Source organism: Onychomys torridus, chromosome 14, assembly GCF_903995425.1.
Source record: "Onychomys torridus chromosome 14, mOncTor1.1, whole genome shotgun sequence".
NCBI lineage: Eukaryota > Metazoa > Chordata > Mammalia > Rodentia > Cricetidae > Onychomys > Onychomys torridus.
In genome coordinates this window covers 40,750,119-41,014,848 of record NC_050456.1, presented here as the reverse complement: position 1 = coordinate 41,014,848, position 264,730 = coordinate 40,750,119, and the positions used below count along the sequence as shown (strand labels likewise).

Below are 264,730 nucleotides of genomic sequence, written 5' to 3'. Positions count from 1 at the left end.
GTTGGAAGTCAGGGAGGGGACTCAAGCAGGAGCAGAGGCAGGGGACTGAGGAGAAATGCTGCATACCATCTTATAGCCCCTTGCTTGTTAACCTTGCTTTCTTACCTGAACCACCTGCTCAGGGTGGTACAGTTTGCAGTGAGCTGAGCCCTCTCCTGTCAATCACTGATCAAGAAAATGACCTCAGGACAATTTGACAGGGCAGTTCCTCAGTTTAGATTCCTTCATCCTAAATTTGTATCAAATTGACAAAAAATTGGTAAAAATTTGTTTTTGATGGCACTGCGCTAGTTTTTACTATTCAGTGGGGTTTTGTAGTATTTATGATCTTTGGGTCTTCTTGCAAAATAGTGTCTATGATGCCCTTTTCCATCACCAGATGGCCATTTTGCTGCAACTAGTTTTAAATTGCTTTCTCAACAGAAATTTCAGATTATAAATATTTCTATTTAATGACTCAAGAGTGCAACACATTCTCTAGCTTTGCTGTCTGTAATATTGTCTGTAAACAAACTCACAGAAAAGGTAAATTAATTCTCCCTCCGTGTTTTCATTTCACTGAGCATTGTTTCCTCTTGTCAGCATCAGATTAAGAGTAAGCCACGTCAAATATCTGTGGCTTAAGGGTAAAACTAATGCCAGGGTTAAAAAATCTGATTCACTGGGGTTGGGGATTTAGCTCTGTGGTAGAGTGCTTGCCTAGCAAGCGCAAGGCCCTGGGTTCGATCCTCAGTTCCACAAAAAAAAAAAAAAAAAAAAAAAAAAAAATCTGATTCATGGTTTAATAGTATGACAGTCCTCTCTGAAAATCTAGTTGAACAAGATAACCTACTCTTGGAGACGCTTTCTTTTTAGAAGGTGATAGTTTCGATTTTATAACTTTAAGGAGATTACATCATGGATCAGTTAGACAAAATTATCTACTGATGCATCAACATTTTCACTTTGGGGTAGGCTAGTTAGTTTTTCCTTCCTTCATTCCCTTCTTTTCTTTCTTTCTTTCTTTCTTTCTTTCTTTCTTTCTTTCTTTCTTTCTTTTTTCTTCTCAACTTGACACAGTTAAAGTCATCTGATAAAAAAAAATCTTAATTGAGAAAATGCCTGCATCCGATTGGCCTGAAGGCAAATCTGTAGCCTATCTTCTTATTAGTGATTGACACGGCAGAACCCAGCCCACTGTGGGCGGTCCACCCTTGGGCAGGCGGTCCTGGATTGTATAAGAAACCATGGATCAAGCCAAGGGGAGGGAGCCAGTAAGCAGCCTTCCTTCATGCTTCTGTTTCCGTTCCTGCCTCCAGGTTCCTTCTTTGACCTCCCTTCAGTGAGGGAGTGTGCTCTGGGAGCTCTAAGATGAAACGAACCCTCTCCTGTCTAAATTGCTTTTTGTCTGTGATGCTTATCAGAGCAATAGAAAGCCAACTAGAACAGGAAGAATGTAGTGTTTGCGGGTGAAAATACAGAGGTGATCAGAATACATTGTTTTGCTTTGAAGTATAGAAACCTGCTGTGATTTCCCTACAGGAGAAGGTGCTAGCATACACTGCATATTATATAAAAAATGATTTGTGTGTGAGTGCACCTCTGAGGAGGCAAATCCTGCGTCACTCTTCAGGAGCCATCTCTCTTGTTTTCTGAGACAGGGTCTCTCACTGGAACCTGATGCTCCTGGAATTATGGTAGGCTGGCTGGCCAATGCATTTCACTGATCTGCCTGTTTCTGTCTCCCCAGTGCTGGGATTACGGGCAGACACTACCTATCAGAGTTTCGAACAAGCACCTTTCCTGCTGAGTCATCTGCACACACACACACACACACACACACACACACACACACACACACACATACACACACACCATGGGAAAGCTCAAGGACTGCCAGCAGCAACTGTTGTCAGCATCTTCTACAAGTTCAGAGTCAAAAACCTTTGGTGATTTGTCAAATTCAAGGCTCTGTCCAAAGTGGCTTTTAAAAGATTGCTTGCTTGTTTCAATACTCCGGATGTTGTTTAAAGCAAAAGATGCTTACAGTTCCAAGCCGCAGGTCTGGCTTTCATTAATCTCTTCTCACTCTGAGATTGCTTTATTATACTTTCTTTTGATGTGCCTGCAAAAAACAAAACAAAACAAAAACACCCTAACAACAATGGAAGCGAAATCACCAATGGAGCTGAAAGAAGAAGTGGACACGCCCCCATCCCTAACCCAGAGGCTGTCTGCAATGCACAACCACTTCCAAACGAAAATGGAGTTTCCTCCAGGGGTGTCTCACTAGGAAACAAACGCCTCTTCAGGGAAGGCTGCATGCCCAGCAGTAGATGCCAACAGAAAATGAACGCAGTGGCATCTTTGGAGGTTCCTTGTCTCATAATGTTGTCAGGGCTCCTCCCATCTTACTTTTTATTGTTATTTATTTTGTTTTTCCCTAAAGGTCCTTTTTGTATTGGTTATGGCTTCCACTTTAGTGTTTTTATGAGATTCCTGAGTGTGTGAGCGAGTGGGTCTCTCTCTATATCTGTTCCCTGAGCCTCTTCTTGGGCTCTTTTCCTTCTGTTTGTTTGGTCCTGTTCTGATGTGTGTGTGTTTGTTTTATCTTATTATGTTTTATTATTATCCCTTAGAAGCCTGTTTTTTAATTAGAGACAGAAAGGGGTTGGATGCAGATGGGGGGGGGGGGGGGGGGGGAGGAGCTGGGAGGAGTAGGGGGAGGGGAAACCATAATCAGTATATATTATGTGAGGGGAAAAAATCTGTTTTCAGTAAAAGAAAAAATTCAAAAGAAAACAAAAGCTTGAATGGTGTAATTACTCATTAATTAAAATCTTTTGGATTGGCTAAAAAATTTATTTATCTCAGAAATCTATCATTAAGAAAAGAGAATGTCAATGATATCTAATTACAGCTCTGCTTCATTATCCCATCTAATGTAAGCCCAAAGAATGGAAAGTCTGGAGACTTCAAGCGCTAATTGGAATTTTATATTCTTGTAGACACTTGATCTTTATACAAATGACTGCTTCCCAGCTAATGATTTCATTAGAGTGCCTGTAAAAGTTCACTGTCTCATGCTTGATTTTTACATGTCATAAAAACCCACAAATGAAGTACAGTTGAAGATTTTTTCAGGCAGTGCAAGGAGTAATTATGTGGTGCTTACAAAGTCAGCATCAGAGGCCTTCTTATTAACATCTAGCAATGAATATTCAAATTCTATGAAATGATATATATTAAGATATAATTAAAAGTTAGACGCTGTTCTAGACAAACTTTTAATTAGGTCAACATAATTCTGTTTCTAAGGTTTCTACCTAAAAGAGTTTGCCTTTGGCTATGATTTATTGATGCATAATTATGGACAGAAAAAGGAACTTCCTCTGTCTCAGATAACTTCCTCTCTTAATTTTTCATTCTGGTTATATTATTTACCTCTAGGCAGCAGCCCAAAGACAGTGAATTCAAGCCAGAGCAGGTGGCTTACTCACTGGAGAGATGGCCGGCCCTTTGTGAAGGAGGACCCTGTCTCTGCCTTTTCTGTACTAAGAGCCTAGGCTGCAAACCTTGATCAAATTCTTAGATCTGAGCGCATTACCAGCTAGGCATACAAAGACCTTCTCCATTCTTGTTTCTTCTTCAGCTTTTGTCTATATCCTACCCTCTCCCCAGCCACTGACACAAATCAAGGTTTCTTATCCACATTGATACATGTTCATTACACAGAACAGTGGGTTTCTTTGTGATATTTTCATACATGCATGTTACATATTTTGATCGTATTCATCCTCTGGTACCCTTTCTTCCTCAATAGCTCTCTGCATATTTTCATGTTCTTCCTTTTCCCCTCTCTCTTCTCCAGATTCCATATATGAGAGAAAACATGCAAGGCTTGCTTTTCTGAGTCTGGTTTATTTCACTTACCATAATAACAGGAAGTTCCATCCTTTTCCTACCAGTGGTATGATTTTTGCACTTAAGAGTGAATAGTATATTCCAGTGTGTGTGTGTGTGTGTGTGTGTGTGTGTGTGTGTGTGTGTGATACATATTTTCCCTCATCTGTTGACTTACTGATGAATACCTAGACTTATTCTGTAAATTGACTATTGTGAAGAGTGTCTTAACAGACATGGCTAAGCAAATCTCTCTCTTGTATGCTGCCTTTGTTCACCAGCACAGGCCTAGCTGGGTCATATGGTAGATCTTTTCTAGTCTTTTGAGGAATCTTCAGACTGATTTCCATGGAAGCTGCACCAATTTGCATTCTACTAAAAATAGAAGGAATCCTCTCCAGCTTTTACTTATTTATTTTGTATTCTTGATGACAGCACTTCTACCTACAGCAAGATAGAAGTCTCAATCTCGTTTTGATTTACATTTGTCTAATGGTTAAAAATGTCTAAGATTTTTGTCAAATACCTACCAGCTGTCTGTATTTTTTTTTGAGAAGGGTCTTTAGTTCATTTGTATATGTATTGATTGGATCACTTATTCTTTTGGTGTTAAAATTAAGTTCTTCTTTGTTCTGTTTTCCAAGACATGGTTTCTTTGTGTAGCCCTGGCTGTCCTGGAACTGGCTCTATAGACCAGGCTGGCTTCAAACTTGCAGAAATCCACCTGCCTCTGCCTCTTGAACTTGAAGATTAAAGGAATGAATGCACCACCACTGCCTGAAAATTTTTAAGTTTCCTTTCTAATATTATGGATAATAATGAATACCATTCCTCTGTTGGAAGAATAGCTGGCAAGGGTTTTCTCTCACTTTGTAGGTTATAATTCTAAAATATGTTTAAAAGACATTTATTTATCATGTGCATGTGTGTACATGGGCACACATGTGCAATGGCATGCATGCAGAGGTCAGAGGACAACTTTCAAGGGTTAATACTCTTCTATCATCTGAATCCTAGGGATTGAACTCAGGTCAATGGGTTTGGCAGCGGGTATCTTTACCCACTGAATTAGAAGGTTTTTTTTTAGTTTGATGCAATACAACCAAATTTGTTCTATAAACCTCATATATTTATTTTTAAATGCTTTGTCTGTCTGTATTTTTATTTACATACATGATATTTCACTACAAATTTTATTTCAATTTTTAAATCTTGTGCTATTTTAATATATGTCGATGTTTCAACATGTACATCCAATTAACTAGTTCTGTATTTTTTTGAGTATAGCTCTCCTGTGGCTCTCACTGGTTATACTGCACATTTGTATTTCTTTCAGGATGGAGTTGCATGTTGGTGGCTTTATCAACCTTCAGTGTGTGGTCTGAGGGGTGACTCTCTCTTCACATATCCTTTGACCATGGCTTTTGTTCAGGCTTTACGCACTTTTAGAGGTGCATACTCTGCAGATGTTGTGAGGTAATCTACCCATTCAGCAAACACCAAATAGTATGCCACATTCAGGTGCAGCTTCTGTACATCCTTAACAAGAAAAGGTGGCATTCTTCCTGAGGTTCTGGTGGCTGAGGACAGGAAAGGACAGTGGCGAAGCAAGGATATTACAAAGGGCATTGTACAGAATACTGTTTGTTTAGAGAAAGAGTTGACAAACTTTGGTCTTTGGTCTAAGTCCAGTTAGTTCCGTGTTTTTGTAAAGTGAGTTTTCATTGAAACACAGCCACAGCCATTTGTTTGCTTATTACAATAGCGTGGTTGACTAGTTATACAACAGAAACCATATTACCTGCAAAGCCTAATATTTACCATCCAGATATTTGCAGCAGCTTTGGCAACAACTTAGATCAGATCTCAGCAGCACAGAATGTGAAGCAATGGTTATTTTGAGTTTTAGCCAAGACTGTGACTAAGGATTTCTAAGACCTGAATTCAGAGACATTCCCAGAGTTCTTGATCCATCTTGCAATTTACTGCTTTTGAGTGAGAGCAGTGAACAACATTCCTTTCCCTCGGGGAACTGCTATTCTATTGAGAGAAGCTGCTTCAATTCCAAACGTTTGTTCCCTGCAACCGACTCTCACTTACCGGCTTCCAGAGTCAGGGTGAACAGGTGTAAAATCTGATTGGCAGAGATCAGTAAAGGACTCATGTTTGTCATGCTGGATGCCTGGTTAATTTTGGTTGACAGCTTGACTGGACCTGGAATGAACTAACACACAAACTGCTGGACATCCTGGAGGGAATTTTCTCGACCTGGTTATTCAAAAGAGGAAGGCCATACTAAATGTGACTTTTGCCTGCTTGTCCTCACTTTAAAAATTTTTTTTTAAATTTAATTTCTTTATTGATTCTTTGGGAATTTCACATCATGCATCCCAATTCCACTCACCCATTCACCTCCCAGTCCCCCCATATCCTCCTCTCACCCCATAGCAGCCCCCCAAAAAATTTTTTTAAAAAATCAAATCAAAACAAAGCAAAGTAAGCAAGCAAAACAAACAACAACAAAACCTCTTTGCTTCTCCATCTTTCCTGCCTCTCCTACACCTCTTCATTCCTCCTGGTGGCATTGGGAACAGTGTGTCACATGGCATATATACCCTTTTGTCTAATCAGCTTTACTAGCAAATGCTCATTGCAATGAGGTCAGCTTGAAGGCCTCTGGTTTCTGGTACACTGTCCTCACTGGATCCTCACTGACACTCCCTGGGATCTCCCACGGCTGCCTCGAGTCGTGGAGATCCTGCATGGTTCCTCTTCACTCTTGTGGCAAGTTTATCCCTTTGCTGTGACATTCCTCCACCAATATTGGAAGCGATGTGCTTGGGTTTTCAACAAGGATTGAAGACCAGAAGCTCTCCAGGAATTCTCTAGTCTGGTGGTTCTCAACCTGTGAGGTCACAACTCCTTTGGGGGGGGGGGTCACATATAAGATATCCTGCATCTCAGCTATTTACATCATTATTAATAACAGCAGTAAAATTACAGTTACGAAGCAGCAATGGAATGATTTTATGGTTGGGGGTCACCACAACACAAGGAACGCGTAAAGGGTCGCAGCGTTAGGAAGACTGAGGGCCACTGATCTACTCCTTTAGCACAGTTGGCACTGCTGAGCCAAGCAGCCTTGTGGACTGAAGAACTCTTCAGCACAGGACAACCATCATTGGATTAGCCAGACCTCACTGTGTAAGCAAATCTAATACTTGGGATATTCTGTCAGTTCTGCTCCTTCTGAAAATCCTGACTAAAACACTGGTTGAGAAAAGAAAGACCTAGAGGAATGATCCCAGCAGGGGAAAAAGCAGAAGGGGGTGAGCGGGCATGGTGAATGGTTTCCTAAGGGCCATTGTTCTCTGTAGTGGGTTCATTAGTGTCTCCCCCCAAATTCAGAGTATAACCTTATACAAAAGCCTGGCTGGTCTAAGATTCACTATGTAGACCAATCTGGCCTTGGACTTGTGGCAATCCTCCCTTCTCTGCTTCCCAAGTTCCAGGCATGCACCACCATAGAAGTAAGATGATTAAACATGAACTAGTCAGAAACAAGGTAATCTACATTAGGGTGGGACCTACCTAAATGCAATGACTGATATCTAGAAGAAGGCCTTGTGCAGTCAAACATGACTGAAGGAAGAGACGTCATGAGAAGACAAATCAGGGATGAGAGGGGGCAGTCACATGCCAAGGCTGTCTACCTCTAAAAGGCAGGAAAAGGTGCATAAAGTCACCGAGAGCCACTAGAGGGAGCATGACACAGCTAACACTTTGCTTTGGGACTTCTAGATTCCATAAGTGGGAGAAAAGAAATTTCTGCTGTTAGTAATAGTTTGTTACAGCAACCCTAGAGACTTATGGCAGGGACTCTTAGGAAGGGGCCATACCTTGTCCGCAGTATCCCATAGAACACCTTTTTGGGAACAGAAAAGGTTATCCTTCTGGGAAGACATAACTTAGGGCTAGCACCTTTGAACAAAGGAAAAGGAGGCCCTTCCTTCTGGAAAAGACGGTGGTGCATAGAAAACAGCTCAAGCTGGGATCTCTCTGCCAGTGCCCTTTCGTGGTGTTCAGAGTGCCTTCCATGGACCACAGCCCTGCCCAAAGTAAACACGAGGAGGTCACTACTGCCAACCTCACTGTCAACTAGGTTTTGAATCACTAAGGAAACATACTTCTGGACATGTCTATGAACTGGTGTCCAAAAAGGTTTAACTGAGAAGGGAAAACCTACACTGAATATAGGAAATACCATTTCTTAGACTGAATTAGATGGACAAAGCTTTCTGTTTGACTGTTAATTTGACCAGACCACTTACCCTAATAAACAATCCTTTCATTTCTTTCCTTTTCTTTCCAAGACAGGGTTTCTCTGTGTAACAGCCCTGGCTGTCCTGGATTTCACTCTGTAGCTCAGGCTGGCCTCAAAACCACAGAGATCTGCCTGCCTCTGCCCCCTGAGTGCTGGGATTAAAGGCATGCACCACTATTGCCTGGCAAAACGGCTTCTTTTCTAGTTGCTTTTGTCAAGTATGCTGATAAATAACTATTAAAAGGCCCATCTGGGTTTCTACCCACCTAAGATCTTGTGTGGGATAGACTTGGAGTGATACAGTTGAGGCTAGAGGTAAGCCCAGGGATCACAAGGTTTACCACACTAGACCTTTTCATGAGATTTAAGAGTGAAAGAGGCAGTGATGTTCTAGAAGGCTAGCATCCATGGCAACAAAACAGACCATTGTTGGGAGTCTGACTGGGGGACCAATTGTGTCTTTCCTAGTTCCTCTGTTCACAAATACAATATTTTCATTAAGAATTTGTATATAATATACATGCTTTAATATATGTCCTATTCTACTTATCACTTCTTACTGGATTATCCTGCTTACTTCGGGAACATTTCCAGAGAAACCAGAGCTGAGAAAGCCATGCTTCGAATAGCTTTGCTGAATCATTTGGATGCTTATCTGTGTATTCCTCCTTTCAGCAAACCCACTGTGTGTTGAAGAGTCTTCTAAACAGCAATGGAGAAAACAGGTAAGAATGGGAGCCCTTCTGTAGTCTGCAATACGGAGAGAAGACAATAAATGAGTAGGGTGTATAGCAGGCTAGGTAGTGATAAACACTAGGAAGAAAAAGAAAGCAAAGAAGAGAGGTAGTCCGTGTGTGTGTGTGTGTGTGTGTGTGTGTGTGTGTGTGTGTGTGTGTGTGTGTCTGATGGGAGTGCGTACATGCATGCACAGAGTCAATTTTAAATTGCAGACCCAGGGAAGGCCACAGTCAGAAGATGATGCTTGAGTAATGGCTGGAAGGAGGGATGTCCGTTATAATGACATCTGAGAGAAGCCATCGTGAAGAAGGAAAAGTGGTGGGTCATGGGTGACAGAGAGCTCTAACAGAGGCAGCTGTGTCAGAGAAAAAATGGGGATGGATCATATGGGTCCTTCTGGGCGGTTACACGGCTCCTATATAACTTTAGCCTTTACTTTGAGTATTATAGGAGCTGCTGGAGGGCTTTGAACAGAGGGATGACTTGGTATGATTTTGTTTTCAATGGATCACCTGGGGTTTTGAAGAGCAGAGATGACCAGTAGTAGAGTGATCATGTAGTATATCAGCCAAATGGAGTTTATTTTTATTTTATTTATTTATTTTTTAAGAAAGGGAAGCCTTAATGATTGTGCCCAGACAAAAGGACCGAAACAAAACCTGATGCTGTTTTCAGTAGAATGAAGATGTGTGGTCAGCCTAGTTACGAGGATCTTGTAACACTCAAGGCATGAGTCCTTCGCATCTTGGACAATGGCAGCAATGGCAGAAAAGTTGGGTGGCAGTTGGATTTTGTATGCATTTGGAACATGATACTCTAGGATTTGTGAAAGATTCACTGTAAGATGTGCAAGGAAGGGAGCACAATTTCAGAACTGTGTCCTGAGCGGCTGGAGGAAGTATTTTCTGCAACAGGAAAGTAGCGCAGAGAAGGGGTTTCCGGAGTGGGAAGTATTGAGAGCTTAGTGTTTGCTATGCTAGATTTGAGAAACACAAGTGGAAATGGTAAGCAGCGAGTTGGAATTAGGAGTCTGGAGTGCAGGCTAGAGATCCACCCTGGAAGGATAAATTTGTGTATCGGCATCCTAAAGATAATATTTTAAACCACAAGACTGGATAAACTTGTCAAAAGGATGTGACGGAGCTGGGCTTCAGGACAGTTGAGTATTTAGCGACGTGAGAGAAAGCCAGCAAAGCCTCAGCCTCAGCCACAAAGGGGAAGAAAATGACACAAGTATGGGACTTGAGAGGCCCCGCGTGTTCTCCACAACTGCACCCCAAATATCCAAGAGGACAGCTTAATGGGGGGTTATTTGTTTTGGATCTAGCGGTTTAGAGGTTTCCATCCATAGTCCTTGGTTCTGTTGATACTAAGCCACTGGTGAAGCAGAGGAACATAGGCTGTATTAGGATGTGGCACCAGCTACTCACTTCCGGTGGATAGGAAAGGATGGTGGTGGCTGAAGACCAGGTATAACCTTCAAAGGCTAATAATGTCCAGTGACCTACAGCTTCCATCTAGGACCGCCTTATTATTCCAAAATAATGCTACCAGCTAGAGGCCAATCACAGAACACGTGAGCCATGGGGGACACTTCTTACCTAAACCATAACACAGAGGGAAGAAAATCAAGTGGTGACGTGTTAAAGACTAATTACAGTCTGAAACTTACAGCGTGAGAAGACAGAACTGCGCTCCAGGACATTTGAATATTTAGAGGTCAGAGACACGAGAGGAAAACAGCAAAAATTCACCCTCAACCGGAAAGGGGAAGAAAGGGAGGAAGGAGGGGGCTCCAGAAACCCAGTATGTTAGTTTTCCACAACTGGAACCAAAACTGCTCCCTAACATCCTGGTAACATTCATGATGAATGGAAGGGGAGGAACTAGAAACTAGTGCTTGCAGGCAACTCTTAAAAAGATTTTTGTTATGAATGAAGGGAGAAAACGGTGCAGAACGTAAAGAGAAGTAGGGTCAATACAAGTTCTCTTTAAGGAAGAGAATACGTGTGCTTCATGCTAACGGTGTTGAGAGCAAGGTTCTGAAGAACTGAGAGGACATGAGGGCAGGCCACAGGGTTAGCTTTGGCTTGGGCTGGGGAGAAGGTGTAGATAGACACAAAAGGTAGTTACGTAAGTGTGTATAAGTGGTGTGGCAGGAGAGGGGTTAGATGTCCCCTTCTCATGGATTCAGTTTTTCAGCGAAAGTCAGAAATTCAATGTCATCCAAGTAGAAGGGTGTGGAGGCTGATGGGAGGAGAGAAAGATGACTTAATGGTCCAGAAGAGAGGGCAAGTGGACGGACTCCACTAACAGAGTGTGATTGTCCAGCAGCATTTTCTTCTTGTACAGTTAGTGGTCTGAAATATGAGGCGGCATCAGTTGGCATGGTCTTGAGTTTTCTGCATCAGTGTTTAGCTGTGTGTGCTAAACTAGCAGACTGCAGGAGCATGATGGAACAAGGTCGTGAATTACCATGACCCACACAGAAAGGTGAAAGAGGAGCGGAGGTGTTGAAGACATATCCACAAGGTGTTCAATAACGACTATCTTTGGGGGTTAATCTGGGAAGGTGCAGAACTTCACAGGAAAGGTATGGGGATATGTGGTTTGATTGATAGATTGAACATCCCATGGGCCACAGAGAACAAATCCCCTATTTTAATGTTCCACAAGACTAAAGGCCAATTTATGTCTTTTGTTGATTTAGTCTCTACACCCCACCATGAAGGAAATCCTCAAGTCACACAAAGTTTATAATTTCCAGACTATTCTGAGACTTTAAAAACATTGTCCTTTCGTAGCCATTTGTCTGTAGGCCCAATGATCTTTTTCTTCTCTGGCTGTCTACACCCGAAACTCCTTTATAAACCCTTCCATATCCCAGCAGAGCGAGTCTGTCTCCTTTCTCGGCTTGCCCGTCCAAACTGCTGCTGACACTTCCTCAGAGTTCACAGGGTCAGATGTCTGGGCTTCCCACGTCAGGACTTCTTGTCCTTCATGGCTGCAGAACAGAGAACTCAGACTAATCCCCAGCTGAATAAAGAAGTGAGCAGATGCTGTCACAGGGAATGAGCACCTCAGTCTGAACCAATATTGTATAACTTGATTAAAATCAGTTGCAAGTGGCAGATGATCCTTTTAGAATCTCACAACGTATTTTATAAAATATAATTTAGTAAATTAAAGTGAACTCATAAATTTGTGTCTCTAAAAGGCCCCTCAAGTTTCTTTAATAACCAGTGCTGTTGGAGGCATCCTGATGAAGTACCAAGCTACATTCAGAAGCTGATTCACTGAGGAAAACGGAAACTCAGTCTTTATATTTCCCTTAGAAATATACAAATATTCTTGATTCAAATGTCCACTTCCCCATTGTCCTTTCCCTCAAAAGCTAGTAAATTGGCAGTAATATATTCTAGTGGACAATATGGCACTTCTAGGGGAAGGAAGATTTCTCTTACAGTACAGTTGTAGGCTACGTAGCAAATGTCTGATACTTGGGGGCTTTTTTTTTTGTATGTATATGAGAGAGTTTATAGATAAGGAATCACTTTAATGTTAAATAAATAAAATTTTTCAAACGACTTTAAAGAAATATTAAAGGGATCTATTGACTTCATAGGCACCAGGTGGATGCCCAGGCATATGGCTGACACTAAGCCAAGCTGTACATACAACATTAATGCTAACAAAGCGCACACATTCAGAATGTCTCCTTGACACTGATCTGTTTTCATGGCTTTTGTGTCTGAAGAGGGCCATCTCCAGGGAGTTCAGCCTGGCATTTTGTCAGCTGATGGACCCCAAGAGTGGAAAGGAGCCCTTCCTCTAGTACTTTTAACCTAAGTTCTGGAACTTAGGCCTGTTGATGTAATGTGGGTCCAGGCTCAAAGAAAAAAGAAACAAGTAAAATTGATTTGAATATTGCATTTTACTCAATACTACAACGCATAATCAAAGCAAAATGTTCTCTTTTTAAAACATGTGTTTATGATTTATTTATTTTTTGATTTTGTGTATATATTTTGCCGGCATGTATGTTTGTGCATCACCTTCAGGCCTGGTACCCTCAGAGTCCAGAAGAGGGAGTGAGATCTCCTGGAACTGGAGTTATGGATGGTTGTGAGTCATTATGTGGGTGCCGAGAATCAAACTCGGGACCTCTGGAAGAGAGGCCAATGCTCTTAACCACTGAGCCATCTCTCCAGCCCCAAATAAAGGGCTCTCAATGAGCTAGTTTACTGGTTTTTTTTTTGTTTGTTTGTTTTTTGTTTTGTTGTTGTTGTTTTATTTTTCAGACAAGGGCTCTTTGTAGTCCCCAGTGGTCTTTAATTCATAATTTTCTTACAGCAGCAGGCAAGTGAGGTTGCAGTCTCCCATATCTTGGTAGAATAGGAATCATTTTTTAAAGGAATTATTTTATTGTTTTAGTTTTGTAAGTGAATGAATTTGTGACTGGGTTCATGCACTTGTCCAAGAAAGGGAAGGAGATATAAAATGGATATAATATATCCCAGGATGCTCTTCCGTGGAAGTGCTGTGCCTGCTGGTGGTCCCATTGAGAGATGGGTGTGCTAAGGTCAGCAACCCATTGATGAATGGACTATTAAGAAGCAGGACTCAAGTGGGGGACAGGTCACTGGGAGATCACTTTTGAAGCGCACGTCTTGGGGAGCCTCTTGCTTTCTGCTCCCTGGCTTCCAGGAGGTAAGCAGCTTCCTTTGCCATGTGCCACCATTGCCACGATTCTGCCTCTGCTCAAGCCAACCAAAGACTGAAGCTTCTGGAATCATGAGCCAAACTAAGTCTTTCTTCCTGTAAATTGATTTTCTCATTTTCTCCCCCCCACCCCCACCCCCCGCCATCAATGGAAAGCTGACATAGAATCAGTGAGGGGAACTAATATATCATGTAATCAAGTCAGTGGGGAAAGAGTCACCATGTCCACTTGGACCTCAAGCCATCGTCTTCTCTGGTGGGCAGAAGAACTCCTGGTGACAACCCCTCTCTCAATCTGCTCTCAGGTCTCAAGAACATTCATGCTTATGAAGCGACAAGTGTGTGTATGGTAAGATGACAGAGTAATTATGGGTCTTCTTCATGCGATAGACCCAGGAAATAACCTGGAAGTATTTGCTGTTTCCGTCTACAAACAAAAGTTAGTTAAATTAAGATGATACCTGAATAGAAATTATTTTAAAGAAATTACTGTTTTCCTTCCCGTATCCAACTCCTTTAAGGGGTTTAATCACAATTGTGGCTCTAATTTGCCTCACCACTGCTGCAGACCCTTGACTGGGTTCAGGGTGGAAAGGAAAGAGAAAACAGAAAACAGAGAAATGAGACGATTGTACATCACATTCTTCAGTTTTAGATGGTTCCTTCCCTGAATGCTTTCCCTAGTTCTTATGACTTTTGTTTTTTCTTAAATCAGCTGCAGTGGTTATCTAATTCATCGGCAGTTTTAGTTTTGGATGCTTCTGTGCTCTAGATTGACATTAGGAACCTTCCAACTGGTGGTACTTTTAATGAAATAAAAAAAAGCTCAGCCTCGCAGGCCTTTAAAAGAGTGGTGTTTGATTTTGTCGGGGATTTTCTTTCCACTATCTTTCACTTGTAGTTTAATAATTGCTACACAGCAGTAGTGCTATTTGAGTCTGAAGCACAGAGACTCGAGTGTGAGATCCAAAAGGGTGCTTCAGCCGGGCGGTGGTGGCGCATGCCTTTAATCCCAGCACTCGGGAGGCAGAGGCAGGTGGATCTTTGTGAGTTCAAGGCCAGCCTGGTCTACAGAGCGAGATCCAGGAAAGGCAAAAGGCTACACAGAGAAACCCTGTCTCGAAAACAAACAAACAAAAAAAACCCCAAAAAAACCAAAAAAACAAAAAAAGGTGCTTCAAAGTATGAGTTTACTGTTTTTAAATAACAATGATATATTTTTGTTTCCACTCTGTAGAATAGCCTTATTTACCCAGTTGTGTAGACTGTCAAACAGCATTCACTAGTTTTTAATTTAGACTTCAATCAGGATGTGCTGGAGTGCTTGCCTAGCATGCTGAAGGGCCCAGGTCCTATCCCTGTACCATGGAAAATGAACTTTTTTTTTTCTTTTGAGACAGGGTCTCACTGTGCATCTCTGGCTGTCCCAAATCTCAAGCACTATGTAGACCAGGCTGGTTATGAACTCACAAAGATCTGCCTGCCTCTGCCTTCTGAGTGCTGGGATTAAAGGTGTACATCACCATGCCCAGCAATAATTTCTGATTATAACAATTATTTTCAAGCTTTTGGATCTCTTCCTAACTCTTAAAAATTATTAAGGTTCCCTAAATAAATTTTGTTTAAATTCAGAAATTTAAGATGTATGTCGTGATATCGTCTAAATCAATCTACTCTGGAGGCAGAAGCAAGATCTCGCTAATAAATGTCTTACATGTCAACATAAATAATGTATTTTTTTATAGGAGTAATGGTATTTGCTGAAAGGAAACTTTAGTGAGAAACATATTGCTTTACAGTTTTAAAATAATTCTCCAATAGTTGGCTTAAAAGAAACCGTCGTTTACCATACTGCATTTGTAGTTAATCTGTCTTAACGGAAACAAGAAAGAGTCTCGAGTCAGGAGCCCTGACATTACCAGCCACAGTTGAGAACCACTGGTTTAAAACAACAGTTTTCTCATGAAGAAAAGAAGCTGCAATAGCCATGATTAACAGTGGATGTGTCCAGAATAGAAAGCTTAGATTATTAGTTATTAGTTATTACTATGTATTTTACAGTATCTTTCCCCTGGGGCTGAGAGATGGCTCAGTGGTTAAGAGGACTTGTCACTCTTTCGGAGGTCCTGGGTTCAATTCCTAGACTCAACATGACAACTCAAAACCACCCTAATTACAATCCCAGAGGATTGTGATCTCAAGGGGTGCCAGGAACACACATGGTGCACATTCGTGTATGCAGGCAAAATTCAGTAAATATGAAAATGCCTTTACAACATTTTCTTTTGTTTAAGTAGAGAATTCTGGAAAAAAAAAACATTTATATGTGTTTGATTTTACTAAGTGCTAGTAACAAAGGTATATGGAGAGAGAGAGAGAGAGAGAGAGAGAGAGAGAGAGAGAGAGAGAGCGCGAGAGAGCTGCAACCCCAAAATAGCATTAGTTGATAAAATTAGCATGTTTAGTGGGAAAAGCTCTGCGTTTTTAGAATTGACTGGTTTTGGAAATTTGGGGAAATTACTTCACTCCTCTGAGCTCCTCCTCCGTGTGTGTGTGTGTGTGTGTGTGTGTGTGTGTACTAATCGCTGTACTAGTATTGAGTCCTCTCACATTCCGCTCCGATATTGATGGCTAGTGAATTCCACCTGGGAACAGGTGGGGGCAGTGGTGAGCTGCACGGGCCGGGAAGCTGGACCACGTGTCTACTGCAGGTGGCTGTGCTGAAGACGGGAGTGAGGAAACCACAGGCCAGATCCAATCGTGATGGAGCAGTGACGTCAGAGGCCCGGACGCCTGGAGCAAACAAAGGAGTAAGAGACAAAAAAAGCTGAACTCAAGGAGATCAGGGGAATGAAAGTGAGGGGGCAGATCACAGAGAGGAGTCAGGCTCAGGCCTGGATAGTGTGTAGAAGGTCCTGCAGGGAACCCCAGCTTCTCTGGTTGAAATCCATGAGGATGAAACACTCAAAAGTGGTGGAGTGCGTTCGTGACACAGGCTTAGCCTTAAAACACAATCTGCGCAGTGGGATGGGGACTTCACTAATATTGTGAGCACCCAGCCAGGGTAAGAGGTTCCTCCTCCTTCAGCCCCAGTTTACCTCTTCATCTATAACAGAAATGTTTTGTTTTGTTTTCTGTTTTTCTGTTGGCAATCTCATCTGAGGTGACTAACCTCCTTGTCCGGTCTGGAACTGGGGAGTTCCCTGGCACTGGGCACTCTGCTTTACAACTGGACAAATTCTAGGTGGACTAGAATTAAGCCGGTTACTCTGCCTGATGTGAAGATGCTTCTCAGCTGGACTAAGTCAGTGGGATGGAGGTTGTGAGCAGCCAATGACCATTGCCTTATGGCAGGGAAAATACTTGTCTGAAGACAATGAATTCCAAACCCCACTGAACACTTCCATCCAGCTGTGCCCCAGGCACGCACTATAGGACTTGCTGTGGCATGAGTTAGAAATCCCATTTTCTTTATAAGTTGGGGTTTGATCTCCGTCACATAGTGGTCCCAACTGGAAAGGAGTAGAAGAAAAAAAATCTTGGTTGATGTTGCGGTTCCTGGAGATGGATGAGCATGAACAGCGAGCATCTTACTCTGATATGAGACTAGTTTCGAAGTTACGTGAATCTGTCATCCTACAAAACTGTGTAATGATATATTGTGTCCCCCAATATACTGTGCATCCTAATAAACTTATCTGGGGTCATAGGACAGAACAGCCATAGATAGACATAGAGGCCAGAAAATGGTGGCACTCACACCTTTAATCCTAGCATTCTGGTGGCAGAGATCCGCCTGGATCTCTGTGAGTTCAAAGCCACACTGGAAACAGCCAGGAAAGGTGACACACACCTTTAATCCCAGGAATTAATGGCAGGAAGCAGAAAGGTATATAAAGCATGAAAACCAGGAACTAGAGCCTTGTTAAGCTTTTAGGCTTTTGAGCAGCAGTTCAGCTGAGATCAATTCGGATGAAGATTCAGAGGCATTCAGTTTGAGGAAACAGAATCAGCTGAGAAGTTGGCCAGTTGAGGTTAGCTGTGGCCTGTTCTGTCTCTCTGATCTTTCAGTGTTCACCCCAAATACCTGGCTCTGTTTTTTTTTTTTTGTTTGTTTTTGTATTTTTTTTTTTGTTTTTATTTTTTGAGACAGGGTTTCTCTGTGTAGCTTTGCGCTTTTCCTGGAACTCACTTGGTAGCCCAGGCTGGCCTTGAACTCACAGAGATCTGCCTGCCTCTGCTTCCTGAGTGCTGGGATTAAAGGTGTGCGCCACCACCGCTCGGCCTTTGGTTTGGTTTTATTAATAAGACTTTTTAAGATTTGTGTTATATCTGGCGCCCAACGTTTGTGGTACAAATTCATGAAAAAGCCATTTGCCTGTGGCCTTGAGGGCTCCAGCCTGAGCTACACTCGGCCAGTTGTGGTGGCATACTGGTTGAATTTACTGAAGGAGGCAGAGGCAGGAGGATCCCGACTTTGAGGCCAGCCTAAGAGGCTTGCTAAGGAGAAGCTGCGGCCACAAACATTGGCAGTGGGACCATGGAGGCAGCGGCTGCTGCTCTGAGTTGCAGGCTGCTTCTCATCGTGTTGGTGACTGTGGTGATGCTGCTACCTGGGAGGAAGGGTTTACTGCTACTTGTTCAGAGAACAGTTGCCAGGACCTTCATATTACAAGAAAGCATCAGCAGTTTGGAGAAGTTTGGTGAGGCAAGTGGTGGGGAGAAGGTGCTGTGAAGATATTCTCTTCTAGGGAAGTCTGTTCATGGTTCTGAGAGACAGACATTTATCAGACTGCTCCAAACCACAGAGGAGGCACACACACAAAAACATCTGCAGGGAACCATGACCATGCCTAACAGCAACTTTGAAATCTTCAAAAGGATGACAGGACCCCACAACAATGATTTCACAAGGACTATGGTAAAGCCATTAGGCTGATTAACACCACGGAAAGATCGGCTTTGGACTACAAACTACTCAGGACAATTTCGAGATGGCTAGCTGAGATGATCCAGATCACAGATAACTCGAGCAAGGACTTGAGACAAGCCCTACATTTTCCCGTTATGCAGAGACTGGACAACAAACGATACAGCTGCCTCCCCCAGGACATGACAATTAACCCAAAAATGTTCTCTTTAGGATCCCCTAAAGATGTATTCACCCCCAGAAAGCAGCAAGTAATCTTAAGAAAATGATGTCCACATTCCCAAGAGGTGGGGTGGGTGTTTTCTTTTTTTTCAGTCGTTCAGTGACTTATGGATAATTGTTATTATTTATGATGGTTGGTTATAAGTTGTTAATTGTTAATGGTAAAAAAAAAAGCTAAACAAAGAGAATTAGATGCAAGGTTCTTGTTTAAAAAATGAAAAAAAAAGAAAAAAGGAGGTATAGAAAAGGGTAGATCATTGAATCTACTCTGAAAAAGGGGAAGATATAGAAATGATAAGATAAAAGGTAGATTTTTGGATTGATAAGATAAAAAGGGAGATTATTGAATCTACTTTAAAAAAGGAACTACTTGTTTTAAATAGGACATTTTCTTTTTTACTTAAATTGTGACAGCCCAAGCAACCAGGCGAACTATGAACCTGAGCAGGTGACATGTAACCACTTATCTTTCTACTGTTGCACTCAGTGTTTTCCCAAGGGAAAAAATATTCCAGGTCCACTGCATTCTGTGTAAACAACTTCTCTGTGGGTGGAAGACTGTAGCAAACATGGCCGCCTCACTGACACCAGGTCATCGGCTTTGTCTTCTTACCTCACTCAGGCCTTACCGCAGTCCTGTGAAGAGCATATTATTATGATTTTGAAATGAGACACTGAGGCACACGTTTAGCTAGTACCTAAATTCAAGCATCCCTATGACTCATCTTATGTGACCATCATGTTGCTCCTAAGAGGTCTACATTACAAATAGTCTTTAACAGGTTGTTATTATTGTAGACAGTATTAGAAGCTAAGACTTTGAGAGAGTTGTGGCTGACTTTTATCTATAACCAAATAGGGCCACTCCAAGATTTATCTAGGGCTACTCCAAGGTAGATATTTATCTAGGCCCACTCCAAGATGGATGTTTATCCCGCTTTGCTTTCTATCACTATAATAAACAGAAGGAACTTGGGGAAGAAAGGATTTATTTCATCTTATAGCTACGGTCCGTCATGAAGGGAAGTCAGGGTAGGGACTCAAGGCAGGAATTTGGAGGCAGGAATTGAAGTAGAGGCCACGGAGGAGCACAGTATTCTGGCTTGCTTCTCATGGTTAGCTTGTGAAGATCATAGAAGCTTGTTTTCTTCTACAATTCAGGTTTACCCACCCAGGTGTGACACCACCCACAGTGGGCAGGGTCCCACCCCATCAATTAGTAACAAAGAAAATGCCCCAAAGACTTGCCTGAAGGCCAGTCTGATGGAGGCATTTTCTCAACTGAGTTTCCCTCTTTGCAGGAAACGTTAGCTTATGTCAAGAGAAACAAAACAAAACAAAACAAAATAATAACAACTACTTATTGAAGTTTGTGACTTACACAGTTCACAGATTTTTGTGTGGTCCTGTGTGCTCTCTTAGACCACTCATTAAACTTAATACACTCCATTTTTATTATGAGGCATATGGAATTATTAATACAGCCTAGCTCTGACCCTTATATCAATATATTCACAAACTCTCATTGGTGCCATGTTCTCAGACTTCTACTTAGTTATCAAAAATACGAGAATTCTTTTGATTGAGATTAATCCAAGTTTTTCACCAGTCCTCTGGGGCTTCAGGAATTGCAGTTTGCAGCCAGACGGGTCGGCATCCTCTGGGCTCTGTGAGCTGTCCAGGGTTCTGACCTCCACACAGCACTGCTGCATCTTTCCTCTGCTTGGTTTTCAAGGTAACATATTGCACTGCATGCTGAATTCTTTGGATATAGTTTATGATCACTGATCCTGGAAGACATTTGTAGTTAACCTTCATCTTTACTGAGCTAGGCTCCTGTCAACAGAATACGGTATTTTACCAGAAAATTAATTCTACAGTTTCAAGACTTACATTGGGGGTCACAAAGCAGAGAGTCAGGTAGATGATTTAGACCTTGGTAACATCTGCCTTAGGCAACTGACTTTGAAGAAGTCTTTGAATTTTTCAGAACTTTGGTTTTTCTCACTCTCCTTGGGCAATAAGACGTGAAAATGATGGAAACACAACACAAAGAAAAAATTGAGATACATGAAGGATTACATGCCCGATTAAAAAAGCAAGCACAGAACTCAAAGGCCATCATAAAACAAGAAAGAAATTACGCATATCATGTATGCAAATAGACTAAAATTGGATAAAATACCTAAGTGTGAGTTCTTAAGCTGTGAAAATCTTATAAAGAAACACAAGTGCATATTGTTGTGGCCTAGAACTATGCAACAATTGCTTAGATATGGCCCTAAACAATTTAAGTAAAAAAGAAAAGGAAATTAAACATTTATTTCAAAAACAGTAAACACTTTTTGTGCTACAAATAACATCATCAGGAGAGTTTTTAAATCCAGAAAATAGGAGATAAAATGCCAAATCCCTTACAAGGGACTTACCTCAAAAAATATATACAATCTCTTATAATTCAATAACAAAAAAAGGCAACCCAGCTTAAGAAAGGGCAGAGAATCTGCACAGATATTTTGCCAAAGAAAATATGCAAATGGGTAATGATCACAGGAAAAGTTGTTCAGCAACAGCTGCCAGGGAAAGGCAAGTCAGCATCACAGTGCGATACGGTTCTGTATTCATTATTTGTCTCGTCCCTGTGCCAAACATCTGATGCAAGCAACTGAAGCCTGGGAGATTTGTTTTGAACTATAGTTCTAGGGGTTACTGTAGCTGGAAGTTTTCCTGTGTCCCGCAGCTGCTCGATCCTAAATAAACACACAGAAGCTTATATTAATTACAAACTGGTCGATGGCCCAGGCTCATTATTAACTAGCTCTTTTATGTTACATTAACCCATGTCTATGAACCTATGTATTGCCACATGTCTCATGGCTTTACCTGTGTTCCATTACATCTGTTCCCCTTGTTGCTCTAAGCATCTGTGCCGACCCCACCTTTCTTCTCTCTGTATCTCTCTTGGATTCCCTGCCTGGCTATACCCTGTCTTACCACAGGTCAAAGCAGCTTCTTTACTAATCGATGGTAGCAACATGTATTCACAGTGTACAGAAAGACCATCCCACAGCACGTTACTGTGTGTCATGGCAGGGAAGTTGTGGCAGCAGGCCAGGGGGTGTCCAGTCACATTGTGTCCAGAGTCAGGAGGCAGAGAAAGATGAGTGCATGTCTAGCTTTCCTCCCCCTCCTTACACAGTCCAAGATCTCAGCCCACGGATCTCACCCACAGACATGCCCAGAGATTTGTTTCCACAATAATTCTGAATACCATGAAGTTGACAATCAAGACTAACTATAAAGGCTTCATACCCATTAAGATGGTTGCAACTTTAAAATGAAATATAACAGGTTATCAAGAATGTGAAGAAGCTGGAACCTTTGTATACCTCCAATGGGTTTGTTTACTTTTGGCGATGAGTAGGGTATGTTTTTAAAATGCAATGAGGGAAGCTAACAAAAAGAACATTTTTCTGATTATTGTGTTGATATTAAGAAGAAAAGAAATGAAAATCAAAACCTTTCATAGCCACAGATGCTGTGGCAGTCCAACCTGACTGAGGTCCATTAACCAACTGAGTCACACCCTGACTGAGTTGGGGTTTGGTCTAGATTGTCCTTGGTCCTTGGTCTCTATGTCATTCGTTCCTTTGGATGAAGACCCATCTTGTCTACAGTGCTTCCAGCATCCTCCAAGCACTGGACCTTAGATGTGTCCAGGTGCTGGTCTGTTTTAAGTAGCTGTCTCCCATTTATCTATTTTGTTTTTCATTCTTGTTCCTTCATCAGGTTCTTTGTGACTTTCAAAACTTCTGCATCAAACAAAGACTCCCAAATTTAATAATCTCTTGACTCTTGGCCAGGAGTGCCTCCTTTGCTTTTCATTCTCTTTGTTTCTTTAAAAGATTTTGTTTTATATTTATGTGTGTGAGAGTGAGTGGGTATGTGTGTGGGTGTCCTCAGAGACCAGAAGAGGGTGCCAGTGTCCCTTGAGCTGTAGTTACACACAGGTGATTGTAAGCGCCCCCTACAGGAGAAACTGAAGTCAGGTTCTCTGTTAGAACAGCAAGTGTTCTTAATCACTTGAGCCATCCTGACAGCCCAGCAATGATTGTTTTCCCCCTTTTATTGAAAGTGGATTTTTTCTCACATAACATATCCTGATTACAGTTTTCCTTCCCTCTGCTCCTCCCAGTTTCTTCCCCACCTCCCCTCCTCTGGTGATTTGAATGAACATGGCTCCCATAGACTCCTAGGGAGTGGCACTATTAGGAGGTGTGGCCTTGTTGGAGGAAGTGTGTCACTGGAGATGGGCTTTGAGGTTACAAATATTCAAGCCAGGCCCAGTGTCTCTCTCCCTTTCTGCTGTCTGCTGACCTGGATGCAGAACTCCGAGCTACCTCTCCAGCACCATGTCTGCCTGCACATCATGATGATAATGGACTAAGCCTCTGAACCTGTAAGCTAGCCCCAATGAAATGTTTTTCTTTCTAAGAGTTGCTGTGGTCATGGGGTGAACAACAATAGAAACCCTAATTAAGACACCTCCCATCTGAATCCACTCCTTTTCTGTCTCTCATTAGAAAACAAAAAGGCTTTTAAGGGATAATAATAATATAATAGATATAACTTATATAATAGAAACCAAAAACTAATATATTTAGATAAAACAAACAAACAAAAAGGAAGGATAAGAGCCAAAGAGAAGGCACAAAAAACAGAGACCCATTCGTTCACACACTCAGGAATCTCATAAAAATACTAAACTGGAAGCCATAATATACAATCAAAGGACCTGATACTCACCCGTGGAGGCCCTGTGAATGCTGCCGCTGTCTCTGTGAGTCTTTACGAGCTTCGATCATGTTGATTTAGAGCACCTTGTTTTCTTGGTGTCCTTCATCTCCTCTGGCTTTTACACTTTTCCCCCCCTCCTCTTCTGCAGGGTTCCCTGAGCCTTGAAGGGAGGGATTTGATGGAGACACCCCATTTCGGGCTGAGTGTTCCAAGATCTTTCACTCTCTGTGTAATGTCTCACTGTGGGTCTCTGTATTCATTTCCATCTGCTGCAGGAGAAAGCTTCTCTCATGATGGCTGAGCAGGGCACTGATTTATTAAGTATAACAGGATATTATAAGGAGTTGTTTTATTGCTTTTTTTTTTTTTTAAAGAACAGTAGTATATGGTTTTACCCTAGGTCCCTAGGCTATCTAGTCTCAGGCTCTTGGTTACCTACACAGTGTCAGGTATGGGTTATGTTTCATGGAGTGGGCTTTAAGTCAAATCAGATATTGGCTGGTTACTTCCACAAGCTTTGTGCCACCATTGTCCTAGCATATCTTGCAGGCAGGATACCATTGTAGATCAGAGGATTTGTCCCTCGGTTGGTGTTTACATTTCTCCTTTGGTAACATGGAGAGTACCTTCCTCCAGCACATAGGGGTGAAGGCTCTATGTAGAGAACAGGTCAACTTCATCCTGTTCAATGAATTGTGAAGCTGTTGTCTTCAGAAATGGGGCTTTGTCTTCAGTTTGTGGACAGCAATCTATAATCTTGGCAACAACTCAATTAGATGTAGCCCAATCCTGGTACTGGAAGCTTCATTTAGTGACACAAGATGGCCAATTGGAACTCTTTCTTTCCCATAATTTAGTGATTTTTTTTTTTTTTAGATTGCCTCCATATGTGTATATAGTTTAGGAAGCTTCTACTTACTGGGTTTCCCTATTACCCCTCAAATGACCCTTAATTTTAGCTGTTCCATCCCCCCATCCATCCATAAATATCTGTTTATTTCCTTTTCCTAATGAGATGTATCTGCCCCCCCCCCTACTCTATACCTAACCTCTGTGGTTCTTCTGATTATAGCTTGGTTATCATGAATTTAATAGCTACTATCCATACATAAGAGAATACATATCATATTTATATGTCTTTTTTGGGTCTGGCATATTTCACTCAGGGTGACTTTTTCTAGTTCCATCCATTTATCTACAAATCTCATGATTTCATTTTTTTAAAATGGCTGAGTAATACTCCATTGTGTAAATGTACCACGTTTCCTTTATCCATTCTTCTGTTGAAGGACATCTAGGTTGTTTCCACCTTCTAGGTATTATGAATAAAGCAGCAATGAATATGGTTGAGCAAATGTCTCTGTAATAGAATAAAGCATCTTTTGAGTATAGTTGATCAATGTGTCTGTTTTTGTGCCAATACCATGCTGTTTTTAATATCATAGCTCTGTAATATAATTTGGAGTCAGGGATGATGATACCTCCAGCATTTATTTTATTATTCAGGATTGTTTTGGATAGCCTCTGTAGTGTGTGTGTGTGTGTGTGTGTTTCAAAATGAAACCAAAAATAGTTCTTTCAAGGTCTGTGAAGAATTGTGTTGGAATTTTGAGGGGGATTGTGTTAGATCTATAGATTGCTTTTTAGTAGGATGGCCTTTTTACTATATTAATCCTACCAGTCCATAAGTATGAGAGATCTTTCCATCTTCTGATATCTTCTTCAATTTCTTTCTTCAATGACGTTGAAGTTTTTGTTGTTTTTGTTTTTTAACTGTACAAGTCTTTCACTTGCTTGGTTAGAATTACCCAAGGTATTTTTTTTAATTATTATTATTTTAAGCTTTTTTGAAAGGTGTTGGTTCTCTGATTTATTTCTTAGTTCATTTGGCATTTGTATGTAAGTGGGCTACTGATTTTTATGAGTTAATTTTTTTCTAGCCACTTTGCTGAAAGTATCAGCTGTAAGAGTTTCTTGGTGGAATTTTTAAGGCCACTTATGTATATTATTTATCATATTATCTGCAAATAAATACTTTGACTTCTCTTCCAATTTGTATCCTCTTGATATCATTCAGTTTTCTTATTGCTCTAGCTAAGACTTCAAGTACCACATTGACTAGGTATGGAGAGAGTGGGCAACTTTATGTTGTTCTTGATTTTAGTGGAATTACTTTGGGTTTCTCTCCATTTAAGTTGATGTTGGCTATGAGCTTGATTTACACTGCTTTTATTATGTTGAGGTATGTCCCTTTATCTCTAGTCTCTCCAAGACTTTTATTATAAATGATGCTGGATTTTAACAAAGGCTTTTCTGCATCTAGTGAGTTGATCATTTTTTCTTTCAGTTTGTTTATATAGTGGATTACATGTAGTGATTTACATATATTGAACCATCCTTGCATCTCTGGGATGAAGCCTACTTGATCATGGTGTATGATACTTTTGATGTGTTCTTGGATTCGGTTTGCAAGTCTTTTATTATTGAGAATTTTTGCATCTATGTTCTTAAGGGAAATTGGTCTGAAATTCTTTTTCTTTGTTGGGTCTTTATGTATTTTGAGTATCAGGGTAACTGTGGCCTCATAAAACAAGTTGATCAATGTTCCTTCTGTTTCTATTGTATAAGATAATTTGAAAAATATCAATGTTAATTTTTCTTTGAAAGTTTGATAGAATTCTGTGCATTCAAACCATCTGACCCTTCCTGTTTTTATTTGTTTGTTTGGTTGTAAGACTTTTTAATAACTGCTTCTATTTTACTAAGGGTTATAGGTCTATTTAAATTTCTTTTCTGATCTTGAGATAACTTTGTAAGTCATATGTACTGGAAAAACTATCCATTTCTTTTAGATTTTCCAATTGATGGAGTACAGGTTTTTAAAGTATGTTCTTATGATTCTCTGAATTTCCTCTGTGTCTTTTATTAACATCTTTTTGTTTCTAATTTTGTTAATTTGGATATTCTCTCTGACTTTTAGTTAATTTGGATAAGGGTTTGTCAATCTTACTGATTTTTCTTTTCAAAGAACCAACTCCTTGTTTCACTGATTCTCTGTATTGTTCTCTTTGTTTATGTTTTATTGATTTCAGACCTGAGTTTGATTATCTCTTTCCCACTGCTCATTTTGATTTCTTCTTTTTGCTCTAGAGCTTTCAGGTGTACTGTGTGAACTCTCTCCACATTTTTCCTCCTCCTCCTCCTCCTCCTCCTCTTCCTCCTCCTCCTCTTCCTCCTTCTCCTCCTCTTTCTTCTCTTCCTCCTCCTCTTCTCCTTTTTAAATGCAGGCATTTAGTGCTATGAAGTGCCTCTTAGAACCACCTTTATCATGTCCTATAAGTTTAGGTATGTTGTATTCTCCTTTTCATTCAGTGCTAAAAAGTTTTTAATTTCCTTCTTGTTTTGAGCCATATTTTCATTCAGAAGTGAGCTGTTCTTTTTATGTGAGTTTGGAAGCTTTCTGTAGTTGTTGATATCCAGTTTTAATCTGTGGTGACCAGAAAGGATACAGGGTGTTATTTAAATTTTCTTGGAATCTGTTGAGATTTACTTTGTTTCCAAGTATGTGGTCAGTTTTGGAGAGCATTGGGTGAAGTGCTGAGAAGAAGGCACATTCTTTTGTGTTTGGGAGAAATAATCTGTAAATATCTGTTAGGTCCATTGATTTATAATGTCTGTTAGCTTCAGCATTTTTCTGTTTAGTTTTTGTCTGGATGACCTGTCTATTGGTGGGAGTGGGATATTGAAGTCTCCCACTATCAGTGTGTGAAGGTCAACATGCGATTTAAGCGGTGAATGAACTTGGATGACCTTGTGTTTAGTGTATAGATGGTGGAGTTTTTGATGACTATGTAGTGCCCTTCTCTATTTCTTCTGATTAGTTTTTTATTTGAAGTCTGTTTTGTCAGATATTAAAATGGCTACACCAGATTGCTTCTTAGGTTATTTTGCTTGGAATCTCTTTTTCCATCCTTTTACCCAGAGGTGATGTCTATTACTGATGTTAAGTTGTGTTTCTTGTATGCAACAAAAAGATGGATCCTGTTTTCAAATCCATTGTGTTAGTCTGTGTCCTTTTACTGGGGAATTGAGACTGTTGATATTGAGAGATAAATCAATGAGCACTGTTTGGTTCCTGTTATTTTTGTTGTGGTTGTGTGTATGTTTCCCCTCTTATTCCTTATGCTTTCTTGTATGTGGTTAACTTTTTAGGTTAGAGTTTCCCTTCTAGAACCTTCTGTAGGGCTGGATTTGTAGATATGGTATTGTTAAAATTTGGTTTATCATGGGATATCTTTTTTTCCTTTTTTCTTTTTTTTTTTTTAAATCTGGAACTGAGGATTGAACCCAGGGCCTTGCGCTTGCTAGGCAAACACTCTACCACTGAGCTAAATCCCCAACCCCATCATGGGATATCTTAATCCACCTACTGTGATTGAAATTTTTGCTGGGTTTAGTAGTCTGGGCTGGCATCTGTGTTCTCTTAAAGTCTACAGAACATCTGTCCAAGACCTTCTGGCTTTTAAAGTCTCCATTGAGAAGTTAGGTGTTGTTGTAATAGGTCTGCCTTTATGTGTTACTTTATCTTTTTCCATTGAAGCTTTTAAAATTCTTAATTTGTTCTGTGTGCTTATTATGTGCAGAGGAAAATTTTTTTGTATGGTCCAGTCTGTTTGGATTCTGTATGCTTCTTGTACCTTGACATTTCCTTCTTTAGGTTTGGGAAATTTTTCTTCTATGATTTTGTTAAAAATATTTCTGTGCCTTTCCTTTGTTCCAGTTTCTTCTTCATCTTCCATTCTAATTATTCTTAGAGTTGGTCTTTCAATAGTGTCCCAGATTTCCTGGATGTTTTGTGCCAGCATTTTTTTTTTTAATTTAGCATTTTATTTGACCAAGATATCTGTGTCTTCTATCTTGTCTTTAATGTCCGAGATTCTCTCTTCTGTCTCTTGTATTTCATTGGTGAGGCTTACCTCTGAGGTTCCTGTTCACACTCCTAAAATTTTCATTTCCAGATTTCCCTCACTTAGAATTGTCATAACTCTATTTCCACTTTCAGGGCTTGAACTGTTTTCTTTATTTCCTTCTGTCCTGTTTGTGTTTTCATAGACCTCTAAGGAATTTATTCATTTCCTCTTTAATGACCTCTATCATACTCACAAAGGCTCCTTAAGGTCTTTTTCTTGTGGTTCAGCTATGTTCCAATACCCAGGGCCTACTGTTGCAGGGTTGCTGGACTCTAGTGGAGACATATTGTCCTGTCTGTTACTGATTGCATTTTTACGCTGGCATCTAGGCACCTGGCTTTGGGAAGACTGTGGTTCTAGGTCTTGTCTTTGTCAGACAGCTGTTTTGTTGTTTGATTTCTGTTGCCTTTTCTGGTTCTTAGGCGTGTGTTACCTGGCAGGAAATTCTTTAGGGATTTTGATGGGTGTGACCATTGGGGGTTCTGGGTAAAATGTGTTTCTAGGTATTGGGAGCTGACTCTTGGGAATGGGACGGAATAGGAGGGGGCTCTGAGGGGGTTCCTAGGAGGGAGGACAGCAGGATGTTCCATCAGGATCTGTTTCATCCCCTGGGAATAGGGGGCAGCGAGTGAAAGGAAGCCACGACAGGTAGTCTGCTACAGAGCTGGGGATGAGAGAGGGAACAATGGGTTTAGAGGAGACTTGCCTACCTGTTTGCTGGCCAACTGGCCTCTCTGACAGGCTTGGCCTCTGGGGTCCCAGAGAAAGCCTGCCGGTGCGGGGTCTGAACTGACAGGAGGAGTGGGGAAGAAGATTGGAGGAGGAGATCTGTGTGATCTGCTGGAGGTAAAGACCGGAGGAACAGGAGGCCAAAGTAGGTGGTCCACTACGGAGATGGGATGAGACTGAAGGGTCAGGTTTGGAGGAGAGGACGGAGAAGTGAAGAGCTGCATTAGCCTACCTACTTCTCTGGTTGGAGTGGCCTCCAGCAATGAGATTTTAAAACGTAATGTTGGCTCAGAAAATAGTCTGGCAGTTTTCCCATAAGATTAAACAGAGTCACTCTCTGTCTCAACAATTCTAATCACTATTCTGCATCCAAAGGAAATTAAAACATATAGACAAACCTTTGTACACAAACCTTTTTATAGAAATGTTATTTGTAATAACTATAAAGTGAAACTAATCTAAGTTATATGACCAATGGATGAGAAAAGAGAGGTATAACCACACCTCAGTATTTTACTCATTAATAAAAAGGGAATGGGCTGTGTGGTGGCGGCGGCGGCGGCGCACGCCTTTAATCCCAACACTTGGGAAGCATAGGGGCGGATCTCTGTGAGTTTGAGGCCAGCCTGGGCTACCAAGTGAGTTCCAGGAAAGGAACAAAGCTACACAGAGAAACCCTGCCTCGAAAAACCAAAAAAAAAAAAAAGGGGGGGGGGGATGAAATATGGACATGCCACATCATAAGTGATCACTGAAAATGTTATGAAAAGCAGAAAAAAAATCAGATACAAAAGTCCATATGGTGTCTGATTCTATTTATATGAAATTCTCAGAATAAGTGAATCTATGAAACAAAGAACATAATTGACAATTTCCTGGGATGGGTCTAGGTGTTGAATGGGGTGGGGAATGACCAAATATGGGGTTTCTGTATGGCCTGATGAAATGGTTTGAATTTCTTGTTATGATGGCTGTAAAATTCTATGAAGATTCTAAGAATCACTGAATTATATACTAAAGTGTTTGTTTTAGTGAGTCAAATCTCCATAAAATTAAAACAAGAAAAATAGTTACCAAGAGGTTCATAGAAAACCTAATTCACAAGGTATCAAATAAGTTAAAACATAAAACCAGGATGAGAAACCATATTTTTTTTTTCACCAAACTAGAAATAAAAAGTATGTAAGTATTAAGTGCAATCTGTATGCATGTATACATTATAAAAAACAAGCAGTTTGACAATTTACCTTGTTAGGTGTCCTCTGACAGCTTCTTAAGCACAGGATGTCTTTAAAAAATTTTTATTCTCTTTAGAGCATGGAAAATTCAAGTTATAGATCTCTTATTTCACGTTCTTGCTCAAAAGACTGTTTTACAACAAAGATAAATGAATATAGACCAAAAATACATACACAAACATTCTTAGAAGCATTATTTGTAATAACTCAAAACTGGAAATAGCCTAGCCCTATCATCTGATGAGTGGGTGGGTAAGTTAAAGACTCTCCATATGATGGGCTAGTAGTAATTGATAAAAAAGAAATGGAATTTGGACTCACTACTTCAAAAATGGCCCCTGGAAATGTTATAAGTAAAAGAACTTTGCTTAAGTGTACAAAAGAAGAGAAAATCTAGAGGTGAAGGAAAGCGGTAAGTGTGCCTCCTCCCGTTACTTCTGAGGACACTGGAAGCATCCACATTTCACCCCTTTGGGTGTCACCTGAAATCCTAGTGGCCACTTCCTGTTGACAGAAAAGCCTGTTTTTGTTCCAAAAGTGCTGTGTGGTGTTGAGGAGAGCTGGGGTGTCACTTAGGCACTGTTTTAGTGTCAACCTAAATATTGTTTCCCCGCAGTAATAAAAGGAGAATATTTTCCACATCAAATTCAGTAGCTTCCACGCATTATCCAAAAATAAAAAGTACACTGCAAAATAATCTGGAAGTTACCTAGGCAAATTAAATCCCGAACCAACACACTACAATGATTTTGGAGATAGGAGGCACTAGTCTGTCTTCTTGTGAGACCTGCACCTTACTGAGCCAGTGATAATGGCTCTACTATTGCATCTTTCTCCTAGAGGGCTTTGAAGAGGGTCTGTGGCCTGTGTGATGCTAAGCATAAATAAGGGCAGAAAGGAATACGCGGCATATGTCGCCTTCCTGTTCCATTGCCTAGCTGCGGCCATGGTTCATTCATCTAGAACCTCTCTGTATAGAATATGATTATGGCCCATAATACTTTCTCTGTACAGCACTCCAAGCATTCATCATGTATCAGCCAGTGGTTCCTGTTGTCTACTTCTGAAACAAGCTACTCCATGTTGAAGTGTGTGTGTGTGTGTGTGTGTGTGTGTGTGTGTGTGTGTGTGTGTTTGGTCTAACTCCTTTTAAAATTTCTATTTTTATTTTTTTTTAAATTCATTTTTTTGTTTTTTTTCAAGACAGGGTTTCTCTTTGTAGTTTTGGTGCTTGTTCTGGATCTCACTCTGTAACCCAAGCTGGCATTGAACTCACAGAGATCCTCTTGGCTCTGCCTCCTGAGTGCTGGGATTAAAGGCAAGCACTGCCCCAGCCAGTGGGGTTTCATTGGGGGCTACCCACCTGTGGGAGCGAATGAGAGACAGGAGACACGAGAGACTGACAGCAAGACAAGATTCTGATCAAGCTGCAATCTTTATTTTCCTCCGCATGGCTTATATAGCATAGGAGGGGAGGGGGCAGGAAGGAGGGAAGGAGAAGGGACGTGGAAGGGGTGCAGAACGTGGTAGACATGCAGATCGTGCAACTGCAAGATGCTGGCTAAGGTCACTGGTCAGGGGCCATTTGTTCTGTTGCTAGGCTACCTGACCATGGAATGCTCTTTACATTCGGTTGCCATGGTACCTGACTGTGGAATGTTCTTATCTTTGGGAGCCTCTGGTTAGTAAACAGGTGTTACTGCTCTGGGGAAGGGCAGTGGGCTTATGACTTGTTCTCTGGCTTAGCTAGTACTTTCCATGGTTCATGTTTGGTTCCTGAAATCTTGGTCCCTAACAAAGCACCACTGCCTAGACTTTTTATTTATTTTTTAAAGAAATTAGTCATCAGGGAAATGCAAATCAAAATGACCCTGAGATACCATCTTACACCTGTCAGAATGGCTAAGATCAAAAACACTGAAGACAGCTTATGTTGGAGAGGATGTAGAGCAAGAGGAACGAACACTCCTACACTGTTGGTGGGAATGTAAACTGGTACGGCCACTTTGGAAATCAGTATGGCACTTTCTCAGAAAATTGGAAATCAATCTCCCTCAAGACCCAGTTATATCACTTTTGGGCATATATCCAAGGAATGCTCAGTCATACCACAAGGACATATGCTCAGCTATGTTCATAGCAGCATTATTTGTAATAGCCAGAACCTGGAAACAACCTAGATGCCCTTCAACTGAAGAATGGATAAAGAAAATATGGAATATATACACAATGGAGTACTACTCAGCAGAGAAAAACAGTGACATCATGAGGTTTGCAGGCAAATGGATGGAACTAGAAAATATCATCCTGAGTGAGGTAACCCAGACTCAGAAAGACAAATGTGGTATGTACTCACTCATAAGTGGATACTAGATGTAAAGCAAAGGACAGCTCCAGGGAGGTTAGCTAGTAAAGAGGACCCTAGGAAAGACACAGGGATTATCCCATGACAGAGAAATGGATGAGATCTACATGAGCAAACTGGACATGAAGGGGGTGGGTAATGAAGGGCAAGGGTCAGGGGAAAGAGAGCTTAGGGGAGTGGGAGATTCCAGCTGGATCAAGAACAGAGAGGGAGAACAAGGAAAGAGATACCATGATAAATGAAGACCCCATGGGAATAGGAAGAAGCAGAATGCTAGAGAGGTCCCCAGGAATCCACAAAGATGACTCCACTGCAGACTACTGGCAATGGTTGAGAGGGTGCCTGAGCTGACCTACTCTGGTGATCATATGGCTGAACACCCTAACTCTCATGGTAGAACTCTCATCCAGTGGCTGATGGAAGCAGATGCAGAGATCCATGGCCAAGCCCCAGGTGGAGCTTCAGGAACTCAATCAATGAGAGAGAATAGGGATCATATGAGCAAGAGATATTGAGACCATGATTGGAAAAATGCAGGAAATACATGAACTGTGATCCAAATAGCTGAGGAACCCCCATGTAACTGGACTAGGCCCTCTGGATAAGAGAGACAGTTGTTTAGCTTGAACAGTTTAGGGGGCCCCCAGGCAATGAGACCAGGACCAGTCTTCAGTGCATGAGCTGGCTTTTTGGAACCTAGTGCCTATGCTGAGACACTTTGCTCAGCTTTGGTGCAGGGAGGAGAGGACTGGACCTGCCTCAAATGAGTGTACCAGACTCTGCTGACTCCCCAGGGGAGACCTTACCTTGGAGGAAGTGGGAATGGGGGGTGGGTTGAGGGGGAAGGTTGGGGGGTGGGAAGAGGGAGGACAGGGGAATCCATGGTTGATATGTAAAATGAATAGAAAATCTCTTGATAAAAAGTAAAAGAAAAAAATTAATTTCCCTCAATGTAATATTTTTATTAATTATTTGGGAATTTCATACAATGCACCCCAATCACACTTGCTTCCCTTTCTTCCAAGGCCACCCTTCTCCTCTCCGCCCTTGCCCCCGCCACTCAAAAAGAAAAGAAAGAAAAATACACCAAGTCCAATTGGTGTTGCCCATATTCTAACTGGCGTGTGTTGCTCTAACTCCTTGAAGAATCTTTGAGACTTATTTTCGAATTAAGCTTACTGTTTAGAATATAGGAATTATTGCTGGGATGTAGCTTTATGATGGAATGCTGGTCTAGCATGTGAAAAGCTGTAGGTTCAATCCCATGATAAAAACAGAAAACAAAACAGAAAAAAAAAAAAAAACCAACCCAGAATACAGGAATTACAAATAGCAACAGTATAGTCCTTCACTGTCTTGACTCCCATAGTCACTGAACACGCTTCACCTGATTTGCTGAAAATACCTGAAATTATGGCCAGCTTTAGTCTTGGAAGACATTTCTCAGGAATTATTTAGTATGTGCTATTAAACACCATGAAAATACACAACTATTAAGTTGACCCTACACAGAGGTGTTGCAGGATATTTGATCACACTGTGAACCCTGAAATTCCATTATTTACTAGAAAATCCTGTTTCTAGCTGTGGTATGCCTCAGCCTTAGCACACACCTTTAATCCAATTTTAAACAGGATTAAATAAAGTCAACCATAGATTAAGAGCCAGAGCAAGCAACCAGTTGACAGGAAAAAAAAAACAAACATAAAGAAGAAGTCAGGAGGATGGACAGAGAGGTACACAAGAAATAGAAGAGAGGGACATTCATTTGAAGAGTTTTGTTCAAGACAGTGTAGGAAAAAGCTCTCTTGGATGTCAGTGGAGGAGGAAGGTGAGTCGGTGCTTTCTCTGTCCCTCTGAGCTAGCAGGCTTTCTCCCAGCATCTGACTCCCAAGTCTTTATTGGTATAATTGAATGACTGAGATTTAATCAAAAAACAACACGGAGGTACTTCTAAAATCTTCAGTTTGTGGCCAAGGAAACTGGGATGGAGGGATAATAGGTGTAGAAAAGCTTGTAACATTTCTTCATGTGCCCCATATCTTCCACAGTATAAGGTTTGGTTGAAGTTCAGAAGTAAAGCTAAATGTTCCTCACCTGATTCCTTGTGTGTGTATGTGTGTGTGTGTGTGTGTGTGTGTGTGTGTGTGTAGTGTGTGTGTGCGTGTAGTGTGTGTGTGTGTAGTGTGTGTATGTACACAAAACAAACCATACAAAACAACAACAACAACAAGAACCAAAGACTCAACTCTTCTAAATTGTCTTAAAATGGTGAGAATGTCTTCAAAGTTCCAGCCCCATTTTCTTCGTCTCAAACGCATTTTAGAGCAATTCATAACTTGTAGTGACTATGTGAGTTCTGGGACCCCATCACTCACTATGCGTTATGTCCATAAGTCTTCAAATCAGTGAAAGTCCATCAGCTTAGAGGGATGTACGTATAACATGTTAGCAAAATGAATCTTCTTAAATCACAACATAAACTTAAATATTTCTTTCCCCATAGACAACTTGCATCAATTCACATGTTGAGTCTAGTAAGCAAAGATAATTGGGAAGGTTGCTCAGTTGAAGCATGATGCATACCCTTTTAAATAATCTGTTTCTCTCTGTGTCTCCCCACCCCACCTTGCTGGGGATTGATCCCATAGCCTCACACATCCTAGACAAGAACTATGCCTCTGAGCTACACCATCAGCACACTATGAAGTTTTTTTTTTTTCAGAATAATCTACTGAAACGAAATTATCTGTTTCCTATAATGAGTAAAACATAAATAGATTTAACTGTCTATTTTCTCCATATATCTTCAAATGAGAGTATTAATTGGTGGCTGATGCAATGTGGAAAATAATTAGAATCATATCCCCTTATCAGTTTACTCATAAGGATACAAAGAGGTTTGCACAGTTCGTCAAGTTTTTGAGTGATGCCTTTCTTCAGTGTTTCTCAGAGAAACAAAATATCTTTCTCACCTTATTGTCACAATTCAATACTCCTTAATAGCCATGTAAATGTTTAAACTTTAAACTCATTTAAACTTTCCATATTCTTTGCGTATTCATAATGAAAATGTGAGGAAATTCCTACCTGGAATTCTTGATACTTTAAGGCAATCTAAACAAAAGATTTGATTGATACTTTCAAGTTCCTCCCCAGATGCTTGACTACATTAAATTCCCTGGAAAACAGCAGTGAAATCAGCCTTTTCAACTTCATATCTTAAGTAGGTACTTATTTTTCATAGATTAAAAAAAAACTATGATGATTCAGGATAACCAAGAATTCATTATTGTAGGAGGAGATAATTTTTATAGCTTTATTAGGATAACTAACTGATATACATTGAGTCACACATAGACACATGACAACTTGATTTTTGACAGATGCATACACTGTGAAGCCACCATCACAATGAAGATAATGGGCATATTCCATAGTAACCAAAGATTTATTTGTGTGTGTGTGTGTGTGTGTGTGTGTGTGTGTGTGTGTGAGAGAGAGAGAGAGAGAGACAAAGAGACAGAGAGACAGAGAGACAGAGACAGAGAGACAGAGACAGAGAGACAGAGAGACAGAGAGAGGGAGATAGGCGATTGTGAGCTGCCAGATGTGCGTGCTGGGAACCAAACTCTGGTCCTCTGGAAAAGCAGCAAGAATTCTTAACCACCGAGCCGTCTCTCCAGCCTCAGTAACTCTGTCTTCAATATACCAACAATGTAAACATTTGATGATTGTCAGATCCCCACCAGATTTTCTCTTTCGAACATTGTTGTACCTAGTACAACAAAGATTAGTCTGAATTAGAATTTTTATTTTCATCATGTTTAGGAGCACCCAAATGGTGCCGACTCTGCCCTTTAAACCCACAGACAGGTGTGAAGCTAACCTCCACAACCTTGCTGCATAGTGCAGCACAGGTACCCACCGCCTCTTTCAGAGTAGGGCCACAGAGAACTGTACTCCTCTGATGTTGAACTTGACCTAAGACTTAACAGGCGAGCATCATGTTACAGTTTAGGAACCAGTAAACTATGGCTTGTTTGAAAAGATAGGTCTAAACGAGGGAATAACACATGTAGGTGAGTCGCCTCTCCACTTCATTAAGTATCTTCCATGGAATGGGAGAGTACAGTAATGGGAAAGAGCTGCAGCAGTTTCTAGGATTGTCCATTTCTCCAATAAAGCAGACTGCCCAAGACAGCCTGTGGTTTGTACAGCTTTGGGCCGAATGTTTCCAAAAGGAGCCACGGCTGCTTCTGCTGGCCTAGGAGCATCCTGTTTGCTTTCTGTGGTACTTGGGACAGGTCTGGAAAGTTTTTTTTTGTGTGTGTGTAGTTTCTCCTGATGGCCCGTTCCTGTTCTCTATTTTGTTATTGTTAAGGCCTGTTTGTTTGGACCTATTCTGGAAACTGTTAAGGATGATGGGTTTAGCCTTCATGTTGCAGATGCCTGTCTTCATTGGCCACCAACATCTATCTTCATCAGGTCACCGCTCAGACCAGGGAGTGTCCTTTCTGCACCAGACTCCAGTCACCCTCAGAACGGGTGGTGGTCCTGAGATTCCCCAGCCTCCCTTGCTCTCCTAGAGTCCTAGGACTCTGGTCTGGCTTAAACTTCTTGCCTCATCAGTCAAGCTGCAGTGAGTACCTGCTGGTCCTCTCCTAGTATTTTTCCCCAGATAAAGGGCAGAGTCAAGTGGGTTTGGCACATCCCTTAATCAGAGCCTGCCATTAGCAGGCCCCGGGGCTGATGTGCACTCGGGAGGACTCGACCTAGCAGGCCATTTTCACCTGCGTAATAACAGGCTTGGGAGTAGCAAAGCGGCGCTAGCACAGTAGGCAGCCTCAGGAGCAGGGGAGGAGCGCAGGCGGCGGCCGCCCCGGGGCCCCGGAGGAAGAGGAGGGGGAGAAGGAGGAGCCGAAGCGCCCAGAGCAGCAGCCGCCGCTCGGCCGGAGTTGCAGCAGAAGCAGCGACGGCGGCGCGGAGATTCTGCAGCTTCCCGGAGCCCAGAGTCCCAGTGGGGACAGCAGCAGGGAGCGCCCGCGCCCCTAGCCCCCGCACCCCGGCCTTGCCAAGCCGCCGCCGTCGCCCAACCGGGGGCACCGCCAGCCAGCCATGGCTGCACCGCCGGATCTGCAAGATGAGCCGCTGCCTTTGGCTAGCCCCGGGTCCCAGTGGTTCGGGGGCCGGGGGGAGGGGGAGGACGAAGCGGCGCTGCCGAAAGGGGCCAGGCCAGCGCGTCAGGATGGGGAGCCCGCCTGGGGGTCCGGCGCCGGAGATGGGGTAGTGTCGCCGCGGGAACTGTGCTCCGGCCCCGCCCGGTCGCCGCCCGTCGCCATGGAAACTGCATCCACAGGTAAGGCCGGCGGACACCGCGACCCTGCAAATGGAGGCCGGGACCCTGGTTTCTTGTGGGTCCTCTAGTCCACAGCTCTTCTCTGTGTATTCCTGGCTTCTCTGCCTAGGGCACCAACCCCAGCAGGGTTTAGCCTCCAGCGACTGTAAATATTAGCGGACTGGTGGAAAAACAGCAGTGTGCGGCTAACGGGGAGGAGGAAGAAGGCTGTTAGTCCTGCTATTTGGTTATTACTCTTGTTTCAGCTTTAGATATGGTCCCTGTTGGAAAGCCTGGCTACTGCTGCGCCCCGGAACAAGTTTCTCCTTCTTGTCTGAGGCCTTGGGGCAGCAGGGCGGGCGTGACAGGTTGTGATGATGGTTTTCTGGGGCGTGTTTGCGCTCAACGTGCCCCGAGGGCGACCGCAGTGGTTGACGACCAAGCAGCAGGCGGGCCCACTGCCTCCGGACTCTCCCGCTGGGTTTAGGGCAGCCGAGTACAGCAAGGGGCTTTAATTCTCCCTTTCTCTATCCTCAAGGAGTCACCACACCCTACTCCTTTCCAATTCCCCTTCTAGCTCGGCTCCCCTTCTCCCGCGCAGAAAACAAACCCCCACGGAGTCCTGAGCTTAATTCCGGAGGGAGAGCACTGAAGGAGGGTTGGGAGTTGTAGCCCGTCCCTCTTTATTTCCTAGCTGCTCTTTACCTGAGTCTCAGGGAATATTGAAACTTGGAACCCCCAAATGTGAAGGTCCTGGCAGCAGATTGGAGTGCTGGGGTTGTGGCCAGAGGTCCAGGCACACTTTACCAAGCAGTCTGAACTCGCCTCTGCGTTGCAAAAACTGCCAGGGGCGGGGGACGGGGGGACCGGCCTCTCTTCCCCTGACTCGTCCTTCACAGCCAGAACGAATCCTTGCCTGGAGAGACTAACCCGAGGGCCCTGGCTTGTCCTCGGAGGCCAGAGAAGCGCTCTGTGGGGAGGGGTGGCTGCCTGGTTAGCGCTGTTTCCAGAAGAAATTCTGAAGGGGGTGGTGTGTTGTGCCCGTTGTCTGTGAGGCTCTGCTGTTCTGAAGTGGGAGTTGTGTAGTTTTGGTAATGTAGTGTGAGGCCTGGGTAGTGGGTGTTCCCGGAGGAGGGGACGTGGGTGGGACAGGCATATGTGCTCCTGGCAGCTGATTTCGGGAAACCCCTTTCTCAAGCCACCCCCACTCGGGGGTTATGTGGAGTGCCTCAGGTTGTCTGGTCTGGAACAAGCAAGATCTAAGCCAGGAAAGGAGATTTGGAGAATGTGTTGAAAAAAGTAGGAGTCAAGACATGAAAAGGAACTGAAAGAAGATAGGGGGAGGAGGAGGGGAAGAGGGGACGGGATGTGGGGGGGGGGAGACTGAGAGGGAGTAGGGTTGGGGGGGGGAGAGGAGGAACAACATGTGAAAAGCCCCAACTGTTGACAACCTCATTTATCATACGTTAATTTCTATGGATTGTGGGGTGGGATTTAAATCCAAGAACAGTTTCCTGGTCCCTTGTAACTTCTTGTGTGCAAATGGAGAGACGTGAAAACCTATATAACTAACTACAAGAGCAAAAGGCAAATGCTAACAACCCAGAGCCGTTTATGCCTGTGGTCTTCTTTGCTGAAGTTCAGAACCTTTATCTACTGTATCCCAAGTAAATCCTTTGTTTATAAGCTTTACCTACCCCTCATTAATGTCACTAAGGGCCAGTCAGTATGAAAGAAAAAGAAGTCTTGTGTTAGATTACATGCCCTAAAATGCTTCCAATGGACATACGTATATAGATACACACATATAATATTTTGATATAGTGTACATTGTGAACTGATTGAATCAAGCTGACTAACACAACTGTGATTATTTTTAATGGTGAAAACGTTTAAAAATCTACCCTAGGAATTAGACAAGCAATGTACTGTTACAGAATAGTGACTAGGTGCAACAGTCACCATCTTCCACATCTTTATTATGAAGATACCTTGTTTTGTCAGGTAATTTCGGGTTTCCTTTCCTGAGCATCAAATGAACTAATAAAATCAAGCAAGATTCTAAGACTGGGTAGGAGGAGGTTGAAAGGATGTAGATGTACATATTAGTATAGGAATGTTTGAGTCATTACTGCCTGAAGGGATTTCGTATGATTGTTGCTTGGCTTTAAATCTTCAAGCTCCTTACTTCATGGACAGGATAGGATGTTGGATGGCAGGCAAATAAGTAGCCTTATATTGAAAAATCCAAATAAGAGCAGAACCTGTCTCCTTTTGCGTGATTGTGTGTGTGTGTGTGTGTGTGTGTGTGTGTGTGTGTGTGTGTGTGTGTAAGCAAAAATCAGTCTATCAGTGAACAAAACCTGAGGGAAGACCGTGGCGCACCTTGCTTGACTTTGCAGTTTTATATCTGGCTTTATAAATAGAAACAGGTTTTCCTGAGGTTCTGAAGACTAGGAAGCTTGACCTCCAGGTGTCCAAGAGCCTGTGTCAGCTGTGGCTCTGCCTCCTGGCCCCTGGTTGTTTCGTCCTTGTGTCCTTCAAGGGGAAGGAAGCTATTTTATTTTTATTTCCTTCTGAGAGAATGCTTTAGGCCTCAGCATCAATGGAGATAGAAACTCCGACTTTTAAGTGCGAAGCTGTGTAAACAGACGGCTTTGCAGTATTCCCATGTAAGACAGATACGGGTGTTTTAAAAACTGTTTTTCTGAAAAAGAACCACCAATCATGCCATCTGGCCATAAATTCTGTTATTTATTTTTATACATTGATGGTAATTAAAGTTCCCCCAAGAAATAGTTCCAAAAAATACTTCTCTGTAAACTCCCAGAATAAGTATATATAGCTCAACATCATTAAAGTGAGCTATAAAGGCCCATTACACTGAATGAATTTTCAACAGTTCTCACCGCTTCTGCCACTTCTGTAGCATGGAAAAATCCTCAACAACAAGAAGAAAATAACACTTTCTTCTGGAGCTATAATCTTTCACATCTAAAATTGCCAGTGGGCATGTGCAGTGATGTCTTTGGCCAAGGAACATTCAAAGTGCCATGCGGAAGCTACAGTGTCAGGGTTGCTAACTGTGGAACATTGCCAGCCTCTTAGAGTTTTATACAAAGGATGCTAAGAGCAACTGTTCTATTTCTTTTTCATATGATCAGTTATTTTATTCTTGGAAACTAGTCAAAAGGAGCACACAAAAACAAAACGAGGGAAGAATGGCCTTTTGTTTACAGAATTTTTTAAAAAGAGCATTTGAACAAATTGGAATGGGTAAGAAGTTAACCTATTGACTGCTTTGGAATTAACTCATTGGCCACAAGCAAAGCGATGTGGAGGACAGGCTAGAGAATGGTCAGGAGAAGGCAGTTCAAGGTGGCTTGCCTCAGCTGTACCATTCTGCAGATAAATTTGACATAATTTTGTGGATCATTGCAAAAAGAAAAGAAAGAGTTCTTTCATCAGTAAATATTACTGGAACCATGAAGTTCATAAGTTTATTTTTAAAAAGCCAGATGTGATATTCTGTTTTCCATCTGTCATGATTTAAGTCATGTCGAGCATATTTTTTACATCCCATCTAGAAAACTGCAGGGCTTCGCCACTCATTGCTTCTGGAAACTGGGTAGACTGTATTCACTATTGTATGTGTTTGATAGACATGTTTTCTTTTTTTTCTTTTTCTTTTTTTAATTTGGAATACTTTCTGGCAATCCCCTTTAGAAGTATAAATTCTAGTCTTCTCTCATATTTTGAGAAAGCCTCAGTGATATTGAAACAAGAAGCAATACAGTCTATAGAAAGAGTAAAATAATCTGGAAACCTAATACCATTTATTTCTCCAGATACAGCCTTTGGACACAGTCTAACTTTTCTGGCAATTAAATATGGTACACATCCCTGAATGCAGAGATGTTAGGATTAGCATTTAGAATTACTCTGCACCTTTTAAATACACTGAAATGGGCATCATCAGCACTTCCAGCCTAACTTGATGTCTTTGAAGTCACCATTCTGTAAACCCAGTCTGTTCATCCCTCTATGGAGACCTGTTCCTGCCCTTTTTCTGGGCTGCCTATGAACTTCTAACATGAAGGTTTGGGAGGCGAGTTGTGGACTGTGGCCCGTTTTACTGTCCATCCTTGGAAGCATGGACTACAAAAAGTTTCATCTGTAAAACAAGAAACTGCTGGGGTTCAACTCACCCTGGGAAACAGACAGTTCCCGAACATCTCTGCTGAACAGAGGTCAAGGTTTCCTAGAACAGGTGCCACTTTCTGTCTCACATTCCTGTTTAGTTTAGCCAAACACTTCCTTTTGTGCCAGTTTTCATTTTCTCCATTCTCAAACCTTTGCTGGAAGCTTGACTGGAAGGACATCACCGTTACCCCACCTCACAGGAACATGGGCGGGAGCTAGTTTTCAGAGGTCAACACAAGATACAGAAATGTGAGGACACAGCTGTGGAAAATAAATCCATTTCTCTTTCCTTCTCTTTGTCTCATTTTGCCCCTCTTCAAAGAAATGACTTTGTCAAGTGTTACTCTAAGACCTTCAACTCATTCATTATGATTTAGCCATATATGTTATATAGTACGTATGTCTTCTTTTTGAGATTATAGTTCAGTCACAACATTTATCCCTTCCCCTTCCTCCTCCCAAACCCTCTCATATATCCCTCCCCACTCTCCCTCAGATTCATGGTCTCCTTTTTCACTAGTTATTTCATGAATATGTATATATATATATATCCCAAATAGAAACTTTTTAGTCCATGTAATTCTACCTGTATGTGTTTTCAAGGCTCTTCTCCGGAGAAGGATAATCCTGTTCTCAGCTTTCCTTATTGCTTATAGCTCTTTGTTTACAGATGAGGCCCTGTGGGTTTTCTCCATTTGGTTTGGCATGTTCATATATTCATTGGGGTCATCATTGTTCAGTTCACACTGGTTGATCATGTTGATGAGAATTTATGGGTGTAGCTTCTGATGTTACTAGAAGACACAATCTCATGGGAAGCTCTCTGCTCCTCTAGCTCTTACAACCTTTCCATTCCTTCTGCAATAGTCCCTGAGCCTTCTGGTAGACGGATTTTTGCTTACACACACACACACACACACACACACACACACACACACACGCACACGCACACGCACACGCACACACACATACCAAAAAACAAAACTTAAACAAAAACCTGCAAAAATTGCACAAATGGAGGCTGGTCCTGCTTCTATTTGGATTTTTCAATATAAGACTACTTATTTGCCTGCCATTTCCAACATCCTATCCTGTCCATGAAATAAGGAGCTTGAAGATTTAGGACATTTAGCCAGATAACAATCATACAAGAAATCCCTTCAGGCAGTAACAACTAAAACATTTCTGTACGACTATGTGTTCCTTGGGACTAGGCTCCTCAACTCTGCATTTTGATTGGTTGTGGTTTTCTGTAGTGGTCTCTGTCTGTGCAAAGAGACGTTTCTTTGATGAGGGGTAAAGACTACACTTATCTGTGTGTATAAATGTGTATAGATTCTTGTCAGGGATTATGCTGATTTAGTAAATTAGTGGTTATCCATTCTCCAGTAACCACGATTTCACTAGCACTGAGTAGTTAGGTAAGTTTCCAGTTCTAGGCATGGTCTCCCTCTTGTTGAGTAGGTTTTAAGTATAATTAAAGAGCTGTTGGTTACTGCTAAGATAAGCGTGCTGCTACTGTACCCTGAGAGTTAACACGCCATGCTGTTTGATGTGGTTCATAGGTGCTGTAGCTGGGTGGGACTGTTTGTTGCCTCCCTTCTTTGTAAGCTTGCACAGTGCCTTATGGTTTTATAATGAAATTATTCCTATAGGGAACTTTGAAAAATGTACTGGAGGACTTAGGGAGGAAAGAAAATAGAGGACATATTTTCAAGAGACTGACATATCAATCAGTACATGAACTCTCTCCATTGAAGTCATCATAAAGAATATAGTTTTAAAAAAAAGAAAGCCAATTGAGTTTTGTTTCTTTAAATACTATTTGGTAGCAAAGAGAGCACTGAGAAGGTTATGAACTAGAGAGCCTACTGTTTGTGGAGGATGCTGTGGTAATAGTGTGGGAGAAAAGGGAGAAGAACGTCCCACTTCATGTTTGCCATGTGTGATATAAACGAATAGACTGGAAAAGCTCCAACACACAGGATGCCTGGAGACTCATAATATGTAGAATTCCTTGTAGTTGCTGTGGTGAGACCAGATCCTCAGATGCACCCACTTTACATGGCAGAGAATGGGCAGCTTCAACATCATTCCAAGTATCTTTTGGGAAGACAGCTAAGGCCTGAAAGTTAAAACGGGTACTTTCTCAGAGACAGAGAACCAATTGATTCTTAAAACCTGTAAGGCAAAATCTTTAATTCTGGTCATGAGTAGAAGCTAATAATGTGTTTTATAAAAAATATAAATCCTTTTGAAAGAAAGAATATGTTAATCTCCAGAAATTTGTGATGCACTAAAATATAGCCCATGCAACATTAATTGTTCTCTTTTCAGATTCAGAATTACCATTATATACACTGATTATGGCCAAGAACTCAGCTTGTAAATGGTGTAGAAAGTATGCTCTTTAATTACACAAACATTAATTGTCAAAGGATGGCAGATATGCTGCAGGGTAGCATTAATAGGAAAATGTATTGTACTGTTTACCCAAAAGCAGCAAGATGAACTCTTCTTAAAAATATCTTTTGTCTTAATTTAAAATTTTGTTTTGGGTGAAGGAAGTGTGTGTTAGATGGTCTTATAATTTAAAAGACACAAAAATATAGAGAAAAAGAAATCATATTCATAATTTATTTTTAATAAGATAGTATTTGGCCGGGTGGTAGTGGCGCACGCCTTCAATCCCAGTACTCAGGAGGCAGAGGCAGGCGGATCTCTGTGAGTTCGAGGCTAGCCTGGTCTACAGAGCGAGTTCCAGGAAAGGCGCAAAGCTACACAGAGAAACCCTGTCTTGAAAAAAAAAACCAAAAACAAAAAACAAAAAAAAACCCCAACAAACAAACAAACAAACAAACAAAACCAAAACAAAACCAAAAAAAAAAGATAGTTGAAAAAAAACCCAAAAACAAAAAACAAAAAAAACCCCAACAAACAAACAAACAAACAAACAAAACCAAAGCAAAACCAAAAAAAAAAAAAGATAGTATTTGATTCACTCACGATTCTACTATAGCTTAGTGAAACCCTGGTGTACTAGATGTTGTTATAAGCACCAGGGTATAGTAGAGAAAAAATGTTTCCCCAAAAGTGTGTTTTGGGGTTTGGCATTGGGGAGAAGACAGAGAAGGCAGCAATCAGAAAGGACATCTGAAAGAGTAGGAAGTACCATGGACAAAGTCCCAACAGTGTAATGGGAGCTGGAGGGCTAGTCAGAAAGACTTCTTTGATAAGGTGGCACCGAATCAGGGACTTCAGGGTGAGACGCCCGGGACATTGGCACAAATCTACTGTGAGTGTTCCTGGAACATTCTAGAAGGAAAGAAAGGGTAATGAAATAAATGAGCTTGGGAAGAAGAGTAGACGAGCAAAGGCTGAAAGGTAAGCCTGAGTCCTTTAGGCCCTTGTCGCTACTTTGACTATTACACTGAGTGAAAGGTACAAGTTATTTATCCCTTGCAAGGGACCTATTTTCAGCGGTCACTCTGCTCATCATGTCAACAATCTAACACGGGAATGATGGTGGTAGACTGATTACATTTCAATGGACTGTGGATGGGAGATGAGAGGGAAAAAGAACTCATTCAGATTGTGCAATAGAACTTGGCTTAAGCAAACACAAACACAGGGTTGCTGTCAACTTGGCTTAGGGAGGTCTTAGAGAGAGCAGGCTTTAAGAGGCAAACAAGGAGTTGGATTTCAGAAATGTTGATTTCGACCTATCAGATGCCCAGGTGGAGATGTCAAATTTTCATTGTCCAGTGGGCATTGGAACATGATATGGACTAGCAACACACATTTGGTAGTTGTTGACAGAGAGATAAGGTCACAAAGGAAGTTGGTTTTCACAGTTCTGAGACCCTTGAGTATTCAGACGTGTTAACTGAAAGTTTGGTGGCCCATTCAACAGTTACTGGCATATTGAGAGGGGAGTGAAGATAGTATGGTCTAGATGAATGGCAGAGTAAAAGGGTAAGGGGAAATCATAGAAATCCTGATCAGCTTTTGGGATTCCCTTGGAATTTGTGGTTGTGAGTATATGTAAGAAAAACCATCATATATACTATATTCTCCCTCCTCCTCTTTTTTCTCCAGTCACACCCAGCTCACGTTTGGTTTAGAGTGGTAGGCAGATCTGAGGCCATCCATAAGAAAGGCAGTGAATACACCTTGCAACATACCTCTGGTGAGAAGGGTGAAGCACAGAGGTGATCAACAAGGCATCGTGCTCTGCTGGAGGAAGGGTTCCTGAGTGAGAGCTGAGAGAACAGGAGGCATCCGTTGGAGAGTTGAGGTGTTTGAGACAGAGATTAGGAGGGAAGTGGGCAACCCAAAAGAGTAGAAGACAAGCTGATTGGAGGCACTGAATCCAGGATGGTGAGGACGGCAGCGGGGTGAGCACCTAGATGATTACTAACAACACAGAATCATGACAGACACTGGAGCGTGCCAGTGAAGGACATAGTAGTTGATATCTTTAGGGAAGAATAGAATATCCTGGGATTCAACGTGTGGCATTTGAGGGGGGAGACAAGAGTAGTGATCCATGAAGCCGTAAGTATAAATCCCCTGTATAGGTTCAGGAAAATCTGTTTAATGTGTGCAGAATGTAGGAAGTGAAACTTCAAATAGTTCATGATTCAGTTTGGGAACACTGAGGGTTGTACTATGAACGAGCAGTATGGTGAAATTATGAAAATCTTTTCTGTAATCCCATGTAGTATTAATAAATAGTCTCTGGGGCACACAGTATGAAGTTATAGCTCCCTGCCTGTTGTAGGCAGGGCAGATTTGAAAAATGATAATGAGTGTGGGTGCCATGTTCTGAGACAGTGATGATATATGTCTGGTAAGGAAGGACAACTGTGAATTAATGATACCTTTGAAAAGCATACCATCTGAGAAACTGCTGGACGATGATAAACATTGCCAACCAGAAGAAAAGAATTCCGTGAGATCTGATACTTGAAGTCAATTTTATGAAGCAAAAGGAGGCAAGAGGCAGCTGGCTTCCAAGGGCAGAACTGAGGTGAATGATTCGGAGAAGAGGATTCCTGCTGAGTGAAGAAGGAGGATGTTCTAGAAAGGAGACAAGGCCGGACAGAGATTGTCTCCCAGTTACCAATATTCAAACAAAAGTGAGGTTGTTGTCTTGATAGAGTCTTTTAGGAAGGAAAGTATATGTGATGCCCAATCTCCATGCCTTCCTGAAAGAGGACCGTCTCCTGTCCTCGACACTGGACATGGTGTTTACTGGGTTTCCACGTATTTCTCAAAAGCAAATTCAAAAGCCAGGAATAGTATCCATCATTAGAAACCATAGTTAACCTCAAAATAATGACCTATCACACATTCTCCACAAAAATGTAGCCTTCTAAAATCCCTCCTGAGTTGTCTGTCTGTTAAGAAATTCCCTAATGTAACACTTTGGAACTTTGTCATTGTGTCTAATCTTGGGTCAGTAGCCTAAATATGAAACTTGTGTTCTGCAAACATTCTCAATTGTTATTTTGAACTCTTCCCTTTTTTTTTCTTTTGCCACCAGATCTAGCTCCATAAGTACTCAAAATAAAATTTCTAAAATATTTTAGGAACTCATTAGCCAGTTCTGTGATGCTAAAAGCCCCATCTGACTGGTTCTTCACTCTCATGCCTCACTATCTGTGTATTTGTGGCATTACTTATTCACATAAGGACATGGTTGTGCACTGCCTTCCGATGTATATTTTCATCTAGAACAGTCTTTCTAACTTCCTGACACAAATTTGCTGATTCGTTTACTGAATGAGATTATTATAAAATCGGATATAGACCGGAGTCTTTATCTTGAGTGTAGGGAGTTTTTGAATATTGTATAAATTTGAACTTCGTTTTGCTCATTCATTAAGGACCACCTCTTAGACGATAGGAAATTGTCTTCGATTATTGCAGATCTAGTTGACAGAAATAAGAAACAAAAACCAAAGTCACCTCGATTTGTGACCTGGACTTCAACTCTGAAAAGTCAGGACTTCTCAAGATGAGGTCTGAAGACTTCTTGCTCACATGTAGCCATCCAAGGACCCTCAGACAGGGGAGCTAGCTCACCGAATGCAAGTTGAAGCTATAAGAAGCACCAACTCTCTTAGTTACTGTTCTAACGCATGTGATGAATCGTCGTGACCAAGGCAACTTACAAAAAGGAGCATCTAACTGGGGACTTGCTTGCGGTTTCAGAGGGTTTAGTCAACGATCACTATAATGGGGAGCGTGGCAGCAGGCAGGCAGGCATGACTGTGGAGTAGTAGCTACAAACTTACATCCTGATCTGCAGGCAGCGGGCAAAGAGAGAGTGAGCCTGGGCGTGGCATGGGTTTTTGAAATCTCAAAGCTCCTTCCCAGTGACATATTTCCTCTAACAAGGCCACACCTCTTCCTCCAGCAATGCCTCCCTCCCTAATCCTTCCTAAACAGTCCCACTAACTGGGGGCCAAGTATTCAAACAGGAACCCTTCTCATTCAAACTACCATACCAGTTTATAGAGCTACTCCATTATTCTTGGTCTTGTGCTAGGAGCTGAGGGAAGAGAGGGGCATGAGTTATGCCTTTACCCCATCATTTCCTCCAGAGTGTATTATGCTCTAGTTGGGAGGAATGACCAACACATACAAGAGGAAAAGCTCAGGGCAGGGCAGAGCTGGTGCTTAGATGAACAGTACAAACTCCATGTCTGTCAAGAATTCCTTGACTCTACAAGTTCAAAAGCACCTGGTCCGTTAAAGCGTGGAGTGTCACAACTGAAGGACAGACGGGACAGGAACAGACAGAGGCAGTCTCAGGGATGTGTAGGGCTTGGCTTGGAAGAGGCAGCCTGTGCAGTAGGGGGTGTGCGGTGAAGCCCTCATTCGCTCAACCTGTGGCCTTGTGGAATCTGTAAGCTAGTCTTAGGTCTCATCAGGATAAAGTCTTGCATAGTTAACTAATGCTCTGGAAAGATGGAGAACACAGACTTTCCTTATCCATCCTGCTTAAAGGAAAGCTAAGAAGCCGTGCATGTTATATATAAAGTAAATATAAAAAGACTGAAATATGGAGAGAAGTCAGACTTTCTAGGAACCTTGTGATGTGAAGTTGGACATAGCAGCACACTCTCTAGGTTTTCTTTCTCTTAACATATCTCAGACTAGATCCCGGGGAAGCTAGCCACAAGAAGATAGCAAAGGCCGTGAAGAAAAACATCCACCCAAAGCCAGCTCTTCCTCTCAGGGAAGAAGTACCCAGCAATACTTGATGTTTTTAGATGACAACCTTTCTGCCTGGAGATCAGCACAAAATAAATGGTGCCCAATTCCAACTGAGAAGCTCAGCCTTTTGCCCCTTAAACTGCTGAGAGGCCCCTAAGGGAACAAGGTCAACCCAATGTCTGGTCAGTGCTCTATAGGGAGCCAAGTGGAGACTGAGGGGTTTCATCACTGCTCAGGAGCAAGGACACTAAGCAGAGAAGCTCACCCCATCTCTGTCCTTCAGTCGGAAGGCGGCACGCTTCTTCATCCAGACATCAGAGCATTTCAGTCAGACCTGGAGTCTCTTTCGCCCAGGTTACAATTGGAAAACAATTGTCATGGAGCTAGAGGGACAGCTCAGTGGTTAGCCACTGGCTGCTCTTCCAGAGGACCCAGGTTTGGCTCCCAGTACTCACATGACAGCTCACCACTCCCTGTAGCTCCAGTTCCAGGGGATCTGATGTCCTCTTCTGGCGTTCTTAAACACCAGACACACACACACACACACACACACACACACACACACACATATAAAACCATATCTCTGAAAAAACAACCCAATTGTTATTTCAAGAACATGCCTACATGACAAATGGCATCCCAATATTAAAATTAGAAATTACCTGGCAGTGGTTTTAAAGAAACTGCCACAAAATTAATTTAATAAGTAATCACAAACACACTTAGAGCGACAGAATAGAAACAGAAAAACTCAAGTAAAAGCCATAAAACCCAGACATGAAGGCACAAGGCTGTCCTTGTAGCCCTGGGCATGTTGAGAGCGCGGGATTATGAGCCGGAGGCCAGCCTGGTACACACAAGATAACCCTGCTTCAATCCAGTCCAATCCAGTGAAACGAAACACACCACCACCACCAAACCTGTGAGGAAGAACTCAGTTGGAAAAGCTTCATTTGACAAGCGCAGGATCTGAACGACCTGACCACCGTGTCTCAGTGGGCGGGCTCTTGGAGAGAGCGGAGAGACTGGAGTAAAGATCAGTGGACTTGATGAATGGCCCAGCGTGGGCCAGAGAGAGAAAACGGGCTGGAAACGAAAGTGGTTAAGTCACAGAAGCCTTTGCTCTGCCGCACTGGAAGACTTCCTGTTTGTTTGTCTGTTGATGCAGTTCTTGGTTCAGTCATGGTCTTCAGCAGGAAGTAACCAGACATACCTTAAGGCCTTGAGATGTTTCTCACATGCACAACACTCCCAGTTCTGACTCTATCCTCATGTGGACACTAAATATGAGCACATGTAAACCAGATTCTTAATGCAGAATTTACACTTCCTACAGAATTTACAGTGCTCTGCCAGACTCGCTGCCTTTAATCCTCATCACCCAAATACAGAAGGTGTGGTATTTGCTATATCCAAGGAAACAGACGTTAGAGAGGGATTGTGTGACGTGTCTGAAGCCACACAGCTGGTAAGTGGCCTAGGTCTTCCTCTCAACGACCTCGCACCTCCCCCTGCACCTCTACTGGGCTTTTCTTGTGTAACATTCATTTTATAATCTGGACGGTAAATGTTGCACATTCAGTAGAGTGTTAATCAGTATGAAATCTAAATTAGAGCGATCGTGAAATGTTTAGGGGGAGGGTGGTGGCTAAAACTCAGGTAGACAGAGCTTAGCAGTTCTTACCTATGAGCTTCAGCCAAAGGCAATGGTTCGTTGCATTTTAAAAGGAGTTTAATAAAGATAATAGCAAAATCCTGCTGTAGAATGCTTAGCTTGAGCATAGTCAGAGGACTGTGGGTACGGAACTGTGTCACTTATACAGGAAAAAAAAAAGAGCCATGATTCTTATTAGTGGCTGATTCTAAGTTAGTGGGACAGTACAGCCATCCTACAAAGGATGAACTTTTAGATTCAGCACACCCCAAACATAGGAGATGTGCAGGGCCCAGCAGAACCCTGGGTGCATTGTCAGGGCGGGGACAGGAGGAGGAATCTGAGTGCAGAGCGAAGAGGTGAAGACATACAGCCTGAATACAAGAAGATAGAATAAACCATGACAGCTGTCAAAAACACACACTAAGTACGGCAGATGGCGTAGGGACTGGGCAGGAAATGTTTGGGTGACTCTGGAGGATGGCCCTGTGACCACTCAGAGGCTCCTGGTAAAGGACAGGAGCTCAATGTCATCAGAACTATAAAATGTGAGAGAAGTCTACATTACCCTGCATGGGGAGAGGATGCCTGTCCCCAGAAGTATGTAATCAGGTGGTGTTGGTTATTTCTATGACTAAGGGGTTAGAAGAGAGGCGATACATTAGATCAGTAGATTTAAAAGTCTTTTTAGTATTATAGATGCTTGTTGAGAAATACACTAACACCATCTTGCACACAAATTTCTGCCCCTCACTCCCGAGCCTTCTATGGTTATAAGTGACTTTCTAACTCTTTAGAATCCAATGGCCCCAGATGCTTTTAAATAGATCACTGTGTACTTAGCAGCCGTAGTTTAACAGTTCAATAAAATTTTACTGTACCATGTATCTGTTTGTCCAACAAATATTTGGTTAAGCACTTACAACACACACACAGGGTATGATGTTGAATAGATGATGTAAAAATAAGTTCAGCAAAGCAAGAATGAAGGGGAGCTGTGAGAAGTGAGTGGGGTGAGGTCTCAGCTGCATAAGTGGTGTTGTATTACTTTGAAAACTATATTTTACCTGTAACATGAGATGCCTCCTGTGCCCATTCTGCCTGAGAATAAGTTAACTAACTTTGCCTCCAACCAGACAGTAGCTTCTAAGTACCATCTTTACAGAAATTTTAGAGTTGCCACTCCTTACCACACCATTAATTTGCTTAACAAAGCTTTTTATTCTATATAATTGAAGAGTAAATTGGAACTCAGCGTGTTTGAATTACCAAGATAGAACTTACATGAGTTTATTTATTTTTTTAATTGAATTCATGGTGCTAGAGAAGCATTTCTATTTCATTTTACCAGAAGTGGGAGAAAGAGCAAACTATGTATTGTAGTATGTTTGGATGTTTCCATTTTGCTTTGTCTGCCATGTTCTGATGTATCTAGGAAGTGCTCACCCGAGGAGCGTCATGATGTTTGGGCTCTCAATTCACCAGCCTTGTGAGCCAAATAAACTCTTTCTTCTTTCTATCATACCCAGCCCCAACCATCTTATTAGAATAATACAAAAATGGATGAAGATATATTTCCTAGAAATTGTACAATCTTTAAAAGCCAAGCATGTCTTGGTGGTAATTGGATGTTTGCACATTCAGAGTCTCAAAAATAAGAGTTGATGTGTGTATTTCTGTAAATAAGAGGAAGGAATTAAAATGTGTTTTAAGAGGACAGATACTATACTTTAAACATATATAAGCCCCAGAAGTAATCCTTCTTGAAAGTGTTATGCATTAGGAGTACAACCACGCGGCCATTTGTGTTATTCCCTTATTTTTTAAGGACAGTGATTAACTCTGCTCAGGTTTTATTAAATCACAACAATAATGCCCAGGAATGTTGATTCCTGTCTTAGGATTTTTATTGCTGTGAAGAGACACCATGGCCACAGCAATTCTTGTAAAGGTAAATATTTAATTAGGGCTTGCTTATGGGTCCAGAGGCTTAGTCCATTATCATCATGGTGGGAAGCATGGTGGCATGCAGGCAGACATGGTGCAGGAGAAGTAGCTGTGAGTTCTACATCTGGATCAGTGGACAGCAGGAAGACAGAGTGGTAATGGGCCTGGCTTGAGCATTTGAAACCTCAAAGTCCACCCCCAGTGACACACTTTCTCCAACAAGGTCACACTTCCTAATAGTGCCACTCCCTCTGAGGCCCTGGGTGACGTTTTCATCTAAACCATTCCTGAAAGGAATTTTTATCGAATTTTGTTAAAAATGAAAAATCCCCACCATTTTGCCTGAGAGGGGAACCAAACTCAGCCCCTAAATGCCTGTGGACCGAGCAAGGTCAAAGCCACATCCCCAACTCCCAAGTCTCAGGAGCTCTCCTTTGCACCCCACTACCCCTCTGCCTTTGAAACACAACCCAAGAACCAACAAAGCTGTTATCCCAGGTCAGCAGAGACAGGCTACAGGGTTCAGCTTCATTTTACAAAGAGAGAATGAAGCCTTAGGAGTAGTCTCAGAGGGAGAGGCGCTAGGAAAGCCAGGGAAGGCATGGGAAACTGGGGCAGACACGGGGCAGCTGAAGCAGGAGGAGTGTGCGTTGGTTTAATCCTCAAATGGACATAGATAGAAAGGGAGAGGAGGTGGATGGAGACAGCAAAAAAGAGACAGAGTTCCAGAGGAGAGGAGTGCACAGTATGGGGGGAGGAGATTGTCGAGGAAGCCTGGTGTTTAAAGGGGGGAGTGGGCTTATAAAGGGAAGGGAAATGTAGGCAGAATGTTCTAGAATCCAAATGAAGAGGGAGCTTTTCCCTTTAATTCTTTCAGAAATTAGACTTCACACATTTATAGCCGCTTGGGTCCTTAAGCTATCCAAGACTTTTCTAAACGGGGGTCACCCTCGCAGCCTCAAGGATACCTGGGAAGAAGATGCTGGAGTTCCACAGAGGGCTGCCCCGAGCTTCCTCAGCCCCAGGCTCAATGAAATCGAGCAGGGAGCTGAGTCAGTTCTGTGGGCTGAAGTGTTCTTTCCTCACCCTGGGGATTTTCCAAAGAATTCACATTAACTTTATCTAAATGAAGAAGAATTTAGCTCAGGGTTTTCCCTCAGATATGTGGGACTATTTATACACTTCCCCCTTCTGCAGAGCCAGCCCCAAGATTCGCAATGCAGAGTGAGTTTGGGTAGAAAGAGCAAGGACTTAATTGGATTTTCTGTATATATATATATCCTCTTTACTTTGGGAAAACAAAGAGTGGCCAGGGGAAAGAGAGGAAAAAGAAGGAAGTGAAAGGAAAGGAGTGAGAATTTATTTGGTACTTGCTGCTAGGCAGGGGGGCAGTGAGGAATGCTTTATAAACCTTCATACATTCAGCCCTTTGCGTCGATGGTCAACAGAGATTCTCAGAGACTTGGAGCACCATCTGGTTAATCTGACTAAGAGTTACGAGTGGTTTGTACAATTCCCCTTCCTTCCAGTTAGGATCACAGACTACAGACAAAAGAGGAATCTTCTAATGAGATCTCACTCGGTCAACTGGAATGTCCCTTACACCAGACAGTCGTGTTCCATTTTAGCTGGTGACGACCGTGCATTTTCAGGAATGTTTGTTTAAGCCATGCTGTCCCTGGGTTAACCTATGGGCAGGTGTGGTTTGGGGCCTTAAGCATCCTTTCTTCAGTGATGATTCGGGTTCATATGCTTGCTCATGTTGCAGCAAATGAACTAAGGCTTCTTTCTTTCTCCTCGACTTGGCGGGCATTATATCTTGAAGCAGAAGTTCTGTCTCCAGAAGTTCCAGTTGTCTTTAGCCGAGGTCAAATGTGTGTGCATGCCCCCTGTGGGTGAGACATTCATAATCCGATGGATGACTTCTTTTGTCTTTTTCTTTGGCTACATAAAATGGTTCTAATACCATATTTGGATCCTAGTGCATCTTAAAAAGCTTTCAGTGTCTGTAGAGTCCATGACTGCTCACAGAGCTTGGAAGTTGAATTTCCTTCCTGTACATGAAATTCATGTGACCAGTCTTAAATCAAGTACAGTATAAATTCGCACTCCCATTTATACGTATAATAATAACCAGCAAGGTATTTCCATGTATCATTCTGCTTTGCATATCTTTAAAAACAACAGAATGCCAAGCAATACAATCTTGACACATATGAAAGCCACTTGATAATAAATGAGCTTTTGTTAATGTTTTTTAAACTAATTGGATGGATATCCTTGATAGTGGCATTTTTTTTTCTGAGATTTCCTTGACGGAGTTGCTTTTAATAGCCTCTCCTCCACAGCCCTTGCCATTCAGCTGGCAGCTCTGCCCTCAGAATAGAGGTGCTGTACTGGGGTGGGGCCCACACGAGACAGGCTGTCCTCTTACATAAATTCTAAAAAACGATAATGGGAATTAACTCCTTAAGAAAGAAAGACAAAAATAGAGCTTTCTCCGTCACTCCATAGGTCAATAAAGCTTTCCCCATTGCCGAGAGAATACAGGGTTGCCGAGCAGGAATGTTTCAAAGGAGGCTTATTTTTAAAGTGGGCAGTTGAACTTTTTACCTCAAATTGGTTTTGTCTTGAGACTGCAGTTTCATGTAGCCTAGGTTGGCCTTGAACTTGTTATGTGGCAGAGGGTGACTTTGAACTCCTTGTCCTCAAGCTTTTACCTCCCATCTCATGTGCTAAAATCATAGATATGAGCTACCAAGCCCAGCTCAAGTATTCTTTGCATTCCTGTTGGATCTCACGGTTTTAAATTATGGAATTTCTGCTCAATCTGTCCTGGTGAGTGACTTTGAAATCCTTTTCAGTGCAGGTCAAGTGACTCTTTTTGAAAACACTTGGGAACAGAGGTGTTCTGCACTTGAGATTTCGGGGGTGTTTTTTAAGACTTGGAACTTTTGCATATGTGTAGGATATTTGTGGAATGGCACCCCAGTATAAGCACAAAATTCACTTACATTTCACAGACATCCTAGGCATAAAGCCTGGATGTGCAGTACTGTAAAAATTTTGTGTGTGAAACGAAGCCTCATGGAGTGGGGATTTTCCACTTGGGGGTATGTCCTGTTGATAGTCAATGTTTCAGACTTGGGATTTTTCCAAAGGTGAGCCTTCACCAAGGCTTTGCATCTCCTGCTGTAAAACCATAGGACTCACAGAACCAAAATGGTAACAGTCTAAATTAACAAGCAATTCCAACACTTGGAAGCAATTTTTTTTTCTGTTTGTTATATTCACGGGCATGCTACTATAAAATATGTCTGATTAATAACATGGACATGTAATCAACAATGATACATTTCAAGTTAATATTTATAAACCAAACAGTTCATAACGTCGGCTAATAGGAGGTAGTAAAGACAGGGACAAATTGTTATTAACATGAAGAACTCTAATAGGTATTTATACAGGATGTTCCGCTATACATCTAACAGAAGGGGAAGTGAGAGCAGCTTCGACAGGAAGTGGTTATTGAGCTGAGTCTGGGGGATGAGAATTAGCACGGCAAGGCCTGGAGCCGACTTGAGAGAACTGCTCTTCCGAGCACCACGTTTCCCCTGCCTCAGTATCTCTTCCTGGTGCGTTCGCTGGCTGGTTTTGCTTTAGTTAGACTCTCACGCTCCCTAGGTTTCTAGAATGGTGAGGAAGGAATTCAGAGCTCTTTGTTCCGTTTGTCTAGAGGCCTCTAAACTATTCCTGGGTTGAAAACAAGATCAGTTTCCTCCAAGTGGCTGCTTCTCTGAGCGTGCATATGGCTTTCAGAGCTGGGCAGATTGTACACCTCAAACAGGTTTGCTGACAACATCTGGCTGGGAGCCAAGGGCATGCAGAACCAGACTAGACAAAGGCAATTTTCTCCAGCAGTGAGCTGTTCAAAACTCTATTTTTAAGACAAGGAGATGAATTAAGGAGTGAAATCATGTGCAGTTTTCAAATGCAAGACGTTAATAAACTCCCTGCTTCATGGGCCCAGGTTACATCCCCAAAGCTCTTGAAATGCCTATCTCTTCTTGGTCCATTATGCTAATTTAGTGTCAAACTACTAAGAAACCCTGGACTGAAGAGTGTCTGAGTGCTCTGGGCTGAGTTCTCAGGAACAAAGTGACTGATGAATGTGCATGTGTGGAGCACATAGGTGTGTATGTACATACACCTCTCCATACATAACTCTGATCTGTGGGTATAACCACATAGACAGGAATTCTGGGATGGGAAGAACGCTTAGAAAAGAGTCCTGGGGCCCATTAGGGAAATCTACTGTGAGAGAGAAAATGAAGATAAGCTGTTCTTGGTCTGGATCTTTTCTAAAAAACCAACCAAACAAAAACCAAAAAAAAAAAAAAAAAAAAAAAATCCAACCAATCAAACAAGCAACCAGACAAAGAACCCCAAAAGCAAAAGCAGCGATGAGGTAGTCGTGAGGAGGCAGCAAGGAAGATGCTCTCACTGTGAGGAATGTTCTCTTCTGACCCCACCCTCACTTTGCAACGTCACTGACCTCATATATCCTAACCTCGTTTGTATCCCACAATGCTCCATTCTCACATGGTTGCTTATAGACCTCAGGGGTGCTAACTACAGAAAATTCTGTTTTTCTACAATTATTCCAAGCTCATGTCTTAAAATATGGAACCTTGGTCAATTATGTTTTCATAGTTCCAGTCACCACTAGTCCCCGCTACGCTAGTGCGGGTATGTGTGACGTTGGAATTGGAGAGGTTTCCCTCTGTCATCTAGCACATCCTCTGTGGGACTGTCTGTAGCAGTGGCCTGAAATAGCTTCCCCCTCCCCTGTGCCTTGAATCCTCTCCCTCTCCTGCACTGTTAAAGTGTGGTAGTAGTGAGGGCTTATTTTTGTAAGAGGATCTCATGCAGTCCGGTATGTCCTCACATACTGGAGGATGACTTTGAACTTCCGATGTTCCTCCTCAGTGTTGGGATTACATTGTGCCACCAGCCACTAGTTTTAGGAATCTGGGCTTCATGCTTGCCTGACAGTCCCTCTGACATCTGAACTATGTCCTCAGCCCCCAGTGGTGGGACCTTACAGGAAGACATGAGAAGAGCTATAAACCTGGAGTGATCAGATGTTGAGAAGGAAGTCTCTGTGTGTCCACATCCTCCTAGAGAAGGGGATGGGAAGGGGATGATGGACAACCCATCCTGAGAACCCTAGAGTTTTTCTTTGTTTACAGTAAAGAGTCACTTAAGATGTTCTCCACTCAGGAGCCCTCTTGGAAACCTGTTAGGGAAGCTCTCTGAAGTGTGCAGGCTGGATAGAGAGAGCGTGGTGCTGTCTGGGGGCTAGTTAAGTACCTTCCCTGGCTATCCCAATGAGAGAGTGAGACAAAGCAAGAGGGGTTGAGACGGTTATGAAATACAGAGCTAGAACACGGAGAAGAATTATTTAAGTTTCTGGCTCAGCCTTGTGGGCGGATGCTGCTGCTGTTAAGTGAGATTCGGATACAGGAAGAGAAAATCAATGGAAAAACACTCTCAAAGATGATGGCACGCCTCTGCAAATGCAGTCTATCAATATTGAATCCAAGTCTCACTGCACCTTAAGGTAATGGCCATCAGTAGTGTTGGCTTATATAGATGTAGAGAAACTATTAGAAGTGCAAAGCTATGCTTTATATAATGTCCTTGTACTAAAGATGCTGACTGTGAATCCCTTCAACTTTAAATTTTTAAATGATGCAGAGAATGTATAATGTCAAATTCACTTGCAGGATGGTGGATGATATAACTTTAATCTTAGATTTTATTTTTACTTTATTATTGCTTTCTGATGTAGCCCTAATGAATTCTGCCAATTTATTTTAAGTAGGTTCTATCCTTAGAATCCATTAAAGACCCGAAATATTGAGTGAAAATTTTTTCTTTAGTAGAGAGGAAGATAAGACTTGCCAGGCCCAGGGGGATGTATCAGAAAGAGTCCTGACTGTGTATTTACACATTTGATAGCTTATTGAATAAAACAGCAGGGGGACTAATTATCTTTCCCAGCCAGTTATTGTCTTAAAATACATTTTATAATGATGGTAAAATACACTTAATATTTCCCATCTCAACTTTGAGTAGGTAGTTCAGGGTATCACGTCCATGTGGAGTGTTGTGCAAACATCATCCTCATCTGGCCTTAGAAACCCACCCTGCATCATTCAACATCCACTCCCTATTTCCTCCCCCCCAACCCCAACAAGCTAGCCACCATTCTACTCCTTGTCTCTCTGAACTTGACTACTCTGCAAGAGCTCATTATTTTTCAAGCAAAAAAAGAGAGAGCATTATAGAAATCAGTAAGGATGCCCTTATAGCTCTCCATGTTGATGTGGAGCCTATCACAATGTCAGGGTAACTGTCCGAAGGTTTTAACCCTTTGGATATGACGAGAGGACAGCACACTGGTGCCTTTGGGCTAGCCGCTCTGATGCTGCCCTTCAGTTCAGAGCTAGGGATGCACCCCATTTCCAGATAGGTGACAATGAGCAAGGGTAGGGTTTGGCAGCCTGGTACCTGGAGTAGCTCTGTCCAAATAGGAATTCTAGCCCTGCCTCCTTCCTAGTTGGGTAAACTTGGACAGGCAGTGGAGACGGATTTTCCACATCTGTAAATCAGTAGAAACCACCTGACGGTAGAGCTACCAAGCTTTCCCGGGTCCCTAAACAGAAAAGCACTCGGACTGGAGGATGCTCTGTTGTTTGTGTTGGATGGCATTAACTACTGTCATTTCTCAGTGTGCTGTGTCTCCCAAAACCTCATTCTGCCAGTTCCAAGTGACCGGGTGCATCCTCGGATCTTGATTATGGAGTACTTTAAGACTTTTCCACAGTGCTTTTGAAAATCAATGGAACCAGCATGCAAGATGTGCTCATGGTTCTACCCTGGGCCTGATGTGCTTCCTTTGTTTGATAGTGAAAGTATGAAATGTGACGATTTTTGTGGCTTCAGGGTGGTGACTCACAACCTTGAACACTCTGTGCACCTTGTAAAGGAGTGTGAGTCAAACGTCTATACTCATTGCCCAGTTTCTCCCTTAGAACCACAGAATTTGGGAATGCGATAGACTGGGACTCCTTAAGTGGATCCCCGATTTCCATCAGGCACCCCTTATCCTCTTAGAAATTGGCAGCTCTTCTTAAGAGGTCCACCCATCACACTCTGCTGCAATCTCTTCTTGTTACATGTTCACAGACTAAGTTTGGAGCGTTTTTTCTCTCTCTGAGGACAGAATTTTTATCTTCATTACTTCTGGTCTTTTCTGATTGACATAGTAATGGAAGGATGAATAATATAAGCAACTCTAGGGGGTTGGAGATTTAGCTCAGTGGTAGAGTGCTTGCCTAGCAAGCGCAAGGCCCTGGGTTCGATCCTCAGCTCATATATATATATATGTAACTCTAGATTTCAGAAACCTGAGTTACCAGCTCACGTCTGAAGACCGATCCTATTTTTTTTCCTTTTTTAATGTTTAGGGACTTCACTCTTGGTACCACCAGTGCCAGAACAATGCCTGGCATAAAAGGGTGTTCAAAATTCACTCCTGGGTGAGTGGATGGATGAGTAAATGCCGAGTTTTCTGTGATGGAATACTGCGGGGACATCAGGAAAACATTTCACACAGAAAAGCTTGGGGGCGGGGGTTGTGCAAGCCTGCCTTTGTGTCTGATTCTCAGAATCCACGTGAAAAGCAGGCTGAGGTGGCTCCTGCTTGTGCTCCCAGCATCCCTACAGAGAGATGGGGGTTGGAGACAAGAGCATCACCTAGAAGCTGCTGGGCCAGCTAGCTAGAGCGCAGAGCATAAACAAGAGAGATCTTGCCTCAACAAGGTGGAAGGTGAGAATGGACCCCCAAAGTTGTCCTCTGACCTCTAGATTTGGGTTATGATGTGTATGTACCCACATGCACATGTGTGAGAGCATGTGTGCTTGTTGTGTACATGTGTACATACACACACACACACACACACACACACACACACACACACACACACACTAAAGTTTTCAAATCTTAAATATGTGCTTATTCCCTGTGTCTCATCCTCTTTGGGTTTGTCCTTTTCCATTTCAAAAATGCTCTTGCTCAATTACCGTGTTTAGCTCTTTCTTTGTGAATCCTAAGGCAACTGTGACAATCTTGTTCTGTCACTTTGCATCCCGAAGTTTGTTTATAAGACTGTATAACTGCCTGCACCAACACCCACCAGCGTCCCTTCTTCTGCCCAGGACTGGCTCTCCTGCTCAGCCAGCCTGTGTTCTTGTGGAGGGCCAGCACGGCCCCAAGAGGGTACTGAGAGTCTCAAAGCAGCCTTCTTCTCAGAGCAAATTAAGGACAAACAAATCATTTTGGGATTTTGACCTAAATCTTAACCCATTTATTTTCTTAAAATAAGTGTCTTTTTTTCAAAACTCAACGCTTTTCTACGTGTTTATACAAAAGCATGGTGGTGTAATCATTGCCTTCTAAAGTGAAGCATTGGAGGAACCCTGGTAATAAAGTTCCAGCTCTCTGGGATCTGTGGTCACCTATGCATCTAGTCATGTGTGCCACACAGACTCAGTTTTTTTCTCCAGGGTCTCACTTCTGGGAAACTGGGCTTGCACTTTCTCCTCTGCTCCCTTCACACTCAGATGACTTTCCCAGTCACACACAACTCCCCTGGATGTCATGTTGGCAATAGGCATTTAATGCATGTAGCTGTGGCAGCTTTAATCTCCCAAAATTCACCTACCTGTTGGCAAATTCTGTGACTCCACTTACAGATACACAGCTTAATCCTTCTTTATTCTTATTTTTACAATTATAATTTAATATCAACACTTGCCCCTTCCTTTTCCTCCCTCCAAACCCTCCCATACACCCCTCCCACTCTCCTTCAAATTCCCAGCCTCTTTCTTCACTAATTGTTATCGAATGTATGTATGTATTTGTATACACACAGATATTCCTAAATATGACCTGCTTGGTCCATATGATGCTACCTGTATGTGTTTTCAGAGCTGATAGTTGGGCACTGGACAACCAATTGGTATGCACTTCCCTGGAGAGGACCACCTCTCGGGCTTCCAGCTTTCCCCAGTTGCCTGTAGGTTCTTGTGCAGGGCTGAGGCCTTCTGGGATTCCTCTACGTTTGTTGTGATCATTCTTGTTCAGGTCATGTTGGGGAGTCACGTTGGTGAGACTTGATGGGTACCGCTTCTGATATTATTAGGAGACACAACCTCCCAACAAACTCCCTGATCCTCTGGCTCTTACAATCTTTCTGCCTTCTCCTCCACAATTCCTTGAGCTTCTGGTAAGGGAGAGTTTTGTAGTTTCATCCATTAGGACTGGCTCACAGCTCTGCATATTTATTGGTTGTGGTTTTTCTGTAGTGGTCTCTGCTGCAAAGTGAAGTTTCCTTGATGAGGGGCGAAGACTACACTTCTCTGTGGGTATAAGGACAAATGTTTCTAGATTACTGTCAGGGATTATTTGGGTTTAGTAAATTAGTGGTTGTCTGTTTTCCTCCGATAACCGTGGTTTCACCAGCACTGACTAGTTAGGAAGGTTTCCAGGACCAGGCATGGGCTCCCTCCTGTTGGGTGGGTTTAGAGTCCAATCAGAGTGATGTTGGTTACTGCCAAGATATGTGTGTTACTGCTCTACCTTGGGGTTGTCATACCGTGCTGGTCATCGATGTGATTCCTAGCATCCTAGCTGGGTAGGACTGTTGATGGTTTCCCGTTGATGGTTTCCCTTCTTTGGAAACTTGCTTGGGTCTCTGAGCCCCGTTTCTCAAGTATGTGATGTCTTCAGCAATAGAGACTTACCTGTCACCTTATGTATACCTCTGTGGGGTAGTCACAGGCAACAGGAATAGGCTGTGTGCTTTGGAGTCTCTTAGACATCCCTGACCATCGACTCAAAAGACAGCTTCTCGTGTCTGGTGTTGGGGTTTTTGTTAGTTGGTCTCTGGCTCTTGGAGAAAACTTTATATTTTGGTTTTTCCTTTTTCCTTTTTGACATGTGTATACACTGTTGTGATCATTCACTTCTATTAACTTTTCTTTTCCCCTCCCCATTCCTGCTGATACCCCTTTCTCAACTACCCCTCCTCTTTTCATGCCTCTTTGTGTGCAGGCCTTGTGCAGCTGCTGGGCATCATGACTGTAGCGGCCTCTGCATACCTAGAAATCACCTCCCACAGCCTCTTCCCCATCCTCCAGCTCCTAAGGTCTCTCTGCTGGCTGTTCTGCAGTGTGCTCTGGGCCTTGGAGGGGACGATATAGATGTCTCATTCATGGCTACTCAACAGTCAGTTATTATGGGTTGCTAATAAGTGTCCCCCAGTGCAAAAAGGAGCTTTTCTGGTCAAGCTAAGGGTGCTAGTCTATGGGTCTAAACATACTTGGGAGGCAGTTTGACTACCTGTCTGCTTAACCAAACACCAGTAGAAGGTTACAAAATTAAGAAAGTTAACAATTATGATCACACAATGCTTAACAAATGTTTTTAAAATATTGCTACATTTGATCTAAAATAACCACATGTGGGTAGGTACTTGTGTTCCCAATTGACAAATGAGGAGGCCAAGGCACTTAGAAGGTAAGGTTGTGCCTGAGGGCACACAGCTGGAAGAAAGTGGGGTTGACCCGGCCACCCTGAGAGTCTGTGCTCTTCACAGCTGTGCAAGTGGGAAGGATACAGCAGCCTTTGGTTTTCTGTTTTCTGCCCTTCTGGGCTGGATTAGATGGAGTCGTACAACTTCCTGAGGGTTATTGGGATTCTCGGTTCTACTGACAGGAGAGGGGAGGCAGTGGTTAAGTCAGCTCACCCGCATCCAGGGTTGCCATCAGCAGATGCCAGCGGAGCTCCTGTCTGCTCCAGTGGGTGGAGGAAACCCATCCTGGAGCAGAACAGAACCACAGGAGGCACAACAAGAAATAAGTGGAGGGCAGACACTGGGGTGCAAAGACTGAGCACAGAAGAGTTCAGAATGTTTTGGGAAGCCTATTATTAGACATTTGGAACTAGAAAGAAAACTGTCAAAATTAGACAAAAATTTATTGTCGTGTATCAAGAATGTCAATAACTTTGAAACAAAGAGGAAAGGTAAGTTTACAAGGCAGAAAAGAGACCATACAAATGTCTTTAATTCTACACGTTTATTGCCAAAACCAGATTCTTAATTACTCATTATATGAATGATAATTACACAAAGGGTTTCATTGCCAAGAATGAATTAAATATGAGGGAAGAAAGAGAGAGAGCCATGTTTCCCATTGCATCACTTGATTTTGCTTATGTTTTAATCTTAATTTTTAGAAGGATTTTCTATTTCTGAGTTGGAACTGGGGAGACTTTGAATCTCTTTTGGGTTACTTCTACTGAGCTTCAAAAATGATGTATAGATTGGTACTTTGCGAAACCACAATACATTTTGCTAATGGTTTGAACTTTTGATATTTTGTGTTTGTATAGCCAACACTGAGCAAGTGGTTTAGTGGATGCCAAAGGATAGCAGCCAGTTGACCTCAGCTGCTCGCGAGAGTGAGATTTGAGGCAGGGGAGGATTAACAATCTTTGCTTTACTCTCCAATGTTTGTCAGGTGATCTAATGGGCTTTACTTTGAAATATCTGATTAAAATAATAAAGAAAACACAATCATAGTTGATACTGAAGGTAGGCTAGCATGTAGCTTGGACAGGCGTAGAACAGGTTTGCATACCCACAAGGTATTGTTGAGGTCATAGAAGCATGAAGGTTGGTTTCCAGAGTAAACATATTTGCATATATTTGTTAGACAACAAAAAAGGAAGGCTGGGGAGATGGTTCACTCAGTAAATGCCTGTCACACAACCAGGAGGACCTGAGTTCAGATGTTTAGTACCCACGGGAAAAGCCTGGTCTGGCAGCACTTGGGTAACCCCAGCACTGGGGATGTTCAGACAAGGGAATCACTGGAATGGACTGGCTGGCCACTGAACCAATGCACTCCAGGTTCAGGGGCTGTCTCAAGAAATAGGTGGAGAATGATTAAGAAAGTCTTCAAAGTGGACCTCTGAGACATACACACACACACACACACACACACACACACACGCACGCACGCACGCACGCACGCACGCACGCACGCACTAAAACATGAAAATGTAGGAGAAAGCAAACCATCAAAAAAAGATTGTATGTTCAAACGAATTCACTTGATAATCCAGTTCTATTGATCAGTCTCAGTCTTTCTGTTTGATTCATAATGAAGAATTTCAACTTGGGAGATCTGGAAGATCTTGCTGGTAAAAATACGCAGAAAAAAGAATGTTTCCTTTGGTTCAGTACTCCTTCCTAAAATACATCTCTTAAGAAACAAACCAGCGCTGTTCTTGTCTAGGCCCTGCCACCTCGACCTGCCTGATCTTGTCTAAACCGGTTATAAAGAAGTCTAACTTTTTGTGATATTTGTTGAGTTTGCATCTCCTTGTGGATTCCTACTTCCTGTTGTTCATTTGGATTTCTGCTGGATTATATTTCTCAGTGAAAATTCTTTATATACATTTATCTTTTTAATTTTTATTCCCTTATATTCTAAAGGCATTAATTTTCCCCATTACCTACATGTATCAATATTTTTCAATTTGCTCTTTGATGTTTGTAATTGTGTGGACGTATGGTGTGTGCTCAGATCTCTTAACAATTCTTTCCTGTTTCATCCTTTGTTTCAAAAGTGTTCCCTCACTTTGAGGTTAGAACAGCTCATGTCTTTCTATAATTTCTCTTGACATTCTCTTTTCTTTTCTCACATCTGATCATTTGCTGGTTGTACTTGTTTTGATTAATGGTTGGAGAAGGCCACGTTTGTTGCCAAGCTGATGAATGACCTTGGCATCATTTTCTAGAAGTTTACCGTCTCATTTGAGTTTGCTTTCTGTTGTTGCATCCGTCTATTTGTTACTTTTGTTCACTCTGTTCTAATTATTGTCACTTGATGACACGATTTATCACCAAGTAGTACCATTTCTCCTTTATTTAACGTAACTTGGCCATCCTTACCCGCTCATCCTTTTTAACTTTACATTTTAATATGTTTACTTGTGTGCATGCATGGTTGGGTGTATGTGTGCCACAGAATACATGTTGGGGTCAGAAGGCAACTTGCAGGAGTTGGTTCTCGCATGTGGATCCTGTGGATCAAATTTAGGTAGTTCAGCTTGGTCTACATCATGAGTGCCAGGGTGGTCAGGGCTACATAGTAAGACTCTATCTCAAAACAAAACAAAATAATAATTTAAAGAAACAATCAACCCTTTCTCCTCTCTAAACCCTATCAATAAAAACAAAATAAAACCAATTAACTGACCAAACAACAAATAAGGTAGAGAGGGATTTAGGAAGATAACCCAATGTAGACCTCTGGTCTCCACATACAAGCATATATATGTATACACCACCACCCCAACATTAAAACAAATGACAAAAACCCCTACAGCAATGGTTCTCAACCTGTGGGTCTTGACCCCTTTGCGGGCTGAACGACCCTTTCACAAGAGTTGTCTAAGACCATCCGTTGAAAAACATGGATATTTAGATTACAATTCATTACAGCAGAAAAATTACAGTCATGAAGTAGCAATGAAAATGATTTTACGGTTGGAGTCACCACAACATGAGAGATGCTATTAAAGGGTTGCAGCATTAGGAAGGTTGAGAACCACTGTCATGGAGGATGGAGAACACACTAGCTCTGTCCCAGGCACCAGAGGGAGCCTGGTAGACCAGATCCCAGACGGGTGTGTTCCTGTACTCTGCTCTGCTCAGGCAGTATAGTTTCTGGGATGTCTGGAAGTTCTGACTCTGATGGTACCAGCTTCCATCTTGCTGTAGTGTTTTCATGTATCTCTTTAGCACACTTTTGGTGGTGGGTTGGCTTGGGAAATCCAGCTCCTTAGCCCCCAGTCTGGAAGGCCTGGGAGGAAGTGTGAGCCTGAGTCTGAACTTGGTCACTTCCATATAACAGGTGCTCTCTATGAGACTCCTTTCTCCTCTTGCCTTATGGGCCCTACAATAAAGTCAGACCCGTTTGGGGCACTATCGCTTCTAATTGTTTTGTTCTGCATTTAAGCAAGTGGCTTTACATGTTAAAACAGGCAGAGCACTTTAATTTGAAGAAAACTACAGAAGGAGCTTTATGTCTGGCGTAGTCACTCTGGGACTCTAGAGCTAAAACGGTGCCTGGATGGGTGCATGCTCAATAAAGTTTTGTTGAATAAATTAATGAAATGATTATTTTAATGAATACTTTCATTAAAACATATTTGGCATACAACAAAGTGCACATATTTTCAGTTCAGTAACTTTAGACCAGTGTGTAGAATTGTGAGATCATTGCTATAGTTAAAGAATAAACCTATCTATCTGTAGGCGGAGTTTTTCTGTCAGGACTGCAGTCAGCTCTGCTCCATCAGCCACTTCCCAAATAACCACTCTGAGACTTAATATTAATTACAAATGCCCAGTCAATAGCTCAGGCTTATTACTAACTAGCTTTTATAACTCAAACATTCTATTAATCTACATTCTGCCATGTGGCATTACATCTCTTTCGTCTTGTACCTCCTGTTTCCTCTCCATGTGTGTCTGGCAACTCCTCTGACTCCGCTTTTCTTCCCATTGTCCTTAGTCTAGTTCTCCTGCCTAACCGTATTCTGTCCAGCTATTGACCAGTCGGCTACTTTATTAAACCAATCACAGTGACATATATTTACACAGTGTAAAGGGATATTTCATGCCCATCACCCCCACAGCTTCCTTGGCCCTTCCTGGTCCTGCTCCTATCTGTTCTATCACTATTCATTAGGTTTCTATTTCCTCAACTATTAAATAAATGGAGTCATAGAATATGTGCTCCTTTTTTTGGTCTAGCTCCTTCTACTCAGTAATATTATTATTTCCTTAGCCATTCATGTTACTATTGTATACCCACCTTGTACTCCTGTTTATTAGTGAAGAGTACTCCATTGTGTGGATGCATCATCCCACATTTATCCCTTCATGTGACAGCAGCTATGCACATACACTTTATGGACACATGCATTTGTTTTTCTTGAGTTCACTCTTGAGAACAGAATGGCTGGATTATGACTGAGAAGTGTGTTTAGCCTTTTAAGAAATGGCCTGTTTTCTGAAGTCAGTTTTACATCCCCACCTGTACTCAAGAGTATAATTCCATCACACCTAAGAGTTGCTGCTGTCAGTCTTTGTAGCTTTGACCTCTCCACCAGGCAGATATTGGCATCTCTTTGGAGAGCTTTGCTTTGTTTTGCTGCTTATTTTTCAGGGCTGGGATCAAACCCAGAGCCATCTGCACGCTAGGCAAGCACTCTCTATTGGGGAATTGTATCCTCAGCCACACTGTGGATGTAGCTTGGATTTCCTGAAGGCCTCATGATGTTGAGTTGTTCCCTTGCTTCTGAGACAGTCAGATAGCTCCCTTCATGAAGTACGTGCTCATGTCTGCTGCCTCTGTCATGATCAGGTCTTCTGTATTCTTGTCACTGAGTTTGGAGGGTACTTTATGTAATCTCTGTATCAGTCCTTCAGTGGACTCATTTTTCTACTCTGTAGCCCATGCTTTCATTCCCCTTTAAAGAGCAATTGGTTTTGGTTGAGTCTGATTCATCACTGTGCTCCTCTGTAGATGGTGCTTGGATGTCATATCTAAGAAATCCTCACCTAACCCAAGTTGACAAAAGAGTTTCTCCTTTTTCTTCTAGAAGTTTTGTGGTTTCAGATCTTACACATGTATCTACAATCTGTTTTCAGCTAATTTTGATATATGATATGAAATATTGTATATAAATGTCTCTCTTTTTTTCTAGTCCATCCACTTCTCAGTATGGTTTGATGAGAAGACTATATCTTCTCACTTGAATTACCTTGGTTGTTAGTCAGTCATCCACTTGTGTGTGAGTTCAATTATGGACTCTGCTCTGATGCATTGATCTGCCTGGATGTCTCTAGGCTGATGCTGTATGCTCAATAATTGTAGCTTTGTATACTTTGAAGTCTGATAGTGTGGTTCTCCAACAGGCTTCTTCACAATTAGAGGCATTTCATGTCAAGGGGAAGTTCTGAATTGCTGATTATCTTTAAGACTCTCAAAGTGTGTCAGAGAGATCACTAGTAACACATCTGGCTCTTGGACCTCCCTTATTTGTGAACCAAATCAATAAAAGTTTCCATACTATGTACCAAAAGATGCATATTCTCCAAAATTTGTATGTAAGTCATTAACCTATTAAGTATCACTTAATATTTTTCTATAAATGAGTTTTTTTTTTTTACATTAGGACTTTGGCTATTTGTCAGTTACTAGGAGACAGTTATTTATTATATTGTTTTTCTTTTCTTTTTAAAAAATTATATTCTCTCTCTCCTTCTTAGACTTACTTACCCACAAGAGTCTATATCAATGTAACTGTCTCATTCTCAGGTAAATCTGAGCAATGTTCAATTTAGTGCTCAATTTCTTTAGGTCTTGGGAAATATTTGTTCAAGCTTTGCTTATCTAGATGTGTTTTTTCATTTGCTTTTTTCCTGAGACCCCTTGTCATATTCTCTTACACAAACATGCTGAAGACCAAAATTATAAAGATGTTTCCTGATTTATTCTACATTATGTTTTCTCTAACTTCCCATAGTCTAAGGGATGTGAGGATGTGGACTCAATGACCATTTATGGGCTGGGAATTTATAAGTAACATGCACAGTTACACATACACACACACACACACACACACACACACACACACACACACACACATTTGTATGCATGTGGAAAGAGGGGACAGGGAGAAGCGGATATTTGTTTCACAGTGTTGGATCCCAACAAGTCCCAAGGTTTTCAGGGAAAGCCAGCTGGAGACCCTGGAGAGCTGAGCTGATGGTTTGGGTCAGGTCTGAAGCCTGGTAGACTAGAGACCCAAGAGGAACTTCTGCTTCTGCTAAAGTCTATGGGCAAAAAAAAAAAAAAAAATCTAAAATCTCGGACCAAAGGAAGTTGGGCAAGAGGAATTCTTTCTTCTGTGAGGGAACAGCTGGCTGTTTTGTTTTATTCAAGCCATCAATCGATTAGACGAGTCATCTACATTAAAGATGACAATCTGTTTAATCAACTGTACAGAAATACCTACAACAATGTTTGAGCAAACACTGGACAACCTGAAGTATTATAGCCCTCTTTCAAACGTAGACAAAGGGAATAGTTGTTGATGCCCAAGGCTAGCAGAGTAGTAGTTCAATAATTTTGCTTTTGATTTGTAATGGATACTTTTAACATTTATCTTTAAATTTATTCTTGGGAAATTGATCTAGAACATGCTTATATCTTTTGTGAACTGCTATAGGATTTAGGACTGAGAATCCTGAGCTTGTTTCTGTGTCCCCTAATGTAATTGATAGCAGTAATAACAAAATTAATTGTCAATAATTATTTAGGCTTTACCATGTGCCAGCATTGCTCTAATGCTTATTATGTTATAATAATAAGGGCTTACGTGTGTTATACATGCTACCTCATTTATTCCTTGGAATTACTACATTAGCTAAGCTACTACTATTCTCATCTTAGAGACTAGGAATCGAGGCATGGCGATGTTAAGCACTTCTTGCTGAAGGTCATGTTGCTTTCTGGGGATAGAACTGTTGTTCAACAAGTAATCGCAACATGACTTTCAGTTAGGAAGGAGCGCAAAGATAATCTAGTGGTGTTCTCAGCGTTTGAAAACGGAACGAAGGAGAATTGGGAGGGGCAAAGCCTCTAGAGGGCGGGGCCAGGATTTACTCTCAGATACCTGAGATACCTGCCACCTGTCATGGTTTCTTCCCTATGCGGCTGTCCCGACTTCCTCACCCTCTCCTGGGACCCCCGTCCTCCTTCATTTATCATTTTTCCTTTATTGAACCTGGGATGGAGAACTCCCTACGCGTCCTACATATCGTGAAAGAATGCTAATGTGGCAGGCATTGTGAGTGACAGTGCAAACTGGTTCCACCGCGGCTTGCTCAGATAATTCTCTTGCAGCATGTACTTGAAGAGTCAGCGCGGACCATCTTCCGCGTGGGCACTAAAGGCATTTGGACACTTTAAAATCTCAGACTCCCTTCCAATGTAGCTGGGATTGGCTTTCACCCAGCACTACCCACAGTGACCCTGTGTGTAGCGTCCTGTGTAACACTGTCCTGAAAGCATTGTAACAGCATTGTGATGTGGGTGGGAAGAGGGCTGGGCAACGCAGAGAAGGCCATGCAATTACAGCTCGTGAGTCTGTGTGACTGTGCTCTAGGTAAAACCTTTTCAGAATCTATACTGACATCCCAAGAAAATCCAACAAGACGAAAGCTATGCCAAGAGTTCCTGGGATTATTTTTTCATGGCAAATTTTTCAAACATCACTCGTTGTGAATGTGGTTTTTTCCCTTGAGCAAAGTAGCCATTAATGCTCTCTGAGACTTATTTCAGGATTTCTTCTGGGAACATGCCCAGCCCCAAAAGTGAGCTGTGGCATGTGATTTGGATTAGTTAATAAAACGTGAAGAGGAATTTCATAGTGGAAGAGGGGGCTTCAGCATGTGTCTCTCCTGCTCTGTTGAAGCCCAGAGGTGGGGCATCCTGTGTGAGGTAGGACAGAGCCATCTGAGGTGAACAAGGAATGTGAGCAAGAACGCAGCATATTGGTCCCTCCACTCCTGTCTACCAACCCATTCCTGAGCCTTTTCACATTGTAGTAGCTACCAGTCACCTGCCATTGATCCATCCCCTACACTTCTTCATGTTGTTGTAACTACTGGCTTATAAGACATTGCAAAAGCAACAGCAATCTTGTGTATCCCTTTTCAATATTTTCCCCAGAGGTAGAGATTATAAAAATATGTTTCCTGAAGTCACTGACATTTTGTGTTACCTTTACATTAACTATTTGATTTGGGCTAATAAGGGGAAGTTTTCTTTTTAAATTCACCTTAATTATAGAGACACAAAACCCATCACATTTGAATTGCCACTTCCCCTTTGGCAAATAGAATACTGTGTCCTGTATTGTACTTGTTCATGTGTGTGTATTTATTTTCTCTCTGCCAGGCCCCAAGCTCACCGGGAGAGGTTAATAATGGTCTCTCCCCCAACACACTGTTGTAGAAGACACTCTGGAAGGTTTCCTGAAGGAATGAACGTTAGATAGCTGTGTTAGCCGCTAGCCTCTTAGGGGGGAAAACAGTGAAATGAAGCATTCACTTGGGGGTCGTGTGTCTCACAGTCCATCCTTATCCAGCTGCTTCGGTGCGAAGCTCTGAAACCGCTGGAGACACAGGAAGCCAAACAACAGAGTAAATGGCAGGAACGAAGCAGTCCGACATCAGACACTTGTCATAGGATTTTCCTCCTTCGGGCATAAAATCCCACATCACACCTTGCACCACAGGACACCTGGCTTCCCTTTCTGCTGCTTAGAACTATAGATGTTCAGTGTCTTAAGAAAAGTGACTGGGAGGTAAGCGTCTCTAGCATCACAACATTCCTTCTGAAACCCTAACACACCCCAGTCCCTATAAGAGACTTATAAACAGTTACCTTTATGTTCTAGGGGAGAAAAAGCACACTGTAAGCTGTACTCAGCAAGGGCACCCCCCCATCCCCCCCCCACCCCCCACCCCCCCACCCCCCCCCCCCCGGTGACCTAGCAGTGAGATGCTGGCTAGATGTTTCACAATGGAGACCTTTGTGTGGCTGCATCAATAGTGAGCTATTGCCCGAGAAAGAACTGGAAAGTCACTGGACGCCGGCATCTGGTTTTAAGGCTACTTGCTATTCCAGTGGGGCAGATATGCAACATTTTAAACTGTTCCTTACAGCCTACAGAACACCAGCTCCTGCTCATAGGTTCTTCCAGGCCTCTGCCATTGTCCTTTCTCAATACTCTTGCTAGGATTGTCTGCCACAATCCTTTTAAGGTGGGCTTTGCTAGCCTAGAAGTCAGCATAGCACTCTGGGAGAGGCAGTGGAGTCCAACACATTTCCCGGCTTCTGTCCAGGTACTGCGACCAGTCTCCGTCTCTCTCCTCCATCCATTCTAATGACATATATTTAACCCAGCACTTGAAAGGATGATTAGATTATGGGACAAGGATGGTCATATTTGTTTAATTCTCTAGCTGTCCTTTGAGAGTAGAGACTAAAGACAAATACTTGAAGGCCTTCAGGAAGCTATTTTAAAGATAAACAGTCTCTCCACAGACAAAGGGGAGAGTTGGGGGGGGATTCTGAATCTCTATTTAAGATGGGAGGTGGCACTTGTTAGACTAGGTGAGCAAAAGTAAGCGAGCCTCCCCGAACTCATTTCCTAGGAGGTAAATAGAGTGGCCACTTACTTGGGGGACCTCATGGCTCGGAGCACTCAAACGTATCCGGTTTCTCTTGCATAGAAAAACTTAAATTAGATGCAGCTTGAGCAGAAACAACACCTAGAGAGACTGTAGCTTCTGCCAGTGCATCTTAGAAAAATACTCAAAATCAAAGGATGCGCCCCTGGGGTAGATATGTTCAGCGTGTAAACAGGACAGTTTGACCAGAGGTGGAGAGGGCACCATGAGGTCTCAGGCCCGGCTGTGATGGGTCACTCGGGTTAGTGGCTCGGTGCCTTTTGTTGAAAGCACAGTGGGAAGGGCCTGGAGAAGGACTAGGGGATACCTGGAGATCTCTCCTGGGGCAGGGCTGTCTGATTGATTTTCATTTATAGGGCGACAGTCCTTGGAAGCTGCAAAGACTCCTGCAGCCTATTGTTTTCTAATGAGGTTTCCATGACTGGTTGCTAGGATTGGCTGCACGCTGCGAGTGGGCTGGTGAGTGACTGGGTGGGCAAAATAAAATGGTCTACCCAGGTTGCTATGGCAGCCAACGAGAGGGCAAGTCCAGTGAGCAGATGAAGCAGAGTATATTAGTCATGGTTCTCTAGAGGAACGGAACTTTTAAATATATATATTATATTCTGTGATATAATATTATATATATTCTGTGAGGTGGCATATATTAAGCTAGGTGTGTGCGCGCATGTATATAAAGGGGCTTTTTTTAGATAGCTTACAGGCTGTGTCTAGCTAGTCCAACAATGACTGTCTACCAATGGCAGGTCTAAGAATCCCACAGGCTGGATGTCTCAGCTGGTCTTCAGTATATGTCCGAATCCCTCAGATTAGGCTCCAATGCCAGTGAAGGAATGGACTTGCCAGTGTGAACGAGAGGATACGGACAAAGAGAGCTTCCTTCTTTCACGTCCTTACATAGGCTGCCAGCGGAAGGTGTGGCCCAGATTAAAGGTGGATCTTCCCACCTCAAAAGATCAGGATTAAAAGTGGGTCTTCCACTTCAAATGATTTAATTAAACAACAACCTCACAGGTGTGCCCAGCTGCCTGGGTTTTAATTAATTCCAGATGTAGCCCAGATGACAACCAAGAAGAGCTGTCACCCTCAGGGATGCAAAGGCATGTGTAGTGAGTGGGGGTGTCCAGACATCTGTTAGTTATAGACTCAGCTGGTGCCACTGAACCTTCACCTGCTGGTCGTGTCTTCTCATCCTCATACAAGGCTGAATGTCATCTCTTCAGAACGGCCCTCACTCCAGATGCCCTCTGTTTCCCTCTCTCCCTCCCTATTAGCCACGCCCCCCTTTTTTGTGCTTATCACTTGTGCCTCTGCGTTGTAGTTTACCATTATTTATTTCCTTTCCTACTAGGATATAATTGTCATGAAAACAGAAGCCTGTTTCCTTTTCCCATGATGCACCTGGTGCCTAGTATAGAGCCTAGCATAGAATGGGTGCCCACTAAACCCTGGCTGGGTGAAATCTGGGTACTGCTTGGGGGTGAAGATCATTATTTATTCCTCCTAGAATTTTGAATTTCTGGCTCAGAATCATTTGAATACAAGTGTGGGGGTGGACTAGGGCGGAGATAAAGCTGGGAGGCTGTCCCTGCAAACTGTCTTTCTCACAGTCTGTTCAGATGCACAGAATTATGGTAGGGAAGTCTGGGACCTACAGTTAGATGCCCAGAAGGATGATTGTAGCCAGGCTGGGACCGGAAATACGGTGGCCTGGGCAGTGAGGGAAGCAGCTGTGGGTGACCAGATTCAAGGAAGGGCAGACCACCAACCTTCAGGAAACCAAAGATTAGGATTTAGGCCAGCCATTTGGACAAGCTTCTAATGTGCCACCTGCTTCCCAAAATAGGAATCTCTGTGCATCTCTTGAGAAGCATCCTTGTGCTGGCTTTTTGGTTTGGTTCAACCTGGAACCAAGAGATGGGGTGAGTGTTTGCAATGGCAGGTGAAGGTGCTTGCCTTGAATGCCGTATGACCTGAGTTTTGTACCTAGAACCTGTGGTGGGAAAGGAGAGTTACTACTGAACGTTCTTCTCTAACTTCCATATGTGAACTATGGCAAGACAGACAGACAGACAGACAGACACACAGACAGACACACACACACACACACACACACACACACACACCACAGCATGATAATATTGATAATAATAAAACAAGATAGTTTAAAAAGAAATTGCCTAATTTTAGCATCTGATCCTGACTACAGATGGTTGAATTGAGCATGACCAAGTGTTATTTTTTTCCATCTTATCGCTGAAAACCTCTGCGGGATACCAAGTGTTTTCGTTAAGGTTACGATGGCTTTGACAAAATGCCATAACCAAAGCAACTTGGGGAGGAAAGAGCTCATTTGGCTTACACATCCACACCACTGTTCATTGTTGAAGGAAATCAGGACAGGAACTAAAACAAGACAGGAACCTGGAGGCAGGAGCTGATACAGAGGTCATGGAGGGGTGCTGCTTACTGGCTTGCTCCCCATGGCTAGCTCAGTCTGCTTTCTTATAGAACTCAGGACCACATGCCCAGGGGTGATCCCAGCCACAGTGGTCTGGGCCCTCCCACATCAAATCACTAAATTAAGAAAATGCCTTACAAGCCTCCTTATAGCCTGATCTTATTAAGACATTTTTCTTTCAGTTGAGGCTCCCTCCTCCCTAGTGACTCTTAGCTTGTGTCAAGTTGACACAAAACTAGCCAGCACACTAAGGGTTAAACAGTTGCCACATACACAGAAAACAACCATAGTCTTCAGGCTCCAGCACCAGTGCTTTTGGCTAAGGGAGTCAAAGTCTAATCAGTGGCCTGAGGATTACAAAGAGGTAGTAGGTCCCCAGTCCCCACATAGCTCCCCAGCAAGGTCAGAAGAATTTTTCAGACATATGGTATGATTTATGCTTAGAGTTCTGCATGTAGGAATTCGGAAGAATTTTGGCAACTTTTATTGAACAAACCTCATCAACAAAATCAGAAATTGTGTGTGTGTTGAGAATAGCAACTCATCTTTAGTGGCACATTTTATTTGCCCAGATTTACTATTGTATAATCGGCAGGTAAAATTGCATATATTTGCTGGGTGTGATGCCCCCCCCCTCTAATCCTAACTCCCAGGAGGCAGAGGCAGGTGGATCTCTGAGTTCAAGGCCAGCCCGGTCTACAAAGCTAGTTCCAGGACAGCCAAGGCTACACAGAGAAACCCTGTCTCAAAAAAACAAACAAAAAATTATATATACAATGGTATATGGCTAAATGACCACTCAGGTCAGCAAGGATATCTGCCATTTACATAACCATCACTTGCATTTATTTGCTTTTAGTGTGGCAAGAACACCTAAGATTTAGTTGCTCATAAAATTTCAAGTGTATAATTTATTATTATTACCCACAGTCACTGTAGTATATTATATTATTATAGAATAGTTTATGTTATATCAAATAAGTTCTATATAATATAAATTATGTACCATACATTTTAGTATATTAAATCTTCGGAACTTATTTATTACAGTTGAAGGTTTGCACTCTCCCATCACATTTCCCCTACCTTCCCATCCTGGTGACCAGGCTTAGAACCCAGCTTCAGAGTCCAGCTTTTCTAGACTCTACACCTAAGTGAAATCACCCCATGAGAGGGCTTCCACAGCTAAAGATCACTAACTTGAGAGCGAATTAATGGGCATGGTAGTTCCAGTCTGTAGGAGGTTTGCTAAACCCATGTCTGGCATTCCGAGAACATTCTTTCACTTCAGCACTGCAGAAATGGGGTCTGTGACTATCCCCCACCAGGACATCTGAGGAGCCATCAGCTTAGAGAAGGTGACTAACCTGTTCAAGGTGACATAAAGAAAGAAAACCCCACAAATCAGCTTTCCAGAGGTCTCAAGTTTTACAACAGACAGGACTCAGTCACCACTGTGTATCTGTTCAACCAAAACACAGGAGACAGTGAGGCTGCCAATGCCGAAGGCAACAAGCACACTGCTGTTACTACAGGCAGATCCTGGGCTTCCAGGGTCCCCAAGCATCACCCGGATGCTATGCTCACTCTTCAGAACTGTTCTTTAAGTCACAAAAGGCAATGGGAGAATAAGTGTTTAGGTAAGTTTTAGTCTATTCACGGTTTTCCGTTAAAACGGGTATGTTGAAAGGCATCGTGGCACATTTATGAAACAGGCTTTTTGGCAGTGTTTACCAACATAGAGGTCATCTTCTTTCTGATCCACTTCATTGCATTTTCGGAATGCAGGGCTGTTTTGGCAGACACTGGGGTTGAACCTAGGCTAACGTGGTGACATTTTTAGAAAGCCAGTCCAGCTGGGAGCAATCACAGATGTGTGTAACCCCAGCATTCAGGAGGCCGAGGTAGGGGATCACATTTGAGGCCAGCCTGAGCTATGCAGCAAAACCCTGTCTCCAAACGAACAAAACCAAAACCAAGCAAAAGCCGATGTGTATGAGGCCTGATGCATTTTCCCATCCAGCATCACGGTGGTTATCTGCTCCTGCAGACAGCCTCCTGCCACCCTTCACTCTTCTTCACAGTGCTTGCTGCAGCTTGCAGGTCTACCAGCCTTCCACTCTTCTCACTAATGCTTCATGCCTTTTCTTCATCACTAAACCACAAGAGGTCCTGTGAGAACAGGGGCCACTACCACACCGCAGATTTCCGTGGTCAGCCCGCTGCCCTCGCAGGCGGGCACTTAGTGGCAATTTCCTGAGTACGTGGGTGTGTTTATGCTAGTACTTGAGGTCCACACTTGACTACCGCTTACAAAGCAGACGTTTCTCTTAAGGTCTGGTCCTGCTTTCTTACATTCACTATGGACTCTTCCTCAGGCCAAAGGTTGCATTTAGACATGTAAAAAGCAGCTCATTTGGAAGGCTGGGTGTTTTGTAACTATGATTCTATCTCTGCCTTCTTAGTTCTGTGCTGATATTAATTACAGCCTGTTTATTGGATTGGATCCCCTATCTCAAAACAAATTTCCATGAGAAATAAATATTGTTTAAGGTCTCTATGCCTGGTACCACGTGAGTTGCTGGAGACAGAGTGGAAAGCTTGATTCCTTTCTTGTTTCCCAGGAACTCCCTGGAGATGGGAGAGGCAGACAATTAAGCGGTACCACCATGAGGTCAAAATCTCCTGCAACAGAGAGTTGGACAAGATGCTGGTGGCAAGGATGAGAGGCTGCCCAGGAAGTGGTTACTTTGTTCATTATAAGGAAAGGTCCGTATTGACAGTGATTAATCACGTGTGTGTGTGTGTGTGTGTGTGTGTGTGTGTGTGTGTGTGTGTGTGTGTGTGTGTTGTGTGTTGTGTGTTGTGGGGGGGGGCGAGGTGTTGCTTGCATACCTTTTTAAAGAATGAGAAGAAATCATAAAAGAAAAGGAGACAAGAATCCTGACACTGGGATGTCAGGGAGAAATTGCCTCCATGTTCTTCAGGATGCTGAGTACCCTAAATGGAGTGTGAATTAATCAGGAAGGCTGCAAGGAGGAGGTACCTCTGAGTGAGCGGCCCAGTGGTAGGAACAGGCGCCGCCGCCTCTCTCAGGAGTGGCGTCCTGAGCATTGGCAGGAAGGATGGAGACAGTAAAGTACGTGTTAAATAACAGCCTTCTGGAGACAGCTGTGGACCTAGGTCTCCTTCAAGGGCTGGGAATTGGCATTGTGGGAAGGATGAAGAAAGGAGAACTCTAGGAAGGGAGGAAGGGTGCTCAAAAGGCTGAACACAGGTTAGGGTGGAGAATGGAGCAGTGTGAACTCCATAAGGAATAAGAGAAAGGCAAAAGATAGAGGGCTGCCATGAGGAAGGATCCTTCCTGGGGCCAGCTTTGTGTGTCTTCTAGGTCACCGAGAAGGCAGGTTTCCATGGAGACCATCTGCAGATGTGCCTGCCATTGGTTGATGGGCAGGGAGCAGTTGGGGAGGTGAAGACAGTGTAAACAAACTCCCAGCTAAGAATCTTGGCAAGGAGGGCACGTGATGGCGAGACCACAGCATCCACATGGAAGAGACATGGAGTGACAGGGAGATCCCTCCAAGGAAGTGACAGGGGCAGGGCTTCTTGCAGCTGACAGAAGATTCAAATTCTGAGCTGTGCGTTTCAAATACTACATCTTCCAGGACTACCACCTCCGAAGTGTAAAATCCGAAAGAGGAAATCCTTTTAGTGTTTGAAGTTGTAGAACCAAGTTGTCCTCGGTGCCGTGTGCAGGAGGGTGGAGGACACACATGGAGGGTCTCCAGTGCCCAAGAAGACAGTGGCCTTAAAGAGAAAGCTCTTAGAAGGAATGGCTTTTTAGAGTAAATAAGCGCTGTCTCCTTCCGAGAGATTGCATTCAGCAGTGATTTATTACAGGCCCTGCTTGGAGTCCATGAATAATGCACAAGGCAGAGTCTTGAGCAATATAAAATAGCTTGAACGCACACGCTGCTGTGAGCAACACATAATCTTAGAGTCTAGTTTTGCTATTTCCACAAAGTCGCTGATTCTTACACTCACAGAGCAAAAGGCCCGAAATACCACGTCTGAGAAAATCAGACTGAACATAAACAGGGAGAACTTTTTCCTTATCAAGTAAAATTACCCAAGAGCGAATGTGGCAGTCCTTCTGAGCTGTGAACGTTCTCTTTCTCTGTTTGGGTTGCCTGTCGCAGCCTAAAATCGTCCAGGTTGCTTTCCTCCCTCGGATGCATGACATCATCCGGAGATTAATTTCCAGCTTCCCTAATCAGGGTTTACCCAATGGATAGTGTGGAGTCGGCACCACACTGACTTGTTCAACCCAGGAATGGTCAGACACAGTGGCATTTGCAAGAATGGGTAAACCGGTTGAAACACATGAGAGCCAGTGGGGCTCATGAGAGCATTATTTAGCCTTTCTCCTTCCTTAGCTTCCTGCTGGGGAAGGTTCTGACTTCTTCAGAGCCTGTGTTCCCAGTTGTAGAGCGGTATTCAGCCACACAATGGGACCTTAGGACTTGTCCTGACATCTATGTGGGCCTCTCACGGACAACATATAGCTACCTAGATCCAGTTTTCTGGGTATTTTACAACAGTAACTTAAAAAAAAAATTATTTAAATATTTTAAGTATTACAAGTGCACATAAGAACAGGCAGTCAGATCCCATTACAGAGGCTTATGGGCCACAATGTGGGTGCTAAAAAATGACCTCAGGCAGCCAGTGCTCTTAACTGCTGAGCCATCTCTCCAGCCCCATAACAGTAACTCTTAATGCCCACTTTGGGGGCTCTGCCTTTGTTTTCTGCCTTGCTATAGGCACACCAGGGTCTTATTTATCTCCCTGGATTCCATTGCCTGTATGCCTAGCATTAGGGTACCTTTGTAGCCCTTTAAGTAATGTGTGCACTGGAGATGATATCGAAGATGCAGCAGGCATCCTGTGCGCATGCGGGCAATTTGAGGAGGAAACATAAACAGAGCTGGACCATACACAAATCCTAGCACATCTAGGCCTTTTCTTTTCATTTATGGGTGTTCTGATTGGCTTCTTCAAAAATATTCTTCTCTTATACAATACATCCCGACCACAGCCTCCCCTCACTCCATTCCTCCCAGTTCCCTCCAATCTTCCATCCCCTCCTGATCCACTGCTCCTCCATTTCCCCTCAGAAAAGAACAGGCCTCCCAGGGATATCAACTGAACACTGTATAACAAAATACAGTAAGACTAGGCACACACCCTCATATCAAGGCTAGATGAGGCAACCCAGTTGGAGGAAAAGGGTCCCCAGAGCAGGTAAACGAGTCAGAGACACCCCCACTCCCACTGTTAGGAGCCCCACAAAAACTCCAAGCTAAACAACCACAACATGTATCCAGAGGACCTAGTGCCAACCCATGCAGGCTCCATGACTGCCGCTCCAGTCTCTGTGAGTTGGGACTGGGACACCAACCCAACCACAAAATCTTCAGCCTACAACCTGCTCTGCCTGCAAGATGTACTGGGGCAATGGTGGCTCAGAGCTTGTGGGAGTGGCCAACCAATCACTCGTCTGGTTTGCTTTCTGTTGCTGTGATAAACATGACCAAAAGCAAAAAGGGGCAGGAAAGGTTTATTTGGCTTACACTTCCAGGTCACAGTTCATCACGGAGGGAAGCCAGGACAGGAGCTCCAGGCAGGAACCCATGCTGTGGATATCGCTCTGTGTAAATAAAGTTCTGATTGGCCAGTGGCCAGGCAGGAAGTATAGGCGGGACAAGAGAGAAGAGAATTCTGGGATGTAGAAGGCTGGAGAGACACCGCCAGCCGCCGCCATGAGAAGCAACATGTAAAGACACTGGTAAGCCACACGCCATGTGGCAAAGTATAGATTAGCAAAAATGGGTTAATTTAAGATAAAAAAAGTAGATAACAAGAAGCCTGCCACAGCCATACAGTTTATAAGCAATATAAGTTTCTGTGTGCTTTCTTGGTTGGGTCTGAGTGACTGTGGGACTGGCGGGTAAGAGAGATTTGTCCTGACTGTGGGCCAGGCAGGAAAACTCTAACTACAAATGGCGCCCAACGTGGGGCAAGAGTTTCCACCTAAAATCTGAGAAAAAAGATTCTAAACGGAGCTAAAAACAGCTTCCTAGTTGTCTCCCTCAAGTTAGTGGCAGCCTGCCGGTTTGAGCTTCTATGGCGGGTTCCTGGCGTGATTGTCTGACCTGCAGTGTGGCGGGAATGAGGAATCTATAAGCGACACTTTACTCTGCTGCGTGGTGGATTTAGCCTTTGCTAGTTAAAAAAAAAAAAAAGATTTCTGGGCTATGCGCTGCTTTGATAGAACTGCTTCTGATGGTTGATGGTACACATGGCTCCAGACCCAGAGCTGGCAGTAAACTGTACCGCCGCCATGTTGGGAAGCAGAGGTGGGCGGAGTCAGCAGCCACAGTGGCGTTTCAGTCTTACAAAGATGGATATTACCCAGAGAATCTGGTTTATGTTATCTTTTGGATTTTTAACTGCAGAAAAAGATTTGATCATAAAAGCTGTTGAGTTAAACACATATGTAAATTTTAAAGGTACCTTGACTTCAAAATTTGGATATAAGGATATGTTGCTTTGGAAAGGAGTCTCTGCTTTTGTTTCCACAGAAAGCCAGAGGCTATGGATTTGTTCCAGATTAAGATACATCAGGTTTGATCAGCCAAGACCACCTGAAAGGTCTCTGATGACACCATGGTCCAGATGATCTGATATCCAGAATGGTTTCAAGGCAACTGGCTCAGAGGTTCACCCTAATGGACTACTCTATAATCCTAAAATTTTCTTTGTATCCCCATAAGATACAGCGCCCCCCTCCAGCAGGAAGTAGTAAGAGAAACTACGCCCACATTCCCAAAATTATCAAGCTGGCTTTGGAGATGAAATTGGCTCACTCCTTCTCTAAACCCAGACATATTGCTAAAAGAAATGGTTAAGAGATTCTTATGTCCCAAATCAGAAGAGCCCTCTGGTGTGGGACAGAGAAAAACCAATATTTTTATTTAAAACAGGTTGATTATAATGAGATCTCTTTCTAAAGAAGAAAGGGGGATATGATATAGATATAATAGGATGAAAGTGTAGATTAGGGAACTTACTTCTAAAGAGCAACAACTTGTTTAAAATGTTTTACATTGGTTTAGATTTTAGTCTATTGATACAAACTTAAAGTTAATTTTGTTATACTGTGTATATATTTCTACTCTTGTTTAAGGTATTATGTTTGTATAGCTCATTTAAAATTATAATGGATAATTAAAAATAGATTAATAATTAATCATCTATGATAATCATACTCATAGCCATGTTAGTTAAGTCTTCTGGGTATACATAGAGATATTTAAGATAGATAGGTAATCTTCAAATACTTCAAAGACCTTCAGAATATGGCATTTAAAATATTTTTAAAATTTAGACTTTCTGGACAGTGAGACATGTCTGCTCCTGGCAATGCCAATTTACTTCAGAGAGGAGGATGGGCATTAAAGACACTTCATATGGAGTTTATCTTCACCTTGGCAAAAATAGCCATTTGGGCAAGAAACTGTTCTTGCCTGGACTGCTCGATCAACTGGACATGCAGGACCTATAGAAAGGTGACCACTGAACTTTGCTTGACAAAATGGTCCTTCAGGTTCCTGCTTCTCAGAGGAAACTGCCAGACATTCTACAGGACACTGAGAAAAGTGACCAAGAGACTCTAGCCCTGTGAGCTAAAGACAGATGCCCCAACTTTACAAAGGAACATTAGGTGACTGTTTGGGTTGCCAGCTGTCTCTGTCTACCCTGCAAGACTCCCGAAAGTTGCTTGCATCCTTCTCCCGGTTGTCAGGTATATCCTTCTGAGGTCTTTGATATGGTTAAAAACTAGATAGTTATAATTTCCTCAGTTATGATACAAGATAAGTTAGATATAAAACCTTAGACTCACAAATATAAGATAGATAGGATATCTTCTTTAATATTGTAACTGTAATTCTTGCTAGATAATTGTTTTGTTATATGTAATTGTACTATATAAAAGTTAAAACCTTCCTTAAAAAAAAAAAAGAAAAGGGGAAGTGCTGTGGATATCGCTCTGTGTAAATAAAGTTCTGATTGGCCAGTGGCCAGGCAGGAAGTATAGGCGGGACAAGAGAGAAGAGAATTCTGGGATGTAGAAGGCTGGAGAGACACCGCCAGCCGCCGCCATGAGAAGCAACATGTAAAGACACTGGTAAGCCACACGCCATGTGGCAAAGTATAGATTAGCAAAAATGGGTTAATTTAAGATAAAAAAAGTAGATAACAAGAAGCCTGCCACAGCCATACAGTTTATAAGCAATATAAGTTTCTGTGTGCTTTCTTGGTTGGGTCTGAATGACTGTGGGACTGGCGGGTAAGAGAGATTTGTCCTGACTGTGGGCCAGGCAGGAAAACTCTAACTACAAACCCAGATAGGAACTGAAGCAGAAACTGTGGAAGAATGTGACTTGTGGATTTCTCTCCATACCTTGCTCAGTTTGCTTTCTCATACAACCATAGCCACCTTTCCAGGAGTGGCACTCCTCACCGTCAGTTGAACCCTACCACATCAGTCATTAATCAAGAAAATACCCCACAGATTTGCCTACATGTCAATTTGATGGAGGCATTTTTCTCAGTTGAGGCCCCTTCTTGCCAGAGGACCCCAGCTCGTGTCAAGTTGACCAAAACAAAGAACAACCGTCACCAACAAAACCCAGCACACTTGCTTTTGTTTCTTTGTAAGGGGGGGGGGTCTCACTCTGCAGTCCATGCTGGCCTCAAAGTTGGGAGTCTCTTGCCTCAGTCTCCTGAGTGTTGGGATTGCAAGTGTGTGCTACCACAGCTGGCGAGGTTTATTTTCAATGAGAAAATGAAACCCTCTGTGAAATTTTATAGATAAGAAACACTAAATGAGCCTGAGTGTGGAAAAAGGTGGACCAAATTTAACACACACACACACACACACACACACACACACACACACACACCCCTCAGACATCCATTAGCTACTCCAGTTCACCATATTATGTTTGTGTGTTACAAGTCATTTTTTCACATCTGCTGTATTTTCCATTGAATTTCAGAGAACCTTTCCTTTTCTTTCAGGGAACTTTACTTTCATCCACAAACTAGAACCCTTGTGCTTGGTGTCATTCTATCTATCTTGAAAAAAATCTGTCACTGCTAAAGTTTTTGAATGCTGTGCCCTTTGCCCCATTTTATTCTTTAGCTCTGTCTTTTATCATAATTGTAACGTAGTTCCATGTGGAGACGTTTAGGAATGTGTATGTCACGCTATACCTGTACATGGCTGAGCTGGGGTAGCAGTTTGCTCTCGGGTGCTAACTTCTTGCAGCAGAGATTTTCCTGTGAACAGCACACACAATGCTGCCATTGTCCCCATTCCTCCTTTCTGCTGAAAGTGACATTTATACTGATTCTGGCTGAACGAGTCTGAGAAGGGTCCTGTGACAAGCCTTTGCTAAATCTCCTCAGTTGGTTCAGGATCACAGCTTCCATAGCTCACCAAAAGCAGCTTCTTTAGTATTTACTGCTGAAGCAGTTGCTGGAAGACAGTACCAGCTGAGATATGTTGAAGTGCAAACCTACCCCACTGTGTGACCAGTGCCAAGGTCGGTACCGAGGTCAGCCTCCGTCAAGGGTGCAGTGATGTTCTTAACTTTCAGCAGTGCTGACTGTTCTGATGTACATGCAACTTTAAACAACACTGAAAAACTATAATGGTTGACTCATTTATGATGTTCAACTTAAAAAAAAAGATTTTATTTTTGATTACATGTATGTCTCTGTGTATGTGCATGTGAGTGCAGTGCCCATGAAGGCCAGAAGAGGGCGTTGGATCCCACTGGAGCCAGAGTTACAGCCTGACAAGGGTGCTAGGAACTCCACCAACAGTAGCACATGAGCCATCTCTCCAGCCCTGATTCGTTGATGTTCAGCTTTTAACTGTCTTGCCAACCATGACTTCACACCAAAATCAGCTAACCCTTCATCTTTATCAATGGTAGATTTTAATGGACAAAAGAAACTACCCTAATTTTTGTGGCCATATCTGATTAAATTACTTGGTTTTAGCTTGTAGCTCATGAAGAGATCAGATGAGAAGTGTCAGCCTGTTTTCCCATAATTTGCTTGTTTTTGTCTTATTATAACTATTATCCATCATCTGCGGTTTCTTTCCTGCAAACTTTTAAGCCACGTGCCTACTGTGTGAGTGTTAGATGAATAAATCTGGATAATGTGTCTACACATACCTTAGCCACAGAGAGAGAGAGAGACAGAGACAGAGACAGAGACAGAGAGACAGAGAGACAGAGAGACAGAGAGAGAGGGAGAGAGAGAGAACAACGTCATAATATAGAGACTACAAGGTCATAATATAATGAAAGCTCATAGTAACTGAGGTGCTTCATTTTGCCTCCTCAGAACCCACCCTTCATCATGTGACATCTAACCATGAAATATTGACCAAACAAGGGAGTCCGGGCCAACCCACATATGAAATCTTATTGCAGAACACTGTCCTCTGAGAATTACAGCCCACCTCCATCTTCATCAAGCAGCTCTGACTGCCTGTGAGTGGCCCTCAAGACTGAGCCTGCTAACATTCCCTCACAGAAGAAGGGCATGGGGAGCTTCATGAGAGTCTCACCTCAGAGTCCCGCCACTTTTTACATCTGCCTCCCAGCTGGATGTGATTCTGCCCAAGTTGCATGTGTATTCTTGATGCAGACGTGTGTGAAGAGGGTAGCTTACATAGTGTAGGAGGTTAACTGAAGCGGGAGGTCCCATCTATATGCAGCTAGCTATGCTGGGATGAGACTTGCTGGTAGTGTGGATGCTTTGGCGTCATCCACTCTTCTGTAACTAACCCCTTACCCATACTCCATAGGTAAGCTCAATAAACTCATTGGTCAGCCAGGTTAGCTATCATTCTTCAGTCTGTCTTGGGTGAGTAGGCATTTGTTGGCATCTCCTCACAAATTAACATAACAGATGTTAATAAAGTTAGTTCATGTTTCAATCAAGCCTCGCTATGCAATTCTAAGGCGCTTCCTCCAGCGCTGTGGTGGATTGCCTTGAGTGTTCTTTCCGGAGGAGTCTGGGTGACAGCTAAAATCCAGACTCCTGTTGTGAGAGAAGAGATTTGGATTCCACTTGCTGCTTGGGGGTCAGTTCGAGTGCATGCCACCAGCGGCTCACCCACTTCCCTGTACTACCACGTTTCTTTGCTATCATAACTGAGTGTGCGTGTGCTCTGTTCCTCACCTGACTGACTCCTTCAGAGACTAGAAGATTCTTCTCCCAGCCTCGTCTGGGAGCCTTTCTTGAATGCCCCTTCTCAGTTATCTCACAGGGCTCCTGTATATCCTAAGCATATTTTTGTTGTATCGGATACCACATCTTTTTTGTATTTTTGTTTGAATCTCCTGAAGGACCATGAAAAAGAATGCCAAGCATTGTGAAGTCCGAGATTTTTTCCCTGCTTGCTAACTAACACTTCAACCTGCAGGCTGGCTGAAGACAGGGGACTTCCGGGCCAGAGGCAGGGACTTACAGAGCTGGCAGCAGGAACTTGCTCTTTCTATTGGTTCCCTGGGACTGTTATATTCTAGCCTAGTGGAGTAAGTGCCGAGCAGCTCAAGTGGACGCTGTACTCAGGGTAGTTTTGCATTACAGCTAGGGAACTATGGGACCTAGGAATTTAGCTCCCATCTTCTAAAAGACTGCTAGCAGATCTGACCAGACTTTCCCCAAGAGGGAGACATTATCATATCACCACTGGGAAGCAAACCTGCCTTTTGCCTGTTTGCTGTTTGCTATATGAATATTCTTACAAACAAAAGAATCAGCACCTCAGAAGACCTGAGGAAATGTAGGAGGTGCATGGGAAATCTTTTCCTGCTCTGGCAACCAACACCAGGAACACAGTGGGTTTTCTGTAAGTATTTGTTGAAAAGTGATTCGAAGCAGCTGGGAATATTTTAAAACTAATCTTTGAGAAGAAATTTAAAAGTGCTTATTTCAGAAGTTTTCGAAGTAATCAAGCTGAGACTGCTTTCTTTTAATATATATTTAAAAACAAACAAACAAAAAATGCACCCCCCTGAAATGTGGTTACTACCTAATTCGCCTGCCATCGAAGGCACCAAGCCCTTTCCCCACATTCCACCCCTCGTGGATAATCTGACAAAGATGAGTAAGGCCCCATGAGCCCCTCTCCCATACGTGGTTGTGACTGACTATTGCCAAGCCCAGTGAGTCTAAGCAGGCTGAGTCTAAGCAACCATAGTTGCTGTGAGTTCCTGTTGGTAGTGGTTATATCAGGCCGGAAGACAGCAGTTCCATCCCTTCTCCCACCTTACAGCTTTCATGCTAAACACCAAAAGTGATCCTTACAAAGGAGGACAATTAGCAGATTCACTAATTAGGCTTCTGTTTATCCCTGCATCCCTCCAAGCCATTCATTTGTATAATTATGGCCTGTGCTTGGGTGTAACATCCAACTTTAAGACTTTTCTTTGATGTTCCCTGAACCTGACTCTCTGGTGTAAAATGATTAGAAATTCCAGCGTATACCTAGTGATGAAAACACTTTATGTGTTACAAGTAAATCTAACTAATGTGCCTGAGAATACACCTCCCAGTGTTCAAGCAGAAACAGTTTTATCCTGACCCCACTCCTACCCCACCCAATCTGCCTCACAGACTGGTTCCTCCTTCTCTATGGATGAACTGGTTGAGTGGGTGTTACACCTTGTCTTGGGAAACAGTACATCATCTTGTAACTGTGGTGACAAATGGTTACAGCTCATGGGTCGAATGTGCCATCTAAACCCCACCGGGTCTCAGCTAAAGCCAAAGCTGCCCCACAGCTCAGGGCTACCCCACATGACAGTGAGGTGGGGAAAAGATACCAGGTGGCTGTCCCGTCAGCTCGGCCATGGCGCCTTGTGCCTGTCCAGAGTTAAGGAGGGGACGTGAGCAGGGAGAGTCCCCAGTGGTTTCTTAAGTGAGCGCTCGGATGGGAAAGGCCGTGGCTCCCCAGGCATGGCAGAAATTTAAAGCTTTCAGGAAGTGCTGGGGCTTCTTATCCTCTGCCCTTCCCTCCAGACCCTCCATCAGGGGTTCCTCTGCTTCCCTAGATGTCCAAGCCCTGCAGATCAACTCTGCATTAATGGTGCTGAAATCTCCAGGCTGTTTAGAAGTGGACCCGAGAGGACCCCAGGTCCACTTTCCTTTGGCTGTAGGAGAAGGTACTTACTTCCCAAAAAACTTAGCTCTCTATTCTGGAGCCACAAGCTACCTTACTGGCCACCTGCCCACAGTGCTGCCGTGCACTGGAATTCATTGCCCAAGCTCTCCCAGAAGGCCCTCTGGTTGCTCTGAAGCCACACTGGCACCTTCAAACACTGTTCAAGCCTCTTCTTCAGCTTGAGCACTTCTCACACACTGAAGGAGTTGGGGACAGAATGACAAACTCTTTTTGTTTTGTTTCGTTTCTACCATTTCCTTCGGTATTTGGGACTCTTCAGTATTCTTTTGTTTTTCATCTTTTGGGGCTTCAGCCAAACCTGAAATAAAGAGTCTCATCTTAAAAACAAAAAAACAAAAACCTAGCACCAAAAGGTAAAATGCAAAAACAAATCACAATCTATTGTTTATTCATATTTTTCCTGCTAGATTATGATCATCAAACAATAATATCTTCCCTGATCAAGGCTAAGAAAAAAGATACATAGTAATGAGAACAGAACAAAATTAAAATTTTATGGTCCTCGTTTTACAACATTATTAAACCAAATATGTAATTATCTGAGTTTATAATCCATATCGCCCATTGTGTACATTTCTAGCTCCAATGTTATTAAAATCCCACAAGTAGCACTGAATTCAATAGGCAACATGAAAGCCATTGTTCACCCCTCTCTTCCCTTTCGGAGTCTTCTCTGATTTAATTTGAGGAAGTACCTAATTTTGTGGAAGCCACAGTGTCTCTCACAATTGTAGAAACTGGGAGCTTTCTGTCTAGGAAATGTAATCAGTGATGAGAAAAGACTTTTGTGGAAGAAAATTTTGAGGATATTCTTTGGTATAACCTCTGTGGAGCCACCAGAGTTAGGAGACTATGTGAGCCTCCCAAGAAAAGATGGACTTAGGTTCAACAGTAGTGAGCTCACTGCCACTGTTTAGTTACTGTTCCTAATGTTTCCCTCTTGAGGACTTGAGGGAGACAGGTGGGCTGCAGTGTGGGTGTTGAGACCCATTGGGATGTTGGGAGGAAGGGAACTAGCTGGACCAAGCCAAGATCTCATGTGCTCTCTGGATGGAAAGGCTTTCGCTTCTCCACTGTGCTTATTCCTGCAAACTCAAATTCTCTGCTGAAATCCACTAGGGAATGGGTGTAAATAAGAGCAGAGAAGGAAAAAGCTGGAGGTTTCTCAGCAGAGATGAGAGACACCATAAACAAAGACAGTGAGTCCGAGAGTCCCAAAGGAGAGAACAGCAGAGATGGTTTAGAAGATCTCCCTGTGGAAGGGTCCTTGAATGGAGGTCCTGAAGGGAGATACTTAGCCATATCAACAGGTTGTCAAAGAACATTCCAGACTCGGGAGAAAAGCACAGAGCTTGTAAGACATAATCGTGTTTAGCATCTTTGAAAATCACCCCACAGAGATACTTCCTGTGACCTCCCTGTGGGAAGCTGTTGCTGAGCATCTGTGACCTGCTTGGGGCTGATGTGTCCACAATGTCACCTGCAGCAGTCTGAGGAGTCCACTCAGAAAACCCAGGATTCGTGGATCCACTGCAGAAAAGAATTTTGGAATGAGCCATTATGAGGCAGAGCTGGAATTTATTGAAAGGCATTTTAAAATATAAATTTCAAGCACTAAGGCTCAGAGAAAGAGAGAGGTGCTGGGGGGGGGGGGTGGGGAGTAAGACTCACTGGAGAGTTCCGGCTTGTGCTCCTCTGAGAGAGTGACAATTCATTTTCATCACAACAGATGTAGGTAACATCTGGCTATATCTTCAAATGGTTATTGAGACACCTAAATGAGATGACAGGGTGGTTCTGAGGGGCACCTGGAAGGATTTTAATATAAATCAGTAAATCCTAAGGATACAGGAAGGAAGTGTTAATCCCAATGATCGAGAATAAGACAACTATCACATTTTAAAGCCAAACTTGAAGCAAGCTTTAATTAAATACTGCCCAGGTAGATGGGCTCTGGCCAGGTCCACACCCAGGTTCCTGGGAAATGGCTCAGAATCAAGTATGGCAAGGACTAAGAAGGAAAACCCATAATTCATTGCATTTCCCATCAGGTCCAATCAGGAGCAAGCATACATCCTGACATATTTCCTGCCTACATACCTCCCACCCACATGTGATCAAACACATCTGGTGCTAATGGGTCAAACAAACTTGTTTAGGAGAGTGAAAACATGTGGCTTGGTATCTCCCATAAACAATGGTCTTCAGCATTTCAGGAACTGTCTGTCCTTGGGCAAGGGGCTTGCAGATCAAAGACATTTTTGTTTCATGGATATCTCAGGCATAGTAATTAAAACTTAAAATGTAACTTTGACTCTCACAGAAGGAGACTTCCATTGTGAACAAAGTTAACAGTTATGTCTGAGATTCCCAGGAAATGCCCAGGGGAAGAATGAGGGCCAATTGCTACATTAGAATAAAATACATTATATGAGAGGAATGTTATGTTTATATTGGTAATCTTCATATCAAATACTCTTAATTGTGCATGAATTTTTGCTTCTCAGCTTCTGAGAGGCTTGATCCAGACTCCATTAACTGAACTCTTGTCCTTGATGGCCTCAAGCTCTGGATTTGAATTGTGGACATTTTATCCTTGTGATCAGGTGTGTCTAGTAAATCTCTAACTTTCCTGTTCTTGGTGTAATTAGGAGGGCACAATGGGATTCTGGTTCCATGGTGTCAGGGACTTTTTTCCAAAGAATTATTTTATTTAGAGAGGCTACCATTGTATACATTTTCATCCTTTACCAAACAAAGCCCACACAAAATTCCCCAAGGGGAAAGACATTAAAATTGGGTGTCATTAAAAATGAAAGTAAAAAGGTGCTGGAGAAGTGTGGTCCACAATGTCGAAATGCTGGAAGTTTGTCAAGCAGCAATGGTAGCCATGTGGTCCATGTCAATTATACTTTACATAGATTACATTGGTGGCTGGAAGCAGAAATCAAGATCCATCAGCATGGCTTTAAGGATTTCTGCCAGTGTCTTTGCACTGGAAGAGTCTGGCACACCTTGCCTCCAGTGTCATGACTCTGATAAGCACAGTGAGCATGGAGTTGGATCCACAGCGTCCATCCCTGTACCGACATCCTACATCTGTAACACCAAGTCAATCAAGAGAAAGATGTAAGGCAGACACTAAATGAGGGACATTGTCCATTGACTGGGGCTTCACAAAGCTGTGCAACTTCTAAGAATAAATGGACTCTGAAAAAACTATTGTAGCCGATAGTTTGGGTCTCTGACATTCACATGAAAATGCTGAACCTGGTTGTGTGAGTCTGTAGAGGAGGGGAAGGCTGAGACACAGGACCCCTGGAGCACGCTGGTCAAATAGTCTGGCCATTTGATGAGACCAGGTTCAATGGAAGACTCTGCCTCAAAGGACGAGACAGAGAATGATTAAGGAAGACACAGGACATCAACCTCTGGCCTCTACACATGCAGACACACATGTGTGTGTACATATAACACACACACACACACACACACACACACACACACACACACACACACCACTAAGTAAACATGAAAAATTACAGCTTTTAGTTCATAATATTGTGTCAATATTCATTCATTAATCGTAGAAAATTTGGCATATTTAACGTTAGGAAAAACCAGATGTGGAGCTATTTGATTGTTTTTACAACTCTGCAAACCAAAAAACTGTCCTAAAGAGTTGGGTAAAAGTATATATAAATCCTAGATATAAAAGAGGAGCCTGAATCAAATATAGACAGTTAAGCATGGGACACCCAGGCCTTGGATCTCTGCATCTACAAGTAACAGGTGAAAACCTCACTGCTCTCCCCTGGCTCCCTCAGGTGACAGGTAGTGCATCTCAGGAAGGACGGAGCTAGTCAGAACTGGAAGCAAGGGGTGAGGAACCCAAGCAGAAAGGATGTAAGTAGGTCGTGTTAATTCTTTCACTGCTTGGGTTGTCTGATTGTAAAAGACGCCGAGTCCCAAGTTAGGAAGTGCAGGTACCTCAGCCCCGCTGAAGCATACAAGAACCAGACCCTGCAAAAAGTACTGCTTCTCAACTCGAATAATTCAGGCCAATGTGGATTTTGGTGGCCTGAATTATCTGTATCATTGCCCTAATTCTTCACTTTGACTGTGAAGAACGAGCTTTTGAGGGAAGTAGGCCATTCATTCCCTGAGATACTAGCTCCCTTCCTGAGGGATGAAAACTTCCTTAACACTTTGGAAACCTTTTTACAGGTGGATTGGGTTACAAGCTAGAAAAGGCATCTTCACCCAGCACAGCACTTTTCTTCCGGGGTAGCTGCAAGGCGTGCAGCCCACGGTCAAGTTCAGAAGAGACCCCCCCACTGTCTCTTTAACAGACGACTCAGAGAGCTGGCCACAATGGCGGCCCCAGGGACTCTGGTTACAGGTGTCCCCGGCTCCCACTGTGTTTAGTCACAGGGGAGGAAGAGACATCCTGTCTTCCTGATTTCATTTAGATAGCTAGCTATTTGCTAGCTATTTTCTGCTGGGCTTGTGCATTTTTCTCTGAGAGCAAATGACAGGTTTTGTTCGTTGATTCCCGGGGGTGGGGGGTGGGGGTGGGGGGTGGGTGGGAGGGGCAGGGCATGGTGGATTGCTGCCTGGGCTCTTTTTGTTGAGCAGGGAAAGCTGAGAAGTAAATGTCACCTGTAAGTTACCTATCCATTTCTCCTCTGTGTGTGAACTCTTTCTTTGTTGAAGAGCTATTTACTACTTTGAGACCGTCAAAAAGTGGTACCCGACCTGCCTCTGGCTTAGTAAGATAATCACCTAATTTTGGTTAGGGAAGGACAGGAACTCACTAAGGTAATCAGATCTTCCGCCACTTCCGGCAGGTTCGATTTTGCAGCAGGTACTGCGAAGTTAGGGCCTAGGAAGCTTCTTCCCTGGTCATAGAAAGTTAGCCAACACAGAGGACTTCTCTTCTAGTGTAGCCCCTTGAGTGTTGCAAATGGCAACTAAGGAAATCTTTAGCATGACATCTATGGATATTAAATGCATCACCAAATACCCAATGCCGATCTACATCAAACCAAACAAAAGCATCAGGTCTGAATAGGGTGTGTTAGTGCCAAAGCTTGGCTTAAAGTTTTCCATCAGTCATTGAAACAAGTGCAAATCCAGATATGCTCATAGCTAAGATAGAGGTTCTTCAGCTCCCAGGTGTGGCATGGGAGAATCCCAGGACCTCACTGACCAGCTAACCTTGCTGATCGGGTAAACTCCAGGTTCAGTAATGGAAGAAAACATCTGGCGTTAACCTCTGGCCCCCATATAAAATGCACATGCTCCTGCAGCAACAACCCCCACCCCTCAAAATGTGCACATATGTGAATACACATGTCCCATGCAAAGTAATACATCCCCACTGCTCTGACACATCTGTTGAGCCTTTGAAGGTAAGAGTCCCATCCTTGTTCCTGCTTTAGACAATTATCCTTTAAAATGACCTTCAAGATCTTTTATAATTAGCCTCATTTTGGCCATTCTAATAATCTTTCTTGTTGTGAATTTGGTTTTTTTGTTTTGTTTTTGTTTTTTCTTTTTGAGACAGGGTTTCTCTGTGCAGTTTTGGTGCCTGTCCTGGAACTCACTTTGTAGACCAGGCTGGCCTGGAACTCACAGAGATCCTCCTGTCTCTGCCTCCCAAGTGCTGGGATTAAAGTCATGTGCCACCACCGCATCTATGAATTTGTATTTTGAATTTCCATACTTTATCCACCTCCTGGAGAACTCTGTATAACTTTCATTACTTATCTGCTATGACTGAGTTCTCACAGGTGTAGATTGCCAGGGGCCAGGGGGAGGGGGGCTTGATTTACCCCTATTTGTGCTAGATTTAAAAGTTTGGATTTTTTCTCATTTTTGGACCGAAAGATGCTGTTCCCTTGTCTACTGTGGAGGCCACCATGCTTCTTAGTTTTGCTCTCAGAATACAGCGACTCATTATCCGTTCTAAGGATGCTGGCCTTGTCTTTAGTTCTCAACAATTTGATCATGGTATGGCTGAGTGAGTTCTTTTGTTTGCTCGTCTTTATTAATTTTGGACAATTTCCAGCTACCGTCTTTGAAAACACCCTTCTTTCCTCTTTCTTCTTGCCCTTTACTCTCCTCCTGAGATGCTGATCACTTGTATATGGACTTGCTTACGTCGTCCCAGAGATCTTAGAGGTCCTGTTTGTTTGTGAAGGTGTCTCAGCTTGGATAACTTCTTCCCGATCTTGCAGTTCACTGCTTTAGTCTCAGCTGTGTCTTGTAAGCTGTGAACTTGTTGAAGGCTTTTGTTTTACTTTTAATCATATGTACATGTATGTGCTGGGTATGTGGGTTCCCAAAGAAGGTTTGTCTGATCCTTGGGAGCTGGAGTTACAGGCAGTTGTAAGCCACCCACGGCAGGGAGTTAGGAACCAAACTGGTGTCCTCTGCGAGGACAATACCCACTCTTAGCTGCTGAACCACCTCTTCAGCCTCTTAAGCAATTTTGACGTCTGTCATTTACATTTAAGTGTCTTTCAAGTTCTCCACTCTTCTGCTTCAATTTCCTGGTCAGCCTTTTCCACTGGATCATTGGTTTCGTTAATCACAGCAAAGTTTCCTTATTCTGACATCCGTGTTGCTACCGAGTCTGTTTTGAATGTGTGCTCTAGCTCTTATGGTTTATTTTCAACCACTTAAAATTGTTTTTCTTTTAAGCTTTGAACAAATGCCAAATATCATATAGCGAATAAATACAGAGAAGGAAGTAAACAGGAGTTATGCCCAGAAATGAGTAGGTTTCTTCTTCCAGTGTGAAGGGTTGAGTCAATCTTGGTGCTTGGACTAAGCTTGGGTTCTGTTGTTTCTATGGTTACCACCTCTGACTCACAGGCTTCCCATTCTCAGAGTGGGTTGCTGTTGTCATCCTCTGCATCCTGTGGTCCTCTACTGGACAGAAGGATTTTTCTCTCTTCCTGCCTCGCTGTCAGGTCCCAGCAGGTTCTGCGTGTCTGTCCTTCACCCCTCGCCCTCTCTACCAGCAGAATTTCTCCTGCTTTTTACTTGGTACCAATTTGTGGGGGCGGATGTAAGGTTCTTCTGTTCCAGCTTTAGCTGAAGTCAAGTTCTCCGTGCTTCGAATCTGAAGGAAACTCTCTTGTCATGTTCCTGCCTGTCTACTGAACTCTGCCTGGTATCTCTGGCAGTCTAGGAGAGTTAGGGACCCTCTCCTTCGAGTCCTAGCCCTGTCCTAGAGAGCAGACCTCTGTTTGGTTTGGATGTAGGAAACTGGTCCCGAATGTACTTCCTCTTCCTCTAGGAGTACACGAACCTACTTTCTGTATTTCCCACAGACAATCTTTTCCCTTGAATCCTGACAATGGGGAAGGTGTCTTATGCTATCTGTTCCCCAGGGGAGAAGAAGTGGGAAGGAAGTTACACCTGTCCCTCCCTACCCACCCTGGAAGTTCACTACTGGGCCACCAAAAGGCTTCCCCTGCTCTTCTTTTCCTATATTTTTTTCCTTGTGAGCACGCAGTAGGGTTGTGGAGAAAAATGTGAGCTCCCCATGTGTCTGGGGCCCCAGTTCTGAAACGATGTGCCAGTTCGTATTCACATTTGTTAAACCTCCAGATTTATCCATTTGTGGTGGCTTCCCCCGAGCTCTGTCACAGATGAGCAGGCTCGTTCTTGTGTCTCATTCTCTTGGTGGGCTTTGGCTTTGAAATTCAATTTCCTTGGTTACTTTGTAACCTCGACTATTTCATGGTCTTGAGAAAATTTGTGATTTTGCAGATGACCCAGATCTGTCTGGATCCTTAAATAGGAACCATGTTCTCTCGATGCTTTCCACACCTTAAGATTTTTTTCCCAGCAGGCTTATTATGTATGAGTAAAATCTGATGACTGTGGCTCATTTCAGAAAACACGTTTTAATTCAGAATAACTATACCATCCTTGGCTTCTTTTCTAAATTCAATTTGAAAGAGTTTCATATTCTTTTCTTTCATCTGAAACCATGAAAAGATTACTGTCTCTAAAAAAAAAAAAAAAAAAAAAAAAAAAAAACTCGTGGATATGGTTGCATGTTTGCAGTTAAGACATAATTCACTTGCTTACAGTAGAGAGAAATGAATTCATACATTTTGAGAAAATCAAATGTCCAATTGCTTGACAAATTTGAGAGTTGAGAATGAGCTCAACAGATATCTATCACTGGGGAGAGAGGAAAAGTTCACATTGGCATTTTAATAGCTTACCTTACTTTCCAAGTCCTCAGGATTTGAAATGTTTTATCTATGAGTTTATTAACCGCATCATTGTGGTAGACAGAACAGTGCCATCTCCCAAAGAAATTTAAATCCTAACTTATGAAACCTGTTCTATGTGACAAAACAAAGCTTTGTAGTTAGTATTAAATTAAAGACACTCAAATATGGAGAGCACCTGAGAAAGTCCAACATAATCACAGGAATCTCTGAGAGCGGGAGGTAAGAGGATCAGGAGGGAAGAGAGAGGAGAGGCTGGAAGGAGAGACTTTAATTAGAGGGGTGAGAAAAGTCTGTAGTGTGAGCTTTGAAGGCTGTATGAGTCAAGGAGCAGGCAGCCAGCTCCAGAAGGCAGAAAAGAGGGAAACTGAGTCTGTCTCTGCACTGATGGGAAGATCCCATTGTTGCCCACACCTTGATTTTAGGGCTTCTGGGTCCATAATCAAGTTTATATCATTGAAGCCGCTGAATTTTGCTCTTTTGTTATAATAGCAATATGAAATTCATATAAACCCCAAGGAGGAGCTAAAACCCAGTGTGCCTGTGTAGCGTAAAAAAGGAGGTTTCCTACTGAATGCAGCCACTGAAGAAGATTTTCACTCATGTGGGCTTTAGTTGGTGGTCCTGACACTGGTTCTTTATAATTTGAGCTGCTTTGTATATTTTGTGCTGTTTTTTTTAAATTTAATATTTAATAGGAGAAAGTCGTGATTCTTGTCCCCATGCTAGGCAAATAGGTATAGCTCCCTTTATTCCAGAGGTATGTTATATTGCCTTGTTTTATCATAAATGATAAGATAGCATCCAAACCTTATGTGAGGAACGTATTTCCCATTTTTATGGCTTAGTGTTTAGTATCTTTATTATAGACTTCATGGAAAAGATCTGAGTGCCTCTCTCAAAGCTAAGCCCTTTCTTAGTCATAATAATATCTACACTTAATCATTTTCCATTTACTTTGAGCCACGCATGTTAAAGGCTTATGTTTATTTTATATAATCCTCATAATTTTAGAAGCATTTTTCTTACTCTTATTTCATAGGGAATGGAAGCACAGAAAGCCAGCAGCCCAAATCCATGTTACTCTGAACTCAAGGACATACACCTTCCCTTGCGCTATTGAACACTGCTCCTCACTAATGACAAAGGATGGCATTGGGCAAAATAAGTAAACTGGAAGACTTTTGTTTTGGGTATAATTTTATACTTCTACTTCTCTGCAAAGAACAAATAAACACAATGTGTCCAGCCAGATAAATGACTCTAATAATAAGCTTTCAGCCCCAGAGTCAGGAACTGAGTCAGGTCAGGTAATTAGTAACATTCAGACATTCTGGTATATAGCCAATGTCCTGATACATAGTTATCTTCCTCTTGTCCATGGCCAAAAGCACCCCCTGGGTACTAAATAGTAGGTTCTGGTTATTGGACTTTTGAATACCTACAGAGAAAGGGCTCTCTCTAGCTTCCCAAGACAGGGAGTTTCTCAGATTCATACTGTCTTTTCTCAGTCAGAATCCACAGGTTCTCTATTAGGGAATCAGTGTGGATTTTCAAATGGTACAGAAGGTTATGTCACCAATGCAACTGGGAACCCAAGACAGTTGCTAGGGGGTTTTCTTTCCCTGTATGCTTATAGAAGCTGCCCATAAAACAGTTGCAAATGGCAGTAATGAAGATTTGTTTTGTATCCTGCAGTCATTTGTTATATGGAATAAAAAGTTCATACAGCTTTCAAGAGAATAATCCTCAGTGGAAGTTAAAACTTTCCATTATTTCAAACATCAAGGGAATGGTTCACAGAACTCACAATGGTTCACAGAGATGTTATTCATTGGTGATAGACTCTACACCGAGTTCATGTGTAAACTTAGGACATCTGACCATTCATTAATTCAACAAATCTTTATTGAACTGATTTGTGCAGAGCACTATGCTAGACACTGTGGATAGGCAGCCGTCTGGACAAAATAAAATGCTTCAGGGTCCCCAAGCCTGGTAGGCCCTAAGGGTAGAGATCAGGTGATAAATGCAACCAGGCAAGTTGTTGTGATGAGAACCAGAAGAGGCATTTAATACTGGTCACGGAGGTAGAGAAAAACCGTCTTTACAATAGAGAGAAAAACTGAGCTGAGTGTTGAGGCATGAGTGAGTGTTCATTAGAGCAGGAGACAGTTTCAGGCCGAGACAGGATTTCATGGAATGACATGAAGGTGTGAGACAACATAGAAGATTCATGTAACAGGTAGTAGTGTGACAGGGTATAATGTGTTATAGGAAAATGCTGGCAAAGTAAGAGCTTATATGTACCTGAAGTCAATGCTATATATCCTGCGAAGAAGTAGGGGTATTTTCCTGTTCGCAGTGGGGTCACTGAATGTTTTAAGAAACGGAAATGCTGTGAACGAGGCTGGAGAGATGGTTTGGTTAAGAGTACTTGCTGCTCTTCTGGAGGGTCGGAGTTTGGTTTATATCACCGAGTCATGTGGCTCACACCAGCTTTAGGGGATCTGATGTCCTCTTCTGGCCTTGTGAGCACTGTACTCATGTCACACACACACACACACACACACACACACACACACACAAATCACTATGAGAGGTGCTACACTGCCTATGTATCAGATTGCCAGTCATAGGGGTAGGGACCTTGTCTCATCGTATTTATCTGCCCCCATACCACCCATAGCACTTAGAATATATTTAGTGGTTAATACAATTTTTAGATTCCTATAGATTATTTTAATGATTTATCATTAACCCAATTCTGATACTTTTCTCATCCCCCAAATATGTTGTATTCATGAGCAGATCCCGTACTGGAAACAGGGCACTAGAACAGCTTGGTTCTTTGATATTCATCAGCAATAGTTACTGCTGTGCGCATTTAAATCTATCAACCCAGATTCCTACAAGCTACATCCACAACAAGTATCAGTGTCAAGGTTGACCCATTGTCTTTTACGGAACATCATTGTTGGTTGTCTATACGGTTAGTATTAGTGTAGTACTCCAAAATGGCCAAAAAACACCAAAGCGCCTCCTCTAGCCTGGGAGAGAGGGTGGCCCAGTGGCTATATTACTATCCTTTTCAAGCTTCAGTGTCTGCAAGTGAAAGCAGCTTGGCCTCATTCCAGTCTGTCTGTCAGAGATTAAAATTGAACTTTAACCATGGTGCACCCAAGCGTCTACACACTACAGAGTTACATTTATGTAGAACTCAGCGGGTGAGATTGAGGCTCTGCTAAGCTGAGGCAGACATTAAGTAGTTTAAAAGAGCACACAAACGGCTTGGTAGGTTGTAGGAGGTGGGTTATTTATTGCCCCAGGATGGAGCACTCTGAATAAAGGTCCCCCAGCATCCCTGCCTTCTTTTACAGTAGAATTTCTAAGCTGGACACATGTAGCTGCCCAGATAAAGACAGCATGTCCTAGTGAAGTGGCATAAGGCAGGAAAGACCAGTTATTGGATACCAATGTCGTGAGCGATTTGCTTACAGCACAGCTTGTACTTCCTGTTTGCTAAGGATGACTTCAGCTGCTACCCAGAATGGGAATGACCTGGAGGAATAAACAGCTGAAGCAATGGGCCGTTGCCCTTAACAACCTGCCTGTCACTCACGCTTCTTTAAAACCTCATTTGCTTGCCTGCCCCACCTTGTGGCTGTAGAGACGACAAACTGGACCTGGTACCAAAGCCCTTCTGGAGCTGTCCTGGCTTCAGTCCATGGGTGACATCTCTGCTCTTCCGCTCTGATTGGTGTCAGAGTGCTTATTCCAGAAAGATCTGCAACAGTAGCCTCTCTGGCAGCTCAGTGTGACCAAGCAACAATTCACTAGTCAACAGAATGTGACTGTGGGTGCCTTTTCAAAAGAAAATGGAATATTCTCTTTTTCCCATTCTTTTACCTTTCAGCCAAAAACAAAGCCTTAGTCATTAGCTACCTCAATTACACAGACTGGCCACACATGCTATGCTAGGTGTAAGGATACACTAGAAAAACCTGGGTCCTAACACCGTGAAACTGATGTCTTAACCCTGGAAGAAGTCATTGTTGTTTTGGATTTTTGTTACCACTTTATTCTAGTGCAACCGGGAGGCAGCAGGAAGATGATCCAGTCAAGTGTCTCCGGGTTGCAAACAACAGAAACTCAATCCAGAATGGTCAAACCAAGAAGGAAGCTTGTGGCTCTTGAAACCAGGAAGTCTGGAGTGGGCAGGCTTCAGGTGTGACCTAATGTATGGCACAGGTTACCTATAGAACTTCGTCAACACATAAAAGAACAGAAAGAATAATTCTTTTATTTGCCGAGTCAGGAAGACGCTGCCAGTAGCTCCTGAAACTACATGAATTTTTCTTAGCATTAGTGGAGACAAAAAACAAAAAACAAAACAACAACAATAAAAAAAACTTGTTCATTAACTATTGAGTAAAGGAATTGAGTTACACTTTGATTGGGACAATTTTAGATCAGGCTAACTCCTATCTGAATTAATTATCAATACCCAAATCATACACTGTGCCTACTGCCTTGCCATTGTGAAGGGATGCTGCCACCCTGAGTAGCTGAAGCCAATCACTATCTGTGGGACTGGTGGGAATAATTAGGCTAGCTTAAAGTTCCTGGCTGCTCCTCAGTGGGAAAGAAATGCCAGGAAGCACCAAGACAGTGTCCTCTACTAAAGACGAGCAGCCCTGAGAACACGGGGGTGGGGTGGAGGGGTGGGGGTAGGGGTTCCCAGGCTCAGGGGTGTGGCACATGTTTTGTACTTTGGCAACTGTGTGCACAGCGTTGAGAGGGTCTGTTACCGGGGTAATAACTGGAAAGTCATGATTAGGACTTTACGCGTACCCTCTGGGAATTTGGGCTGAGAAAGCAGGGCGCTATGAAGTGGAATTGTTGACTGGAATAAAAACAGCGAGAATAAGTTAGCATCATGATCTCAGAAGAATCCAGACAAACTCGTGTCTGGGTAACCTTTTCTTCTCATAAGTCCGTGTGTGTCCTAAGCCAGTAATAGAATTCTAGTGAATGCTCTGATTAAAAAAGCTTTGAGCACAGGGGCTGAAAGACATATCACTAAAACCGACTGCTTCGCTGAAATACCTGCAGCCGTTAGCCATTTCTAGTAGGTTTCTGTATTGTGTCCTTTGTTGCCTTTATTGCTGTTGCTTAGATTTTTGCCTTGGGTTGAACCTGAACATCAGAACAATGCTTTGTATTGAATCTAGCACCACCTTTCATTGCAAGGGCTGTTGAAAGCATTGGTGGAAACTGTATTAACTTACACTGTGCCTGACGTAGAGCAGAGAGATAACACTGTGTAAGCAGCATTGTGAACCCTGAGTGTGAAGAAGAAGTGAACGCTAAGCTTCAGACACTTGTGCTCTGAGTCCGGTGTTACCGCTGTGGTCTCTCCTCAGGATTCCTGCGGGGTCTGTTCCTTCTATTGTGCCCGTTTCTGTCATCTGTTCCTTGCGCTGTGATGGTTTGACCTCAAGGCTAGGGTAGACCAATTGCTTAAAGCAGCAATTTCACAGCCTTAACAAAAAATTAGGCTAAGTCTGTTACGTAATTGCAGGGAAGTTTTCATCATTTTATTGCTTTGCTGTTTACACAACCTTCATCAACCCAGGAACATACAGAATGAAAAATAGCCTGTGTTCATTCTAGGTACTGCAGAAGCAAATCCCCTTTTAACTGTTTACTCCAGTGACAGAAAAATATTTTTTGGAATTCCCAGGAAGTCTAGAAAGGAAGCATTTCCTGCTGCCTACTGGTATTTCCTAGGAAGTATCTGAAGAAGCATTCTGCCTCTAAAATGTGCTTTTGAGGATATGACAGTTGCCGTTAGCTGTAATTGTGTTAAAAATATATTGACAGCTGAGCATGGTGGCACATACTGTATCCCCAGCACTTAGGAAGCAGAGGCAGGAGGATCTCTGTGTTCAAGGCCAGTCTGGTCTATAGAGTGAGTTCCAGGACAGCCAAGCCTGGTACACAGAGAAACCCTGTCTTGAAAAAAAAAAAAAGTGTGTGTGTGTGTGTGTGTTGACTACACCTTGGCCTTTCTGATGGAACTAGATTGATAGGAACTATAAAGGAAGCTCAACATGGAGGATTTTGGAACCACTTTCAGAACTGCGCTGGATGGAGACTGGAGACTGGAGAAAGGTGAAAGCCTGGTGGAAGGGGTCCATATGTTAGATCACAGTATGGTGTTAGTGAGGCCAGGCACACATCTTACTGTACCAGATTACATTTGGCCTCTTGGTGAGGAAGAGAGTGCAGGAGACCCTAGTAGAGAGGAAGGCAAAATAGAAAAAAGCAACACTTTGAACTTTCTTAATGATGCTTCCTTGGCTTAGCCCAGAATTGGCATAATGAGGCTAAAGCCCCCAGGTCCAGGGTGACTTAGATGGTGTATACCCCAATGCACAATCTTTACTTTTCAGGAACCCACACAGGAATGTAGGGGACAGTTCCAGTGGCTGTCACTGACCACACTATGAGCCGAGCTGTCCCGGGATAGATCCTGAAAGTCTCAACCCTCAGACTGAAAATAAAAGATGAAGTGTCAGACACAGTGGTGCATGCCTGTAATCCTGACATCAAAGGCTGAGGCCAGAAGATCCCTGGGAATTGGAAGCCAGACAATGCCACATTAACCAAAGCTATAGGGAGACCTTGCTTCAAATAAACAAGCATCAGAGAAAACAAGCAAAATGACAAAGGATGAGAAGAACTAAGGACGATCCCTCAGTCTTGGAAGATAAGTTCAGGCCAAAAAAAACACATGACAGCCAGGAGAGTTTTGGTGGGGGATGTCTTTCTGTATGCTGTGAATATATGTTGTTACCATTGGTTAATAAATAAGCTGCTTTGGCCTATGGCAAGACAGCTTAGAGGCAGGTAGGAAATCCAAGGAGAGAGACAGGAAAGAGAAAGGCAGAATCTGGAGAGACACCAGACCAGCCTGTTGCCCAAGAAACAACATTCCAACAGACTAGTAAGCCACAGAGCACATGACAAAACATATATTAATAGAAATGGATTAATTTAAGATATGAGAGCTAGCAAACAAGAGGCCTGCCATAGACCATACAGTTTATAAATAATATATGCCCCTGTGTGTTTACTCGGGTCCGAGCAGCTGCAGGACCACATGCCAGGTGGGACCAGAGGAACCTTTCAACTACAGAGGGTTTTTTTTTTGTTTTTGTTTTTTAAATATAAATCAAAAGAGAGGCAGGAGGATGCCAAGGAGAGGGGAAGACTGAATACTTGGAAGTCAGAGAATTAGTTTCTTTCACACACAGATCACCTACAAAGCAGAAAATCAAGCCCACCACAGCATGTTCCAAGGCATCGATTAAAGCTAGAACATTAGTCATGACATACAAGTATACTATCTTAATGGTTGCTTTTAGCTATACATAGCTTTAAAAGAACATGGAAAATAGGAAGCATACATAAAGCTATGTAATAGGAAGAAGAAAATTTCAATGTGAAGACACAGGGTCTCTGATTAAGCTCTGAAGGTAATGAATGAGACCCTCCAGCATTATTTACATACAAGAAAAATTATCTGCCCATGAGGAAAAAAAATCCAGCTCATCACATCAGAACTATCCGAGTCATCAGTTCAAGCCAGAGACAAATAAGACCAAGTATAGCAAAAAAGTATTTTAAAAGACTCAAAAAAAAAAGAAAAGAAAAAGAAAGAAAGAAAGAAAGAAAGAAAGAAAGAAAGAAAGAAAGAAAGAAAGAAAGAGAAAAAGCCAAAAATAACATAAACCTTTATTGGTCTCGCTGTTGGGCTAGAGGGAGTGGCTTAAAATTTAAGAGAACTGACTGGCTGTTCTTCTGGAGGACCTAAATTTGATTCCCAGTACTCACATGTTGATTCACAGCCATTGTAACCACACTTCCAGGGGATCTGATGGCCTCTCCTAGCCTCCATGGACACCAGGCAAGTAAGTTGTGCACAGAAAGACATGCAGTCAAAGAACCCATAAATATAAAACAGCAACCTCAAAAAGTACTATTAATGTCTTACCACATTTTCTGTGACCCTTTTCTTAGCTATGTGTTTTAGTTTAATTCTGAAGTGTCTCACTTTTGTTTTTGTGTTTTGAACATGCTCCCTAGCTTGTGGCATTGTTTTGTCAGACTGGAGAGCATTTAGGAGGTAGACCCTGGCTGGTAGAAATAGAATACTAAGTTTAGGCCTTTGAGGGCTACAGCCTGGCCTTATTTCCTGTCCCTTGGTCCATCACAAAGTGAACAGCCACATTCCTGTCAGCATGCACTGACCCACTCCTCCCTGTCTTCCCCATTATGATCAATAGCAATCTGTCAGAACCAAATTAATAATAATAAAAAAAACAAACGAATATTTCCTAGTATAAATTATTTCTGTTGAGTCATGATGAAAAAGTAACCAATACAGAAAATGGGTATCAGAGTAACAGGGTCATTGCTGTGATAATCATGACTTGGTTCTCAAGCATTTGAACTGGTTTCCAGGAGGAATGTGTAAGAGTTTGGACATGCAAGCCAGAATTTTTGTTTGTTTGTTTTCCGAGACAGGGTTTCTCTGTGTAGTTTTGGTGCCTGTCCTGGATCTCGCTGTATAGACCAGGCTGGCCTCGAACTCCCAGAGATCCAACTGGCTCTGGCTCTCGAGTGCTGGGATTAAAGGCGTGCTCCACTACTGCCCAGCTGCAAGCTAGAATATTATAATCTCTGTGGAGTAGCTGAATCTTGTAGGACTTTGGAAGACTAGCAGGTGGTAGAAATATAAACAGTAAAGATTATGCACAACGAGGTCTCAAGAACAGGGGTGTAGTCAGAAGTTTTCCTGTGTCCCGCCAGGCTCAAGGTTGGGACAAATGTCTCCCATTCACATCCCGAAGCTGCTTAGTCCCAAGTAAACACACAGAGGCTTGTATTATTTACAAACTGGATGGCCTATGGCTCAAGCTTCTCGATAGCTAGCTGCTATAACTTAACCCATTTCTATTTATCTTTAAGTTTCCACGCAGCTTCGTGGCTTACCAGTGCCTTCGCATCTTGCTTCTCCCGGCAGGGGCTCACAGAGCCTCCTTTTCCTCTTCCCCTCTCTCCAGTTAGAATGTACGGCCTAACCTTATTCTGCCTCACCATTGGCCAAACGGCTTTATTTATCAACTAATCAGAGCAACACATATTCACAGCGTACAGAAAGACACCCCAGAGCACAAGGGGGTCTATAGAGAGAGAACCAGGGTTATCCACATTATATTGTGGCAGAGTTTGTTTACATTCTGCACATGTTCTGGAAATCTGAGTGAGACTAAATTCAAAGTAATGGACCCATTTATCCGGTACAGGAAATGAAAGTCACGGCAGCAGAGAGCTCACGCTGTGGCAAGGTCATTGCTGATTGCTCTTAGGTTTACAGTGAGAATTCACAGCAAAAGTAAAACAGGAGGTTTTGAAAACCATGTGGCTTGGTGAGGGAAAAGCACAAACCACAATTTTACAGAGACCAGTGCTATGAAAGAGAAGCCATACACTTTGTACTAGAACCACAGAAAAGCTGTGTGTAGGGCAAGAACCTTTCTCGTTGAAAGGCTTCAGTGTGTGAAAATGCAAGCTCATTTGAATGTCCTTTGAAGAAAGAAGGCCTGGGAGAGCTTCTCAGGAATATTACTAAAAGAAAGGCCTTCCTGGAAGAGTGTTTTCCCGGGGTTCCCCTGTGCAGGCACTCAGAGGTTACTACTAATCGAGTGGGGGCGGTGGCTACATCTTAAGCAGGCAACAGAAGTCAGCATCATCCTTACGGTACTGGTTTTGCTGTCATACAGAATGGAGGAGTTAGGCAGAGGCTGTGCCAAGACTCCAGACAAAAGCCCGGGGATGTTTAGCAGGTTCGGGGTGTTTACAAAAAGTCTGACTGGGATACTAATGAGCTTTGAGAGTGTGGCCTACATCTCAGTGGTGATGCTAGGATGTAGGAGATTCTAGAAACACTAGGTGTCTGCTGGAGAAAGCTGCAGGCAGGAAGCGAAGTCGACCTAAGAGAAAGGCAGAAGGTGCTTCAGAGGCCGCAGAGCCAGGGTATACCAAGCCCTTTGGGATTCACCTCACGTCATCACAGTCACCAGATGCCAGACACTGAGGTATAGGGTTTGATGTTTGCTTTGGTGAGTTCTAGTCTTGCTTTGGTCCAGTGTTTCCTTCCTGTCCTCCTCTCCCTCCCTTTTGGGTTGGGGATGTTTGCTCAGTGTTGTGGCTTTCTTTTCTTTTTATTAGACAGCAACTTACAGTTAAGAGATTGCCTGGAATCTAAGTTCAGTGACTTTTGAGTATTGTTGGGACTGTTGAGCCTGTGATGACCCTTGATGTTATACTGAGTGCATTTTGTATTATGAAACAACTAAGGGCCTTTGGGAGTCAGGAGTGAAATGTTATGGTTTGAATCTGGAATGTCTCCTGCAGGCTTATGTTCTGGACCCTGTTCTCTACTGGGTGGAAATCTTTTGCAAGGCTGTAGAATATTTAAGAGGTAAAACACTACCGTGCTTTCCATCCCATGATTCAGTGAGGTCTTCTAAAATAATAGCCCAAACAAACCTCTCTTCCTTTAAATTGTTCCATCTTGTATTATGCCCAGAGTGATAAGAAACTAACTCAGTATGTGTGTAGAGACCAATTGAGACTCATACATATGTAGGGATGGGGATAAGAGGAGGAAGTAACACATTTGTTTTATGCTTTGGTCTTATTGTCATTTTAAATCCTGCACAAGTGCAAGGATTAACAAGCCATTCAGTCTACATTGAACGCCAGGCTCACCAGCCTGCCACTGGCTCCTTCCTCATCTCCCAGTAGTAGAGTTCTGGCTGCTTTTTCCACAAACTCTCCACTTACTTCCCTCAAGTTGGGAGAGGACAATCACACCACACCCATGGCCTTTTCTTTAAGTTCTGGCTTTACACTGACAGGAAAAGCTGCTATGAACAGTAGTATGTTGCAGAATATTTGTTAAACTATGCAAAGATGTGTTGCATTTGTTTAGTTATGTGAAGATATGTTGCTATTCTACCTGCCTGCCTAAGGCACCTGATTAGTCTAATCAGAAGCTAAATGGCCAATAGTGAGGGAGGAGACTTAGGTGGAACTTCCAGGCAGGGAGTGTAAATAGGAGGAGGAATTTAGGCTTTAGAAAGAAGAAAGAAAAGAAGACACCAAGGGCCAGCCAGCCAGATGCAGAAGAAGCAGTAAGGTAGGACATATAGAATGAAAGAATGTTAAAAAGCCCCAAGGCAAAACATAGATGAATTGAAACAGGTTAAATTAAGTTAAAAGAGCTAATGGGACAAGCCTAAGCTAAGGCCGAGCATTCATAATTAATAAGTCTCTGTGTCTTTATTTGGGAGCTGGTTGGTGGCCCAAAGAAATTTCCAACTACAGTAGTGTATTTGCCAAGTGCTGACCACGGGTCAGGGAGACACTGTGCTGACCACTCCATGCCCACAGTCTTAGTTATTCTTCATATGGATCTATGAGACTGATGCTATGTACACAGTCATTGGAGAAAAGAGTGGACTGGGGACTGTAGAGATGTAGCTTCTTGGCCAGGACCTCCTAGTAGGAGGAAGGTCAAAGGCTCAGACCCTAGACCCCCAATGCCATCAGCAGAGCCCCCACATCTCTGTCCCAACCTTGTAACACTCTCAGAGGACAGCTCAGCTCCATGTGTAATAACACTTTTATATTACTGGGATCAATTACCTGACTTACGGGAAGATCTGTTCTGGCTCCTGCTTTCAGAGAATATGAGTCCACCAGGCAGGCAACTCATGGTAATGGGAGTGGGTTAGTCCCTGCTAGCAGGAGCTTAGGGCAGGGGCTCTGCATTACAATGGGTTGGGAAACAGAGAGCTCTAGCTAAAGCCAGATGTCGGTATCACCTTTGAGGCCCACCCATGGAAACCCACTCAGGTAGCCACATCAGGGTCCTCAAAATTCTACAATCTTTCACACAGGACAGCAGCTCAGGATCAAGTGTTCAGACACATGAGCCCATAGCAAAACTCTAACAGCAGGCTGAGCAGAGGTCATCATCTATAACTGCTTTTTCTTGATGGTTTATATATTTTGGATTCCCAGGTACTGACTTCAATTTTTTGTGGGGTGGTGGTGGCAGGTGGCAGAACTGTCTTGTTAGCAGGGGGCCACCTGAAGTCACTCTCCACCTTTCCAGAGATCCATGGATAGTCAAAGACTTCCTAAGTGCTGCTCTGTCCCTTCGTTACTTCCCCAGAGCCTTTCTAATTGCTCACGTTTGGAGTCGTTATTAGGACTATTTCCGGTACTTCAAAGGTATGTTTTCAGTACTACTCACCCTGTTGCCATTCTTACTAAGCTCTGACACGGCAACCCTCACAGTTCAACACAGTTCCAGGCAAGTCCCTCCCCCCAGGATGGCTGTTGTTCAGACAGCAAAGGAGAATCACAAGCCAGAAATATGCAGGTGTTAATATTATATATTCAGACTCCGGGAACACACATTGTAAGCTTTGCCTTTTGATCCCCTCCCCTCCACCCTCTCCTCCCATTTCTGCACACTCACCCTTTCTCAGAACTATCCCTGACCCCCTCTGCCCCCATCCCAGTCCTATAGAATACCTTCCCAAAGACAGTTGTTTCACCCCCAGTGTTTCCCAGAAGACAGTTTCTCAAGGGATGCTCCAAAAGTTACAGAGCATCAAGTAAGATTCTGAGGTTCAAACTTGGTCTTCTGGAATGCAAAACTGCTGCTCTTTCTATAGGCCTGTGTCAAACAACGAATGTTTTGACTCACCTAGATCTGAAGTCTCCCATTTACTATCATTCTTATGGATGGGAGCTAGCAATATGTAATGGTAAAAACAATGTAATGGCATGAGGGTGGTAGAGACACCAGCCCTCTCTCCTTTCCATAGACTCCTGCTTGGTACAGGATTCCAACTGGATCAGCCTAGACAGAGGGAGAGGGAAATACCTCACAGGTGCTGTTTCTGTCTTATGCTCAATGGGATGGTGGCTTCTGATGATAGGTTCCTCTTTCCACCTTTTAAAAAAGGCAGGATCTCATAGCTCAGGCTGACCTAGAACTCCATAGGTAGGTCAGGCTGACCTTAAACTTACATGTTTTCTGAAGTCTCTAAGTGCTAGGAATCTACCTTCTAAGTGGTGAGGTATGGATCTATTTCCTATACCATCTTGCTTGCTGATTGGAGGGAGTTGAGGGATTCTCTGTGTCTTCCTGACCAAAAAGATGAAGTGTAAAGAAGGGTTTTGAAAAGGAAATAAGCTGTGTGTGTGGATGCTCTATTGTCTCCCATGCCAAGGGAATATTGGGACTCTCAAATTGCCCTGAGATATATCACCAAGTAAAGAACACCAATGGTCTTGATCCTGGAGTCAGAGAGAAATCTCAGTATCATTTTGGCCTTAATGGATGAATGGAAGGGGGGAACATGGGGTCTTTTGGAAAGAGTAAGGGTAGGCAGCTAGAGAGACAGCATACCTGCCTTGCCTCTGGGGAATGTAACTCAGCCACATCACAGAGTAGCTAACTGCGTGGCTTTAAGCAAGTTAACTCTACCTTCTGAGTGTCAGCTTCTTTTCATTTTAAAATAAACTTTATTATAAAAGACCTGCACGTAAATGTGTGGGATTTTATCTGCATGCTGGAAAGAACAATGGTTTGGGCAGAGAGGTGTGAGGATGAGTGAGTGACAAAGAAATCGAAGTTTCTTCAAATAAAAATATTTGCCATTTGATATGCAAGCCAGATGAATTCCAGGAGAAATGTTAATTTGCTTAAGTAAGTTTCCAAACAGATGGGAAAGAAACAAATGTATTTAGGTAGAGACCGAATACCAGATGACAACATTTATCTTGGCATCCAGATCTGAAGAGTTTTGCTTTTGTTATAATTTCTCTTAGGGGCGTTAGCAATGCGCTTCTATGATTAGGCACTAAAATTAACTCACATAATGCGAAAATGAGACTTAAGAAGAAGGAACTGAAAACCAGTGTGACTGGAAGAATCCAAATGAAGCAGTTTGAGTACTGATGAGTTTCATGGACTAGGTTAAAAGACTGCGATAGAAAATCCATTTTGTGAGTGACAAAAGGCACAGAAGGTGTGAGCTGCGGCATTGGGGTTACTGGCCACTTGGAACATAAAACACCGACTCTTTACCTGAAGCCTTGGCTGTAGACTCTAGTTGGTCGAACCTCCGCAACAATCTTCTGCAACAATGCATCCTCTGAATCTGCTGCAACAATGCATCCTCTGAATCTGCTGCAACAATGCATCCTCTGCAACAGTGTATCCTCCGAGACTATATGCCAAGCTGTAAGAGCTATGAATACATACTACATTGGAAATATAAAGCTGATGAACAGAAATAGATCTAAAGAAACAGAGATTCAGGAAGCCTTCCTGTTATTAAACTTTATCATTTCAAATATGGTTTGACAAATATGTCTAAGAAATTCATCAGTTCCTCATTTTTCCACAGATCATCTTTGTTACAGATGTCCTGATGACTTTAGAGACAGAATAGTCATTAATTACTCCTTGGTCTCCAGGAAACATAGAAACAAATATAAATTCGTATAAGGCATATAGTTTTCTTACACTCAAATCTTCAAGTGAAGAGAGAATAACATGTTTGTTAATCTTTAATCCAAGAAAGAAATACTATTAAATTGCTTTCCCACAGCATACCCTAAAGTGTGTTCCTTTGTTGAGTAATATTTTCCCACAATGCCTCAGCCGCCAAAACAGTCATCAGAGATCTACTGATTTATTTGGTCACATGTAAACTAAAACTTCTGTATAGCTAAAGATACCCCAATTAAAGTTGAAAAGGTAGTAATGGAGAAGATTTAAAAAATACAAGAAGATAAAACTAAAAATCATAATGTATAATGAGTCCCTACAGAATAGTATAAAAAAACCGACCTACAGAAAATGTTTAGTTGATATCACAAGTCAATGCACTAAGAATAGCAGAGAGCCAATGGGATTTGTGAGGATTTGTGATCCTGTATTGAAAGCAGGAAAATGCACACTCAAACCATGACTCCTCACTCCCAGGTGGGATGTGATTTTATTTCCCATTCTCACTTGTCTGTCACATACATTCAATCTTTGGAGCGTTTTGTGGGGCTGGTGAGGAATACCCACCTCTGTATTTCTTTAATTTGTGTGTGTGGTTTTTAAAGGTAGGAACAGTGTCCTTGATGTCCTTTGGGTGGCCCCATATCCACTGTTGTTCAGATCTCCTGCTCCTTTTTCTATAAGGAAGGGAAAATGGTTTCATCTCACTGGTTCTTTCACCTCTGATGTCTGAGTCTGGAGGACATCCATGTCTCAGGAAAACCCTAGCACATTCAACAAGAATCTCACATAGAACATCATGAGTCCATTCTCAATTGAATCAGAGGGACCATAGGGAAGCAACCACATCCCACTTCACAGCTTTGACCACCTCTTTTTTTTTCTTCCCACATTCCCAACCATTCTCCTCACTTTCCCAAACTCAGGTGATGGTATCCCTCATAATCCATCCTCCTGAGTGATATAATCCAGACTCCATTTCAACCTTGTCCACAGGGTTGCCCCAGCAGGGAAGCTTTCTCTTCCAATTCCTCCTGTGTTCATCACTGTTGCTTGGATTCTAAAGGCTCCCTCGAGGGAGGAGGTGAGAAGGTGCGGTGTCAATGGCACAGACACCAGGAGTCCATTGAAGGCAAATAATGAACTCATTTATTCAATAACAGGGAAGGCCTTATATACCCTCCTCCCAGCACCCACTCTATGTGGTCATCCCTCATTGGCTAGGCATGATCAGGAACTCTGACTGCAACTGTTGGTAGGCCCTCAGGCAGACTCCAGGTTGGCTCATAAGGAGTACATTATGTGCATGCCTTGGCAACTGGTCTGAGCCAATTTCCTCGACCCTATGGTCCTGTCCTATTACACCTCACCTTACCTCAAATTTTGCTATGCACAATTTTCTCCATCTACACACACATAGTGGAAATTTAGAGATGTTTATGACCGACAGAAAATCCATAGCCATAATTTGGAGGGTGAGGGCACACATGGGGATAAGAGCTATAACTGGGTTGCAAGCAATTCAGCCTCTATGTGTCCTTGGCCGACTTTCTCACCTTTCTTTTTAAAAGTCCTGCTTTAGCTGTAAAATCAGATTGATAGAGCTTTTCTGAGGCAGTTGTGAGGAATGAGTAGGTCGAATGCATAAATTGTGCCCAGTGCAGCCAGGGCCCCCAAAGTCCTCCAAGGAGCAGTCACTTCACATAGGTGTCATGCAGACTGTGCCCTCTCTGCCCCCATGGCTCCTGTGATACATCACTTGAAACAGGAATTGGTCTCAAGACAGGATGGACATGCCCGGGGATAGGGAATGAAAAGTTAGACCGACGTGGAACTGGTGCCGCTGGACGCCATTCTAGAGGGTGGTGTACGTATGCCTTTTCCTTCAGGAAGTAGCATCTGGAATTCAGGACTGAGGAAATCCAAGCATATAACATTGTAGAAAATTACCCTTCCATAATCTACTTTAGCCTTTTGGCTGTGTTTAGGCTCCTTTTTTGGCTCTCGCTAATTTAAGTAAGAGATATTGGATAAAAAGCTGACCTTCCTATCCTTGCAACTGTGTGTACTCGAGTTTTGGGGGTGACTTTAAAATGTTTCTAGCTTTGTGAACTCAGCAGGAAAGTATACTGCCTAGACTGGTAGAAATTCATTTAAGCTTTTTCAAATTCTTCAAATTCTTACTTCCAGCAAGCTACTTTTTATTGTAAAATTAAAATCCACAAACTGAAAGGATTAAAACACAAAGCCTATTTTCTCCTTTGACAAAGCTTCTGTTGGACACTGTCACTAGCTGCTTATCTCTCATTGACAATACCTCCACAGCCCACTTTTACTGAGTTTATAAATTCTTTTGTCATATAATGTAGTCTTGGGGGATATTTTTTTTTTAATGAGGAAATAGAGTAAAGAGATAGCTTATAGATAACAAGAAGTTATTTGTAGAATAGATCTTAAAAAGTTCTTATGAATAAAAATAAACCTGGAGCTGAGTATTGGGGTCAACGCTGGAAGATCAGAGAAGCAGACAAGGCACAGCCACCTCACCTTGCCAATTTCTCAGCTGATCCTGTTTCCTCATACTGGAAGCTTCTGAGTCCTCATCCAGAATGAATCTTAGCTGAACTGCTGCTAAAAGCCCACAAGCCTAACCAGGCTCTAGTTCCTGGTCCTCACACCTTATGTACCTTTCTGCTTTCTGCCATCACTTCCTGGGATTAAAGGTGTGAGTCACCACACCTGGCTGTTTCTAGTGTGGCCTTGAACTCACAGAGATCCAGATGGATCTCTGCTTCCCAAGCGATAGGATTAAAGACATGTGTGCCACCATTTTCTGGCCTCTATGTCTATCTAGTGGCTGTTCTGTCCTCTGACCCCAGGTAAGTTTATTAGTATGCACAATATATTGGGGGACACAATATATCACCACAGTTGTTCTTCACACTCGTGGAAGTTAGGAGGTACAAGACAGCTGTAGTGCTAGTGTCTGGCAAGATCCCATCTAGCTGTTGCCACCTTTGCAAATGCTCAAATGATGGGAATGAATAGCTGGCCCTTCTAAGTTTCTGTTTGTAATGTAATGGATCCCATTTATAAAACCTTCACCCTCATAATCCCATAACTCACTGACACCCCCCCCCCCACACACACACATATAACTCTTAATACCACTCTCTTTGAAGTTAAGAGTTCAACATGAATTTTCAAGGTACTCAAATATGGCATCATAACTTGACAAAATCTTTTGTTCCTGGGGTGCTTCAAAACTATCCATTAACTTTAAAAAAATAATAATTCTGATCTAATCTAACAAATTCAACTTGTATTTTCTTTTATGTGTTTGTGTTTAGAAGTGTACACATAGGTATGTGGGTGTGTGTGCATGTAGGCGGATGTGCACATGGAGGCCAAGTCTTCCTCAATCACTCTCCACTTTACTTTTTGGGACATGTCTCTCATTGAACCCGGAGCTCACCATTTGGGCTAGACTGGCTGGCCAGAAAGTCCTGAAGTCCTGGTGATCTTCCTGTTGCTGCTTTCCCAGCAGTGGGATTGTAGGCAGCTGCAGCCATGCCTGGTTTTTTACGTGAGTGCCAAGGGAACCAAACTCAGATTCCCCCCCCCAACACCCCACACCCCGCATGCTGAGCATGTGCTTTACTGACTAAGCCACCTTCCCAGAGCCTTCAAAACTTTTTATAGTTTAAACCATAAAGCTGAGGTGCTCAATTTGCAATGTGGCAAGTTTTAAATGATTGTTACTTTGTAAAATGCTTATGATTTGTAAAATGCTCAATGTCAAATGGCAATAATAATAGGGGTATGGCAAAAAAAAAGGTATAGAAAATTACACACGGCTGTAACCAAATATTTTCCAGCCCCTTAAATGACACATGTGAATCATGTCAGAACAGTCAGAACATGAGACTATCATTAAATGACATTGGACAGAAAAATCAGGGGCTGGAAACAATAGCCTGACAAGAATTAAGTAACAGTATCAGCTTAAAAACAGAAACAATGTAACAGGAGCCTAAGCAGCCAGTGACAGGACAGACATTCTTGATGTTTACTTTTGTGTGAAGATATTGAGGTCTATGGTAAAGTTATTTTTCCTCTTATTGAAAACAGAATTTTTTCTCACATAATAAATCCTGGTTATGGTTTCCCCTCCCTCTACATCTGGTCCCTCCCTCTCTCCCCTCCCATCTGGATCCACTCCCTTTCTGTCCCTCATTAGAAAAGATTCTAAGGGATAATAATAAAATAAAAACCCCAAAACTAACACATTGGAATTGGACAAAGCAAACAAATGATAAGAAAAGAGCCCAAGAGAAGGCACAAGAAACAGAGACCCACTATTTCCCACACTCAAGAATCCTATAAGAATACTAAGCTGGATGCCATGATATATACACAAAGGACAGGATACAGACCAGTGCAGGCCCATGGTACTGCAGAATGGAGGGAAGTGGAGGAAGGAAGGCCTTGGGGAAGTTGTGAGCAATCTTTGAAGAGTATAGGAACCTCCAAACGATTTCATGCCTGTGCATGGAGTCAAAGTCAATTCTCTTAAGGGGTCTGGTGGATTCCCATAATCACTGGGCTGCCTTCCTATGATGTGCAAAAGGCCGTAAACATGACCAAAAAATGTAATTTACTGGGAGTAGGGTGACCTGGCTTTCATGTTAGGCATTGTTTTCCTTGCTTATTGCTTAGGAAAAAAAAAAAAAAGGGAAACCTTGTCTCCTTGGCTCGCTCTAGCTTCTCAGTCTACCATGTGCTTTACCTAAAATGTAGGTTCGGCTCCTTGGGGATTCCTCCATCCTCTGCAGAGTCCCCTCTTGACCCGATTCACAACTGTAGCCCCACCCACCAACACTGGGCTAGCCCAATGGGCAATTCCACTGGTAGGATTCTCTAGCACTCTGAACTCTATGGGTCCCCAATGCAATTTATTTTCTGTCTTCCCCAAACTCCTTGTGAGAGTAGGCTGCATTGCCATCTTCCTAACTGGTCACGCTAGAAACCTGGAGGTCACCCAGAGTCCTTTCCCACCGAATTGCTGGGAATTCCATTCTCTTCTCTTCCTCTTGCCGCATGTGTCCACTGCTGCCCAGCCCCACCACTGATGCCCTCCAGATCTCGTCATGGCTCTTCTAGGACCGCTTCTAACTACACCTGCTGCTCTTCCTGCTGCTCTACTTTGTAGACTGTCCCAGGCTGTCTCCTGCTTTCTAGTCCCAGGGTAACCGTTCTGAAATCTTGTCAGGCCTTCCTTGCGGAAGTGCTATTGGTGAGTCCCATAATATCTGTGTTCCTCACGTGGCAGACGAGGTCCTCCACTCTCTGACCCAGCTCCCTTCTTCCCCATCTCTGTACCTCTGTTCCTCCACTTCTGAGCTGTCTGCTCTGTCACAGGGGCCTCATTCCCCTCTTCTTTGTGCCTTTCCCTTGCAGGCTCCTTTTATGCCTCCATCACTGTTTGATGAGTTCATGCTCATTATTGGGGTTCACTGCCCTTCAGTAGAAATGGCAACACTCTTCTCTACATGTCTGCTGAATGCTAGACAAACATCCCAACCTGTGCAAAGGTCAGCTTCATGTATTTGTTCACACATCCCTCCACTCAAGAAGACCGGAGCTTCCTGAAGGAACTGTGCCTTATTTGCAGTTTTATTACCATATCTTGCATAGAGCAAAGTGCATTCTGTGCTCAATAAATACAGGAGGGATGCCCCATAAATGTGCTCCCAGGCGCTATCCCTTACTGTGTGTTTTAATTACTTTTCTCCTGGCTGTGGGACAAACGCCTCACAGAAGCTATTTAAAGGAGGAAGGACTTACTTTGTTTCATGGTGGGAAGGCCCAGTCCACCGTGACTATGAGTAGGTACATGACAGTGGGAGTAGCTGCCAGCTGTGGAGGCAGGACCTTGGCGCTGCTCACTCACATCTGGGCACATCAGGAAGGAATGCTGGCACTTGGCTTGTCTCTTCCCTCTCCACAGGTATGCTTCATTAATGCCCTCCCATGTTAATTAGCCCAGTTAAACAGCTTAGACAAATCATTTATCACACCACAGCGTGTGGTGCCCCATTTTTAAGAAACTGAGCTTTAAAAAAAAAAAAAAACTATATGGGACTTTCTGAAAATTAAAGAATGTTATTTGTGAATTCAGCACATGGTTTACAATACTATGATGTCAGGAAGCATATTCTCTACTTAAAGAAAGCATAAATCACCACAAAACAATAACATGCCAGCTGTGGCTACTTTAAAGCGCAGCCTCGAGGAGGCAGAGAAGTCTCTGTTAGACACCGACCTGGGACGTGGGAAGTGCCTCTCTGGAGGAAGTGGAGGGTAGGGAGGCACCCTTAGGTGAAAGGGTTGAAGCAATCATTTTATCATCAGGAATCAGGGCGAACAAAAGCCTATCAGAAGCCAGCACCTCAAGAACCTCAAGGCCAGTTCCTGGGGTCCGAGAGTGAACAAGGACAGGAGGAAGCTGAAAGGAGAAGTGGAGGCCTTAGTTTCCCTTGTCCTGATTGCCACTGTCTGATTTCCAAAGAAAGAGCTGGGCGGGGTAAGTAGTGATGTTGTACTGAAAATAATGTGTCAATCCCTTCATACATTCAGTCTCTCCCCCCAAAGAAAGACATCTGTCTAGTCCTCCAAGCCCTCCTAAAAAGGAGGACAGAGGATCTGTGAACTGGAGCCCAGTACCGAAACTTCCTTCATCTGAACTGAGACTGCAGTTTTGTCCCACCACGAGATGGCGTCAGAGGAGTGCTACCCAGTCAAAGGCCAAAGGGAAGAAATAACCAGTAGGCAGTACCAGTCACAGCAGCAGTTAGACAGCAAAGCCAGAGAGGGCAGGAACTTCAAAAGAGATTCTGCTAAAATAAAAGCGCGTGGTCATGGTGTTGTGGCTGTAGCAAGTACAATGTCTTCTCATTCCCTGACTGCGAGAACAGGCAAGTTCTGTGGGGGTGTCTGGATCAGTTTGAAGGACACGTGGCCTAGATTGCCTTCTATTGCAGTGATCAACATCATGACCAAAAGTGACTTGGGCAGGAAAGAATTTATCTTGGCATTCAGCTTTCAGTTTAGTTTAAGAGTTCATAATGGCGGGGGTGGGAGTGGGGGTGGGGGTGTGGGTGTGGGTAGGGGTGGGGGCAGGAGCTCAAGGCAGGAACCTGGAGACAGGAACTGAAGCAGAGGCCATGGAGGAACGCTGCTTACTGGCATGCTCTCCGTGGGGGTTGTTTTCTTATATAACCCAGGACCACTTTCCCAGGCCTGACGCCACTCACTTCAACTACCGATCATGAAAATACTCCCACAGACTTGCCCATAGGCCAAGCTGATGGAGGCAGTTCTGAAACTGAGGCTCCCAATTTCCAGATGACTCCATCTCACGTCAAGTGGACAAACCAGCACCCTGGGTAAACAAACACAGAGTCCCAAGAGAGTGAAGACGAAGTGGTGAGTGACATCAGGCTTGTCATGCAGTGTTTCTTCTCCTCCAGTAGCATGCATGATCTCACAGGCTAGTACCAGGAAGAGTCCACACGCTCCTGCAAAGGACAGAATTCCATTACCGAGGCTCTCATACCTGAAGAATCCATGGGATGGTGTTGACATGTTCAGTCTTCCTAGGTGGGGGGCACACCACCTCATGATAAACATTCACCCACTAAATGTAGCCTGTCAACAATGGCGGCAGTATTGTTTTTATCTGACTCAGTAAACAAATAACTTGACTCAGCCTTTTCTGGGCAGGAGGGAGTGAGGCTGTAGAAGGTCTTGAATGATACTGTAGAAAGAGTTCCCTCCCCCACCCTCCAGGAGGCAGAAAGTTTTTTATTTTATTTATGGACCTTGTCAAAACTGAGGAAGCAAGGAAATGTTTGGCTTGCAACATCCTGACATACCTTACCATATGGAAGGGTGTGAGGATGTGGACAGCTAGCCATCTCTGTTGACTCAAAGGAGGTTTTTTTTTTTTTTTTTTTTTTTATTACTGTAGCAATTTCCCTCTGAGATAGGAGTTCTAAGCAATGGAGAAGTTGATTGCTGTCTTTGCCCTCTTGGTGAGTAAGAAGAAGATGGTGCTCTGAGCATTAAGACATTTTCAGGGGTGGCTTCCATTCACGGAGTCGACTTGTGGAGATGTCTGTGAACATTCTGGGAGCTACTCTTGGCTGGCAGTGCCATGACACATCTCAAGTCTCAACATGGTGATGGTGAACGGTGATGACCAGATTTATCCAGCTTGCTCAGTTTATTCAGAAGGGAGCATTCAAAGTGCCTATCTAAAGTTCTGAGTGGAATAGGATTGGAATTTTATTGTGTTACTTGTTTGGATTTGAGGCCTTTGGGGAGAAAATTCAACAACAAGGAAACCGAAAGGACCAGGTAGTTACAAAGTGGTGAGGACAGTGCAGAGCAAGGATGCCAAAGGGCTTCCTCCTCAGTCCCACTTCCTGGCTTGAATTATGTTCCTAATTACTTGGACTCTCAGTTTTGCCCATGTCGACACAGCTAAAACAGCAGGGCAGGGGAGTAAACTGCAGAGGTCGGAAGAAACCAGCTCTTCAGAGCCAACTGTAATAATCTACAGTGGTTTATAGTCTATATATCACTTTACGTTCTTTTTTTTTTAAATTGAGAATTCATTCCACATTCTTTGAAGAGAGATACAGACAGAATCTTGTTTTGAGGTGGGGGAGCCAGCGGTTTTTAAAGTCTGATTGCTAAGAAACACACACACACACACACACACACACACACACACACACACACACACACACACACACACACAGACCGTGTCTTCATTAACTCAGCAGTTGCTTTGAGTTCTGACTCTCCTGTCCATGGCCTTCACAGCTTATATAAATGGAACTTTCCCAGAGTGCGTCTGCTTAGCCCAAGAGTTGAAAATGGGACTTGTTAGCTAGCAAGCACAATGCAGGCTTGTCTTAATAGTGCAGTCCTGGAGGGATACCAGTAACTCTTTATTCACACAGAAAAGAGGAAGAAAGGCAGATCTGAACCCAGCACTCAGATAATCGGAAATCACTCCGTTACTGCGTCCATCACGCAGCGGGCTACCCTTTTCTGGAAATGAATACTAGAGGGTGGACCAGATGTCTCCCTCCTTGTCTTGTATCCTTTTCTCCCATCTCCTCTCAGGCAAGGCAGTTACTGAGAAGGTCGGATGCAGGCAGAATGCAGAAGTGGAAAGCCAGGAGAAAGCAACCTTAAATAACTGAGAAGCAGCAGTGTCGGCAAGCACTGGAGCACTGTCATCTCAAGTCTCCTTGGATCTGAGACACAGAAAGAGCAGCTGGTCACCTTCTTTATGAGGTCTTCCTTCCTTCCTTCCTTCCTTCCTTCCTTCCTTGCTTCCTTCCTTCCTTCTTCCCTCCCTCCCTCTCTCCCTTCCTTTCTTCTTTTCTTTCTTTCTTTTTGTTTTTCGAGACAGGGTTTGGTTTAAAACCAATGAGAAGGCAGAACAGAAAGGCAATAAAAAGACAAGTCAGACAGGAAGAAACGCTCTCTCAGGGGAAGCCACAGCAGTGAGTGGTAAGCTAAAAGTAGTCTTGGCTCTTCACTAGTGTTCTAATCTCTTGGGCTTTTAATGCTGGAAGGAAAGAAAGGAAGGAAGGAAGGAAGGAAGGAAGGAAGGAAGGAAGGAAGACAGAAAGAGAGAGAGAGAGAGAAAGAAAGAAAGAAAGAAAGAAAGAAAGAAAGAAAGAAAGAAAGAAAGAAAGAGGAGATGGTAACTCAGGTGGACCACTGTCTTCGAGAGACTGTCAATTGATGGAAAAACTACACGTGCCCATCTTTGGAAAAATAAGATTTTGTGTGATGGTGGAAGGGCTAATTCCAAATGGATATTTCCCATCTGTAAATAAACATTGCTACCACTTTCAGACAAACCCTTTCTTTGTGTGCTGGTTAATTATCAGAAATTATCTTGGAGAAGCAGAGGACACAACAGACAGGCGATACTCTTGCACTTACTTGAGAGCCATAATCAGGGACTATATGCTATGAAAACATCTTTAGTTTTTGCCTTTATTAGTGTTGATAAAGTAGTGTTTTCACAACAAAAGAAATAGATGGGAAGGTTTTTTTTTTGTTTTTTGTTTTTTGTTTTTGTTTTTTGTTTGTTTGTTTGTTTGTTTTTCTTCAGCCAGCTAGAAATGGCTGCAGTTCAGAGCTAATAAGAGTGCCTTTGGCCATGTCTAATAGATTTGGACTTCCTGTCTTTGGGATGCTTATATGAGAAGCACCATTTAACGAAACACTTTAGGTACTGATAATGTAGCCAACAACTGATTTATGGGCTGTTTTAAGGTAAAGAATAGTATCCTTAATTAAAAATTTTGCCATTGTATTAATTTACAGAAAATCATCTAAAATCATTGGCTCTGCTGTTCTGCAGCTGTGTTCAGCAGTCAGATGCTGTATAAAATGGGCAAATCTCATGCCTTGTCTAAGTAAACACCATAGAAAAGTGCTCCGCTCACAACCTGGGCCATAGTGTATAGTGTTCACCTTGTATTCACACAGAGGTCCCAGGAGCATGGCTTCGAAGTCTCGTAAGTGTTACAGCATTTCATTCTGTTTGAACTTCAGTTTTTCCATCTCTAAAATGGCAAAGCGGGTCCTTGGTTGACTGATAAGGGTGTTAGTGTGTTGCAGCAATCTGAGAACCAGAGAAGCTAGATGACACTGTCTCCTTTCCTTTTACTCTTGCTATCACGCTCAAATCCCTCAATGAAGTACTAAGCACATTAAAGGCAGTTAAATGTATAGAAGGATAAACTGATCAACGGAATTGGCACAAATTACGTGCATTTGTAAAGTGACTAAAGGGTCCACAATCCTGGAGGGATGACATAACTCATTCAGACTTAAAAACAGCTCGGGATCTTCCTTCCAAAAGATTGATTCATACAGTCAATCTTTTGGAAGTTAGCTGCACGGCATAAACCAAGCAGTTTTTTTTCTGCTGTGCTATAGACAAAACACCAGTTGACAGAGGAGCAATTTTATTCCTCACTTGTGCGTACTTTCAGCCTCTAGGTATAAAAAGTAATTTCGGTGCTATTGTTTTCAAATGTTCAATTTGTTCAGCCTTTATGAATTCTTTTAGTGCACATACTCTCACTAGTAATTATAAAATGCAGTAGCAATAAATATTTAATAGTGTGATAGAGTCTAAAAGAAAATAGTGCTTTGATAACATGCCTGTAGATGTTGTTTCTAACACCGTGACTAATTGTCTCATAATTTTCAAAAGCACAGTATAAAATGTCATGGGTCTGCACGTGAGTACTTCTTCTGGGAATGTCTTGCCATATCCAGGAGAAGCATAGCTGGAATTATCTATAAGCCTTTTATTTATTGATAAGGGCAACTGAACATGAGACACTTCAGCAGAGGCTTCACCATATGGGAGATGCTCCTCCATGCCATGGCTTGCTGGAAATTTATGCTAGGTATATTTGCAGTGAAAACTGTCTTTATGACCTCCAGCAGCTGCTTGGTATTTTATCATGAAGTATTTTGCAGCTGAAGATTCCGTACTCTGCTGCTACTGCACCTCGCACACCGCCATGTGTATGCGGGACGTGGGTGTTTTTAATAAATACTACTTGATGATAAGACTTAATTTAGGCTTGACATTTTCTCAATGCTTATGATTCACATATCTCTGTGGTGCTCAAAGATGCGTTTGGCGTTTGGTTTTCTAAAAGGTAAGGAGCCAGCTTGGCACCTCACAGAGCAATGCTTGAACCCCTTCCACAAAGTTCAGACATGGATTTATCAGAAACTTGGCCTTATTTTTCACCTGTTCAGAGCCATAGGTGGCTCCCTGCTCTTACCAACCACTTTGTAAGTATGGGGACCGAATGCCAGCTGTGGGATGAGAACGTATATAGGTCATCACACATCCATTGCAACAGTTAGGGAGATAATTAAAAATACAGGTCAGGTTGATGATGGATAATATCTAGAAAAGAAAGTTCAATTGCTACATACTTTTTCAAACACTCAAAGTTGGAAAATCCTCAAGGAAGTGAGCATGGTTGGAAAATATGTGCTGGTGGATGTCTTTCTGTACACTGTGACTATATGTTGTTCCCATTGGTTAATAAATAAGATGCTTTGGTCTATGGCAAGACAGCTTAGAGGCAGACAGAGAATTCAAGGAGAGAGACAGGAAAGAGGCAGTGTCTAGGGAGATGCCAGCCTGCTGCCCAAAGAGCAACATGCCAGCAGACCAGTAACGCCACAGAAGACATGGCAAAACATAGATTAATAGAAATTGGTTAATTGAAGATATAAGAGCTATCTAGGAAGAGGCCTGCCATAGGCCATACAGTTTGTAAATAATCATAAGCCTGTGAATGCTAAGTCTATAAGCGGCTGTGGTACTGCAGGGCTGGGCAAGACCAGAGAAAACTTTCAACTACAAATACGTTTTCCTTTGTGAATACGTCTATGTTGAATACATTGGCCTGATCAATATTAATTTCAATGAGCTCCTGAGTTACCAAAACAAAGAGTGTAAAGATACATATTTACATAAGAGCTTACCATACATTAAGGTTCTCTATGATGTGTGCTAAATTCTGAACCGTAGAAATAAGAGAGTTCAAGAATATTGAACTGACCTATTGCGAATAAGACAACATTCCAAAGCCCAAACTTCTAAACAAAATGGACTCATTTTTAATTCTTAGGTATTTGGTTTATTTTGTGTGGTTCCTTCACATAATGTCAAATACTTTGGCCAGACTTAAGACACTGAATTTCCTATGGCTTCGCTGAAACTCTGTTCTCTGCCTGGGGGAGGTGAGACGTTTATCTGCTGTGACCTTCTAGCCACTCATTGAAATCCCAGCTCTGGGAAACTGCTCTGCATCCAGCAATCAGGCACTCCCTCCCCACCTCTTGATCCCACAGAGCTTCCTCTATCCTATGTCTCCATCATTGCCCTTTGCAGCAGCTGGCACTAGTGTGTTGTAAATGCTTGGAGGGCAGAGGACTGGCTGCCTTAGTCACCTTGGAGTCATGACAAGTGTTGGCCAAGCCAGTGTCCACAGATGGGGTCTCAGTGACCATGAAATGCATCTAATCAGCTTTGTCCCATGAACCACCTGAGAGTCACCTGTGCCTAGGTTGGATGTTGTCAAGGTATGCATAGACTTTTGCATAATAAAAGGAACAAGGAAAGTGACCCTTGTGTCTTTCTTTGTTCTGTTTCCCTGTTAATGTTAAGCAAAGTCTTCCTGGTATCTCACAGGAATGTGTGTCAGTATTCTAACTTTCTGTTTGGCCATAGCCTTGTGGGAGGACCCTGCAAGGGGTAGGGGGTGCCTCTTTGAAAATTCTAGCAGCTTTTTAAAAAAATTATTATTAATCAAGTTTGTATTTCTGGATGCCAAACAATACATTGCTGAGGCCAGCATCCATGAAAACTGTCTTTCATTTTTAACGAGACTGGGTAGTGTCTGTCTTCATATCCATCTTCCTATTATACAGCCATTGTCTTAAGCCTCAGAAACACTTGCTGTATATCAATCCCGACTTCACGCAGACAGCACAGCAAAAAGCATCTTGTCAATGTGCATCTGCTGATAGTACTTTGAGAAACACTCTAAAAGAGATTGCTGTGTTCAGCAGGCATGGCCTCACGTTAAAAGACTTTCTGGCTGGCGCCATTTTCATTTAATGCTCATCCACACCCAAGAGAGGGGACCTCCTTTTACAAATGAAAGTGTAGGGGAAAATCAAGTCATATAACGTGAGGTAGTTATACACACACAAAAGTTGGGAAGAATTGTTTTAAAAACCCAACAGCTCTCACATTTTTCCTTAGCTACTTACAGGGTGATTAACTCATTCCCATGTGCCCACAAACTCCCAGTTTTAACTCAGAAAATCCCACATTCTGGAAATTCCATCATCCGGTGCAATCTGAGTTACTTTCTAGTTGACACACTTATCACAGAATGTAGATGGATTACTGTATGTATGGCTATTAGCAGAGTGCTTGACACATAAAAAATAAAGCTACTAACAGCCATACTACTATTGGCTAATATAATTTTTTAAATGCCTGTACACATGCATGTTCATGTGTATATATGTGCATATGCATGTGTGGACACCCATGTGGGCAACTTAGGTGTCATCTTCAGGGACATTGTCTCTTCTTCAGAGGACACAGGTCTCTCACTGGCTTGGAGCTCACCAACTAGACTGGTTGGCCAGTAATCCACAAGGATTCTCTTGTCTCCACCCTTCCGGCCAGGGATTTACAAGTACACATCACCACTCTTTTCTTGTTCCCCATGAGTTTCGGTGTGCTCATTGGAATGAGAATGTCTCCCATAGGCTTATTCATTTGACCCAAAGTTGATGGCGGTTGAGGAGGTATGGCTTGTTGAAGGAAGTGCATCACTGAAGAAGGATTTTGAGAGCTTGAAGACTCACACCATTTCCAGTTTGCTCTCTCTGTTTCATGATCATGGTTGAGTTTTGAGCTCTCTCCCATGCTTACCACTTGCTGCCCTGATTCTCTGGCACAGTGGATTCTTATCCCATTGTGAAGAGGCCTAATTTAACATTGGTGAAGGCATTATAGGCTGCAGACTAACAATACTGGGACTAGGCCTCACCATTACAATAACCAGAAAAAGCCATGAACTCTACCCTTCAGCAGACCAATCATAATTGAGACAAACAAGTATTAAATGCTCTAGAACGTATAGAATAGCTTATATATACATATGTCACTGTCTGACAAGACTTCTGTTATCTCATTCCTACCCAATCAGGAGTTCAACCCCCATCTGGATCCAAAATTCCCCTACCCACCCCCCTTCCTTTACTCCTTAAAAACCCTGCCATAACTGAGCTCAGGGCTCTCCCTGATCCAACCACTGTGTTGGAACAGACAGAGAGCTTGAGCTTGAGCTTGCAATAAAGGCTCTTTGCTTTTGCATATAAACTCAGACTCCTGGTTGTCTCTGGGGGACTCATGGCGCAGGCATAGCAATTGGAAGTGTAAGTCCAAATAAACCTTTTCTTTTCTATAAGTTGCCTTGGTCATTATGTTTTTTTTCCAGCAACAGAACAATCACTAATATGTCTGGAACCAGACTTAGGTCCTCATGCTTTTGATGCAAGAACTTTAAGGATTGTGCCATCTATCTCCAGGCCATAACATTTTTTAACAACAGGACACATAAAATTAAATAATAGAAATGGAGCCATAGTTTTCTTAAAACTTTCCTAATTACCACACAGCCAAGACCCCCTTTCTGTCCTTACATCACTGATGGGGATTGGCTGAGGTAGGGAGCAAAGGACCAGGATAGTCCTCTCAGTATACTCATAGCTCTGGGGCAGCAAGAAAACAAAACCCAAAATTATGACACATCCAACACGGTAAGAACAGAGGGAACTTCTGTTACCTTTGGTCACTGGGTTCAAGGGAGGGCAGGACAAAGGGTCTAAATCTTGATTTCAGTCACTAGATCATTACCATATTTTGAGGAAAATTATCTTAAAATACACAACTGCTATTGGGCCCATCCTTATATTTCCAAAGAAAAGCCTATGGTAATACAAAGTCATCCAGGGGAGACATTCTTTAAATATTGACGGAATCATATTTTCTCAACACAGTCATTCAATCAAGTGTGTCGCGCTGCAACTGAATGCTAAGCGCTGTGATGTCAAGTGTTTCCTAGCACAGTTTGACTATGACATAGACAACTAACTGCTTGGTAGTGATTGTCCCTGGTTGATTGACCGATGCTCGTAGCTTTTCACAGTCATGGAGAGAAGTGAAGTGCTCCACAAATGGGGGTACCCCCGTATTTCATGCAGTTGTCTATATTACAGCCCAGCCCATAGTAAGGGTCACAACAAACTCATCAAAACACATAGAGAAGTAAGAACGAAATTACCACAGGAAATTGAAAAGTTGCGTATGAGTTGTGCATTACCACACTTATCCTTTAGGTCTGATTGGGGTTTTGTTTTTGAAAAAGGGCCACTAAGTAACCCCAGCTGGATTGGAGCTTGCTATGGAGATGAGGTCAGCCTTGAACTCACAGAGGCAGACTGTCTCCTCCCAGCCCAAGTACTTGCATTAAAGATGTACATACACATACCTAGCCCCCAGGTCTCATCATAAATGTCACCGTCTTAGAGAAGAAATGTGTCTTTATTTTATTTTTTCGATTTATTTATTTTACTGTGTGTGTGTGTGTGTGTGTGTGTGTGTGTGTGTGTGTGTGTGTGTAACCTGGTGACAATGGAGGTCCCAAGAGGGTGTCAGATCCCCCTACTGGAACTGCAGTGCTTGTGAGCCACTGTGTAAGTCATGGGATCCAACCCTGGTCCTTCGCAAGATCAGCAAGTGCTTGCTGTCTCTCCAGCCCCCAAACAGAATTTCTTATTTGATATAATCTACCCATCTAACCTCCATACTGATAATCTCCCATTCTTTCTCTTCTCTCCTGGCTTGTTTCCTTCAGAGCACTTACTAAAATCTGACTACGATTGTCTTTATTATTTGTTCTTGTATTCCTTAGGATATTGGCTAAATCAGTCCAGAGGCAGATGAGTGTGTGTGTGTGTGTGTGTGTGTGTGTGTGTGTGTGTGTGTAAATCTGTTACATGAGTTTACCCAGGACTCCATTTTCGTTCTGACTAGTTACTTATCACCACATGAGATACTTCCTTTTGATGATGCTGTCAAAGCTAGCTCAACAGGACCATATTCATAATCTAGCAGCCAGTCTCTAGCTCGTGGGTTGCACAGCCACTTTCTTCTTCAATGACTCGATTCAAAAGCAGTGTACCCACTTCTGTTCACATCTATCATGTCCACACATGGGGGAAAGTTAAGGCATTTCTAGTTTCGTTTCTGCCGCTGAGGTAAAAACACCCTGACAAAAAGCAGCTCAGAGGAGAGAGGGATCTATTTCATCTTATAATTTGCAGGTTAAAGTCCATCATTGTGGGGATGACAAGGGAGGAACTTCAAAAGGTAGGCACATCATTTCCACAAGTTGAAAGCAGAGCGAGTAAATACACGCACGCTCGCTCGCTCGCATGCTTGCACGCTTGCACGGTTGTTTCCTTGTGCTTTGCTCAGTGGTTCACTCCCGTACAGTTCAGGACCCCCTGCTTAGGACACACACACACACACACACACACACACACACACACACACAAGCATGCACACACACATGACAACCCAATCCAGACAGTCTTTCACGGCGATTTCCAGCTGAATTTAGGTTCTGTCAAACCGGCGCTGAGACCATCACAGCCATGCAGTGCTAAGCCAGGAAGCCATGTGCTCAAAGCTCCTGGTGCATAAGTGAAGGGTGTTGCCAGTAGGAAGAGAGACAGGATGGTTGAGCGGGCAGTTGGGGGTTTGACTATGTCTGCTTGACCGTGCCTTTATTGTTTAAATGAGTTTGAATACTACCTACCTCACTCACCATTACAACCCTAGACATTCAGATTTAAGCACCTAATGTACAGTACTTGATGCCTCTCCATATACGACCGGATGGATGGTGTTAAAATCGAAACACTGAAAATCATGGGGTCAGTTTTATGACTTCATGCTGGTCACAGTATTTGGCAATTCCTCTCTTTCACTGGCTGGCATACTTGGACACCAAGGACGTGATACAGAGCTGACTGCCACAAACACTCGGGAAGGCAGCCACCCATTTTTCCTATCCCGCAAGGAAACAGCCTTAAGTAAGATAGAAATCTGTGTGAAGAAACGATACTGACATGATCACCTTTCCATTCTGAGAAGAAACCCAAGACGTGTTCCGTAAAAGTCTGCATCATTTTCAACCTCATGTTGCCCTGGGTTGTCTGGCAAACTGGGACCAGCAGCGAACAGACAACCAGATAGCTCTGTTTCCTTCCTTTCTAAACTAGAGGGACACCGACTTCACCAACTTTCAGAATAAGAACTTGCGTTAGTGAATAATGGGTGTGAGTTTGGGGTAAAAATGACAACAAGAACAAAGAAACACATGAACTGGGGCCTGGTGTGACCCTTTCAGGAAAAAAAAACAAAACAAAACTTGACTCTGTCGTCTTTCCAATCTCTCTTCTCAGGAAGCATTTATTTGGAAAAGTCAATCCCTGTTGATGAATGGAATATTTGAGCTAATGGTTAGCAGAATTTAAAAAAAAAAATACTTAAGTGGAATTGACTTTTGTTTGTGGCCTAATCTGTTTATTTGTCAATGACCAAGACAACCAGCCATTGTTAGGAATCCCAAGCCAGATACAGGAGATAATGGCCCACTGCATTTTTTTTAAGACTTTAAAGAAAAACCCATGAGAGTGTAATGCTTTTTAAAATTATTACTGGCATAGTAATATGTCAATCACTGGTTCCTTTGCAGGGCATTTTTGTATTTGGTTTTCTGCTTATATTTTGTGTGATTTTATAGGATAAAGAGCAACAGTATTCTTTCCTTGCTCTTCTTCATGATTTTACCTAGGCCATTGTTACCCTTCACACACTAGCTTGATATAACTTGTAATTCACTCTCAGACATGGCAGATTCACTTCAGACTTCTCAGAAGGGATAGCTGTGTGTTTGGTACCCAAAGCTGAGAGGTAAACTCTTGAAGTTCAGATAGATAGTCACCCGATTGCGTTTGCTGAACAAGTATCAGCACTCTGTCCTTGGGAATTTCATCATCTACTGATAAGATACAGAAACCCTCCACATCCTCCAAGGCTGAGCTCAAGCTGGATGTGGAGACACACGACTGTAATTTTATCATTAGAATTACATAACTATCAGGAGAGTTGGGAGTTGGAGGGTAACCTGGGCTCTGTACAGAAGCTCTGTTTCAAAAACCAAAGCAACACCAACAAAAAAGTGTGTAGTTCTCCTCAGTTCTTTCCAACTTTCCTAACCAGGCACTCCCACTGTGAAAGGACCGGTGGCTCTTTCTCCAGGCTGAGAATCCTCTTCCTGGAGCTTTTTATTTATTTAAAAAATAAATAATGAGGAGTTGGGGACTCCATGTAAGTATGAGGACCTGAGTTGGACTCCTTCAGAGCACACACGAATCCAGGTGCAGTCACATGCACCTGCCATTGGTACTACTATGGCAGGACGGGAGGAAGGCTCGGGAGAGTGAATCCCTGGACACTCAAGAGCCAGCCAGCCTGACTGTACACAGTGGCTAACTGCTGTGGGATGTTCTGTATGTCAAATATGTTGCTCTGATTGGTTAAAATAAATAAAGTGCTGATTGGCCAGTAGCCAGGCAGGAAGGATAGGGTAGGCGGGACAAGGAAGAGGAGAAGGCTGGGAACAGGAAGGCTGGGAGGAGACACTGCCTGCCACTGCCATGAGAAGCAACATGTAAAGACACTGGTAAGCCACAAGCCATGTGGCAAAGTATAGACTAATAGAAATGGGTTCATTTAAGATAGAAAAGGTAGATAACAAGAAGCCTGCCACGGCCATACAGTTTGTAAGCAATATAAGTTTCTGTGTGCTTTCTTGGTTGGGTCTGAGCGACTGTGGGACTGGCAGGTAAGAGAGATTTGTCCTGACTATGGGCCCGGCAGGAAAACTCTAACTACAAATGGTGCCCAATGTGGGGCACGAACCCACGACCCTGAGATTAAGAGTCTCATGCTCAAAGATGTCCTGTCTCAAACAAGGTACCAAGAGAAGACTGGCAACCCTAGGTTGAACACTGACCCCACACAGACATGGGGGCACACAATACACAAAAGAGAAATTAAGTATCATGTAAAAAAAACTTAAAACTCACAAATTTATTTGGCATGACCCTCCATCCTTAATCGTCCCATTAAGGTGACTTATTTTTGCACCAACCATGTGCACGGCCTTCCTGCTCTACAGCAGTCATGGGGTCCCCGTCCTGCACTGCCCTTCTAGTGCCAGCCCATGCCCCTGGCCTCTGCTCTTGGCCACAGTTCCCATCACTCTCCAGACTCTCCTGTGGAAGTGAGATTCTCCCCTGCACGCCACTTCATCTTTGTCTCTTTGTCTTTGCTCTTGGTCCTGCTCCTCAAATGGCTGGGTCTTTCCCTCTCCTTTCTAGAACCATCTTTTGTAAGATTCAATATAGCAGTCTCACTTTTACCACAATGGCAACCCTCACCCGAGACCCTAGAATCACACTGTGTTTCCTTGACTGTCAAGTAGCCCACACTATAAGGCAGTATTTCCATTGCTTCTTTAAAATATGTTAGCTGATCGAAACAGGAATTTTGCATCGTTGTGAGGAAGGATGCGTGCTTTTAACTCACTGCCCTAGTCTTCCTGAGGATAAAAGGAAGAAGGAGGGTCTCCTGAGGACTAGAAGCCACTTGGATGGATAGCCGTGAACTTTGCCACATCATCGGTGGCTGAGTTATTGTCCTGTCATAGACGCACAGTTTACCTTGGCCTGTATCAGATAGCTCAGAGGAGTAAAATGAATGATGTTGTTGGTAGAGGGCATGGATCTTTCTCATTACTTTGCCTTATTAGTATGGCTTCATCTAAGCTTGGGCTGGCTTTCTGTACACATAATAGAATAAATTATATGTATATATACTATATGATATATTTTATAATGTTATAATTTTTAAATTATGTATAGTTTTATTTATATCAATGAATTTACAATGTATACAGCTATAAATTTATATACTCTATTATTTATATGTAATTATAAAATAAATTCATCTATACTTTAATAAAGTATACATATCACATATTATATATATTCTTTAAAGTGCTATGATGGAACCCCGAGCCTTGCACATGTATGTTAGGCACTTGGCCACTATGCTATATCCCATTCTAACACTATTTTTATTTTGAGTGTGTGTGAGAGAGTGTGTGTGTGCTCCCAAGAGGAAAAGGTTTGCCTCTGAAACAAGTGGTATGTCTCCTGAGTTCCAGGTTTATGCAAATTTGTCCCAAGATGTCATTCACCCATATCTATTTTTATAACATGCATTCTAACACGAGGTTATGTTTGAAGTGAGGAATGCTCAAAGTCCCGAATTAAAATTTCAAACACCTCATGACTAGCAGAGTGTGTGCACTAGAGTCTGAAAACTGTAGGCAGAAGGCATTCACTGTACCAGGGCAGGGCGGTGGAGCTGAGGATAATTGCATTTAAAAATAAAAGCAGTCTTCTTGTAGAGGTACCTCAAAAAGGTGTTCAGACTCTGAGCTTTTGAAATCCGCTTTAATATAGTCTCGGGCAAACAAATCTTGCCATATTCTTTCTTGTTAGAATGACGACAATTTTCCTAGGCCCTGGACATTAATTGAATGAGACAGGCTCCTTCTACTCTACTGTCATTGTTAGCTGGGGTGTGATTCTAAATCAAGGGCCATTTAGCTGTGTTGAAGAAGCCTGCCACCAGCGATCCACTCTCCTTCAGCTCTCACAGCAGTTCTGAGAACAATGTTGTTAGCATCAGCTCTGGGGTGGTGTGGCCCAGAGCCTTGAGTTCTGGTTCTTCACATTGGTCTATGTTCATAAAGCAAGTTCTGTAACAGCTCTAAGCGCCAGATGTTTCATGAATGAGAGGGGCCTGCCTTTTTCAGAATTCGTCCTCCTGGCCTGGTGGCACTGTAATCTTTGCAGATTGTGAAGGTTGGGGTGAGATAATCCATTGACGGGTCCCCTTTAACACACAGCAAGCACAGGGTTATTGTTATCTTCTGTTACAATTGAGCAGCTGGGCTGTCCTGAGGGGTTAATGACTCCTCTAAGTTCTGTCATTTGATGAGGACCAGTCTTCCACCAAATAGTCTGTCACCTGTGACATTTCAGCAGCAGGTGGTCAACCCAAAGCATGCAACTGCACTTTCTCACCATGCCCTGCTCCATCAGACTGCATGTTCTTTATTGCCACGCTAACATCACTATGTGTGCATGCGTGAGCCTGTGTGTGTGTGTGTGTGTGTGTGTGTGTGTGTGTGTGTGTTTTGCATGAACAAATCTATGTAAATACAACCTGTTGGGTCTGTAATTGTTGTTTGTGTGTACATGGTTCTACTCATCCCTTGGAGATACAGATTCTCCTTCTCCCTGTAGTCATTAATTGCTTGTAAAGTTTATTATTTAGGGGCAGGATCCTGTGAAAATCTCCCTCTTTCATATTAACATGTCCATTGATATTGTCATCATCTGGTCCAGTTTATGCAGCCATTTCTAGGAGATACTTTCACAGCAGACTTCCTGGTCTTATGGCACTTGCCATCTTTTTGGCCCCTCTTCTGCCATGTTTCCTGAGCCACAGATGCAGGAGCTGTGATGTAGACGTATCTGTTGGGAGGACTCCCCCGTGATCTGTTGCTCTCTGCATTGTGTCCAATGGTGGTTTTCTGTGATGGTCTCCATCTGCTGTAAAGAGAGATTTTTTTTCTGACGAGGGGTGGTGGGTACACTTACCTGTGGTTTAAGATCAAGATTTAGAATATAGCAAGGAATTGTGGTGGTCTAGAAAAATGGTGGTGGTGGATTCTTTCCTAAGATCCATGACCTCACTAGCCTTGGGAAACTGGGTAGGTTTCCAGTACCAGGCATGATTTCCCTCCTGTTGAGTCTCAAATCTATTTAGATGGTTGTTGTTTGCCCTTGTTTTTGCCCCCAAAAGTGATAGATGGCTCTTTTTATAGTATGGAGGACTTAGTGCTTTCTCTACATTGAAAACACAGAGAGCGGGGTGCATCTGTGATAACGGGGCAAATTAGAAGTAGAAGAATGGTTGCATAACTGAACATATAGAACTGCTGAATGCTGTGAGAGAGTATGCTGCGTAAATTATATTGCACCAGTGACGCTTAAAAAAAAAAAATCAATGGAAGATCTATGGGGAGTTTTAGGGAACTGTTCTTAAGATCTAAATAAATTATATATATTGAATTCCACTACCCCCTCCAAAATGATTATCTTCTATAGAAAGTCACACAATCACATTTCCATGTTTAGATAGCAGGCAAATTAGCAAACAAACAGCACCCCTAAAATAAACAAATGCCTTGCCCTTCCAAGCCCCCCAAGGACCTCTCTTACCTCATCTCAGTTCTGTACAACTTTCTGCTTCCTAAGCATTGCTGAGATCCCTGAGACATGGGGTGTGGTCTGACTGTAAATTGGGTGTTTCCTCAGACAGAATTATTTTTTGCCAAATTGAAAACTCTGCAGCAAAGCAAACCCTGGCACTTTGCAGGAATAAAGAGAAATCTTTCAAGTCAGTCTTTATTAAACATGAATTCTCCCATCCTCGGAGCTAAACCTATTATTCCAGCAGATAAGCTTTTAATGAAGCCATGAACTGTGGGGAGAAAGGATAGATGTTCATCCATAAACTGCAGAGAATGTTGTCAGCCTTGACTTAGAGTCTTAGGCAGGCTTGGTAAAAAAAAAAATGTTCACTTGTCCCATAGGAAAAGCTAGCAAAGAAAGGGTATGCCTGGTGCTCTCAGCACCCACTTGTCAGGTTAAAACACAAGATGCTTAATTCTAGGAGAATGTTGTCTAGATGACATAAAGCCTCCTGGGCTTCACTGATGGACCCATCCTTCACGGAGGGCTCTGCATCTCAGCATCCTTAGTCCCGCCTCCTGACTGGGTAGCACCTGGGAAAGATGAGTGGAGGGGCTCAGGCCCGGTGCCTCTGCCTCACCATTGAGAAGACCACATCCATCCATCATCTGTCAGCCTAAGAAGCTGAGACTGGGGAAGGAATGCATGCTCACCCCAATCACACATTCTGACCCTCTATTCATGAGGTTTAGCTTCTCGGTCCACTGTCCTTACTGTTTGTTAGTTTGTGCCTGATGGTCGTGGTTCCATTCAAACACTTCTTGGTATTTTTGTAACTTAGGGGAGGAAGGTAAGACAGTTGCTTCTCCAGTACACCCCCACTTTTGTGGTCAGAACCCCTCTTGGTTCCATCTGTCTTTCTTTGCTAGTATTCTCCACGTTTTTATTTCAGAACAGTCAGACAGGGCTGTGTAGAGTTACCAAACTATCATCATAAACCACAGGCCCCACATCTCAGCTCCCATGGGTAGAATGGATTCTTTCCACAACAGAGAAAGCTCACCGATAGGTTTTGAATACCCACACCCCTCTTCTGTGCAATGTCTGGGTAATTTTCAAGTTTTCATGTTCAGTGTAGCCATCTGTATGTTGGTAACAGGATGCATTGTCCTGACATTATTAGCCCAGGGAGTCATGTAGGACAGTGTGACTTTGTCCTCTGGGGACTTCCAGCATCTAGGGCAGATACCAGATATCAAAAAAGTGGAGGTCATCTACATTTAAAACTCCTTCTGGTACAAGCTGTATTACTAGAGATAAAGAAACCAACCAATGTGTGGTGGTCTGCTACAGAAGCCTAATGTCCTTCCCGAAAAACTGAGATAATCGAATCAACAGCTCCGATTTATTGAGTGTATACTATGGGTCAGAAATAGTTAAATAGATTGTATCTCATTTAATTCTCATAGTAGCTCAGAGAAGTGAGCACTATTATTACTCTCCCCGTTTTACAGATTGATTAACTGAAACTCTAAGATGTTAAGTTGCCCTGAGTCTCACAACTGGTGGAATTCTAGCAGAGCTAGGGTATAAATTGCCTAAGCAGCAGGCTGCCCATTGGAATGAGCTCCATCCTGTGAGCAGGAGTCAGTGTGGAGCTGGGGGTTTAGGACCTAACCATCCTCAGGAACAACACAGCCATTTTTTTTTTTCACGAAGTCATCTTTGTTCCTGGCCTCGCGTTCCTCTGCAGCCAGAGAATAAAAATAGAAAAGTGCAAAATCAAATACCTGTTCTTTGCACTTGCCTATCTGGTGACCCATGCTTCTATGACCAAATCTCAGTTTAGGTAGGTGGGTGTGTGTGTGTGTGTGTGTGTGTGTGTGTGTGTGTGTGTGATTTGATGGCATTTGTTCCAGTTTTCATTCTTTGACTAGAAATTATGTCCTGTGGAGGATCCTTCCATGTTTGTTATACGCACTTTCCTAAAAATTTTCTCATGGAATGAAAGTTTGGAAATGTCATCTCAAGTGCCTTCGAGTCAGAGAATTTTCTCTGCCCTCCTTGCCTGGCTCCTGTCTGTGGGGGCATCTGTGGGTTCACACACTGATTCCTGATGTGAATTAGCCTGTACATTCACCAGGCTTCTAAATTCTGCAAAAGAAATGCTGAACTCAGATGTTTTCAGAGGGATCTCTGTACACTCTGAAAAACTTGTCTTTAAAAAACAAAAACCAAAAAATTAAGGAGATTATTTAGAATTTGGGGGTGGGGAGCAAAGACAAAAGAATCATTAAGGGGCACATTTGTAATTGTAATACAAAAGCATCTAAGAGCAGCAGCAGACTCAACATAGGAAAAAGTGGGTGATGGGAAAGATCAGGCCGGCCCAGGTGGGAGTCACCAACTATTGTGACATCTTGCATCTCAGATTCACTGCCCCTCCCATGCCCCATTAGTGTGTGGTCCCCTCAGACAAGATGTTCACATTCATTTTCTGTGCACTAGATCTTCCCCACCGGGTCCATTGAGACTCACACACACACACTGATCTCTCCTGGAAGCTCCCTCATAACATACGCATATGTGAACGTGTGCACACATATAACAGTGATGCGTGCATGTATAGTAGGTAAGTAAGGAAAGCACTTTTATTAAAAGGATTTGTATTTAACAGTGTTACAGGACAGGCTCCTACCTAGGCAGCTGCTTGAGCTGGATACCTCAGTACCCATATCTGCCAGCTCTGCAGGAAGTGCTGACAGGAATTAATTGGCTTTCCTGAGCCCCAAAGCTCAGTTCTGCTGCTCATTCCAACAATCCCCTCAGGGCTCTGCTGTCTCATAATTTCCAGTCTAGAGGACTTTCTGTTTGCAAGAGTCCCATCTAATAGGCACTGCCTAATGCTTATAAAATTTCAAATTCGAGGATCTTGAGAAATTTTTATGGCCTCTCAATCAATGGGGACATGGCTGCATCCAAAGCATTTGGGTAAGTTGGTGTTCTTCTGATTCTAACCTGGTCCCTTCTAAAATGCATGGAAAAAAAAAAAAAAAAAGAAAAGAAAACTTCCAGATATCATTCTAAAATATAATTTAATTTTTGGGAGTGTCTAGACAACTTTTGTAATTTGAAATATGCAGAAGAAATTTATTTGTATATTAGATAGGCTAGATTTATATTGATTTTTTTCTTTTTAAATCTTTTTTTCTTTTTTTTAAATTATATTTGTATTTTAATTTTACATATCAGCCATGGGTTCCCCTGTCCTTGCCCCTCCCGCCCTCATCCCCTTCTCCCCCAGCCCCTCCCCTCCATTTCCATCTCCTGCAGGGCCAAGACTCCCCTGGGGATTCAGCTCAACCTGGTGGATTCAGGACAGGCAGGTCCAGTCCCCTCCTTCCAGGCTGAGCAAAGTGTCCCTGTGTAAGCCCCAGGTTCCAAACAGCCAGCTCATGTACTAAGGACAGGTCTGGGTCCCACTGCCTGGATGCCTCCCAAACAGTTCAAGCTATTCAATTGTCTCACTTATCCAGAGGGCCTGCTCCAGTTGGGGGCTCCACAGCTTTTGGTTCAGAATTCATGTACTTCCATTTGTTTGGCTATTTGTGACTGTGCTTTTCCAATCTTGGTCTCAACAATTCACGCTCTTACAATCCCTCCTCTTTCTCGACAATTGGACGCGTGGAGCTCCATCTGGGGCCTGGCTGAGGATCTCTGCATCCACTTCCATCAGTTATTGGATGAGAGTTCCAGCACGACAGTTAGGGTGTTTGGCCATCTGATCACCAGACTAGGTCAGATCAAGCTTTCTCTCGACCATTGCCAGCAGTCTACAGAGGATGTATCATTGTGGATTTCTGGGGACCTCTCTAGCACTTTGCTTCTTCCTGTTCTCATGTGGTCTTCATTTATCATTGATATTTGTTTTAGTTCATTAGATTTATAAATATTTTCTTACAGACCTAGAAGTGATTAGTTAGGCTTTTTGGGGAGGGGGGAATTTTCAAACATAATTTACCTTTGTGATTCTCCTTCTTCTCACCCATATCACAATTGCAAGGTTAAACACATTAGGTTCTGCTAATTATAGATTATATTCACGTAACTGCACTAGAATTATGTATTTTAAATTTTTACTCATTTTTACAAAGTATCCAAAAATGAATTATATCAATTTACATTTCACATAGGAAAATATTATTATGATCTATTCTTTTTTTTTACCAAAACGGTGAACTTTTTATTTATAATTTTACTTTTTATTGAAACAGATTTTTTTCATACAATATATTCTGATTATGGTTTCCTTTCGTCCAGCTCCTCCCAGATTCTTCCCACCTTTCTACCCCCCCCCAATCCACACCCTTTCTTTCCCTCACTCATTATCAGACAACTGAAACAAACAGAAAACAAAGAGCCAAAAAGAAAGGAGGAGAAACACAGGGGCAGACATATAGAGAAATTCCATGAAAGCATAACAATGGAACCCATAATAGCTAAGCCAAAGCCCTATATGGAAACAAAACAAAACAACTGCCCCTCCAAAAATACCATTGAGTTCATTTTGTGTCAGCCGTCTCCTGCTGGGCATGGGGCCTGCACTTAAGTGTGGTTTGTGTACTCTGTGATGCTCTGTTGGAGATTTCTCTTTGTGAGCAGTTGTCAACTGGAGATAGCTTCTTGGTTAGGGATGGGTACTTGTATCCACCCTCTCCACCTGGCTCAGTCCCATGCAGGCTCTGTGCATGCTGCAACAGTCTCTGTGAGTTCATATGTGCCTCAGTCCTGGTATGTCTAGAAAGGCCTGGTTTCCTTGATGTCCTCTATCTATGGTGGCTCTTACGATCTTTCTGGCACCTATTCCACAGAGTTCCCTGTGCCCTGAGGGGATGAAGTTGATGGAGACATCCTGTTTAGGATGAGTATTCCAAGGTCTCTCTCCCTCTGCATGTTGTTCAGTTGAGGGTCTCTGTATTTGTTTCCATTTTCTGCAGAAAAGCTCATGTGGTGATGGCTGAGTGAGACACTGATCTATGGGTATAACAGAATGTTATTAGGAGTCAATTTGTTGTTATATTCCTTTAAAAGAACAGTAGTGTTTGGTTTTCCCCTAGGTCCATGGCCTATTGAGTCTCAGGTTCCCGGCCACCTGAGCAGGGTCAGGCATGGGTTTCATCTTATGTTGTGGGCCTTAACTCCAATTCAGATAGTGGTTGGTGACTCTCATAATCTTTGTGCCACTTGTACCACTACTGCACCAGCGTATCTCGCAGGCAGGTCACCATTGTAGATGGAAGGGTTTGTAGCTGGGTTGGTGCTTATCAGTTTCCTCTTGTAGTGTGCAGAGAACCTTACAGTACTATGGATACTATCCAGTAGAGGTGAAGGCTCTCTTGGTAGGCACCAGCTTGACTTCTCTGTGTTCAATGAGTTGCACAGATGTTGCCTTCAGCAATGTGGCCCTGCCATCCTTTTGTGGAGAGCGAACTGTAGCCATGGCAATAGCCTGGACTGTTTGGGTGGAGGGTTCCCACGGGGCCCCTTTGGCCAAAAACTCAATTAGATGTGACCCATTCCTGGCAGTAGAGGTTTCATTTGGTGATGAGAGATAGACTAGGTGGGGCTCCATCTACCCTGTCATTTGGGAATTTCATTTAGATCACCTTCATATTGCTGTGCTTGTTTTCCATACAACCCCTCCAATGGCCCTTACTTTTAGCTCTCTCTCCCCTCTTCTCTCCCCCTTTTCATGTAGTCCCCCCATTCTAGTCCCCACTCTGTCTCTCCATCTATAACTATCCTATCCCCCCCTCCAGGAAACCCTTCCCTCCCTGCTAGTTCCTTACTCTACACCTAACCTCTGTGGTTATAGCCTTTAACCAGTAATGAATCCATAGCCTTTCACTTTTTCTTTTGTCAAAACAAAAGCATAACCTCTTCTCTAAAGTAATGTATCTTTTGACTTAAATTTTGAAGTCAAGACATTTTCAAAATATATAGGTTGGTTTAATTTAGCAGCCTTTTTAATCCAGTATGTTTTAGCCGCTATTGTCCCTTTCTCAGCAGTCAAATACTTTAAAGACAACACAATAACATACACTATACAGACTCTGTGTGTATTTTTCCATTTTAACATGGCTCATTATATTTTTATTATTCTATTCCTTTTTAAAGAACTTTATTTTAAAACTTTGCTGTTTTAATCTAAGACTGTAAATATTCTTTCTCTTCTCTCCCAAGCCTATGCATATTTTAAACTCACTGTGACCCATTTAGAGGCTCTTTTCATCTGAACCTGCCCTTACTGTGCATCAGTAAACTTTTCTGTCTGTATGAGCAAAAATACTGCTGTGTCACTTAGATCGTGGTATTTGGGCCTGTTTGTAGTGTTTGGTAGTAGGACCTGTTAAAGGAGTCGCCTATTTTTGCCTTTAGCACAGAGCCAGATAGCTGTCTCTTAAAGGAGCCATACTTCTGCTCACCACCAACAAACAGAGCCTACCTGAGAAAATTCAGCTACCAAGAAGCCATGCTTGACTCCATTTTTGTGGGTCTAGAATACTTTTTTAAGTTTTGTCAGATTTTATGTGGAAATTACAGCCAAATGTTTAGGCTCCAAATGTTGGTGGAAGTTTCCCTGTCCCGAACACCTGCCCTGAAATAACAGGCAGCTGATTCCCAAATAACTAACTCAGAGACTTAATGTAAATTATAAATGCTTGGCCAATAGCTCAGGCTTATTACTACCTAACTCTCACATTTAAATTAACCCATATTTCATATCCATGTTTTGCCATGTGGCTCATGGCTTGTTAGCTCATTTTTTACATGTCCTGCTTCCTCGGCAGCTGGCTGGTGACTTCACTGACTCCACCTTCTTCTTCCCAGAGTCCTCTGTTTCTGGTGTCCTGTCTATACTTCCTGCCTGGCTACTGGCCTGTCAGCTTTTTATTAGTCAATGAGAGCAGCGCATATATATCCACAGTGTGCAGAAGGACGATGCCACAGCAGTTTTCATCATTGTCTTTGTCTCAGCCATTCCGACTGGGATAGGAAGAGAGCCTAAAGCAGTTTCTGTTTGTGTTCCCCCATCATACCACTTCTTGGCATATGTCCAAAGGAGTTGACATCCTGCTCCACTGATACTTGCTCAGCCAAGTTCATTGCTGCTCTGTCCACAAAGCTGCGAAATGGAAACAACTGGTATTGTGGTGATATTGTGTTCCCCAAGATACTGTGCACCCTAATAAACTTATCTGGGGTCAGAGACAGAACAGCCACAATATTAAACATAGAGGGTGGGTAGAGGTAGCACACGCCTTTAATCCTAGCATTCCAGAGGCAGAGATCTACCTGGATCTCTGTGTGTTCAAGGATACAGCCAAGCATGGTGACTCACGCCTTTAATCCCAGGGAGTGAGCCTTTAATCCCAGGGAGTGATGGCAGAAAGCAGAAAGCTATATAAGGCGTGAGGACCAGAAACTAGAAGCTTTTGGCTGGTGAAAGTTTCAGGCTTTGGAGCAGCACAGTTCAGCTGAGATGCATTTAGCTGAGGACTCAGAGGCTTCCAGTCTGAGGAAACAGGATCAGCTGAGGAACTGGCAAGGTGAGGCGGCTGTGGCTTGTTCTGCTTCTCTGATCTTCCATCATTCACCCCAATACCTGGCTCCAGGTTTGTTTTTATTAATAAGACCATCTAAGATTCATGCTACAGGAATGCCCTTCAACTGATGAATGGGTAATGAAAATGTGCTACATACACACCATGGAATTATTTTCAGGAGTAAGGAAAAATGAAAGCATGAAATTTTCTGGTGAATGGATAGATTGAGACAACAATGCACTAACACAAAAGGACAGGCACTGTGTGATCTCTCTTATTTGTGGTTCTTAGCTAAGAATCTTTAGGTGTTGAGTATAGACGCTGGGGCTATGGCAGAAACAAGGAAAGTCAGAAGGGACCACAGGGTTGGGGAGCTCTAGAGGGGGTAACAGTAGGACCCAGGTGCTGTGAAGGGGACATGGGAAAGCAGTGGGGACATTTTTACTGGGTGGGGACAATGAGGACAATGCAAAGGAGAATCCCAGAACAGCACAGGCTACTGATTTAGTCGCTTCCCAGAACGTGAAGGGTTAGAACCCAAGGTTGAAGGCAGCATACACTTTGGACTCAGGCCTGGAGGAATCAAACTGGAGCTGACCTTAAAGCCTCCTCCCTGAGGACCAGCTCTATAGCTTCTTAAGGATCTACGCAAGCTGCCCAAGGGAGAAAGACAATCAATAATTCTCCCCAGCTGTAAAGCCTACAGCCACATTCTGACTGGAATGGGAAAATACTCCCAAGGGTGTAATAGTGCTATTTATATCATGGGGGTGTGTGGGTAACCAACAGCCATCTAATTGGACTGAACGCTTGCTCAGTAGCAAAGAATTCATGTCTGGTGCTGTAAACCCAGCCAATTACTCTTGGCTGGAGAGGTCATGAACCCTAGAGGAGAACCTACTACTGCCGTTTCCTGAATAATTCCCAACTTCATTCTAAATCCTTATCTTCATAGTCACAGATAAGTGTAGCTATCCCCCTCAGCCAAAGACGATTCTTTTTGTTGCAGACCCACAAAGAGTCAAAATGCAGAGAACAACTGACCTGTGGGGTGTCCAGCCCAAACTGATACATCTACACACAACCCCTGTAGGTGAGGCTCAGGGAATGTCACGGAAGAGGGGGCAGGAAGATTGTAAGAGCCAGAGGACCAGAACGTCTGTCTTGAGATTGTGGTGATATTATGTTCCCCAAAATATTGTGCACCCTAATAAACTTATCTGGGGCCAGAGAACAGAACAGCCACTAGATATAGAGGCCAGAAAATGGTGGCACACATGCCTTTAATCCTAGCATTCGAGAGGCAGAGATCCTCCTGGATCTCTGTGAGTTCAAGGCCACACTGGAAACAGCCAGGCGTGGTAACAAGAGCCTTTAATCCCAGGAAGTGTTGGCAGGAAGCAGGAAGGTATATAAGGCGTGAGGACCAGGAGCTAGGTTGGTTAAGCTTTCAGGTTTTCAAGAAGCAGTTCAACTGAGATCTACTCAGATGAGGACACAGAGGCTTCCAGTTTGAGGAAACAAGATCAGCTGAGGAATTAGTGAGGTAAGGGGGCTGTGGCTTGTTCTGCTTCTCTGATCTTCCAGCATTCACCCCAAGACCTTGCTCCAGGTTTGATTTTATTAAGACCTTTTATTAAGACACATGAGATAGTGTCTCTTACGGACCACAGGCAAGCTACACCCATGAAATGGTATGGTTTCCTAAGCAGGACCCATACAATGACAAGGCCAGTTGACATGTTGATATGGATGGGGTAAATCTCACAGAGCCCCACCCCTAAATAAAACACCTACATGCAATTAATGGCTGCTGAGAGATAATCAATTTCTCCAGGGACAGGCCCCATTATAGGTTATCCCAAGCAGTCATCCCTACATGTACATATGAGAGACACTCAAATGGACTCAGCAGTATATATATATGACATGTGTGCGTGTGTGTTGTATAATATATTATATAACATAAGTTCTGTACTATGTAATGTACACAGATCTGTAATAATAATTAAGAAGAAGAGGTCATGAATTTGAGAGGCAGTGGAAGGACACACAGGAGTGGGGAGGGAGAGGTACAGTTCTCAAGTATGAAATTCTCAAAAACTAGAAAGCAAAAAAAAAAGAACTCTCAATACATTATTTATACCAGTGATTTTGGAATTGACGTGAAGTTGAAATATGTGGTACAGCAAATTATAACATTCATGCTGACAATTTGAAATAACAGAAAAATCACAAAATTCAACACATGAAAAAGTATATTACAGAGATAGATTATAGGCGACTACACAGTAGTGTTCTCTTCAGCAGGCTTACATTATAACCTTTAACAATATTTTGATAACTTACATCACAATGAATCTCTATTATTGACTTTCTTTTTTTGGGGGGGAGGTGGGTGGGCATGTCTCCACAGCGAAGATATTCACATTTATTTTCTGTGAGGTAGATCTCTTCCGCCAAGACTCACACATAGGTTTTCCTAGAAACTCCTCCAGTCAAAATAAATAAATAAAAAGCATTAGCAGATATCCATACACTGAAGCATCCTGTGTATGGCTGAAAATACTGTCTTCACCCCCAGCCATTCAGCTCTCATAACGAACCATTTCTGTTCAGTGGGAATTGTGGTTTAGGGAATTTGTTCAGGGTTTCAGCAATTGGCTTTGTAACTCTTTAGGATTCTAGATTTTTTTTTTCTTTTTTAAATTTCAGGCTTTAGGAGTTTTTCTTTTTGGGAATTTTAAAGTGCTAGGTTGTTGGTATTTGGAATTATAACCTTCAGAATTGTAACGAGCGCTGGGATTCTCAGAGTGACTCCTCTTCCCGTTCCCCTGGCTGGCAGTATTTGCAATGAGGCAAAAATCCTTCCAATTAAGAGAAAGAGCCCTTGAGGAAGATCAAGCTGGCCAGGTGAGGGTGTTAGGGCCAAGAGCCCTCTCCATTGTTGTTCATATGCACTCTCAAATACTGCAGATATGATACAGACTCCGTCCCTTCTTTCAGCATGCATTTGGGAAGCTCCTAGTCTATTATTCCCTGAGGCATCACCTCCAGGACAAGTACATTGATTCTGTTTTACAGGAAAGGATGAAGTAAGGACATTGTGTGTCAGAGCACAGTGGCCAGTGACTGTCACTCTGTTCAAAACTCAGAAGTCAGAGTGGCTTTCTACAGTTGTCTCATCAACCTTTCCAAAAGTAGAGGTTCATCTATTTGTCCCCCATCTACAGGGATCACACCTCCTCCATAGCCAGATAGCTCACATTTGCTCACTGTTTTCCAAGTGCAAGGCTGAAATGTACTCTTTCTAACTTGCTCCCATTCACTTTCTTCTTAGTAGCTTCAGTCTGTGAGTCTAGTCATTGATTGACTGATTGATTGGCCTACCCATTCACTTTTTTTTCATTTGTATAGGATGCCTACTATACAGTCACAAGCCTCAAACTCTAAGAGCTGACAAGTTATGAAAAGGTATCATAGACATGTGTAAAGATACGCCATAAAGTGTGTGATCATTATCCACCCCATGCTATAAGAATGAGGAGGAAGAACAGGAGAGTGGGTTTTACAGACAACATCAGTGCTATGTTCTGAATGTCATACCTCTCTGACATTTACATGATCCATCGATAACCAGTGTAATGGTATTCGAAGAAGACGAGGTCGTGAGGGTCAGTATCCCTCACTAGGCTAGGCTGGGTGGCCCAAGAGCCCTTGGGATCCACCTATCCCCTATTCCCACCACACTGGGATTTCAGGGACATGCTACTGGCAAGGTGCCCCTTGCCCTTGTAAACTTCTTACCCATGCTCCTATAAGCAATTCTAATGAAACTCATTGGGACATTAAAAATATGAAAATAGAAAGCAGGCTTGCAGGGAAGAGGAAGGGGATCTGTAGGGGGGTAGGAACAAGAGAGGGTAACAGGGTGGTGACTATAGCTAGAATAAATTATTTACATGTGTGGATAAGAGTAGTGTCTGGTCAAGGGGACACACTTGGATCTTCCTGGGCAGGGGAAATAGAACAGATTTTGCTGGTGGACTGGGGGGAGGGGTGGCGAGAATGGGAACAGGAGGGATCAGGTCAGGAGAGAACGACGGAGGAGGAGAGTTCTGGAGAAGGGGACATTTTGGGGGTGAGGTAGAAACCTAGTGCAATGGAAATTTCCAGGAATCTACAAGGGTGACCTTAGTTAAGACTCCTAGCAATAGGGGAAACGTAGCCTGAACTGGCTGTCTCCTCTGACCAGGCAAGATGTCAAGTGGGGGTAGTTGGAAACCAACCCATATAACCGTTGACCTACAATTTGTCCTGCCTACAAGATGTGCTGAGGTAAAGGTAGCACAGAAATTGGGGGAGTGGCCAGCCACTGACTGGTCCAACTTGAGACCCACACCAGGAGAGGGAGCCCACCTCTGACACTGTCTAGAGGGCCAGGATCCAGGGACTGGATAGCCCAGAGACCCAGGATAGAACCAAACCAGACTGGCACACACACAAAAAAGAAAAGTCACTGAAATGATTCCTAATGATATTCTGCTGTACTCATAGAGCAGAGCCTAGCATAATCATCATCAGAGAAGCTTCATTCAGCAACTGATGGAAACAGATGCAGAGACCCACAGCCAAACATTGGGCTGAGCCCCAGGGAATTCTACAGAGGCAGGGGAGGAAGGATTGTAGGAGCCAGAGGGGTCAAGGGCACCACAAGAAAATTCACAAAATCCACTAGGCTGGGCTCATAGGGACTCAAACAAACTGAACCGACAGCCAGGGAGCCTTCATGGGACTGACCTGGGCCCTCTGCACATGTGTTGTGGTTGTGTGGTTAGGTTTTCTTGTGGGATTCCTGACTGGGAGAACAGGGGCTGTCTCTGACTCTGTTGCCTGCTTTTGGGACCCTGTCCTCCTACTGGGTTGCCTCATCCAGGCTTGGGAGAGGAGGTGCCTAGTCTTACTGCAACTTGATATGCCATGCCTGGCTGATATCCTGGGAGGCTGGCTAGATACAGAGGAGGAGTGGATGGGGGTGCAGAGGAGAGGCTGCATGTAAAAGACTGGGAAGAGAGGAGGGAGGGAAAACTATGGTCAGGATGTAAATAATAATGATATAAATAAAAGTAATTTTAAAATCATGTTTCAAAAGGAAGGAGAAGAATAGGAGCTGGGAAGACAGCTGAGCCAAGTGGCCTGTTTCCCAAGCATGAGGACCCAAGTTCAGGTCCCAGAACCAACACGAAAGGCCATGCATAGTGTTGCATGTTTGTAATTCCAGTGCTGGAGAGGTAGACAGGACCTGCTGGCTAGATGGTTTAGCCTAATCAGCCAGCTCCAAGGCAATAAGAGACCCTTTCTTAGAAGAGGTGGCTAGCAAGCCCTGAGGATGACAGCTGAGGTTGTCCACCAGCCTCATCAGCCTACACACACACACACACACACACACACACACACACACACACACACACACTCTTTTTTTTTTTTTTTTTTTTTTTTTTTTTTGCTTTTTGAGACAGAGTCTCTCTGTGTAGCTTTGGAGCCTGTCCTGGAATTCACTCTGTAGCCCAGGCTGGCCTCAAACTCACAGAGATCCGCCAGCTTCTATCTCCTGAGTGCTGCGATTAAAGGTGTGCGCCACCACCGCCCGGCTGCACACACACGTTTTTAAAAGACCAGTATGGTATGTACTAAGATATGAATTACTAAGAGTAGGGTTGGAAAGAAAAAAAAAGCAGAGTGAGACCAGGGATTAGTATTCAAACAATAGAGAAAGAGAGAATTGGGGAGAGTAAATAGAAAGAGAAAAAAAGAAAGGAAGAAGAGGAACCCTCTCTAAAGCTCTGCAGAAACTATAAAAGGGTAAAGAAATTCAGTTATACAATTTGAGACATTCCCAGCACTTGAGAGGCTGAGGCTGGGAAATGCATCCCCAAGGCAGGGAGACCCCAAGGACAGGTCAATCTGTGAACTTTCTGTGGCCTTTGGGAAAGCTTGTTTAAAAAACAAAGCGAGAACACAGAGAAACACCGAGTTGAGATTAGATGTTGCACAGTGCGCCTGCCTTTGCAGTCACTCACCAGAGCAGAGGTGCAAAGCCCGCCTCCACACCACCCTGCTTGACCTTCTCTGTCTACCCAAGTTGGTGTCATCTGATGAGCAGAGCCTCCTGGTGGGGTGCTTCCTGGACTGATCTTTGCGTTGTTCCTTCTGTAACCAGAGGGTGTGCTGTGGAGTCTGGGAAGTTGGATGTTTTAACTAAAGGTAGCTTTCTGTAGCTAGGCACTTGAAAGCAGCTGGCAAGCGTCCCATGGGTGTGCTTTAGGCCCTAGTACCATTTAACACTTGCCCCATTATTGAGGAAGTTAGCTAGTGTCAACCCAGTTTGTAGCTCAGGCCAGATGTTCACCACATGAGCACTGATCAGCTCTGACTCACAGTTTTTCACTGTAGAGTTAGGTGTATTCTGCAGGTTCATGCTGCTCACTTTCATAGAAGATGGTTTCTTTGTCTGGAATAGTCTTTGGGTGTGTCTAGAATTTTTATATTGTGCAGGATATGTGTGTGTGTGTGTGTGTGTGTGTGTGTGTGTGTGTGTGTGTGTGTATACATGTGTGCAGTTTGTACGTGGACATAGAGACTCTGGGGTTTAAAATATAAAACTGTTGTAAGAACAAATCAGGTGAACACCCTACCGCCTGGCATACAAGAAGTCTTCATGGACATCTATTTTCGTCTATTTGCAGTATTTTGTTTGCAGTGAGAAATAGAGGCTCTTCTTTTCCTCATAATTAAAAAAAAATACAGTTTGATTTTATTGTGTTGGGGTTACACATTGCTATGGTGTGCTTATGGACCTCAGAGGACAACTCTGGGAGGTGGTTCTTTTCCTCCACTGTCTGGGTCCTGAAGAATGAACTCAGGTTGTCCAGCTTGGTAACAAGTGCCTTTACCCACTAAGCCACCTCCCCAGCCCCTTCTCCTAAAGTCCAATGCCTTGGAGGGGCTAGAAAGATGACCCAGTGGAAGCATTCCATAAACTCGAACTTGCCAACTTCTTTGCCCTTGGTGCCAGGGGGAGAAGGGGATTCTCAGGATGGTGCTTTTGTGTTAGCGGGAAGCAACTGAGCTCAGTGGAAGATGAGATGATGAGAAGATGGAGAGAGGCAGTGAGGAGGAACTGGAGAAACATAGAAGTAATGCTGAGATAATGGCATGGGGGGCGGGAGGGAATCCAAACTAGGAGGAGGACCTTTTCCCTTAAGCAGTGGATGGGCTAATTCTGAAAGAAGCAGCAGCCCTTGAGTGCAAGGACAGGCCAGAGGACCCTCTGAAGCACAGATCTGTGAGCCTCCAAGAGCAGGCCCTTCCCACCTGTCTACACCACTGATCGTTTACAAACCTGGGTCACTTCATTCCCACCCTACTTCAGGGGCTATTATTAAAAATACAGATGTGAGGAGAGTTTCTTTTTTGACAAAACTCGAGTCAATGAAATCAGAGTATATTAAGGTACTAGATGTTGAAAGTCAATGAACTGTGGGGGTCTGTTGTCTGGAAAATACCAGAGTTGTAGACTATTGGTTGAAATATTAAGGCAACTCCACGTAGTTAAAAGGTAGGTTTGTTTTGTGGGGTAACTTATAAGTGAAGGGATAAGTTACAGGGTCTGGGAAAGGTGTAGGGCAGTCCAGCAGTGTTCTCTGGAGAACTCTGCTTGGTCTACCTCCAGCATCCAGGATCCAGGAACCAAGAGAGCTGGCCCATCCAGATCTTGGATCCTCAGGCTCCTCTCTCAGCCCCACCTTCTAGGCGTAACAGTTACCGAAGCCTCAATGGGGGTTGTACTACCAGGTCAAAGCTGGAACAGCTACTCACTACAATAGACTAACTATCAGATAGACGAGGAAAATTAGCTGAAGCTAATGCTGATACTCTAAGATCTTGAGAAAGGATGCTGTTATTTTTCAATGAGGTCTAGCTTATAGATTAAGCAGGAGAGAACCCTCAAGCCAGGAGCCTCCTCATAGTCTGCTGTTATTTTGATTGACAGATGTGGCAGCTGTTTCTGGCATCCCAGACCACTCCCCCTCTTCAACACTAAAAGATGGGGATGGGGCATGTTACACATCCCTGATTTCTGACGTCTGTTATTCACCTCGGGAGGACCCTGCATACTTTACGGGAATTCTTCAGAAGGAAAATGGTCACATCACTACTTCAGATAGCCCTGAGGAGCTGGGGACCCCCGGACCCTCCTTACCAGAAGTGCCTGGAATGGAGCCACATGGCTTATTGAGTTCTGATTCGGGAATAGAGATGACTCCTGCCGAGTCCACTGATGTGAACAAGATCCTAGCTGACCCCCTGGACCAGATGAAAGCAGAAGCCTATAAATACATTGACATAAGCAGGCCACAGGAGGCAAAAGGTCAGGAGCAGCCTGGCCCTGGGCTAGAAGATAAAGACTTGGACTTTAAAGACAAGGACATCAAAGTCTCTGCAAAACCGGAAGGGGTCAGTGCACTTGACCAACCAGTTCCTGTGGAGGGGAAGATCGTCAAAGACCATTTATTTGAGGAATCAACCTTCGCTCCTTACATAGATGATCTCTCGGATGAGCAACACAGAGTGCCTCTGGTCTCTGCCCCTGTTAAGATTACACTGACAGAGATAGAACCTTCTGTCATGACCGCCACACCTGAGACAACCCCTGAGAAGCAAGAGCTGTGTCTGAAGCCAAGTCCTGACACAGTCCCCACTGTCACTGTCTCAGAGCCTGAAGATGACAGTCCGGGATCTGTCACTCCTCCGTCTTCTGGAACAGGTAAAGACATCGGTTATTCTCCACTTTGGGAAACCCCAGCCTATGGAGGGCTGAAGCCCCAGAACATGAAGGAATGAAGGCTTACATCCCAAATGCTTGATGTTGTGGTCCCTTTAAGTCACATTCAGTTAACTGATTTAATTAACACACAGCCTTTTCAGGTCTGTGCCCATCGTACCTAGGTTTCAGTCCGGGGTTCCCCTTCAAGTCCTGGCGGGTTCTCTTTGTAAAATGTCTCTGTCTTCATTTGATGGGGTGGGGGTTGGGGAGTAAGGATGGCACAATGGGAATTATCAGCAGTCTCCCACGGCCCTGAAGCTCAAATCAGGGAAGTGCCGCTGCTTGGAGGTTAGTTCTTCTCCCATGATCCACCGGGTCTCTTGGAGGCATTATGGGGAGAGGACCTTAGCTGGGTGACCTTGGGCAGGACATGTAGCATGCCCAATCCAGGCTCTGCATCTGTGACACAGACGGGTTGGAGTGGGAGGGGCTTAGGCTCCTTTAGGGGCGGAGCAGGCAGGAAAAGGAAATCTCAGAGCTGGAGGATCCTTCCCGCTCCCTTCAATCCCAGCACCATCTCATTACTCTCTTTCGTTCCTTGGAGGTCTAGCTGCAATTGTATATTTGAAACTGAAAAATAGTTTTGATTAAAATAGGAATTCCTAGAGTCTAGGGAGAGAGTTCAGTAAGTAAAGGTACCTAAACATTGACATGAGGACCCGAACCCAATCCTTAGCACCCAGGTAGATGAAGATAGGTCTCAGAATCCTCTACTGGAGAAGCTGAGACGGGAGGATCCCTGGAGCTGCTGGTCAGCCAGTCCTACTGAACCTGGGAGCCGGAGGTCTCAGCGAGAAACATCTCAGGAAAAAGCAAAGCAAGGTGGATGGGATGGCTTCGGAGGGACACCTGAGGTTGTCCCCTGGCCTCTACACATGACACAGACATGCACTCTGACAGAGCCTGTATACACACACACACACACACACACACACACACACACACACACACATACACAGAGACAGAGAGAGACAGAGAGATACAGAGAGAGAAAGAGACAGAGACAGAGAGAGACAGACAGACAGACAGACAGAGACAGAGTTTAGCTCATGGGCCTGGTCCAGCTCCTGCTTGTCCTAGGAGACCATACTATGGTGGCTATTTGTTGCTCTTCATCTAGGGGTGGGACCTGTTGACCCCCCATCCTTGTTGGCATGTAGATGTAGACTGGTGGTGCCATTACACAGGTCTTGTTTAGGCAGCCATATAGCTGAGATTTTATAGTTGCAACTTCCCTGTCACATCTAGAAGATAGTATCTAACAGTACCTGTCCTGGTCTTCTGGATTTTATAATATTTCTGCTGAATCATCCATGATGTTCCCCAAGTCTTAAGTGTAGGAGTTGAATTGAAGACATATTAACTGGGGCTTGGACCCCATGGTAACTTATTCTCTGTATTTTGGACCAGTTGTGGATCTCTATACAAGCCTCCATCTGCTGCTTTGGTGAGGGGTGAGAGCATCACTTAAACGTGGATATAAGGATAAGTAGTTAGAATACAGTTAGAAACTATATTAATTTAGGAAGGTATCAGTGGCATATAAATGGATGTTTCCTGTCCCTACCACCCAGTCCCAAATAATTACCCAGATGCTTATATTAATTACAAATGATTTGCTGATAGCTCAGGCTTATTACTAACTAGCTCTTACATTTTAAGTTAACCCATATTCCTTATTAACACTCTGCCATGTGGTGGTACCTTCATTAGCATGGCATGTTCATCTCTTGTTCTCTCTGCATCTAGCTAGCGACTCTCTACTCCATCCTTCCTTATCCCGTCATGCTCAGTTTGGCTCTCCTGCCTCACTTTATCCTGTCCAGCTATTGGCCAGTCAGCTTGTTTATTAAACCAATCACAGTGATATATATACACACAATGTACAGAAAGATTATTCCACAGCAGTGGCAGATTCATAAGCAAGGTTTATTCAAGAAAAAGAGGCTTGACTGCTAGGATCGATGGCCTTCCTAGCCATGAGCAGATAACTGGGTTTACAGGCATACATTCCCTCCTATGAAGCAGGCCTGTAAGTTCGATTTGGACAGCTTTTGGTTACCTCCAAGATCTAAGTGTCACAACCGCACCTTTGGAGGCAGCTTCCTATGCTGGCCATCGTTATGGTTTTGTAGCCTTAAAGCTGAGGAGAACTGTTGGTTGCTGTTCGTCCCTGTCAGCTTGCATAGTGCCATTGGATACTGTGAGAGCTAGTCTTCGGGGAGGCAGCTGCTTGGTCAATTCCTGCTCAAATTACTCTAACGCTTGGTCAGAAGTTTGTGGTATCTCCAGCAATAAGTTCTTATCTATTGTCCTGTGTTTTTGCTTGCTACCAACCTGTCTGGAGAAACAACCCTAGCTGTTAGAGTCACGGGCAAAGCTACATAATGCGGTGTCTGAGTTTCATCCAGGCCTTCTACTAAGTTATAATTGCTGAGGACAGCCTCAGATAGGAACTGTGGTTAAGAAACACAGTTCTGGGCTCAGAAATAGCTCAGTGAGTAAAGTGCCTGCCATGCAAGCATGAGGACCAAGGTTCAGAACCCTACACATGCATAGACGTGAGCTGGGTGGGTATGTTGGCCCACCGCTAATCACAGTGCTTGGGGAAAGGAGACGTGGAATTACCAGAATATACTGTCTAGACTAGATGAATCGGCAAGCTCTGTGTTCCAGTGAGAAACCCTGGCATCATCATGCATAGAGATGGATGCCCAACATCAATCTTTAACCTCTACATGCACACACACACACACACACACACACACACACACACAAACAAACATGTATGAACATAACACAATGATGATGATGATGATGATGATGATGATGATGATGATAAACCGTTGTCCTGACATTTTGAAGTATCTCTCTCGGGAATGTTCTTTCAGCCTTCTGTATACCAGGCACTGAAAAGGCTGCCAGGGTAGTGAATACATATTCCTTGGCTCTCCTTTCTTTCTGTGACACTTAGGTCTATGGTCACTGAGGGTGGGATGGAGGATAGTGGGGAAACAGACTCATCACACCATCCCCAAGGCTGCAGCTGTGCAGAATGAGTAGATACCCACTCATCTCCTGCAGGATGCAGCAACAGGCCAGCTGTCACAGTGTGGGCTCCTAGGAATGCTGGACAAGAGGAACTGAGCCCGTCCCACCAGCTCAAGTGATCAGGAGCTTTTACCATAAAAAAAAAAGTAGAGGGAGATGTGCCATAGGAATGGAAGACACATCCCATGCAAACTCCCTAACCCCCATCGTCCTTTGGACCAGCTTGTTGACCTCATGCTTCTATGCTGTGGCATCCTTGCCCATGGACTCACCCAGCCCCAACCTTTCTGAGTGACTGTTGACGTCTTTCTCTTATTCACATAAATTGGACCCTATGGCTCCTTATTTCTCTCTCCTCAGTGTAGCGAGTCTTTCTCTGTCCCATCAGCCAGCTCCCAAATAATGACACAGAGACTCACTAGTTGTGGAAGTTCAGCCACAGCTTAGGCTTGTTTTTAACTAGCTCTTATAACTTAAGTTAATCATTTCTATTAATCTACATTCTGTCAAATACCACTCATCCTGCTTCATCCATGTCTTCTGGTGTCACTCATGCACCTAAATTTATCTCCTCTTCCTCTCCCAGGAAATCCTACCTATACCTCCTGCCTAGCTATTGGCCATTCAGCTTTTTATTACACTAATCACAGCAAATACATCTTTACACAGTGTGCAAATATCCCACAACACCTCAGTGTTTCTTGAATTTTCTTTTTCTGTGCTGTGGTTGTAAGCCCCTCGAGTCACAGGAGTGGCCAGGCCCCTCCCCCAAGGACCTCCAACTGCCAGGTTCCACCCACAGAATACTCGAACTGCCCTAACTGCTGAACCATGTCTCCATCCTACAGAGTAAAAAGTCCAATCTCTAGACATGAAATCCCACCAATCTCCACCCGGCAAAGCTCCACCCTGAAAAGTTCTACCCCTTCCCAAGAAACTCTAGATAAGTCCTGTATCCTGCTCAGTTTGGTGCTATTTCTCACCCAAGTAGAAGCAGCCATCCTCCTGGATTTTTCCCTCTTAATAAATCTCTTGTGTAAGGTTTGTTGTGTGGTATGACTTTGTGTTATTCCTTGGCTTCCAGCTGCCAGGATACCTTTCTATCCAAGCTGCATACTTATAGTGGTCCCCTAAACTCATTAGTTGTCCCAATTTTTACCCTGAGCTACTGCACTGTCCCTTTAGCAGATCATTCTGTTTTCACTCTTGAACTTACTCCAGCATCCACAATACCATTAAGATCATGACTCAAACCACTTTCTGGGGCCAGTGGCCCACTCTCCTTTCCAGACTCATCATCCAGATCTTTCCCTGCAATACTTCAACTGAAGTTTTGACCCAACCACTTCCTGCCTTATATACACGTCTTTGCTATGATTAGACTTACTTTGCTCGTGGTCTAGTCTGTTGTGACTCAGGTAGTTCCATTAGCGGAGACCAAATTCAAGCCTCCTTCCATCTCATTTTGCTTAAAAAAAAAAAGAAAACATTTTCCCTCAGCCACCAAAACCGTGCATTGCCATGGTTTTTGTATGTTGTGGTCCATCACCTCATTTTAGAGTATTTTTGTTAACCCCAAAGAAATCCTGGACATTGTTTGGTTGCTTTTGAATTTTCTCATTCCCTGAAACCACCACCCTACATTCTACCTCTATGAATTTACTTATTCTAAACATTTTATATAATGGAACATTATAATAACACAGTTCATCATGACTTATTTCACTTAGCACACTAACTTGAGGTATGTTTTATCTTGCATCTGTATTTTTCCCCTGTTTTTCTTGTTTTTTCCCCCTTTTTTTGAGGCCAAAGAATATTCCACTGTAAGAGCATATCACATTTAATTTATCCACTTCTTAGCTGAGGGATATTGGGCTGTAACTAACTCTTATTTAGACTGTTTTATCTAAAATAAAGGTTTTGTGTAGAACGAGGCAGGGGTCTAGCTTCATTCTTTTTCATGTGATTGTCCAACCACCTTTCCTCCCTTAATTTCCAAACTATGGCTAGTTCCATCTCAGGTTTTACTTCCTTTTGAAACAGGGATATCATGGGGAACACGAAATAAAGCATTTGAAACAGAAAAACACAAGTTTAGATTCAAGCCAAGTCATTTCTGCCAGGACACCAGCAACACACTCAGAGGTGGTAACTGAAGAGACAGAGACAGTGTTGTTTACATGGGTGTAGAGATGTTAAGAGAACCAATAGATAATGATGAAACTTCAGTGCTAGGGAGCCTCACTATCCCTGGACCTAGCAGAGAAGGAAGAGAGGATTCTAGAAACCCACTAAGGACTAGAGCTTCAGAAGACACGGTGAGTTAGGAACACTGCAACATCTCCCTTCTTTCAGCCTTTTCTATTGGCTGAAATAGCCAGAAACCAGTGTGGAAAGCATCCTGGACAATATATAGAATAAATACAAATGATAGGCCTGGACCAAAGTGGACAGAGAGAGGAACACGAGGGTAACAATATAGACCGTTGCTTAGGCTACTGCCTAGGCTCCATGTGTAAAGTGCCTGTCACCCAGCGGATGCTCACAGGTGGGGCTGTGCTCATGCCTCCACTGTGCTCTGAAGGCACAGACCGTGTCTTCATTGACACCCTTGACCCTCCCCTCCCCGCTTAGAAAAGAGCCAATCACGTGGCTTACTAAAGAGAGCTAGCCATTGTGGACGTGGTTTGAGATGATACTACGATAAGAATTGCCAAAAACTTTGAGAGAATGAGGCAGTTGTTTTGCTTTTTTTAAATTTCATTTTTGAGATTAGTATAATTGCAACATTTCTCCTTTCCCCTTTCTCCCTCAAAACTCCCATATACCCCTTCCTACTCTCCTTCAGATTCATGACCCCCTTTTAACTAATTCTTATTGTTTACATACATGTCTACCCATAGATATATTCCTAAGTATAACCTGTTCAGACCGTATAATGTTAGTTGTATGTTTTCAGGAGAAGCAGTTGTTTGTAAGACACTTAAAACACACATAACGTCATTTCTCTGCTCCGATGACTGCTTTCTCTACCCAGGTTAAAAACCTCTTGAGCTCTGACACATCCCCATCTCTACCTCTTCTGTCACACTCCCCTTATTTACAAGTCCTTTCAGACATCATGGTCTCTCCAGATCGATGTGGCTCCCACCTCCAGGCCTTTACCCTGTTTGGCACACTTTTCCTTTGGAAATCAAGTGTTAAATCCAGGTCCGCCTCTCACAGAGGCCTCGTCTGACCTCCCTATTGAAAGCGGAACCCTCGTCCCGCCCTGTCCAGAACGACTCACTCCCTTGCCTGACTCTGATTCTCTCCTTCACAGCACTTGTTATCATCTAGTGTGCTATGCACTTCACTTATTTTCACACATACTGTTTGTGCATCATGATCCCTTGCCCTGAGGTAATAAGCAGCGGCAAAAGTCCTTGCTTAATAGATGGATGAGGTATAGGGTAAAGATGTCCTGTCTTACAGAGCATTTAAAAACCCTAAAATATTTTTCAGGTTCTCACAGAATCCTAGAGCCACAGATGGCATAGTCACAGCAATTCTGCTCCTCTTGTCTCCCCAGAACCCCACAGTGACCCCAATGTTTTGCCGGAAGCTTTGAACAGTTAGTTCTTGCCACATAGGGTCTGGAGATGGCTGTTTAAGACACCGGGAATAAAGGCCTGCCTGCTCTGTGGCAAGACAGTAGCAAACTCCTGAACACTGATGTCATGGTGATCCCAGCAGCCAAGCTCAGCAGGGTTGCCAGTGTGGCCTCCAGGCCATCTGGAGGAACATCAGGCTGAGAGCAGACACTTGCCCTAGGGACGGGGGTGACTCTAGGTTGATGTGATTTCAGGAGCGGGTGAGGGAGAAACACAACAGTGAGCTGCCATGGTTACAGTCCCATGAGATGGCAGAGCTGATAATCCTCAAGATCCACGTTGGGGGGCGAGGGGGTGGGGAATGGGCAAAATCTTTGAGTTTTAGGCTTTAAAAGTAAAAACATTCTTATGGAAAATGTAAAGCTCAGAAGTCTATCCAAGCTGGTCTTCTCTTATTAACGGAGAAAGCATGAGCAGCCATGGGCACAGAGGGAAGAATAACTTTCTTATTTCTTGATGTTGGTGAACTCAATTAGGGATATGTATCCATTTGATTATCTGATGAAATCTCCAAAGCTGAGAAACTCTCTCCCCCCCACTCCTCCACCCCCCGCCCTGTCCCCCAGGAATCAGAAATTAAAACTTCTAGAATCTGGTGCATCCAAACAGACAAATACAGCCAAGATTCTGTTGCTAAGAAATGACAGGGTCATTTTTTTTAAATAAAAAGCTGATTATGATGGATAGGTACGTAAAACACTGATTAATTGGGCTACAACAGTAATTAGCCTTAGCTTAGGTGGCCTGTCTTTCCAGCAAAGCCCTGGAAACAGACTATTTCTGTACTAATGAGATGTGTGTTTCTCAAGCAACGACAAAACATCACCCCTAATGGAATTTTGTTTTATTTCTTTTCTCTCTGTCCATCTGTCTGTCCGTGTGTGTGCTTCTCTGGCTCTTCTTCGCTCTGTGGGACGACAGAACCATCTGTTGCAGAGTCCCAGGGGAAAGGCAGTGTCTCCGAGGACGAGTTGATCGCTGCCATTAAAGAAGCGAAGGGGTTGTCGTATGAGACCACCGAGAGTCCAAGGCCGGCGGGCCAGGTGGCCGACAGACCCAAAGCCAAGGCCAGGTCCGGGCTGCCCACCATCCCCAGTCCCCTGGACCACGAGGCCAGCAGTGCGGAGTCCGGAGACTCGGAAATTGAGCTGGTGTCTGAGGACCCCATGGCCTCCGAGGATGCTCTGCCCTCGGGCTACGTGAGCTTCGGCCACGTGTCGGGCCCGCCCCCCTCTCCAGCCTCGCCGTCCATCCAGTACAGCATCCTGCGGGAGGAGCGCGAGGCCGAGCTGGACAGCGAGCTCATCATCGAGTCCTGCGACGCCTCCTCGGCCTCAGAGGAGAGCCCCAAGCGCGAGCAGGACTCGCCCCCGATGAAGCCCGGCGCCCTGGACGCCATCCGGGAGGAGACCAGCACTCGGGCCGCCGCCGAAGAGCGGGCGCCCAGCCGCCAGGGCCCTGCGGAGGAGCCCAGCCCGGTGATCAGCTTCACCCCTGCCGCCCTCCCATCCCGCCCGGAGCCGTCGTCGGGAGACGGAGCCCCGGCCCCCGAGCCGCCCACGTCACAGCAGCAGAAGCCTAAGGAGGAAGCTGAGAGTTCCAGCCAAAGCCCGGCGGCCACCGAGGGTCCCGAGCCGCTTGGTCCCAGCCTCCTGCCCCTTCCGCCCTTCTTCAATAAGCAAAAAGGTAATGGGGCAGCTTTTCTGGTCCATCCAGGGTTGTCCCGCCAGAGTCCTCCCGGGGTGCCCCGAGGTATCCGCAGGGAAGCTGAAGCTGTGACCAGGACCGGGACACAGCTGGCAGAAGAGTGGGCATGGGAGGGAAAAAGAGGCTTGACTCACAGGGGAAGAGACCGCAGGGGCACTGGACCTCTGGCCCCAAGCCCCAATCACGAAGGGTTTTGTGTGCTCCTGGGACCTGAACTGGTGACCCGACTCTTCATTTCAGGGCGGGCTTCTCTGTGGAAAAGGAAAACTTTGCTTGGAACCTTCCAGGCTTGTTTCCGGTTTCTACCTATTTAAAATGAGGCGTGGCTAGAGATCCCTTTTCATGCCTAAACCTGCTTTTAGCTCAGTTTTGCCTAAATGGAGCTTGGCTCCATTCTGTCTTACACCCAAGAGGGGGAGAGATTTGTTTTATAAGTTCCAGATAATCAGCAAAGACAGGGACCAAAATTGCTTCCACATAGCACTCGGGAGGCAGAGGCAGGTGGATCTCTGTGAGTTCGAGGCCAGCCTGGTCTACAGAGCGAGAGATCCAGGACAGGTTCCAAAGCTACACAGAGAAACCCTGTCTCAAAAAAAAACAAAACAAAACAAAACAAAACAAAACAAAACAAAACAAAAAAATTGCTTCCACAGTTTCTCCGTCCCCTAGCAGCAGCTAACATGACTCAATAATTTTTAAAGTTGCTTATAATTTAGAATTCTTTTACTCTATCCGTTAGGGTCTCCCTCTGAGAAAGTCTCCAAATGAGAGAAGTCGATATTTTATCATCCAGACTTCATGGGCATAAAGAAGATTCTTCCGCCGTTTGGTGTTGCCCACCGAGCCTGGCTGTAGATTCATGATGGATTTCAGGGCTAAAAGAACCAGACGAATCCATGAGGCACTGCTTCCTCTCAAGGCACACCTGCACTCCAGGTCCACGCCTACCCATCTTCTCTACTGTTGGCTTCTTTACAGGCATTTTGTCCTCTGAAGATAAATGATTTCAAAGGCATACCCTCTTGGCCGTGCCTTTGCTAACCTAACGTGTTTCATACAAAAATAGAGAACAAAATCTTTCTTATTATAGATTGGAAGCCAACACATGAAACAGAATTATCCTATTAGAATGGGGGGATGAAAGAAAAAGATAACCATATTACATGGTGGCCAAGATAAAGGGTAGTTGTTGCAATTTTAGGGATCAACCCGTGGCCACCGAGTAAATGTCCCAGCCTGTTGACTATTGATTAGCCAAATAACTATCTCCAGAATATTCAGGATATTATGTGTGGGCAAGGAGAGGATATTTGAAGTCAAATGTAAGACTAAGAATGGGCACTGTTTGGTGATGGTTGAAACTAATTTAACTTAATTTCCCACCACTCTGCCTGGGATAGCGAAGAGCCCCGTGGCTTGCAGGAGCTGTGGGCAACAGCATTGACAGGAACAGCTTCAGTCTCCTTCAGGGGTCTGGAACTAGAACCATGCCGCCTGTGTTCACATCATGAAACATGTAACAGGCACAGCTCCACTTGAGTCCCCCAGAGTTACAAAACAGTCACTACGAGCACAATGCTATTTAAACATGTTTGTCTCCCCAAATAAGTGAGTCTGAGGCCTGAAGAGAAAGGTGATATTCGCGGCCCATTTCTTTCCCTGGGAAATCTGGGAGACAAGCAGCTGGGGCTGACTTACCAGACAGCTGCTGAAGACCTGTAAAAGCAGGAGTTCTGAATGCCGGGGCTCAGTGCACTTTTACGACCAATTCGGTGTCATTAAGACCTCCACACAAGTTGCCCCATACAGCTTAGACCTTCTGTTGCCAAGTTTAGACACTAAAGAGAAGAGAGCGGCAGTCTGTTCAAAAGATTGAGGGGTACCAGGGTGAGTAACCTCTGCTCTCTTCTGCACTGAGGAGTCCTTTGAAATCTAGTCTCCCACTGAAATTCACTGCTCAGTTGTACCATGTGAAAAGACCACTCTGGAGAAGCTAAGCCCTGGAGGCCTGGGTGGGTGAGTCATAACCACCAGAAGGTGATTTGGGCTTTGAGGTTCCCTCTGGTCTTAGCAGCTCCATTTCAGCAGGTGAGAAAGCATGTGTGCTGCCAAGCTTCCCCTGGGCTCTTCTTAATCACTGTCGCTAGCCAGGAGGCTGATACTTAAGCCAAGCGTGACCGCCCTGAACTGTGGGGCTTTGTGGTTTTCCTGCGCATGTTCAATGAAACGTGAGGAACATAAGTATGTAGGTTTATGTGTCGCAGGTAGGCTTCCTCGGAGCTGTCTCATAGACACTGACTTGGAAACATTTAGAACAAGCCTCAGCTATCTGATGGTGTCGTGGTGTGTGACCCAGGGGCACCAGGCTTCGTGGTCCCAGGCCTGTGATTTAGAACTTTCTCATCTTCAAAGTCCTCTGCAGCTATGGAGCTGGAGATAAAATATTATTCTTTGTTTGCATCTTACCCCCCCCCCCCCCGCCCTGTGCAGTCCCGCCCTCCTGGCGTTCTGTGTTCTTCCCTTCCACACCTCCAGAACAGACTGTTAGTGCCCTCAGACTCCAAAGGGGGAGATCCATTTCCACTTCTGCAAGGTTACCTCAACTCTCAGGAACGTGCAAATGAAAGACTAATTTTACAAATGCTCAGTAAAACCTTTAACACCCAAAGTGACCCATGAGGATCGGTGAGTTCTGAGTTACAGCAGTTAGCTGTCCCAGTCCCACCAAGGCTAGTCTGAAAAGCACAGTTACTCCCTGCTTGCCAAACCCGTAGCCTCAAGTCTGTCTAATTTTTCTTGTCCTCGATGGTAATTTAATGGCACAATCCTGATCAATCTCTAAAATAGTGTATTAAAAAACTATTTTCAATTTTAAAAAGGAAATAAATCAGAAAAAAAAAAAAAACAGCAACAACAAAAACAAGCAAACCAACAAACCAAAACCTGCTTAAGGGGCTGGAAAGATGGCTGAGCAGTTAAGAGCACTTACTGCTCACTTCCCAGCACCTAGGTTGCATGGCTTACAAGCCCCTGTAACTCCAGCTGCGGGAGACCTAACGCCCTCCTCTGGCCTCCGAGGGCATTGTAGTCTCATGCACACATCCACATATATACATATAATTAAAAAATAAAGTTATAAAAAGCAAAATATTGGCTAAGAAAATAATGAATGATTTTCTGAGTCTTTATTAAATGAGTGATGTAATATTGTCCATAATGTTTCATTAAGTTTAATTGATTACTCTTATTTTTTCTGAGGCAGGATGTCACCAAGTTGCCCAGGGTGGACTTAAACTGACTCTGCAATCCAGGCAGACTTTGAACTTGCAATTCTCCTGCCTCATGCTCCCAGGTCTCTGAGAATACAGGTCTGCACTACCAGGCCCAGCTGTATACCATTTCCTGGAACAGTAAACCAAAGGGAGCCTATGAGCTCATCTGGAGATCCTTCACTCCCTCCCAGAGCCTTTTCCCCTCTTATGCACTGACTTTCTCCTTCCTGCTTCTCCTCTTACTTGTCAGCCTCTTTTCCAGTCTTGTATTGCCCTTTTACTACTGCTGAGGTGTTCCAGGCCTTGGTTTTCTTTCCTCTTCAGGTCATCAATCCCAGGGCTAACCTCCGCCGTGGACTTTCAGCTAATGGGTTTTATGTGGTAACTGCCCAGTCTCTTGCTTTGGAGAAATCTTCTCTTTTGAGCTTCACATCCATTTCCTCACTGTGACTGGGCAACTTGTAGACTCCCCATATTTATTACACCCTTGTTATCTGCCAGAATTTTCCCGTTTCTTCTCTTTTCCCTTCCAGAGCGGATGAAGTGATGTTGTTTGACTTCCTCTCATCTTCCATGATTATATCTCATATTTGAAACTTGCTTAAGGCTGGGGTTGCAGCACAGTGGTAGAGAGCTTGTCAGACATTCATAAGGCCTCAGGTCCTATCCAGCTCTGCCAAAAACAAGACTTTAGGAGGATAGTCTCATAACAGCTATTGCAGACTCAAATAGCCACACCCTTTGATACTGCAAAGACTTCATCCCTCTGAAATCCTATAACAGGCAGATGTATGTGTTATAAAATACATATCAGATCCATGGGAAAATATATTTTATTTATCAAACTACACACATGGGAGAATCCTTCACATAGCATTGTTGATAATAATAAAAGTCTTGAGAGGAACATTCCATGGACAGAGGTATGAGCATGCAGTGTGGTTCAAGGGGTTCATGTAATGGCACCGAGTCTGGATCTGAGGAGCGATTTGTCCTGAGGTAAAGCTGAAGGCACTCAGCGCTGACCCAATTGTAAACACTTCGGTGTCTACAGTAGTATTTATCTATAAGACTATTCCCCAAAGGGAGCTGGAGAGATGGCTCAGAGGTTAAGAGCACTGGCTACTCTTCCAGAGGTCCTGAGTTCAATTCCCAGCAACCACATGGTGCCTCACAACTATCTGCAGTGAGATCTGGCGCCCTCTTCTGGCCTGCAGGCAAACATGCAGGCAGAACACTATACTAGATAGATATCTAGATAGATAGATAGATAGATAGATAGATAGATAGATAGATAAATCTTTTAAAAAATACTATCCCCAAAATGATCCAAAATGGCCTTAGTATATGAAAACACCACTAAAACAAGCATACACAAGGTAATAATCAACATATACCTCTAAAAACATATTATGTTTTTAGAGAGAAGCTGCCAGAGCTACCTCTGGCTGGAACAGCTCCTATCCTGTCCCCTGGGGGCAGACCTCTGCAGCCCCTTCCTCTCCATGGGACCAGCTGTGCAGCCTGAGTTTAGAAGGAAACTGTGGCAGAAAAAAGTTTGTCTCTTTCTTGGGGCGGTGTTCACAGGAAGACTACCAGATGGGGGTCTGGTCACATAGACTGGATTTTCACCTGCCAGATGTTGATGGTGATTTTGTTTTCGGTGTCACACAACAGATTGTTTCTGTCCCACAACGTCTGAGAAAGAACCCAAATCAACACGATCCATTTACTTTTCTTCTTGTAGTTCTAAAACTAACAAAGTCATCACACATATTTACTTCTGCGAGATTGCTTTAATAAATCGGGCCCTAAAGATTCTTGGAAAGTCTCTTCCATTCACGGTAGAAATTTCAGCATCAGCTGGAGGCCCGACACTCATCCACTACAGGCGGCTGCTCTGTGTCACTTTTCATCAAGATGGACCAGTCATCTTGATGCAGTCTGGCTCTTATGTCCGTGTGGTCCATGTACCAGTCAGCGTTCTCCAGAGGGGAAGAACAATACAATGAATATGTATTACATAAGGGAATTTATTAGAGTGACATACACCCTAGGCACTGAGTTGTCCAACAATGATTGTCTACACACTGAGGAGGCCGAGACCTGGAGCTACTCAGGTCAAGAGCCTGCCTTCCTCCACTGTCCTGATCTGTCACTGAAGGGGAGGAGGGTTCCTAGAGAGCTGATAGTCAAGTCCTCATGGGACGCCTGAAGAAGCTTGGTTTCAATGCTAGTCACGGCAGCAGGTTAGACACACTGAACAGCAAGAAACAAAAGCAGGCAAGCAAGAAGCCCTGCTCTTCCTTGGACTTCTTCATATTTAGGCTTCTGCTGGAAGATGCTTTCTCTGATAAAAGATCTTCCTAACTAAGTTCATCTTTCCTGGGAATGTCTTCACAGACCCACCCAAAAGAATGTCTCCTGGTTAATTCCAGATCCAATCAAGTTGACAATCATGATGCCCATCACAACCATACAGATACTTAGAGACATCTGGTATCCTGCTGTAGACCATTCTGAGCACCTAAGCTAATTACTTGAGGCTTTTCCCAGTGAAAGAAGATGTTCTCCTTTGAACATCCCTGAAATGAGATTACCAGTAGCCAGCTCCATCTGTTAACTTCTATTTATTGGCTTTTCCTTATGAAGCATACACAAAGTTAACATTGCTCAAATTGCATGTGGATGGATACTTTTAAAATACTGGCTTCAGGGTTCTGGGGGAGATGTCCTTCTCAGCCATGGATAAAATTGCTCCAAATTGAGGTAGACTTTGACATTTATTATTTATAGGACAGTCTCAAATCTTCTTCTCTAGGGCATGGTTCTTGTACTGTTGCAATTTTTCACTGTCAAATCTTGAGATATAATAAGCCCCAACTTATTAGTAAATTTGGCCTGGGCATGGAAGGGATGTGGACTAGCTGCTTAGATGGGTTCAAGTCAGTCTGGAATTTGTCCACGGAAAGAGTTCACCAACAGCAGAGATTTCAATTCTTCCAATAAATCATGACTATCCCTCAAAAAATGACTCCGTCCCTCACACAAACGACCTTCACTTACATGGCTTAGAGGACATAGGTCACACACTTCTAATTTCCAGAGCCAAAAGAGGCTCCAGGGGATTCCCCGCCCCTTTAGAATGCTCACCTCCCTTTCCACTAACATTGAGATACTCAAAGGCACCATCTATACTTCTAGAGATTATCTTTGTGACTGCACAAAACACTCTTGAAATTCGGGCATCACAAATCTTCACTCCAAGATACGCCAGCCATTCGTCTATTCACCTTCGGATTCCACCAACATGGCACACATGTGTAACACAAACAATGTGGTTATAACCAAGGCAGATGTGAATACATTGGTTTTTGGTTTTGTTTTTTGTTTTTTGTTTTTTTTTTTTGTTTTTTTTGGAGTTGGAGTATGGTCTGAGGAGAAGAGCAGACTTTGAAAAGGACCTTCGGAGTGATGTGAGAGAGTACCTGGCCAGTGTGGCATTTACTGACAGATATGAAAGTCAGAGAAGGTCTTAGAAATCACAGGAGTTAATTACAGCAGGAATTGATTAAAGAAAGTTCTAGATGGTAGACAATGCAAATGCCGAAGGCAGACAAGTCCTAGGCATATTCTAGAAATGGAGAAGAAATGACGGCAAAGGCGGTGCCCAGAAAGGGGTTGGTGGGCTGACGGTGCCCTCTTTCTCCCGCTGGGTGCTGACTTAGGTCTTTCCCAGGCATTCTGAGCAGATATGAAAGAGCTTCAAATCAGGAAAAGACATGACTTTGTTGCACTTTTGTATCTTGATGATGTAGGGAGGAAGGTCTGGGGAGGGACAAGTTGGAAGACGGAAGACAATTGGGAAGCTATTGCAGGAGTGAGATGGTGGTGGACAGAGGAAGGACTAGGCCTGAAGAAGGAGAGCAGTGGGTGGATTGGGGCTATTCGGGAGATTGATGTATAGGACTTACTTTGCATCAAAGGGAGATATTGGATCTCCGGAACCTTCTAAGTGATATTTCAGTGTTTGCCAACATGGCAACCACAAACAGACATAAACATATTTACAAGGGAAAGGAAATGCATCTGAAGGTAGATGTTACTTAAGCCATTAGGCCTCCATGTCTGTGTGTGTGTGTGTGTGTGTGTGTGTGTGTGTGTGTGTGAGAGAGAGAGAGAGAGAGAGAGAGAGAGAGAGAGAGTGTGTGTGTGTGTGTGAGAGAGAGAGAGAGAGAGAGAGAGAGAGTGTGTGTGTGTGTGTGTGTGTGTGTGTGTGTGTGTGTTTGTGTGTGTTTGCTATTGGAAAACTGCCCATGGGTGTTACTAACACTTTCCTTATGGCAAAGATCTGGGGGATTATTGCATTTAGATGACCATGACAGTTAGGTGGCTGACGCTGGAGCTAGACTAAGGGTCAGATTTGGCCCCTTGGAATTTAAATGTGGCCCATCATGAAGGAGATGGGGATTACGGATAGGCAAGCCGTCCCTTTAAATAGAGTTATCTAAAAACTTGGGTAGGGCCGGGAAATGACAAGGCTCCAGGATATCTAAAGAACAGTTCAGATATAAATAAAAATGATACTAACGGTATCTCACAGTGTCTACTGCCGTGATAAAACACCCGTGACCAAAAGCAAGTTGGGGAGGAAAGAGTTTATTTCAGCTTACGATTCTCGGGTAACACTTCATTGCTGAGGGAAATCTCAGGGCAGGAACTCAGGTCAGCAACCTGGAGGAAGGACCTGAAGCAGAGGCCATAAAGAAATGCTGCTTATTGGCTTGTTCTTCATGGCTTCTTCAGCCTGTTTTCTTATACCATCCAGGAAAGCCAGCCCAGGGTTGGCACTACCCACAATGAGCTGGGCCCTCCCACATCAATCACTAATCAAGAAAATCCCCCCCCCCCAGACTTGACTACAGACCAATCTTATAGTGGCATTTCTCAATGAAGAGTCCCTCTCTTCAGAAATGTCTAGGCTTATGTCAAGTTGACAAAATCCAGCCAACACAATTGATCCCTTGTTGACTTGACACATAAACACATTATTAACCTGTAACCATTTCTTTCTTGTTCAATCACAAGATTCCATATTAATGTCAATATTTCAATTCAAAACATTCTGACTTTTAAAAGTCCTGTGGTCTTTAGAAATTCAAACACTTTCAAAGTTCAGTCTCTCTAAAACACCCAAAACCCCTTTCAAATTAAAGCCTCTCTAAAATAGCCATAGTCTAAAACTCCAAAGTCTCCAAGTTCAAAAGTCTCTGAACTGTGTGCTCCTGTAAAATAAAATAAAATTAAAAAAAGTTAAATACTTTGTTACTCCAAGAAGTAAAAGCCAGGATCCAGTTACATTCAAATCAAAGCAAAGCAAAAGTCCAACAATGTGTCAGACTTGTGGGCCTCACTGTCATCCAGGCTCCAAAGGGCTTGCCACAGAACACAGCTTGCCTCACGGGCTCAGGCCAGCTCCACTCCACAGCTGCGGCTTCCCTTGGTGGTCTTCCTGTGGTACTGGCATCTCCAAACTGCTGGGGTCTCTGTCACAACTTGGCCATGCTTCCATCAGTAGCCTCTCCAGGGACTCTGCCCCTGCTATGTGGTACCACGATTCAATTCTCTCCATGGCTCTTTCAATCCTGGGACTTTTACTTCAGCTGAGGCAGCACATGCACCAAATGGACTCTCTGACCTTCCATGGTGCTAATCCTCAGTTGCTCTCCATGACCCCTGCATGCCTTCAAAGCAGTACTACCCCGGAGACTCTTACACATTACCACCTTCAGCTGCCAGCATGAAGTGGCCTCGGCTAACTCTGGACCACAGTTAGTGTGTACTGACCCAAACAAAACCCAGAACAACAAAAGATCGAAAAGAGGCTGACAAGTAAGAAGCAGGAAGGAGAAAGTCAGTGCATAAGAGGGGAAAAGGCTCTGGGAGGGAGTGAAGGATCTCCAGGTGAGCTCATAGGCTCCCTTTGGTTTACTGTTCCAGGAAATGGTATACAGCTGGGCCTGGTAGTGCAGACCTGTATTCTCAGAGACCTGGGAGCATGAGGCAGGAGAATTGCAAGTTCAAAGTCTGCCTGGATTGCAGAGTCAGTTTAAGTCCACACTGGGCAACTTGGTGACGTCCTGCCTCAGAAAAAATAAGAGTAATCAATTAAACTCAATGAAACAATATGGACAATATTACATCATTCATATAATAAAGACTCAGAAAATCATTCATTATTTTCTTAGCCAATATTTTGCTTTTTATAACTTTATTTTTTAATATGTATATATGTGGATGTGTGCATGAGACTACAATGCCCTCGGAGGCCAGAGGAGGGCGTTAGATCTCCCGCAGCTGGAGTTACAGGGGCTTGTAAGCCATGCAACCTAGGTGCTGAGAAGTGAGCAGTAAAGTGCTCTTAACTTCTGAGCCATCTTTCCAGCCCCTTAAGCAGGTTGTGGCCTGCTGACCCCAAGGAAGTATTTCCAGAAGATTTTGTTGATAATGCTGGTCTCTCCTTAATCACAGCTAATGCTTGAGGGCTGGGTTTTGCTGAGGGCTTAAATGGTCAGCAGAAGAGATGATTTTACTACCAAGCAAAGACTGCACTACCACTGATAAATAATTCAGTTCTGAGCTGCATATTCTATAAACACAGCTTTCTGGCAGAAACTTCAGGTTTTTACAACTCTTGACTGAGTGCTGAAATCTTACAAGATTTCCTTGAGTGTAAAACATTTGCAAAAACAAAATATAAGTTTCAAAACCAAATTCTTTGACATTCAAACTCAGTGTTGTTTGTCCATCCTTGGCATCTTTAAGAGATTTGACTCTTCATCGAAAATTCCAGAAGAGATCTGCTTCTGTGTTGCTTAGCGGATTGCTAATGTCTGATGCCATCCAGTGGTTGTAACGGAAATATCCAGCTTCTGACTTTAAGCTGATGAAGACCTTCCACAACCTGAGTTTCATAGTTCATTCTCTTGATTGTGATGTAAGAGAAGGTCTTTGAAATGTTCCTGTAGCAGGGCTGTTTATGTGGTGATTGGTCCCTCAATTCACCGTCTGTACATTCCTTGGAATTCACACAAGGACAGAGCTTCCAGAATATTTCTAAATGAGTGTTGTAGCTTTCCAACAGAATTAATGTTAAGTCTCACCATTTGGCTTCTACCCAAACCACATATTACCCTGTGGGCTTTCTGAACTTAATTTCCTACTGATTTGAGGTTTTTGGACTGATACTCTTACATCAGGTTCAAGGCAAGAGTTGAGGTTCAGTCAGTGTTCGGGTGATATTGTAACAGTAGAGAACCCCAGATTCAAAATAAGATCTCTCAACTGCTGTTCGGTTCCCTTTTCTAACTAAGTTAATTTCCTGATAGTTGACCCATCTTTAAGTGAAGCTAAACTCCTTTTTTCTTTTTTCTTTTTTTTTTTTTTCCGTTTTTCAAGACAGGGTTTCTCTGTAGCTTTGGAGCCTGTCCTGGACTAGCTCTGTAGACCAGGCTGGCCTCGAACTCACAGAGATCCACCTGCCTCTGCCTCCCGAGTGCTGGGATTATAGTCATGTGCCACCACTGCCCGGCGCTAAACTCCTTTCTAAGACAAGTTGCCTTAGTGTTTGGAGATTGGGGATTTAATATCAAGGAAGGGTGTTGATGTCAATGGGAGTTCATCACATGCAGCTAAGTCAAGGGTCAACATGTTCAGTCAGATAGAATCTTAGTCTAAGCATCTGGAGAGCATTTAATCTGAGTTTAAAGTTAGCAGGTTCATGGCAGAAAATCCACAGTGAAGAGCAGAAACAGAGAGATGGAGTGCTCAGGCAAACTTTCTCCCTTCAGTCCAGGAGCCCTGCTTGTTGAACGACACTGTCCACATTAGCAAGTCACTCACTGGAACAGTTTCACAAAGGCATGGTTTTCTAAAATATTGGAAACCAGAGCACAAATAAACTGGTTCTAGATAACTTGGATATGAATAAAACAACCTTACTGCCAATGTATTGCTTTTTCTTGGCTGGTGGTCACATTTCATGCCCCTTCCTGTTCCTATGGAAATAAGTTTTGATAGGAGTTCCTATCTAGAGTTCTCACTAAGATGTGCCATAATTACAAGGCCAAAAGCATGAGTTTGACTTTGATTTAGAAAGTCTCTTGTGATTTCTATGAAGCCACATCTTTCCCCAGAGCCTGATGATGTGGCTAAAAGTGAGGAGAATTAATGAGGAAGTGTGGGACCCAAACCCTAGATATGACTAAAGTCCTCTGTGAGAGAGTCACCTTCATGTTCCAGCCTTATCATTCACCTGTCACATCTGGGCTGACTGTCCTAAGAAGAAATATAGTCTCTTTCCTGAACTATATGTTTAACCCTTTCCTATGTACACTATTTGCACCCACCATCAATATGATGCTCACTCTGTAGCTGACAGAGCAGTTTCCAGCATTTTAATGCTTGCTCTTCCTGTGTCGATATCTGTACATCCCATGTCTGGAAAGTGGCTTCTTAGTCAAGGTCTTCACCTTCCAGCCCTTTTTGCATCCACAGAAGGCTGAGTTTAGAGGATTTCCTATTCACAGAAAGTGAGTGGTACTGGTATAGGTCATATCTGGGACAAGGCCATATCTGAGATACAATCGTGTATTTTCCTCCTTCAAGGTCTAGGGAAGATGGTGAATTGGAAGCTCCGAAGGACTGCCAGGTTGAACGTTGCCTGCTAGTGAAAATTCACACTAAAACTAACATCCTCCTATAGTAAGCCACTTTGGGAGTTAATATTGTCAGCTTGACAGGACCTAGAATCACCCAGGAGATGACCCTTAAGGCATGCTGGTGATGGATTTCGATTAGGTGACTCAAGGTAGAAAAACTCTCACTGAACGTGGCCAGCACCATTCCACCAGCTGGGGCCCTGGACCAAAGACAAAGGAGAACATGAGTTGAGCATCACATTCTCTCTGTGTGTTTGGTTGTGGATGCGATGTGACCAGCCCCTCCAGCTCCTGCCACTGTGACTTTCCTATCATGATGACTGTACCCTCAAACCCTGAGTCAAAATCAACCCTTCCTTAAATGGTTTTTGTTGGGTATTTTTGTTTCAGCATAAATCAACTAATACACAGCCACTGAGGTTGGAGGGTTACCATAACCAGCATCCTCAAAGGGATTCTGTAATCTCCTATGGCAGTCTGTAACTCATAGGGCAACTCATGATGTAATATAAGGTTGAGAAAGAAAATATGTTGGGATGTGTGTTACATAGTTGTGAAATTTTAGTTTTTAATTCTTTATACATTTCTCCTCCGTGCTCTCCTTTATTCATTCATTCGTTCGTTCGTTCGTTCGTTCGTTCCTTCGTCCATCCATCCATCCATCCATCCATCCATCCATCCATCCATCCATCCATCCATCCACCCACCCACCCATCCATCCATCCATCCATCCATCCATCCATCCATCCATCTATCTATCTATCTATCTATCTATCTATCTATCTATTTATTTATTTATTTGGGGGTATGAATGCTTTATCCGCATATACACCTTTATGTCAGAAGAGGGCATCAGATTGCATTACAGATAGTTGTGAGCCACCTTGTGGTTGCTGGGAATTGAACTCAAAACCTCTAGGGGAACAGCCAGTGCTCTCAACTGCTGAGCTATCTCTCCAGCCCTGTGTTCTCCTTTGATAGTGGGACTGACTACATGCTAGAATTGTTGTTGTGATGATTCTGAACATATACTAAGGAGAAAATATGTTGGTGCTGGAGAGATGGCCCAGCAGTTTAAGAGCATATACTGCTCTTGTGAGACCTGAACTCAGTTTCCCAGCACCCACCTTGGGCAGCTCACAACTGCTTGTGGCTCTAGGTCTAGGGACTCTGATAGCCTCTTGTGGCCTTCAGGAACACCTGTCATCATATGCACACATCTACGCACATACACATGATTAAAAATACAAAGGAAAGTGTGTCTTTAAACCATTTTATTGCTACTTCCTGAAATGTTGCTATAGAAACACCATCAGTCTTTAATAACCACAGGTAAGAAGCAGTGCTTTATGGAGAACAGAAACACAAAAGGCTTTTGCGAGAGACCTGAGGAGGACTGGAAAGTCCTCCTGTCTAAAGCCAGCTCCTGAAAAGATGGACAGATGTATACAGTTTCTTGAGGTCCGTGCTTCCCACATTTGAGTTTCCCCAGACTTCACCCTACCCCTCAGCTTCTCCAAAGCCCCCAACATGGACTATAGCATCCCTGAGCCCTGCCTGTTTCCCTTTCAAATAATACATTTCACATATGCTGTTTGGGGGCCTTTCATGCACTCCATTTTTCAGAGGGCACTCTGCGGGTTGCACTTGACAAACCAGCTCATTTCTCTGCCTCGGACCAGTGTGTGGTCCATCCGATATAATAGGCTTTGAGCTCAGACCAAGGGCCTAGATCTCCAGAAGGCTCCTAAGTAGTGAGCCACCTGGGAGTAAGGCTGTCCGTAGTGTGTCTCTACCCTGACATCTCCTGCAGTGTCAGAGCACTCAACTGAGCGTGGTTTGACTCTGAACACCCACCCTGACATAAGTTCACACTGAAGACGGAGCAGCGGCTTAAAGGGGGGTGAATCCGCTGTTGCCCGGTGAGCAGGGAATTGTTCCCAGTGGAAATTTCCATCGTTCTTTGGTGGCCTTCCACGTACTCTGTTCTCAAAGGCATGGGGTCCATGGGTGAGGTTAGAAAAACTGCCCCCTGAGCTGGAATCAAGGGCTGCCTTTACCCACTTATTACCAGTTCTCCCTGACTTTGGACCAGGAAGCCTGCCTTCACCTTTTTGTCTGTTCAAAGGGAAATAGTGCCTACATTGCTTATGTCTTGTGAGGAGTAATTGAAATAATTTAGGTTATGTGTTTACTATCTCATTTTGTTGCTATTTAAATAGTTATTCATGATTATACAATAAAGTGATAAAGTGGGGCTATGTCAGAATCTCGTCCAGTTACTCATTTAATGCAGTTTCTGCCACAAGGGTTTTTTTATTATTATTCATAAAATTTCAAATAAGAAGTTGATAGATTTTCTTCATTTGCCACGGTTTGATTGGCTGATTTCCAGTGATCTCAAGGAAGTTGGATTGCTTTCACTAATAACCTCTTCCCACACAGTGGGGCAGGTCACCTTGGTGAGGTGTCCTAAAACCAAGTGACCCAATTTATCATGTTCTGTTGAACATTGTTTTCAATGGACTCTAAATATCCCCAAATACAATTATTGGACATAACATCTACAGACCAGTATTTGTCTACTTAGAGTTCCCAACCACCAAGTTAATCACATCATAACCTGTGAGGGTTCTTGTTATCTTCATCTCTTGTTCCTCACCTTGATGTAGGAAGACCCCGCCCACTGTGGTCAACACCATTTCCTAGGCTGGGGCCTGGACTGTGTTTGCTTATCCCCTTTTCTTTGACTATGGGAGCGATGCTTTGGGTTCCTACCTTGACATCCCTGAACAATGGACCTGAACCTAGAAGTGTAAGCCAAACAAACCTTCCCTGCCCCGAGTTTCTGGTTGCTAGGGTATTTGAACACTGCAATAGAGATGGAACTAGAGCCTGGCCAGAAGCAATAGCAACCCTCCTGTGAGGACATATGAGCACACACTGGAAAACAGTTGTTTAACTGGTGCAGTGGTCCTTCACTTGAACTTTTCCCAGCATTTATCACCCAATGATACCTGTATCTGCTTGTTGCTTATGTCTTTAAACTCTTGAGATCAGCCTTTTGTTCACTGTGGTGTCTCCAACATCTTTAATGATATCTAGTAGGCAGTGGCCACTCAATAAACATTTGACAAGCAAATGAATCTCAAATTGTGACTCCAGACATACAGGTGCAGTTGCTGATGGATTATATTGTAGTCTTTTATTGGATGCCAGTGTGGCTTGTAGCTTATGCTCTTTCAACAAAGCCCAGTTAAATGTTATCACATCTAGTGAAAGGTTAAAGAATAATGGACCAATTAAGAAGAGAACACTGTGTGTGGGTCATCTACTGTTAACTCATGAAGAACTTTGCCTCTTGGCTGTACTCCCTGGGGTCAGCAGCTCTGGAAAGTGCAATGTAGTCAGCAGGGAAAGATGCTTTCTGAGGTTCAACTGATGTAGTCAGTAAGAGCTGTGAGTTGACAAAGCATAAGGTGGCATCACTGGGGGCCAACATGTAACCTTTTCTTTGCCAAACTGAACTTATAGAACATTTTTGCAGAAGGCCAGTCTACTGAGATTTTATAACCTTTATACAATGAAAAATGTTCTGAATGATTTTTTTTTTGTCATTCTGAATACAGAAGAACCCTATTAAAAGCCAAGTTTGTTACTGGGGGTGATTATAGAGATTGAATGTATGATGTAGTAACTCTGGAATAGGAAGAATTTGGGTTTGAATCCACATCTACCACTTACTGGCCCAAAAACTTCCCAAGCCTTATCTATATATAAGAGAAGGCTTGTAATGAGATTTTAATTAAGTGATGCTTTTAAGTAGTCTGGTTGATAAAACAGTAACGCCATAAAGCACAGCAATTACACTCATATTTTTTAACTGGGCTGTGTTTTCTGTACTAGCTGAAATGCTCCATGCTCAGGTCAGTCCAATGAGTTTGTTTAAGGACACAGGAAAACTATGAGGCTGCAAGGAGCTGTCCTTGGTAGGAAAGCCCTTTGTCCGGGTGTTCTGGAGGCTGGCTGGAAGACAGGCTTATGGAACACTGCCCTGGTAGCCATGCCCCACACCTGCCGGTCACTAGCCTGCCTTTTGATGCCCTCAGAATCCACATTCCCCCAGATGGAAAGGGGGCGTGAACTAGCCACTTTGTCAGAATACAATGAAGCTCAAACCCCAACTCTGGTTTTCCCAGCTGTGGCCAGGCCGGCAGGATGAAATAGAGAAAGGACACCATTGGAGCTGAGTTGAATCAAGTGTGATATGCGGCAGATTGCCTCCCTCCCCCACCTCGCCCTCAAATAAGAAGCTTCATACACAAAGTTTTGTCTGGGTTATTTTTCAGGAATGCTACCTTCTGATAAACAGGTTCTTCAGAGATATTTGAAATACCATTGTGGCAGGATTTAATGCTCTCATTATAATAAATATGGAATGATCACTTTACACTAGAGAAGCAAAGCGTTGAGAGTTTGCCACATAAAATGCTGTTCCATTTATTTTAAAATTCTGCATTAAAAAAAAAAACCTTTCAGTTATGTTAAATAGAAAGTGAGCCTTTCCAGTTTAGGACAATCTTTGGATGGTGCAATGTAACAGATAGGAAGTAGGCTTCAGACAGAACTTCTGTCTCCAGTGGGGAGCTACTGTAAGAAATTGCTCGTTTGATATTTCTTCTTTACCCACTTCACACCTCTTGAAAAATCCACAGACAGGACTTCCCAGTGCGTCACAGAATCACTGGCAAGGAATTACCACCCACAAACAATCCATATTTTGATAGCAAGTAAAGACTGACCCTTCAAATACTTGACTCTAACTTATGATTTGGAATGAGTCTTCATGATCTATATGTTGGGATACTTAAAATAGATTGTTAAGCAAAATTTCATTCACAGATTAAAATGAATTTGGAATGAGTCTCCATGATCTAAATGTTGAGATACTTAGAATAGATTGTTAAGCAAAATTTCATTCACAGATTAGAATGGGAAAAGGAATTTCCATTTATAGGTCAGCAAAATTTAGCTATAGGATTCTATCATGTCGATTGTGTTGGTTTTGGTGGGAGTATTTTAAAATTAAGTTACTTTCATCAAGATATTTCACCTCCAAATGTTTCAATGTGCATTTCCAAACCAGAAACTTTTCTTGCATAAGTCCAGGACTACTGATATGTTGAATAAATGCTATATTTCTCTAATATTCTTCCAATTCCCCCTTCCATGACCTATTTTAATTAGCCTGTGAGCAAATGTCTCTTAATTTCCATTTTTCTGTTGTATTAACTATAATAACAGGAAGCAGGGCAACACCTTGCATGTTACTTGATTATTAGATAGGTTTTCTTTATTCATGGTAAATATCTTTATTGAGAAAGTTTTCACACATACAGAACAGTTGATCCAGTTCTTGTCTACTTACGTGGTGGCATGGCTTTCTTGGTATTTCTCTCCTTGACTTCTTGGTGACCAAGATTTTATAGTTGCTACACTTCTGATTTAATGAGAAAGTAAAAGAACATTCTGTGACTCCTTTTGGGGAGGAGAAGCCTTAAATAATATATGCAAAGTAGATGGCCAATATGCTGATGACTTTGCCCTGCTTATAAATCTGGGTTTTCTTCTCCTCTGACTGAATAGTGCCTGCAGTTAATAAATATGATTGAGTCTATCTTTCAGCTGACAATAGTCTCTGGGGCATCCCCCAGAGACAGCCAGGTGCTTTGAAATTAGCTACAGAGTCACCACTGTGGGTTAAGTGAGAAAATGATGAACACCCTATCTAAAACTGAGGCACTTGGAACAGGCAGTGTGTTTACACCTTATGCAATGTCGCTTGTATTTCAACATTATCCAAAAATACCATGCAAAGGTATTTAGAAAGGAGAAAAACAAATCTGGTAAAGTGTTTGTCTGAGGACTGCTGCTGTTGCTATGGGATTCACAGAAGCAGCTTTTCATGGCTTTGTCATACTGAGCCTGTTTTGAACAGATTCTGGAGAGAGTGGGCTCCTCCTGCCCTGTTCTGGGTGGTTTCGTTAGACTTAATCTAGCCCAAATAATAACATTTCCTTTGTATGGAAGCACACCGGGTGCTAATGCTTAGGTTCGTTTTTAGCAGAAAACTTCAGCAGTACTGGATTTATTTTTTTTATCTGCATGTTTCTAAATAGACATCACGTAACCAGCCTTCACGCAACTCAGCTTGGAGCATAAGCAAATGTTAGCTTAATATTTGAGTGCCATCTGCTGTAAGTTCCATGGCATTTAAGCCCATCTGCCTTCCTTGCAGCAATTCTCTTTTCTTTTTTTCCAATCTTAGTAGAATGCAGCACAGCTCTTTCCAAATGTTTCATATTGATGGTACTGTTTCTTCTTGCTGATCACTGCATGGGGCTGCTGTCCAAGGAGTATGCTCTCTTGGCTCTCAGTATCCATTTCCTGGAGACTTCTACTTCAACTGCAGGAAGAGTGTGTATGTAACTAAGCAGTCAATTCATTCTGAAGTATCTTTGCTTTATATGAAATAATAGCCTAACTCCCAGTGAGTGAACAGTTGCCAGTTCAGTAACGCTACTGAATAAATAATTATTAAGAACCGAGTACATGCCAAGCTTTTTACTAGGCATTGGAATGGAGGGAGTGGAGAACAGACAGACTGACTGCTGCCCTGATGGTCCATCAGTGAAGCAGATAACTGTGTACAAATGAACCCATACAACCCAGTTCAACTTGGTGCGGTGCAGTGTGAATTAGAATAAGTCCATGCATGGTGGCACATTGTCTTTAGCCCTGGCACATGGAGGGATGAGACCAGGAGAGGCACATGCTTGAGGCCAGCTTCAACAATGATGTCACGAGACCCGGTTTCTTAGAAAGTAAGTAAATAGGCCAAAGGGAACTGGTTTAATAGGCTAGTTTAAGAAAACCTGGTAGATGATAACACACTGGAATACACATCTCCAATGTGTAAAAATTATTTAGAAGGACAACAGATACATTGTCCAACAGGTCTATCTTGAGGGTCTTGGTAGATATAGACACATTACATTGTAAGCTATGTAACTATATTTCAGCATCATTGAGGAATACCATGCAGATAAGAAACAAATTCTATCATTAAAATCCACAAGTTTCCATTGAAACTGAGTAGAATTGAACTTCACTCAGCATTACACACAGTCAGAGAACACGTGTTTGTCTAACTCTTGGCTGTATTCACTCAAGAACCTGTTCTGTAGGAGTTGCTGTTAACAGAATATTTCAGCAACCCTCACCCATCACAGGGCATTCATATAATTATGTCATATACCATTGTGATTGATTCTTTTGGAGGTGGGAGAGATTCGAGACAGGGTTTCTCTGTGTAACAGCCCTAGCTGTCCTGGACTTACTCTGTAGACCAGGCTAGCCTCAAACTCACAGAGATCCTCCTGCCTCTGCCTCCTGTGTGCTGGGATTAAAGGCATGTGCCACCCTACCTTGCCCCGGCCAGCGGGGTTTCAACGGGGGCGACCCACCTGTGGGAGAGAATGAAAGGGAAGGGTGACACGAAAAGACAGACAGCAAGACAGAATTCTGATCAAGCCGCCAACCTTTATTTCTCTCCATATGGCTTATATAGCATAAGAGGGGAAGGGGCAGGAAGGAGGGAAAGGGAAAAGGGGCGTGTAGAACATGGAAGGGGTGCAAGACGTGTGAGGCAGATAGTGCAACTGCGAGATGTCGGCTAAGGTCACTGGTCAGGGGCAGTTTATCCTGTTGCTAGGCTACCTGACCCTGGAATGCTCTTTACGTTTGGTTGTCATGGCACCTGACTGTGGGATGTTCTCTTATCTTTGGAGGCCTCTGGTTACTGCTCTGGGAAGGGGCTTATGACTTGTTCTCTGGTCTAGCTAGTACTTTCCATGGTTCATGTTTGGTTCCTGACATCTTGGTCCCTAACATCTCCCCCTTCTATACATATAGCAAAACAAAGAAAGGAGGCCCAAATTTTTTGCCATGACAGGGGAGGGGTGACAGAGGCTCCATCCCTGATAAGTTCAGTTCCTTTGTTAATCAATCGGTTCATGTAGGCATCCCCACATGTCCCAAAGGAAGCTGGAATGATGCAGTTTTTTACAGGGGGTGGGTTTTAATCCGGGAGGGAAGAGTATAGGGTCTGCATAACTGCCGTGCAATAGAGCATGTCATCCAAGGCACCCAGGATGGTGGAGCACTTTAGTCTCCCTGCCTTCTGCAGTCCCAGCTGCACCCTCAATCCCCTAAGCAGTGGGCTCCAGCTCCCAGGCACAGGTGCATCCTCCCCTGGGCAGAGGGGTCTGTGCTGATATGGAGTCTGTATCTGGTTCATTGAGACCATGTTCACGGAGGTCGAGGTGATGGTAATGAACCTGAATTTGTTTTGCCTGAAGTTCAGCCAGCTGACTGCGCACAAATTGAGTTAGTCGAGACAAAGCCCAAGGGCCAAATGTCAAGACAAGAATGAGGCCAACCAAGGGTCCCAGGAGGGACGGCAGGAGGGTGGTTAGCCAGGGAGATGCAGAGAACCAATTTTGGAACCAGCCTAGCTCTTGATCCCTTTCTTTTTTGCGCTTCTCTAAGCCCTCACGGACCTTAGACATGCTATCTCTTGTTACTCCTGTGTGATCAGTATAGAAGCAACACTCTTCCTTAATAGCGGCACAGAGGCCTCCTTGCTGTAAAAAAGAGGAGGTCAAGCCCTCGGCGGTTTTGGAGGACCACCTCTGAAAGGGAGGTGAGGGAGGATTCAAGGGCGGAAATGCCTCGCTCGAGCTGCGCTATATCTTCATCTATGGAAATTCTAAGCTCTGAATAATGTTGATTAGATAAGACCAGGGAGGCTATGCCTGTACCAGCCCCTGCAGCCCCCACCCCCAGGAGGACGGCTAAAGTGACCGCAGTCATGGGCTCCCTTTTCGAGCGATGGGGGGCGTGCGAGGGCGGCCGTTTCTGTCAGAGTCTTCTCTTCCCATCTTCCGGAGAATTGATCTGGAGAATAATAGGTTAGCCTAGGGATAAGCTGAACCAATATGCAAAATAAGGGGGCAGAGGGATTATTTAAATGAAGAGAAATGCATGGTGTTAGGCCATCAGTACAGGCCCACCAAGTATCATTGGCAGGGAGAAGATATCCAGACTTAAGGGAGGTATTTAGGTTATCTGTGACATTGCAAAGGGGTTGATAAACAGGAGGAATGAGCGCCTCGGGTGACAAGGCAGTGGCCTGAGCCCATAACTTGGGAGAGTGTAAGGCGAGATGTGGATGGCTGTTGCCAGCGACAATTGTGTGGGTCAGTGGTTAGGGAGAAATCTAAATCAACAGCCACTCCTTCATAAAATGGTGGGGCAGAATGATAGCAAAGCCAGCAGGAGTCAACCAAATCAGGCTTGGAGGTATTAAGTACCTGGTAGGCTTTTGCGATAAGGGTGGTCATCATATCTTTGGTAGTTGGTGGGGGAGGTGGGAACGTGGGAGAAAAACCTGTGGATGTCTGAGATGTATTGGTTGTAAGAAAATCATTGTTGCCAAGAAAAGAGTTGGGACCGATGGCAACAGGGTTAGGGGAATTAACAGGCTGTTTTAAAAGTTTGATGAAGAAGATGACACCTGAATTATGGCCATCTTGGTAGAGTAAGAGGCCCGCTCCCAATTGGTAGCCTTCTTTCTGGGGTCAGTAAATCGGATCCTAAGAGGATGACACCATGAATTAATGCACTCAGGTCTAATAGTCCAGGGATTCTTAGGGAGGGAGTAATTGGCCCTAACAGTTATAAAGTCCCAGGATGAGGAAGGGCCCCAGTATGTATCACCGGTGGTTTCACAGCCCCAGGCCTTGCAATGGCGCTCAGGGCAACCACCACAGGTGTAATGACTCAAGCGGGACGATGGTAACTCGGGCAGACATAGAGGGTGGGCCTAGTGAGGCGGGAGTGACGGAATGCGTTGCTACATCCAGGCAGGGCACGGGCCTGTAGGGGGCGGTTAGGCGGTGTGTGGGGAGGTGGGAAGTCGTTTTCTAGACCCCAAGGGGCCGTAGAGCCTGATGCGAGCTTACAGAGGTCTGGAAACAGGTCTGGCACCAAGGGCCAGTGGTGACTAGGGAGGTTTGCCAGATGACATCCTGTCGCTCCATCAGCACCTGCCAGGTATGGTTTAGGGGCTGGTGGCGATTGGTGTTTTGGGATAGGCTAGAGAGGCCGTGGTTCGGGAAGAGGAGTATGAGACCCCAGGCAGCCAGCTGACTCACAATGGGCAGCTTCGTGGGTGATCTCCATCTCTTTGAGGTCTCAGTCTTTGATGGTAGCTTTAGCATCTGAAGGAGAAGAAGGAGAGTCCTCAGGGGGAGCAGCCAGTCCCCTGGGAATGTTAGGTAAATTTACAGAGCTCAGGGAGCCAGCGTGGGGCATCACGTGCTTGATCAAGGATGCAAGCAGAGCCATGGCCCCAGTTAAGTACAGGATCTGGACCATTCCAAACGCCTGTAAGGGGGTCTTGCCACATGGCCAAAAGGGTGACTGGCGTCTGCTGAGGGGTGCCAATGACGGTCAGCCGCTGATTGACCTTCACCATCCAGGGTGAGGAAGTTAAGGACAAAGAGAGCAGTCTCGGGGGGAGACAAAGGAAAGCTCGGACATCTTTAATCGAGAGAGCCATGTTTTTAAGGTCTGGTGGACTCGTTCTACAATGCCCTGACCTTGAGGGTTATAAGGAATACCAACAGTGTGAGAGATCTCAAATTGTTGGAGGAATCGTTTAAGTCCTCCACTGGTGTAGGCTGGGCCATTGTCCGTTTTTATGTGTTTTGGGACACCCAGAGTAGAAAAGCAGACCAGGAGGTGAGCAATAACATCCTTGACGGCCTCACCAGTATGAGGGGAGGCAAAAATAAAACCGCTGAACGTATCAACAGAAACATGGAGATATTTTTGTCTACCAAAGTCGGGAACATGTGTAACATCCATTTGCCAGATCATATTAGGCAAGAGCCCTCGGGGGTTAACTCCAACATGGGGGACAGGATGGGAAACTACACAAGAAGGGCATTGTTTTACTATGTCTCTAGCTTGTTCTTTTGTGATTTTGAACGTTAATCGAAGGCAGTGGCCGCGGGGGAAGGAAGGCTATAGTTTTCTTATTTATTCGTAAATACCTTTCTGAATTATTGATAACTTCCATTGTTAATTATTTTTTGCAAGGTATCCACCAGAGAAGACTGTTAAGACATGGGTTCAAGCCAACAGGAAGTCTTTATTAGCTGGCCAGTGACTACACTGGATATTTGGGATCCCAGCGTAGTCCCTTTCTCAGGGTGAGACTTTAGGCACAAAACCCACATCCTGGGTCGACACACTTCAGTTAACAAGAACAGTTAGCCAAAAGCAGACCTGCAGAACCCAAAAAAAGCAGGGTTGGTACATTTGGGTATTTTCCCGAAAGGATGGATTTGGTGGACTCGGTGTTTGTTCTCATCTTGGCAGGTGGTGCTGCCTACATGCTGGCTTGCAAGACCTGGGTGGTACTCCCATCATGGCGTCAGTTGTGCTAAGGTCTGAGGGTCTGTTAATTTTTTTTAAATTCAGTGGTACTCTTATCTAAACAAAAGTGTTGAAGTGGAAACCCATGGTCCATGTGAATAATAAGCCTTTTCAAAGAGGGAAACTTTTTGCCTAAAAACAATTTTATCATTGAATCCACTTCATTGAATCAGTCACTCTCCAGATGGAGTGAGTGAGGGACAGGCAGCTATATCTGAATCTGAAACTGGGGCCAGCAGACTACAGCCAGGTGGTGATTGTTTCTGTAACAGCTCCATTCAGGCACAAGTCACCAACCAGAAGATCCACCCCTTTGACATCCACCATCCCTGGGTTACTTCTTCATCTACACTACTGTTACCACAGTGTAACTTCAGAACATTTCCTGTATTCCCGAGAGAAACTCTATGCCCTTTTAGCTCACGGTTCCCTTTCCTCCTCGCCCTGCCATTCACTAATCTACTTTCTATTTCTTCAGAGCTGCCTATTATGGCGTATCTCAGAGAAATGGAGTCAAATAATATGTGGCCATGTGTATCTGATTCTTCTCTTTTAGTATAATATTTCATGCTCATCAGTTTGTAGCTGGTATCAATATATCGCTCAGAGATAACACCCCATTCTGTAGCTGTAACGCATTTTCTCTGCCCAATCATCACTTGAATGGGTTGTCTCCACTTTTCAACTATTTTGAATAACTCTGCATCACGACTCTTCATGTGAAGATTTTGTGACTATAAATGCTTTCATGAACTTTACCTAGGACTGGGCCTGCTGGGTCATGAGGAAACTAAACAAAACGTAGATGTAAAGGCTGTTTTGGTTTGACGTCATTCTTTTGACATATATGTCTGTCCTTATTGAAAACATTTGCTGCAGCTTTTCAGGAAGTGAAATCTGGCAAGAAAAAAAAAAAAAAAAGCAGTTACACCATTTTACAGTGTGTCAGGATTCTAGTTTCTCCACACTCCCACAGACTTGTTGTTGTTGTTGTTGTTGTTTTGATATTGATCATCTTAGGGGCTTGATTTGCATTTTGCTCCTGACTTACAGTGTCTGAACATTTGCTTGTGTGCTTTTCAATTGCTTGTGTTTCTTTTTTTGTGGAATTCATTCTTTTTCCATTTTAAAATCAGGTTGATTTCTTCTTGCTGTTGAGCTATGTGAACGCTTTATAAATTTGGGATCAATGTTCTTTATCAGATATATTCTTTGCAGATGTTTTCTCCTATTCCGTGATTCCTATTTTCACTTTCTTTATAAGCAAGTGTTTTTAATTTTTATGGAATTCAATTTACCTGTTTTTCTTTTCTTGCATGTCTTTTGAAGTTAAGGCTAAGAAATTGTTACCTTATCCAAGGTAACAAAGATTAATTTGTTTTTTCTGAAAATTTTATAATTTTTGTTCTGATATTGTGTTTTTAATTCAGTCTGAGATCGTTTTGTATACAATGTGAACTGGGAGGTCAACGTTGTTCTTTTGTGTGTGGATAACCAGTTATCCCAGCACCCTTTGCTAAAAATGGCATAACAACTCTTTCAGCAATGAATGATCTCACCACACTAGAAAACCCAATTGACCATACATGTAAGGGTGCCGGGCTCTTGATTCACCCTGTTGATTTATAGACCTGTACTTATGATAGTGCCATATTATCTCAATTATTGTAGCTTTACTAGCAATTTGAAGGTGTGAGTCTCAATATTGTCTTGGATATTCTGAGTCCCTTAAATTTCATGTGGAATTGACAATCAGCTTATCAGAAAATCTTTCTAAGAAGCATTTGAACTACATAATTCAAGATGTAATCAAGGTTAGGACTTCTGTTACAGACAGCCACTTCTCCTAATTCAGTCTGTAGACAAATGACCGGCTTGTCATTGACATCACACCAGTGACATGTGTGAAGCTTATGTCAGGCTTACACCATCTAGCACCCACTAGCCTGTACTTACACGTGCTATAAGAAGGTACATTTCTTCTAGCTCATATTTGGTTAGCATTTTGGTGAGCTAGGCCTGGCAGCTCGTGCTTGTACTCACAGCTACTTGGGAAGCTGAGGTAAGATTACAAGTTCAGGGTCATGTAAGGGTGCTGGGCTCTTAGTCAGCCTGTCAACTTAGTGAGCCTCTGTCTCAAAAAAAAAATTAATAAAATATTGAGTTGAGAGTAGAGCTTGCTCAATACATTTGCTGTCCCTACTACCTCTGTAAGACTTCCTACATATCACGGACAAAGAATCTAAGAACTCAGATCCAGGCTGGGGATATACCTCAGCTGGTAGAGTTCTTGCCTAGTTCAATCCTCAGAACCCATATCTTTTGTTTTTGTTTTGTTTCTAAAGAAGAAAACAGTAAAAAAAAAATTGGGGACCCATGCTTGCAATCCCAGTACTGGGGAATCAGAGATAAGTGAACCATGGAGGTTCACTGGACAGCCAGCCTAGCCTGTTTGGTGAATCGTAAGCCTATGGGAGACACCGCCTCAAGAGGCGGGAACATCTGAAGAACTACCTTTCAGATTGCTCTCTGTCACTACAAGCATGGATACTATGTACACATGTACCCACATATACACATGTAAACACCATACACACACACACACACACACACACACACACACACACACACACACGAACACACACACACACACACGAACACATCACATACACATAAAATAAAATAAAACTGAAATCCTACTATGGGTATTAGAAACCTGTCCCCAAATTTAAAGCCAATTCCGTAAATGTATTCATCACATATTTTGTAATGGACTGCATTCAGAGTTGGAATTCAACAATGAACAAGATAGGGTGGTCCATCAATCACTCTACAAAGGAAGCAAGATGCCCGTCAAATGGTGTAAGTACAATATAGCATGAGTATGGACAGGGAACACAGAGAGCCCAGTAATTACCTGGGGTGGTCAGGGACTCAAACCAGCCGAGATGATATTTGAGTCAGCTCTTGAAAGAGGTGAAGGTATTTTTAAGAAGAGTGGAAGGTAAGTATGACAGCTAATCATTAATCAGTGTAATTCCTGGGGAAGCAAACTCTCATTTTCCCAGTCGTTTACCCCTTAAAGAACAAGTGAATGTAAAACTCAAGACTCACTAAGAAATGTTCAGACTACCATTTCTGACTTTGGCTCAGTTGCAATGTGGTAGCAATTTCCTTTCTCAGAAAGGGAGAATTTATTTTTTTCTTATTTGTTCTCCTTTCCTTTTCTTTTTTTCTTTATGTTTTGAGACATGGGTCTCATGTATACCAAGCTGGCCTCAACTCACTACGAAGATGAGGAAGACCCCGAACCCCTGATCTCCTCGCCAGCTTCTCCTGAGTGTAGGGGCTGCAAGTGTGTGCCTCATCAAGCACATCTGGATTCTGTGTGACACTGGGGGTCAAACCCAGGGCTTTGTGCATGCTAGGCAAGTGCTCTCCCCACTGAGCGGCTTCCAGGGCCCTTTAAACTCATTCCACTCAGAAGGCAGGGAAATGGGTTTTCACGTTTTTCTCTGCCAAAGTGGCTAGGAAACTCTCAACCGAGTTCCTTAGGTTTAGGGGTCAAAACCAGAAAATTCTGGACACCTCCTTCCTGGTAACCTGTCTTTATTGCTTTATGAGAAAGTCTTTTGTGTAGGAGGAAGAACTCTTGTCTAGATTGATCCTTTAGTGTCTGCGCTGCAGACGCTCCTGGCTTCACAGACTAGTGGTGGGACCTGGCAGTGACAGTGGGTTTCACACCCAGCTAGAGAGCCTCTAACTAAAAAATGACAAGTTGTGGGCTCGCTCGTCACCAGACCTGTCAGCCCTACCTACCCTCAGGGATCAACTCATGGGCCTGTAGGGAATGGCATTTTCCGTTTTGTGTGTCTACACAGGCAGTTAATTCCACAAGAGATTTTAATCCTTTCGAAAAGAAAAAAAAAGAAAAAAAAATTAAAAGTCTTTCTCTTCTCCCAGAAAATATCTGAGAACACACAAACATGTGTCCATTTCTTAAGTTGCAATACCGATCTTTAATATGGTACCTGAACTTAAGGATGAGTGAGAGACTTGGGCAGTAAGCCCTCTGAAGACACAAAGGTAATTCTGCCATAAACAAGCCGTTCATTCAGCTGGGAGTATTTATGACTCTTAGCCATGACCCTGCAGCTTTGAAAAGTGGTGTCCTGCTGTGTCAGCATGAAGATACAGGACCTTGTCTACCCGTTGGTAGGTCAGTGCAGACATCAAATTGCTGTTGGCAGTAGAAAGGTTTAAAGCCTCGCTGAGTGGTTAGAAACTTAGCCAAGTAGTTTATTCTGACTTCCAAAAAGCCACTTGCTAACTCTGTCTCAATCTTCAGCATTCTGTATTATTGAGACATGTATAGTATGGCATGGCTATGTCAGAATGACTAGTTGGAGGCTAATCTGCTCAGTTCTCGATATTAGAGACACTTGCTTGTTGAAATGTTAATGGTTGGTTATACCTGTCTTAGTTAGGGTTTTAATGCTGTGAAGAGACACCATGACCACAGCAACTCTTATAAAGGAAAGCATTTCAGTCATGGGTAGGGGCAAGGGTTGGCTTACAGTTCAGAGGTTTAGTCCAATGTTGTCATGGCAGAAAGCATGGCAGACATGATGCTCAAGATGTCGCTGAGAGTTCTACATCCATAGCCTCAGGCAGCAGGAGAGAGAGAGAGAGACAGACAGACAGACAGACAGACAGACACTGAGCCTGGCTTGAGCATCTGAAACCTCAAATCTCACCCCAGTGATACACTTTCTCCATCAATGCCACACCTACTCCAAGGCTACACCTACTCCAACAAGGCCACACCTCCTCCAACAAGGCCACACCAACTCCAACAAGGCCACACCTACTTCAACAAGGCTACACCTACTCCAACAAGGCCACACTTCCTAATAGTGACACCCCCTATAAGCCTACAGGGTCCATTTCCATTCAAACCATCCCAACACCTATAAGTGTACAAATGACTATTTTTTAAGAAATAGGTTTGGGTGCCTGGTGTGGTGGCACATGCCTATAATCCACTTAAGGTCTGGAGGAAGGATTGCAAGTCGAGGTCAGCCTGTTACATGGCAAGACCCTGCTTCAGGAAAGGAAGTAGAGAGGCAATAGGTTATGTCTTAAATTATAAAGAAGATAAATATTTTAATCTAGAAGCCTCCCTTTCTGCTTGAATACACACACGCACACTTGATTTACCACAGTCATTTGCTCACTTGGTTTTGTTTGTTGTGTTCCGTGCAGAAGAACATCCCACAGAACCAGTTAGCTGTCCTTGTCGTGAGGATTGTGTGCACCATTATCAGCCAGTGGAAGGCTTCTCCTGGTTTTATTCTATCCTTTCTTTCCTTACATGCTCACCCCTCTCTCCGTCAGCGGCCTGCTCTAACAGGACTCATGAGCCTTTGGGTATGTCTGTAAGACAATGTCTGCTGTGTCTTTAGTTTTAAAAAATGACACTGGGCTTTAGTTCTTCCCGATCCTTCTCCTGTGTCTTCCACTTGAGAGGCACTAAGACAGCATGCCTGTGCATAGAACGTATTGCTTCTAGTCACTGCAGAAGATCTCTTCCTGTGCATCCGTCACACTTTACCACAGAGTCCCAGGTGGCTTCCAGCTGCTCAGGGCCACCCACGCACCAGTGCTATAAATACCCTACGCACACCAGACAAAATCCCAGCCTTGAGAAGCAGAAATGGACACCAAGTCCCACCCCTAACCAAGGAGCTGATCAGAACTGATAGCGGCTGGGAAAGGGAAAAATCAGTCTCTCCAGTGGAGTACTAGATCTATCCAGCACATTCCAGGGCAAGCCCCATGCCCAGGAGCAGCTGGCCAATGTACAGAGGACTCCATCATTTTTCTCTGTGTGTGCTTTTTGTTTGTTTGAATATTTTTGTTTTATCGCTTTTGGTTGGTTGGTTTTTTAATAGTTTATTTTTGATTTGTTTTTGTTGTTGTTGTTTGGTTGGTTTTTTTTGGGGGGGGGTTGTTTGCCTCTTTTTTGAGAAAGAGAAAGAACATCAAGTTGAGGTCTGGGAGGAGTTGAAGAAAGGGAAAAAATATGAGCAAAATATATTACATAAAATATTTTAATAAAAGTAAATGTCAAAAGTGTCTTACACAAACTCCGTATAACCCTGCAGAAGAATTCCTGTAAGCCATTCTACACATGATGGATTGCTACCTCAGCGGTGGCTTGTACACATGATTTACCCGAAACAGCCAGATTCACCTTATCAAATTTACAGATTCCATTTACATTCCCACCAGAGAGGCAAACATCCCTGTCAGCACTTGGTATTTGAATTCCAGACTTCTGTTGGCCTAACAGAGCAAGAGGTTTTCCCCTCCTCCCTCCCCCTCCTCTCTCCCTCCTCCTGCCCTAGTACCCCCCCTTTCTTCTTCCCTGTCTCCTTCATCACTGAAGAGGGTGAACATCTCTTCACAGACTGGCTCCTTCCCTGGGCTGTCTTACGCTTCAGTCGGCCTATTACACCTAGGCTTCCCACTTTGCTTCTGTATCAGCCCTGGGTTCCTGCTAGTTGCTGCTTTTTATTATGCCTATCGGTGTGGTCCTTCAAGTCTGAGAGTTGCTCATTAGCTCTGGTAAGCCATTTGCTGACCGACCGGAAACTCTTACTTCACTCTGGGTTTTGTGCTTTTTGGTTTGTGTTTTAGAGAAAATTTCAAAACCCCGAAGTTATTTCCATTTTTTTTTTTTTTTTGCAATCCCTTTTACCATCTAGATTTTGGGAATATCTGTGTAGTTTAACCTTTGAACATAGCAGGAGGTAAATTCTGCATTCTTTCCTTTATATGCTGAATGGATTTTCTCAACGGAATCTATTGGACAGCCCAAAGTTTGCACACTGAACTGTAGGGACACCTTTGTCAACTCTCAAACATCTGTTTCCATGATTCCACTTGCCATCACCTCAGTCTCTCCCGTTGGTTTGTTTGTGAATCCTGTGTCAGAACCACATTTATTACTATTAATACTGTGGGTCTTAATGCTCGCCAGAGTTAGTCTACTTGCCTTCTCTCCTTTCTGTCTTTTTCCTCTGGTAACTGGCTACATTTTGCATGGTTCTCTCTTTTTTTATGTAAATTAGAGTACATTTTCCAGATTGCTGCATCAAACATTTACCCAGGAGGGAACGGACATTGTTACAAAGTTAAATTTCTCACTCATACATGCCTTAGGGCCCCTCGTTTGGGTCCTTGGGGGAGGAACTTTGTGGAGTTGAAGTTTGTTTACTTAAAGATCCTCGGCCTTATCAAGCTAATTCCAGTAGCTTCTGTTGCTTCTGTAAAAGCAGCAAAATTCTCAACAGATGACTTAGTTTGGGTTTTTATCGCTGTGCCATGATCAAAAAGCAAGCTGGGAAAGAAAAGGTTATACATTGCTATTCATCACCAGGAAGACAGGAGCTCAAACAGGCAGGATCCTAGAAGCAGGAGCTGATGCAGAGGCCATGGAGGGGTGCTGCTTACTTGCCTGCTTCCTTTGGCTTGCTCACCAGACCAGCAACCTAGGGATGGCACTACCCCCAATGGACTGGGCCCGCCCCCATTGATCACTAATTGAGAAAATGCCTTACAGCTGATTTCATGGCCATAGTTCCTCAGCTGAGGCTCCTTCCTCTCTGATGACTCTAGCTTGTGTCAAGTGGACATATGAAATCAGCCAGTACACTGGATATTGCTAGTAAAGAGAAATGCTGTGTGTGCATGCATGCATGTGTGCACATGTGCATGAGCATTTGTGTATAAGTTCATCTTTTGCACCTTTGAGGGCTTCTGTATACATGATCATAACATATGCTCAATAATGATGGTTAGTCTCTCCTTACAATGCTGTATTTATATATACGTATACACCTTGTTTCTTTTTCTTGCCTGATTGCATTAACTACAACCACTAGCATTACATTGAATCTAAGTAGTTCAATACTTGTTTTATCTCTTTCAGTCAGAGAAACATATTCGAACTCTCTCCATTAAGTATTATGTGAATAACTTGACTGATAGTCTTTATCAAAGAAATTTCCTCTATTTCTACCTCTAAAATATTTTTAGTTGTAGTTACCTATTTAGTTTTAGGCTCTTTATCTGCATCTACTAATGTAACAATGTGACCATCTTTTAACTAGCCAATTGCCTTAGTTAGGGTTTCTATTGCTATGAAGAGATACCAAGACCATGGCACCTCTCATAAAGGAAAACATTTCACTGGGGTGGTTTACACTTTCAGAGGTTTTAGTCCATTATCATCATGCCGGGGCATTGGCGGCATGCAGGCAGACATGGTGCTGGAGAGGTAGCTGAGAGTTCTACACCTTGATCTGAAATTAACGGGAAGTGAACTGAGTGTCACACTGAGTGCAGCTTGAGCGAAGGAGACCTCCAAGCCCACCCCTGCCATGACAAACTTCCTCCAACAAGGCCACACCTACTCCAAAAAAGCCACACTCCCTAGTAGTGCCAGTCCCTATGAGCGGATGGGGGCCAGTTACATTCAAACTACCACACCAATCAATTCTGTGGATTAACCCAACAGATTTTCTAACATTAAAACATTTTTGCCTTTTTGAAATAAAGCACTGGCTGTTTGCTTCCACAGTATTTCAATATCTATTGATTCACTAAGGCTTCTTTGTAACTTTGACATCCACTTCAGTACTAATTATTAATAATTATAGAACATTTGCCCGTATCAGACATTAGCCAAGGACTTAAGATGTGTTTAGTCACTTAAGCTTTAGGACAGCCACACAGACTGAGTTTTATCATGCTTGTTTTAATTGTAAGGAAACTGGGCTACTCAGAAGTTAAGCAGCACTCAACGATGCCACCTTGCTGGGGCATGGTGACACGCAGGCCCTGAGCCTGGGCCTGGCAGCTTCGTGCCTTACACTATGCCAATGAATGGAATCTACAAGTGCTTTTTCTTGTCCTGGCCTCATGGTTTGGAACCAAGACTGTACCTATGGGATAGACTGGCCTGGGTAGTTTTCCCTCTTTGTCTGCTTCTGGAACAACTTGAGTAAATCAGCTACCATCTGATCTTTGAAAGTGTGGTGGGACTGAGGTGTGTTCTTCACAGAGGAAGCTTTCCCTTACCATTCCCCTTGATTTCTAAAGACTGTTGTTCGGTGTAACACTTCGACACTTTTTTTTTTGGTACCAATTTTAATGTTTTATACAGTTTATATATTCTTTTTTGTTTGTTTGTTTGTTTTCAAGACAGGGTTTCTCTGTGTAGTTTTGCGCCTTTCCTGGATCTCGCTCTGTAGCCCAGGCTGGCCTCGAACTCACAAAGATCCACCTGCCTCTGCCTCCCGAGTGCTGGGATTACAGACGTGTGCCACCACCGCCCGGCTACAGTTTATTCTTACCAAATGTTTTTGTTTCATTCTAGTTTCAAACTATCAGTATATACACACTAGTGGTCTCTACTGTATTCACATCTCTTTTCTTATTTCCATGCTGCATTTTTTCTTTGCTGCCTTTCCCTTTTCTTGACCAAATATTTTCACCTTTAAAAGAGACAACAACAGCTTTGTTTCCAGTTTTCCTACCTCTCCATCGCTCTCTTCTCTAGGCCATTAGTTTCTTCTTGAACTGGCACTACTGCTGCCCTTGTAACACTTGAGTGTGAAACACAGAACATTTAGTACACTTTCCTATTTTCTCACACACACATTTAAAACTCTGGAGAAGTTTGACGTGTGTTTTTACCATCCTTCAGACTCATGTTGAGCTTTAATTTCATCATGCTTTGATTAGTTGAGCAGTGTTGATTCACAGCGGATGTATTAAGTTTTAATTGTGCTCCATCAAGTATTGATTTGGAGGAATGTCTTATGCATGCTTGAAGAAAATGAAGTGTCTGCTTTTTATTGGGTATAAATTTTTTCATTAATTTGAACATATTAAGATATTTCAATTGTCCATATCTTCACTGATTTTGTGTGTGTGATCTGTGAGTTTCTATGCAGGCTTTGTCTGACTTTCCAATCTCAACCTCTGTTTGATCTCTCTCAGCAGTTGATACCTTATCAATTTTGAGAGTCTAAGTTGTACTCCCATATGGTAAACCTATGGAATGCTTGAAAAAAATTCTCCCCCAAAGGGAAGTTTTCAGTGTTATAGGGCTACACTTGACCTTTCAACCCTCGTGTGACCTCACACCCTCACTGCTGCCCAGTCATGGTTCCACTGAGTGTCTCTGCCTCTCTGGGAACTTTCTGTGTCTTCACCTTGGACAAAGAGGAAATGCTCTGGCGTTGCCCTGGTACTGATGTTTTTCCACCTCTGGCATTCTCTCCCAGGGGAAAAAGTGTAAGGATTCTGTATATGCGCAGCTCAGGGTCTTGTCTGGCGCCTTATTACGTCATCAGCGGGCGACTGCATCCCAGCCTAAAAGCTGGACGTGCACCCCCGACTCACTCTCTCTCTGCATCTGTCTCTCTGTTTCTGTCTCTGTCTCTCCCTCCCCTTCCCCTCCTAATAAATCTCTGAAAGGTACCACTGGGTTCTGTCGTGATCATAACCAGCGCCAGCCACCAGCGCCGCCGTTTTCCTTTGAGCAAAGAGGGAAGAGAGTTGCATGCCAGCCATCCCTCTACTCCTCAGCTCTAGACCAATGTTTGCAGTCCACACTGGACTCCAGCAACTCTCCTGAAAGGCTTCCCCAGTTTACAGATGAGTTTCTGAGACTGCTCAACCTCCTTTGCTTTTCTGTGGCATCCCCTGGGTTGGCTTGGGTGAGGGACCGAGCAGCTGGTATCAGTTTACAATGCTGTTAAGCTCTGTTGAGCTAAGTAACCAGTAATTTGTACATCCTAACTATAAACTGATCCATCACATTGGAAGCTGAGCAATCAACTTTAGACGGTAGAGAAGGTAGAAGGAAACCATAGGAATTTTATTTTTGATCAGCAGCTTTGAGGTTATTAAGACACCGTATGACATTTTCTCAGGTTTTAGTTGATGCACTTTAATGTTTTTCGCATGGTGGAAATCTCCAGAAATATTCTCAGAAGCCTGCAATTAGTGTTTCTTGAAAAGATATTTAATTGCCCTTTGTTGTGCGAAATACATTCTGATGAGAGTCTGACTTTCAAACTAGGAGTGTTGTGTGCATACACACACTGGCTGTGGCTTCCTTCCATTTCTGTGGTATTTGCTAATCTTTTGCATCCATGGCAGTCATTTGCCCTTTTTCCCACCTGTTTTGAATGCTGAAACACTTGTTTCCAGATAAGTTATCTCCTGCTGTGTGTGTGTGTGTGTGTGTGTGTGTGTGTGTGTGTGTTCATATGTGTGTAGGTGCACACCTGTCAGGGAGTGTGTGTGCACATATATGCATGTTTGAAAGCCAGAGGACAACCTTGGGTGTCATTTCTCAGTGGCTATCCAACATTTTTTTTTTTTTTTTTTTTTTTTTTTTTTGAGACAGGGTCTCACTTTGTAGCCTTAGCTGGCCTAGAACTGGCTAAGTAGACTCTGCTGGGTTTGAATTCAAAGAGATCCGAGATCCACCTCTGCTGGGATTAAAGACGTGCTCCACCACATCCAGCCCCCAGCCCCCCCCCCCCACCCCAGACAGAGTAATTTTTTAAAATTTTACATACCAACCATAGTTCTCCCTCTTTGCCATCCTCCCACTCCTCCCTTTCCCCCATCCACTCCTCAGAAAGTGTAAGGCTTCCCATGTGAGTCAATAATGCATGGTGTATCAAGTCCTGGCAGGACTAAGCCCCTCCCCACTGCACCAAGGCTGAGCAAGGCATGCCCACCATAGCGAATGGGCTCTAAAAGGCAAGTTCATGCACTAGGGATAAATCCTAGTTCCACTGCCAGGGGTCCCACAAACAGACCAAGCCACACAACTGTCACCCACATTCAGAGGTCCTAGGTCCGTCCCACGCAAGCTCTCCAGTCTAGAGTCCATGAGCTCCCACAAGCTAGGGTCAGCTCAGAGTATTTGAATGACCTGGAACTTGCTAAGGCCAGCAAGCCCTAAGCATTCACCTTTCTCCATCCCCACTCCCAGCTCTAAGATTGCAAGCCAGTACTGCCATGCCCAGCCGCCTGGCTTTTTCTTTAATGTGGGCTCTGGGAATGAAACACTGAAACTTGGCTCCTTGTGCTTGTACAGTGAACATTTTGCTGGCCGAGCAATCTCCTCAGCCCCTGATGGCCTGTTTTTTATTGGCCTGCTAGAATTCACTGAGAGCTTACTATAATAAAAAAACAAAGCAAAATATCTTGTGTTTGTTTTTTTTTCTAAGAAAATGGTGAATATCTAACTGAGGAATAAGAGCAGAGTCATAAAACACCTAGCTAAGGAGGCAAAGGACAGTGGAGACTCCATACTGAAAAACGATATTTAGAATTGAAGTTCCAGTCCTGATGGTCTGTTGCTTATATATTACAGTTTCCAATTTTATGTTTTTATGGGTTTTTTTTTTGTGTGTGTGTCTGTGTATGTTTCCTGTGCATTCTTTCTGTTAATTTTCTATTATTATTTTAGGGTTTTTTATTGTTTTGGTTTGGTTTGGTTTTTTGCCTGTTTGTTCTCTAATGAGAGACAGAAGGAATTCATGGAGTTGCGTGGTTAAGGAAGGAGAAACTATGATCAGAATATACTGTATGAAAAACAAAACATTCTCAGTTAAAAAAAAAATAAATTGAAGTTTCAGGACTCTGGTGGACCATTTTTTGTTAGACACTTCCTCTTTAAACCAAATAACAGTGCAGACAAACCTGAAGGGAACCAAAAAAGGTCAGTCTGTCCCTGAGCAGATTCCAATGGTACAAAGCCGTCTTTGGCTGCATTGCCGTGGCACATCGCACTTCCTGTTTGGCTGAACTCACTTACCTGCTGTGCCATAGACAGATCCCTGTGGATGCTCAGGATGTCTTTTATCATGTGCAGTTTTCTGTGGCAGCATTGTCTGGAGCATCAGAGGGGACCGTCAGTCACAGGGGGCTATCGGCTTTGGAGGGCAGCACTCATACTGAACGGAGGAGCCTGGAGTCCAGAGTTACTGCCTTACACTGAGAGGTGAAAGCCAGGAGTCAACTAAGTGAACACAGGGCTGCTCACACATTCCAGCAGATGCTGAAAAGGTGAATTGTGCAAACACTTACCTTTGCTTTTAACACTACTGTCTTTGTTATAGCAGACTCCTGTGGTGATGCACAAGGCTGATTGCCTTGAGCCATAGAGATTTATTTCTCATGGATCTGGAGGCTGGGAAGGCCAAAAGCAAGATGGTGGCAGAACTGGTTTCTAGTGAGAATTACTTAATGGTTTGCAGGGACATCTTACACGTCTTCACATGTTAGAGCAGAGAAAGCGCTCACCTTCCGTTGTAAAGGCATTAAACCCATTCATAGTCCTCTACCTATAGGACGCAGTTATATGCTGAAGCCTCACCTTTTAATACCATCACATCAGGACCTCAGCATATGAAATAAGGGGTGTAAAGCTCCGCTGAGTAGCCAATGCCTCCCTCTTAAGGGTCACACACTATCATCAGTGACCTCCCTGCTGCCGCTCACGTTCCCTACTAGATGGCCTCCACATGGCCTCTGTGGGGGTGGCATTCAGACCTCAGCAGCCAGTTTGAAAACGTTTATTGCCCTGTTTCACCTCCCAGCTTTTCACGGCTCTGACTTGTTATTCCATGCTCAGATTGCATGTCGCCCAACAGGGGACTTTGTGAACATTAAATCCAGGGATGACGTCACTAGCTCACCAGGATTGTTACCTGGATATTCACCTCTTTCAGTCATTTCTCTAAAACAAATTTGATTGTGTTTATTGGCTGACTTTTCCTACCAGGGCTTTGTCTCACTTAGAGTGGGGACTGCTTGTTAGTAAGTATGCATCTGCTATAAAAAACGAAACAAAACAAAACCTGCTGTGGCCCTCATCTTTCCCATGCTTGGGCAAAAAGGCAGAGAGCCCTCAAGCTTTTTATTGGATGATGTATGTAGATACTGCTTTTCAGTAGTTAAGGAGATAGTTGGGCATTTTATGCAGGATCTCCAAAATTTCAGATAAGAAAGGACTCTTATGATGCTAAAGAGAATGGTAGAATTCTTACACAGTAATACTGGGGAGAGAGTTTAAAAAATTCACTAGCATTTTGTTTCAAAAATTAAAGTTAACCCAAAGATGTTAGAATGGCTTGCCTGATATTACAATTAATTTGTAGCAAAGCAGGAGCAGAAATGTATTAATGAGACTACACAGAGGCAGTTGTTCAACTTAACAGGATTGCAAAAACCTTCAGCAAAACTGAACTTCAAAGCCTGAACTGTGTTCTTTTATTAGAATTTTTTTTTTAAATTTCTTGTAGGAATACTGTGTTCACATCACTTCCATCGCTCCTGTCTTCCCTCCAACTCCTCTGTTGTCTCTTCCCACTCTCTCAAGGTCATGCCTTAGTTTGACATCTTTTATATAGCATGTACTAGCCAAAATTAACAAACATAGAAATAGCTGTGAAACAGATCATTTAAACTAATATCAATAACAACCATAAGTGAAGACAGAAAGTAAGTAGGAGGAGGGAAGACCATGGTGATGATGATGATGATGATGATGATGATGATGGTGATGATGATGATGATGGTGGTGATGATAGTGATGGTGATGATGGTGATTATGATGATGATGGTGATGATGGTGATGATGATGATGGTGATGATGATGATGATGGTGATGATGATGATGATGGTGATGATGATGATGGTGATGATGATGATGATGATGATGGTGATGATGATGATGATGGTGATGATGATGGTGATGATGATGATGATGATGATGATGGTGATGATGATGATGATGATGGTGATGGTGATGATGATGATGATGGTGATGATGATGATGGTTATAGTGATGATGATGATGATGATGGTGGTGATGATGGTGATGATGATAGTGATAATGGTAGTCTGCCTTATTCTGATCCAGACTCATACTCTCTTCCTCTGGCGCATTACTATACCTTTGCAAAGTGTGTACATTGCATACTTTGCTTCTTCCCCACAAAACTTGAGGTGAAGGGGCTTATAGGAGCCTTCAGAAAGTCAGCCACCCAAACTAATAGCCACTAACTCAAAACAATCCCGATGATAAGAACTGCACAGAGACTACCAAAACACGGGGATAGTCTTCCTAATGACAGGAACAGAAACCCAAGAGGGGGAAATTAGATAGGTCATCTCTCTCCTTAACTGCCAACAAAAGCCAAAAGTACTTTCAGTGAGAGCCACTACCTGAAACGGAGGAGGACAGGGAAGAAGAGAAGAAAGGAGCCCTTCAGAGAGTTAGCCACAGCGCTGGGCACCTGTCCTGGAGGAAGTGGGCCTGAACAAACAGATCTGTAGCTGGCCTCACCTGGCTGAGGAACAAAGAATGTTTTCAGCAGTTTCGATTAAAAACTACCATTGTGGCATTTAATCCCACAGCAGATGGGTCTTAGGAAAGTGTACCATAAAGTGTTTTAGGACTTGCCAGAAAACATATTCTGAATAAATATCTTTCAAAAAATGTATATAAATATTTTTGAATATTTCTCTTCAAAAAATGAAAAAGGAAAGCAAATTCTAGTTCTGAACAAGATAAACTGGCATTTATGCTGACTTCATCATTTCAAATCTACAACATATGTTTTCTATGTCACTCAGGCTACAAATGGACCGTTTCATGTCCCTTATCTAAGGTTGAGTTGGAAATAAATAGGCCAAAAAATAAGTTATGGCTGTTAATGTGAAAAATCATGCCACCGTTGTACATATCTAAACAGATAAAATGTATTTATTCCATGGCAAAGAGAAAGAGAGAGAGAGAGAGAGAGAGAGAGAGAGAGAGAGAGAGAGAGAGAGGCCAATTAGCAATTGCCAACTGAAAGAATGTGAGATTAAATTTGGAAGACATCTCAGTGTAAATTGAGGGATGCCTTGAGAAGGAAGTGCAAATTGGCCAGTTTATATTTCAACCAGTGTGTATTACAAGTATATTATGTCATTTGGCCTTTTGTATTATCTACAGAAACGAAGTCTACCAGACTTTGAACCAAAGTCTCATTGCTCTGCCCCCTCTCTCTATTGCCTGGACCCCAAAAGGCTGAATAACTCCACAATGACAGTTTCTAGTAAGTAAAAGGTACAGTGGGGATTACAGATCTAATGGACTGTAGTGGATCCCTGTGGTCTGTCATTTTAACCATAGGACCCCCAGGGACACTGAGACACTATCTAGTCTTCCCATGCCCCAATTTCAACAGTTTCAGTAGTTATGTCCATTTTTATTTATTATTTTATGTATATGGGTGTTTTTTTTTCCTGCATGTGTGGCCATGCACAACATGCATTCAGTGCTCAAGGGGGCCTAGAAGAGGGCATTGGTTCTCTTGGAACTGGAGTTGTAGATGGTTGTGAGTCACCATGTGGGTTCTGGGACCTGAACCCAAGTCCTCTGCAAGAGCAGCCAGTGCTCTTAAGCACTGGGCCATCTCTCCACCCCTGTTCAACACCACTTGTATTTTTAGTACCAAGTATGAAGCATTTCTTTTTTAAGGACTGCTGACTTATGGGTTCTAGGAAAACATTGTTCCACAGAAACAAACTACTGTGTTCCTCTCTCATGACAAATCAAATTCCTCAATCTTGAGGGACCGTAAATCCTAAAGGAAAACAAAAATCACTGAATAAGCAAGCGATGAGGGCAGGCGTGGTGATACATGCCTGCAATCCAGCACTTGGGAGAAAGAGGCCAAGGGAAGAGGAGTCCAAGGCCAGCCTTGGTTACATGAGATCCTGTTGCAGAAAACAAAACAGTAGAAGAAGGAAGGCAGGGAAGTCTGAAAAACTAAGTACTCCATCTTTTGTTAGAGAATATATCTATTCACGGGTCCACGTTAACGGTTGTCCTAAGGCTGATGTGACAGCCTGTCTGCTGCTTGTAAAGGTCTGGGTTATAGGCAGAGGTAGAGAGTAACCCTGACTTCACCTTTAGCTATGGATGGGTAGGATAAAAAGAGAGGCAGAGGACACAGAGATGAGGGCATTAGACACGCATACTATGCATGCAGAAATATAAAGACAGAATAACTGTCACCTATGATGCAGTCACATGGGGTGACTGTCCCCAATAATTCATGTTCAGTACTGTTTCTGTCTCTGCTTTTAACACTAAATATGAAGCATATTATAAACCCTGTATCTGGAGTCACTGAGGATTGGTGCTGCCCCTGTGTTTTATTGTGTATGGAGTATACTGGTCATTTTCAATGTAAGAGGGGCCTTCCTATGAATGGTGACTACTGTCTCTGTCTGGATTTAACCTTTATGTGAAGAACTGGGTTTATAGGAGTTACTGTGAATTGTTCCTCTGAAGGGAAGCGAGGGAGCCGGTCAGAGAACAATGCAGTAAGAGCACTTGCTGTGCAAGTCTGTGTAAGTTCGAGGCCTGGAACCCACATAAAGGGAGAAGAGAAATGACTTTATGAAGATGTCCACTGACCTCCATACACACTCAATGGCATGCATGCTCCTGCACTCACACACATACAGTCCATTCACACACACACACACACACACACACACACACATGCACACATGCACATGTATCTATATGAAGGCTTCTCTATTTGGTATTAAAAGGGATTTTGTTATTTTGGATTTTGCACAATATCAAGCAATATTTAACAGCAGCTATCTACTTTGGAAGACTTTTATGACTTCTTCAAAACACAAACAACAGAAAATGTTCCATTTACCCAAGAGCAAAGCTGCAAGGAGGCACAGCCAAGAGCTTTCTTAGTGATCTGATTGTTCCAGCAGGACTGCTCTCAGCTGCCATGGTGACAGGTACCATGGAGACAGCCACGCTTTGTCAGATGCATCTAGAGGACTGGCGGTATGCAGCAAGTGGGGGAGAACTTCACTGTTGCTACATTGTGGAGATCGTACAATATGCAAGCCTTTTGTTAGACTCTGGATCTAGGGTTTGTTTTACATATTTACTTGTCTATTGGGGTGGGAGTATCTGCATGCATGTGCTACAGCATCCTATGGCAGTCAGAAGACAGCTCATAGGAGTCATTTTTCCCCTTTCACCATATGAGTTCCAGGGATTGAACTCAGGTTGTCAGGCTTGGCGGCAATTTGCTTTCACCCTGTGAACTATCTTGTTAACCCACCAGCTCTGTTTCTTCCCTCCCTCCCTGCCTCCCTCCCTCCTTCCCTCCCTCCCTGCTTCCCTCCCTCTCTCCCTTCCTTCCTTCCTACACACATGCAACAAACAAGCAAACAAAACAAATCCCAACCTAATAGATCCAATATAAAAATGAGAAAATATTTCAAAGATCTCTATGGAATCTACATATATCACATTCAAGATGCCTGGAAATTTTCAGATCTCTTTGGCAATAGGTAACAAATACAGTGTGAATAATTCAAACCCCTAGGCAAGCCCCCAGACTACCTAGACAGTTCCCATCTCATCAACCAGACCAATGTTAATTCTTACCATCTCAATGCTTACCTGTGCCCTATTTTTCATTTAAGTTGCACATGACTGGTGTTTTATAGGCATGGTTGTTTACTAATAGAGAAAGTGGAATTGTAGAGCAGAAATTGAGACCTCGTGATCTCAGAGGCTGGGCTGAAGTTTATATGGTAACAGTTGGAGTCCGACTTCCAACATTCCTTGAACATTGACACAGTAGCAACGATAAAGCCCAAATCAGAAGGCCTGTGGTTTTCATCTGTGGCTCTGGGCAATGGATAACAGTGACAGAGAGGACTCTAATGCTCTTCATGCTCACATGGAGAACCCAGCATACTTCTCCCAATACTGCTCAGGCCACCCAACAATTTCACTAAACGATGATGTTCTCCGTAAAACACCAAGATACAGCTCCTGTTGGCTCTTTCTACTGCCCCATCTTTTCCAAATATTGCCATCTGACCTCTGCCTTTCCAAATTCCAGGAGCTGACATAATTCAGATGCTCTCTGATGTTTCTTAGAATTCATGTTGGATTCAAGGACTGAGAGAGATTTAGATACAGAGTTCTTGAGCTTCTGTCTGTGATATGTAAAGTTGCGTGTGCAAAGGAGGACCTGGGAGCCTGTGACTGACACATTCCCAGTCTCTGCTTCTGACTCAGTAAGCCGCCAGTATCCAGTCATGTTACCAAAGTCTTCAGATGCTTCTGAGGCTGGTGATCTGCAGGTTGAGAAACTACGGGAGCAGTACCCCGGCCTTTCCCACAACTGGAGCCCCAAACATAGTGGAGACACTGGGACTCCTGCCTCTGTGCTTGGTTACCCAGCCCAGAGCCTTCCCCTCTGAGGCCCCAGCCTGGAAAAAGCAACAGGACTTCAGCATTTGGGGGGAGGAGCAGAAAGTGCTACAGGGGTACAGAAGCCCGCCGTTGCATGAGTTAGCCTTGGAGGCAATGTGTGTTATCTGCAATGGTCCAAGTGCTTAAATCCACTTTCTTTTCTCACTTTTGTAGAACCAAGACACACATTGAACAAAGAGCAGCCCTAAGCTCTTACAGCAAGGGAAAATTCTGGCTTTATATTTGCTATCAGAAGGTCAGGAAGGAGTAGCTAAGATAATTGCACCAAGAGGCTTTATCAGTAGCATTCAGTCTTTAAATAAAACTTGAGAAAAAAAAGACCCTATTTCATACTTCACACACACACACACACACACACACACACACACACACACACAAACACACACCACCACCACTGCTAGGCATTGGCTGCCTTCCACAACTTCCCAAGCTGGACTTGCCCCCTCTGCTTGCTTTCCAGCATTTGTGCGACACCCTTGTTCTCTTCTTGGCAATGCGAAGGAAGTTGTCCCGGCCCACAGCATGGCAGTCATTGTCGTAAATAGCATTGACTAATTTATCCTTCTAAAATGCTTAGAATAGCATTTAGATGCCAAGATATTTGGAGTGGGAAAAGAGTGTTATTTTTGCAAGAAATACTATTTTAGGGGACACCAAACACCAAGAGACAGAAATGGGCCGTTATGTTTTGCTAGGAAATTTCCGAGCAAAAGCTAAAACCAATGCCTTTCCTAAGTCGGATAGTTGGCCATTTTTCCCTTATCCAATGAGGTCATGCTTTCTGAACTTCAGTAATGTGTTGAAGCCAGGGGCTAGGTGAGCTATGAGCAGGTGTTTAGCTGACTCAAGAGAAAGACAACGTAAGTTTCCCTTCCCAATCCCCTCTTCCTGCAGAACCCAGGGCCACAGCTTCCTTTGCCACAGTAACTATGCCTGGTCCTTCTACTGCTTTCCTCCTTCAGGTCAGGTTTTTGTTTGTTTATTAGCTTTGTTTTGTGATTAACGATCTCTCCTTATATTAGGCTGGGAATGTAGCTCAGTTGGAAGAGTGCTTACCCAACCATTCATGAAGTTCTGGGATTGCTCTCCAGCACCATATAAACTGGGCATAATGGGGCACACATGATTTCAGCACTTAGGAAATGGACAGAGAAGGAACAGAAGTTCAGGACAGTCTTTGGCTATTATATAATGAGTTCAAGGCCAGCCTGGATACAGGAGACTGTCTCAAAAAAAAAAAAAAAAAGTATCATCAATCTTTTCGTTTTATTTTCTTCTGTTTCTTTATACTTCTTACTCTTAACTACTTAATGCACTGTCTCCTTTTTTTAAAAAAAAAAAAAAACTATTTATTTGTTTTTATTGTATGTGAATTTGTGTTTTGCCTACATACATGTACATCTGTATGAAGGTGCCAGATCCCCTGGAACTGGAGTTACAGACAGCTGTGAGCTGCCCTGTGGGTGCTGGGAATTGAACCTGGATCCTCTGGAAGAACAGCCAGTGCTCTTAACCACTGAGCCATCTCTCCAGCCCCCTATTTGTCCTCTTGTGCTACATTTTCAAATCTTGGCTCTCTCTCCTCTCTCCTGGGAACTAAACTTCAATATTTAGTCATGTGTCTTTAGTTGCCACTTTTATCTCCAGAGGATAGCCGCTGTCTGGAGAAGTTGCCAGGAATGACCCAAGGCATCAAACAGAGCAGCCGACCCCTGCTGGGACAACTCCACATCTGGGAAAAATCAAACTGGCATTGCTTTGTAAATTCAAAGGCGTAGCAACTGTGGATGTACAGAATCAAAGTCGCTTATGTACCAGCACCTGAGGACAGAGAAATGCCCAGACACTGGGATTCTGCAGCCCCACACACAGCTCTGAGGTGACATCTGGGCCTCCTGACTTGGGAAAAGCAGAACAAGAAATAAAGACTCATATGCAAGTATGCTTAGCTCTCCCCCCGCAGTAGGGTGCCATGCTGTGAAGAATCCTATCACCTGCAGTGGTCACCTCCACCTCAATCCTCTTTGGGTACCATTTTACCCCATAAGAGCATTTCTGAGCACTGTTCACACTTGTGGATTTGAAAGATAGTAATTCACTTTTTTTTTTTTCTGGCCAGTGTTAGAATAACCAAGGAGATTGTTAATGTGTAGATTCCAAGGTTTCCTGCCAGCAATTATAATGTAGTTCAGATATATCAGAGATACATCTTGACAGTTCTCCTTTGTAAGTGAATGGTCTGGAGGCAGACATTGATGAGAACAGAGCCGCATTGCCCCATACTGTGGGCTTCTGCTCACAGGGCCTTTTCACAGGCTCGCCTCCTCTTTGGCCCTCTCCCAACAGCATCGCCTCTTTGCAGGTGCCCTTGACTTTAAAAGTATTCCTAGAACTCGGTTATGTAGCTGCCACATTTTGGCTCCTCTCTCGAGGTTCTCTTGGGGTCCATCTGCTTCTCTGCTTCAAACTCAACCTTGGGTCATAGGCTGCTTGCTGATAATTAATTGAACTTGTTCCCTAATTGCTGGGGCTGTGGTTATGAATGGAAAAGTGGTGTTCTCATTTCTATACCACAGAAACTAAATAGCATTTGATGTGTCTAAAGAACCTAGAATGTGCAACCTTCTGACTTCCATCCCCACTGCTATTCTATAAGAAAATAAAACTCCAGCCACCATCAGACTTTGTTTTCTTGTGGTTCGCATCTTAATTGTAAAGTTGGAATATAAAATAACCCAAGGGGCTGGGGAAACAGTTGAGCAGTAAAGCACTTGCTAGCAAACCTGAGAGCCAGGGTTCAGATCCTTAGCACCCTGTAAATGATGTGTGGGTGTGGTGGGCTGCCTGTGATTTCAACCTGGAAAGGCAGACACTGAGGATCCCGGAAGCAGTCTGACTCTCAAGATTTGCTCTGTAGTTGCCCTGTGTTTGACTGGCAGACCCTGTCTCAAAAGAGTAAGGAGGAGCCTGGGGAGATGGTTGCCCACTAAATGATTGCCATACAAGGGGTGCTGCCATTCAGATTTCCAGGATTAAATGCGGAATACACATGGTGTCATTCCTGTAATTTTGGCCTTGGGAGCTGGAGACAAGAATATCCCCAAAGCAATTGGCTAACGTGACTAGCCATATGCAGCACCCCGTTTCTCTAAGAGACCCTTTATCTGTGAATAAAGTGAAAGAGCAATAGAGGATGATTCCTGATGATCCCAGGCTTCCAAGAACACAGGCACATGCATGTACACATACCCACGTGCACCTACACACATGCAAAAGCATGTCTATGCATACACAAAGTTAGTAAAGAAGGTAGAAGAGAGATCAAAGAAGATACAGACAGCAACCTTAGGCCTCAAAAGGCACATGCACACACAAACACACACAGACAAGCGTGCACAAATGCCTGTGTGTACACTGTACACACACACAAAGACAGAAAAGCATAAAAAGTAATGTGTTTATCTGTGGTCCTTACATGTAAGAACGGGACTCCTCCAAGCTTAAATCCAGGCCCTATCACTTGTATATGGTGTGACTTTGGAAGTTACCTGACATCTCCAAATCATGGGCTCCTTGTCTGTGAAACACAAGTTATAATCTCTAAATCACATGACTGTTGTGAAAATAAATGGAAAAGCAGCATCTAGTTCACTCTCTGAAGTACAGTAAACATGACAGCCCCTTCCTAGGTAGTTCTTAAAAGATCATGTTTCACATTGAAGTTCTTACCCCTAAATTAGTCTCCTGAGCTCACACACTGACCCTTGTCTCCACACTGGCCTCAGAGACTACTTTCCATGCGTGCCGAACTCTCCCCTACTTCTCTTTATTTTATTTTATTTTTTTTGAGACAGGGTTTCTCTGTAGCTTTGGAGCCTGTCCTGGACTAGCTCTGTAGACCAGGCTGGCCTCGAACTCCTCTGAGTCCGCCTGTCTCTGCCTCCCGAGTGCTGGGATTACAGGCGTGTGCCACCACTGCCCGGCTTCCCCTGCTTCTCTTACCGCCCAAAACCATCTGTGTGGCTTAGCTTGCTCTCTGCCACAGCTCAGTGTAGACACTACCTTTTCCGAGAAACCTTCCCCAATCCTTTCTATGGCTTGTTGTTGTTGTTGTTGTTGTTGGTGGTGGTGGTGGTGGTGGTGTGTGTGTGTGTCTGTCTGTCTGTCTGTCTGTCTGTCTTTCTGTCTCTATCTTTGTCTCTCTGTGTGTCTGTCTCTGTCTCTCTGTCTCTCTGTCTGTCTGTCTGTCTCTCTCTCTGTCTCTGGTTATAGGGGAGAGGTACTGGAAATTGAACCTATGGCCTCACACATATTAGGCAAGTGGTCTACCACCCCAGCCCCTGTGTCTGTCAATTCACAATCACTCACGCCATGTTTAGCACCTTCTTTTTAATGATGTGGAAAGCTGGACAGCTGACTGAACACTTGAGAGAGAGAGAGAGAGAATTTTATGCTTGCTTTTCCTTTGGGTGTCCTTTTTCATACAGCTCAACCTGGCTTCAGCTACAGCCCTTTAGAGACTGGCACTTTTCACTGCCTTACACCCTCTCTTCCAACTATGTCCTTTACTATCAACTAGAGTCCGAACATTTAACCTATGCATGCCCATCACGTCTTTACGTTTCTGTCTCCCAGTTGTTAAGCACCTGTCTTTATGCATCCTCATGTCTTCTGTACTGAGCACATGACAGGAACATGAGGCACTCAACAGCTCCTGGCTCTATTAAAACTTGGAAGTGTGCAGAGTGCAAATATGTTTTCTGCTGCTTGGAAAGCCTCCTGCATGCAGTTGTCTGGCCAGGTTAACTGACATGGCCAGAAAAATGTGATGAAGTTATAACCTTATCTCTAAAACAGCTGTGCATTATGTTAATCTCTTGTGAACTTCCAACATGTGTAGAGAATACGACCTATGAAATGGAGACACGTTGGGGAGAAAGGGAATAAAATGGTTCTTCACAGGCAGATTTTGTGGTGTTGGAACCATTCAGGATCTTTGCTTACATGGTGGAAACTGTATAGGTCATAGCTCTATAGAAGATAAGATTGTAGAAAGCTTAATACACACACACACACACACACACACACACACACACACACACATACACACACACGTGAGTACAAGGCTAGGAAAACTTAAGCAAAATTGAGTATCCATCCCCTGGTTATGAGAGTATTGTTATATTATGGTTTGAATGTGAAATGTTCTCCCTCGAGCTCCTGTTTTGAATACTTGTATCCCATGTTGCACTATTTGGGGAGCTTCTGGAGAGGTTGGGAGGTGGGGCCTACTCGAAGGAAGTAGGTCGCTGGGGGTGTGTTCTTGGTAGAATACTCTCCCTAGCTACTTCCTGTCACTCTGCTTCCTAGTCTGCCATGATGCAAATAGCTGTCCACTGCCCAGTCTCCCACTGCATGATGTTCAGCTCAAGTGTGCAGATACAAGCATCTGTGCCAGAAACTTCTGAAACCAGAAGCCAAACTTTGTATAAGGCAATTCGTCCCAGGAAGACAAAAGTAGTTGATACACTTTCACAAAATGTCAGTGCTGGCTGGAAGAAACAGTACAAAATGTTCAAAGTGTATCTTTGTATCATTTCTTACAGCTACAAGTTTCTTATTAAAATTTACAATTTAAAAGGTGAAAATTTACAAAAAAAGAGGAAACCAAACCATAAAAGAAGAGGGGGTCCCATTGGATTATACCTCAATTTTTTTGTTGTTGTTGTTTTTTTTTGTTTTTGTTTTTTTTTGGTTTTTCATGACAGGGTTTCTCTGTGTAGCTTTGTAGTTTCCTGGACCTTGCTTTGTAGACTAGGCTGGCCTCGAACTCACAGAGATCCACCTGCCTCTGCCTCCCGAGTGCTGGGATTAAAGGCGTGTGCCACCACCACCCGGCTATACCTCAAATTTTGTGTTAAAATTTACTTTGAGCTTCCTAGTTAAGCAAAAAAGTAAAGATAAAAAAAAAAATGGTTTGTGTCATTTGTTTAATAAATTATTTACTCATCCAATAAATAACGAATATAGTAACCATCATTAGCTCATAAAACACATAGTTTAAGAGAGGCAACACTGTCCTTGAATATTAATTGTAAAATTATTTTCCATACAGTATGTTCATGTGGGTGATATAAAACAACAAGGTACCAAGGTAGTAATTCCCCTTAGAACTGTGTGTGAATTTGTGTATGCGTGTGAGTGTTCATGCAGGTGTGCATGCACTTGTGTATATGTGGAGGCCAGATGACAATTGTTCTTCAGACACAATACATTTTGTTTTTTAATTAGTCTCTCACTCGTCTGGAGTTTACTCAGTAGATGGGAGCGGGGGGAGGCACAGCTGCCCATGTCCTGCTCTCCCGCCCTGGGACTAACAAGTACTATGCCTGGCTATTTCTATGTGGGTTCTGGGCATCCAACTCTGGTTCCCATAGTTTCCTGACTGAACTGTCTCCCCAGCCCCTCCCCTTGGAACTTAACCATTTGAAAGTCTTGAACCCTTGCCGTGGCTTGAGCTATGGCAACTTAATGCTTTTCTGGCTGTCTGTCATCCTTTGGCAAACTTACATTTAAATTTATGGCCTGTTTACATATGTGTGGCGGCATCTCCTATTTCCTAGTGATAGGGTCAGAGAAAACAGAGGATGTATAAACAGTGAAGTTGGTAAGTAGCAGCAGACTGACTAGATTCCAAAGCCCAGAGAGACTGAAGGCGGACTTGGGAGACTCCCAACATTTGGGGATCGCTTTGTCATTCCTGTTGTAGCTACATTTTGTCTATTTCAAGAACGGGGAACACAGGAATCGGATGTCAGAGGTACAGAGCATAGTAAAGTTCCTGTTCCCTGCATAGGGAACAAAAGTACAAAGCTTTACCACACACCAGTTCTCTCTGTTAAACTCTGAGCCCAGCCTAGGCAGTTCCATGACACAATGAGGAGCCTGGGTGACCCGACTGAGCCTTCTCAGGTTCAAAACTGCAGACCCCTCTTGTCTGGGCCCTGGCCTCCATCACACAGAGAGTGGGTGGTGGTTGGGAATGTTGGCAGACAGCAAGGCAGTCTGGGGCATTAGAGGAACTCTGAAGCCAGATAAACTTAGATCGGAGATCGACCACTATCAAGAGGGTCTTAGGAAGTGAGTCAAGTTACCCAGCCCAAGTTTCCTCCATGGTAACATGGGAGTGTGAATACTCCTTCCTTGTGAAATATTCCATGTAATCAACTTAACCCAGTGTCTGTGACTTGGGATACGTTACCAACTATGTTCTTCCAATGGTGTGACACCATTCATGTGGAATGTAGTCTCTGATCTTTGATTTATGTTTGAGTTACAAAGAATCATCACTCCCAGTGATCTGGAACTGAGGGAGACTTACTATACAGACTCCTGATGGTTGATCTTCAATGGAAGTAAAACTAGGAAGCGAGAAGAATCCTCTTCCACAAACACGGTGAAACTGAAAAGGAAGGCATTGCCTTTGGCATTTCCTCCATTTTCCTTTTGGAAGTGTGGCTTTTTCATGTGTTTGCAAGACCAGTGCTTTCTGAAAACTTTAGATAGCAACCCTTTCTCTTCTCTGCGCATGCGTTTCTGATCCCTACACACTGGCCAAAATAGCTAGTCTTTTTGTAGGTGCTGCGGCCACTTAAAAAAAAATGAGATGATGGAGTGATGGATGCTCTCAGTGGGTCAGCAAGGACACTCCCTTCAGGTATGTGAGGTACCTTAGAAGAGAAAGTCCTTAAAGGAATATCAGTATGCATGATTGTCCAAATTCACCCACATTTTAATGAGAGTTGCTTCAAAAGCATTGCAAGGAAGCCATCTCTTATCAAACCCATTCCGAAATGACTCGCAAAACACCTGCAAAAAATTCACTACATCTGGATGTCTCTATCGTTGATACACTAGTGGGGAAGACTGTTAGCCTATGCCAATACATCGCTGTCATCTTTATGCAAATGGAATATATCCTGCGGAGGCGCTGAGCCTGTAGTTGAAGAAAAGTGATCCAAAGATGTGTCGGAATTCTTTTGATTTCAACATTAATATGTGAGTTAAACTGAATAGCGTCAGGTCACTGGTGTTTTTTACTTTCCAGACTTAAAAACCATGGTTATGAGCATCTTTGACTCACTCAAGATGAGCTAGCACTTGCTGTTTCCATGATCATGAAAGCAGAAATACTTTGCTTGGTCCTGAAATGTCCAGATCATTCTACCTCCTGAAAGCAGCAGCTGAGAAATGGTTAGATATGGGGGATGCTCATCTTCGGGAGGCAAACCCACTCAGTCTTGCTGTTTCTGCTCCCTTTGTGTTCATGGAATTGTGTGCTACTGAGTTTTAGAGTGAGTTTGCCCACAGCACTTCTGCAATAATCCACCATTCTTGTCTTTTCCCCCTTTTTCCCAACACAAATGCACTCCTGAAGTTTTGGGTCTTAATAGTGAGGTTGCCTTTGTGGATTCATGCTGCCTCTGGGGGTGGGGGCGGGGTCATTGCTGCTTAGGTTGCTCCCCAAACTTTAAAATTAATACTTAAAAAAAATATACAAGTTCCCCCTTAGATATCTTAGGGGAGGTTTGCAAAATTGCAAGTGTTTGCAAAACTTTACCGCTGTGCTGTTAATGTTTAATGAGATCATTAGTTTCAATATAGTTTCTGATCTTCGTTCACTAATGCAAGTTCAGCAAAAGAGACTTGTGTGTGTGTGTGTGTGTATGTGACTTTATATAGTAAAACCCTGCTTCAAAAGCCTGCTCTCCCTTCTATGATGACTTATTGAAAATGTTTACATCAGTGGACAAGGCAAGTTTTTGTAATAACCATCCATTTAGATATTCAATTGTTTCATTCTATCAAAATGCCAATGATTCCCTGCAAGGAAAATGTCTAATTCACCCACGGGTAGAAGAGTGGGCAGGAACTGGAAGGTGATATGGCTCCTCCTTACACCAATATTTAACAGTGCCAACCCTGATGCTGACCCTCAGCCATAAGTTTATTAGTAGGAATGTTTGGAGTAGCAGGTGGGAGAAAAAGCAGCCAATATCAGTGTGAACCATAAACTCAGCCCTAAGCAATCCCACCCATAACTCAAACACAGAATACACCACCCCAAAACTGTCAGCATAAGAATCTTCACATCAAACTTTTTCTTATAAATATTAAAGCTGTATGATTTGAAAAAGATCAACAATGAATCTGATAAAGGTCTTTTTCTAATCTCCACAATGGAATCTAGTTTATAGACAGTGGGTTGGTTATTTTTCATTTAAAGTTTGATGTGAAGATTCTTATGCTGAGCAGATAAGCACAAGTGGCTTATTCTAGCACAAGGTTTCAGATGACACAGTCCATCATGGAGGGGCGGGTTAGGTACAACCTGTGGGCGAGATCTTCCCCTGGTGGCCAGACTAGCGAGCAGAGGGAACACGCCAAAACCAGAGGTACAGTAACCTTGAACAGCCTGCCCCTACCGTTTCATTTCTGCCAGCCAGGCCTCCCCTCCCGAAATCTCCACAGCTTCATCCTACACATAATCCAGGAGCCAAGCATTGAAAGCAAGAGCCTATGGGGGACGTTTCAGATTCAACACGTAACAGACAGGACTGACCAGAAAATGTCTTAATCACAGGAGTGACCTCAGAAACACTGTGGTGAGGTGTGATGCTGCATTTGTGAGTCAGATTTAAATTTATAGAGGTGACTGATGAATATCAGAGACCAATGTCATTAGAAGAAGAATTCTATTACTTGCATGTCCCAGGAAAAGGGACATGCCTCATCACATAGTGCCATAGGGAAAGCATTAGGTTTTAATCAAGGGACAGAACCAACAATGATAAAGCATTGGCCATATTCTTCCTTGGGTTTCCGCTGGGAGGGAAAGCAGGACAGAGCGAATGGCTTAGGACTAGTTATTCTAAAGTATTCTAGAGAGTTTTAGACAACGGTGATCTCTGACTGCATCATACCTAGTCTTGGGGCAATTTAGGGAGAGGAAGTATGTCTGGGTGTGTGAAATATCTAACAAGGTTAGCTTAGATGAGTGAGTTCTGTTGCAAGGAAATAGTTTACTATCTCAAGGAATTAGCCAGCCATTGGGAAGAAGGGCATTCTCTTCCTGGGTCTGTAATCATCTCGTGCTAGTTAGGATGGCTGTTATAAATAAACAAATAAATGCTGATGAGGAAGCCGAGCAAAAGGAGTTATATACTAATGGTGGGAAATAATTAGTACAGCCGTTGTGGAGAACAGGGATAAGTCTCTACAACTCTAAAATCGGATCTAGCATAGGATTCGACGACACCAGTTCTGAGCATATATTGAAACCAACAGAGCAAAGTGATTCAGGATGGCCACATTTGCTGCGGCAGTCACAGTGACTAAGACCAGACCAAGCCAGACATGGAAAAATGAGTATGGTATTCTCTCTCTCGTGTGTGGAAGGTTGCCAACAAATACAACCACAAAATGGTGACCTGAGTATAGACCAGTGATTGCTAGAGGCAGGAGAGAGAGGAAGGCTAGCTTTAATCAGTGCCTGTTGTGTGCTTGTAATCAAGAACCCGACCCACTAATGTGTTCAGTTGATACATGTAATCAGATTTTTAAACTCAAAAAGTCTGTGGCTAAATAAAGATTATTAAAGGAGATGTGAATGTCTAATAAGCACACAAAGGAGGCGTACAGTGAAAATAACAAAAGCTATGATAAAGAAAATAAGACACATGATTAACACCCATGTACACGATAAGGTTTTAATAGTCGATGATATTAATTTGGTTTATCAGATTGCCATTTGTCCAGTCCTCATCAACAGGACTGATGCTAGCCTCCGTGGCTTTTGTACTCCGCTTATTTTGTGAAATTTTCATTACTTCTCACCATGTTCCCTCTTTCCAGCTATAGGCCCCGAAATGTTTGTATTTGTTCTTGAAAGAAAAAAGAAAACAACAAAGATTGTGCTCTTTCATGTAAATCAACCAGTGTCTGGAGAACAAGGCTAGCCTGGGACGAGCTGAGCAGCAAGCCAGGCTGCTCCTTAACGTTGCCAGGCTACCCCTTTGTAAGTGTGCCCTCACGATTTGGCAATCGAGGCAGGGTTGCAGTGGGTACTGTTCAAGGCCCGTGACAGAAGCCTCCTAGAGAGGGCTCTAACTTCATTTTTCCCTCCATGTTTCTGATTTTTGTTTTTTGAGAAATATTTACAGACCACAAAACCCCACTTTTTTTTTTTTCAGATTTCTATTCTTTATTCGTTGTGAACAAAGTCTGAACTAACAAAAGCATGTAGATTAGTGTCTTTAGCAAAGAACCTGGAGGTAAATTCTTCTTTTTTTCCAACTTAATATTTTCGTTGATTATTTGGGAATATCATACAATGAACCCCGACCACACTCGCTTCTTATTTCTCCCAGATCTATCCCCCCTCCCACTCTTGTGCCTTCCCCTCACACCAAAAAAGAAGAAAAATAAATAAATAAACCAAGTCCAATGTGTCTTGCCCAAATACTCATTGGAGCATGGCCCAACTCCCAGTGGCTAGCCTCTAAGGAAAACTGAGTCCTTCCCCACCCCCACCCCTGCCTGAAGCCGTCGACTGTGAACTGCAACATCTTCACCACATTCCTGACAGTATGTAAATGATTTATATTTAATCTAGTCACAAAATTGCACAACCCTCCGATTTCAAAACACTTCATTTTCCTCAAAAGAAACACTGCCGGTCATCCGCCTTTACATCCCATTTCCCCTTCCTGGCCTGGTTTACTTTCTATCCTGCCTGCCTCGTCTGAAGATTTCGTGTAAACAGAGTCGCAGCCAGCAGCCTTCACCGGGCGCCTGCGCTTATGTTCTCAAGGCTCATCCATCTTGTAGCTGGTGTCAGTACTTCCTTCCTTCCTTGTTACATAGTCAAGCCTGCAATCGGGGGAGGCTGTTATAAAGAACCCTCAACCCCAACACAGGCAGGGTAGGGTTTGTAAAGCCCAAACCCACAATTACATCACACCAGGGGAGGTGGGCATAAGCTTCAAAACAGCTCAGTTCATTAAAACAAAATTTGTTTTCTGTTGCAAAACAAGCGGCCTCCCTAAACCGCAGGTGCAGCTCATGGGGGTGCTCCGCTCAGCGGGGGTTTGCTCAGCCCAGGCTGGAGTTGGGCGAAGTTAGCTAAACCTATGACAAAATGAAGCTACTTTGGGCGGTTAAGACTAAGATTGTCCCAAGGTCCAGCCCTTGACTGAGGGGTCCATAGTTTAGTGGATGTTGACTGTGGTAAATAGAGCCGCTGTGACTAATCATGTGCATTTCACGCGTGGGTGTTTTCAGTGCCATTGAATATAAGTGCACAAATGGAAATGCTGGGTCACACTGTAACTGAGGACCTGCCAGACCGTTTGCCCAAGTGGCTGTACAACTCCGGGTTCCCGCCACCAGGCGCTCGCGTTCCAGTTGCTCCACATCCTTGCCAACACTTGGCACTTTCCTTCTCTTTGCTGGTACACGTTAGGATGAGTGCAAAATGCTGGCTCATTGTCTGATCCTAGTTGATGACACATCCTTTCAGATGATGCTTAGTCATCTTTGGGGAAGTGTCATTGTCCATTTGTAACTGAACTGCCTTAACTGACAGTGTGGAAAAGTTATTTGTATAGTCTCAATAAAGGTCCCTTATCACAAATATGAGCTATCTCACATTCGGGCACCAAGCACTTTATCTTCTGAGCCATCTCCCCAGCCCAGGACATAGATTAAAAAACTAATGATAGTAACAACGGCTTTTTATGTAGAAGCTACAGCAATAGCCATATTTTTATAGTTCTTCTTGATTCTGTTTTGGAAGTTACATTTTTAGTGAAGCATATATTATGTCTACATTTTCTATTTTATTGCCAAATACATAATGATTTTTTTTCCGATAGTTTAAAAATTATATGCAAATACATAATCCTTTTCATCCTAAAAATGTTTGTCATTTTCCATGGCCAGTAATGCCAAAGATCTTCTTCATATTTTATTCTCAGGATCCAGCAATTGGGGTATTACAATTCTCTGATTTTATTACTGGCTTTGTGTGTCTTTCCCTGTGGTATGCTCACTTGTGTGCACATGTATGCCTGTGCCTGGGGAGGCCAGAAGATAGTCTCAGGTGCCATTCCTCAGGTGTAGTTACCACTCCCCGCTTTATTTTTTCTAATCAGAACAGTCTTTTACTCAGCCATCTCTCACCAAATAAGCCAGTGAACCCCAGGAATCCACCATTCTTCTCCTCACCAGTGCTGAAGTTACAGCATATTTCACCATGCCTGGCCATTTTAACACGGTTTCTGGGGCTCAAACATGGATCCTCATGTTTTCAAGGCAAACAGTTTTACAACTGAGCTATCTCCCTAGCCCTAGACTTTATTTTATTTTTATTTTTTTATTTTTTTGAGCTGAGGATCGAACCCAGGGCCTGGCGCTTGCTAGGCAAGCGCTCTACCACTGAGCTAAATCCCCAACCCGGCTTTATGTTTTAAATCAATTTTAGGTTCTCTCCCAACACATACACAAGAATAAAATACAGAAAGTTCCTCTATGCCCCCTGCCTGGCACATACATAACCTTCCCACCTGCAACAGCCCTTACCAGAGGGGTACATGTGTTATGTTGATGAACCCAGGCTAGCTCATCATTATCACCCAGTGTCCACAGTTTACACAGGGAATCACTCTTGTGCTGTACATTCTGAGGTTTGGGACAAAGTTACAGTGATATTGCATGACCTTATAGTACCACACAGAGTAATTGCATTATCCTAAAAGTACTGAGTGCACCATCTACTCAACCTTCCTGCCTAGGATCTCCAGCAGCTTCTTATGGTTGACACTTTCACTGTATTTTGATGTTTAGAATGCCAAGTAGTTGGAATCATGCAATATAAAAGGTTGACTTCTTTCACTTATTAATATGCAGTTAACCTCCATGTCTTTTAATGCCTCAAGAGGTCATTTCTTTTCATAATAATATTCCATTGCCTAGACATACCAGCTCATTTACCCATCCTTCTAGCAAAAAATAACTCAGTTGGTTCTAAGTCTGTGCAGTTAAAAATAAAAGTACTCTAAATACCCATGTGCAGGGTTTGGAGTGCGCATGATTTTCGTCTCTTAGGTCAATGTCAGAGATCACAATTGCTGACTCTATAGAAAGGTGCTCTGATGGGAAACTGCCAAGCTGTCTCCCAAAGTTAATGCACTATTTTGCATTTTCACCAGAAAATGAAAATCCCTGTTGCCACACAACTTTGCCAGCGTTTATTTGATGATGCCAGAGTTTTGTTTGGTCATTCTGATGGGTCTGGAATAATATTGCTTTTTTATTTTAAAATGCCCTTCCATGAGGACACAGAGGAGGTTTTTGTTTTTTTTTTTCCATGTGTTTATTTACTGTCTACACATTGTCCTTGGTGAACTGCCTTAGGTGTTGGGGACTATTCTGTGGAATCTGATCTCCTATTATTTATTTTTACTTATTTTTAGATTTTAAGATTTGTCCACCAGCCTCTCCAATTTAGAGAGCAACATTTGCTGGAATTTGGTTATAGACCCAAGAAGACTGCTGGGTTTCCATTTGTTCAGCCTTGTACAGGGCACTAGGAAGCCCTGCTCTCCAGACTTGTGGCACTGTGTTGTTACTCTGTATACACTGAGCGCCTGCCATTATCAGTTTTCTGATTTTCTTCTGCATCCTTTGTGTACATTTACTTTTTCTACATCTAATGTTTTCCATTTAGCTTATTAATTTCCTACTTGTTTTCTTGTCTGATATATACATTTAGTGACAGACTCTCTAATGAAATACTGCCTTAGTTTTATCCCATGTGACAGATAAGTAGTGTTTCAAAGTTTTCTTTAAAAAAAAATTAGACTTCCAATTAGATTTTCCTTAATCAAGTAATTACTTTGAATGCTTATTATTAGGCATTTTTAAGTGTAGCCCTCATCTCTAGGAGGGGTAACTAGCAGTGTGTCATGCATTCCTTCTATGATAGCTGGAGGAATGAACACATGAAGGCCACAATAACTTTTGTAAAGACGCGAGGCCGTTGGAGGGTTCATGGCTCTGAGATCAACTAACGTTCAATACACAAGAGAGATGCTGCAGGTGGACAGGTGTCACTGACCGCTTTCTTCTGTAGGAACAGGTATCAAACTCAGGCCCCAACTAAATGTCAGGTTATAGTGGTTTGAATGAGAAATATCCCCCATGGTCTCAGACATACGAATGTTTGGTCCCCCGTGGATGGTGCTGTTTAGGGAGGTTTCAGTGGTGTGACTTCGCTGAAGGAAGTATGTCACGAGGACAGGCTTTGAGATAAAAATCCTCAAGCCATTTCCAGTGTGCTCTTTCTGCCCTATCTGTTTGTTTGGTTTTGGTTTTTCGAGACAGGGTTTCTCTGTGTAGTTTTGGTTGCCTGTCCTGGATCTCACTTTATAGACCAGGCTGGCCTCGAACTCACAGAGATCCGCCTGGCTCTGCCTTGGGAGTGCTGTGATTAAAGGTTTGTGCCACTGCTTTGTACTGGCAGTCGAGGGTGTGAGCACTCATTTTCCTGCTCCAGCTACATGTCTGCCACCTACCCATGCACTTCCAGCCATGATGAACTCTTATCCTCCTGAACCAGGAACCCAAATGAGCTCTTCCCTCAGTTATCTTGGTCACCATGTTTCATCTCAGCAACAGAAAAGTAGCCAATAGAGTGGCCTATATAAAGGGCTATGCTGTGTGAGAGAAAACTTGTGAAGCCTTTGCATGTTGTTGATACAGCACACAGTAATCTTGAGCAGCTCTGAATGGCACATGATATGTACTGTGGATAGCATACAAGACTGAGCACTTGTTCTATCGATGACTGATTTAAGGGAGAAGGGTTTACTATGGCTCACAGTTGGAGGACACAGTTGTTGGAGAACACAGTTGGAGGACACAGTTGTTGGAGGACACAGTTGTTGGAGGATGCAGTTGGAGGACACAGTTGTTGGAGGACACAGTTGTTGGAGAACACAGTTGTTGGAGGACACACTTGTTGGAGGATGCCATTGGAGGACACAGTTCATTACAGCAGGGAAGGGATAAACTCAAGATCTGGTCACATGGTTGCCCAGTCAGGAAGCCGAGAGAGACTCAATACTGCTGCTCAGCTCCATTTCTCTCTCTTATTCAAGTCCTGGGCCCCAACTCATGGAATTGTACTGCCTACATGTAGGGTGCTGTCCCCCTCAATTCACCTAATCTAGAAAAATCTCACAGACATGCCTAGAGATTGTTTCCATGGTGATTATCAATCCTGTTAACAACCAAGTTAACAACCAAGCTAGACCACTCCAACTTTAAGATCTTTTCCTTCAAACCTGGTAAAAAGTCATTTATTTGCTGATTTAAGGCTCTGTAGAACCAAAAGAAATCATAAAATTATCATAATCAAGCTGGAAAAAGAGCTGAAAATAAAATCTTTTTAAAGGTCAGAAATAGTCCATATGAAGCAACAAGAAAATGCACTTGGCTTTTCAACTGGAAGTACAAAGACCAGATGCTGTCAGAAGGAAATTTTAAACTTTTTAAATTAGATTTATTTTATTTTATGTGTAGTATTTTGCCTGCATATATATGTGTGTACCATGTACATATATGTGTACATGTGTACTATGCATGGTTGGCAGAGATCAGATGAAGGCAGTAGATCCCCAGAACTGGAGTTCTGCATGGTTGTGAACCATCATGTGGGTGCTGGCAATCAAACACAGGTCCTCCTCATCCAAGACTGAAAATTTGAAATTGCTGCAAGAAAACTGTGCTTATTCAAAGCTCATTGCCCAATGAATAAGAATTCATATGAAGTCAAATGAAGATATCAGACAAAAATCTGAGATGACTCTCATGACCTAAATTAAAAGAAATTGTAAAGGAAATTCTTTGGACTGAAAGTCAAGGCTCCCAGATAGAGATCTGATAGTGTAGATGGAAGAAATACCGTTGAATTTTTATTTTGAGGGAACAAAAATTATGTGATTTGTTGTTCATTTCATATATATATATATATATATAAAACAATTGAAGGAAAGCAGGAAGTAGGTGTGGTTCACTGCTGTGAGAGTTTTGTATTTTACAGGAAAATGCAAAGTTACATATTCAAAATAGACTGCAGTAAGCTAGGAATGAGCATCATAGTTTCTACAATAATCAATAAAATGTTCAAAAGTTATAGCTATAATGGAGCATGGCAAACAGTTCAGCAGTTCAGAGCACTTGCTGCTCTTGCAGAAGACCTGAATTCAGTTTCTAGCACCCTCATCCAGCATCTCACAGTTGCCTGTAACTTCAGCTCCTGAAGATACAACACCTATTTAGGCAAGCACTGCACACACACACACACACACACACACACGCACACGCACACGCACACGCACACGCACACGCACACGCACACACATGCACGCATATAAACAATAAAATAAATCTTCTTGAAAAAGTGTAGTTATAAAACCATTAGAGGGAGGAAGGAACAAAAACATCGGATACTATTTAAAGATGACAAAGGAAGAAGTGAATTAAATGGGCTTGAAGAATAAGACAGAAGTAGAGAGATGATAGGCTCTGCAGTATCATTGACTTAACACATACATTAAAAGCTCTACAAAGATAACTAGCCTAGATTAAAAGCATGGCTCAAGACTATGCTGTTTATAATGACATACAGAGGTGCAGGTTTGAAAGCAAAGGGTGGAATAAGTTTTACCACACAAACAGTAACCAAAAGAAAAATATTGTGAATATCGCTACCAGCTATACTAGACTTTTGGTCAAAGATTTTTGCTAGAGATAAAGGGAGGCTTAAAAGGTAAATTAATCAGTAAGACATGATAGGCTTGAATTTCTAAAACAACATAGTTTTAAGATACATAAAGAAAAATTATAAATTTAAAAAATCTACAGACAAAACAACATCAAAATTAGTAGTAATACTTAATGTCTGACTGATAAAAATTTGAGTAAGATAGATCACTTAATTATTCTATTAATCAATGTGATTTGAATGACATTTGTAGAGCTTAAATACACATTTTTTTTCCAAGTTGGTTTGACACCTATGTTAAAATTGAGTATATTCGAGGATATAAAGCAAGTTGTAAAAAGTTTCAGTGTGTTATAGTTGTATAGAATTTGTTTAGTAACTGCAAAGCAAATAGCCTAAAATTATCAAGATAGTTAGAAAAATCCCCAATTGTTTATAATATTACACTATTGATCGATCAAAAAAATTACAATTAATGCTAGAAAAGATTCTAAACTACCAGTAACAACGATACAATCAACTAAAATTTATGAATGCAGCTAAAACAGGGTTTGGAGGCAAATTTGTAGTTTTAAATTTCATGGGTTCTTTTTAAAAATTTTTTTTTTTACTGTGAGTGTCTGTGTGTTTGTGCACATGAGTGCAGTGCCCATGGAGACCAGAAGAGGGCATCAGATCCCCTGCAGCTGGAGTCGCAGGCAGTGCAGTTTTTAGTCACCCAGTGTGGTTACTGGGAACAGAATTCCTTCCTCTAGAAGAGAAGCAGTGTTCTCAGCTGCTGGGCCACCTCTCCAGCCCAAACTGTATGGATTTAAACAGACATGCCAGATTTTTTTAAAAATCTGAAAACAATCATGTGCTATCATTTGAAAGGGCTGGTAAAACTGAACCCAATTAAAAGTAATACAATGAAATATAAAGCAAATATATAAAGGAAGAACAACAAATAAGAATTTCATTCTTTAAAATAAATGTATACTACTGAAGAACTCCCAACCCGTTGATCAAGAAGGCGGAGAAAATGTGACAATGTCACAAATGAAGGAGCAGCTTCTCCAGATTTACTAAAAATGTTAAAAGGGTGTGTGTGTGTGTGTGTGTGTGTGTGTGTGTGTGTGTGTGTGTAATTTATGCCAATAAATGTAATGCTATTTTTCTTCTGCAATGCTTCAACTTGGATTTGTGAGTTCACACACACTAAGCAGGCCCCTATCACTGTGCTATGGTCCCAGTTCAACATTTTTTTTTTTTAGTATACAAATTTACTTGAATAAAACTAAGCAAAATTATCATAATCAGAAACTAAAAGACAGGATCATCTCATGCCTTATTGAGGAATTATGTGAGTCAACTGGACCCAGCGGGCTAAGTGGTGAATTCTTCTGAACATTACAATAAGGGTCTCATTTTATATAAACCCTTCCCAAAAAGTAGCAACTTCCAACTTGATTGCTGAGGCTAGTGTGACCATAATGCAAAGTAAAAAAAGAAAGATATTTCTAAAAGAAGACAAGGACGAGGTTGAGGATGAGGAGGACGAGATGGTATGCTTCTTACAAATACAACTGTACAAGGAAATTTAGGAAATTGAACCTTATTGAGCAATGTATTCAGAGGTACCACATTGAAGACTCGATAAGGTTTAGTCTAGGAATAAAAATTTGACTGAATAATCACAATCCACTGCATGTAATTTGTATATCACAGAATAACCAGAGAAACATATGTATTCATTTCTGTAGCTTTAGAAAAGGTGTTGGCTAAAATATAATGTATGCTCAGAAAACTAGAGCTAGGGTAACTGTTCCTTAATCCCACAAACCCCAGCCAAAAAAAAAAAAAAAAAAGCCAACACCACACTCAGAAGTAAAACTTTTGAACATGTTTCTCCCTGAAATTTAGGAGAAAGATGAAGTCGTCCATTGCTGGTTTAGTCATTGTTTTCCTGCAAGCTGCAGTCAGTTTGGTATGACAGGGTAGGGGCTGAGAAGATGGCTCATGAAGTCCACGTTCAACCACCAGAACCCACGCAAAAAGCTAGCTGTATGGTGTTGTGTGAACATCCCCCACCCTACCCCCGCCCACGGGTGGGATCCCTGAGGCTTGCTAGTCAGCAGAGCTCCAAGCCAATGAGAGGTCCTGTATCAGAAAACAAGGTGAATGGCTTCTGAGCAATTACACCTGGGGTGCTCAACACATTCTTACCCACATGTGCACATGCACACACATACACACATAAATATGTAAGTAAACTACGACAAAGAGAACAGTGGTGAGGCTTTTTGAAAAAAAAAAAAAAAAGGATTTGACTATGAGCATAGAAAGTTCAAAAGAATCTACAAGCTACATTAGTAAGTGAATTTGTGAAAATTCACTAGTTTCTATTTTTGATTTTTCTACCCGAATAATGCACTAGACTTTTCTTCATGAAGCATCCTTCCTTCTGTTTTAATCACTGTGATAGCTCCTGATTTTTTAGCTAGCCCTGTTTCAGCATATTGCAATACACTTTTAATACTTCCTTTTGTGCTTTCTTCCTGGAAGACCCTTTCCTGGCCTTTCTTTGTCCGATTGACTCGATTCTCTTATGCATCTACCTCGTTCATTTGAAGTTATATCTTATGGCAGTTTTCTTATAGGGGTGTCTCAGAGATAATACAAATCTGACTTGTCGGCGTCTAGAGTTAATGCTTCTCCTCTTCCTGGTGAGTCAAGGACGAGGTCCTTTCCTCCACCACTCTTCCCTACCTTGGATTCTACTTGGCTCTCCATTTCAGTTCTCTTTCTTTTAAAAACTCCTCTGAACTAATCATCAACAGTTATCATTTTTATGATCAGTATTCTTTCATGCATCTTATCTCTTCCTTCTAGACCTAGTTTTCTTCTTCCGGAAGTAACACCTTTGGTAGGTTTATCTTCTGGTTCTGTGAGTGCTAGAAACTCTCATTTCTTATGTATTTGACGTGTTCTGTATCAGCTTTGCTGGATGCAGAATTCTGAATGGCAGCTCTGTCCCTTGATAGATGAGAACATGAGTATCTTCTCATTCTGTTGGAGATTCCTGTAGATGGAAAAATTTTAGAGAACAATCTGCCTTCTCATTCTGCTTCATCTTGAGCTTTTCTCCTTGTCTTGATGAGAACCACGTGTCCCGTGCCTACCTTCTTGACCCCTTCTAGAGCTTCCTTTCATGTAGAGACCCCAGACTTGAGATGCTAACCCCATTCACCCCTGCTCAACTCCCTTTTCCCTTCTATCTCCCTGTCTTGATGTTTTTCAGATTCAGTACAAGATAGGTCATGGCATTCATTATTTGTCCTGCTGAGGAGTTGATTGGTCATCATCATATGTCCTAGAATCGATGTCCTTTACCTGTAAAACCCTCAATGTGGGCCCACTAGTTGCCTTCTTTGGTGAATTTGCTCCTTGCAATTCTTCAGTCTTTTCCTCTTTTACTGACAAGGCTTGTCACAAAGTGACCCCTGTGTGGGCCTGTAATAAAGATTCACATTTCCTATTTGTCTGCCTGGAAGACTCCCATCGTTCAAAGTGGTGGTGTTATTTCTCCTTAGAACTCAGCTCAGTTGTCACCTACACTCAGATTTCCGTCCCAAAAGCTCCTCTCCCTGCTGCTGTCTTGTGTATCCACTCTTCCTAGTCAGACAGCTATCTGATTGCTTCCATCTATTTATAGTTCCCCATGAATAGCTCCTTTGTAGTTAGAGACACAGACTTATTACGGCCTCTATAAATATTTGTAGATCAAATGAATGAGTGAATGAATGAATGTATCCAGAAATCAAAGTAATGGTCTCTACTTCCCAGAAATGCTGGAGCCCAGAACACATGAAAATGCACTTCCTGAGTTACAAGTGCTAATCCAGTATCTCAACCTCTACAATTATAATTGCTGTGACGTGTTACCTTGTCACAGCAACTAAGGACCAAACTGGCTGCCTCTTTAAATGTTCTTATTCCATATAGCATAGAGCCAAATCCTTAGTGTTTTATGGATCACAATGGAGACTATTTTTACTTCTGGGTCTTTACTTTCAATTGCAACACTTTACAGAGCATTAAAAAAAAAAGTTCTAGAAGAATGCTTTATATGGCTTGACAGTTACCATATCCTGCCACGAAACCTCAACGTGTCTCTGAATATTCCTTGCCCTGACATCTTCATCATCTCTTAAGCTTTTTCTCCCTTTTCCTCCCTCTCTTCCCTCCTCTCTCCCTCCCTTCCCCCTTCCTTTATTCCTTCTTTTCTTTTGTTTGTCTTCCCCGCCCCTGAAACAACTTGTTGCTAAGCAGCCCCAGCTAGCCTTACATTCACTATCCTGCCTGAGTTTCATGAGTTCTGGAACAGGACAGCAACAGAGCTTTGACCTCTTCTTTAAGGTAGATAAAGTCTTCTGACTTTCCCTTACGAGATAGGCCCTTGCTGACCCTCCTTATAAAACAGCAAACATCCACAGTTCTCAATCTCTCTCCCTCTGTGCCTGCTTTATTTTTCTGGTAGGGTTGTCTACAAGAATATATTGCATATTTAACATTCCCATTACTAGCTGTCCTCACCCACACACTAGCACAGGAACTTCTGAAAGTTAGGGGCTCTGTTCTGTGTCCAGAACAGTGTTGACCACGTAGTAAGCACTCAATAAATATTGGTTGAATAAATATATCAGTGTAGGTGGTACTGTTTTCCATCAGTAAAATGCTGGTGCGTTGGGAGACAGACACCACCCAGTCCCTGTGGGCACACCAGCCCCCAGCATTGATCTGAATCTGGGATGAGATTACAGAACTTGGCTATTTTTTTCTTCTTCAAACAGACTTCGCAATACATGATTTCATCTTGAAAACTAAAGAAATCGCTTCCTCTCCTGGCAAGCACCTACCCCAAGAGTTCTGAGCTGGCTGTGGAAAAAGCCCTTCTGTTCCCCATTGGCTTGAAGGCTGTGGCAGTTCCTGCCGTCTCTTAACAAGCTTTCTTTTGCTTTCTGTTTCCTTTCACCCCTTAAGAAAATTTACATATCTTTTGTGCCCGTTTTATCATTGTGAACTTGAACTTGGCAAGAGCTGTCAATCAATTCTGCATGGATGCAAGCAAATAAAGTACCCATTTGCCATGGCTGTGGGAAGTAACGTCTTGTTTCACAGAGGCAAACATGCAAAGCTGGAACTTTTTGTGTATTGCAGGAGTGCAGAGATGCCCAGTGCTGACAGCCAGGCTACTGCTGCAGTACCTGTGGGTCTCCTGAATGCATGGGTCTGAGACTCCCGGGCCAGTGGTCTTCCTACTATACTGCCCCATGTATCTATTTCCGTTTCTCTTATTTCCTGTGCATTAACCTGAAGCCTCTCAATTCTCGTGTCACAAGAAGCCATGAAGTCCCAGCTCATCTTCGCCAGTCTACTTCCCTGACCTTGAACTATCTGATGACCGTACTGGCTTTTCATGTTCCATCAAACTGCTTTCTTCAGACTTAGCCTGATTCAGAAAATCACAGTCATTCAGCCAAACTGACGTTTGTGAGTCGGGTTTGTGGTCAATAAAAATGTGCAGCCCGAGGACTTTGGCATGATTTATCCTCTAGTTGAGTAAGAGTTTGCTTCTGACCACTCTTCTTTGCTGACAGTTTGCTGAACTCAGCTTTCTTGTGATTAGCAGTATACAGAGTTGCTGGGGGAGGTGGGAGAACACTTGGAACTTGGCTATTTCTCTACTCCATAGAAGGTGCCTGCTGGCGTTGTCGTCTAGAATCCCGAGGCCATTGTTGGACTGGCAGTGCCTCCTAGTGGCCCAGGCTCCAAAGACTGAGAGGTGCATGGGGCAGCAACAGACTCCGGGCAACTCCTGTCCAGGCCTCTCCTTTCTGCGTCTACATCAGACAGGGAGATTTGGGTGCTGGTGAGCTCACTGGCATTTACCTCCAGGAACCTGCCAACTGAATTCCCAACAGCGACTAACTGTGAAATAAAGAAATGGGGTGGAAGTAGGAAATGCAAAACAGAACACTGCACCTCTAGAGGTGGGTTTGAAAACTGCTTTGTCATACTGTGCTCCCTATCAGCTTTGAAGAGACCCAGTACTGTGTAGGAGAGGTCAGCTGCCCAGAAACGCCAAATCAGACCCTGCAGACATATTTCGGTTCCTCGGGCATGACTTCAGACAGGACAGCCATAGGCAGAGGGGCCCACCTGGTCGCTTTGGAACCTGTATTCTGAAAAGACTATGCATGAGCCCAAAGATCCTATTTTAAAGACCAGGTCCTCTTAAAAATGAAGAAGAAATTATGTCTGCGAGCACAACCCGCCGGAGGACTGTACCAGTACAGGCTATGCAAATGCGAATTTAAGGCTGACCAGGCCACCTTGGAGAACTGGGAGAGAATCTAGAAGGCTCCACTCATGCAGAAGGTAGAGAAAAGTACTCAACAAGGGCGAAGAATATGTCACAGGAAAACAAAGCAGGAAACGTGGCTTCGGTGTTAAGAGTTCTACCTTTGCTTTCCTTCTGTGACACGCCCCCCCCCCAAAGCATCTCTTCTCTTCATGTCTGTCTTGTTCCAAACAACGCCCACATCCTATTCCTATCTCTTTGCTACCTTACATGTTCCTCATCAAAACATCTCTATGACCTATCCAGTCTGCCAGAATCTTAGTGTATATTCCGATAAAGCATTTACGGCTGAAGTCAGCCACCCCATCGTTCTGTTCTCTCTGCATTTACATTTGGACTGGGACTCCTGAAATCTCTGTCCGATGATCTACCCCTCCAGTCCCCTCAGCCCACTGTGCCCAATCCCAAGGGTGACATTGTTGGCAGAATGCCGTTTGCTCCTCTGAGTTCTGTTTGAATGTCCCCCAAACTGATCACCCCTGTCAATGACCAATGACCGCCCCCCATGTGATGTGTCCACACTTAAGAGCTTCCAAGTCCCACATTCTGATATTTATTCACTCAACAAACGCTGGAGAATTACAGTCCTTTGGGATTACAGTAAGATTCTACCCAGTGATTGCTGCTCAGATCATTGCAAAATGGTAGCCACAATTTTATTCACGAAGTTTTAGGTAACTGTGGAATATTCCAGACAAGGAACAGAATTTGGCACTCCTTTGGAAGATCCCGGGCAGCAATCTGTGTCCAACATTTTTAGAAATGGGGACAGGAGAGGCGAGCAAACAGTGAGGACTAGTGGACATTATGCTGCAAGCTTGGCGTCTGAACTGCCACATGCCTTGGCCAACAGGTTTCTTGTTTCTAAGAAATTTCTAGAATATGCCCCACGCTGGTCAGGAATAGCCCTGGTCTCCTTAGCTGCCATCCCCACACGGGCGTTCCTTTCCTCCCTCCCATCTCCCCTTCTTCCGCAGCCCCCCCCCCACACACACCCCACATCTAGCCTGTGTGCGCGCCTCACCACCGCTCCACCATCCCGGGGTGGGGGTGGGGGGCAGCTCCCCTAAGGCCCCGTTGAGTCACCGCATCCGCGCGCGCGCGCGCCCGAGCTGCTCCGGGATCGCGCTGATTCGCTACCGCGCTCTGCGGCGCTCGCGCGCACCCGCCCGCCCCTTGCGCGCGCGCCCGGTGCCGCTTCAGTCTGCAGCCGCGCGGCCACCGGAGCCCACCGCCGCAGCCGGGCAGCGACACGGAGTGCAAGCTCAGCGCCTGGAGGAGAGCCACGGCGAGCCCGCCAAGCAGCCCGCACCATGCAGGCCACTGCCGATTCCACCAAGATGGACTGTGTGTGGAGCAACTGGAAAAGTCAGGGTATTCTCTTTATTTCGGTAGTGCATGCCTGCGGCGCACGCGGAACCGCGATCCGGACTCGGCCGGCCATTGTGCATCATTTCACCTGTGGGACCTATGCATGCTTTACACCCAGGAGCTTTCTGCGGGGGGAGTAAACCTGTTCTTGCAAAACCGACATGGATGATATTTGGCCCCCCCCCCTCCGCCGCCGCCTTTGTCCCCTCCCAGTTCACCCCTTTGTTTTCTTGTGTATTGTGGTATTGTAAATAATGCATCGTTTGCCTCCTCCGGGAGCTTTTTTGGCCTGATCATTCAGGACTTGTTTAATCTCGCAGCCGCGGAGTTAAAGTGCTTCCTTATTGTTCCTGCATCCCAGTGCATTTATTTCTGCCCAAAGGTTGAGATCAGAGCCATTAACTGAGAGGGCATCCTTAGGAGGGAGGGACACACCCATTTCAGGCTTGTTATTTGTGATCACACAAAGGAGACTGGAAATGCAGACCAGCTCTCCAAATCCTGAAAATATGATGGCGTAGCCACTTATTAGGGTGGTTCACTTTGAAATATTTTCGTGTTTGTGACTGACACTGGAATAACCTATGCCGTTTATTTATTAACAGTGGGTTTCAGTGAAATAAATGGAGGGAAGGGAAATAACAAAGCATTGGCGGCTGCCCTCCGGTCTAACAGAGTTGTTTAGAAACAGTCCATATTAGCGCTGGGTGTGGCCGCCCGCAAGCCTGGCTTGCTTTTCAGCCATTTTTATTCAGCCTCCTACTTCACACGTCCATGTCTCCTTTGTTACATTAAGATTTTCTCCCTCACCTTGCATGAGGAGGAGGGAGGGAGAATCTGCAGGAATGAATTGTGTGAGGTAAAGTTGGGGTGTTGGTCAGATGCGGTGTCCTTTGATAGCTAACAAATACGGTTCCGAAGAAGGTGCATTGGATGGACCCTGCAGGGGTTTGCAGCATCCTCGGGGACCAAGAAGACTTGGAGCGGTAGCTCTTTTTATCTTTTAGCCTAGTGTCTTCTCCTTATAATATATCACGGGAGGTGGAGGCTATTCCTTTCATCTGTAATGCCTCTGTGGGGTTTTTCTTTTATTTTAAGCAACGACAAAACCACAAATCTCAGAATTAAAAGCCCTCTTGCTTTGGTTCTTTTTGAATTGGCTGGCTATGACATTAAATATAGTAGTCGACTTCAAATCATGTGGACCTTTTAGAAATATGATTGTCAAAAGTAAATAGGTGGGCCATAAATTTAAAGGCCAATAAATAAGAAATGCTCCGTCAAGGGGTATAATTTTAGAAAATGATGACAGCTACATGGAATAGCATATGTTGAATAGAGAAGGTGGCTGTGGAAATGCTTTGTAACATTTCCCTCTGGATCCGTGGGCTTAGACCCGTGGGCTGGGTGGACACCCTCTACAAACCCATCTTCACCGGAATAGCGAGTGCAGATGGACGCGAGGTCCGGTGATTCGGCTTTGATTCCGAGTGTCTCCTACTTTTAACAGAAGTGGATCTGGAAAGATGGCAGGTTCTGTGTTGTCCTTACATAGATACTGAGCATTATAGCCCCACAGCGCTAAGGGGTGTGCACTGGTTTATTTTAAACTTTAAAGTGGATTCTTTTTAATAATCAGGAATTAGCATAAAATGCAATAATTTGCCCGCTGAAGGCAACTGTGTCCCTTCCCCACCATACAGCTACTTGTGAGGATGAATTCAGGTTGCTGAAGAGCCTTTACACCCAGTGACCTTTGATTGTCATTAAAGTCATTGATTTCTTTTCCTCAAATAGAACAAAGCCATTATCTTGAACATCGACGAATAGCTCACTAGGTAGTTCAGTGACACCAGAGAGCAGAGGTAAGAATGAGTTACCACCTTGTGGCCCTCGCCTCCCTGTGAGACCTTTCATCATAAACTAAAACAGCAGTGGATTCGAAATACAGATTCCCTTCAGTTCCCTCATCATTTAAAGCAGATTGTTCTAATCCCTGGGTGCAACTTAGAATCACCTGGAATGCTTTGAGAAACACAAAGGATGCTGGGCCCCACCCCTAGAACTGAGCATCATGATTTTTTAAAACACTCCTCGAATGAGTTTAACGAGTACACAGGGTTGAAGCCACTGGTAGATAGTAATTCTTAGTGTGCTCAGCTCTTAGGCCAGCAGAAGCCCAGCACACAAATGGCGTGGGTGTGACCTAGGATCGGCTCCAGTATGGTTAGGAGTCAGTAGAACACAGCTGGAAGTATCCTCTGGAAATACTGAATGGCTTTTCCTAGAGAGGAAATACAGGAACTTCAGGCTTCCTCTGCAGTTAACATTTTCAGTTACAAATTATATCAGAGTATTTCACTGAAATGAATCATTAAAACTAGAGTGCATGGGTTGGGTCGGTGTGTGTGTGTGTGTGTGTGTGTGTGTGTGTGTGTGTGTGTGTAACATATATGATCTCAGCAAGTAATGGCAGCTCACGCCTATAACAACAACAGGGAAAAGGTTGAAAGAGTAAGCCTGTACAAGGCTCCCCTAGACTGTAGAGCAACACTGTATCACAAACAAAAGAACCTACCCACACCCCTCAAGAAAGGGTACAGAAAGAGAGGCTAAATCTGGCATGCAGGTACATACCTGTAATCCCAGAGCTGTCTCAAAATTCAAACCAAACCAAACAAAAAAACCCTCTAAAATCTATAGGACATAGGCTCAGTTAATGGAGCTAATCTTACCATTTACAACAATCTTACTATTTCTGAGGCCACTTGATTGATTGATTTTTTTTTTTTTCAGTCCTCTCAACTCCCGTGAGTGGTTTGTTTCCACATTTTCATTTAGCAGGTGATAGATGCTGTTGCTGTCAGGTGCACAGCTAGTGACCACCCGAGCCCGCTTCCCACTGTTCCGCCATCTGCCTCTGAGTAGATGGTGCTTTCCTCTGTGATTTCTCAAGATGACTTATCTGAATAATAGTGGGTAGCTCTCGTATTTACAAGTTTTCATTTGGCCAAATGTCTTCCTTCAAATGTCCAGTTGACTCTTGGATGGCGGGAGACTCAATGAAGTTAGGTGAGACTTGCCCAAGATCTTGTTAGGGGTGGTAAATGCAGGAGTAAAAGGTGACTCCCAGCCCGACATCCAGGGCTCTTCCCCTCCCAACACTCCCCGCCTCCCTTACCTATGCTGATTGACAGAACGTGAGCTCCCATCTACCTCTCTGAGATGTTTTCACATAGGTCCTTCTTTATAGCAGTAATGTGGGGCTCATGTGTCACCTACGCTATTGTACTCATCACTGCCATCACTGATGGATCATTCTAAGTTCTTATAAATATTAGCCACTTGTCAGTAGTTGTCCTGAACGCCAGTGACGTACTTGGTTCTGAGCCTCCATGGCGTTCCTCTCGTTGGGTAGGGCAGGGAATTCAGAGTTTAAGGCTGAGAGGATTGGTAATTTGCCCTCTATTGGTATTCAACCACACAACTTAAATCCAATGATCCCATGTGAGAGAAACAAAGAATAGTGAACGACATCCACCCATAGGACTCTGTCCGTGCTCTAAAGACCCCCACCCCCTTTTGATGGATTTCACTGTGCTCAACAAACTCAATGGGCAGCATCCACAGTAGTATGGTGGGTTGGCACATCTGTTATGTGCTTGGTGCTAAGGCTCAACTCCTACTTTATTGCATTATGACTTCACCAGAATGCAAACTTTTGATGAAGTGTTCATTTATTCTTTCAAAATGAAGTAGTTTGGAAAATTTTGTGATAGTCTTCAGTGCTCTGTGGAAATGCTTCCCAACTGATGGATCTAAATGATACTAGCCAAAACAATTATTAAAGACCCAATCAGCCCGTATTCCATGGCAAGCATATGTATTTTAGCCACAGTAATGAAAATAATTGGTCATTTTTTTATTGTATTTGAGGGTTGGAGAAATCATCCAACTGATAGAGTACTTGCCGCATAAGCATGAGGTCCTGAGTGAATCCCCAGAATTTATGTTAAAAGGCTCAATGTCAGTTTGTAATCCTAGCACTGGGAGGTGGAGATGGGCAAGTCCCTGGAGATTACTGGCCATCCAATCTGACCTACTCAATGACCCTCACTTCCCAGTGAAAGACCTTGCCTCAAAAAATGAGATGTGTGGCTCCTGAGGAATGAGACCAGAGGTTGACCTTCAGCCTCCACACAAGTACACACATACACGCTCACCTGTGCACATGTGTGTACCCAAACTTGCACACATATAAGTGAGCAAATAAAGGAATTTAGTAGAGACGGTCTTTTCACACTTACACACAGAGGCGGACAAGTCTTACTTTTTACCAAACAGCATTTTATTTAGGCTCACTATCAGAATATGCCAAATATTATAGCATAACATCATATAGCAAACTCCTCCCCATGCAGATTCTAATGAGATCCTATGGGAACACCTGCTGGCCTGGGAAGCGGGGACTTTCCTTAGCAAAGGAAAACTCCTAGTACACAGATATTTCCAATGTGTCCTGTCCAGGCAGTCAGATCCACGGATAAAGGGGATGTTTCCTTTTTCACAGTGTCTCCATCATTGTCAAGGGAAACTTTGAGGTAGAAACGGCTATTTTTTTCTGTTTCCCTAACAGCGATGCATGCGCACTATGCATTGTTGCAAAGAGAACTTTGATGAAAGACAAGTCACCCAATTCCTATCTCTCAGAGTTGGTCAATGTGAAGACTTGCTGAGTATTATCTAATACACACCTGTCGGCCTCTGTATAGAATGCAGGTGTGTTTGTCATAAAAACGAAGCTAAAGGCTGGGCATGCAAGGAAAAAAGAGTTTTTATCAAATGAGATGTGGAGACCTCAATTTTTTTTTCCGTTTTCTGAGACAGGGTTTCTCTATGTAGCTCTGGCTGTCCTTTATAATATGAGGCTGGCCTCGCACTCACATAGATTCTGCTCTCTCTGCTGGGACTAAAGGTGTGCACCACCATGCCCAGCTCAAAAACAATTTTAAACAATTTAACGTAGGAAGCCAGCATACATACAACTAAGAGAGTTAGGAACTTCAGATATACAGCATGAGCTATTCCTAAAATAAAAATGATACTATGATAAATATTGCTAAGCTAGAATCATTTTAATTATGTGTTTCAGTTTAAGCTAGATAGGTGGACCTTCTACAGTATCTATTTTAAAAATAAACATTTTTAAATGGATAAAAAGGCTCAGCAAAGATGCTGGTCTGTGTCCACATCTTCAAATCTGTCCTATTTCTTAGATTTTCATGAGTTAATACTTCATTAAAAACAGCAGCCCTATTCTATGATTGAAGCATATGAGCAGATATATAATAGAGGTTGCAGGTGAAATCCTTACCATGGTCAGCTGACCTTCATTTTAGAAGGCCTCTCTTCCTCTCTCCCTTCCCCTCCCTTCTCCTCTGCTCCATCATCTCACTCCATCCATTTTATGTTTGAAGTGATATTTGGATTTCAGTTCCTCTGCATCTTTGGACTAGCTGACACATTCTGGTACATAAATATGGAATAATGTTTTAAATTCATTTATAATCTCATTAAAATTTAAAATCCACTGACCCTAGCAGGGGGAGAAAAGACTGACTTAGAACTTAAGTGTCTGGTTTTCAGAATATCATCTTCCTGCTGAGAAAAAGAGAACACACACACACATGCACATGCACACACACACATGCAGACACGCACGCACAAACACACACACACAAACATGCAGACACACGCACACAAACACACACACAGAGACACATACACACATGCAGACACACACACACAAACACATACACACACATGCAGACACACGCATGCATGCACACACACAAACGCACACAAACACAGACACACATGCACACATGCAGACACACACACACAAATACACACACATATGCAGATACACACACACACACACATGCAGACACACGCACACACAGACACACAAATACACATTCACCAAAATTCCCACCCCAGCCTCTAAACGTGCATCCCCCACCCGTGCACCCCTTCCCTATCACTGTTCTTCCAGTCCTTTAGAAACTACAGCAGCCATTTGGGAAAATATGGCTTCCTTATAATTAAGCTCACAATTTAAAGGCTAAAAACTTGATATTAATGATTCTGCTTCACACCTGTAATCCTAGCACTCAGAAGACAGGAGAATTCCCCTGACCTTGAGGCTACCCAGGGCTCCAGAGTGAATCCTAGGCCAGCCCAAAGTGATAATGTGTCTCAAAATAAAGTAAATAAAGATATTATCTGACTAGGTGATAGTTAAAAAAAATCTCCTTTTACAACCTAACTACAGTTGTGCTCTAAATTTATAACATTTATTTCATAAGATATATGAAATAAGTTAAGAAATTATATGGATAAGATATGAATAAGATAAGAAAACTGTAGTTTTGGAAATTAGAAAACGAAAGTGCTGTTTTTCTAAACTATGTTTGAGCTGTATATATCCACCTTAAATCAGAACAGAGCTGTTTGGTTGCTTCGTTGAATAAAATTCTTCAGTCCTTCCTCACTTCCGTACGCTCCTGAATGGGACGGGGAAGGAACCTGTTATCACTCCCAAGTTCGCCATCCACCCCGGTGTTCATTTTGAGCTAGTGAAAATGCATTGCCGTGCTTCCCATTCCACACTCGCCAGGTCTCAAATGTGATCATAGTTTACCTCTGTCCTTCAAGAATCAGTCACCAAACTGAGGACTGGCAAACCTCAGATCTCGTGATGGCTAACATTTACGCAGTGACTTAACAAATGGGACCAGATACGATAGGAAACCATCCCTCTTCGTGCATCTTTTTAGTTCAAGAAATAGCAAAATAAATCAAGTAGTCACTCTAGAAATCAGAACAGAAACATCAGCTGTCTGCCTCCGCCCATCTTCATCTGCACTGCCGCAGCAAACCTTAAGACGGCATGGAGCAGACGTGAGATTCTGTGGCCAATTATGCTTGATGACCAAAATACTAGATGATGTTGATATTTTGATCTAGTCCAAAAGCTGAAGACCTGGAATACTCACTGCCTGAGAGTGTGCTCCTAAGGCCCCAGCCACAGTGTTTCCCTTTATGCGGCCATTTTCTTCTCCCATCACAGTTTATGGGGCGACTCTCGCCAGTGAGGCCTTGACTTAACTCCAAGTTTAGAAGGAAGCGAAGCAGGCTGACTTGTCTTAAATGTGTGTGTGGATCTTGCTGGGCTTCACTTTCTGGACAGGCCCCATTACGGTGACCCTGGACCTAGTTGTCACCCAGCTCCCCTCACAGGAAGGAAAGAACAGGGATGCTCCAAGTGCTACTGATTAGAGCTTGGAGATAAGAATCAGAATCGTTTCCGGGAGCTCAGGGAAAATGGTAAGGCTTGCCTAAGTATCTAGTACTTCTCCAACATGAGAAGCAGCCAGTGGGGATTGTATGCTACAGCACCTCCAGTCATGGGAGAAAGGTGCCAGACATCGCTGCTGGCTGTGGCTTTGACAATCAAATCCTTTACTTTCCTTTGTTCCTCAGAAGCTCATTTAGAGAGTGGATTAAATGCTGGTGTATTTACAGTGTATAGGAAATGCCCAGCTTCCTGCACCTTCCCTTTCAAAACAGCTAGAAATAGTGCTGGCATTTTTTTTTTCTTGACAGCCTGATTTTCGGTGGTGTGGACTGGAGAAGGGCATCAGGAGTTCTGTTGACAGTTTCCCAGCTGGGCTCAGGACTCCTGAACTCGCACTGTGTGGGAGACTCTATGTTGGTAAATGAGATTTCAGGGTTTATTCCACTAAAAGACATCGTTTTTGAAGGTCTTGGAGTTTGTTTAAAGAGCTCTACTACACTTCTATTATGGTTCCCCTGTTTAATGTAACATGGGGGATATAACAGAACAAGTCATTATGGCGTCTTCCTGTCCGCACCCTGTGGGGATATTTTGTTGCCTCATGAAAATCAGCCAGGAACTGGCTTTCCCATCATTCCTTTGGACACTGGATTGGAGAGAACTTGGGCTTGTTAATAGCCTTCTAGTAGTTGGTCACTGCAGGCAAAGCACTGTGGGTTGGCTAAAAAGTTCATAACCATTAATATCATATGATTTGTCAGTGATTTTCTGTTTGAAATGCTGATATTTCTACAAACAGAACTTTCCTTTCTTACATTTTCCCACTTGGCCTTATTTGAAGTAGCATTAATTTGTGATACAACGATGCCTATAATCTTTTCTGGACTAAGGTGGTAGCTAGGCATGACAGTGCATACCTTTAAACCCAGAACTGGGAGGCAAAGGCGGAAGGAACAGGTATCCAAGACCAGCCCTGCCTACATAGTGAGTTCGTGATCAGCCTTGGCTACAAGAGACCTTGTCTTAGAAAACCAAGAAAATGTAAGAGAAATGGATCGATAATGCAGACAACTGTTTAATTTATTGCCATTTTATATTTACGTATGCCACATTTTGTTTTATAAATAAAATATGGATTGCTGTGCTACTGTCTTCTTCACTTATACATTTTTAATAAACTGTCTGGATACCACAGCCACTCTTGGGTCATATAACTGAGTGCATCTAAAAGTCTCCAAACCAAAAGCATTCGGATTGCAGTAAAGGGCTTTCTTTCTAGACGATTGTCATAGAGAATGATTTTCAGTAGTTCTAAAAATGGATCACGACTCTCATGGTCTTTTCTTGTTTTAGTGAGATTCCAAAAGTGATTGGCACACTGGTTTGATGGTCTACACTGAGATTCTGCAGATCTCTTAGTTCACCTTTGCCTGCATTAGTGTTTAGTCCCAGACAGCTGTGCACTCATACCTGTGGCATAAGGACTAAGATGAGATCATCAAGCCTAGCCCTTTTATCAAACTGATAGAACCCACCCGTGTGTCCTTTTTAGCAAAGTAGCCTGAATTATTAGAACTGTCAAAGTGATGCAATGATGCACCTGTCCTCATGAGCACGCTCAGTGAATGTGTGCATGCTCAGTGAATGTGTGCTCCACTGTTTAACTTCCCCTTGGGTTTTCTGCGTGAGAAGACTATTAAAAGAGGAAAACGGTTTCTACTTTGCTGCGCCCAAAGCACTTGTAGAATTACAAAGGGAACTTTACTCAAGGGCCTACTATTCTGGACCCACTGTGGTCTTGTTCCACTACGTGTTGTTCTAACACAGTAGCACAGTCTTGGTAACTTGTCAAGGAGTTGATTTGGGTATACAGTTCTGCAGATCCAGAGCTGATGTCCTGTCCCTGGTGATGGCCTTCTTGCTGGCAGAACCTTGAGGGGCTACAGGGCATCTCGTGACAAGAGTCAGGGAGCACACTGTGTATGTGTGTCCAGATCTCTCTTTCCCTTCTCAGTGCTCAGTCATAGGGACTCCACTCTGAGGACTTTATTTAGTTTAATCCTAATCCCTTCTCTATGCCTCCATGTCTAAATCCCTTAGCTGGATTAGTTTCCCACCCTCTTAGACTTCACAATGGGGATTCAGTTCTCAAGTGAATTTCAGAGGGGAACAAGCTATGTTCAAGGCATACCGGCTACTGTAAAGCTTGCTAACAAAGTCACATCATCCCCAGCATAATGCAAGTGTGAAAAGTCGGCCTTTGGATGCGGAACACATAGACTCTCTTCTGAAATCACAGCTTCCTTGTCCTCCCACCCACATCACTCCATCCTCGGAATGCTGAATCATTTGCCTACACTCTGACCACACATGGCTCTTGACACTCTCCCAGTCCATCTGTCTCCAGCTGTTAAGCCTGAGTCCCAGATGCTGTCATTTTCACTTCTGACCCCTTGGATGTGAGGCTTCTCTCACTGTGAACTGTGGGTCATAGCCCCAGGTCAGTCCGGTGTCTACTGACCATAGCACCCAAAATGGGACCATGTCGATGTATCAACCTGAGTCCTTGACATTAATCAAAGCCCCACCGCCTTTTGGGGATCCTTTTATTCACCGATTTTGGAATCCTAATTGTGAGCAGAACCATCCACCAGAAATATCATGTAAGCCACATGTAAATAGTTAAGTTTTCTAGTAGCACCATTAAAAAGTAAAAGGAAATCAGCAATATTAATTTTGACACTATCTTTTGTTTAACTCAACATATTCAAAACCATTAGCTATCATCAATATGAAAACTACTAACAAGATATTTTACATCCTTCTTTTTTAAAAAACGAAGTCTAAATCCCTGTATTCTAGTTCACACTTACAGAGCATCTGCCCCACTTGGAATTAGCCACACTCAACTGCTCAGTAACCACGTGTGGCTTGTCACAATTGTATTGCATTAAACAGGCTTCAACCTTTCCTGCTGTCAGCCATATACCTAGCCTCCTGAAACTCAAGAAGGCCCACTAACCATTTTCCATGTAGAATCTGAGTTCATTTTCAAGGTGCACTTCACATTACCATATCTGTTTCTTTTCCAAGAGTCTCTCACATCCCTCTCTTTTCTTGAGCAGAGAAGCTAGGAGAGACCCAATCCCATCTTCTTGGAGTCCTTGCTCAACCACCTACCTTCTCTTTTCAAAAGTCTTCACCCATCCGTTTTCACTACAATCCCAGCTTTTCCTCAGCCTGAAAGCTGAGTAGTGCATAGAGCTGTGGCCATTTTCCTTGTTTCTCTGAACATCTGTTTCTCTAGCCCCTTACTGCTCCAACTTTCTGCTCCCAGCACGGCCCCCGTGCGCAGTACCACATGACCTGACTGCAGCATTCTCCTTGGAAATGCTGCGAAGCTTCTGTCTTCATAGATACTGAAGTCTACACTGCTGTGTCTACCTCTTCCAGTCCACAGGACTCTCTGTAGCCTCACCTCTAACTACAGCTTCATCCTAAATGGTGTCCCTTAGCCTCCAGCTTCTCAGAGATTTCCTCCGCTCCCAGGGCTTCAAGGGTTCTGTTCTATTCTGGATGTACTCAAGTGTCAATATTCAATCCAGTTTATCAAATTTCGGTTCTGCTTGTTTATCAGGTTTCCAATTGCCTGTTGTGCATAGACACCTGAATAGCTCTACGTTTATGATATCAAACGCAATTTTAACTTGAGGCCACTGTGACGGAACCTAAAAAAGCATTTAACTTCCAAGCTTTTAAAAACTTAGCTTTGTGTGTAATTGTCATACTTTTCTACGATTCCTGTCTCACATCATGCCCCAGGTTGTGGCTTTATCTCCAGGTCTTGTGTCGGAATCTAGGGGTTTAAAAACAAATATAATCTTCACCCCCAAATCGCCTGCTATCCCTCTTTTTATCAGTGATGCTAACTTCTCCTTATCGGTAGCTCCTCCCTTCCACTCCATAGAGTCACTGCTCTTGTTAACTAATCCTGCACAATGTTTCCAGTTTTCCACCCCATGCCCTGAACAAATTGTGTCCCAAATTTACAAAGCACCCCCTTCTTCCTTCATCCATTCTAAGACTACCACATCTCAGACTCAACTCATATCTCCTGCAATACAGATCGACCGGCATTGAGTTGGGGTTTGTTCAAATGACTGTCCAGCCGTCCCAACTAGACCTTCACATCCTAAAAATTCAGAAGGACCATTTTCTCATTTCTTGACTCCCATGCTTATTAGAAAAATCAGTGATCAACAAACTGTTGGTAAGGACTTGATTCTGCTAAAATAAAAACAGTCCATTTAAATAGCTAGTTGTGAGATCAGTTTAAGATATAATCATGTGGCCCAAAATTGATTTTGAATGAATTGAGGGGTCATTTAATGGAAAATGGAAAAAAGCAACTATTTTGTTTGGGAGAAAGCATCAGGTTTAAGGGTTGGCTGTACTTCAGCACATAGTGAGAAAACATGTTCTGTAGTTAGAATTTTCCTGCCTGTCCCAGTCAGGACAAATCTCTCTTACCCGCCAGTCCCACAATCGCTCAGACCCAACCAAGAAAGCACACAGAAACTTACATTGTTTACAAACTGTATGGCTGTGGCAGGCTTCTTGTTATCTACTTTTTCTATCTTAAATTAACCCATTTCTGCTCATCTATACTTTGCCACATGGCTTGTGGCTTACCAGTGTCTTTACATGTTGCTTCTCATGGCGGCGGCTGGCGGTGTCTCCCTCAGCCTTCTACTTCCCAGAATTCTCTTCTCTCTTGCCCCGCCTATACTTCCTGCCTAGCCACTGGCCAAACAGCATTTTATTTGTACAGAGAGATATCCACAGCACTTCCCCTTTTCTTTTTTTTTTTTTAAGGAAGGTTTTAACTTTTACATAGTAAAATTACATATAACAAAACAATTATCTAGCAAGAATTACAGTTACAATATTAAAGAAGATATCTTATTTTTTGAGTCTAAGGTTTTATATCTAACTTATCTTTTATCATAACTGAGGAAATTATGACTATCTAGCCTTCAACCACATCAAAGACCTCAGAAGGATATAATATTACCTGAGAACCGGGAGAAGGATGCAAGCAACTTTCGGGAGTCTTGCAGGGTAGACAGACACAGCTGGCAGCCTGGACAGTCACCTAATGTTCCTTTGTAAAGTTGGGGCATTTGTCTTCAGCCCACAGGGCTAGAGTCTCTCAGTCATTTCTCTCAGTGTCCTGTAGAATGTCTGGCAGTTTCCTCTGTGAAGCAGGAACGTGAAGGACCATTTTGAAAGCAAAGTTCAGTGGTCACCTTTCTATGGGTCCTGCATGTCCAGTTGATCGAGCAGTCCAGGCAAGAACAGTTTCTTGCCCAAATGGCTATTTTTGCCAAGGTGAAGATAAACTCCATATGAAGTGTCTTCAATGCCCATCCTCCTCTCTGAAGTAAATCAGTGCTGCCAGGAACAGACATGTCTCACTGTCCAGAAAGTCTAAATTTTAAAAGTATTTTAAATGCCATATTCTGTAGGTCTTTGAAGTAATTGAAGATTACCTATCTATCTGAAATATGTCTATGTATATCTAGAAGACTTAACTAACATGGCTACGAGTATGATTATCATAGATGACTAATTATTATTTTATTTTTAATTATTTCAATTTAAAATGAGCTATACAAACACAATACCTTAAACATGATTAGAAATATACACACAGTATAACAAAATTAACTTTAAGTTTGTATCAATAGACTAAAATCTATACCAATGTAAAACATTTTAAACAAGTTGTTGCTCTTTAGAAGTAAGTTCCTTAATCTACCCTTTTGTCCTATTATATCTATATCATATCCCCCTTTCTTCTTTAGAAAGAGATCTCATTTATAATCAACCTGCTTTAAAGAAAAATATTGGTTTTTCTCTGTCCCACACCAAAGGGCTCTTCTGATTTGGGACACAAGAATCTCTTAACCTTTTCTTTTAACAATATGTCTGGGTTTAGAGAAGGAGTGAGCCAATTCCATCTCCAAAGCCAGCTTGATAATTTTGGGAATGTGGGCATAGTTTCTCTTACTACTTCCTGCTGGAGGGGGGCGCTGTATCTTATGGGGACACAAATAAAATTTTAGGATTATGGAATAGTCCATGAGGGTGAACCTCTGAGCCAGTTGCCTTGAAACCATTCTGGATGTTGGATCATCTGGGCCATGGTGTCATCGGAGACCTTTCAGGTGGTCTTGGCTGATCAAACCTGATGTATCTTAATCTGGAACAAATCCACAGCCTCTGGCTTTATTGTTTAGAAACTGTATGGCTGTGGCAGGCTTCTTGTTATCTACTTTTTCTATCTTAAATTAACCCATTTCTGCTCATCTATACTTTGCCACATGGCTTGTGGCTTACCAGTGTCTTTACATGTTGCTTCTCATGGCGGCGGCTGGCGGTGTCTCCCTCAGCCTTCTACTTCCCAGAATTCTCTTCTCTCTTGCCCCGCCTATACTTCCTGCCTAGCCACTGGCCAAACAGCATTTTATTTGTACAGAGAGATATCCACAGCAATGTTCAACTTTTAGCTTCCTCACTTAATATACTGCCTGTTGAATGGGTTTATTGTAAGGCTCTGCCTGTTGAATGGGTTTATTGTAAGGCTTGAATGAAATAATACATGAAAATACTCTGAACATTTTAGTATCCATAAAGATACTATTGACATAAAGTACTCAGAGTCCACAGCCCACCCTTTACCAGACTTCTGTTGATCTGCTAAATGAAAGTTTCTCATAATCTTAAATTGATGGGCATACCCGCTGGTTGATGCCTGCATCCAACATTGACTCAGTCCAATCTGAGTGGTGGACTCAGTCAATCTCTCTGCCCATAGATTCTTCCTAGATTGGCCCAGACTGGTTACCAGAGGCACTCAGCTTTTGGAGCAGGTGGCCAGAGATACAGAAGGCTTTTCTAGAGGAAACCTATACTGACAGCTGTCTAGTGACTCATTCAGTAGGGACTCAAGGGGAAGTGGCAAATCCTATCTCTTTCTGATCTGAAATCACTTGCAGAGTTGCCCGTAATCCTTCACAAGTCATAGAGCTGGGTGTAAACCACCTTTCCCAAAACTCAGGCTTCTTTACAAAGTGTTTGTATCCCATGTGCCTGCCCATGAGATGGTGCTGCCCTTAAACAGAGCACAGTTACTCATTTGTAACTGTAAAATCTCTATGTTCATACCTCATGTGTTATTATGGCCCCAGCTCGCAGCACAAAGCCTGGTGTTCGGCTCTTCCTTGGTGAGAACTAACTCAATGAAGAGAACTGTTGGACGCTTCCCTCACCCTAAGACCTTGAGCCTGATGGTCTAGACCCCTGCCAAATTGGGCTTAATGCCTCTGAGCCTGGCAAGAGGAGCCAGACCGTGTGGAGATCTTGCTGTCTTCCCTTCTGTCACCTGCTCTCAGGGCTGCAGGAGCTCACAGATCATTTCTTCCCAAAGACCTTCTGCACCTGAAAATGTAATACTTCGGCACTCTTCTAAAGGGAAAATTATTTGGTTGGATGGCATGAATTTCATTGTTAAGGAAAAGTAAACCTTTTCATGCAGTACCTGGTTCTGGCACCTTGACATTAAAAAAAAAAAAAGAAGACAAGGATGGCATAAACTTTGGGGACAAAAAAAAGTTATCCAATGAAATTAAATGTCAATGGTCCATCAGGGTGCTGGGCAATGGGAGCAGAGAGAGGCTTTAGCACTATAATGACCTTTGGAGCCCACCTGTGGCCCTGACCCTCTTTTAAAAATGGAAATAAAAACCTTTGTTTCATTCATTCCCAAGTATGCTTGTGAGCTTTTCCTTTCTCTACTTCTTGTATGGGAGAAGCGTCACAAGAGAAAAGGGCTGGGGCTTTTTTCAAACAAATGGCTGTCTGTGGGTAACTTTGAGTTGAAGCCATTGAGGGATCATCCTGATGGTGCAAGGCCATTGGTAGAGAGAACATTTTCTCTGGAGCCTCACACTAATGGGAGCCTTGAGGCCCTGAGAAAGAGCTTCTTGCTTTGCAGCCCCCTGAGACAGATCTGCTGGGAGGAGGGTTTAGTGCACTGCTGTGCCCTGTTGCCATGTCTCCTCATTAGCTTCAGATCATCAGCAGGCATGGCGGGCTACTCTTCCCGTACAGGTTGATCATCTCTAACATGCACAATTCAAGATGGTCATACATCATCACAAATCCCACACCATGAGACTCTGTAGCCTGCACAGAAATGCTTTAAAATAGTGTCTAAAATGACCTTCAGGCCATGTGTGCATGTCATATAAGAAATGTAATTTTATGTTTAGACATGAGGCTCATGGTTCCAGAGGGTTAGAGTCCATGGCCATCGTGGTGGGGTGTATGGCAGCAGGCAGGCAAGCATGGTGCTGGAGCAGTAGCTGAGAGCTTACATTTTTATCTACGAGCAGGAGGTAGAGAGGGAGATGCCAGGAACGGCATGGGCTTTTGAATCTCCAAACCTGCCCACAGTGACACACTTCCTCCAAGAAGGCCACTGCTCTTCATCCTCCCCCAAACAGTTCCACCAGCCGGGAATCAAGGATCCAAATATATGAACACATGATGGCCTTTCTCACTCAAACACACAGGGAGTATACAAAAGTCTAATTCAAATGTCAGCTGGGGCTGGCGACACAGTCCTAAAATAACAATTACAATAAAATAAAAATGGAAAGAGGTTTAAGAGATATCTCAAGTGGTTAGGTTAAACGCCTCACTCACATACAAGAGGCCCTGGGTACAGTCTCCACCACTCCCCGAGTGTCAACTTTCGGGTTTGTTACACAGCCATGTGCCTCACTTTCTCCTAGATTTTGGAAGAAAACTACTTTGGTCCAGGTGCATGAGGTATTTGACTGAGGTCACGTTGGCTCTCCTTCCATAGCATCACCTGCCTTCCTGGCTGCCTATTCTCAATGACAGGGCACTTGTACAGCTTATGCAGACTAGCCGTATGCTAGCCTGTGCATCTGTAGGCCACTGTTGAAATCAAATATTGGCAACAGGACATCCAGTTATCCATGTAATCAGTCTGATCAGAGGGAAGAACAGGCCCTCCACAGAGTCCCCTGTGCTTTCAAGTCTGTTTCAAAGCCACAGGACCCCAGCCACTGTATGGGTAGCATAGCCCACAGAGACACGCCCATAGCGAAGCCAGAGTCACATCTGTGAATTTATAGACTGTCCTTAGCATCTGGGGACTTCTCCAAATTGAAATGGAGTTATCAGTCAGTGTCCCCACTCTCTAAACATCTAAATGCCAGATGGGAGACTGCAGCCCCAGTAGCAGCAGATTAGCTGGCCTGGGCCTTGCCGGAGTTAAGTGGTATGTGTGTCTGTTCCACAGCTATTGACCTTCTGTACTGGCGGGACATCAAGCAGACGGGGATCGTGTTCGGGAGCTTCCTGCTGCTGCTCTTCTCCCTGACCCAGTTCAGCGTGGTGAGCGTCGTCGCCTACCTGGCCCTGGCCGCCCTCTCAGCCACCATCAGCTTCCGCATCTACAAGTCTGTTCTACAGGCTGTGCAGAAAACAGATGAGGGTCACCCTTTCAAGTGAGTGCCCCAGGTCCCACTGGCCCTCACCCTGCCTCTCTGGGCTCTCTCTCCACCTCATTGCTGTTCACAGGTGGAGTGGAACACGTTTCCCCAGAACTCCAGGAACCTTCTAGAGTTTTCCTGAATGCCTGTCTTTAGTAGCTAAGGTTGCTGGTGGGTTTCTGGAACAAATGCATTCTTACTGTAACACTTCTGGGTTACAAAGGTAATCACAACCCATTATCCATGTGTAATGCTTTAAAAAATATTTCTTAGATTTACTTATTTTACTTTCTGTATGTGAAATGTGTTGCCTGCATGTGTGTGCACCACATAAGTGCCTGTTGGGTCTTCTGGAATTAGGGTTATAGAAGGTTGTAGCCACCATGTGGGTGCTGGGACTTGAACCCAGGTCCTCTGAAAGAATAACAAGTGCTCTTAACCTCTGAGCCAACTCTCTCTGGTCCTATGTTTTTGTTTTTTCATTTAAAGAGAATGTCAACAATTACTTGATCTAGCCACCTCTATAAGGAAGGCATAGCAGGTACTGCAGTCCCTATTTACAGATGGAAATACTGAGATTCTGAGGAGTAAAGTGACACATTGAAGGTCAGGTGCAGAATGAGGACGACGGGGTGTTAGGGTTTTTTTTGTTTTGGGGGGGGGGGTTTGTTGTTTTTTGTTTTTTGTTTTTTTGGTTTTTCGAGACAGAGTTTCTCTGTGTAGTTTTGTGCCTTTCCTGGATCTCACTCTGTAGACCAGGCTGGCCTCGAACTCACAGAGATCTGCCTGCCTCTGCCTCCCGAGTGCTGGGATTAAAAGTGTGCGCCACCATCGCCTGGCAGTGTTAGGATTTTTTAAAAAATATATTTATTAAAATTTTTTTCATTTTACATACCAACCCCAGTCCCCCCTCCCTCCCCTTCTCCCGCCTCCTCACCTCCCTCCCACTCTGCCCCCATCCACTCCTCAGAGCGGATAAGGCCTCCCATGGTAGTCAACAAAGTCTAGGTGTTAGGATTTTTAAAGGCCGTTTCTGAGTGGTTCGAGGTTCATGAGCACTCTTACTGTCCTTCCCTGCATCTGTATGCAGGAAAAATTGGATTAGAATGAATATAGAAAAGGAGAAATTTTAGTTTATCTGTTTAAAATGTTTTCTTTTAATTGTGTGTGTGTGTGTGTGTGTGTGTGTGTGTGTGTGTGTGTGTGTGTGCGCGCCCAAAGAGGCCAGAGGCATGGATCATGGATCGCTGGAGCTGGAGATACAGGTGATTGTGGGTGCTGGGAACTGTACTCCGATCCTCCGTAACAGCAGTAAAGCACTCTTGACTGCTGAGCCATTTCTTCAGCCTCCCCTCCCCACCTTTTTCAGAGCAATCAATAACTGTGTAGATAGACAAAGTATGGCAGAGAGCAGTGATAGCCTAGTTAGTGGTATCCAACCAACTCCATTATAGCAAACTGCTCCAACTTCAGATGGTGAGCCTGGTTGCCTTACAGAATTCAGTATGAGCATCACACACACCTTCTAACTGGCCCTGGGCTCCACACATGCCTCCTCATTTCATGTGTCTGAGGGACAGTGTTGAAACCTGGATGAGACAGGAAGAGGATGCTGCAGCATGGCTCTGGACCAGTCTCCAGAGCTCACCATCTCGGCATGCCCCCTTACAATGCCTCACCTGTCGGCTGGACCCACACCTCAGTTGCAGCATGGCCTCAGCAAAGAAAATGATGCCCAGTTTAGGGGCTGGGGTCCTGAAGGTAGACGCTGCTCGACAGAACTTCCTTCTCGGCATCATGGCCCCGACCTCAGCGCAAACACTGTGGCCGTATACACATCAATGGCACCTTGTGGCTTTCTAATGCTGAGTTATTGGGCTGTCTGGGCTGTAGCTCGATTTCACACATTCCCATCCCCACAGGTGAGGGAATGCAGACGTGGCTAGTCTTTGTTTCTAGTAGGACACACACAACCCAGATTTGAGCGGCCCTAGCATGGCCAAAGTTCTCATCTTTATCCATCTTCTCTGTCCTTAGCCGCCCAGGCTTCATCTATATCCATTGTTCTAGAACTTCATGATTTCTAAAGCCACCAGGTTGACTTCCAAGGCTGAAATATGGGGGACTTGGGTCCCATTTGGCTTCTTTCTTCTGATACCCAGTTATAGGAACAATAGCTTAAAACTACTCATAGCCCGACCTTTGTCCTTGAGGAGGCAAATTTAAAGTGTAAAACTCCTTCAGGCTAGTCACTTGGACCAGCACACCTGACTCGGTGTGCTTTTAATCACAGCACACTATCTGGACAAATCAGTATTTTTGTATTTTCTCCAAGGGGAGAAAAGCTATAACATTTAAATCTAAACTTCATTAAAATATAAGCAACATTAAGAGTGGGGATTTCAACCTGGAGCTCTAGAGTAAAGCCTTTAGCCTGTAACACTGTCTACAACTCAAGACAAAGGCTGCTTGGCTCTCCATCTCTGTTCATCCTATGCCTTTAAGACCCCAGGCTAGGCAGGCAGCCCAAGGCTGTCTTCAGACAGGAGAGGGGAGGAAGGGAAGGGAAGCCAGAGCTCAGAGGAGAAGTGTGGCCAAGCACAGAAAGCTTATGTATATTATAAGAATATAGTCTATATTTTATTTTGTTTACCATCCATCAGTTAAATCTAACCACCTGATTAAATGGGGGGAAAAAAATCTCATTACCAAGAGCATCATTCACTAGGATCAATGAGTGCTTAATCCAGGCCACTGAAGTTACCATTGTTATCTAGAGAAACCTGGAAGTCAGTTCCAGAATTAAAACAGGAATTCTTCGAGTTATCAAGGAAGAGTTTGGCAGCTAGGGTTTTCAGATCGCTCCAGAATCTAAGAAAGATGCTCATCCCTTTGTCATGTGTAGAGAAATCAGTAAAGGAGTTGACTGCTCATGGGTCTTTCTCAGTCCTTCTTGGTTTCTCTGAACTCACTCTTTATATGCTGTGTTTTGTGGATCGAGTCACAAAGCCCCCAGAGTCAGAACAGTGTTTGGGAATCCATTGTGCATGGTGTCCCACAGCCAGCAGCCTTGTGGAGGTGACCCAGCCACAAGCCTCCCAGTGTGACGAGCACTTACTAGGCCCTGGGGTGCAGCAGCCGGTATTCAACCCTCTAATGGCATTCCCCTGGGATGGTTTGTTGACAGGGCCTACCTGGAGCTGGAGATCACCCTGTCCCAAGAGCAGATCCAGAAGTACACGGACTGCCTGCAGCTGTACGTGAACAGCACGCTTAAAGAGCTACGGAGGCTTTTCCTCGTCCAGGACCTGGTGGATTCCTTAAAAGTATGGCTGCTTCTCCTCCTTGCCCTACAGTCTTAAGTCTCCCAAAGGAAGGAGACAGTAGGCAGCTACAATAGTCTACAAAGCAGTCACTAATTAGCCTAGACTCTGAGAACCTCCATTTGTGTGGCACCGTGACACGCATCCAAGCTGGTCCTCTCATTTCACGGATGACAAAACTGTGGCTCGGAGACATTTAGACACTTGTCAGGGTTACCCAGTAGTGTTTGGGAGAACTAGCGTCAACCCCAGGACACACAATTCTAGACTTTTTACAAGGGAGGATACAGGTTCTCAAACCAAGATCTTAGCCCGTCTCCTAATTAACCACTTTTAGGGATGTGAAGACTATGTGTACTCTGGAGGATGTAAGTAAACCCTGGAGAACTCTTCGGGTTGAGCATCTGAAGGGAAGACCCATGCCCAGCACAGAGTGTGAGGAGGATCTGGGATGGGGACACACACACACACACACACACACACACACACACACACACACAAGACACAGACAGGCAGAGTGGGGTGGGGGGGAGGCAGGCTTTACTCCAAGGTGGTCTCACTCCATCCAGAGCAATGATTCTCCACCTTCCTAAGGCTGAGAGCTGAGACCCTTTCATATATTTCCTCATGTTGTGGTGATCCCCCAACCAAAAAATTATTTTCATTTCTACTTCATAACTATAATTTCGCTACTGTTATGAACTGTAAATATCTGTTTTCCAATAGTCTTTGTGGGGGGTGGGTCACAACCTGTAGGTTGAGGACTACTGATCTAGTGGGTTCTTTGAACAGAACGGTTGGACTTCCCGATCAAACCCAACCATTGAAACGAGACTCAGCAGAGTGGGGGGAAGGGAGGGGTCGTGAGTGTTCTGTCCTTAAAGAGTGCTTTGTGCACACTGTGGCTGAGGTCTTGTGCTACAGATTGCCTAGTACTTGTTCAATGAGTCAGCGTGAGCAGTGGGAGACGAGGGCCTGACCTGCATCCCTGGAACAGGAACTGACTGCAGATACTTAGAGACAGGTCAGGTGATCACAAATGCTGCCTGCCTGTGCTAGTATTTGTAATGTAACAATAGTGGGCCAGAATAGAGGTCAGCAAACCTCCTCTGTAAAGGTCACAAGGTATCTGGTGCCTCAGGCCATATTATCCCTACCCAACTTTGGTATTGCAGCACAAAAGTAGCAAAAGACAATCTGTCAGTGAAGGACTGGGTCTATGTACCAATAAAACTTTATTGATGCACACTGGAAATTAAATTTAATGTGAAGTCACAGATCATTGAATACTTTTACTATTTCAACAGACCATTTAAATTAAAAAAAAAAAAAAAAAAAAACCTTATCCCTGGGCCCTTATAAATACAGACCAAGAGCTACAGCGTGCCAGATGCTTAGCTTAGCCTTTGATTTCACTGGGTCCCTGGAACCTTACAACAGCATGGTCCAAGTTCTCCAAGGGACCAGGATGGTGAGCTTTGGACACCTTACTATACATTCGTTTCCTGTCAAAATCGTTTCCCAGGGATCCATTTCCTCTTGCCTCTCATTCCAGTCTCTAGGGAGGAAAACTTGAAATCCTAACTAAACCAGTTCAGATCCTAACTCAGGAAAGGTGTGGATTCCACCTGGGAGGGACAATGGTGGACTCCCTAATGACCCTTTAATTCTTAAGTTTGCAGTCCTCATGTGGCTCCTGACTTACGTGGGTGCGCTCTTCAATGGCCTGACCCTGCTGCTCATGGGTAAGTGCTTCCCATGCCCCCCACACTGCAGACATGGTGCTTCCGTGGCTGTCAGCTTTCAGCTTCTTGGTAGATTGCAAGGCCTGACCATCAGATACCCACAAATGGAGAGGCTCTCCCTTTGAGCTGCAGTAGTTCAATTAAAAATGAATTTTTGTTGTTGCTTTGTTTTTCAAGACAGGGTTTCCCTGTGTAGCCCTGGCTTTCCTAGAACTCACTGTATACACCAAGCTGGCCTCAAACTCACAGAGATTCTCCTGCCTCAGCCTCCCAAGTGCTGGGATTGAAGGGATATGCCACCATCATCAGGCTAATAATGGCTGATTTTTTTTTCCCCAACCACATCACTAAATTGCCTTCTAGTATATATACATCTACAATGGCAAGTCTGGGTGAATCAGTTGTCATCTTGAAAGGGTACATTGCACCCTCAATCTAGGATCAATGTGTATGTACAGAGGGCTCTGCCTTCTGTTTTTCTTATGCCGTACCCTGTCATCTTTTATCTATGGTGCTATTTTCCCCCCAAAGAATGCTACAGTTTCATGACTATGAAAAATGTGTCTGTAAGCTTGTTCCTGTTGATAGTTCTCAGAGTTCTAATGGTATATATATATATTTTTTTTTCCACCCCAGCTGTGGTTTCGATGTTTACTCTACCTGTGGTGTATGTTAAGCACCAGGTGAGTTGTCCGTGGGGTCAGATATGCATGTGGAATTTTGACCTCATGGTGTTTGGGTGTGCTCACAATTTCTTGCTCTTTGTAGGCACAGATCGACCAATATCTGGGACTTGTGAGGACTCACATAAACACTGTCGTGGCAAAGTAAGTTACGCAGTGGGGCTTGCAGAAAGGAGGCCCTCTCTGAAGCAGGCACGGGAGTGGATTCGTTAGATGTAATTTAGAGGAAGCAAAGTAATAGGTTATTATATTCTACTCCTTTGAGTCACACGTTCATTCTCATCTCAATTATGTTATTTCAAAAATAAGTATAATTTTCAAACCCCCAATTAAATAAAACTGTCGGTGGTTTATTTCAGGTACCATAATGAATGTATTTGAACAAGTTAGCAATTCTAGACTCTCCCCAAGGGCTGGCCCATGTTCAAGAACGAGATGGAGGGCAAAGGAAGGAAGTCTGGTTCAGAACATGTTAAAAGAGCAGTCACATTGAAAACACGTAAGGGACACCTCAGTCTTTTGAACAGCCAACACTACTAGTTTTCAACAGTAAAATTGCTTTTGAAACCTTAGAATGAATGCAGGAATAATTTGTTACCTAAATACTTTTATTATACTCTTTTAACACCATGCGTGTGTATTTGGTTTCAACGACTGCTTTTTTAGACTTCTGCCTCTAACAGACCCTGCTTTACAGAGCCTGTCTTTACAGAGTAAGACATTTAGAGATAACGATATCAGGCGTACTCATCCACAGCTAACATGGCGGCGTGGTGATCTCCCCAGCTCTCATCTCTGTTTTACATTTGTTGCCACCTGTAGTCATAATTGTGTTTCTTTGTTAGGATTTGTTTTTTTTTTAAAGTAAAAGTTAGACTGTCCTTCAGCTACAGATTCATGTCATGAAAGAGGCAGACTTTGTCAATATCAACTCCATTTAGTCATCCAATAATTATGTGTCTGGACCCAGGCAATGGCTAGACTTAGACATTTCAGATGGTCAGGCTTAGGCTGGGTAGTAACGAAACCATAAGGAAGCACAGTCATGTCTACATTCTGCCTGATAGCTCAGGTCAGTAGCTGCTGTTTTCTCTTGATGCATAGGATAGTTTAACTTTCACCATGCCCTGTTTATATTCTTCCCCTTAAAATCACGCAAAACTCTGTGGGGTTCCACTCTCAGCTTGGATATGTAGCATGTTTCCTGATGCCTGAAAACATCACCTGGAACCCACAATGTAGCCAGCTAATGAAGATCAAGAATGAAACAGTCCTTGTTTTAGGTGACGAAATGACAGAATGGCTTAGTATGGGAAGTGGTGGCACTTAAGCCTAGAGTCGTTTCAAAGGCAGAGGCTCAGAAACCTGTAGCATTAAAATCTCTGGGTTTCAGCTTGATGACCTACAATTTACATTTTAAAGAAGTCCCCAGGTAACTCTTGGGAAGCTAGAACTCTATTTAAGAACCACAGCACCGGAAAGCCAGAGTGGGAATCTGGAAACTGGAACTAGAAGCTAGGGGCCAAAACTGCACACTACTTGATTAAGGGACCGTGAGGAAATCACATCCATGACTTTTGTTGGGGGGGGGGGGGTACTTAGTTCGAAAGAGGATGTTCTTCTTTTGTTCGGTGACACAGGGGCATGAAGATGATTGAGTCTAACTTGCCAGGAGTTCTCAGCCGATCGGTACAAATGAAATTAAAGAAATAATTATGAGAAAATATGAGCACTACAGAAGAACTGTGTGGAAGTAGTAGATGTAATGGAAAGCCACTAAGGTAGGATGCTGTTTGGTCTGGACCATGGAGCATTCGTCCAGAGAGTAATAGGGAAGAACACATCACAAGAAGAAACGGCCTACGCACAGGGAACTGCACAGAAATGCTCAGAAGTGAGTGGCCACTGTGCCTGCAGTGAAATGAGTGGCAAGATTGACTGGAAAGAACATAAAGAGAAAGGCAAAAGCCAGGTGGGATGCACTCTGATCTCAGCCCTACGCACAATGGCCCTTGGTGCCTCTAAGCAGTAGGCTGATGTCATCAGAATTGCATTACGCGGAAATCACTTTGTGACAGTCTAGTGAGAGAATTGGATGGGGTGGGGGGGAAGACTAGAAATGTGGCTGTCAACTCAGAGGCTATCACAGTTCAAACAAAATGATTGGACAGTGGAGAGCTAAAATAAGGGAAAGGAAAATGGCAGAAAATTAAATATAACCTACATACATATATACATACCATAACACATATAGCATAATTTTAAAAGTATAGTTGGACATCAGAGCTGTGAAAACAAAAGCATGTCACCCATGAGAATGGATAGGGTGCTGTCATCTTTATTATATGTCTCCATTTTTTTTAACATAAGGATACAGTAAAACTTGACCCCATGAAATCAGAACAGCCATGGTTAGAGGAATCCATAGCCTTTCTCCATTTAGTGACATCATTCTGAGTGCCTGCATTTTCCTTGAAATTGGACATTTGTTCTCATTTGCAAATGAGGACTCCTCGTGTTTAATTTCAGTACTCAAGGAGCTCCAGTCACGAATTTATTAAATAACACTCAGAGATCTTGGACGTAAAACTGTAAGCAGGCATTTGTAGCCCCTAGGTAGTAAGCTACCTGGTTGCACAAGGGGCCGTAACCCACCCGACTCTGTAGAAGCTGTAAATAGTGGTGGCAATAAGGATGCTCGTTAATTTATCACATATCTGCCTGAGATAAAGCAATGTGGTAGCGGATTCTGTCACCTTCAGCCTCATTACTTCTCACGACTGTGTAGAGACAAATCAAAGTTGTATGCCAACACTCTAGGAGGGATGAAGCTTGGAATAGAAGCAAATTTGAAAGAGGGCTAGGTCAAGATTCAGAATGGATTCAGAGATCTTGACCAAGCTACAGAGCTAAACTAGAGTGAGAAACAAAACAACCAGGAGAAGCCAAGTCCCGGGTTTAGATCTCCCAAAGGCTGCTTTACAGATAGAGAACGGGGCGGGTGTGGATGAGCTGAAACGGATGTTGCAGGTGTAGAAATGAGGTTTGGGGATTGATTCATCAATCCCAGCCCAGTATGGGTTAGTGACGTACTGAAGCATCTTTTTAAAAATGAGTGCAACTTTAGATGCTCCTGATGCAAGACTGAACCCCACATCTGAAGGGACTGTGGGCACTCACTGTTATCCCCTATTACTTATGCCATGTCTGAGTTCAACACATTTCAGAACTGTCCACATACCGAGGCTTGATCCTGGGGCCTCACGCACATAAGCACTCTACCACTGAGCTCCAGCCCCACTCCTCTTTAGACTTTTGATTTTGAGGCAGACTCTGTCTAAATTGCAGGGGTTGGCCTTGAACATGCAACCCTCTGCCTCAGCCTCCTGAGCAGCTGCACCACCGTGTGTGTGGTGAATTGACCATTTTAAAAGAGGCCCTGACACACTGGAGTAATGCCACAACGATGAACAGGGTACCGAGGTATTGGCAATCTGTCAGTAATGAACAGAGGAGATCCAACATCACTCTCTACAGGTGATTTCCCTTGGAAGGGTACAATAGCTATCTTCAAGACTCTGGAGGTCTGGCTCTGTGAAGGAATGGCAGGGTGTCTGTCTGTCTGTCTTCCTTCTTGTGGAACAGTGAGTGAAAATTCCTGCTCTTGTGTTCATGTGAAACAGGAGTGGACATAGCAGTAATTAAGGCTGTTTAACAAGGACATCGGGGATTGGGGATTTAGCTCAGTGGTAGAGTGCTTGCCTAGCAAGCACAAGACCCTAGGTTTGATCCTCAGCTCAAAAAAACAAAAAACAAAAAACAAAAAAACGAATGTTTGTTTGGGTTGGGGATTTAGCTCAGTGTTAGAGCGCTTGCCTAGCAAGCACAAGGCCCTGGGTTCGATCCTCAGCTCTGGGGGGGAGTGGGGGGAGGGAAAGAAATGGACAAGGACATCAGTGCCTTATGGAGCAGTGATCTCCCTGATAGTCTTCACATATCCAAGCAGAAATCAGTTGCCCACCATCGTTTAGGTTTTCTTCAGCTCCTCCTCTTCCCACTCACCTCTCATCTGGTCCTATAGCTTCAAAAGTTATCTCCAGATCCAGGGCTCTGTCTTAGTCAGGGTTTCTATTGCTGTGACGAAACACCATGACCAGAAGCAAGTTGGGGAGGAGAGGGTTTATTCAGCTCTCAGCACTGCTGTTCATCACCAAAGGAAGTCAGGACAAGATCTCAAACCCTCAAACTGGGCAGGATCCTGGAGGCAGGAGCTGATGCAGAGGCCATGGAGGGAAAACTGCTTAATGGCTTGCTTCCTCTGGCTTGCTCAGCCTGCTTTGTTATAGAGCCCAGGACCACCTGCCCAGGGATGGCACTGCCCACAGTGGGCTGGGCCTTCACTCACTGGTCGCTAATTGAGAAAATGCCTTACATCCAGATCTTACAGAGAACTTCCCTCTGCTGAGGCTCCTTCCTCTGATGACTCTAGCTTGTGTCAAGTTGACACAAGACCAGCCGGTGGAGGCTCTATACTTGTGTCTTCATCCCAGACCTCCTGTGCTGAGACTCACATCTGCTTATTAGATGTTTTCCTCTCACATGTCCCGTAGACATTTAAGATTTACGTTGCCAAACATCTTGCAGTTGGACCCAGAGTCTGGTTACCTCCTGTCCCTGCCATCTTGATAAATGCCATTATCATGCTCAGCATTGCTCAGGCCGTAAACCAAGCAGTCTGCCTTATGCTCCCCATTCACCCTGCCCACACAGCACTCAGTCTATCAACAGATCCTTGCAGCCCCATCTCCAAATTAAATCTCAGACTGTTCACCTGCCTGCTTCATGTCTACCTTGTGATCCTGGCCAATACCATCTGTCACCTGTATTTCTGGAACCTTCTCTCCCTCCATTATTGCTTTTACCCTCATCTCCCTCTTTATTTTCTACATAGTGACCATCATGATTCTTTTAAAACTATGAATCAGGTTGCATCATCCCTCTGCTTGGCTTGTCGATGGCTTCCCACTACCTAGAAGAATAGCATCTAAAAAGCATCTAAACCCTTGCCATAGCCCCTAAATTCTAACACCATCACTGCCTGCTTTTTGGACCTGCCCCCCTCCACATGGAAGCTCCTTTCGGGCCTCTGTACTCACTGCTTTCTCTGTCTGAAACAGCCAGATCTTGGCCTATTGGCTTCTGCCTATGCTTTGGGCATCTGTTTCTCAGCTCAGCACTTCTAAAGCAGGCTCCACCCACTTCCGCTTCGCTCCCCCTCACATCCTACCACGTCGTCTTGCATTGTTTCAAAACATCTGCCACCATCTGAACCTCTTGTCCCGCTGTGTAAGTCACTCGCTTCCACACTGATGAGGATGGAAACCCCACCAAATCACCTTGTTCCTCTGTAAAACACTAAATTCTAGAATGTTGAAGGTTGCCTAGTGCAGAGGAAGATGACTGTTCTTGTCTGCAAGCTGAACTCCTAAGGCCTCAGATTTAAAAACAAACAAACAAAATCAAAACAAACCTGCTAGAGTGATCCCATTCTAAAGTGATAAAGTTAGGAACCTTGGCAATATCTGGGGACCCACAGGTTAAAGATAATTTTCTAGGGAAGTAGCTCAGCCAGGAAATTATTTGCTACTCAAGCATAAGAACCTACATTTAAGAAAAATCAGGCATGGCAGTAAGAATTTATAATCCCAGTGCTAGTGAGGCAGAAGCCAGGCAGATCACTGAGATTCACCACCCAGCTCAGCCTAGTCAGCAGGCCTCAGGCTAGTGACAGATACTGTCTCAAAAGACAAGGTGGAGCTCAACTGAAGAGCCAGAAATTGGGTCCTTGTCTCCACATACATATGTATGAACCCCCCCACAAACACACACACACACACACATATAATACCTGCATATGCACAGACAGGCGGTTGGACACACACACACACACACACACACACACACACACACACACACACACACACACATACACGACTCTCTAAGCTGTGGAGAAGGTTCATTCAATGAATGAGCAGCCATAGCTAGGACTAAGACCCAGGCTTAATTCCACTTCTAGGTATTTTGTCACACCATGGGTGGAGAGATGCCATGGCCAGGAACCACCTCAGTTTGTGCTCATCTTCCTGGTGTGGTCATTACACGCTCCTCTTCCTGAAATGCCCACGAGGAAGTGACCAATGGTGACTTCTCTACAGAAGGAAGTTGTGAGGGAGTCACCACTGGTCACCTATCTCTATGGAAGACTCTCCGAACTTCTCATGAAGGAAGTCAACATGGCCATCCCATTGACTGGGTACCATCTGAGTTTCAGCTCCTTTTATAAGTGTTTCTAGAGACCCACTGAGTTTTCTAGAACAGCCTCACTATTTGGTGACCCAGTTAGGAAAGCCACGTGATGAATACACAGAAGGATTTGGTGGATTTGCAATGTAACCCTTTGGTTTTGCCTTTTTTAGGATCCAGGCTAAAATCCCTGGTACCAAAAGGCACACCGAGTAGACGGATATCCCAGGAGAAGCTGGCCGTGGATGGGGGTGTCTGGAGTGGTAACAGCTCTCTTCTTCCTCGTTACTGCAAATTGATTGTTTCCCTTTCCCAGTACCATAATCTTAGAGGCAAACTTTCAGACAGGTGTTTTCAGGCTCTTCCTGTACTCTTAGGATATTTGAGTCCCTTGTGTCAAGCACTAAAGTATAGAGAAAAGTGTGTTAGATGTGGTTTTTAATTTTGTGTTGCTAAAAAACAAAGTGCATGATGGTGAGAGCCCACAGCCTCCTTCCTTTCGTGTTCTCCTGCAAATGCTCCCGTAGCTTTGAAGTCCCTGTGGCTAGGCCTTTCTTGCCAAGTGCGCTGACACGGTAGTGGCCATCGCTTATCATGTCCTTGGGTTGCTGGTTGGATTCATCTTTAATAACACTATATAGAATTGTAGGCCAATGTTTTCGCATTTTTCCAACACACACAACGTAAAAAAAAATATATGAGACAGTTGACCGTACATATGGTAATCAGTTTTGTATAACGTACAAATGACTAAATTAAGCATAAATCCAAAGTGAACACACAGTACTTTTATTGTATGGGATGGCTGTGCTGATTTACATGTATGGTAACTAAAAGGTGCCAGCATGTTGACTTTATTACAATTTGTATTACTTTCTCTGTAGTTCCTAATGGACTTAATCATGGACTCTGGATATTTGCACTTATGTACTTGATACTGAATGCATCAATAAATGTTACTAAATGTAGACATTTCTCCCTGTCTTGTGGTGATCTTGCTGGGAAATGCAAAAGCTGAAAAAGGCATAAAGGGGAAGTTCCTTGAGGATGAGCCAGGAGAGCTGAGGCCAAGTGTCCAACTTGCTCCCATTTCCTGAACTACAGGGTCCAGCCCCAGCTTGGGTTACAGCTTTGTTGAGTTAATAATAGAAATTGCCATGAGACCCTGCACATACAGAGCATGCTGTCAAAGTCCACACTTCCTGTTCCCACCATGCTAAGTTTTCGAGTGATTGAACTCTGCTTCTTGTAAAGATTCATTTGCACTTTTTGGGAAGAGGGGACAGGGTTTCGTGTAGCCCAGGCTGGTTTCAATTTATTATGTTGCCAACGATGGCCTTGAATTCTTGATCTTCTGCCCCTATCTACCAAATGCACAGATCATAGGTGAGTGGCACCATGTCTGGTTTATGTGGTACTGGGACTAGAACCCAGAGCCCATGCATGCTAGGCAAGTGCTCTACTGGGCTTCATTCACTAGCCAAGTCTCTACTGGGCTTCATTCACTAGCCAAGTCTCTACTGGGCTTTATTCACTAGGCAAGTCTCTACTGGGCTTCATTCACTAGGCAGGTCTCTACTGGGCTTCATTCACTAGACAAGTGCTCTACTGGGCTTCATTCACTAGGCAAGTGCTCTACTGGGCTTCATTCACTAGGCAAGTTTCTACTGGGCTTCATTCACTAGGCAAGTCTCTACTGGGCTTCATTCAGTAGGCAAGTCTCTACTGGACTTCGTCAGTCCCCCTTTTGTGCATTCTATTTCCCCAAGAGGACGAGACGAGGTAGCAGTGATTGAAAGGAGTAATCAATGGGAAGAAACAAGGAGACACTGTGTGTAAAAAGCTGCCTTTAAGCATTACAGTTGGGTCTAAGAAGCATTTATTTAGCCAAGTGGCATAAAACCAACAAGGGCTGCTTGATATCGTGGAAACAGCCAAGAAGCTGGCATCTCGGTGTTGGGGGTAGGAGGGCAGCGCCTATGTGTAAACACTAACTAAACAAAGGAGGGCATGACATCAGAGCTGCCATTCCAGCTCCAGCCCAGAGCACGATGCTTAGGGAAGCAGAACTGCATGGCTGGGTTCCGAGCATCACCAGAATGAAGGAAGAACATACAGGAGGTTTCAAGATGAGGAAGAGCATGGCATCCACAGAAAATGGTGAGTAGTAAGCCAAGCTGAGTGGGAGGTGCTTGTGGGAACGATATGCCAAGTAGATTCTTTCACAGAAAGTCATGAAGGATTGAGGCTTTAGGCTTCAAGTCTCAGTCTCTTGAACACAAGGATGAGGCCAGACACCGGTGATTGGAAGGATATGGGAGATCACTGTAACACAATTCTAACACAAACTGGTACCGATGGAGCCATGATAACAAAGGAAAGGAGGCGCTCAGCATCCCCCTGTCTCCTGACTGACATGCCAATCACGCAGTGTGCAGGGTGCAGCTAAGACGTAATGCAGAGGATGATTTGACTGAAGTTGGTGATTGACTTGAGGTAGAGTTCCAAGACCAAATTCGGCCCTGAGAGTGGCCGCCTGATTAGACTTCACACCCTAGGCAATTCACTGGCCTCACTCTAACCCCCAGAACTTTCTATGACCAGCTGAGCAAGAGAATACATCATTTTCCAGATGGAGAGCCCAGAAGAACCAGCTGGGGAGGGATAATCAGCTTAAATTGGTGCCTGGTTACTTTTGAATGTTCAATGATACAGAAGAGGATGATTTCTTGGGCAAAGCTCATATAAATCAGTCACAGAACATGCGTTTACCTGTGTGAGGACCTGGCTTCACTCTCCAGCACGCAAAGAGAAAAGAAATACATTCATAAATAAAAGGATTAAGTCTTTCTGTAGGTTTCCAATCTCAAGCCTTTGAGAACATAATTTCTTAGAGGGTTTTTTATTGTGCAGAACTGGCCGTCAGGATCGCCTATCATCATATTTCGTTTCTCCAGCTTGTCTAGAATTCCTTATGCACCTTATTAGGAGAGTCCAATTAGGAATCCCATTTGGTGGGGGGGGGGGGGGATGAAGAAGATGCCTGGGGAAAGGCCAGGCTCACAGAAATCGTAGACACAGACAGAAGATTAGATAGGACTGTGGATACATCCCATGCTGTCATAGACAGGAAACATTAGCCAAGGTGATGCTGGAGGGTTGAATAGTGTGGAGACCCAGCGGACAGGTGAGAAGAAAGCAGAGCCACCAGGGAGCCCAGAGTGAATGAGACAACTCCCCATTCTGATTGTGAGCCAGGGAAAACCTTGACCGCCTCTGGAGGAGCTAAGTGGGTGGGTGTGGTATGCTTCCTGGATCATCTCAACAACAAAGGTGGTGGGATATGACACATCTTTTGCTCTTCCCATGCTCATATTTAAATGGGAGGTGGGATATTCAGTCACACCTACATCCCATCTGTAAGCTGTGATTCAACTGAGAAACACATTATGTGAGTAAAGATCACTTGGCCATTTTTATTACTGATGATCTTCCTTGATCACAGCTAGAGTAAAGCTTGCCATGATTTCTACCCACCCGCTGCCAAACGGTGCTCCTCTTCCAAGGAGGGAGGCAGGAAGCCCTCACAGGAGGGAGAAAGCCCAGCTATGTGTACCTTTCCCCATTCTCTGAACTACCATGAGAAATCTTTTGGGCACTATACTCAAGAGATTACTTAGAAAACTAAAGTTTAAATGGTTCAGCTGAATTTGATGCTGTTTCCTTCCTCCTTCCCTGGCTGTACCCTTGTCAGAGCTTCTAGTTTATTGTTCTCTTGTTTTAAAAACACATCAAAGACAAACGTGGGGCCTTGGCGAACTCCTCTAAGGACAAATTACCATCACACATGAAGGTCCTAGAGTGAAGCCACTGTGAGGTAGGCCGGACAGCCATTTTCTCATGTGGCATTCATCAAGCATCCCAGAAATTCTGCAGTGTGCATTCTGTTCAATGCCTACACTCAAGTGTCCTAAAGCTACTAGAGAATTTGCCACAAGATAGTATCCCCAGGGCAAATGTACCTTGTCTTCCTTTTTTGTTCTTTATAATATAGCTTGTGCTTTTCTTGTTTCTCTGAGAAGGAAAGAACAGCTTTGTATGTAATGGTATGGGACATGTCCCCAACAGAATATGCAGCTCTCCAAGGATGCCATTGTGCATATTATGGTATATGCACATTATGGTAGGTTATCTAAGCTAGCCCATCTGACTTCCCAACTTGAAAGTTCTGGAACAAGTGTTTCCTCCTGGCCTTTCTTACAGTTTCTCTTGATCAAAATGACTCTACCTTTTTTCTGTTCTCTCTCTCTCTCTCTCTCTCTCTCTCTCTCTCTCTCTCACACACACACACACACACACACACACACACACACACACACACGGGGGACATATTTTTAAATTTTACTCTTTAATCTCTAAGTTGGGCATTCTACAGGATGCATCTAAATTATTATCCAAGCTGTATACCTTATTTAGTCTGGAAGACTATTTTGAGGCTACTGAGATGAAAAATTCTTAGAACGAATATAGTGTCTTCCAGCCAGGCACTGTGTGGAGTGGGCTTCTTAGAAACATCTGTAACTAAAATTTCAGAATCCTGCAATGGCCTATTTTACTTTCCTGATCTGAGGAAACTGGATCGCAGTGTTCACTTTAGCTCAAAGCTAAAGCAAGGACTGAGAGGTCTGTCTTTCTCATTTGTAGGGTGGGGTCTGTGCACAAAGCCTTTGTTCCCCTCCCCTGCAGTCTCTTCAGGTGAGGAACCATGTTTCCTCTTTGACAGCTGCAGGAGAAACCTGCTAACATATATGAACACTCAGTGGGCATTTATTGGAAGAACATCAGAGAGTCTAAGGGTTTAACTGCAGGTTTTTTCCGAAGCAGTTTTCCCATTTGGACCTTCCCAGCTAAAGAGGGTTGAATGTGGGTGTTATATAACAATCCTGCTGTGAACAGAGATGGGAAAGTGCAAATCTTAAGGAGTTTTATGTAATGGCTTAATTTTATATGCACAGTTCCCCTGATGTAGAACACACATCCACACTGCAACAGGAAAAGAAGCCAAAGCAGGGAAATCATGGTGAAGTCACTCATTAATTCCAGATGTCCATGATCCCACAGAGCTGAGAATTCCTTCTCATAACCTGAAATCTGGCTGATTAAGAGTTTGACCCTTTTACAAATGCTCATTAAGTAATAATTTTGGTGTAACAATCAACTCACAGACTCAAATTTTATGTACAGTTTAAGATGATTCAAAGAAGTCCACTGAGGGGTCTCCCAATGTTAGAATGTCAACTTTTGCCTACTGGCTTAGTGGGTTATTTTTTTTTAATTGATAGCTATAGTGATATTTTTGGAGGCTGGGATTTACTCTGTAGCCCAAGCTGGCCTCAAATTCACTCTTCCTGCCTCAGTCTCCCAAGTGCTGGGATTACGATTGTGACCCTCACTTCTCACCTCCATATTTTTTGTGTGCACAGTTTTATGTCAACTTGACACAAGCTAAAGTCATCCAAGGGCGGGGATCCTCAGTTGGGAAAATGCCTCTGTAAGATCCAGTTGTAGGGCATTTTCTTAAGTAGGGATTTATAGGGGAGGGCCCAGCCCATTGTAGGTGGTGCCAGTGGTCCTGGGTGCTATTAAGAAAGCAGGCTGAGCAAGCTAGGAGGTGCAAGCCAGTAAGCAGCACCTCCCCACGGCCTCTGCATCAGCTCCTGCCTTCAGGTTCCTGCCCTGTTTGAGTTCCTGTTCTAGCCTCCTTCAGTGATGGACTACAGTGTGGAACTGTAAGCCAAATAAACCCTTCCCTCCCCCAAATTGGTTTTGATCGTGGAGTTTTATCACAGAATTAGTAACTATAGTTAGGATGTTGGCTTAGAAGTGAAATTAGTGTGATAGATCCTGAGAAATGCCTTTTTTGTATTTGTTTTTCCCTTTCTAACAACACCTGAATTGTATATTTTGAACTCTGTGCTTTTAAAAACTACACATATATACATCTTTCTATCATCTCTTCAACAATATTTCTCAACGAGGACGCCGCCTGATTCACCAGCCGCTTCAGATAGCCAGAAGACGAGGGATTATTACTCACTGCAACACTGGCTGTTTCTGGCCTGGTTTAATTTCTGATTACTTGACAAAGGTCCTAATCCGTGTAGCGGACACTTTATCCTACCATGAAAATGTTATCTCTGCCAGGCAGGGCGCAGCTCCACTTTCCCCGTGGAGGGAGGGGGTGTGGCTCTGTCTGCAGCAGAAAACCCACCCTCTTGGTTTGAACTCAAGGAAGGCTCTTCCCAGTGAGTGTATAGTGAACCTCGCACAGCTCTGGCTGGGAATCCCACTTCCCCTCTCATTAGCCACATGTTAATTTTAATATAACTTTTTCAAGGAATCCTTGTAGCAAGCACCCCACAGAGCTGTGATAGGGCCATGGAAGCTGCTGTTCTGTGAGAATGTGAGGCACTCTGCAGGCACATGCAGTAGGTGTAGCTCTGCCCTGCTTGCTCAGGGAGACCGTGGGTTGAAAGGAGTGCGCCTTTCCTCACCTCAAGGCCATTTTCTCAAGAACAGGAACCAAATCCACCCATGTGC

At 43.4% G+C, this 264,730-nt stretch overlaps 1 protein-coding gene across 2 annotated transcripts; it reads left to right on the top strand.

Moving 5' to 3' along the window:
• Positions 1–37,705: 37,705 nt before the first annotated feature.
• Rtn1 (reticulon 1) lies at positions 37,706–259,105 on the top strand. 2 transcript variants are annotated; one of them, XM_036206318.1, is made up of 9 exons: positions 37,706–38,276; positions 151,277–152,050; positions 159,739–160,503; positions 245,884–246,091; positions 249,264–249,402; positions 251,075–251,144; positions 251,781–251,827; positions 251,913–251,971; positions 258,304–259,105. In XM_036206318.1, the coding sequence occupies exons 1-9, from the start codon at positions 38,036–38,038 to the stop codon at positions 258,344–258,346; spliced, it is 2,346 nt and encodes a 781-aa protein (XP_036062211.1). In that variant the 5' UTR covers positions 37,706–38,035; the 3' UTR covers positions 258,347–259,105. The 2 variants fall into 2 exon arrangements, with proteins under 2 accessions (XP_036062211.1, XP_036062212.1); XM_036206319.1 differs by lacking the exons at positions 37,706–38,276; positions 151,277–152,050; positions 159,739–160,503 and adding an exon at positions 228,931–229,129.
• The last annotated feature ends 5,625 nt before the right edge of the window (positions 259,106–264,730 follow it).

What these genes read in the sequence shown, in the direction of transcription:
- Rtn1 (XM_036206318.1), top strand. Translation starts at nt 38,036, where the DNA reads ATGGCTGCACCGCCGGATCTGCAAGATGAGCCGCTGCCTTTGGCTAGC. An exon ending in CCTGACCCTGCTGCTCATGG is followed by an intron (nt 251,145 to 251,780) that starts GTAAGTGCTTCC and finishes TTTCCACCCCAG; the next exon opens with CTGTGGTTTCGATGTTTACT. An exon ending in TGGTGTATGTTAAGCACCAG is followed by an intron (nt 251,828 to 251,912) that starts GTGAGTTGTCCG and finishes TGCTCTTTGTAG; the next exon opens with GCACAGATCGACCAATATCT.